This window comes from Gouania willdenowi, chromosome 10, assembly GCF_900634775.1.
Source record: "Gouania willdenowi chromosome 10, fGouWil2.1, whole genome shotgun sequence".
NCBI classification, from domain to species: domain Eukaryota; kingdom Metazoa; phylum Chordata; class Actinopteri; order Blenniiformes; family Gobiesocidae; genus Gouania; species Gouania willdenowi.
The window spans coordinates 6119381-6362197 of record NC_041053.1 but is presented as its reverse complement, the minus strand read 5'-3'; the positions used below and the strand labels follow the sequence as shown (position 1 = coordinate 6362197).

Below are 242817 nucleotides of genomic sequence, written 5' to 3'. Positions count from 1 at the left end.
CAATGTATTTTTCTCTTATTTTGTGTGTTTTTGTTGTCATTTTTGTGTCTCTTTTAAATTATTATCAGTGTGTGTTTTTGGTGTCGTTAGTGTATATTGTTGTTTGTTCCTTTGATTATTCAGTATATTTTTCTTTTATTTTGTGTTTTTGTTGTTTTGTGAGTAGCTGGTAATACATAATATGATTATCATTTTTAACTAAAAATAAACATAATACCCCATATTTTAATGCTTTATTTGTTAATTTTCCTCTCTCAAGAACCCCCATTTCAGAAACACTGATCAATTCCATCAGATAAACAATCATTCCACACAGACAGAAGAAGATTGAGAGTTAGCTGTTGCTAAACCTGCTAGAAAAGATGAAGGCAAGTGTAAAACAAACTGTAAGATCATTTTAAAAAAATTATTATCGTTTACTTTCAGTTAAATCACAAACTTCCCAATCTGATTAAACTTCAAATCAACCCTGGACTGTCCCGTACACTAAAATAGTTTTAATCATTTGTTGATGATGACAAGAACCAGGTCAGGAGAATCTAATCTAATCAACACGGACGTGTATTTAATCCAAGCAACACAAAGAAAAGACATCCATGGATACTTATTTTATCATAAACAAGAGCAAAAGTGACATAAAACCATGTTGGGGTCTTAGGCATTGTGGTGTACGACTGTTTGTTCCTTGGGTTGAGTGAATGTGAAGCCATTTTAAAACAATTTACCGCCTCCACAGTCCTCACAGGGTTTTCTTTCTTTTGCTTTATGAAGCATACAAAAGAAAATACAAATGTCGGTGAACTTGTACAAGGTCAAGGAAATACAAGAGATTCCAATTACACATGAAAATAAAATTAGAAGTAAAAATATAGTAGCAAATCTGGAAAATCAATTAAGGAAATAAGGGGTCTGAATCAGTTCTGAAAGATTCAATAGAGTTGGTGAATATTAGGTAGAGTTCACATTAATTCATGGTTACGTCAGAATGACGACATTGTGAGCATGTTATTTCTCCGACTTTGAGACAACGCGTCACTATGCTTTTGTGAGTCGGGAGCAGCTTTAGATGCGTTCGTAGTGAAAAGTAGACAGAATCCTGTTAAAAAAGACCAGAATACTTGTCTGACTTGAAGCCCATGGTGATACTTTTGGCAGTATAATGTACAGTGCTGTGAAAAAGTATTTGCCCCTTTCCCCGATTCCTGATTATTTTGCATATTGATCATATAAGTCAATATAAAATGGATTTTCTAAATGATGATTGAATTTATTAAGGGGAAAGCAAAATCCAAACCCATGTGAAAAAGCAATTGCCCCCCATTGGTAAATTATATCTTCGGAAATACGAGTTCAGTTTCATTGGCCACAACCAAGCTTAATTACCAGTAAGAAATCACTTAAATAGAACCAGTCAGACAAAGTGAAGGACGCTACAAGATCTTAAAAAAAACAGGATCCGAACAAGTTTAAGAACAAATGAGAAACAATCAGTGTGGAAAAGATTACAAAGCCATTTCCAAAGCTTTGGGATTACAGCGAACCGCGTTTACAACCATTATCCACACATGGAGGAAACTGGGAACAGTGGTGAACCTTCCAAGGAGTGATTGACCAACCAAAATGATTCCAATAGTGCAATGACTACTTATCCAGGAGGTGACAAATGATCCCAAAAAAACATCCACTGCAGGGCTCACTGGCCTCAGTTTAGATCAATGTTATGACACAACCATAAGAAAGACACTGGGCTAAAATGGAATCCATGGGAGAGTTCCAAGGTGTAAACCACTGCTGACAGAAAAAAACACAAAGGCTCGTATCACATTGGCCAAGAAACATCTTGATGAACCCCAAGACTTTTGGAGAATTAGACAAGAATTTAACTTTTTGGAAGTTGTGCAGCTCGTCACTTCTGGCATAAAAACAATAGCATTTGAGAGAGAAAAAAAAGCATCATACCAACAATAAAGAATGGTACTGGATGACTTGCTGTGATTGATAAAACAATGAATTGTGCCATCTATTACAAAATCCTGAAGGTGAACGTCCGACCATCAGTTTGTACCTTAAAGTTCAAGCGCTCTTGGGTTGTGCAGCAGGACGACGAACCATACTATACCAGAAAATCCACCTCTGAATGGCTCAAATAAAACCAAATTAAGATTTATATTTTCTATCTGGTATTGATGATGTCATGTAGCCGTAAAGAGGCAGTTCATGTTTAAAAACTCAAATATGGCTGAGTTGAAACCATTCTGCAAAGAAGAGTGGGTCAAAATGACTTCACAGCGATGCAAGAGATTTGTTATCACTGATTGATTTATGGCTGCAAAGGAGGACACCATCAGCTATTGGGTTCAGGGGGAAATTACTTTTTCACATCAAGTCAAATGGGTTTGGATTTCCCCCCTTAAGTTCATAAAAAGGAAAAAGTTAAAGGGATTAAAATCCATCGAGACGAGAGGTTCAGACTATTTGATCCAGAAACACCTGTGGTTAGCAACTAATTTAAAACATATCAACTTATTTGACCATGACTCTTAAAAGAATCACGGATCTTTCAAATTCAAACGATGTCCAACCCAACCCTGCTCCCGACTCTTACTGCTGCTCCGACTCCTGATCACAGAAACACGTATGGTTACGTGTTGGCATTTGAGAGCCAAAACTCCGGTTTTAGAAAGGAGCTCATTCGTTACCCCATGTTTAGGGTCACCGATAGAGTGGTACAGCTATCGGCACAAAAACAGCAGATCCTGTTTATCTTCTGGCCAGGCGTGCCGTGTTGCTCAGATGGTTAGCACTGGGATGTTGAAAAAAATCGATTTCGCGATATTGTAAAATTACGTTGCGCGATTCTCAGATCGATTCTAAATGCATCCATATCAATAGTATACCGGTATTGGCTGACACTATGCAACTGGGTATCGGCGTTGGCATCGGGACCAAAAAAGGGCAAAGGAACAACACTATTTAGAAACAGCATTTTATATTGACTTAGGTTGTCTTTGTGATGTATTAACTTTGGTTTAAAGATTCAGGACATTTAAGTGTAATAAATATGCTAAATAATCAGGAAAAAGGAAAGGGACGAATACTTTTCCACGGTTACAGAAATTGAATGTCAGAAAATGAGGTCATATTTCTGATTACTAATAAGGATAATAGCATGTTTACAAAGTTGAATATACATATAATCAGGAAACACCTGTTGATAGAGAGTGAGGTAGATTTAGGAGGTGTCGGGTGGTGCTGGTTGTAGGGCAGAAGCCTCGATGTCTGCCTTGCTGCGTCTGGCGGGCAGTGTGTGGTCGTGAGATTTGCGTACGTGTCTGTACAAGTCGCCTGATTGCGTGTACGTCCTGTGGCAGTAGCGGCACACGTAAGGACGTGCACGTGTGTGCACGATAGCGTGTCGCCTCAAAGTGTACGAACACACAAAAGTCTTCCCACACACTCCACACGTGGGGACGTCCTTGATGAAGTTTCCCATGGAGTCATGGATGCTCTGGATGAAGGGAGCGGTGTCAGAGGTGGAGGGAGAATGAAGGGCATCTTGGGAAGAAGAAGGCGGAGCTCCAGGGGAGGATGAGGAAGGAGGGGAGAGAGGGAAGGTGTAGTCATTGGTTAGAGAGACGATGTGTAAAAGGCCCAGTGGATTAGAGGAGAGTACATGTGGACTGGTTGCTTCCTCCTGGGTGTCTGCAAAGTCCTCATCCACCTCCATCACAGGCAGCTTCTCATCATCCAGCTCTTCATCAGAAATCACAATGGCCTCTGCTTTGACCTCCTCACCCAGAACTTCTCCAAAGCTTGTTTCTCCACAAATATTTGGAGCTTGTGCGTCTCCTTCAGGTTCTTTAAACACCTGTTTTTGGGAACTGGGCTCAAAGCTTGCGCTGTGGCCTCGGAGTGAAACTGCACTTTTAATTCGGATTCGAGGAGGTCCAGCCTGTGGTGCAGAGCAAATGTTTGAACCTGATGTTTGGTTCAAATGCAACATCTGTTGTTCTCTGCCTGATGTGCTTCTTTTCTTGCTCTGGTATGGAATGGACGAGAGGCTGAAACCAGTTCCAGTTCCCACCTGAGGCAATGGGACCAAAGATGAAGACGATGAGAGTTGATGGTTAAAACTCTGAAGGCTAAAAGAGAGACAGGAGGGTAGACAAAGTTATTTAGCAACAACCAATTCAAGGAATACTCATCTGTGCATACAGTACATAGATAATCTGAATCTATCTATAATGCACTACCACTCAGCTCACACTTCATCAACCTCTTAAGAAACAATTTAACGTTTTATCTTTACATTCAGGTTAAGTCTTCCCTAAAAGTCCATTTTTGTTGTTTTATTAGTTTCCAATAATCAAAAGACCCACACAATTATATATATATAAAAAACCTATTCCTTGAAATGCAACCAACAGGGAGGTCTTTTTTGACTGGATGTGACATAGAACAGGTTGTGATGCCTTCAAGGCAATTGTTTATTTTCTGTTGAAATAATTCTCTTTTTGGTCCCGTCAGTTATTTTAGTTAAAATGAGCAAAGTAATTTCAACTGAGGTTTAATTTGTCAGGATGGAAAGTTTTATTTTTAAAGAGCTATTAGTTGATGTCATTTCCTGTTTGGCAACTTCCTGTCTCTTCCTGGCTCTCCTGAAAAGCATGGCAGACATGTTCCACATGCTCTGAACTTGATCTGATGCCATCCGCTATTAAGCATCATAGAGGCAATGCCGTAAGTTTAAAAAAGTTAATATTATGAATGTTAAAGAATCGTAAAAGTGATATTGAGGTAAAATTTGTTCAATTTAGGAGTAGTTTGTTTACTCTTGCTAACGCGTGCTAAAACTGTACAAAACCTATATACTGCTTATTTAGGGAAATATATTACTGTGAATGTTTATTAATAACTATGTACAAATGTTTGAGTACAAACTGTATGTACTTTGTAATATTTGTGTTACAGTTTTCACCAAAAGTTAATGAAGAAATAGTGAACCTCACAACGACTTGGTCTTCATTCAACCTGGTTTAGCTTGGTGTTTAGTCAGCGTTTCAACACACTGCACGAGAACACTAAAGTGAAAAGGCACAATTTGATGTTTAAAAGTGGTCAAGATGGCAGCAAGTCACAGATCATCTGCACGCAGCGTTGGAAGCATCAAAAGCTCTGCATCATCAGCAAGTGTGGCACGGGCCAGAGCCAAAGCTGAAGCTGCAAAGGTAAGAGCATCATATGCTAGAGAGGAAGCAAAACTTAAAATGGAAAAGGCTGCCAGAGAGGCAGAAAGAAAGACCAGAGAAGCACAGAATCAGCTGGAAGCAGTTAGGATTGACACAGAATTAGAAGTGCTAACGCGAAAACGCGAAGCAGATGCAGCTATTGTGGAAGCTCAGGTTCTACAAGAGGCTGCAGCAATGCACTCTGTAGTTGATGAAGAAAAAGAAGAATCGGAGAATATCAGGATTCAGCGAACCAAGGAATATGTTCAGTTTCAGATGGATCTCCAGAACCCAACTACCGCTGCACCCTTAAAGGTTCCACCAGCTGATCAATTCATGCATGCAGAGTCACAAGAAAGCTTTGTAACATGGAATCCTCCTGAGAACCCCTCAGTGCGTCAACCTTCGGCTGAGAGGCTAAACCCAGGAAAAGACGATAAGACTCACTCACAAGCACCAAACACAACCAAGCCAATTAAAGCAGAATCAAACTTTGAAGCCAAAAGATTAAATCACACCATGAGTGTTCATACTCCATCATATGTTCCCCTGCGTACTACTCCAGCCACCATGTTGCCACAAGCCGAGCCCTTAGCACAATACTTAGCACGCCGAGACCTTGTCACATCAAGCCTTTACCAGTTTGACGACAAGCCGGAAAATTTCCGTGCATGGCAGTCATCATTCACTAATGCAGCCGCAGATATCAACCTTACACCAGCCCAGGAACTAGACCTCATGATTAGATGGCTTGGAAAGGAATCTGGTGAACAGGTGAGACGAGTCCGCTCAGTTTACATAAACAACACCAATCTAGCCCTGCAAAAGGCATGGGAGAGATTACGGAACTGTTATGCCGCCCCTGAAATAATAGAAAGGTCATTGTTTCAAAGACTGGATAGCTTTCCCAAAATCTCAGCCAAAGAGTGTACTAAATTACGTGAACTTGGAGATCTTCTTATGGAGATTCAAGGTGCCAAAGAGGATGGATACCTGACTGGCCTATCGTATCTGGATACCTCTCGTGGAATTGCACCAATCGTGGACAAACTTCCATACGGACTTCAGGAAAAGTGGGTGTCTTCAGGTTCGTGGTTCAAAGAAGAGAACCATGGGTGTTTCCCTCCCTTCGAATATTTCTGCGACTTTATCTGTCGTGAGGCAAAGAAGCGTAATGACCCTAGCTTCATGTTCCATAGCAATACGACAATGACCACAAAACCTGACAAATCCTTTGGAAAGAATTTCAATGCCAACAAACCTATAACCGTCCACAAAACTGACGTTTCTACGACTAGTATGGATCCCAACAAGAACTGCCCTTTGCATAACAAACCACACCCTCTTAAAAAGTGCAGAACATTTAGAAGCAAACCCCTCAGCGACAGAAAGGCATTTCTCAAGGAAAAAGGAATTTGTTTTAAATGCTGCTGCTCAACTTCTCACCTAGCCAAAGACTGCAAGATCTCTGTGAAGTGCTCTGAATGTGGAAGCACCTACCACGATGCAGTCATGCATTCTGGCCCCCCACCTTTAGCTTTCCAGGCTCCCCCACTGCTGCCAGAGAATGGCGGGGAGGGAGAACAGTCCAATGGGTCTGATGTTAGTGCAAGTTGTACAGAGGTTTGTGGTCCTGGTCAGTGGGGTCGTTCATGCTCTAAGATCTGCCTCGCAAAGGTTTTCCACAAAGATTACAAGAACAAGGCCATCAAAGCCTATGTAATTCTTGATGATCAGAGCAACCGCTCTCTGGCTCGACCAGAATTCTTCGAACAGTTTCATGTGGACAGTGAGCTTTTCCCTTACAATCTCACAACCTGTTCTGGAACAGTAAAATCATATGGCAAGCAAGCAGAAGGATTCTGGCTTGAGTCACTAGATGGAAAAACAGTAATTTCTCTTCCACCTCTCCTTGAGTGTGAAGCCATCCCAAACAATCGGGCTGAGATTCCAACACCAGACGCAGTTCTTCACCAACCCCATCTCCTTCACATTTCTCAGTTTATTCCTGATCTTGACCCAGAGGCAGAAATACTCCTGCTACTCGGGAGAGATGTACTAAGGGTACATAAAGTCAGAGAGCAGGTAAACGGGCCTCACAATGCTCCCTTTGCCCAGCGCTTGGATTTGGGTTGGACAGTAATAGGTGAGGTCTGCTTGGGCAAAGCACATAAGCCTGAAGTCAATGCATTTAAGACCAACATATGGGGCAGTGGCCGCCATTCGATCTTCGAACCCTGCTCCAGCTCGATATGTGTCAAAGAAACCGAACAAGCCATCAGCGGGCCTAACAAATCACCAGAGAAAATGCTTGGACAGACAGTCTTCGATCAAACAGAGCATGACAACCAACTCGCTCTGTCAAGGGAAGACATTCTCTTTCTAAAGATCATGGATATAAGTGTCTACAGGGATGACTCCAATAGTTGGGTCGCACCACTCCCATTCAGAGAACCACGCCAGCATCTCCCGAACAACAAAGAGCAGGCAGTTAAGCGGTTCATTTCTCTTCAGCGAACTTTGAAAAGGAGACTTGAGATGCAAGAACAGTATTCGGCATTCATGGAGAAAATCTTCACCAGTGGTCATGCCGAGGTGGCGCCCCCATTAAAAGAAGATGAGGAATGCTGGTACTTGCCATCATTTGGTGTATACCATCCACAAAAGCCAAACCAAATCAGGGTGGTGTTTGATTCCAGCGCCAAACACTGTGGTGTCTTCTTAAATGATGTACTCCTCACAGGACCTGATCTCAACAACTCTCTCCTTGGTGTCATTCTGCGTTTCCGAAAAGAAAGAGTTGCTATCCTCGCAGACATCCAACAAATGTTTCATTGTTTTTTGGTCCATGAGTACCACAGAAACTTCCTCCGCTTTTTGTGGTACAAGGACAATGATCTCAGTAAGCCTGTCATAGAGTACCGGATGAAAGTCCACGTCTTTGGCAATACACCATCCCCTGCCGTGGCCATCTATGGGCTGCGCAGAGCCATCCGAGAAAATGTTCAGGAGCATGGCGACGACACAGTCAAGTTCGTCGAAAGTCACTTTTACATGGACGATGGCTTAATATCTTTACCATCTGAAGAAGAGGCCATCGACCTGCTCCGACGAACACAGACTTCACTCGCAGAATCGAACCTTCGGTTGCACAAGTTTGTGTCAAACTCCAAGGCAGTCACTGAAGCCTTCTCACCTGAAGATTGTGCTCCAGTTACCAAAGATTTAGATTTAGGTGGAGAGACAGTACCCACACAAAGGAGTTTGGGCCTACTCTGGGAGATCAAAACGGACACATTCACCTTTTCTGTAACGAACAAAAGCAAACCATTCACTCGACGTGGAGTTCTTTCTACTGTCAACAGTATTTTCGACCCCCTCGGCTTGCTGGCACCTGTCACGATCCAGGGAAGAGCCCTTCTCAGGGAACTGACCTCGGATCTTTCTGACTGGGATATGCCACTCCCAGGTGACAAGCTGAGGAGTTGGGAGGAATGGAGAGACTCTCTTCAAGATTTAAGTGAGCTTCATATTCCACGGACGTACACAACTTCATTATCCAAAGCAGTGCGCTCAGAATTGTGGATCTTCTCAGATGCCTCAAACAAGGCAATCGGCGCTGTGGCTTATATAAAGACCATTCAGGAGGATGGGAAATCTGAAGTGGGATTTGTAATGGGCAAAGCTAAGCTAGCACCTCAGTCGGAACCAACTATCCCTAGGCTTGAACTCTGCGCAGCAGTTCTTGCAGTGGAGATGGCAGATCTCATCCAGAAGGAACTTGATCTCAAGTTTGATGCTGTCCAGTTCTTTACAGACAGTAAAGTTGTACTTGGGTACATTTGTAATGAGACAAAGCGTTTCTATACATACGTCCATAATAGAGTCCAGCGCATCCGCCAGTCCTCAACTCCAGAACAGTGGAATTATGTACACACAGAGGAGAACCCAGCTGACCACGCGTCCAGATCCTTGCCTGCATCCCGCCTTTTACAAACATCTTGGTTCACAGGTCCCTCATTTTTGTATCAGACGTCATCAACAACAACAAAAAACACTCAACGGTTTGAGCTCATTGAACCAGAGAAGGACTCAGAGATCCGGCCCCAAGTACAAACTTGTGCTACTTGCACTGAAGAAACCACACTTAGCGCTGATCGTTTCAACCGGTTTTCCACTTTCACCTCCCTTGTCAGAGGGTTTGCCTTCCTCATCCATATGGCACGATCCCACAAACGGTCAAACCAAGAAAGCAAATGTAAAGGTTGGCACAACTGCCTTCTACCTCGCACTGCTGATGAAATGTCTCAAGCAAGAGATGTTGTCTTGAAAGCAGCGCAGAAGGCTGCATTCACAAGGGAGTTATCAGCACTGCAATCCAACAAAACTGTGCCTAAAAGTAGCCCCCTACTGAAACTTTGCCCGACGTTGGAGAATGACTTCATATGCGTTGGAGGGCGCTTGAAACATTCTGAACTAACGTCTGCAGAAAAGAACCCAATAATCCTGCCCAAGAACAGCCACATATCTTTGCTGCTCACAAGATATCACCATGAGCAGGTGAAACATCAGGGCCGTCATCTCACGGAAGGAGCAATTAGGGCAGCAGGCCTGTGGATCTTGGGTGGTAAAACACTGATTAACTCAGTTCTCCACAAATGCATAACTTGTCGCAAGCTGCGAGGGAAACCAGAGCAACAATGTATGGCTAACCTACCATTGGAACGCCTCAAAACTTGTCCTCCGTTCACGTATGTGGGACTCGATGTCTTCGGGCCTTGGTCTGTTACAGCCAGACGCACGAGAGGAGGGCAGGCCGAGAGTAAGCGGTGGGCCATCATGTTCAGTTGTCTCAGTTCAAGAGCTGTTCACGTAGAAGTCATTGAGTCAATGGACTCTTCCAGCTGTGTAAATGCTCTCAGGCGTTTCTTTGCACTCAGAGGCCCTGCAAAGCAACTCCAGTCTGATTGTGGCACCAACTTCATTGGAGCATGCAGAGAGCTTGGCATGGATAAAACAGTGCAGAGGTATTTGAGTGAACAAGGATGCAGCTGGAAATTCAACCCGCCACACGCTTCCCATATGGGAGGCTGTTGGGAGCGTATGATCGGTGTTGCAAGAAGAATTCTTGATTCAATGTTGCTCCAACAGAAAAGCCGTCTAACTCATGAAGTCCTTTGTACACTGATGGCAGAGGTCACCGCCATCATGAATGCACGACCACTTTTACCTGTATCTGCAGATCCACAGCAACCCTTTATCCTTTCACCATCAATGCTCCTCACACAGAAGTCAGGAGTTCCACCTCCTCCGGGAGACTTCAATGACAAGGACCTTTACACAAAACAGTGGAAGCAGGTGCAGGCCCTGGCAAACCAGTTTTGGGGCAGATGGAGCCACGAGTACTTACCCACTCTACAAAACAGACAAAAGTGGACTACACCACAAAGGAATCTTCAAGTTGGAGACCTAGTCCTGCTCCGTGACAAGCAGATTGTTCGCAACTGCTGGCCAATGGCTAGGATTACTGCCACCTTTCCTGGAAAGGATGACCTTGTGAGAAAGGTTGAAGTGGAGACCACTGACCAAGGCACTCCGAAAACTTTCCAGAGACCTGTCACAGAAGTTGTTTTACTTCTTCCCAAAGACTGATAAAAGTCAAGTGTTTAGACTTGGTGACTTTCACTATGACCTCACAGAGGTCAGACGGGGAGTGTGATGCCTTCAAGGCAATTGTTTATTTTCTGTTGAAATAATTCTCTTTTTGGTCCCGTCAGTTATTTTAGTTAAAATGAGCAAAGTAATTTCAACTGAGGTTTAATTTGTCAGGATGGAAAGTTTTATTTTTAAAGAGCTATTAGTTGATGTCATTTCCTGTTTGGCAACTTCCTGTCTCTTCCTGGCTCTCCTGAAAAGCATGGCAGACATGTTCCACATGCTCTGAACTTGATCTGATGCCATCCGCTATTAAGCATCATAGAGGCAATGCCGTAAGTTTAAAAAAGTTAATATTATGAATGTTAAAGAATCGTAAAAGTGATATTGAGGTAAAATTTGTTCAATTTAGGAGTAGTTTGTTTACTCTTGCTAACGCGTGCTAAAACTGTACAAAACCTATATACTGCTTATTTAGGGAAATATATTACTGTGAATGTTTATTAATAACTATGTACAAATGTTTGAGTACAAACTGTATGTACTTTGTAATATTTGTGTTACAGTTTTCACCAAAAGTTAATGAAGAAATAGTGAACCTCACAACGACTTGGTCTTCATTCAACCTGGTTTAGCTTGGTGTTTAGTCAGCGTTTCAACACACTGCACGAGAACACTAAACAGGTCATTCTGGGGTTCTGTTTTATTTACCTGTTTTTAATGTTTTTCTCCATATTTTATGGGCTGACATTTGTGCCACTAGAAACTGAATTATTGAATGTACTGAAAAAAATCTCAGTACATTCCAAAAATTGAGCAATCAATCACTGATTCATGGAACTCCTTTATGGCCCGTATATTCAATTTCAAGCTGTTACTTTCAAATTCAAAACCAACCATTCAAATTCAGTTTCTAGTGACAAAAACCTCAACGTTGTTTTGATTTATTACAACAAACAACACGAGTTAAAGTGTGAGCAGTTTTTTTTTACATGCCTGACCCTGTTAGCACAACTTCTGACTAGGCCTGGGCAAAATATCGAGATACACGATATACTGAGTTTTTTTATTTTGGCAATAAAGCAAATAACAATATCGTCTATATCAATATATTTATGTAGAAACTGTACAGAGTATATACTTTAAGTATTTGGTAACATTAGCATGAATAAGGTGTCATTAAGTGCCGTTCACTAAATGATGACACATTTAGAGCTATGTTGGCATGTTTGGGTTAGGTGGAGGGATCTAGTGAGGTTAGGGCTAAGGTTGAGGTTATAGTTAGGGGTTACTGCACGTGTCAAACTCAAGGCCAAGCATTTAATTTGGCCGACAGGAGGAAATAAAAATGACAGAAAACACATGAAGAATCAATGTGTAAATTACCAAATATTATGTTTATAGATATCCCAGTCCCTCCAAATACACAAATTCAATAAAACTTTACAATATATACAGTGCTCACTCACAGCTTTCTTATGTTTATATCACATGATGGCAGTCTTTTTAAAAGCAAGAACTACATTTTTCCAACAATTGTGCCATTTTTCCACAAGATTACACCAAATTACAAAAAAATTAATCACAAAACCAAGTACATTTTCCTGCAGGGACTGATATCTGTCACTTATGGCTTGGTGTCTTGGTTTATGATGGTGTCTTAAAGAAGTGATAAGTAGGGCACATTATTGTTGAAATTGCTTGTTTTCCCGCCTATAAACTGTGGCTCACTTCAGATCAAACTGGTCCGTCTTTGGTCCCTGAACTAAAATGAGTTTCACACCCCTGGGTTAGGGTAAATAAGGCTTAGGGTTAGGGCAGGGGTCTGCAACCTTTACTCTCATAGGAGCCATTTTGCCTCATTTCACTTGGATTAAAGTCCTCCTGGAGCCAAAAACAAAAACCTTCTCAATGAAGTTTAATAAATTCTATACAGTTATTATATAGAATAATGTTTGATTTAATTTGAATCATATTGATCATGTAAAACAGTTTAAAATAAAATAAAATAAATTGACATCAAAAAATAACAATAAAACAGTATCTTTCATCTTCAAATTCTTACACATCTCAGTTTACATGAACACAATGTTTTTTAAAGAAGATTTTTTTTTTTAGTTAATGTATTTGAAAGGCTGCAAAAAGTCACTTGAATTTGATAACACATGATCATGTGATCAACACATGCTAATTACTCATTTTTTGCCACACATAAAACATACATATTTAACCTGCACATTGGTGGTTAAATGAATCTGTTCCCACACAATTAAAATATCTATTTTCTTCCAGAATAGTGTTTTGTTAGTTTAATTATCTTACCAGGGATTTAAAAAGTAAGGTTAGCCACAGGTGCAGGAAAGTTGATGGTCTGTAGATGTTGCAGGAGGTGAAGTAGGAAAGTGCTGAGTCATTGCACAATGTGAAGTTGTTATATCATGATTTTATTTGTCATTAATAGCCTCTGTAAGAAAAAAACAATTCTTTAATGTAATGAAGCTCAAGAGCCGTAGGTTGCAGACCCCTGGGTTAGGGTAAATAAGGGTTAGGGTAACGAACAACACTTAATGACACCTTATTCATGCTAATGACAGTGTAACGTAAGTCTTTATGCATAAAACCTCAAGTAACGTGTTACCAAATGTTCTTTTGGAAACTAATCTTGTACCTGTTTGGCCCAGTGGTGCTGCAGGGGCTGCACAGGGACGATGGCTCCTTCTGCTCTTCAGCTTCTAACCTAGGAGCACCTGTAAAAGACACAGCCTGGTCTCTGATGGTGCCATGTGCTGCTTTAGTTGGTGGGCCATCCATTCCAGGTTGGGTGGTATCAGCTAGTTCAGGGCTCAGGGCTTTAATAAAACCACCTGCGGAGCAACGTGCTGGTCTTTCTTTAGACTGAGTCCTGTCTGTGGCTCTGAGCACTGCTGAGAGCTGAGTCTGTGTTAATGTTTGATTTAATTCTACACTTGGCTGAGCTCCATCCTCCTGTCTCTGCTCTCTGGCTGTCTTTAAAGCAGTGTTCTGCTCACAGCGTGTGCTGTCAGCCTCAGCCAGAGGCCCTCGTTTGTGGATTCTCCTTTTGCACACTCTGACCACGCCGTTCATATGCAGAAAGCTGGCAGCAGCCAGGATGTCCTCCACTGGTGAAGACCCCTCCAGATGCAGCACACCTTCATAGACAAAGTCCAGGAGTAGGCCGAATGCAGCAGAAGTGACGATGTCACCGTCTAGTGTGACACAGCTGCTGGTTGAATTTCCCTCTGCAGAGTCTGAGTAGAACATGTTGAAGAAAGGCGAGCAGGAGGCCAACACCGCCCTGTGAGCCTGGAACCGGGCCGAACCCACCAGGACAGTGCAGTCACAGAGGAAACCACGCTGGCGCTGGGAGCGCAGGGCTGACAGCAGCTGCTGGGAATGGTCAGGAAAGTCCATCGCCTACAGGGCTGAAGCAAACATCAGCTAATCAGATTCATAAAACTCCTCAAAAACTAAATGTGCACCCACAAACTTTGTTTTTGTTTGTTTTTGCTACTCCAGTCAATTCATTACTGTCAGGGCCTGCTTTAGGTCATTCTGTGCCCGAGGCAAGAGTGGACCTTGACCCCCCCCAAAATATAAATATGGGCAGAAGATTAGCAGGTATTGTTACAGATTTTTAATATTAATATTCCATTAAGAGAAAACATGCACAGCGACTGTAAATGGGTGTGTTTCACATTTATCATACCTTTTTAAATTATTATAAAATGAAATAGAAATAAAAAAAATTGGGTGGGGGGGCAAATTGGCACCCCTCCAACAGATGGGTTATTATATTTTCCTGCAAGAAGGCTGCGTTACTAAATAAAACTGTCTCAATACTGTTAGTTGAGCATCTTGCATTTTATAGCGCATTACAACCAGGGTTGGGATCAACTACATTTTTCAGTGATGTATACATTTTGTCTTGTTATTTGTGCAAATAAAATGAAATGAAAAATTTTTTTTTTTATTACATTTTCAATTAATGACCCATGTTAAATTACAATTCAATTACAATCACAGTAACCAGCATTTTTTCCAATTACAATTATTCTTTATCATTAGAAAGTAGGGATGTAACGATTCACTCAACTCCCGATACGATTCCATTCACGATACGATTCGCTCACGATTTATTTACAAAATGGGACTGTTGACAAATGCTGATTTCTTTATTTTTTTTGGGGAAAAAAACTAGAAAACACTGCATTATTATCGTTTTATTTTTCATTGTCAAAAGAATCCCTTGATAAACTATTCAAAACAATACAATTTAACTAAAAATAAATCTTGAATGAAATAAATAAAGGAATAATACAAATGAAGAAGAAGCCTATTAATTTAAATTCTGGTTCTATAGTAAACAATGCAAAACTGCATAATAGTTATTTTTCTTTTTAAAAGTGCAACTTAAAATGTATTTTGTGCCTTAACAATTGAACTTTAAAAAAAACAAAACAGTCATTTCACTGATTTACGTCATATTTGTTTGGACCAGCAGAGGGCGCTGGTAACCCAGTGGTCGGTTGGCATGCAGATATTCTGTGCAGTGAAGAAGAGATGCTATGCTATCAGACAGAGCTAATAGAAAAACGTGACTTTTACAGATATTCAGGTAATATTACAGATATTCTTTCGGTGCTAAAGGGCTAAGGAAGCATTTATTAACATGTTTAAGAGTAGAATGCGGCCAGAAAGAAAGTAGTAGCAGATTCCGGCCGCCGGTACACTGCTGGACAAGAGAAGGGATAAATATGTAGTGCTGTTTAAAAAAAGTACTGCGATTCAATTTTCAAAGTATTGATGTCAATCGTGATACTGATTAATCTATTTTTAACTGCCTTACGATTAATCGTTACATCCCTGTCAAAAAGTCTATTTCAATTACGTTCTCAATTACTAAAGTTAATTTACAATTAATCAATTACTGAGCCTGAAATAAATAACCTAATAAAAGTTAACCTTCCTCTTCTGTTAGCATCTCTTATGATAACAGGTCCTAAATCAGCTTTAAAATACACTAAAAACAACTATCCACCATCTAATTAATTTCTATATCTATTGGTTACCTTGTTTCCTAATCAATGAAAATATAGTTTTTAATATTTCTGATGTGGGCGTCTGAGCCTTTTTTGTGTCAGTATACCCCTCAACTTCTATTTTTTTAATAGTAAAATGTGGGAAAGCTTGAAATGAAACATATTTTAATAATTATTAACGACATATGTGTAGAACTGTACATAGAACTCTAACATGGTTCCCCAGTTTTGCATTCAAATATGATTGACAGTTTAACATTTAGATTTAATATTTAGATTTAGATTCAACATTGTCATATTTTTATGAGAAAAAAAATCACAAATATTACTGTAAATCTGGTCAAAAGTAACATAAAAAGATGAACATACATTTTTAAAACATGGTTTGTTGCTAAATGTGGCAAAAGGTTGCTGTTTATTTGAGCATGCGCAACTTTACAATCGGTGCCCCATAGCAAAGTGCTACTCTACAATTAGTGTGTTGTCCAGGGAAATGAATCTTCTAGCTCAGAGGTGTCACTCATTTTAGTTCAGGGGCTAAATACGGACATTCAATACATTCAACATGAACGTACCCTGGTTTGCACTTCCATAAATAAATTATGTATACATTTTAAAGCAGTGATTCTCAACTGGTGGGATGGAACCCAGAAGTGGGTCGCGGACCTGTACTAGGTGGGTCGCGGACAGCTGGTAAAAACTAAATAAATAGCCTGCTTAATGTCTCTCATGTTGGACTTGTCTTTTATTTTGAAAGAAACTTTTTTTTTTGACAGGCATGCTGTGAAATGAATGTTACACAGGAAAATACATAGATTTATGTTTTTAAAAAGATTATGTGTGTGTTTTCAACAGCTATTTTTGAAAAATCAAATTTGGTTGGGGGGCGCACGGTGGCTTAGTGGTTAGCACGTCCGCCTCACAGCAAGAAGGTCCTGGGTTCAAGCCCTGGGGTGGACACTTGGGTCCTTTCTGTGTAGAGTTTGCATGTTCTCCCCGTGCTGCGTGGGTTTCCTCCGGGTCCTCCGGCTTCCTCCCACAATCCAAAAACATGACCGTAAGGTTGATTGGAGTCTCTAAATTGCCCATAGGTTGAATGAGAGAGTGAATGGTTGTCTGTTGCCCTGTGATGGACTGGCGCCCTGTCCAGGGTGTACCCCCGCCCAGCGCCCCATGAGAGCCGGAGATTGGCACCGGCAGACCCCCGCGACCCTGTTAAACGGGAATAAGCGGGTAAGAAAATGGATGGATGGATGGAAATTTGGTTGGTTGAATTCTCAAAAAAAAAAAAAAAGAAAAAAAAAAGTGGGTCACAATTTAATGACCATGGCAAAATATGGGTCCCAGAGTGAGACCAATCACGAACCCCTGTTTTAAAGTATATCAGTCTCTGCAAGAACTTCACTTGAGTGATTTTGTTAATTTGAGGATATGTATATTTCGAAGTGTCTATAGTTCCTGACCCAGAGCTCAGACAAACCTGACTATAGTTCTGGCACTTCCTGTGTGGATGTGCAGTTCTGTCACCGCATAAGCATAATGTGCCAGTGCCACTATGTTAGGATGGCCGAGTGGTTTAAGGCGCTACATTTAAGGTAAGGATTTTTCCTTCTGCTGATGTGAGGTTCGAATTCCACTTTTGACATATTTTTTTTTCTCATTTTAACATATTTAACATGGCAAATTCCACCTTTAAAAACACATATAAAAAAAGAAAGATTTTAGGGTATTTCCTGGGTTAGGGCTAAAATAAAAACTGACGGAACTATAACTAGAAGGACACGGGTCCGGCAGTGACGGAACTACCGGCATTCGGCTTACTGCGCATGCTGGAGCATACGCACAGGAAGTGCCGGTGTGGCGTACTGGGATTGCGTCATACTAAGATTGTATATGTACACTACCGTAAAATGAATTTTTGCTACTTCCGCTGTGCTGAGATTGTTCATTCAATTTCAAAGTTAATGTTCAAAACTATACTTCACTGACAAATAACTTGCTGAAATATTTAAAATACATTATTACACAATATTAATGTGAATTACAAGTAAGATATTGTTATCTCAGTATAACAATTTGCGCATGGCAATTCCAGCACAGGTACAATCACAGTACATGTTGCTGCGTACTCAGATTGTCTTACAATCTCAGTACGGATACAAACACAGTAAGTGACTCCAGAGGGGTGTTCCAGAAAGGAGGGTTAACAAACTCTGAGTCTATCCATAAACTCTGGGTCAACATACCCCGCGATGGAAAACTCTGGGTATCTGATTCCATTACAGCTGGTATGAAGTGGGTTAATCAACCCTGAGTATGTAAACCTTGGATTACTGACGTGCACGCGTGCGATAAAAAAGCCATCATCAATGGATCGAAGATGAGTCGAGCTGCCATGACAACCACCTGGAAAATAGTGATTTATTCACCCTAATGGGTGAAAAATAAGCTGGTGTTTGATGAATATGAGCCTGTTCTAAAGGTGTGTTCAGTCTTCAGTGACTATAGTGGCTTAAATCACCCGTAATTAGTCACACTTTTTGGTCGCTTCATCACTTTATCGCTTCAGTGATGAGCGGTGAATAATATGAATATGAAAATGTGTCTGAGGAGACGTGACAGCAGCATAGGATGTCTGCATAGAGAGCCCTGTTGTTACACTGGATATAAAGACAGTGACTGCCGTTTGATATCAAATCAATTATATTGATTTTTAATGTAATATTGTCGCCAGAGTCATCTCGACGTCCTAAAAAATGTCATTAAAAAAACACTGAAGCGGGACGCGAACCCGTGACCTATCACTTTCAAGAGCAGCGTCACCAGTCACTGCGCCATCACATCTTCAAAGAGATGTGATCTACAGATTTAACTGTATAACAATATAAAACAACAAAAGCAGATTCATTTAAATTATCATCTCCTCCTTTATATTATCCACAGGTTTGTATTCAGAGAACTTTACGTCAGTAGATGTTTTAATGCAGATCAACCTCTGTGTCTTTCACTTAATGATCTACATCTACAATGTTAGAAAGAAAACTAAGGTTTGCACACAAAAAAACAAAGTAAATCAACACAACATCAGTAATGATGTAAACACGTCTGTGGTGTGTGATGTCACTAATGTGTTTCAGAGAAAAATGTTAAGGTTCATTAAAGTGTTCAGAAATGGTGTTCAGGTGGGCGGAGCCAGGTAGAAACCCAGGGTTTCTTTGATAAAACCTGCCAGCGATCAGGTTTAGTTCACGGACAATGTTGCCATGGTAACATACTCAGAGAAGAACATACCTCGCGTTTAGGAATGAGATACTCAGAGTTTCCCTCATTTGAGCCTGAACATACTCAGAGTTTCAACATAACCTCCTTGATGGAATAAACCCTCAGACCAATAGGAACACCCTAAATATTACTACGTAGAATAATTTGAAGAAAATTTGCCAGATTTTGGAAACATTGAGGGATAAAAAATGATTGCAAACATTGTGGATTTTGATGTTTTTTGTATTTGTAGGGGCTGAGATATGTATAACTGAATTAGTTGGTCACTTACAAAATGTTTCATGTTTTTTTTTCCTTTCTAGGGCGGGCCGAACGTGATTCTCTAAAGGGCCAGATTTGGGCCCCGGGCCTTCAGTTTGACCCGGGGTCTATCTCCTCTATAACCTGAGCCTCGGTCGCCCATTACACACTACCCTTCCTCCTGTGAGTCAACAAAGCACAGTCACGCTCTGATGCCCGTATCCATGGCAACCCGTAGGAACACCGAGGACCCTTCAAAACGATACAAGGACAAATATATTCACAGCTAAGAGTAATAATGACCAACCAATCAAACAGAAGCACTAATGCTAGCGATGTTTCCCCTCCTCACCTCAGCTACTGCCCGGAGCAAAACCAGAGGTGTAGCGACGCACACAGTTTCCGTGGTAACTGATGATCAATCCCATTGTTCTACTGGGTTACAGTTACTACCGACATCAACCATAAGGGCACATTGTGTTGTAGGAAATACATTATTCACCAAATATCATCGGACACATTTTTAGATTTAACCACGCCCCCCGCAGGGAATAGTGTAAAGTAACAAGTGGTGTCACACATTGTTTAGCTGCTGTTATTTATAGTACCGCAAGGACCATTTAAGGCTAAATGACGAAAACTTTTATACTTAACAGAGAGTTTTTCGAGAAAAAAAAAAACGTTATTGTGATTTTTTTCAAGTGTGCAGTTACGATTTTTCAGAAGTTGGGTAACCAATTAAATTGGACACCAGTTGACTCGTAACACCCATGACTATCGCAGCAGCATTTTTAACCGCATCTGCATTGCCTCACAGAAAAGAAACCTCTAAGGGTTCTTACATTGCTTCATGTAGTAAAACGGCTCTCACCTGCTGCTAAACTGTTGTTCTATAATCAATGGAGGCTGGTATTCTTCGAGGAAAACACACACAAACACACACAACGCTTCCTTCTTCTCGATGGTGACCCGTTTGTGAAGCACCGCGGACTGCAGCGCCATCTACCGGTGGAACAGCGGTAGTTCACAGGATACAGGAAGCAGCTGTCAGTCACACATGTTCACCACTAGGAACGTGTAAACACGATATAGAGACGAGCTTTTTGGGGTTTAAAACCATAATGTGGTGCGAAGCAGCAGTACAACGTGTGAAGAACTGAGAGCCCTACTGTTTGATGGACGGTGTCCGAGGAGGAAGAGGAAGAGGAAGAGGAAGAGGACGTCGAGTCGGAGAGGTTAAGATTGGATTGAAATACAATCCTCTTCATATATAGAGCTGGGCGATATGGACCGAAACTCATATCTCGATATTTTTCTCAAAATGGCGATATACGATATAATTCACCTGTTGATATTTTCCAACCTAACAGCGTTTGTAATGTTATTCCATAGATTGTTAGTGTTTTATTAGTGTTTATATTATGAGTGATAAACATATTCAGACTCTAGCAGATGTCCAGGGTTTTCCACTGATGTCACTTTCGGCCGATCCGAGCACTTTTACAAACCGATGGAAGCAGCTCGAGGGCAGACCCCTCACTTCCACACAGGTGACCCCTGGTTGATAAAATCCCCGACTACCTGGGTCTCCCGCGGGTGGAATTCAGACTCTACCCGGTAATAATGCACGTATCCGAGCACTTTTGTAAAACCGATGTGAGAAGCCATAATAAAGCAACCAACCTCCTCTGCTTCCCACTTCTGTATTTTCTCTATAAACCCTTTGATTGTTTGTTAACATTGTGACATATTTTGTTGGGCGGGGCTTAGCCTGGAGGCAAACCACCATAGATATATATAAATACTAGATGACTTACCCGCGCTGTTAGATTATGGGGAGCGACGTAGCAACGTGGCGACCATCTTACCTCAGACACCCTAACTTGCTCAATTTTCAACCAATTTTCAAACGACAAGCGGCAATTTCAACATGTACAAACATCCTATGTCATACCTACTTATAATATGGTTTCATTGAGTTAAGGGCATTTTTGTTTAAGCTACCAACAGCTACCGTAGAGCACGTCAGAATGTCAGAACATCAGTTGTCTGAGGTAAGATCATCTAGTGTTTATATATATCTATGCTTTAGCCAGTCGTGTTTCCTGTTTTTGCCTCCAGCCATGGCCATTAAAGGGGTCTAATCCTCTATTATGGGTCGTTTTTTTAACTTTTATAATTGTTTTAACAACTGTAAAATGTTCATGAATGCTCATATACAAAATGTATTAATATTATTGATGGTAAAGCGAGATTTCTGAGTGTGAAAAGGACAGTATGAGCTCTCACTTTGAAAATGTTAAACTTACGAGGTCCACCATTCACTAACCAGGTCCATGATTATTTTCATTAAGCTATTATTTTACAAATATGAAGGAAGTGCACAAGATGGGCAGTGATACAGCACTTTTTAGCTGATTGATCACTGTTGTAAAGTCAGGAAAAACCCTGCATTTTTATAAGCTCGTATGTAGCATTAGCTTTAGCAGCTAACTCTGCATTTCTACCTTGGAGCTACCACGTTTCCACATTTGTTTTCTTCAAAGAATCAATGGTCAACAGGGAAAAATAATGTAAATCTCTGTCAGACTCGCTGTTCACGCCGTCAGCTATGGTGAGTTTATACCTCTTGACCTTTGACGTAATGCGCGAGAACTGTGTGAAAAGGCTTATACGTTCCACTTTTGGGGCAATACTAAAACCCAGAAACATTTTGTAGACATACTGGAGATAGAGTAGTAGTAGTTACTACTACATATTTACAAGTTTACAAATATCATTTTATTATTGTGCATAGTTCCTGTTTTGTACATCTGAATAAGGTAACCTTTTAAAATAATTTTAATAATAAAAACAATGTTACAAAAAATATTTTCGATATCATTAATAAAAAGTTAGTTTTGTCTTTTTAGTGTAATTACTTGTGACCCACACTATCAGCTGGTTAGGTCATGTGAAGTAGTCTGTAGCTACTATGATTTCAATTAAAAAATAAAAATAAACTGATTTCCAAGTGTTTCCAAGCAGTTTGAACTAATCGCCAGTAAATGAAGGCCAATAAAACAATAACCAGTAATAAATATTTGCTCACTGGTAAAGGTAGTCGCTCAAACAACTGGTACAATGATAAACTTGGTGATGTGACAGCCTGTGCAGCAGTACGGGGCAGAATTTATTATGTCTCTGGATATTTCCAGGTTTTAATTTAATATCACCCACACTTTTGGCTTTTTCTCCTATAAACGGACAGCATGTGTGAGTGAGTTTTAGTGTGGCTTGTTTGGGAAGGTCTGCGTTAGGACGCACTCAGAAATCCCTCTAACTGTACTTTTCTTGTTGTAATTTAATAACACAATGAGCTATAATATATGTATATATATATATATATATATATATATATATATGTATAGGCGATATTGTAATTTTTGATATCGCCAAAATAAAAAACTCCATACATCTTGAATCTCTATATATTGCCCAGACCTACTCATATCCCACTGTTTTGAATGACATGTGGTTTGGTTTCTTAATATGCTGCGTATGTGTAACTAAACCTTAGAGGTGAAGCGTATAAATGTATGTGTGTTTCTTTCCATCCAGGACAGGGACGTCTGCCTCTCTAAAGCCTTGTCCTTTGCTCTCCGTCATGGAGCTGATCAGATGGGGCTTCATTTAAGCACAGGTGAGCTGTTCACTCATATGGAGGACCAAACCTGTAAAAATAAATAAAAATAAATGAATAACTAAATAAACGCAAAAAAAAAAAAAACAATTTTAAAATTAAATACAAATAGATATGTGGGAAAAATACAAAAGTAAAAAAAAAATAGTCAAATTATAAATTGATAAATAAAAAATAAATGAATAAAAATATCATTTATTTATTTTTGCTTTAATTCATTTAGGGGGCATGTTACGAAGCTAGATTACCTCTTATAGCGCTTACTGTGTGCTGTCCGACAAAGCTTGCTAACATCTTACAGAGCTAAATCACCGTGGTAACTTAGGCTGAACGACGAGCCTGGTCGGTAGCAGGTTCTGTTCTGGCTAGGATTTGAGTGAGTGCTAAAGCCCCGCCTCCTTACCAATCAGTTTTCTTTGAAAACAACCTGCCCATTGACCATGGTTACATGATGTTTTTAAATTTGGAATTAGTTATTCTGAATTAAATCATTTGGAATTAAAGCGTTCTGCTTGGTGTTTACATGGTAATAGTAATTCCCAAACTGAGGTTTACATGGAAAACCAGTTTATTAGGCTTTAGTTAATTCTGCTTTAGGTCTGGGGGTTGGGAAGGCTCTGATTGGACGGGGGGCGCGAACACGACGTATCACATCTATCAGGAAAAACACACAACAAACCTTTTATTGTTTGCTGTAACACAGAAGACCACACATGAGATCTGTTTTCATCTTTATTTTTACTGTAGTTTTGAAGCAGTAGCTCAACAATAACACACTTTGGTCCACATAGCGGAAGAGAGATATGAGCTAATCACCAGTAAATAAAGCCCAGTAAAACTTCAGAAAACAATAACCAGGAATAAATAGTTGCTCCCTGGTAAAGATAGTAGCTCTAACAACCGTTACAATGATAAACTGGTGATATTACAGCCTGTGCAGCAGTACGCGGACGCATTAACTCCATCTCCGGGTTTTAGTATCACCCGTCTGGTGAAGCCAGCTCCGTTTGCTGATCTCCATGTGTGATTAATAAGTCCACGTTTATGCCTCCGTTCATCCATTCTTTTCTTTAGATATATGTCTTTTAAGGCTCTTATTATTATTATGTCGGCTCTAATCCGGACGGCAATGTTGGATTATGTTGTCACCAAACGTGTCATCATCGCGAGTCACGCATGCGCAAAACGACCGGAATTAATTTGAGGAAAGATTATTAATGGATAAATTAATCCTTTCATTTACTGATGACATCCTTTAGGAAATATATAGATTTATATCTGATGGACTGATCTATAGTCAGCTGATGAAGCCTGTGTCTTTGTATGCACGGACGGGTGAAGTCATTCATTCATTCATTCATTCATTGATACGCTATAGTGAGGCTGACATACTACAGACAGTGAAACAATGTGCTCTCATCCCAGTGTGTGTGTGATAAATAGGTCTACTTAAATAGAAAAACGTATTAGCAGTGTCAGCAGTTTCCTTCCTGAGTTCTTTAATTTCTGCCTTTTCTGTAACAGTGTTGTTTTTGGTCTGAATTATGGATTTTAATTATTCATAATTTTAAACTTAAGCAACACCTAACCAGGTCGGGACCAAGTTATGAAGTTGATCAGATCTGAGCGAGTGTAAAAGCTCCGCCTCCTGGTGCGCTGCACTAACACTGTTGCTCTTCGCTGTCATCATGGATTTAAATTAATTACATTTGTTTAAGATCATAAGCTGTTCCTTCATTGTAAAGACGGTCACTCTGCCAGGTTCTCTATTGATTGGTCAGACGCTACAAACTCCACCCCTTTTGTGCACGTACCTAGGCTGAAAACTCTTGTCTTAAATTAGTGTGTTGTTATCAACTTTTGTAGGACAGCTTCTCTCTAACAGGAAATGTTTGGTTAGGTGAAGCCCGCTAACGGAGATTAATCCAGGATATACTAATCTAGCTTCAAAGCATTGGCCCTTAGTTTATACATATAAAAAATATTTTTAAAAATTATTATTTTTTGGTTGTTTAACAGACACACTTGGGACAGCCCTCTTATTTACATTTGATAATACATTTAATAATAAAATAATAAAAGTAAAAATAAAAGAAAAACTAAAATGAAAAATATTTTATATTTACAAAATACATGATTAAATGAATAAAGTAAAAAATAAAATTATATTTGTATTTTATTTTTTAGTTCCAATTTTATTTATTAATCTATATTTAATCTAAATAAGTGTATTTTTCCCCACTTCTATTTATTTATTTTTAAGTTTTTGTGTTTATTTGTTTATTCTTTTAATTTTAATTTTGACAGGTTTGGTCCTCCATACAGTAACACTTTGTCCTTCAGAAACACTTAAAATGTGTTGTTTTCACCTACTGTATGAGGCAGTTTGATTCAAGCATATCAGAATCAGAATCAGAAATGTTTTTAATGGCCATGTACAGTTTTAAGGACAGTACAAGGAATTTGTCTTGGTAGTTGGTGCACAAAACAAACAACAACAAAAAATAAATAAATAAATAAATAAATAAATAAATAAATAAATAAATAAATAAATAAAAACAAAAAACAAAGAACAACCCAGCAACAATAATAATAATAATAATAATAATAATAATAATAATAATAATAATAATGATAAATATAAAGGATGAGGGATAAATAAAGGATAGATAGAGAATAAAGGATCAATAGGATAAATATAAATATATATATATATATATATACAGTGCAGCAGATAATGTCATCATGGTGATCGGGTGGGGGGGGGGGCGGGGTTCAGTGGGTGATATATATCCAATATATTGTGATAATACTTGTGTTGCATGTTGGTGATAATTCAGGGGCCACAGCAGGACTTGGTTCACTTATATTTACTGAACTTTCATATCATGGTCAACTTCGTCTGCAGACTTCAAAAACAAGGCGTAGCATCTCTATCATGTATTATGTTAGTCAGCCCTCTGCTGGACACTTGTGTACTGCAGGCTGTATCAATTACAAACAAGAAAACAATCACTGAAATACTGCATCAGCACAAATGATAATCTGCAATACCACATCTTTACTCTGTAAACTCTTTAATAGTTAAATAGAAAATCCCAATGCATGGGAAAGTTTCTAACTAACCCTCGGGGAACCTTTGGAAAAAATGACACTTTTTGAGCTTAGATACCAAAACGGTTCCCTTCATAAAACTGTCGTAAAAATGTTCTATATCATTTTTTTCTTTCTGTTTTTTCACACAAGATTTTTTCAACAACTCCAGACCTAACCATAGCTATAAAGTGTTCATCATATTTCCGTAGTTCTTCTTCATTTTTTGTTTTTATGTCTTTTCTCTCATAAATCCCTCTTTTTTACAATAAAAAAAACACAAAATGTGCATTAAAAAAAAAAGTTGCAAAATGGAATATTTGGTATGAGTTTATTACAGCCTTGACTAGGTCAATAATTGATTTGAGGAACATTGATTTGGAGGCTTCATTATCCCCCACCACAAAGTGGAAGGAGGATCTAGGTTTGATCTCCGTGCGTCCGTCTGTCCTAGTTAAAGGGAACAGCTTTTATCAGACACTGTTTAAGATAGGATAACCAAATTCTGTGTGTGGCTTCAGGGTATCCATACCTTGATGGAGTTCGAAAATGAGAAGCGCGCAATTATCCCACAATTGAAATTGGGCCATCACAGTGGTTGAAAAACTCTGGTCTAGAACAGCTTATATCAGAGTTCTTAGATACCGGCCTATATAAGCTCATTTTTTGCTGATATTGGTATCTGACATCAATATCGGATGGGGACACGCCTTTTTATAATCCATTTAAAAAAGTTTAGCACTTTGAAATGTTTCCAAACTTTCATACTCACACATGAAATCCTCCTAAAAGGACTTCCACCACTCTTTGTTTCACAGTGACTGCATGGACATGCAAAACAGTCACCTGCTCCCTATTATCTCTCAAATGTACTGAGATTAAAGGCTGAATACAAGTTTTTAAAAATGTTTTATACTGATTAGAAAGTTTGTCACAACAGGATTTTTCAACCACTGTGCAGTGGCACACAGGTGTGCCGTGAGAGACTATCAGGTGTGCCCTGGGAAAGCATTTAATTTCACAACAAATTATTGTCTGCAAATATGATATTGTGCTGCTGTTAGCTAGCTTTGCACTTAACATCAGACAGACACACACACACACACTGACCCATTATTATTAACCAATTGGTTACGTACATTTTAAACTTCAACTTAATATCTACAGTATTCTACAATTGAATTGAATAAGTAAAAAAATGAATTGGGGGGAAAAAAAAAAGAAAAAAAAAAAAAATATATATATATATACACACAGTGGTGATCAAAAGTCAAAGCACCCTGGGTCAAAATTGATATAAATGTGAATAATGAACCCAAGGTAAGCTGAAAAGGCTTCTAATTACAGATGAGACATTCCCATAACATGTCAACAAAAAATTGGGTTTTGTTTCCATTGTTTACATTTTCAAAATAACAGAAAAGGAAAAAAGGCCCGTGCTAAAGTCTTGACACCCTATATAGTTAATAGCGCCCCCTTTGGAAAGCTGAGACCTGAATTAACCTGACAGGGTCATGGCTTGTTCTCAGTCATCGTTCGGAAAGACCAGGTGATACGAATTTCAAAGGTTTTCAAATACCCACATTAATCTGACCTTGCCCCAACAATCCAGGACCATGGGTTCCTATAAGCAGTGGTCTACAACCCTGACACTGAAAATAGCTGATGCTCACAAAGCAGGAGAAGGTTATAAGAAGATAGCAAAGCATTTTCAGGGGCCAATTTCCTCTGTTTGGAATGTAATTAAAAAATGGCAGTCAACAGGAACAGTGGAGGTCAGAGCAAGATCTGGAAGACCAAGAAAAATGTCAGACAGAACAGCTCGCTGGGTTGTGAGAAAAGCAAGTCAGAACCCACGTTTGACTGCACGATCCCTCCATGACACTGGCAGACACTGGAGTAGTGGTACACTATTCAACTATTAAGCGATACCTGTACAAATATGGTCTTCATGGAAGAGTCATCAGAAGAGAACCTCTCCTACTTCCTCACCACAAAAATCAGCGTTTGAAGTTTGCAAATGAACATGTGGAGAAGCCTGAGTCATTTTGGAAACGAGTCCTGAGGAGTGATGAGGTTAAAATAGAACTTTTTAGCTGGAATGAGCAAAGGAACGTTTGGAGAAGAAAGGGAACAGTATTTCATGAAAGGAACATCTGTCCAACTGTTAAGCATGGAGGTGGAACCATCCTGCTTTGGGGTTGTATTGCAGCCAGTGGCACAGGGAACATTTCACGGGTTGAAGGAAGAATGGATAAAATGAAATTCCAACTAATTCTGGATGCTATCTTGATGCCATCTGTGAAAAAGCTGAAGTTAAGGAGAGGATGGCTTCTACAAATGGATAATGATCCTCAACACACCTCTAAATCCGCAATGGATTACATCAAGAGGTACAGGCTGAAGGTTTTGCAATGGCCTTCACAGTCTCCTGACCTCAACATAATTGAAAATCTGGTTTGCTACAAGCTGTGATACTTGACAAAGGGGGTGCTATGAGGTATTAACTACCTGTATTTAGGGTGTCAAGACTTTTGCACGGGCCTTTTTTCCTTTTCTGTTATTTTGAAAATGTAAACGATGGCAATGAAACCCAATTTTTTATATGTTATGGGAATGTTTTATCTGTAATTTGAAGCCTTTTGGAGATTTTTTCAGCTTCTCTTGGCTTCATTATTCACATTTATATAATATTTGACCCGGGGTGCCCTGACTTTTGATCACCACTGTATGAATATATATATATATATATATATATATATATGTTGGTAAATCCGGAAATTTTATTCCGATATTTGTTTTCAGGCTAATATCGAACCGATATCGATATCAGATCGGGACATCTCTAGATATTATTTAAATAAATAAATGTGGTTATCACAGATTCATAAACCAATGGACCATCATTTTGCTGACTTTATGGATGGACCCCAAAAATCTCTCCCCTTTATCCCCCTTAAAATGGCCCTGTCTCCTCATGCCTGTGTTCAACCACCTTCAGCTACAGTGGGGGTCCCCGGTCCCTGGGACCTTTATTTTGGGGGTCACGGGCTGAAAAGGTTGAGAACTACAGCTTTATGTCACAGGAGTGGCTTAGGGACCACCATCATCAAACAAACAATATCACAGCAGATTTCACATGATGAAGTTGTTTGTTGATGTCACATTTTTGTGTTTCTTGGTGTCTCACAGTACACAGGTGTGTTTGTGTAACAAGGATTTGTACAATTTGAGTTACTTTCTTTCATTTAGTTTCTATTTCTCTGTATTCTTGCAACAGATATAATTTTATTGTGTTCACAGTTTTGCTGAAACTTCTCTGCTTCTTCTGACAGATGGTTTCCTGTTTGTGGAGGAGCTCCTGGCTCACCCACAGTTTCGCTCATACTCACAGGAGGATGTGGAGCGAGTTACAGCCACAAACAACAAGCAGCGTTTTAAGATCCGCTCTCACCCTGAAGATGGAAGGCTGCAGATTCGAGCCAATCAGGGTCATTCTGTGCAGGTGGGTGGATCATCTTAATCAGGGCTGTCCAACTCATTTTAGTTCAGGGGCCAAATACGGACAAGTTTGATCTGAAGTGGGCCACAGAGGTTGGGAATCAAACAGTTTCAACTTAACTGCTACTTTGCATTTCCATGTATAAATTACATAAAGCATGTATGTAGAATATAAGGCACCAACGTTATCCAAGCAATAGGTGACAGGTCGTGACTATATTATTTTTTTAGGGAAATTTCCGGGCTATAGGCCTCTACTTTTTTCTCACGCTTTGAAGCCTGCGGCTTAAATAGTGACGCGGCTAAATTGTGGATTTTTTCCAGTTTTATGAGCTTCATGCTGCCACAAAATTGAGCTCCGTCACATTAGACCAGGTGGAACAATGAAATTGTTAACATTAAATTGTTCTCGCTCGCACAGAATCATTCTGATCACTCATTTTGTCTTGATGCACACTGCCTCGTCATAGCAACGACACGGAGAAATGTTGTCAGAGAGAGAGAGAGAGAGTACCCGCTGCAGCAGTAGTGTGGATGCAGTAAAAATCAGTCGTTCACGGTAAGAAGAGCGGTCAAAGTGGTGTATCAGTCTGATTCCAGTAAAAAGTCACCATTAAAAGCTGTAAATGAACTGATATGTAGACGTGGGGCAGTGAGGAGGAGACTTCATGTAGTAAAGGAAACTTATCAGTTGAAACACGGACACTTCTGTGAAACCTAAACTGAGTACAGCAGCCCGCCTAACTGCTCGTTTTGATTGGCCGAGTTGTCTGAAGGGCACCCTCATCAGCCAATAGGGTGCGGCCCAAGTTAAGCTGCGGCATTTGTGTGGATTTTTCTTAGAAAATTGCTAAATTATTGTAATGTTGCCAATAAAACAGTGCGCTTTATCGCCCGGAAATTACGATAGGTTTGTTCCAACATTTCAAGAGTAAAAATGATTTCCATTGTGTTCTACAAACATGGGAAAACCAGAAACCCCTGCAAACATTGTTGAGTTTCATTGAATTTGTGACAAATTCAATGAAACTCCACTTGAATAATTGTAAAGTTCTACTTTCAAATAAATTTGTATTATTTGGCATGGATATCAATATAAATTGATTTACCAAATATTTTTGCAAGGCTTCCTCTTTTGGTCACTGGAACATAATTAGAGTAGTGACAGATTGATTTTTAAACATTGTGGGGTTTGCACCCGACTGTCTAATGTCTCCTTAACATGAGATGTTCTCTTCTAATCCAGCCATTTTGAACTTCTTTAGATTTGGTGTTAATCTGAATCTTATTGTGGTCAGGTGTTGGATTTGGAGTTGAGAGCGGTGGTTGCAGGTTCTCCAGACTGTCCCTCCGAGGCTGTCCACGGCTCTTACCTCCGTCACTGGAGCTCCATTCAGCAGCGAGGTCTGAGCCGCATGAAGAGGACTCACATCCACCTGGCCCCTGGCCTCCCAGGAGCAGACGGTGTTATTAGTGGTATTTTATCTGTGAGAGTGGAGGAGAACGACCTCAGCTGCATTTAGAGCAGGGGTGTCAAACTCATTGTTAGGGGAGCAAATACGGAGCAGTTTGATCTCGAGGGCTTTGCACTTCTACGTATAGATAAAATATGTAAGAAACTGATCAATAAGTGACAGATATCAGTCCCAACAGGGTCTTCACTTTGATTTTCCTAGATGTTGTAACCAATTTCTAGTTAATTAAGGGAAATATTATGTCATTATTTGAGAAATGATTTGCACAATAATCCATGTTTTTGCTGTAATTTTTTACTTTCTCCTGCGGGTCGAATTTTTAGCTTTAAAGGGCCGGATTTAGCCCCCGGGCCTTGAGTTTGACACATATGATTTAGAGTGATGGTTTTAACACTGAATCTCTACCATCAGGGATGAGGAGTGACTGTGATTTAGCTGTTTTTATTGATGTCCACAAGGCTCTTGCTGGTAAGATTAGCAACTATTGATTGGTACTTTACATTCACTGTTTTATGTCAAAATCAATAATTGAGTTGTGTCTGAATGGTTTTTGTAGATGGGCTGGAGTTTTTCTGGTCTGAAAACGGCGTGTTGCTGACTGCAGGCGATGCTGACGGAATGCTATCACCTCAGTACTTCAGCCGCGCATTAAGACTGCGTCCTACACGTAAGAACAACCACCTTATCTTTGATGTCATCTGGCTATTGGGGAGCTTAAACTAAGGATCAATATGTACTAATCCATTAAGACAATGTTGTGCTTTGGTTTCTTTCCAGGAAGCATCCTGCCACTGCAGTAGCAGCAGAAGAACCTCCAGCACTCACCTAATGCAGCCACAGTTAGCAATACAGTACTTTTACTGAAGAAATGAAAACAAAATGATGTTAGAATGTTCACCGAATGTATGAAGCAAACAGTTCTCCATTGGAATTGAACCACCTCATGTTTACAAAGGCACTGAAAGAGGTGACTTTTATTAATTTATTAATAGAGATTCTCTGTTATCATATTCTCTTGTTGGTAACAAATGAATGAAGACACCTTTAAGGTATTTGGAGCTTTTGTCCCATTTCTGTTGTTATTCTGGTAAAAAGGTAAAGCTGCTGGGGATGATTAATCACATTTTTATTTAAAAGTTGTGTGTTGTCATCCACTACCAATGGCTTCCATTGACATCATATCACATAAACAAAGCAGAACAGTAATGGGCTGTAGCGAATCAATGTCTTGTCTGCCAAAGAAACGATAAATAAGTAAATACACGTCAACAAACTTGCGAGAGGCAATTTCAACATTTGTGAGTAAATTCTCCTTTTTTCAGAAGAAATACCTTTGATTCATTGATCTGAGCCCTACCTTATGTCCTTATCAGTGTTTTATACATAAGGCTGTCATTATCTATCATTAGCATGAATAAGGTGTCATGAAGGCTGTCATTAAGTGTTGTTTGCTAAATGATGACACCTTTGGAGCTATGTTGGCATTTTTTGGGTTAGGTGGAGGGTTCTACTGGGGTTAGGGTTAAGGATTAGGGTAATGAATGACACTTAATGACAGCCTTTATGACACCTTATTCATGCTAATAGCAGGTGTCATGTCATAAGGACAGCGTAATGTCAGTGTTTATGTATACAACTTCAATTAAAGTATTACCAAATATTGTGTAAAAATGACTTCACTTAAAGGTAGGGTAGGTAATTTTCTCCAGATACACTTTTTAAGTTTTTGGTTGAAATTGTCTTTATGTCCTGACAGAAATTATGATCTTATGTGCTTTGAAAAAGGAACAAAGAAATTCCATCATCTGTAGCAGCTGTAAACCTAAAAACTTTGACCAATGAAAAAAGACGTTTTTTTTTTTTTAACCAATCACGTCTCCCTGCTCGTTCTCGTGCATGAGCCCACACTCAAAGCACGTGACGCGTGACAGAGTTAAAGGTGGAGCCCTCGCAGGATGCTACGTTCAAAATCATGCTGGCTTTCGAAAATCACCTTCCCTGCCTTTAACAGGAGAGAGAAATTATATACTGTAACAATAAAAATAAGGTATTTGATTTTCTTTCATTTATTTATTTTGCATGTGGCACACATTCATCCTGTTGCACCTCAACTAAAAAAAGACGGCTTTCATTTAATATTTTGTGAAAACAACCCATAGGTTGTGTTGACGCCACTGACTGTGTTTACACTGCATCACAGGTCTTACACACCAACAAAGATGAGCACTAGCAAAAACATTCCCATGGACAGGATTTATTGTTGATGATAAACATGCATTTGGCCTGTTGGACTAAATGACTGAAAAACACTACAGTATACTGGTCGACCCAAAGAGAACCTGCAAACTTAGCTTGATGTGGCTCAAAGCTGGGTTTGATGATCCTGAGAATCACAGTAACCATTAAAGCTGAATAAAAAACATATTGATATTTATCAGAGAGCAACATGAAAAAGGCATTTAACTAGGAACTCTGTTGGTCAGTTATGGCAAAACATAATGCAGACTGTGTGGTTGGAGAAACAGTTAGACACACATTAGAGACAAGACCAAAAATCATTGTCTGCGTGTTTCAGATCTATTCCTGTCCCAACGCCTTCTGCAGAGCTGAGGCACATGTTCAGTGTTTTATTACAAACTAACATCTAACACCTATTTTCTCAAAGTGGGGTACTCAAACTCAGAGGTGGTATGTGACCACATTCGAAACTAGAATATAAATAGAGCAGTAGTCAGGAGGCTCCATGCATTTCCACAAAGTACACATTGGCCTCTAGCGGTGACAGGGAAACAATCGCCTCAAAAAAGCGCTAATATGAGGAGAGCTGCATTGTTTTACATTAGCCAAACGTGTCTGACGCCCTTTGATACCACTTTAAGATTTAAACTCTCAAATTCAGCCAAACATTGCAGAGTTGCTGTATGTTCACCCTTCAGCCTTCTCATTAAAGTTGTAGTGAGTTGTATTTCAGTTTCAGGGCGATGAATATGTTGTATTATTGCGATATGTTCAATCAACACATTTATTTTACCAAAATAAGATAGATTTATTTCTCATTGAAAATGCCAGGGGGCATTTCAATGAGAAATGCCCCCTGGCATCACTCCATTCATTGATTAAATGAATGGAGTGATAATTCTAATAAGATGTTTTATTGTGATTACAAATAGGTACAATTCTGAGACATGTTCCACTGTAGGGTGGCATTGTATATTACATTATTATGTTTTTTTAAGTGTGCAGGAGTAGGGAGTACATGTCTTCTGAAAGGGGTGCTGGACTGTGAAACGTTATCTAACACATGAACAAATGAAATGAAGCCCCATGTACATTATGCGGCTGCTGCTCTGTGTGAACACACATTCTAACCTCTGTTGATTATAATTCTTGGCCAGGTGAGTTGAAGCAGCCAACAGTGCAGCCTCGTTCATGTTCACTTACTGATTTTCTATTTCAGTGATTCAGAGACCTGGCTGCAGACTGCTACCCCCAGCAGCAGCCCAGGCTGCAATTATAGGCCATTGTTGTGAATCTCAGAACTGTGTAACCATTATACAAACACAGATTGAGCTGCCAAATAGGGTTATTTCAAAGGTTAGAAGTTAAAAAACCACAGATTTACTACAACCAAAACATCACAACTCCATCTGTGTTGCTCATTAAAGTCCTCTTTTCTCTCTCTTCTGCCTTACTGGTGCACAGAAGCCTTTTTAAGTCCCTTGTTTCCCGCGGGTATATCTGAAGAGCTCTGTGGTAGAAGTGTTTGTGAGTTTTAGTCTCAGAGAGCTTCATGACCACCGGTCAGCTTGTGGAACAGCTCTTCATTCAGCGTGCCACTTTTCTCACGGCTGCGCGTTGACATAAAAATGTAACCGCCGATAAACTCGTGGACGATTTTGCAGTCAGCAGTTACACAGCTGAAGGCGACGTTCACGTTACCTTCAAACTCGATGGCCACCTGGAGATGCAGAAAAACACAAAGAGGTGAGGCATTAGCAGATCTTTTTTTTCATGCTGGAACACTTTGCAGAGCAGTGCTGTGATCAGGTCATTATGTGTTGGAGTGTTTTTTACTGCCACATGTAGACAAATTTGTCTTTTTTCTTTCACGAGAATAAAGAAAAACCCACAGGGGACACTGACAGGAGTTGAATTTTATAAATTCTGACCAATAAAAATCTGAGATGGCTTAATTGCGGAATTACAAGTGCACTCAAAGAGAAAATCTGTGGCTTTCTTTGTTTGGCCAAGTTATTCTCTGAAAATCTAATTCTTATTCTCCAATTTCAAACAACTACCTTTTGAAACTACTTGTATATTTTGTCATTAGTCCACATTTATGGCCACACCAGCCTGTCATTGCCCGATCCCGTTAGGTCTCGGAAGCTAAGCAGGTCTGGGCCTGGTTAGTAGTTGGATGGGAGACCACTGAGAATTCCAGGTGTCACAGTGGGGTGGCAGTCACCCAGTGGTATCTGTCATTGTGCCCTTGGGCAAGGCACTTCACCTACATTGCCTAGTATGAATGTAGTGAGTGAGTGAGTGAGTGTTGGTGGTGGTCGGATGGGCCGATGGCGCACTATGGCAGCCTCGCTTCCGTCAGTCTGCCCCAGGGCAGCTGTGGCTACAATAGTAGTTTACCACCACTAAGTGTGGAGTGAAAGAATAATGCCTTAATTCTGTAAAGCGACTTTGAGTGTCTATGATAAAGCGCTATATAAAACTGATGCATTATTATTATTATCCAGGTCCCTTTGTAAAAGCAGTGTTTTTCTTTCTTTCATGGAAGCGTACGGACAAAATAGTCCAAGTGTTTGTATGTGAAATCTGATTGAAGCCTGATGGAGGGTCAGACCTGCCGAATGTCCCAGTTAACATTCCACTGCTTCATGTTGTTGTAGCGCCAGGTCTTGACAACATCACCCACCCCCAGGTCGATACGGATCAGGCGGTTTGAGGCGATGCCCAGTACCTCGTCTTTCCGGCTACCCTTAAACCTATGACACAAAAACAGTTTAGCTTCTTCTGTGTCAAAAAAAAAGTTATTCTCAATGTTATCCTAAATCCTCAAACTACCATTTCAAACACTGTCAGCAGGAGCTGTATCTGAAACCAAACATCTCAGGCTTACAAAATTGGACCTTTTATTCTACGTAATGTTTGTAAAGGCTGAGTTCTGTTCAGTGAAAGTATAAATTAATATTAGATTAGGATAAAACAGAAAACCACAAAAAGGACAAGAAGAACATGCTAAACTGAAATAAATAAGTCTTTAGCCAAACTCGCACAAAGCCATTAACTTCAACTTAACCTGACAACCACGTATGAGATTCCGAAGTCGGGCAGGGCTTGCCAGGTCTGCAGGAACCGCATCATAGCATCTGTCATTGAGAGCTGAGAAATGTTCTGGTAGGCCTCCAGGATTCGCGGGGTCAGCTGGAGGTGCAGGCACATCAATAAACATAGGAGTTAGATCAATGTTTTGGTGAAGGAGGGATATTATCTGAAGATCTTTGCCATTTCAGTTGTTTTATATACATTGTCTGTAATTGTCCTTCGTGTTCTGTGTACCTGTTTGGGTTTGTACTTCTTGTGGTAGCGTGGTGACACCAGGCTGTGTGTATTCATGCTTTCATCACTGGCAAGTGTGTGACTACTGGATCCAGAGTTGGTCTTTTGCACTGCCAGGAAAGATCGGATGCTCTGGATCTCACTCTGGAAGCTGGAGTCTGCCAGGCTCTTCCCTTTGGAGGCCAACAGACACCCAGCCATCCAATGAGCATACTGCTGCTCCTGCAGGACCAGAGAGACACACACACACATCTGAGGGTTAGATAGAGACAGAAGGAAGTGGTAAAGGACAGTGATGATAGATGCGTTTGGGTGGCCTCACGTTCTCACAGCGCAGGTAGACTTCATTCATGCCTTCGGGTGATGGTATAAGGAGCCGGATTAGAAACTTTTGTGAGGCCACATTAACATCAGGAGCCACCTCGCCACCTACAGAGTGGATATGCAACAATTCAACATTAGTTTCTGCTCAGTCAAACTTCTTGGAGGTTATACTTGTAGGTTCCCTTGTGCTATGGAATGCCAATGGAGGGCAAGCTGCCTGAATTACAGCTGTGTGTGTGTGCACATACACACACACTGATTGATTGATAATGTACTGAACATTACAGGAAGGCCAGTAGAGAGACCGTACCCTTGAGGTTAATCTGTTGAATGGGCTCTCCAACGCTCTCCTCTTTGCTCTTAAAGTAGGAGATGGATGTATCCTGGAACTTGAACCAGTACTGCTTGTATCCTTTCAGGGTCAACTTCTTTGGCCTGAAATGTACAGCTGATTTAGTACGTTTTAAATTGTTGTACAAAAGAGTGAAATATATCCCTGTGTTTTGATGGTGATGGTTTTTTCTCACCTGAATATCTTCAGATAGTCACTCAGCTCTGGTGCCATCATAGTATCCTGGATGAAAGGTAATTATTGTATTGATTCATGTACAGTATCATTATAATAATTAAGCTAATACACATCCATTTCATCCATTATATTTTAGTTGTATTTTTGTTTACTTCTATTGCGAATCATTGTTGATAACCACTTTCGAAAAGTTGGTAACATTTTACTTGAAGTTTTATACATAAAGGCTGATATTACGCTGTCATTATGACATGACACCTGTCATTAGCATGAATAAGGTGTCATGAAGGCGGTCATTAAGTAGTGTTTGTGACCCTAACCCTAACCCCTTACCCCAACCTTAACCCCACCTAACCCTAACCCTACATAACTCCCAAAAAATGCCAACATAGCTCCAACGGTGTCATAATTTAGCAAACAACACTTAATGACATCTTATTCATACTAATGACAACCTAATGTAATGCTGCGTTCACACCAAACGCATTTTGGAATCGTGCCTCACACACGTAATTGGACACTTGTGCTCATTGAACCAGTACGCTTGTCACCAGCGTCGAAGACCCAGTCACCCAGTGACTGTGAAGTGGTGGGGAACATTATTATGTTGAGAAGGTGGTGTTTCAGGTCAGATGTATTTTGGTGTGACTCAGTGTGTTCACTGTGATATTAGAGGGCTGTAGAGAAGTGTGGTGAGTGGAGAATAAAGTTTGGAGTTCCTTGCTGAACACGCCGCCTCTGACTCCCGTTCATTGGCTCTACATTATCAAGAAAGTGGCTTGGCTTTATTTGTGCCTCAGCGCCGTTTCTGGATTCACCAGAGCTGCGCTCTCCCGTGCCCAGTTTGACGACCTGCTGACCCACATGGCGCTCGCATCTCCTACCAGGACACCAACTACAGCCGCTATATGCCAGCAGAAGAGCCTGTCTTAGTGTTTTTTTCTTCTTCTCATTATTCTGAATATGTCACGGTTGGGGAACGCTCCTGATTGGTCAACACGCCACGATATGCCTCAAAAGTTCAACAATCGCAACTCCAGCGTCTCCAGCGGCAGACGCACCTCAAAAGAGTCCGCTGCTCAAAAAGCTTCAAAATGCGCCGCACAGGACGCACTAGAAGCGCGTCTACCATATGTTGTGAATGTAGACCTGCCGCTTTTGACGTTTTCAACGCGTTTGGTGTGAATGCACCATAAGCCTTATGTATACAACTTCACGTTAAGTGTTACCGAAAAGTCCAAGTATTTATGACTGTTAAATGTTGACTCCCAATGAAGCAGAGTGATATGTACAAAGGCAACAATATCTTTGGTCTTCTTTAAATATTAAAGTTTGTCTCTGTATGAGCGGATGAGTGAATTCTGTAGGTTTGTCAGTGACAGATGAATTTGCTTGGTGTGTCTCACCAGCATGTCTGAAGCTGAGGAGCTCCCTCCCTCCATTTTGACTTCTAGAGACTGCAAGGCAGACTCCAGGTTCTCCATTGCTGCGTTGGTGCTCATCCTCTCGGGCTCGGACTGGGATACCTTACCAATATGGTACTGTGGGAATGTGAAAGACGGGAGGGAAGAGGGATAAGTCGTTGACCACCAACATACTAAAAACAGCCCACTTCATGTGTTATCTATACTCGCAATAATTTAAATTTTCCTCTGGAATAATAAAGTATCTATCTATCTATCTATCTATCTATCTATCTATCTATCTATCTATCTATCTATCTATCTATCTATCTATCTATCTATCGATCTATGTATTTGTATTTCAGTAATAATAGCATCATTTCACCCCCTGTCAATCTGAACTATGAGTGTCAGGAGGGAAATATGTATCCTCTACTTTTACGGATGACTGAAGATCCTCTCCAGAAGGAGCAGTACTTCCTACCTGTAGAGCTCCAAACAACATCATCTCTTCCTCAGTGCAATCTATGTCCTCCAGGAGAATGGCCCAGCGTGCCTGCTCATACAGCTGGGTCAAACGCACTGCATCATACTGCACAGAAAGTGACGCAAACATAGAATATCAGTACAAACCTGATACTGTGAGTTTAAGAGCATTACACACACACACACACACATGTGCGCGCACACACCTTGGGTTCAATGTCACAAAAGGAATAATATTTGAAGCGAAGCCAGAGCAAGTCATTTTCTTGAACGCCCTGCTGCCTGAGGCACCGAGAAGAGTCCAACCACCTGAGGAGGAAATATGAATGTGTGTTTGTATACCCCTCATGATGTCTAGCCTAAAAGCAAAACCCATTAAACATATAAAACAAGTATAGTAACAGAGTGAAGCAGGTAGAATACATCACAATTATCCAATAGGTAAAATAGAGTGACATCTATTTAGCTAAATGTAGTGCAATCTGGGGCTGACACTGTGTCGGTCTCTTAAGACGTCGTTGAAAACTTAGTTCAGTGTTGTTGTTACAACAGTAATAGTGATGCTATTTTTTTTACAATAGGTTTACATACAGTATATCCCTATTAATCAGACTATTTTTTTAATCAGTTTTATGTATAAGTAGTACAACTTCCATCATACACAGAGCTTGTTTATGTGTGTAAATATTTCAGATATGAGGTATTAAACACACATCAAGTCAAATCATACAAGCTTCTCTGTTGTTTTTACTCACATTTTACTGTGAGGTCAAGTTTATGCTCCTGTAACACATGCCATAGACTTCTTCATACTTTTCATTTCTGTTGAAGTTATCAGTATTGTCTTAGATGATTTACAAACATTGGTTTAAATTAGGTTTCCGTTGATTTAAAAAAGAAAAGAAAAATCTTCTCTGTTTTTCATTGTCGGTGCGTTTAGGTTCCTGAGTGTTTCTGTCCATCTCTTTGTCTTTGCCATATGGCCACTTTACAGGTATTTGACTAGTGCTGGCATACCTGCCGTTGATGTGAGCTTTGTCCACCACACTTGATGGACGGTACTGCTTGGTAATGATCTCGGGGGCGGGTTGGGTCTGCGTGACCGACAGCATCTTATAGATGGCCTCCATTTCTGCCGAGTCAGCAAAATGAGCCGGTACGTCATTATACAGACTAACGGGCTGAGTTCCTGAAAAAGAGTGGGAAAAGAAAAATGTTAGACTGTTTTTCTTTTACTGAGATGTTGACAAACACTTTGAAACCACTCTAAATCCCCCCCAAAAAAGAATTTTACCATTTTTTTGTTGTTCTCTTCCAATTTATTTTGTAAAGTCAGTCCATTAAGTTAAGTCCAAGCAAAGTGAGTTAATGTCAGAGCAGAGGAGCTGGTGCTCACTCCAGCTACATCAGGCACAAGGTTGGGTAGTTTATTTAATTCTAATTAAATTCACTTTTTGTGTTTTTAGACTCCAAATCCAAATACTTCACCATAGTGAAATCCACTAGTACAACAAAAATTGTCCAACTATCAAATCCTTTCAAATAGTTCAATGTATGCAATGTATGCTGTATACCAAAGGTTAAACTAGAAAACAAAAGATGAAGCATGTGAATGATTACCTTTGGCCGGACGAACCCCAGTCAGGTCGTAGATCTCTCCAACCTTGTCCTTATCTTTCTTCTTCTTCTTCTCTTCCAAGGGTCGAAGAAGTGATAGCTCCTCAGGATGACGGATGTCTGTGGAGATGATGAAGTCACAAAATGACTAAGCAGTATGTATTAAATTGGCTGAGAAAAAAGGTTGTGAATTTTATTAAATCAACAAAAAAGCAGTTATGGCGGCCATGTACCAATGTGTTTTTGACCGCTCCGTTGTTCGTGCAAGTTCAAACTCTTTACCGCATATTATTGCTTGCTTATCCTAAGGTAGCAACAGTCGCTCAAGAAGCCAGTGAGAAGACAAAGCTGACGGAATACGATTTACGAAGTGAGACCCAGAAAGCCAATGCTACAGATAGCACCCCATCTGCAACAACAACGGTGGACATGGGTGACGAGGGATCCCAGCAAAGTGGATGACATACTATCCTTAACCTGGACAACATTTGTCAGGATGTTAAAGACTCCGTCAAGCGGGTAACACAAGCAGAAAAATGCATCTCTTGCAACGAGGAGGAAGTGGAAATCCTGTGGGCTAAAGTTGGTACATTGGAGTCAAAGCAGAAAACCTTGGAGGACAAGGTCATGGACTTGGAGACACGATCAAGACAAAATAATATTCGACTTATTAATTTGGCTGAATCTACAGAAGGAAGAGATCCTTGTAAGTTTTTGGAAAAGTGGCTACCAGAGGTACTGGGCATTGAAAGGGCAAATATCACCGACCCACGCCTTAGTGCTTTTCATAGACACTCAAATCACTTTATATTGCTTTATTCTTTCACTCCACACACAATGATGGTATGCTACTGTTAAATCCACAGCTGCCCTGGGGCAGACAGACAGAAGAGAGGCTACCATTGTGCTTCTGTCCCTTTTCCCTTGGTCTGACCAGAGTGTAGACTGAGTATGCTCTGACTGACCAATAAACCAAACCAAACACTCACTCACACACCACATTCATACTAGATAAGTGTGTTGCAACTGTCCACCACTGTAGCACCTGGAATTCTCAGTCGTCTCCCATCCAACTACTAACCAGGCCTGGCTTAGCTTAGCTTTTGAGATGCAATAACAGGCAGGTATGACCACAATATATACCACTCTATATAACAATGTATTGTCATCACATTATGGAATAAGTAGTGATAGTTTTACTTCGGACCTTAGTTATGCAACTAAAAACAACAACTCTGTGCCACACGGTTGTTTGGTGAAGTGAGATAAAATGCAGGGTGATCATATTCTGACGTTTTCTTGATTCTACCTAGTAACGGCTGTCGCGTTTTCTATTCTTTGGAGGAATGTGTTCAAGAGTCGGACAGCGTGTCATCACTTAGATACTTTTATTTTACACACACACTCCGTCACTCGGCTGCCACAACACGTGACTCTATACACACACTCTATTGGTTGATCCCAACAACAGCTCTAGGTAACGTTCGATATCAACAATTTAATTGTAAAACAATAACATCACAACGGCAACATAATATATAATAAATAAATAAGTTGTTGTGGTCCTTGAGGTTTAAAAATTAATTTCTCTCTATATAACAAAATACTTTTCTAGAATTAGTTTTTTATTGTGTTTGTTATAATGTGTTACAAAGACAAAGTAAACAGGATTTGTGACAGATATTTTCATTTGTATTATATTTATGAATTTTTTTCTTGTTCTTCTTTCTTCTCCTTTTCTTTACACTGCACTTTATTTAAAATAGATTTATATTTGAGGAAGTGAAGGTACATAATACAATTGTTTAAAACTGTGTGTTGTGTTTTCATTTGAAAAAGAATAATGATTTTTTTTTAAAATAAAGAAATATTTTTAATCAGTAATTAATGACCCCATTTAAATTCCAGGCTATGCCATATCGTCATGAACCCAAGGGTGAAAAACACTGCATTATTACAATTACTTCTTCTATTTCAAGCCCCTTTCTGAACCTCCATGGAGGTTTTGTCATCCAGGAGGGTCTTCCTGCTGATATATATATGTATATATATATTTTTTTTTTAAATCTCACGGTATTTGGTCAATACATCTTGGAATTTAGTTTCTCTCTTCTCTCTGTCTGTGTCTGAAGATTTTGTCAAAACAAAGCAGACTCTTTAATGATTCCATCACATGTGAGTAAAATTACCGTAATGACATGATATCGTCTGAAATAACAACTCTTTGGCTTTCAGAAACTGTTTAAATATTAGCAGAGACTTCAATTAATGTGTTCCCCAAGATTAGTTCAGGGTTCTTAGGAAACCCGGACATTTTGATGAGTTTGTAAAATCCGTCTGGACGGTCCGGACAAGACGTGAAAAGAGAACACGTCCAGGTAAAAGAGGACGTATGATCACCCTACATAATGATCGTTTGTCTTGATGGTAATATTAAACTTACTGTATGTGGGACAAAAACATGTACATTTATTTCACAAGTACAAAGATGCAGCCTAAGTTACGACAGGGACATTTCACTGCTGGAAGGCAGACACATTTACTGTACTTTTAATATAAAAGCTATATGAGGTTGTTCTATGTTTTTCACCTGCCTCTGACCGGCTGCATGCTACTGGAATCACTCACACACACACACACACACACCTTTCATGGTTCCTTCTATTTTTATCATCATTTGACATAAATACTACATTTACTTCCTGTGCTACGCAGACGACACTGCACTCTCCTATGTTCAATATTCATTTCAAATCTCCCTTCTGTCTATGTGGGAATTACACAAATATTCATGTTAAATATAAAGCTTGAAATTGCACACATTGTTTGGCCAAAATATGTTCAAAAGGGTTTGGATGATTTTCTTTCATTAGATCCTTACTTTTATTTGTTCATATCAAACTTTGTGGCACACTGGTAGCTTGTGGGTGGGTGAGTGGGTGGGTGGTAGATACATGAGTGCACACTACGCTTAAAGTAAAATTCACTACAGACGGCATCTGTTGAAATATCTCAGTATGGACATTTTCTTTCTGTGCACCTATGGCACTCAAGGATACTTTTATTAAGAGGATTTCAGATAATAACACTTAAAAGCGTGCTAAAAAGTTTGCATTAGAACCATTTAAGTACCACTACCACTTGCTGATATAGACTGTAGGCTACTGTTGCAAAACACCCTTAAACTGCACTCAATACAATAATTTCACCAGTGACTTCAAACATTAAAAGAGCATTTTAGGGATTGGGGCTGCATCAGAATAGTCCCTCCTATCTCCTTTCCTATTCACCTTTCCTTAACCCCGTGGATGATGTCAATGAATTATGGAAAGGTGTTAGGAGACTTCCTAAAGGAGTTAGGGATAGGCCATCACGTTGTTTTGACAATCAGACGCACTTTTACCAGGTGACAAAATAATTTGATGTCTGCTGTGGTGAAAAAACTACAAATTTGCAAAAATGGACCACTAAAAGCACATTTATAACACTTTCCCCTGTGCCTTTAACAACTGATATCTCTATTAAAGCAAGGAATCTCTATCTGTCAGTGTGTGTGTGTGTCTGTGTGTGTATTCCTCAAATATCTCTTCAACATGGATGCTGCTTGGGTCAAGGGTTTGTTTTGTTTGGAGGCCCCTCCCCCACGCCCCACCTCCTGAGTTGACGGACTCAGTGATGATGTCATCAGTCCTACTTCAACAGTGATGATGTCATCAGGTAGAACATTAGAACATTGGAACATTGGTCCTACAGTGACAGTGATGATGTCATCAGTCCTACCTCCACAGTGATGACATCCCACCTTCAAACACAACTTCATTAGCCATCCATGAAAAAGCTATACCCTCCCACTTTTCTATAGCAATACATACTTCCAATGGGCACTGCACTAGTAATCTTAAATATCACATTTGAATGTAAATCAAAGGAAAAGGAAAAGATGCTACACATTGAGAATGGTTGCTCACACTCACCTTCCACTCAGAAATCCAAAAATAAGTATGATTTTATGAAATTGTTACATTTATGCAAGATATAAGCTGACATAATGTTGTAGGCATACAAACGTACAACTGCACAAAGCATTTCTAAGTGAATGACATACATTGAATAAAATATAATGTGGCTAAAAATGTCTCTGATCCATGTTTCTTGAACTACAGTGTGCTCTGTTTTCAGTCATTGTGAGTTTCCGTGAACGCTTGGATGAACGGGTCCCTTTAAATGCTGTCACCGCACGGAATTGTGGGTCAGCATTATCTTGTCTCCTTTGGTAAAGGATGTATCAGTGTTTCCTAGGCTAAAGGAGGTTATGAAGGAAACATTGAGACTCCTTTCCTTAGCTTTCAGAGAAATGGAACTTTCGTTATCGTTCTTAAACACTTCCGGGGTTTAAGGAAAAGTGGATAGGAAAGGAGATAGGAGGGGCTATTTGGATGCACTCATTGTTTCATTCAAAGCTAGAATGTAAGCAGGAAACATGGTTTTGTTTGGCATAAGTCAGTCACTAATCAATAGTATCTCAATGTGGCCAAACATGTTGTGACGCTGTGGTACAATGGTAGCTTGTCTATCTCTAGATGTGTTTAAGACACGTCAGGGCCATTTTGTCTCCTCATAAAAAACCTCTGCTCTAATTTCCAAAGTCCTCTTGTTCTTTAAATCTCTAAAGAAACACTAGGTCTAGACCAGTAACTGTGTTAATGGGCCATGTGCTTTCATTACACCAAGGCTCACTGCTTCTGTGAAATGTATCCAAATAAGTTACCAAATGAGTTCCACACATGACTGTTTCTGTCCATCTTCTTTGCATGTAAGAAGGAAGTTTCTTCTTTGCAACGCAACAAATGCCAGTAAAACAGTTCATGTGAGAGCTCATCTCTTATTCTCTTCCCCTGTTGTAGAATTCTTGCAAGGAGTTGAGACCAGCAGAAGCCAAAGTTAGACTGAAATTGCAAAACAGATGGTACTTATTTTTGGTGTCGGTATTACAGCCAATTCCATCATGGCGTGGTTACAGATAATGAGGCTATACGAGGCCCTCTACAGTATAGGATCAAAAAGGACATATTGACAGAAAATGAAAAATTCATTGGCTGTGGAATGAAAACCCCAAATATATTGATAATAACAAAAATCAAACTTTACTGAGTATTCTGCAGATGGTCATCACAGCCTGGAACACAGGGCTGGAGAAGGAGGCCCACACCTTCAGGGTCATACCGCTGGGCAAACCTAACTTCAGCGGCTTGTGTTGAGGAATAAAGAGCAGGCGGGCGTCTGCGTGGATGCCGTATTTCTCCAGAGTCCAGGCCGTTCTCAGAAGCCACTGCTGCTTCTGCTCCCACCACAGAGCGTAGTCTGACCAGTCTCTCTTCATTTCTGCAGGAAAACGGGAAAATGAAGAAGATAATCACACTTAGACTCACTCACTGAATAATTTAAAGCAGCGGTTCTCAAAAGGTGTTTTTTTTTGGCTCAAGTACCCCCTTTCTCTTTGTGAATCCAATTCCCCCCTTTGTCCGACTACAACATTTTGCTTAGAAAATTATTTGAAAACAACTATAGAGCATAATGATGGTAAGAACGAGCGTTTTAAAGAATTGTTTCTGAATCGTGACCCCATTTTGATATCAAGAACTTCTGGTGACCCCAAAGACATTTTTTTTTTCCTTTTTTTGAGAATTAGTGATTGGTCATATTTGTGCTCAGATTGTTTGTTTGTGCTTTTTTATTTTTTATTTTTTACTGCATTTTAGTTTAACTAGATTTATATTTTACAAAGTGAAATTATAAAAAAATACAGTTGTTTGTTTTCCTCAAATCTATTATAATTTTTCAGATATTTCAGGCAACCCCACATGGGGTCCCTACCCCATGGTTGAACACCCCTGATTTAGTGGCTGCTGAATATATTTATTTCTATGGTTTTTATCATTTTCAGTCATCTCATGCCTGGGGTGGGACCAAGACTGACACTTTATTTGTTCATTTTCACTGTCTCTCTCTCTCAAGTACCCCCTGTTGTGCATTGTGTACCCCTCGGGGTATACGTAACCCCATTTTGGAAAAAATTGTTTAAGGAATGATAAATGACAAGTATTTTCCCTTTCAAGCACATCTTATTATATCAGATTGAGCCATTGAATCCTAAGCTCTTCATCAGCTTAGTATTATAGTCCAGGTTTAACCCTGAGTGTCTATAGGCAAACTTCAAAGTCAGTCTGACTAATGGAAACAGAAACCCACGTGTTTTTTCCACCAGTTTGATGATAACCCCTCCGACGTGGAGGTCAGAGGACACGCTGAGGGTGATGGGTGGGGTGTCGGGCCCCAGGTCCTCTAGTATGATGGACAGGTCCCACGCAGCCATGCTGGGTGGAGAGAAACACCTCTGACAGAGAGGAAACAAGCTAAAAGCACACACAATAAAACACATGTTTAGTTTTAGTTTAAAAGAGGAAGCGAAAAACACAAGCCTACGTCTTACTGTTAACAAAATAGAAAGAAATACACACGTGTGGGCACGTGAGACAACAGCTTTTTCTAAATGTGAAATGACTCAACAAATATGTTTACCTTTAACCAATCATGTATGAGATAAATACATGTTGTTCCTCATTGTCATATGACAATCAGTAATAGCATCCCATTAGATGACAGGACAAGTTTGATGAGAAGTTCCTGTTTCAGCTCTTTGCTATCACCAAGGACTCACACTTCCACTCTCTGACCCGCCTATACCACAAACTTATCTGATAATGCTAAAGTCGGCTCCTGTATTAATATTCATGCTTCAGTTTGTAAAAAATGTAAAAAAATGCCTTGTCATTCTGTTTTCTATGACTTTCAAAACCAATTGTAAATAAACCAAGTAACAAATCATCAGACAATTTACTTTTAGTTCACATATTCACTTGACTTCACGTATCTAAAAAAAAACAATATTTTCTGTAAATACTGCATGTTTTTGTGACACATTTTGTGATGTATTTCAGCCTGATCAAAGACCCCACATCTTTAACTTAAATACAGAAGTTATTCCACATTCATGCATTGTTCCATGTTTATTCGTCACCTAATGCTTTCTCTCATTCAATCATAAAATAACAAAAAAAACATCCAAGAAAAGACAATACCTTCACCAGTTTACTGATGGTTGGAGGAGCCTTGTTCCTGTGTTGGTATTTAGAAACTAGTTTTGGGAGCGTGTGCAGCAGTTAAGGCGTCCTCGTCCCTCGTGGTTAGTCGGTTGAGCTCAGTGGAGACGTGCATTTGCTGCTTGTGTCACTTCTGTCAAAAGACTTGTTCCTTTTTTTTTTCGTCAGTTTCCGTCAGGCGGAAATACAAAAAGGGTTACCCTTTGACAGGCAATCTGTCTGACTGACACACTCACTGACAGAATGTTCAGTATTAAGCCATATGTGTATGTGTAAAAAGCAGCAACAATATGTTTGTACTTTAATAGCTGTTATTTTAAAGGTAATGGAGACAAATGAATATTCCACACAACATTTACCATTAGTGCATTACACTATTAATACTTAGTGGGAAGGGGGGGGGTGGGTCCAAATGCTGCTCTATCCGAGTCATTGTCGTTGTGTCCTTGGGCAAGGCACCTTACCCACATTGCCTAGTATGAATGGGCATGAATTATGCATAAAAATTGGTGGTGGTCAGAGGGTCGAAATGGCAGCCATCTGTTACATTGTAGCTTACCACCACCAGCGTGACTGGTGTGAATGAATAATGGTTTCTGTAACTCACTTTGAGTGAGCCATTATTATTATTTCTTTCCGTCTGTTTTTTACTCTATAAATAAAGATAAGTTATTAATCATTTAAAATGGTTAATAAAAAAGCCAACAGCAGATTAAGTCACTGGTGTCAAACTCGAGGCCCGGGGGCCAAATCCGGCCCTTCAGAGCAAATGATTAGACCCGCAGGAGAAAGTGCAAATGACAGAAAAAACATGAATCATTGTGTAAATGACCAAATTATTCAGTTGTAAATTGTTGTTGAACTCAATTTTTTTCCCCAAAATCTTTTTTTTCTCAAATTATTCCACCAAATTAAATAAAAATTGGCGAAAAAAATAAATAAATCAAAGGAAAATGAAGTACAGTATCTCTCACTTATTGCTTATATAATGTCAAACCCTTCCATACTTTATGTTTAATTTATAACTGGAAGTGCAAACTTGGGCACATTAATAGTTTTCCCACCTAAAACCTGCGGCCCACTTGTGATGGAACTGGTCCGTATTTGGCCCTTGAACTAAAATGAGTTTTACACCCTTGGATTAAGTGGTGGTCAACAACGACCTCACACTCATACCATACCGGTCCAAACATTTTAGCTTCTCCAGAAAAAAGCTGAATTAAAGAAATTTCCATATAAACAGCTTAAACAAAAATAACAATACAATCAAAACCGTTCTTATATTTCCAATCTCGAAATGTTTCAAAACAAGACAAGTGCAACACCAGCCTTTTCATTTACAAAAATACAATATTTGTACATATAATAAACAGCGTACATCCATTTATTCTTACAATTAATACTTATTTTAATTTTTATAGTGTGGGCTTATACACATATACATAATTTGTCACACTTCATTCAAAAGTTACTATTTCTGCAATGACTTTTTTTATTTGAGGAATGAATAATTAGCTAATTATTCCCCATTTTTCATGCTTACTAAATATTGACTGATATGGATTTTTAGGGCCAATATTGATACAATTTTTTTTTTCCATCAGTCTTAGCCGATGACCGATAATGGACTGTTGATGTTCTTGACCCGATATTTACATCATAAAAATTACACAATGATGATAATAAATGGTACAAGTCTCAATTTTTTAAAAAGGAGCATTTATTAAAATTAACAAAGGTGAGGTAGAACGACAAGTAAAAAAATAATGCGGAACGGCGAATGCAGCAGTCCGCATCGGCCGATGCCGATACGTGTAAAAAAACACAAAAATCGACCAATGTATCTGTCTATCACCAGTGCTTACCATAGGCTTTGCTTACTTTTATGTTTCTGATGGCGTACAAAAACAAACATGTATCTGTTTTTGTATTAGGCGAAAACATATAAAATAAATAATTTATATACAGTACAAAAATCTAAATGAAAAATTATGTGACCAAAACTGACCTTATATCATCTTCACATACATACATATATCCCTACATACACAGAACAGAATAGACTAGACCTTTATTGATCTTCCATAGGGAAAATTTACACGTTGCAGCAACACAATAGAATGGCACACAGTAAGAACAAAATAAATACCAACATTAAGACAATAGTGTAAATATACGACTGAAGGACAGACGTAAATAAAAATAATAATGAAAATAAATAAACTTAATAAAAAAAAAACTTAATAAAAATGGTTGGGGGGGATATCAGAGTGGTGGCAGTTATATTTTCTCATAAAGTCAAACCTTATAAAAATTTAAACTTTCAGTATTCTTTTTTTGTTGGCGGTTTCCTGTGAAGTTCTCATATTTCCGATAGTCACGAAGGCGACATGAACTTGAGTTTTTTGGGTCGGACGCTTCCACTTTACTACAGTTTAGGGAGACACAATCAGATAAATATCACAATATAGCTTGTCCCATATTTTACTACACACTGTCTAGTTATAAGTGCTCATTAGTATAGGCGATGGACTGAATATTGTATTTTATAAAAGTGTTTCAGATTATTCGGGTTGTAGAGGAGAGCGACCACCCCTCTTAGATGGTACAGTCCACACGTTGACTTCCCAAACAAACATGGCACATGAGCCCTGAGCAGACTCAGAAAACGAAACCATACTTCTGTGTCTGTTCTCCACAGTGTTAGCGCACAGTTAGCGCCTTTCTGCGTTCACACACACGGACATGGCTTTGCAGCTCTTTGCCAGAGGTTCACGGAGCCTCATTAACCCGCGAACCACAGCAGGTGCTCAGTTCAAAAGCACATTATCTCTGGGAACACCATCAGCAACAGGTGTGCTCCAGGGCCAGGCTGGGAGACTGTGCTCCACAGCCAGTACAGGTGGGCTCTGGAGGGGAACCAGCACCTCCTCCTCCTCCTCCTCACCCAGGAGCAGAGCAGTGTGTCTGGGCAGGATCGCTGTCGGTGCAGCCCTCGGAGTCGGTACTGCGGTTCTTTTCCAGTCCTTTCACTCTGGATCCATGACTGCCATGGCCTTCACACTGGACCTGGACTCAGCCACAGGAGACTGGGAGAAGACCAAAGGTGAGCCAGTTCAGCACAGGACAAACATTCCCAGTAGAGCCTGTTTTTTTTGACACCACAGGTGTTTCACATTTGGTTAATTAAGCTCATTCAGTGTAAAGTTAATCCTGTAAAGCCTGAATCATTACATGATAGACATAAAATTACAATGTTTGGGAACTGGAGCGTTTATTTGTCCTTATGAACTACTAATAAATACATAAATACATGTTAATAATTGTGCCTGTGTGGCATTTTTGCATCAGCAAATTTAGCCCTGAATAGTCTTTGTGGTCAGACTTTATTTGAATTAAAATTGTTGAAATGTATATTGTATATCGCCATTTTGAGAAAAAATATTGAAATATGAGTTTTGGTCCATATTACCCAACCCTATTCATATTTTCATGCAACAATGAGATACACACCAATGGAACTGACACAGTGAAGTCTATGACGTATAACATTTAACTTATTTTCCCTCATTTTGTGGATCACAAACTTTTTATTTTGCATGGTGGTAGGTCTGAAAACTGCGGAAAACAATATAGATATTTTGTACAAACATGGCAGTATATTGTAGAGCTGGGTGATTTTACCTTAAAAAAAAAAAAATCTCTGTTTCTAAAGAAAAAATCGAAATCCATTTAAATTTTTGTTTTTAATGCACTTAAAAATAACTGCAGACATCAGATATATTGTCAAAAGTGTAAATTTATTGCTGTGATTGTCCTCAAGACTTAAAATCCATAGAACAATCCCAAAATAAAAAGTATATGAGTCTCTGGCATTCAACTATTTCAAGCTTTAACCCAGGTTTAAGCAAGTGTAACAGCTACTTCACAGTAGCTTAAATTTTCTGTTTAAGAAATCAGATAACTACATATTTTATAACATATAACATTACAATTAAAAAAATTATTAACTCTTAGTTTCTTAGCATAGTGTGAATAAAAAAGTAAACATTCCTGTGGTGCACATATAGCCTATTCAAGGGTCCCACACATGTAAACAAAGAGGGGGCTGTCTCACATTGTGCTACGGTAACACACAAGGACGGAATGTGAAAAAGTCCAAAAAACTGGTGGAAATTTTTTTTATATATTTTGTTTATTAATTTTTTTGTCTGCACATGCTGTCACAAGTCAACACTACTAGAAGTGCAATATTTTTAAGACAGCAATGCATGTTTTTTTTATAGCAATTAAATAAATGAATAAATTGAATTTAAAATATTTTTTTTTTTAAACTTGAATTTGCAAAATAAAAACTGTTTTTATTTACAAACTTGATAAATCAATTAAGTCGATTTTTTTTTTTTGCCCAGCCCTAGTATATTGTACGAACAATATCGTATATTGTACAAACAATACATTATATTGTACAAACAATGTAGTATGCTGCACAAACGTGATATTATATTGTGCGAACATATACTTATGTTGTACAAACAATATAGTACATTGTACAAACATGATATAATAATGTTGAGATGGTGGAGGTAGTGGATTTAAGCCAGGAGTAAGAGTAAAAGGAGTAAGAAAGTTAACGTACTACACATGCACATGCGATGATGGATGAGTGTCAATTAGGGCTGCTTGATTATAGAAAAAAAATAATAATAATCACAATTATTTTTGTCATAATTGAAATCACGATTATTGAAACAATTATTTCTCAACCAAAAAGTAATTTATTTTGTGTACAAAAAAAACATCATCAAACCCAAAGTGTTCCCATAGAAGAGAATTTGATTTGCCACTTGTTTCCCAAGTGTTTTTGCTGCGTTTCTCCTGCCGTGTTTCAACACCACTAGCAACAACTTTCCTTGTGTTAGCCTGCATGCTAGCTTTAGCTTTGAGAGGGGCGGGGCAGAGGGGAGGAGCTTGCATGTGCGTGGATTAAACAACTCAAAGTTAGTGTTAATAGCGTGTGTGCACCAAGCTTTATTTGTAGATCTCCCTAATAGTGGGTTTGTTTTATTTAGCGAGTAAAATATAAAATACAGTAATATATATATAGTATATATCGTTTTTTTTAAATAATCGTTTTTTTCTTGATTATGTTATTTTTGTAATCGTTGGGTGTAATAATCAATTGAAGTAATTGAATTTTGATTAATTGAGCAGCCCTAGTGTCAAAACATGGATTCTCAGCTATTGCGGTTTCTGTGCAATCTCTGTGTCTGAGGAGTTCCTTTTCCACATGGAGGACGAACATTGTCTTTTTCTAGACGTCAGGGCAGGACGTGTTTTAAGGCAGCGTGGGACTGGGTGGGTGTGTGCGCATTCGTATTATATTTCTCATATTATCATTACTCCATGTTCTGAACAGCTTGATCATTTATGGGTTGCGGGGGTCAGCTAGTGACTATCTCTAGCTGTCATTGGGTACTAGGCTGGGCAGGGGTACACCCTGCAAGCTCCATACTTTTAAGCTTTTTCCTCAGTGTGCTCCTACTATTGACATCATCCACTGAACGAAGCATCATAAGGTTTCTCCATGCCTCAGCCCAAGCATGAAGTAGAATTTGATCAAATCCTGCACAGCCATCGTCTTCCTTATCAAAATCCGTAGGTTGGATCAGTTATTCTCAACCATAGGGTCGCTGCCCATTCTTGGGCCACGGGTGCCAACTACTGGGACCCGTTCTGCACCTGTGGACCTCGAGGGCCGCCGGACCGTGGCAGTGAGGCGTTGTTCAGTTTTGAACACGCTCCAATAAGCAGCAGCAGAAGAAGACAGGTGCAAACCTTTGGCTGAAGTTAAGGAAATCTTTTTAAATGAAAAAGTGAAGATGAAAGTAATGCCACCCCCTATGAAGGTAGATATGTTGTAAAATGTGAGAGCTTGTAGAATGTGATGTGAGCATGTGTATAAAAAATCCACACACGTGAAATAAATTTTGTCACAAATGATAAGAAAAAATGTAGAGACTGATATTTACACATAAAGTTACAGCTGTAAACTTGTAATCCAACATTTATTCACATGTTTTTTAATTACTTGCATAAATGATTGTTTACAACCACAACTCTCTGGTTACAACTTCTCCATTCTACTGCTACAGATGCACAAACTACTTTTCTCGTGTGAATCTGCGCTGCTTGAGTTTTGCAACACATTTTGCGAGACGTCTGTAGCAAAACTGATTCATGCTCGTAGAAATGGCCCCTCCCCTCCTCGCTCCCCCATGTGTGTGATTGACCAATCAGATGCGAGGAATTGGAGACAGAGGGCTGTGTCTTTTTAGCACAGCAGCCAGTGATATGTCCGAAACAGTCATTTTTCTTCACTGTAAAGGCAGGATGCTGAAATTTGCCTCTACAGATTGTTAGAAAAAGGTTGTTAGAGTCATTTATGAACAAAAATAGTCATGGAGAGTGATTCTCCTTGTTTATATTTAGGTTAACACTATGTGGAGATGATAAAGAGCTGACAGCTGATGCATTGGCCAAGCGGTTTATGTATTTTACAAAATCTACAATCTGTATAATGTGACGAAGCAATAAAACAATGAACATGTATGTGAACTGTCTCATAAAAATAATGTAAAACAATGGCACTTTGATGTGATGGGCAGGAAGTGCAACAAAAAAACATCCAGAATGATGGAAATGGGGGATTTTTTTAATTTATTTTTTAAATAATTTCAAATATGGGCGACGGCCTAAAACCAATCGGCAGGGGCCCCAAATTGGACGGCCCTGCTCTAGACACAGGTGTTTTATACCTCAATCACTTTAGACACACCCACACCACCCAGGTGATCCTTGTGAGACTTGGCAATGATTAGATGGACCTCTATTGAACTATGAGACCATTACATTTAAAAGTGAGTGAATAATCATGCAAACATTTTTCTTTAAATATTTTTGTTTGACATTACTTTGTAGAAGCCTGTTTCTGTTTTGACATTAAACTGTTATTTCTAAGACATTTTTGTGTGAAAAAAGCACATTTTCTTTAACCTTGATTTATTCATTAAAGCAATAACAGGCTAAATCATCCAAGGGGGTGAATACTTATGATAGGCACTGTATAAACTAATATCACACTGCATTAACCCAGTAACTCTTCCTATTGATGTTTCAGTATAAAGTAGCTGCAATGGCTGAACTAATTACTGCCCCATGGTGGATTATCCTCCTCCACTGTCTCACCTCACACCCTCTCTGCCTTCCTCAGTCTTCTCTGTCTGCCACAGTGATGCCCCTGGACTCTACCACATCTCGGGCAAGCCCCCCTCCCTTCCTTCACCTCACTCCACATCCCCCCCGAAGGCGTCTGGCCCAGATGGTGTTAGTTACAGGGTCCTGCAGACCTGCACTGCCCAGCTGTCATGTCTGATACCAGTACTCCAGGTCCTGGGGCCGAGCATACGTACAAAAGAAAGCATACACCACTTATAAGTATGTTTGGCACTTAAAGAAATAAAAAACTGGCGAGATAATTTGCGCACCTCCACGGCAGCTCTGACCCTGCCGTATGCACAAAATCATGAGAAACAGGAAACTCCGCCCCCAACAGGAGAAGGATGAAATTAAAGACAGTTCTGTGAAATTAATACATTTGTGTGAAAAAATCAAACATTGCACATTTCACAACACATATCATATATGAAGGATATATTTTCCAAAAACTCACTGCCCCAGTGAGTGAGTGAAGTGCGTGTACCTACAAATATAGTTTTATATTATTAATAATAATAATAATAATAATAATAATATTTGTAATTAAAATCACATGATCATTTGCGCAAAACTGCTGATCAATTGGCTGCAACACCTGTAGCTGTTATCAAAAGAACACACTCACAATGCTTAAAGACGCACAGCGGCTTATCTGGCCCCCCATGAGGATGAGGCTGACACCCCAGCACCACCGACCAGTAAACACCCTGGGACTGATGAAAAATATGGTTTTACTTGAAATTAAATATTGTGAATTACGTAGAGTTCCAAACGTGTTTTACTACGTGTTAATTTTTACAATTTCAAACAAGGAAATACAATTTAATCCCGTGCTTCTGGCACATATAGTGCATCTGTGTCCCCCTCAACCTCCGTTATAACAGAGGGGTTCCCCAATCTTCCTCCAGCTTTTTGTCTGTGAGGCTGCGGTGCGTTCTTTCCTCCACCTGTTGAACAGACGCTCTTCCAATGGAGAGTGATACACATTTTCTAACCATTTCTGTTTCACCTCAGTCACAGTCTGACGCTCTGAGGCAACACAACGCCATCTGCCTTTCTATTATTCGCAAAGCGCACTGACACCAAATTACACTTTCCTGCGTGTGTGCACCTCAACAATTAATACCTCCACCTCGCACTGAGTGAAATTTGTTTTATTTTCCTCCTCGGTCCACCTTGAAATTAATTAGTGAATATTCATTAAGGGCATTCACCACACTTTTATAGGCACCATATGGGCGGAGCAAGATGTTTCCTCAGGTGTGAAAACTTTTCAGTTGATTGTGATTTAGAAAAGGAAACAGGCGTGGGATGAATGCTCGTTTATGAGTTGTAAATTTTATTTGCGTATGCACTTCCTGGTTTTTAGTGTACACCAGCTCAGAGCCGTATAGAGAGAGAGTTGCAACAACGGAAATCCAGAATCTTTCACCGTCACGTGATTCATGTAAGACTGAATTCGTACCCTGGAAGTCACTGGCGGCCTATTCAAATCAATTGACATCACTGGAATTTTTGGTAATTTGGCGTCAATAACTGCATTATTGACAATATTTTCAACATTGTTGGCATATTTTAAACTTGTGTGTGCTTTCAATCTCACTTAGGGTTTCTAACTTCCCTTTCCCTCTGCCATGATTTATTTATTTATTTTTTTTTTTTATTTATTCAGTTTATTTCCGACATGGTTACGTTCACTTTTTTTTTTTTTTTTACATTTTTTTTTTTTTTTTTTTGTACATGCCGAAAAAGGAGACGAGAGAAGCAGTTTGCTTATCTGGGTCCCGTCCCCTGTTTTACCATCGCAAATTTACATGGGTTTACATGTCTCTCTGGTCAAACATTCTTGAGTTGTTCTGAACAGTCCTTTTTTGTGTATTCTCATCTGTAGTCAGTGTTGTCTTGTTTTTATTCCTCCTCCTCTCTATCGTTGTTCGTGTTGGCCTTGTTCCCTGCCAGACGTTGTTAGCATTCCTCCAGTTCAAGAATAGTTCCTCTTTCGAAGGTGTTTGGAAGGTTTTTCCCTTTTCATCCATAATGTCACCACTCGGGAATGTCTCTTTTGGACACACGTCTGCAGCTTGTTTTGTCTCTACATCAAGGTTAATCCAGCTGTTGTTAGTTCTATTGGCAGTGTTGTATTTTCCACTGTTAGATTTAACTTGTATAAACACATTATTATATCTTAGTTCATAAGCAAGGTAGTAATTTCATTGTATTATATCTTAGTTCATAAGCAAGGTAGTAATTTCATTGTATTATATCTTAGTTCATAAGCAAGGTAGTAATTTCATTGTATTATATCTTAGTTCATAAGCAAGGTCATAATTAGCTGAGTTTATACATGATATTTACAGCTAAGGGAAACTCAAAGCTTCAAAAAATAAATCCATAATTTACCTTTTTGCTTAAGCTTGCTGTTTAGAAATCTCAAATATGCAGTATAAATTCATAGCAATATGACAAAAATAGCTTTCTTCATTGTTGTTGTTTAATTTTGTCATTCTAGCTCGTACTCCAAAAATTAATTCCTCATTTTTCACTCATCGCTGTACAATCATATGTCCTAAAGTTATATTTAATTCATTAAATTTACTACAGCAAAAACAAATTAAGTTTAAAAGTATTTTATTTATTTTATTCTATTTACTTATTTCATTGTATTTCAAACTTATTTTGATGGATGAAATGGCATTAATATAACTGAACCTTGAGGTTAACGCTGTGTGTTACTTTATCCAGTAATGTTTGCATATCCTTACCAGTTATCTGCTATTTATCCCTGAATCTAGTAGTTTAGCGCGGGATAATCCACTAACATGCTTTAATGCACACGTTAATGAGTTTATATACGTTGATGATGATAATAATAATAATATCCAATATGATTATTTCTACGTCTTACCGTTCAAAAATGCATCACAAACTCTCTCTGCTGTGGCTTCAATAGACTTCATCAGTGAACTTCTTACTTCCGGGGAACGAATGCGAGTCTGTATGAACCGCCATTGCTGTGAAAAAACTGAAGCATTGGAGTGAACAGAGTCTCTATCTCTCTAAGTCTCTGGGCCAGTGATCTTACCTAGGCACAGTTTTATAAATGAGACCCCTGGAGAGGCTGGTCTTAGCTTATATCAGGCCACAGAATTATGAAATAATTTTTTAATTTAAAAAAAAAAAAGCACACGTAATGCAAAAATAACTCCCAATAGTATTTTTACTGTTTAATATAAATGTAAGATAAGTTACTTAAGATTTGGGTTGCTAAATTTCACTCTTATTTCTTATAATTAAACCTAGTGTTGTGGTAGTCGAGACTCGTCTTGGGCTCGAGACCAAATTATAAAAGTCTCGATCTCGTCTCGGACTCGGGATTTTCTCTCAAGACCGTTCTAGACCAGCACTAATTCCTGCTATTTTTAAACTTTTTTATAATGTGATAATAACACGGAGAAGAACGGGATAAAACAATCTTTTATTCATTCTTTAATCCACCCCGTATAATGACCACAACCTCTCTCTCTCTCTCTCTCTCTCTCTCTCTCTCTCTCTCTCTCTCTCTCTCCTCTCTCTCTCTCTCTCTCTCTCTCTCTTCTCTCTCTCTCTCTCTCTCTCTCTCTCTCTCTCTCTCTCTCTGTGTGCGCGCGCGCGGCTACGGTGTCAGTTTGGACCGTGGAGCACAAGGGAGATATGAACTAATCACTGGTAAAACTCCAGAAAACAATCACCAGTAATAAATATTATCTCCCTGGTAAAGACAGTAGCTCTAACAACTGGTAAAATGATAAACTGACGATATTACAGCCTGTGAATGCAGTACAGGGGACGCACTTACTCCGGCACTCTGGGTCACAATATAATTATTTTTTATAGTTTCTGTTTCCACTGTATCCAGATCAATAATAATCAAAATCAACAATAACTATTGATTGATTTGTCACATGACTGTTCCAGGGTTTGAGTTTGTTTTATTTAGTTTCACATCTACCTGTAGCTCTATGTTTTTTAGACTGATGACAACTTGTTTGTAGTTTTATTTCAGAAAGTTTCACTTTTACAGTTACAGTTGGAAACCTTTGTTAATTGAATATCCTAGTTACATTACAGTAACCATATTAAACTATATCAACTAAGTGAATTAATAAAAATAACCTGTGTAAAGGCTTTTTCAAACTAAAAAAATATCTTGTGAACTCTGTGACCTGTTGACCTGCACAACTCAAAGAATCAGAATCAAGAATCATTATTTCTTGGCAGAAATACTTTTAAACACTTGCTGTACATTCAGCTGACATAAAAATCTTGTTTTGAAATATGTAGAATAATTGTGAATTTATCAGTGGCAGTAGTAGTTTTAATATTTTAGTTAAATTTTTGCAGGCGCCTTTTTTGTCCGTCAAATGTATTTGAAATAAACTAAAATTAAAGAGAAAATGTTATTTAACTGTTGAACCTTGCCTTAGTTTTATTTATTTATATATTTTTTTTAAATTGATGTTTATGATCTTGGTCTTGACTTGGTCTCGGTCCATTCTGATCTCGGGCAAGTCTTGGTCTCGGATAGTGTGGTCTTGAACGCAACACTAATTAAACCAGATCAGATTTGATAATTTCATCATGAATTACTGAGAGCAGTACAAACAGGATATTTTGGTGTAATAATCACAATAGTTACATTACTGTCTAATGGAGCCAGGTTTGTCTGTGAACACGTGAAATATAATAAAAAATATTGAGTTTCACAAGTTGGGACGGATGAATACTTGACGGTAGTTTGATTCTAACATGTATTTCACATGACGTGTGACATGTTAGCTTTAATCCTTCCATACAAGTGTTAAATCTGACCATAAAGTAAATCAGTGGCTCTTTGTGGTTTGATGACAGTAAGCCGTGTACTTTATTTGGTCTCTTCTGTTTATGAAGTCGTTAGCGTTAGCTCTTAGCCCAGTTTTATGTTTGGGGAGATTAACTCAGCATACTTTAGTCAACTTTCCAGTTCATAAGCGTTGCTGCAGGTACATCTCTTGACGTGTTTGTGGGAACTTTGGGTGGTTCTGATGGAGGAACTTGGACTGGTTCACTTTGTTGGGTCGATGTGACCGTCCAGGTTAGTTTTACCCTACTGATGATGTGTTGTTGCAATAGTAACAACACATCATGTTGTATGATTACTATTGCAACAACACATCATCAGTAGGGTAAAACTAACCTGTCTGGTAGCGTTGATGCTATGACGCTCTGCAAAAGGAGGATAATAAGAGGTTGATGATCAAAAAATTGGGGGAAATTATGGCTTATTGAATAAGGTTTTTGCCTGTGGCCCTTGCTAATTTCTGACACTGCTTACCAGCCTCATATGGGGTTGAGGACGCCATCATCTAGCTGCTGCTATGAGCTCAGTCTTACATGGATGGTTCTGGTGGCTTTGTGAGAGGCACTTACTTTGATTTCTCCATCCAGCTGGTCCTGCTGAGTAAGAAGCTACAGGAGGTGGGCTAGACTCTCCTACTACCTGATAAAACACTGATCACCTGACCATCACAGCACAATATGCTTTGCTGGGACCTGTTCTGTCTGGTGTGGTCTTTTGTAATGACTGTGCTGTTCCCCATTCCTGTTCACTTTATACACTTCATACTTTAAATATGACTGATTCAGTCAACGTGCAGATGTTCTCTGATGACTGTGGAAGTGCTTCGGGATAAACTCCTGTTCCTGAAACCGACAAAGACCAAGGAGATGTTGATCGGCTTCAGGAAGAAGACCACAGTGGAGGATTACAAATACCTGTTTGTCTCCATCAACAACAGGTTGGACCGGAAGTCCAACATCAGCGTTCATTTGTGGAGACAAAAAAAGATTATATCACCAATGGGAGCAATCAGAGCACAAGAGGTTTATGGCTACTTAATTTATACGAGTTTGTTAAAAAATGCTTTATACCGTGATATAACACTGTACTGTAAACAGGGACACTGTGCTTGAATAAAATATGTTAGTACAATCAGTTTATTTTAAAGCTGGGGTACTCAAATTAGATTCTTATTAGCATCGTATATTATATAGTGAAAGTAATAATTTCTGAAAAAAATCATACGTCTGCGTGCAGTCTGTGCCATAATTAATTATTTTGGTTAATAAAACCCTGGAAAACAAAACCTTGGCGGTCACGCCCTCCAGCTCCAATCACAGGATTTAGAGAAAGGAGGGGTGAGCAGAGCCCACGAAGGAGCTTCCTCATTGGCTGCCCTCATATATAGTGAAGCGTGTTCATGGTGCAAACTTGTTTTCAGTCTTGGACTAACTTTGGACGCGCAAGTGGCTGTTTTCCTTTTAGACAGGTCATCTGCACGTTCAGCTCTCATGCGTGATTTTGTGCACTTTCAGAGAGGAGGAGACTGGGAGGGATTATCAGAGTGGGGGGCGGGATTTACGGTTCAAATTCAGCCATGCCCCTCTGTCATGGTTCAAGATTCAAGTAATGCAGCTTTAACTGGATTGCAGTGAACATATATATTGTGCAGTAATACTATCATTGTTAAAAGGGGAGAAAAAAAAAACTTTTATTTTTTAGATTATATTTTTTTTATGTGAAACTTATTTGACTCACTCTGAGCAGAACTTTAGAAAGGAGGTATATGGATTTTTCTCATACGTCAGAAAAGATAAGAATATGATAAACTATTTCTTTGTAACCGCTTGCATGAATTATTAAATGTTAAATCTCTTTCATAGCTCAAATCTTCAAATTAAAGTCTGGTACACATTCAGCTTTTTACATCATGATGCATTCACTAATGTGGATTAGTTGGTGTTTATGTTGAATTTATAAAAGAAAGTAGTTCCTCTGCTGTTGCTGGGGACAGTTCAGTGTCCTACTGTATTGTATCTTTCCTGTCTCTTCCTTGTCCTGAACCCCCTGTGCACCCCATGTCAAGCTGCTGGAGGTTATGTTTAATATATATATATATATATATATATATATATATATATATATATATATATATTGTAGGCCTCACATCAATAAATTGAAGATAATTTACTCACAAACAAATGAAAAAGGATGAAATTGCTTGAATGTTTGTTTTGATCTCCACTGTAAACACTCACTTTGTTGTCAGAAAAGTTTTGAGCATTGCATTGTGGGATGTGGAGTACTGTGAACAGATGCACAGATGTTTTTAATTCATTGATATTTTGATTTCTTGTGTTTATCCCTAACACACTACCAAAGGGACTTTAAAGTTTTCACAGAAAGCCCCTAATTTGGCCGAAATTGAATGTGTCTGAGTGAGTTGATATCAATGGGAATACTGGGAACAAACTAGAACAAAAATGGAGTCAAGCAATTGACTGTCCTCATGGTGAGAATCAATTAAAAACACTTACAAACACATCCCACAATGCACTGGGCAAATTTTTTCCAGCAATGTCAACAAACCAAGTGTAGTAGTTTGGATCAAAACGGGCTTTCGAGCGGCAAATTTCAATCTTTTACGCTTGTTTGTGAGTAAATGATCTATTGATCAATGAGGTCTGTCTTTATCTGCTGAAAAATATCATTTCCAGCAGCTTTAAAAATCAGTCATTGAGCAGAGGGATGTTTTCTATCTTAAGCTCTGTCACTGGCCGCTCCATCATTGTTACCACAGCAGTATCGTGTTTCCGCTCACTGTGAACGGTGATTATTCGCATTGATCACCAGCTAGACCAGTGTTTTTCAACCTGGAATTAAAATGGGGTCACCTGAAATGTCTAGTAATTGATTAAGAAAAATTACCGATTCAAATATTTTTATTTTTTTAATTATTTTCTCAATTATTATCTCAAACAAAACTATTTTATACTTTCACGATCTCAAATATAAATCTGGTTTAGATAAAATACAGTATGAAGATATCTGAGCTGGTGGATCTTTTTGCTCCTTGCACTCATTTTGGCTGCTCTGTATCTGTAACGCTGTATAACAAACAGGACAAAATAAATTCTAGAGAAAAAATGTCTCTGTGGTTTCCAGAAATGTGTTATTTAAAAATGTAAAATAAAAGTGGGGAAGCACTGAGTTGGATTTTTTCCACTTCTAACAGGACCTCAAACTCAATCTCTTTGTTCATTTGGGTCGTTTCTCTGTTTCATGCTGGGATTTATTATTGTGAATGATCACATTCATGGAGGTGATTTGCTTTGACCATTATTAGTTAATACGGAGTACGCCCAGTGGGTGTTTAGCTGATTAACGTGCACAGGTCTGCAATCTGTGAAATATTAGTGTGGGACTGCTTGGAGGTGTGTATGCAAAGTTAAAAATCTCTGTTTTTTTCAAGCAGCTGCTTTGTCTGCTAAGCCTTTAGTAAGAATCCTACTGACACATTATACGTGAGACTCAAGAGCTAACATTGCAGCAATAGTAGGACAGACTAAACATCAGTCATTTGGTTATTATGTTATGACTTCACAGTGTTTATACTTTGCTCACATTGAATCACAGCCTCAGTGTATACTATTTACCTTGTAACAACCTCTAAACAGCTAAATTCAAAGCTTAATATCATTAAGTGACACAAGTGTCAGTAGTTTATGGCGTCATTCATTTCCATTTATGTCTTGCAGGTGTTTTATAGCTCAAACGTGCATGTTTTGATCTCCTCCAGTCTGGTGTCTGCTAATTCAGATGTTTTATTTTATGTCTTGCTAATGTCTGGCCTTTCTTTCTCAAACTCTTCTCACAGACCATCTGCTGTCTCTGTCAGTGAAAGACAGGAGACAGAAGTACAGGACGCCCAGCTTTGTGCCTCTTGAGGACGTTGAAGTGTGGACTCCGACTGCCGGTCAGACTCTCACTATTACACATGATAACTAGGCAAGACCTGTATTTGCAAGGCAAATGCGTATTTGGCACTTGAAAAGTGAAAAAATTGGCAAAAATGACAACCTGTATCTGGATTTGTTGACAAGTTAGTTTTTTTTACTAATTAAATTGAAATTAATAATGCAGGAAAAACAGACGACTGATCTTGATCTTAAATATGACCTTGAGCGAACGCCAAGGTCACAACACAACAAAATATGTTCCAGATCAACTTTTCCCACTAGTTGTCAGTTTTCTTCAGGATCATTTTACCATTAAAAAATGTAAATCTAGGGCTATACTGACAGGTAAAATGGCTCAGACGCCCACACCAAAAATATTAATACCAATATGTTCATTGATTAGAAATCCTAATAAGGTAACTAAGAGATAAGAAACAAATTAGATAATATTTTAAGTGGATTTTACAGCTGATTTAAGACGTGGGTCAAACTGACTCGTTATCATAAGAGATGCTAGCAGAAAGCTAACACGAGAGGAATGTTACTTTTTTATCGGGTCACTTATTTTAGGCACAGTAATTGTGATTATTTGTAATTGACTTTAGTAATTGAGAACATAATTGTTATTGACTTTCAGTTGGAAAATCCTCATTGTTGTTTTAGTTGTAATTGGAAAAAAATATGCTTGTCACCATAATCATAATTTAGTTGTAAATCATGGATATTTAAAGTTGTAATTGTAATTGACCCCAACCCTGGAAGGAGTCATATCTAACTGTAGCATGTGTGTCCTCATCAGGTGGATCTAAGCCCAGTTACTACGACAGGAATGAAAAACTGGACCAAAAGATTTGTGTATACAGCGGAGACATCACCAAGCTAGAGATAGATGCTATTGTCAACGCAGGTACGTGTGTATGAATTTACCTGAGTCAGATGTTGTAATTTAAAAAAAAAAACAAAACAGAAAACATCAGAAAAATAAAATCCATTTGAAGCTGGTGGGTTCACTGGCATAAACGTAGCAGAAGTACCGGTAATCATGTTCCCTTCATGCACTGCAGTAGCAGGAAAAAGCTAAGAAGAATTGTGTGTTTGAGCTGCTTCTGATCCAGCAGTGGTGTGTGTGTGTGTGCGCGCGTGTGTGTGTGCGCGATACGAGTTTGGGCTGTGACGGTATCTATTGTGTCTGCCTGGTGTGTGGGAGAAGCAGCCGTAGGGTTTTTTTTACGGTTAGCAACATGCTGTGAAGTTTTCTTTATTCTGGTAATGTACAAAAAAAGAAAATGAAAGACGAACAGCGGTGTAGTTCTAGAGGGACTGATGCTGAGTGGCTTCTCAGTTACTTCAACAGAACTGAAACAGAGTGCAGATATGGGTTACGTCTCAATACTGAAGCTTTTAGGAAGAACTGCTTTGAAATGAACAGTCATAACACTGACTTTCAAAGTCCCACAACACCTTAGAAATAATGTACTGCCTGTGGAAATATTGGTGTAGATTATCATGCAAAAAAGGTCAAAATGACTGATTTTACAATTACTGTGTATATTTAGCCTAAAATGGTTGTAAATATTATGAGCCTAATCATAGTGCTGGGCTATATATTGAGATTTAGACACAGTAGACACAAGATGGCTGCTCAGGCCACCGTTGTATCAGACAGAGGGGTTGAATTAAAGTGATAGGCCACCCAGCACATGAATTCACTTTAGACAATGGTCAAAAGCTGAATAGGGCAAGGCAAGGCAAATTTATTTGTATAGCGCATTTCATACTCAAGGCAACTCAATGTGCTTTACATGATAAAACATTCAATTGTTTAAAATCAATAAGAACATTTAAAATCATCAGTAAAATCAATTAAAATCATTAGTAAAATCAATTAAAATCATCAGTAAAATCAATTAAAATCATCATGACATCAACAACATGACTAAAAATCTCTCTCTCAATCATATGCAGGAGAGAAAAAAAGTGCCTTTAACTTTGATTTAAAATTGTTCACATTGGATGCTGACTTCAGCTCTGCTGGCAGTTTGTTCCACTTCTTTGCAGCATAACAACTAAAAGCAGCATCACCATGTTTACTGTGAGCTCTGGGCTCCACTATCTGACCTGTGTCCATAGATCTGAGAGACCTGCTGGGTTCATACCTGACTAACATGTCACTGATGTATTCTGGACCAAACCCATTCACAGATTTATACACCAGCAGCAGAACTTTTAAGTCTATTCTGAGGCTGACTGGGAGCCAGTGTAAAGACTTTAAAACTGGAGTAATGTCTCTTTGTTCTGGTTAAGACCCAAGCTGCAGCATTCTGAACCAACTGTAGCTGTTTGATGCTCTTTTGGGGGATTCCTGTCAGAAGACCATTACAATAGTCCAGTCTGCTGGATATAAAAGCATGGACCAGTTTCTCCTGATCTTTCTGAGCCATTAAACCTTTGACTCTGGAGATGTTCTTTAGGTGGTAGAAGGCTGTTTTTGTGATTGATTTGATCTGACTGCTGAATGTAAGATCTGAGTCAATCAGAACACCAAGGTTTTTGACTTGGTCTTTAGCTTTTAAAGATCGAGACTCAAGATAATTGCTGACAGCAGTCCTCTTTTCCTTGTTACCAAAGACAATCACCTCCATCTTGTCATGGTTTAGTTGAAGGAAGTTTTCACTCATCCAGCAGTTTACTTTTTCTAAACAGTCACACAACACCTCAATGGGACCATGGTCATCTGGGTTCAGTGATAGATATAGTTGTGTGTCATCTGCATAGCTCTGATAATCAACCTTACAGTTCTGTAAAATTTGTCCTAAAGGAAGCATATAAAGGCTAAACAGAAGAGGTCCAAGAACAGATCCCTGAGGAACCCCACAGGACATTGGTAATCTGTCAGATTCAAAGTTTCCAATGCTTACAAAATATCTTCGCTCCTCCAAGTATGACTTAAACCATTGCATTACTTTTCCATTTAGTCCAACCCATGTTTACAATCTGTGCAACAAAATTGTATGATCTACAGTGTCAAATGCAGCACTTAGATCCAACAGAATGAGAACAGATTCTTTTCCTGAATCAGTGTTCAACCTTATGTCATTGATCACTTTGATAAGAGCAGTTTCAGTGCTGTGATGAGAACGAAAACCTGACTGAAATTTATCAAATATTTTGTTGAATGTTAAGAATTGACTCAGTTGGTTGAAGACCACCTTCTCAATGATCTTGGCCATGAATGGAAGGTTGCTGATTGGTCTATAGTTAGCCAGTATAGAGGCATCCAGTGTTCTCTTTTTTAACAGCGGTTTCACAGCAGCTACTTTCAGGGATTTTGGTACGGTGCCTGATTGGAATGAGCAGTTAATTATCTGACACAAATCAGTGACAATTGACTTTAGAACAGTTTTAAAGAAGTTTGAGGGTATTGTGTCAAGGCAACACGTTGATGGATTCAGCTGCTGAACAGTTTCCTCTATTGTTTTTGGGTTCACTGTAATAAACTCTAACATTGTAGTTGACTCATCCCTCAGTGGTTGAAGCTGTTCAAGCTTTTTGTGATTTTGCTGGTTTGTTCTGATGTTTGACCTTATTGATTGTATTTTTTCATTGAAATATACAGCAAATTCATTGCATTTTCCAGCTGACAGTAATTCAGGGGCTATCTGATCTGGGGGGGTTGTGAGCTTTTCAATTACAGAAAACAACGTGCGAGAGTTGTTGACATTTTTGGCAATAATTTCAGAAAAGTATTGCTGCCTTGCTTTGAACAAGCCATCATTGAATTTTTGCAGACTTATTTTGTACAGTTCTAGATGAATTTGGAGTTTTGTTGATCTCCATTTACACTCAGCTCTTCTACAGTCAGATTTCAAATTCTGCATTATCTCAGTCCTCCTCCAAGGTATTTTCTGTGTGTTTGGTTTTCTCTTAGTTTTGATTGGAGCCACCACATCTATGACATTACAGACTTTTCTATTATACTCATCCAGAAGATCATCAACTGTCTCAGCACTCAATGTTGGTGTCATTGTTATGGCTTCCATAAACTGTGCACTTGTGTTCTCATTTATGTACCTTTTCTTTAAACACACATAACTAGGGGTAACAGATGTTACAGTCTCTAGGTCAAAAAAGACACAGAAATGATCAGATAGAGCTAAGTCTCTTCCATCAACAGCAGAGATATCAACAACTTTAGAAATAACCAGATCCAAAGTGTGACCATGAGTGTGTGTCGGACCAGTCACATGTTGTGTAAGACCAAAAGTATCCATTAAAGCATACAGTTCTTTGGCAGTATTGTCCATGTTATTGTCTACATGAATATTTAAGTCACCTGTTATTATTAAAAAGTTGTATTCAGTGCATACAACTGACAGCAGTTCAGCAAACTCATCCATGAATTCTCCAGAATATTTTGGGGGTCTATAAATGACTAAAAACAGAACTCTTGAATCACCCTTCAGTAAGAATGACATATATTCAAAGGAGATAAAATCCCCAAATATTATTTCTTTGCACTGAAATACTGATTTAAGAATGGCAGCAACTCCACCACCTTTCCTGCAAGTACGACACTTATTTAAATAAATAAAGTCTTGTAATAGTAAAATTTTACTAATTCCTGTAAGATATATCTTTAAAGTCATCTATATTAACTTTCAAACATCAAACACACATAATATCCATCAATATGTGGGCATTGGCATTTTGGAGATTTCATCCAATCAGTGTTTGCATATCACAATATTGTCACGTCAGGCTAATGAGCGACTAACCAGTGGTTTTGAGATTGGGAGAGTTCTAGAAAATGCTAATCGGCTCTTTTCCAGGACACCTTAAGCATAGAAAACCCACATACAACAGCTGAATAAAGATAAATCTGTTGCTAACTCAGTATTTTATGTGGTTATTGTCTTACCACTAAACCTGTCCAGTTTATAGGCCTGTTTGAAAAGCAGGACAATGACTTCACGACTTGCTACAGCGTGCTTTAGTGTTGGTGCCTTGCAGAATGGACATCATGGGTGCAGAGATTGCTCTGTCTGACGGTGCATTTACTAACAATTTTCTCCATCTCTAGGAAAGTGTGTTGTTTCATGTTAAATAGTTTATTAACACAAACATGTTTCACTTTTAATGCAAAGAAAACTATAGATAGATATTGTGGTGGACATGATGACTTAAGATTCTTTTGTAAGTATAACATTCATCATTTTGTTGTATTAGTGCTGTATTTTAACTTTTAGGGAACATGTCTTATGGAATGGAAAATATCTACAATGTCTCACTTTCTGTTTTAGTTTAGTCTCTTCTGTATAATTACTAATCACTAATGATATTTTAGATTCTACTCTCTCCTTTGACCATTAGATGGAGCCAGAGGCCACATTCATTCGTTCTAAATCTGTTCCCAAGGGTGTTTTGGGGTAAACCTATCTGGTGTCTTGGCACAGTGATTTATCAGAGAAGAATGCAGTGAGCCAGTCTGCCTCAATGTGCTTGATGATGAGGTTTCTACAGTAAAATGTGTTTTTTTTGCCAATTCTGGCAGCTGGTGTCAGCAGGTGTGCAGTGGGTAAACAATCTCTGGACTTTTGATAGTTGACTCTTTTTAGAGCGAGTGTCTGATTGTGTGTCAGCGTACACTGGTGGCAGTTTGCATTTTTAATGTCTGCATGTTGTCTAAAGAGGCTGCTTTATGTTACAGTGCCCACTTAACAAGAGCTTTTTCAAGATTTTACAGAGTTGCTGAATGCAAAGTAATTCAGATATAACAGGAGGATACGGCCAATAAAGTGTCATTTAGTAGAGAGAATGAGGCGGTGTTGGGGAAGGAGGCTCTAAGACTCAGCAGCAACAGATGCAACATGATGGAGAGTTGGCTCCTGTGCTGAGAGATAGGAAGAGGAGAGTCTGGAGGAGCAGAGATAAAAGTGTAACATGGACCCTTATTTAGATAGCAGACTGTATTACCATGGCAACAAGCAGGTAGAGGCAACCCTGTCCGGTCATCAGGTTCTGCCTGACTGACTGGCTAGTCAGTTGACCGTCACCAAAGTCTTGTTTTTGACTAAGCAGTTGACCTTTTCACTGGGTGACTAACTGATTGACTAAAGGCTCTATGTGGTGTAGGTCACACTTAAAGAGATGTGATGTGCTTTGTTCAACTGATTTACAAAATTACTAACTTCTCCTGTTGCTGACCAAGCAGCCTGGAATCGGACCAGTGCCTATGGCTTTGACAAGTTGAGTTTCCTCTGGCTGCTCTGAAAGGCCTTAAATCATAATTTAGACTCTAAGGCAGCAAACATTCGATGGAACCCAACTGTGTCCAATTATATGCTGAACTGGCCGCCTGGTAGGTTTTTGAGGTGGGGGTTCCTCAATCCTGGCTGATGGCGAGAAATTGACACTAAATAACAAACACGTACATATTATAAAAACGAAAATAGTTCCTATAGAGAATGTCTTTGCAGAACACATCCATACCTGTGAATTACTCGCTTTAACGCCCCACTTTAATGTCATTACCCCCTGGGCTGTGACCACATCTTACTGCTGAGAATTATTTAAGGCATCAAACCTGATAATGATGTGTTTCTTGCTTAAGGCACAAAAAAATTTATATTTCACACAACTATAGGCAGAAATGCGTTTGTTTCCATCCATCGTAATTATAGGCACACACACATTCATGTCACTTAATGTCACTCCAGTTAACCAACATACATGTTTTTTGGCTGCGTGAGGAAGCAAAAGTACATAAAACCTGCCCATAAACCCTCAGCATACTTACTGTGAGACAATGTTGCTAATCATGAGGTCACCTGAGCAATGAGCATCCTTTTTTTTTTTCATTTTCATCATCAGATTTGCATTCTTTCTTGTTGCTACATTATATACAGTTAAGGCCGAAATTGTTAGCCCCCCTTATGAAATTAGACAAAACTCTTGAAGTGTTTGTAGTGTATTTGTTTCCAGAATAACAAAGACCAAATTTTCACTATTTTTGATTAGGATATTTTATCAATACGAGTTCAAACAAAAAGGTCAAATATGAAACCTCCAAAATACCAAAATATTACCCCCCCGGCCATTAATAGTCAATAGTGACACTTTCTGGGCTGTTTTCTGACAACAACCCCTTAAAGTAGTTCTTAACTAGGTTGGCACAGGTCTCGTCTGGAATATTGGCCCATTCTTCCATTGCAAATTGTTCCAGCTGGTCCAAATTGCGTGGTTTTCTAGCATGGACATTAACTTTGGGCATCCGCCATAGATTGTCAAAAGGATTAAGGTCAGGGCTCTGTGCGGGCCACTCCAGGACCTTGCTTTTGGGAACTGTTCTTTGGGTTGAAGGCGTCTCCCTTTCTTAGCCTAACATAAGCAACATTCAGGTCCCCAAACGGCTCCAGTTTATTCTCATCAGATCAAAGCACAGACTTTGTGGCCGTACCAACCTGTCATTGACCGATCTTGTTAGATCTTGGAAGCTAAGCAGGTCTGTGCCTGGTCAGTCGTTGGAAGGAAGACCACACTGAGAATTCCAGGTGCCACAGTGGGGGACAGTCGCTCTAGTGGTATCTGTCATTGTGTCCTTGGGCAAAGCACTTCAGCCACATTGCCTAGTATGAATGTAGTGTGTGAGTGAGTGAGTGTTGGTGGTGGTCGGAGGGACCGATGGCGCACTATGGCAGCCTTGCTTCCGTCAGTCTGCCCCAAGGCAGCTGTGGCTACAATAGTAGCTTACCACCACTAAGTGTGGAGTAAAAGAATAATCCCTTAATTCTGTAAGGCACTTTGAGTGTCTATGATAAAGTGCTATATAAAATCCAATGCATTATTTTTATTTTTACTTCCAAAACTCGTCTTTGCCTTTCATATGTTGACGGGCAAACCTCAGCCTGGCTTTGATGTGCCGCTCTTTGAGTATTGGGGTTCTTCTGGGACGATGGCCTTGAAGCCCACCACAATGGAAAGACCTGTGTTTCTTGAAACATCAACTCCAGCAGAGGCCAGGCAGGCAACAATCATCTTAGCAGATGTCCTGGGATTCTTGCTGACATCTCTGACTATTTTCCTCTCTAGTGTTCTTGAAATCTTGCACTTATGACCACGCCCAGGTTTGTTTCTCACAGAATTTGTCTCCTTGTACTTGGCAATGTTGCAACCTACAGCAGTTCTAGACACTGTGAAATGCTGTGAAATGGCATATCTTCTTTCTTGGCTCAACATTGATTTCCTTTGTTTTTGGCATGATGAGTAAAAGCAATCCCTCTCAATTATGTGTTCAAGTGCCCTGTTTCTTGGAGTGCTGTTATAATGATTGAATGTTCAGGTGTTCTTAGAAAGTCAATTGACTTGTGATTTGTGTGGTTTAAAAGCTGATGGGTTAATTAGGTGTGTTTTGAAAGCAATAATTTACATGGGGGGCTAATATCTTTGACCACCCCATTTTTCTCTGTATTTAATATGAAGCAAGCCTAAGATTGTATTTTATATTCCAAAATTTACCAAAAGCTACTAAATCACACTGGTGAATCAGGGCTCGAGACTGCGACCACATTGGTCGCATATGCAACTATTTTTTCAGTGTGTGCGAGTGAAAATTTTATCTGGACGCATCAGTGCGAGTGCGTATGGGTGACCTTATTTTGGACAGAGCGGCTGAGCACCTCATCACGTCCCACAGAGTGCACTTGCAGACCCCTGGCCAGGGGAAGAGGGTTAGGAGACCCCACTATAAGAGCTGGACCCTCTGAATTGAATTCCATGGGGTGAAGCAATGCAGATGCTAAGTTGGTTATGCTACTGTTAAGGTAATTCAAGCATAGTATTTCTGCAAAATTAAAAAAAAACTAAATACATGTAACCTGTTATGTTTTGCTGTTATTTAAAAAAGAAATGGTTACATCTTCTTTTAAATTGTATAAAAGAAATGACCTGTTATTTCAGCTACTGCTTGTTGCAGAAAAACTTAATATTGACACTAAAACATTTAGCAAATATATCTCAAGTCATTGTCATTCTTTACTTCATACAAAACTACAGTACGCCAGTTAAGACAACTATTCATTAGCATACATGGCTATGCATAAATAGCTATGCTGTACACTCTCCCCACCTCCTCCTCAACAAAAAAAAAAAGAAAAAAGGGTGTGACCAAATTCTATGCTGGTGCGACCAACTGAGAAAGTTAGTTGCATCAGTGCCACTGCTGGAAAAGTTAGTGTAGAGCCCTGTGAATGTTTAATTATATCAAGTTTATCAATGCTGCAAAAATTGGGAAGAATTTTTGTAAAATGTTCATAATTTCTGGGGGGGCTAATAACTTTGGGCTCAACTGTATTTGTTTTTGTATAAAGAAAAGTTGAGTTTATTTGAAGTTATTTATCCATCATGTGCAAAAATAAGTGTTGAGCATTGCACAGAAAATTAAAGAATTGGTGGGACCTAAACATCAAATAGTGTAATCAGTAAATGAATCAAAAATATTTTTAAAGGTTTTTGAAGGCACCTTGTCTGACAAAGCATGATCAATTACATTGTCCGCTAATTGCAACCCTATGCTATTTGTATTATTGCAGTTCACAGTAATCACATGAAACCACATAGTCCTCTGCTGTGAGGACACTGCATTTCTCACATTTGGTACCATGTGATTGGTATATTTATCTTTGGTTCATGCTTTGTTCACACTTTAAACTGCAACATGGTTTGTGTAGAAATAGTTTCTGCTCCTATAGAAGTCTCCATCAGCTTGTCAGACATAGAAAAGTTAAGATAATGCTTGCACTTAAAACTGAAATGTGCTAAAGTTCATTTTGAACTGAGAGAACCTGCCGACTGTGAACGCACTCGGTTACATGTTGCTCAACCATGTTTCCTTCTTACTTCCTTATTACCTCTCCTCAGTCAGCACTCATTGATCAACCAAGTAGGGGAGTAGCTGTGAGGCTGGCTCGTTTGTGTCTCTCTCAATAAAGATTGAATTTACAGTAACTCTCCACTCCACCTTCTCCTCCTCCTTCAGTTACCCCTTCCACCAACCCCCCTCCTTCAACACTTTTACAGCCTCTGGCTTCTTCCCAGTTCTATAAAACACTACAAACATAAAACCCACAAGCACTCAAGAGCCGTACAGTGAGGTGAGGAGGGTGGGACAGGAGGGGGAAGAGATGGTGGGCAGAAACATCCTCCTCTTTACACCCCTCAATCACTCCGCCCAGAGACGGAGAACAAGATCAAGGGGAGGATATATTGTCTCTGATGGGGTAGCTGATTAAGATGGATTGCACAATGAAATATTGTCGGAGTGATGAGGTGTGCGTGTGTGTGTGTGCGCGTGCAGTGTTTCAGTAACAAACTTTGCAGTTTAATGTACAGCAGAATCCCTAAAATGTTCTATAAAGGTTTTAGGGATAATTTTTTACCTCGCTGGGTCCAGGGTATGGTCATCTACCATTGCAAGGCAATGGAAAGATTCTTCATAAAAGCCTTGGTTGAAATTGTCTTTATTTCCTGACAGAAATTAAGATCTTATGTGCTCTCAAAAAGGAACGAAGAAAATCTGTCATCTGTAGCAGCTGTAAACCTGTAAAAACTGACCAATGAAAAAATGTGGTTTATTTATTATTAACCAATCAACCAACCAAGCTTGTTCTCGACCCCTCGCGTGCACTAGCTTACACTCAAATCGCATCACTGGTGACGTGACCACTATTGGAGCACCGGTGCTCGTGCATGTAAGTGAGGGGCGTGGCTTTAGAATAATGCTAGTTTTCAAAAATTACCTACTCTGTCTTTAATATTAGTGATCAGTTCGATAGATGAGGGCGAGAGCGTTGGAGGGTCTCGCTTCCAGAAAATCTTACAAGTTTGTTCAAAGGCACAAAAGATTTCTTTTTTCTTTCAGTAGAATTGCATTGACTGCAACACTTTGTGAACTGTTGGACGTAATGCTTAATGGATCTTGTGAAAATCATCTGAACTAGTGCCTTCAAAATGACTGGTTTTCATACCCTGTGGGTCAAACTGACAAACTTCAAGAGAAGTCAGGAAACGGGACAAAATGATTCTTGGGGAGCTTTTAAAGCCATGTGGTCTTCACAAAAATAACTTTAGATGCTGAGCTAAGATCTTTTTATTGACATGGAAGCTTCTCTCAGTGAACAGATCATGGGTTTATAATTTCAGTCAGAGTTCTGGTTTGAGCTGAGTAAACACTTTATCCCCTCAGTGAGCATCCGTTTCCTCCTAATACTCCAGTCCCAAATTAAATGAATTAACATTTTATCCATGGGAGTAAATGTGTATGTGGGTCATTCTGTGTCATGGCCCTGGCCCTTAGTGGGTGAACCATTATGGATCATCATCTCAACATCAATTGATCATTAATTAAATTAAACTTTAATTGCTTGTTTAATTAACATTTAGCTGTACTGAAGTCTGAAAAATAGCAGAAAAGCATAACTTGCAATGTAGTCTAAAAATGACCAGTTATTATTTTGGGGTCATAATATGCAGACAAAAAAAATATTGTCAATAATATGCTTTGAATCTTTTCGGAACAGTTTGGGGATGCCTCTTACGGTTCAACTTTATACATAGATGAGCTAGTCTAGGTAGAAGAGAGTCTAACTGTCTGACCTCAACCTGATGGAAACACCTTTGGGAGATTTATGCTATTCTTGGCAGAATGTCCACACTCGTAAAAATTGAGCAAAACCTTTTCAGAGGTAGTTCAAATTGTTATAGCCTCAAAGGGTTAGATTCTACTTTACTTTAAGCCCCTGGGGTTATGAATGGGATGTTAATAAAGTTTGTGTCCCAATGCTTTTCACACTTCTGGGGGTTTAAACCATTGGAACACAAGAAGAAAACATTTCTCTTTATGACTGATTCCAAACGCGTTTTTCATTGTTTTGCCCAGTTTCTGTGCGTCTGCAAACAGACTGCTATTCACTTTGTATTTGGAAAGCTTTGATCTTTGCGGTGGGTCTGTTAATTAGCTCAGTTGGGAAATTTAATGAGCTTTTGCATCGTGCCATTCTGTTGAATGAGGGAGTTATTGGCCAATAACCCGAGGGTTGGTGGTTCGAATCTTACTCCAAGGTATCAACATACTCTGAATAGATAAAAGTTTATCTTTGTGCCTTGAAAACAGCCCACTGTTTGTTTTCTGATCCACTATTATTGTTATTGAATTGGGTAATTGTTGCAAGTTATGTACTTTGAGGGGTTTCATATCCAAGAAAAGTTATCAAAGAAACATTTGGAGAAGATCAACTTAAAGACCTCAAACAAACTTTTATCTGCTGAATACATATGTATTTGGGTATTAAGTTGTGCTGTTTATGAATCATAGTCCCACTCTTCACATTTTAGTCAAATAATTGTAATTTTATGTATTTAGCTGTAAAATGTCAGATATAAACGCCGGCTTTTACAATTAAGTTTTGATATTGGCTGAAACAGATTCTTTAAAGGGGACATATCATTCTAAATCTACTTTTTTAGCACTTAAATGCATTTTGTTGTATATTTAGAGTGCTTAGAAGTACAGAAAAAATCAAAAATAGTCTCTTCAGGTGCTCCGTAGATATCTTTATATTCTGTTTTGCTCATATTTTTCAATCTGTTTCGATTTTTCTATTCTCTATTACGTTTTTTGAACTACTACATCACAGTATTTGCAGCAGAACTGCCAAATTAGTACATCAACTCCAGGCCCAAGGCAAGGCAAGGCAAATTTATTTGTATAGCGCATTTCATACTCAAGGCAACTCAATGTGCTTTACATGATAAAACATTCAATTGTTTAAAATCAATAAGAACATTTAAAATCATCAGTAAAATCATCATGACATCAACAACATGACAAAAAATCTCTCTCTTAATCATATGCAGTAGAGAAAAAAAGTGCCTTTAACTTTGATTTAAAAATGTTCACATTGGTTGCACTTCTTTGCAGCATAACAACTAAAAGCAGCATCACCATGTTTACTGTGAGCTCTGGGCTCCACTATCTGACCTGTGTCCATAGATCTGAGAGACCTGACTAACATGTCACTGATGTATTCTGGACCAAACCCATTCACAGATTTATACACCAGCAGCAGAACTTTAAAGTCTATTCTGAGGCTGACTGGGAGCCAGTGTAAAGACTTTAAAACTGGAGTAATGTGCTCTGACCCAACACTTCGAGCAATCCGCCATTTTTATTTCTCGCTTTTATTTTGTAGTCCAAGCTCAAGGATGCAGAAGTTACGAGAGGATAAGTCAAAATATTGGGTTGTTGGATGTAGTAACCCACACGCTTCATTACACCGTCTCCCAGCATCAGAACCTTTTCGAAGTGCCTGGTTGAGTTTTATTTTTCACGGAAATGTACCCACATCTGTGGGTAAGGTCATTTTTGTGTGCGCGAAGCACTTCAAGGATGACTGCTTCTGCAACCTCCACCAGTATAAAGAAGGATTTGCCAAAGACTTTGTCTGATTGAGGGTTCAATTCCTTCTATCTTTGGAGACGACGAACAGAGCACTTCGGTAAGCTGTAAATAACGCTAAAAAGTGTGATGATAAGACGTCCCTGTCATTGTTTTGTTAGCATTAGCAGTTGCACCGTCTTCAGACTTCATATGTTAGCGCTGTGTGCTCGTTTTAGATCCTTGATGATATGGCCTACGTGATTTAATTTAAGTCTAAAGTTTTCGTTTTTGTCTTTGAAAAGACTGTATTAAAATGCATTTCGTGATGTTAGCTTGGCGCTAGCGTTAGCTCGGTGCTTGTGTTAGCTCACTTGTTAGGGTTCTGCAGGTTCATCATCTTCATTTTCATCTCGCTCCGCCGGGTCAGACTCTGGCTCGAACATGTAAGGCTGGATGGACAAGTCTTCTGTTGTTGACATTTTGTAAGAGGAACTGTTCTTGAACTGGAGGAATGCTAACAACGTCTGGCAGGGAACAAGGCCAACACGAACAACGATAGAGAGGAGGAGGACAACACTGACTACAGATGAGAATACACAAAAAAGGACGGTTCAGAACAACTCAAGAATGTTTGACTAGAGAGACATGTAAACCCATGTAAATTTGCGATGGTAAAACAGGGGACGGGACTCGGATAAGCAAACTGCTTCTCTCGTCTCCTTTTTCGGCATGTACAAAAAGAAAAAAAAAATGTGAAAAAAAAAAAAGTGAATGTAACCATGTCGGAAATAAACTGAATAAATAAATAAATAAATAACCTCAGAATAAAAAGTTTATGCGCCGCTACATAGCCGTATCTCTTCTATCAAACTACAAAAATGGACGAGCAGGGTGGAGTTGAACCGAGTGTCACCTGAAGAGGGGGCGGGGTATGGAGTGTCTCATTTGCATTTAAAGAGACCGCACCAAAACGAGTTGCTCTCAGAAGCACATCAGAAAAGGGGTAGAAAAGGGGTGGAGCTATAATAATGAGGAATTCAGACCCAAGCATTGCAGTTCCGCTTTATATAGACCACAACTGTATGATTTATATGTAAAAAGGAAGGATTTAAAACCATGATATGTCTTCTTTAAGATTCTTCTGCATCATCAACTTTCACTGTTAGCCCCGCCCCTCCTATAAAAGTTGAGAGGAGGAGAGCGTTTCGTCCAATCACAACCCTCAGTGAGCATTGATTGACAGCCAATGAGGAAGTCCACTGTGTTCCGTGTGTGGTGATGTTTTTGACTCTGTGTTTGAGCAGATTCTGGTCTAATCAGAGGGTTCATCATGCTATGAGTGTATTTACAGACGCATCATGCTATGAGTGTATTTACAGACGCATCATGCTATGAGTGTATTTCTGTCTGTCTTGTGTGTGAGCAGACGTGTGTGTCTGTCTTATCACTATGTGAGAGCTGGGCTGTTTGCCCCTGAGTTGTGTCTGTAAGGCTGTGTGTGAGCTTCACGTTATGATTGTGTGTCTGTAGTGGTAGTGACACATTTTAGCCTATGAACTCGCTATGTGTGTGTCTACAGACACATCATTGTGTGTATTACTGTGTCTTTCGGCGCACAGCCGTGTGGGCTGACAGAGTAGGTGTGTCTTATTGCTGCAGCAGTCACGCCCATAATCAATGCATTTTTTTGAATTTCCCTCCAAGTGGCAGGTCATCAGAAAGCAGGGGTTTAGTTACTCTTTAAATGATCTTTTTCTTGCATATAAAACACAAACTTAGCACATCAGAGTTAGTCTGTAAATTAGAAGTGTCAGAGTTGTGCATTACTCTGCAAACTGTAATTGTCTTTTTTCCAGGCCAATGAAGCCCAGTAAATGAGATTCACTGCAGTTCCTTAAAAATGTGAAAAAAGTGAGTTGAACCATTTTTAATGATGGTTAGCTGGTCCTTTGTATTCCAGTCAGTAGTGAAGTAAAATTGAATATTATAATATAAGTCAAAATATTTAATATAGGGTTAATTTTATTGACTAAAAGTTTTGGCCATAGTTGTTATCGACTATTTACAAACTACATATTGTTCAGCCCTTTAACACTTTACTGGTTTGGTCACTGGAGGAGGGAAGAGGTGTTTGTTGTAAGGCCAAGTTTTGACATTCATTTATCTTCACTGTGTCTGGAGTATTAGTTATGGGAATTTGCTGCTTGTGCATACACACAGTTCTACCGATATATGTTAAGGTTTTGTTTTATCTCCTGATATGTTTCTACTGTAATCTGCCAGTCTTGTCTGAATAAATTAAACCTTTACATATATTTAAGAAAAGAAGACAAAATGAACTTGTTGGAATTATTACACAGTTCTACCGAGTTGTAGTGCAATGACCGTGCCCATTAGCATTATTTTATGAAAAAGTAAGTCAATGGTACAGTCCCTAGAAAAGAGAAACATGGTTTTTTCATTTGGAATCTGCTCTCTGTTTCTCCTCAGAGGAGTAGTATATACATTGCAACTAAAATGCTAAACATTCAAACCCCAATAAAATGAGTTCCATAGACATCAAGGATAAGACACGTGTGAATCAAAACAGAATAATTGCATTTATTATTGTCTGTGTGTTTGGAGGCATTTCCAAGCACTCGCACAAATGCAAAATATTTGTCTGCAAAAGCAAACTTGGTGTGACATTTTGCATCTTGTAACATGAGCTGGTCTTAAGAGGAGCTGACATGTGCTCTGGGGTGGATTTATGGTAACTGCAGCAAACACAGATAAAGAACATGCACTGTTGAGGTTGGGAGACCTCTCTGGGATTTCCATCACCTCCTCAGCCTGCTGTTACTACCAGGGAGGCTGGGTGTATCATAGCTGCCTCCCCTGATAAGGGACTCTGTGACAAACAGGCAGCCATCTGAGGACGAAAAACAGCCTGCAGAGAATTAAACCCACAGTCAGGAATAACAGCATGCTTCAACTTGATTATCTTCTAGAAACTGTGACATGATCAACATACTTTAAACAGACTATCAACAGCTTACGCAGTAGAGGCTGGACAAAATAATGTGTTCAAAGCAAGAAAAAGAACCCATTTAATCCTTGGCGTTAGAGTGGAGAATCCCTGTTAAGCATGCAAAGATCCCAATGTATACATTCTACTACTGCAGAAAATGAAGATAATGCAGCTCAGGTGAAATCAAAGAAATAATTTCAGCTATCCTAAAGCAATTCAGAAACAAGAAGACAAGCCTGACATTCTCCTATCCACAGTCAAGCAGCGTGGTGAAAGTAGGGACGTCTGCCAGGAGGATTTTTGGAGCTAAGCACAGCGCTAAGCCGTACAGACGGAGCCAGCTAAGAATCAGTGAAGCTTTGCAGAAGAAGGGTGACGCTGTCACTGTAGGGGAATACTGTTGTGAAGAGCTCTACCTGTACCGCTGGGGGTTTGCTCTTTATCCTCGTGAAATCGCCAAACAAGCTGACTGAGCATATCGCTCTCACCTTTGCTATCCCCCTGCCTGTCCACTCATCTGTTATATCCCAGAATTCCTTGGTCTTTGTCCTTTGTGACCCTGTGGACCTGCAACTGACCTTCCAACAGCTAGAGGCCAGATATTATCAGAGCTGGACTTCACTGAAATAAAATAAAAAGCTCAAAGCTGCTTGAAATTAATATTTCACCCAATAGAAGCATCCAAGCTCTAAAGTCATGCTCATTAATTATTAAGCCTCCCTTTATACAGTACACCCACTCACATATCGAAGAGCTTGGGAATAAAATATTGAATCAGTTGTGGGATTTTTCTCGTACTTGTTTTGTTGAGGCCTCATACAATTCAAATCCTCCTGCTCACAAGAAAGGGTAAAATATTGCAATTCATTTTGAGGCGTGACAGGTGCAACAGGCGGTCCTAAATGTTTAAGAGAGAGAATATGTTTTGTGCTTTTGAAGAAAACATTGGTAGAAATTAATTATTGCAGCTCACAAATAAACATCCTGGATGTAGAACCAAACCGCAAAGGGCATATAAGTCTTTTTACAATTTAAAGGCTTTTTCATAGCTAATGACTTGTAAAATTATTGATTTATGAACACTGCACTCTTCAGAATTGACTGACCACAATCTGAGCTTTAATAAGGCCTTCCACTTCACAAATAAATTACAGTGTTTTGTTTGCTTGCTTCCACTGGCAGGGATAGCTTGTATGGAGGTAATTTTACAAAAGGTCACACAGCTGGCAACTAATCACCGTACAACACTTGAACTCACAAATTGAGCCATTATTCTACAAATGTTTTTAGCAGCAGTCTGCATGTTTTAATCCATGTGGATGGAAGTGATGGTGTTTTGGTTTATAGGGAAAGTGTTTGATTGTGTAAATTAATTTCTGCAAAGTTTTATATTTTGCATTGCTGTAATATTTTAGATCACTATTGAAAATGGTGAAACAACAGGTTTTCTTCTGATTATGATACCAAACCAGTGAATATCCGCATCCCTGCTTGTGTAGACAAACGATCACATTACCCATTCAGTCACTCGTTGCTCGTAGGTGCTGTAGGTTGGACATAACCATCAGTGTTAAGCTGTTTGATGAGCCATGACAAACACATTAGAAAAAGACCTGGAACTTACCAGATTTAATGGGTGAACCTAACTATTCACAAATGTTATAATATAAAACATCTTGGCCACCTCATTAGGTACATTTCTACAAGTGGACATGGAACTACTGTACATGTTAATGAAAACATTGAAGCTTTAGTTTTTTAATGGCTGCTCAGTGACTCTAGGCTTTGCTTGGGGTAGAGAAGATAGATTGACATTGAGCATCAAACTGAGCAAAAGAGACAATCAAACCATTTTTGCCTTGTAGCATCAGCTTGTTTTCTTTTTTAATTCCATCACATTGACAAAATGCCATTGTTTTTTCCAGATATAACAAATCTGGAAATATTTACAATTACAAATGCCTTTTTATTTTAACTGGTAGTTTTGCATAGAAACAACATCTCATCTGGGAACACAGAAAATAGTTTGGATTAGAAGGGACATCCCCTCCAGTAGAGGCTGTCTTTAAGGGTTAGTGTGTTAGGGATGATTGAGGTCAGAAATGAATGACCTAACTTGTTTGATGCTAGTGTAGGAGAGCAGCAGGGACAACTTACAATAATTTGCTCATGTTTTCTCATATTACAGATGAAAGCATTGTAAGAAAATAGATCCCTCCTGTCTTTACCTTCCAGTTCAGTGCTGCTTCTGATGTGTAGTTGTTAGAGGAAAATGCAGTTTTTGGAACTGTTTGGATCCCTTTGCAGCAACTGTATCATTCAAACACCTCAGCATTACTGACCATGTGTATCCCTTTATGACTGCCCTGCCCTGTTTCCACCTTTCAGCAGGATAATGCTTCATATCACAAAGCTCACATCAATCCCAGCTCAGAAGACCTAGAGTTGAGTTACCTAGCTGTATGTTGATCTAATACACGTGTCAAACTCAAGGCCTGGGGGCCAAATAAGGCCCTTTAGAGTATCGAATTGGGCCAGCTCGAGAAAGTAAAAAAGTTAGAAAAAAACATGAATTATTTTGTAAATTACCAACTAATTAAGCTGTAGATATCTCAGCCCCTCCAAATACAAAAAAATCTATTAAAATCAATCAATATTTGCCGAGCTCAGTTTTCCACTTCTTATATCACATGGCGACAGTCATTTTTAATCTAAACTTGTTAAAAGAACTCTCAATTTTCCCAAATCTGCCAAAGATTCCTCAAATTATTCCACAAAATTGTGGCATGTTAAGCAACATGTTGGACGACGTAAAACTTATGATGAACACATATCACATTTACTTGCTTTATAACCATCTCAGCTAAAAACACATAGAAATTAATAAAACATTTCTAAAACAAACATGACAATTTTGCACAAACTCAACGTGACACATTTGGCAAAACGACTTCCATTGCATCAAAAACTTACCTGGTTTGAATGCTGTTGTATTCGTACCAGAACAATCCTTAATCCTCTTCTATTTTCCAACCTCCTCAAATTAAAGAGAATAGTAGCATATGGGAATCATGTTGTCTCAAATGACCCTGTAGACCATGACGTCTACGGGTCGTGGCACACGCACAAATTGCAATTGTAAACCTGTCTCAAGATTAGTTGTGGAGAAGAGTTTGATGCTGTGCTTGGATAATACAGTAATTGCATCATACTGCCAAACATCTCAATGTAGGCCCTGAAGAAACATCAAAGATATGAATGTCAATGACTGAAACTTTACTACTTATGTGATTTCTTGCAAAGTGAAAGGTGGACCTCAAAAAAACTCTTTAAATGAAAAAGTGCCTTCACACATGCCAAGTCAAGTCAAACTTAAAGAATTATTGATAGTGTATTTTGTGTTGAGCTTTAATTACTCCTAGTAGCTCAGCTTACTCTTATTTTCAAAGTTTTGACTTAACCCTCTCAATTATTCAAAAAGTCCTCCAATGAGTACAAAATTACTTTGACCAGACTTCCTATGGTAGAATTATTCTGTTGGTGATTTTAAACTTTTAGGTATACTTCTGTTGTTGAGCTCCACCATTGTGAGTGTTCATGGTGTCTTTGTTGCAGTCTTTTTAAACCAGTGGCTTCGATTTTAACATTCAGCTTTAAAGTTCTGCTCATATCTCTTGCTTTAGTTCAGTTTTGTTAAATGTGTATTTTCAACTTTCATGCTGCACTAATTTCAATTTGCGCTTGTGTCTTCTGATCACAGTTCTGTCCAATCTGTCCTCTTGTATTTGTGTTTGTGTCCTGTGAAAGTCGGCCGCATCAGAAACTCAAAGAATTTGCCACAGTGTGGATTTAGAGCAATTGCTCAAGTTTCTTCATCCAATTCAGGTCTTTTCAAGTTAATTGCGGTATGACTGTCAGAAAGACCACTTTACTAGTCATTTGTGCAGTGACATGAATGCTCTCTGTGTCGAGGAAATTTTGATCCTTCAAGGTTCAGTGCCTCAAGTTTCCACAGAATGCTCCAATGTCCATTTTATGTCTCAATTTGACTGGAAAGCCTGAAGAAAAACTCATCTCTTGTTTGTTCAGCTTCCATCCTCTCACTTTTTTGAGCGCTCTGATGAACCCATACATTGGCACTGTGCAGTGACGCTGCAAGTAGAGACATCAGCATTAGGACAACAAGCCTCTATTTACATCCTTAGATGGATTTAGATCCTGACATTGAGAAGTTAACATCATTTTGAGGAGGTAATCCCTAATGATGTCCAGCTCCATAAATCACCAGAAAAAAGGAATTTAAATCGAGGGAGTTTGCAGAAAAGCTCATTCGTGCTAATTATTTTTCGACCACCCCTCCCCTGTTAAAAGCTTTCCCACCCCTCCAATCAATCGGCACTTTACCAAGCAGGAATGGGTGGAGGAAGTGCGAGCCTCATTAGCCTGATTGGGCCAATGTGGGTGATGGAGAGACGGGGAATGACTTAGTGGTAGAAGAGAAAAGGAGTCAGCTTGATCATCAGCACTTGGCCCATCAGGGCTTCTGTCAACAAGGCAAGTAACAGTGTTCAGGTGTGTGTTGGAATTTGGGTTCTACTGGCTGAATAGGACACCATTTGTGCAGTGTGCTCCTTTTGTCAAGATCATGACTAATTTAAGGATTTTTGATTTAGGATTAATTAGATAAATAAGAGTTCCTTGTAGAATACTCAAGTCTTTTGATTATACAGTGGGTACGGAAAGTATTCAGACCCCTTTAAACTTTTCACTCTTTGTTTCATTGCAGCCATTTGCTGAAATCAATTTTTTGCAAATTTATTAAAAAAGAAAAACTGAAATATCACATGGTCATAAGTATTCAAACCCTTTGCTGTGACACTCATATTTAACTCACATGCTGTCCATTTCTTCTAATCCTCCTTGAGATGGTTTTGTTCCTTCATTGGAGTCCAGCTGTGTTTAATTAAAGGGATTGGACTTGATGAGGAAAGGCACACATCTGTCTATAGAACAAATGAGAATCATGAGGTCGAAAAAACTGCCCAAGGAGCTCAGAGACAGAATTGTAGCAAGGCACAGTTCTGGCCAAGGTTACAAAATAATTTCTGCAGCACTCAAGGTCCCTAAGAGCACAATGTTCTCCATAATCCTTAAATGGAAGAAGTTTGGGATGACCAGAACTCTTCCTAAACTTGGCCATCCAGCCAAACTGAACAATCGTGGGAGAAGAGCCTTGGTGAGAGAGGTAACGAAGAACTCAAAGATCACTGTGGCTGAGCTCCAGAGATGCAGTAGGGAAATGGGAGAAAGTTCCACAACGTCAACTATCACTGCAGCCCTCCACCAGTTAGCGCTTTATGGCAGAGTGGCCCGATGGAAGCCTCTCCTCAGTGCAAGATATATAAAAGCCTGCATAGAGTTTGCCAAAAAACACATGAAGGACTCCCAGACTATGAGAATTAAGATTCTCTGGTCTGATGAGACCAAGATTGAACTTTTTTGCATTAATTCTAAGCGGTATGTGTGGAGAAAACCAGGCACTGTTCATCACATGCCCAATACAATCCCAACAGTGAAACGTGGTGGTGGCGGCAGCATCATGCTATGGGGGTGTTTTTCCGCTGAAGGGACAGGACGACTGGTTGCAATTGAAGGAAAGATAGATGCGGCCAAGTACAGAGATATCCTGGAAGAAAACCTCTTCCAGAGTGCTCAGGACGTCCGACCGACCGACCGACATGGCAATAGCGCACAGCCAAAAACAGCCCTGCTGCATGGCTTTTTTTGACTTTTTTTGAGCCCATAGTGCGATAAATCAAAGCACCAGCTCTTTGATTTAATTAGAAATGTGACCAATTTATCTTCAAACTGCCTCCGTCTGTCCTGCTTGTCTTCCAGCAGTCGGTGGAGGTTTTTAGAGTGTCAGTATTTTAGTTTTTGCAGGACAGACTTCACATGTCTTATCTTACTGCTGTTTGCCAGCAGTAGTGCAAAATATGTTGCCAGTCCCCCTGAGACTTCCAGTGACACCGAAACACAGCAGAACTAGGTTCAGACGATGGCAAAAGGCTGTCATAGATTATAGTCTGTCACTGAATGGATGCACAAACGCCTACATATCCTCACCTCTCCTTTTCTGTCACTTTACTATAAAATGTCTCTTGCTCTTTTCAAACTGGCTTTGTCTTCTTCCACTCAGGCTGTTCCTTTCAAACTGAGTGCTGACAGTCATACAGCGTGTAAAGAGAAAAATAAAATTTGTTCATTCGTTCTAAAAGCACAGGAATCATGACTACTAATGATAATTTATGTGCTCTAGCTTTTTTTATAATGTCACATAGGCATGTATTATGCCACAAACATTTAGAACAAACAAAAGAAAACCAAACAGAGGCATGGTTTGGTCTTAACAGGTGACAAGTCATGCCTGGTGAATTTATATACTGTACATTAAATTGTCCAGAAAAATAATAATGCAAAAACAAATAGGATTAGACATCTCAGCTTCAACATGTTTTAAATGCTGGTTATATGTTGTAAACCGGTTAACCCCCCCTTTGTTTTTTTTTTCTTTTTTTACAGATCGTGGTGTAGATTACAAACTTTCAAATGGTCTAACATACATCTAAATATGAACAAGTTTGAAGAATATATGCTAATTTGAATTTTAACTAGGGATGCACCAAATATTCGGCCACCAAATATATTCGGCCGAATATTGCAAAAAAGGCACCATTCAGCCTTCGGTTTAGTGAGTTAAAAGCAAGACCGAATAGTAGTGTGTGACGCAATGACGCGATCAAACAACTTGCAGTGATTTAGAGTCAGAAAAGTGTGTGCGCGTTGCTGCAGAACCAGAGCAGCTCCACCTTTCCGCACACAAACAGCCAGACTTTCTCCTTACCGCTCTCCGTCACCGCATAAAAGTTGGAAACCGTCCAATTCCACTTCCGAGTTCGCTGTGAGCCACAAATCCGTAAACATACCCAAGAATACACAAGAAAGGACTGTTCAGAACAACTCAAGAATGTTTGACCAGAGAGACATGTAAACCCATGTAAATTTGCGATGGTAAAACAGGGGACGGGACCCAGATAAGCAAACTGCTTCTCTCGTCTCCTTTTTCGGCATGTACAAAAAAATGTAAAAAAAAAAAAAAAAAAAGTGAATGTAACCATGTCGGAAATAAACTGAATAAATAAAAATAAAAATAAAAATCGTTTCCTCCTTACACTACACCGGGTCTCGCTGCATAGGCTAGTGTAGCATTAGCATGGAGTGCTAACAGCTGATGTGTGTAAACAATCAGTCCGTGGCTCCTAGCAGTGACTCCCACCACGAGCGGCAGCAGAAAAAGTACCGCAGTTCGGTGATCAGTAGTGCCGTTTGCATTTACATATATGGCAATAAAGTATAACATATCTTCCATGTTAAACCACAGTGTTGTTTTAGTTAGATAGTTGGAGAGGGTGGAGCTCACATTCGAGGAGGCGTGTTAGGTGACGTCACCTGCCAACGTGGGCAAAATCCAACTGTCTCGTTTGGAGCTGACTTTGTTTTTACTAAATGTGGAATAACAAGGGAGGGAGGAAACAGAACTTTTTCAACTTTGTCCCTCTGAATGAGGCTAAAGGGATTTATATCACTGTAGCAAAACCATTATAAAGTGGGTTTTTTTTTCCATCATACCTCCTCTTTAATGCACTTTAAGTTTTTTTTTTAATGCAAAACTGGGGAACCACATTACAGTTCTATGGCTTACACAATGGTAGTTAGCAAAAAATATGTTTCATATCAAGTTTACCTGTCAGCTCTCAGGTATGAACCTAGCAGGTCTCTCAGATTTATGGATACAGGTCAGATAGTGGAGCCCAGAGTTCACAGTAAACACATGCTGTGTTTAGTTGTTATGCTGCAAAGAAGTGGAACAAACTGCCAGCAGAGCTGAAGTCAGCATCCAATGTGAACATTTTTTAATCAAAGTTTCTGTACTGAGAATGATTGAGAGGCAGATTTTTGGTCATTTTGTTGTTGTTGTAATGTTTGTTGATGATTTTAAATGTTTTTCCTGATGATTTTAATGTTCTTGTGGATTTTTAAGCTGTTTCTGTTGCACTTTTTGATCATGTAAAGCACATTGAGTTGTCTGGTGTATGAAATGTGCTATACAAATAAATTTGCCTTGCCTTAAGGATCAATATAGCATTCCAAAAATATTTAGGTGTATATTGACAGAAAAAAAGGCTCAGACACTCACAGCACAAACTTAAGAAAGTCTAACAAGGTAATCAGTAGATGAGAAATAAATTGGATGATTTCCAGCTGATTTAAGACATGGGTCAAAACTGACCCGTTATCATACGAGATGCTAACAGAAAGCTAACACGAGGAAGGTTACATTTTATGAAATCATTAAAGACTCAGTAATTGTGATTAATTGTAATTAACCTTTAGTAATTCAGAATGTAATTGTTATTGACTTTCAGGGGAAAAATAATCATTTTAATTGTAATGGTTAAACAATGTTCGTCAACCTAATCGTAATTGAGTTGTAAATTAATTGAACACTGATAATGGAAGACATAATTGTCATTTATAAATGTAATTGACCCCAACCCTGAAACACATTAATTTCAGATTGTAGTTTACACATACATTTAATCATTCTCGTATTAGCAAACATTATGACAAACATTACGTGTACAAACAGCTGATGGAGGAATGTATGCATTGTTTCAAAAGATGAATGAAGTGAAATTGAGGCCGTTAGGGTTAAAGCCAGTGTAAATTACACATTAGTCTGTGTTGTGATTAAAGCACTGACTGTTTTAAATGGAGACTGACTTCTGTAAGCGTAACTGTAAGTAATACCCATGATGAATGATACAATTAATATTGACTTACCCTATAAGAAACAGAAAAGCAGAGAGAGAGGATATAGATGTATGTAAAAATCTGTACGTAACCTTTTCCCCTTTGATAACACTTATAACTCAATTGTAAATTTTGTTCTACATATCTATAGTGAAACCCTATTTTTATTTTATTCTATTTTATTGTTTTGCACCAGAAAGATGTTGCTGTTTTTAATATTTATTCTTTTTGTGTGTCCATAGACTTGTTTCCGTGCCAATAAAGCTGTTTTGAATTGAATTTGAATTGAAATTGAAAGAGACACAGAAAGAGAACTGACGACATACTCACAGACTCAATTTATTCTTTGCTGATGAGAAGCTGTCGTAATCTTTTGGGCTAACCTACTCTCATTAAAAGACACGTTGTCATGGCAACATAACAAAATCTTCTGATTGGCTGCTGTGGAGAGGCCATCATCTTCCTATGCATTTGAGAGAGATTTTCTCACAAAATTCTGACCTGCATCTTCTGTGGAAATGCAATATGTCTAGGTAAAAGCAGGCATGTATATTTATTTCATTTATATATATATGACCCTCTCCATCACTTTAAGTGCTTTGAGATGCTATTCACGAGCTTGTTTTTAGGTTGATTCAATTATGAGGAGGGCTATATTATTACCATCTCGTAAATTATTTTTTTTCCTTTTCCTCTTCACTCATTATTTTTCAAACATTATCTTTAATCATTGAATTAATAAATGTATGTATCTACTTCATCCTTCTACCGTTAATAGCCAACTATTAGTTTTCTTTATTTTACTATTTTGTAAATATGTTTTTTCTTTTTCCTTTTATTTTTTTATTATTATTTGTGCAATTATTATCATTAATCATTGAATTAATAAATCTGTTTGTCTAGTTCATCCTTCTACCATTAATAGCCAACTATTAATATTTTTCCTTATTTATTATTATTTTTTAATTATTACATTTTGTAAATATGTTTTTCCTTTTCCCTTTATTTATTTATTATTATTATTATTATGTATGTGGTAAAGGGCAGCCACAACAGCCATTCCTGTAAATGGTCCTTTATATTTGGTTAAATTACCTGTATCGCCTATTGCCTGGTTGCTTCTTAGGATTTTTGTCACAGGTGTTTTTGGCCATCCAATTAGTCATGACCAGATTACCTATTGTCAATATATTAAACAATGTACACACAATCGTTTATTGTATTTGAATTTTTATTCATTTTGTTTTCTATCACCAAATGTTTTATTGGTTTGCAAAATAATTAGTATTTACAACAATGATTCTATCTATTCAATGATACATATTATTTTCTTTGACGTCTACAGTGGAGCACACATACTCCACACGGTTGAGCACAACAATGTCAGGAAGTTTGCTTTGTCCCAAAACGACGAGTATGTGAAGTCCGCAAGTCCGTTCTCCAAGTCTGTTCCCACGAGTCCGTACCCAGGAGTTCACAAGTACGGAGTATGCATACTTAGAACTTTATTAACAGTTAAAAGAACATAGCTGTGTAGTTGCAACATGTTGTTAATGACTTTCTTGGTCAGGCTGTGTTTGCACACTGTATTGAGTTGAACTTTGATTTGGTTTTGCACATAATATTGTTTGCACTTGAAAAAAGAAATATATAGTTTTATTTATTTTATTTTAACTTTTATAAATTTTAGTTTCAATTTGTGTAAGAAGAAGTTTATTAACTAACGACTATTTTAGTTGTCGACTAGTCATTGATTATTGATTGTTTCTAATTTTTTTATTGGGAAGCGGAACAGAATCAGCCTAAACATGAAAACTTGTACAATGCAGCACTTCCTAAATTTTCCAAGTTATAATAGAACCAAAAGGAAGCAAAAAAGACAAACAGAACATCAGATGTAGTATGTAAATACCATAAAGTCCAAGCATAAGTCACATAAAAACAAACAGACCCACCCACCCTCCCAACCCAGGGGTGCGCTGCCCAGTAGCAGCCCACGTCAAGACAATAAACATATTAAGCATTTCATTTTCCTTCGAGGAAGGTCATCAATGGTCTCCAGCTCTCTAGTCATTGATTATTGAAATGATTAATCGACTATTAGGATGATAAATCATACAATTATTTGCTCTACGTTGCTACAATGCTCCAAGTAGTAATTTGAAAAATGGGGCCCCCTGGTGCCTCCGTGACACGTACAGTGTAATGCGCCCCATTTATATATTGGTATGTGCCAATGATTTGGTGCCACCAACAGTTGTAATATTTGACTCGCAAATAAATGAGAAATCGATTTTTTTTTTTTTTTTTTTTTCATTTTGCCCTTGGGCCCCAAATCAAAAATCGGGCTCCAATCATCGATGCGTACACATCCATAGATTATACTTACCAAATTTCAGCCCGATTCATTCTTGAATAACAGAGGAGTAGTGATTTTAACTAGTGTACACAACAACAACAACAAGAAAAAGAACAAAGTGACGTTTTGAGTCCGGTAGCCCAGCCTAAATAAGCTACAATAGCTGCTGACTCAAAGCTGTTCTTCATGGGCTGATATATTATGGAATATATTTGTGCATGTGGGTCACTCTATTAGTGTTATTGTATGCAATTCATTTATTTCTTCATAATGAAATTCTTTTCTAAAAATAAATGAAAAGCAAAAATAACTCCAATAGTGTTTTTACTCTTTAATAAAACCACTGCTGCTGAATCTTGTTTATTTTATATCTAATAATAAGTCACATAAAGTTATGGTTGGTAAATATCACTTTGATAATTAAACCAGATCAGACTCGATGATTTCATCATTAATTACTGAGAGCAGTACTAACAGGATATTTTGGTGTATAATCACAATAGTTACATTACCATACACCGTTCTAGACAATCATCAGCCATATTGTTAAAATGAGATTGTAGTGCAGTTAGGTCTTTGGACTGGCTCTCATATTTTAAATGTGCATGACAAATCATTGGTATGCATATCAGGTCAATAAATGAGATTAAAAAATTAGAATTAAAATCACCTTCAGTTCAGGTAGCATAGAGTTGAGTGTTATTTGATTATCAGAGTCTAATGCAGCCTGTCAATAGGTTCTTTTCTCTCATCGTTCCTGTGAATAAAGTATACAAATGATGCAGTGTCTCTATAGTAACCCACAGACCCTTCTGTCTTAGATAAATACAAGGGACTCGTCGCCTGCTCACATTTCCTCATCACAGATGATGCTTTTGTCACATAATCACTCATTCACAAATGCAGAGTACAAGCAGTTCTTGCAGCCTGAGCTCCTCACAATTTCCATTTAGTAATTGCTATCTATCAGACGTTGAGAAGTAGTTACCAATGTGTATGCTGTCAGCCCTGGTACATTACCACAGCTGAGGAAATGACAGGAGCATTTATGGGAGCTATTTATCCTCTTAACCTATTGTTACTATTGTCTATGGCAGTAAAAGTCACCCTGGTTGGAGATGAGGTGCTGCGCAGTTTTTCTAATAATTTCCGGACGAGACGGTTTCATTAAAAGTTGTGACTTGTGAGTATTATTCATTATTCACTAGTCCAAACCTAAAGTGTTTTTCTCCCTCTTTTAAATGAGAATTTAATGGTGAAACAACCAGAATGCTTACGATGGGTTAAGAGAAATAGTCACTTCAAAAGTACCTGTTTTAGAATTATTGCAATCAAAGGCCTTTTTAGAAACATGATTGACTGCAGATAAAATACAAAATAGATAATGAAGAGTTATTTGAGTTTAAGATTAGCGTAGATGAATCATACAGAAGAATATAAATGCTAATCGTGCTTGACATAATTAGAATATTAAATGTATAAATATATATATTTATAGCATGGAAAACAGTACAGTTCAAAACAGATTTTAGGTTAAGAAGAGATTTATTGAAATAAAATCATTCTCACTTTTCAGCAAATAATTAGTAGAGCTCTAAACCAGGCAGTTACCTTTTAAAGGAACCAATGTTGTCCTGTTGCTGTTTCAGTTATAAATACACAACAGTTTTGCTGATTATTCTACCATTGCTGAGAAAAGGCAGAACAGGGCATTTACAGCTTGTCTTTACAACAACATTGTTTGTGTTTGACAATAACAGCTTTTAAGATTTGATTGAAATTGCCTTGAGTTGGAGTTTTGTCTGTTGAAATGTTTTTAGTTGAAGTTAAAGCCATTTTCTATTTTTTTTGCTTTTTTTTTTTTTTTAAAAAAAAAGCGTCTGATCGAACAGGTTTCCAATGAGCACAAAGCTTGAGGTCAGCAGCTACACAATCAGTACAAGCAATGGGAAAGATTAAAGTCACGCTGTGGTTTCGGGTTCAGAAATCAAACCCTTTCACGTTGTAAAGCTGACATCAGGGCGTTTCTCTTTTATGTGCTGGAGCTCAACATTCTGAAGGCTTTGAATTTTCTTGATGGAAAAAGCTTTATATGAACTCTTTGCCTTGGTTTTGGTGTGCATGCACACGGTTTATTCCTTTGGTGTGAGTCACTACCTGAGCTTTCATCTTTGTCCGTCTTTTTCTGCTGCACTGCGGACAGCTTAGAGGGAAGTCTGCAGCGTGTTTTTATGCCTTTAGTGAACATGGAGCGTATTTGATGGAGCGTTTGTATCCATTTAGATTACGCTGACTGTGAATGCATTTCGTCAAATGCAAGCACGATTGAATTAATTGACTTTTTTTTTTTTTTTTTTCAAGAAATAGGCTTTTAATACATGTTAACACTAGAAAAAGCTTTCCCTGGCACTGCAGCTTCAAATAATTTCTAATGGAACTATAATGAAGAACATAATAATTAGAATATGCCTATTGATCCCCAGAGGGGAAATTCACTTTTGTATCAACACAAGAAAAGAGCAGACGGTAGAAACAAAAAAAATATTAATATAAGATAATAGTGCAAAATGTAGAACTGGAGGTCAGACATAGATTAGAAAAAACCCCAAAAACGAACAAAACAAAAACCATAATGTGCAAATCTAAGTGAATTGTGACAATCTAAGGAATTGGGTGGTGTGGTGGTGGTGGTGGGCTGTTATTATGTTAAACATTGGAGTTAAAAACCCAAGTATGGATTTTAAAATGCAACAAACCATTTTACTCCACATCAGTGGTTTAAACTCATTTGTTAAAGGATTGGATGCTTCTGATTCAGAAATAAAAACCGTGTATAACTTGTGATGAAGCGTTTATATTTATACAGCAACAGTAAAGTGCTTGTTTCTTTAAACGTGTTCAGTCTTTGAAGCAAAGCAACCATTTAGCCTACATGGTTGTTTTTACATCGGGGTCTGTGAGTCATAGCTGGGGTTTCAGCAGAATTGCTTTAATTAAGTGTCTGACAAAGGCTGTACCTGATCCTTACCTCATTAGCAAGTTCCAGCATCATCACATGGACTGGATCTGCCATCATCATGGCATCATGTAGTACCGTATGTTTTGTTTTGTTTCTACTTGCATCAACATTCTAGACAATTCATTTAAATCAGTGATTCCCAAACAGGGGTACAGGAGCACATTACAGGGGGTACTTGGAAAGATTTACCGATTAATTTAAAAATAATCGGAAAATGTTCCCAGTTCCTCTTTAGGCTATTTTATTGGACAAATTCACCACAACCTAACAGTAAAATTACTCAATAAAATACTATATTTTCCTGTAATTTATTGAGACAATTATTTTATGCCATATAGGCCAGTTTTATCACACTTCTGACAATAGGAGACAATAGTTAGCTCCATTTTGCATAAGAGACTGTATTTACTGACTATTGAAAAGTTAGATTGATGGTTTGTTTTTAAATAAATCCACTTTAAATTCCACTCATTGTTCTGTATTTGTAGATTAAGCTTTAGGGAACCAATGTTGGAGACACAGTTAAAGGTTTAGGAGAGCCCACTGTTCCACAAATGAAAAAGAATATGAAATTATTTCACAAAAATGGGAATGGGGTACACAGGACAAAAAAATTGGGAACCACTGATTTAAATCATTTATAGATTGAAGATTAAGATTAAGCCCAGAAAAACAAATAGGAATGCTACAATTTCAGATACTTTGCGTTAATAAAACATTTTACGTACATTTGTAAAAAAACATTCCTTTGTGTTACTCATTTTGCTCTTGATGCTCTTTCTGGTGATCACACAGTTCAGGATGGGTACTTACAGTCCCCATCTCACCATTTTGACATATTACATTTTTAACACCATCTTATTCTGTGAAAAAAAAAAATATCAGGCTGATAACCGGTAGTGAAAGTGCCAAACGTTTGGTTTGTCTGTAAACATCGGAATTTTCACTTCCTCTCATCATCTGGTTTTGGGATTACTGAAATCTCATCCCCACACGTTACCAGAGGCTCTTCTAGCAACAAAAGTTTGATTTCTGTAGAAATATATTTTGAAAATGTTTCAATAAGGCTGTGCAATTAATCATATTTTGATTCTAATTTCGATTATTTCACTCAACGAAAACAAAAATACCATAATCGAGAAAAAGAAATTATATTTAAGAAGTATATATATATATATATATATATATATATATATATATATATGTAGTTTCTTTTCAATCACACATACTGTATGTTTTAGTGCTAACTAAAACAAACCTCCACGATTTAGGATGTTTACAAAGTATAAAGCTTGGCACACACAAGAAGAAAACAATTATTAATATTCACTTTGAGTTGTTTAATGCTTGTGCATTCAAGATCCTCCGCCCCTCTCAAAGCTAAAGCTAGCCTGCAGGCTAACACCAGGAATATTGTTGCTAGCGGTATTGAAACATATTTATATTGTACTAAAATAATTAACTTTTTGGTTGACAAATAATTGTTTGAATAATTGTGATTATAATTTTTTCTGTAATTGAGCAGCCCTACCTTTCATGCTTGGATGCTCGTAAATATATGGTTAGGTTTCTGATAGACGTTCCACTTCAAGGATTCAACCAGCCATATCGATAAGGCATGAGACGTGGATGTAGTCCATGGTCAAAATGGCAAATTTCAGCTTTTTGTGCTCAGGCACAAAATACTAAAGAGTTTATTTGTATTTTTATTAAAAGCCCAGCATTATGCTGTTCTTCACACATCTTCATTTGTTCTTAGAACCCCAACAAGATAGTATTAGAGGTTTATTTTCCCAAACTCACCTGTTTTCTGAACTTTTAGCCCTCTGGGAAGTCACTTTCATGATGCTTCTAAAAACAGGATTTTTTGGGGCCTTCATGCATATGTGGGCGTGTCTGTAGACGCTGACTTCATGCCTTGCTTGGCTTGCACTGATATTATACTGGTGAGTGGGATATTGGTAAATGGTAAATGGACTTGATTTATATAGCGCTTTATCACCACACTGAAGCAGTCCCAGCGCTTTACATATCAGCTCATTCACCCAATCACTGTCACACCAATGGGACAGGACTGCCATGCAAGGCGCTAGTCGACCACTGGGAGCAACTTAGGGTTCAGTGTCTTGCCCAAGAACACTTCGACACATAGTCAGGTACTGGGTTCGAAGCTCACCTGGTCCATCACTGTGTGATGTTGATCAGTCCCTTATATAAACCCTGCTGCTCCCCAGGGAGGGTTAAATGCAGAGCACAAATTGTGTATGTAGCTTTACATATATGACAATAAAGTACAATGTATGTTCTATAATAAACCACAATGTTTGTTTTACCTGTGAGGTAGTTAGAGAGGGAGGAGCTCATATTCTTATATAGGGTAGGAGGAGCCAGGATTGTCAGGAGGAGGAGTTTTTACCTTATGATGTCATAAAGGGGCAAAAATCCAACTCGCCTGTTTGGAGCTGACTTTTTTCAAAATGTGGAATAACAAGGGAGGGAGGAAAAATAACTTTTAGGGATGTTTATTACAGTAGCAAAACCATTATAAAGGGTTTTTTTTCATAATACCACCCCTTTAAAGCTATTAAAGTCTCCAGCTTTAGCTACCAGAGTTTACTTTGATGAGTGAACGTGGACTTAGGCCACTGGAACCATAATTTTGTCAGCCCACTGCATTCATCACAACATACTATGTCTATAATAATGATGGCTCTGTGTAAATGAGGAAACTCTATTTGCAGAAGTTCTGTCCCAGTTCACTGCTTCACAGTATCAAAGCATCTTTGAGAGTAGTTTTGTAATGGTAATAATGAAGATGCTCTGACTCTGTAGCGCTGCAGTGATGGTGAAGGAGGTGCAACAGCCATATATAGTCATTCTCTGAAAAGCAACACTAAATACAGAATCTAATGTTAAGATGGACATAATATTGTAAGATATTTCATAGACTCATTATTTAGGGTGTGTTCCTGCATTTAGCATCAACATGAAACATGGTGACATAGGAATGTGAATGTGCTGCTATTGTGAATTGTTTCCTTATTTTTATGTACCGTAGTTTAAATAAAAATAACTTGTCTAGGCTTATTTCTTTGAACGTGATTTTAAGGAGCTATTCATATTGAAATAAATATGACATTTATGTTGAGTTTGGCACTAGAATTCTGAGGGGCCCTTTTACAAATATTCTTCTCTTTAAAGGAGTCTGATAAGTTTAACAATGCCTGATTTAGACAAATTGAAGCATCAGAGTATTTAATGAAAGCCTTTATTTTGGTCCCATTTGTTGCAGAGTGGGAATGCATTTTCTCGTCAACAGATATGTACTCCACTCTGAGTGTTGGTTCTTTTGTTCGGTGAAATGTAAGGTAGCGTAATTATTCTGAAGGGTCTAATGCAAGATAATGGACTGCCACTGTGAAATGCCTCCATAAACACTAATGAGTGCTAAAGGCATTATTGCTGAGAGCAGGTTCATCACAGTTATTCTCAGCTCTGACACACACAGCCATGTGTGTGTGAGCACACACATGTACAGGGGAGGTGCAGCCATTGAGGAAGGGCTTTGTATTTTATTCAGAGGTTAGTGTTTCAATATTAATCCTCTGGTTAAATTGTGTTTTTTTTTTTTTAAACCCTCATTCAGGGGTGCAATTAACAAAGTAAAGTACTACAAAATACATTCACAATTTGACATTATTTGCAGATGTGATTGCTGTCTTCTTTGCTTTTCTGTGCTATGCTAAACCACGTTTGTCTTTGTGTTTTTCCGACTCTTTCATAAGCTGGGTTTCCATTAACCTTGGAAATGTGCAAAATTTAAAAAACGCAATAAAAACTGGTGATGGAAACACCTGAATTAAAAAAAAAAAAACCCAAAACACTTGAATATTGCTAAAAAGTTTTGACGCTTTCATGAGGAGGTAAGGTATTTCAGAAATTTTAATAATGAAATGTTTCTCAAAAACGCTATGGAAACACTTTTTCCGCAAATACACATCACAGAACGTGACGTACCTGGTCACATGACCATTGCTCTCTGAGAAAACATGACGCGGTACGTGTGGACAGAAGAGGAGATCAGGACATTTCTTAGCATCATACTTCAAAAAATTAATACTGCCATAATAGATGTGAAACAACAAAGAAATACAGCGTGTTATAAGGAGGTTCTGAGCATCCAACTTCCTGCAGCAAAGTCTCACGGGATGACATTTCACGGGAGTTACGAGACTCTTGCCCAAAACAACGTTCAATGGAAACACGTTCAAAGTGCAATTATACTTTGTCGACATTTAGAAATAAAGCTTTTATTTTGAGATAATTTGTAACGGAAACCCAGATGGACATTTATACACTTCCCTGTTCATTCTATTGATCCATGTATACACACACACACATTAGCCCATACTTAGCATGAGAGACTCATCTTCACCCAAATGCACCAGTGCAAACACTATTGTACACATGCACACACACGAGGCAAATAAGGCACAAACTGGGGTGGGTCAGCGGATCCCTCCAAATGAAATCAAAGCTGATTGTGTGTTTATCCAGTGTGTGTCATTTAATGAGGTGCAAGCTGTCCAGCATTACAGCAATCTGAGTGTCTCTTGCAAGAGAAAAGTTTATTATTTTACGCTTCTCTACTCAGTCTACCTGTTTTTCATAGAAAAAAATAAAGTGCATTAAATATGCCTTGTGAAGAATATGAAACCCGATCCCTGATTTTCCTTTTTGATGTATTTATCTGTAGCTCTAAGAGTCTAGCAATAACTGTCCTTGTAGATTTCAAGAGTATGTGACTGTAATGAAATAAAGACTGAAATACAAATAATTAGTATTTATTAAAATAGAATTGCTCAGAATAATTCATGAAGCATAAGTAAAGCTAATGAGGCCATTAAATTCCTCCAGGTGTGATCTTGTGGCATATTTGGTAATCAATAAGTCAGTGTTCTTCTATTAGTTACTAGCATGTGTCAGTGGTCAAAATGGCTCTGACTTTCAATTTTCAGCAGGAAGTAAAAGTTCAGACAATAAGGTGTTAATTAATTTATTAGTTGTACTTTAATTGTAAAAAGTAATAGCTTTTTAAATATGTTTTAATGCTTTCCTCTTTTTTGTTGTTCTTTGTTTTGTTCTGTTCTGTTTTGTTTTTAGTTTCATGATTTATTTATAATAAGCCGTGGCTATGGGTACGTTAAACGTATCCGTAGACTGCCACTCTATGGATACGCAGCGCCCCTCATTGGCCAGTTTAGGTCACGTGATAAGTGCACCACGTGACTTAAAGTTCCGTGTAGCTCATATTTATTTTTAGCTACCCCGCTAACCCTTTTATTTTAGCCCTAACCCTAACTGTAACTCTATCTCTAACCCTAAAATTTTTATTTTTGTCGAATATGTATTTTTAAAGGTGGAATTTGCCATGTTAAATTTGTTAAAATGAAAAAAAATAAATAAAATTGTCAAATGAGGGATTCAAACCCACGTCCGCGAAACCCACGTTGGTGGTGAGTGCAGGGGTAGGTTCTCTCCATTTTAAAGAATCTCATTTTGTGAATAAGTGGAATGAAACAGTATTTAGTGCAGTGATTTCAAGACTTTCTGGCCCTTTTCGCACGGGATTAGTTTTACTTAGGGACCCCATGTAATAAATAAATGACCCCTCAACGTCTGCTTTTTATGTGGCACATTCGCACGGGATAACCGAAGCCTGAGATTTTGCTGAAATGTACGGACATCTGAAAACGTGAAACGGTGGGTGAGTTGATGTTAAAACAACTTTGCAGGCTTTTGACAACAGCTCGGTGCTGTGTTACTGCTAGCACTAGCCAGCTGTATTAAATAAAAGGCTACAAACAGGAAAAAAAAAAAAAAAGATTCTTACTGCACAGTGCAAAGCACAACGTATCATTTGCTTCTGATATCGCTCCTTCTCTTTTTGTTGCCGTACGTTACGGGCCGATGAGGTTTTGCTGGCCTGGGACCCAAAAGGTTTTCTAAACAAGCAGCCTCTATTCTTTGCCAGAAGTAAATAAACATGCGTCCCAGTTTATGAGCATATATGCACTATGCGACCGTGGCTCAGGTGGTAGTGGGTCGTCTTCTGATCGAGAGGTTGGGGGTTCGATCCCAGTACCTGACTGTGTCGAAGTGTCCTTGGGCAAGACACTGAACCCTAAGTTGCTCCCAGTGGTCGACTAGCGCCTTGCATGGCAGTCCTGTCCCACTGGTGTGTGAATGTGAGAGTGACTGGGTGAATGAGCTGATATGTAAAGCGCTTTGAGACTGCTTCAGTGTGGTGATAAAGCGCTATATAAATCAAGTTAATTTACCATTTATGCACGCATATATGCTCATAATCGATCTCAGTACGAAGTAAACAGACCGTCATCACGCATCAGATCCCGCCCATTTTTGTCCAAATCACAGAAAAGCCTATCCGCATTAGATTAGTATTATCACAGGACCTTGGAGTTCAGAAAAATTAAGTAGGTAATTTGTGGGGGAATTTTTACTGACATGGCCGATTCACACGGGATTAACATCACAGACACATTCTCCGCAATTATTACAAATCGCATGTGGTTCCTAGATAAAACTAATCCTGTGCTAATGGGGCTTTAGTTGAACTACTTTCACAAAGTAAAAGTATAGAACTACAGTTGTTTAATATTGTGTAATGTTTAAATAAAAAAGGATAATTGTAAAAAATAAATAAATCTATTTAAAATGTTCAGAAATTTCAGGAGACCTCAAGGTTGAAAAACGTTATTTTAGTGGCTCCTGAATATATTTATTCCTAGAGTTTTTATCCTTTCCAGATATCTCACACCTCGGGTGGGATCAAGACTCACTTTATTTGTTAATTTTCCTTTCAATCTCTCCCAAGTACACCCTGTAGTGCCGTACCCCCATTTGAGAAACACTGTAATATATATATATATATATATATATAAATAAATGCAGCTTACTTTCAATGACAGTTGTCTGTTAATATTATTATTTTGTTAATTATTGCAATAAAGTATTAAAAAAGTAATAGCTTTAAAGCATAAGTGTAGTACCAGTTTGAGCCATGATCTTAGACTAAATTAACCATCAGAAATGTGACATGATATACATTCAAACACAAACAAAGTTTGAAAGAAACAGGACTGGTTTTCCATTTAAAATCTTTATTTCTCCGCGTGTAAAAAAAGATGACACACTCAATGATGGAGAAGCATTTTGCGCCCATTTTTGTTTGTACAGAAGAGTGTTTTTCATATCACATCAGAGGGTGACGATTAAAGGAAGAGATTTCTACATTAAATGAAAGGAATCTTCAAAGCTCTTAAAGAGGACAAAGAAAAACTAATGCAGACAAAACAACAGAAAACTCACGCTGGAGCTTACTTTCAGCGTCACTGATGAACACGGGTCAGAAAAGAAGGATAAGGATGGGTTTCAACACTTACAGGCTCTATCTAAAATCACCTCTACATCCTCACTACTCTCTGCTCTTCCTCCTCTAATCTCTGGCTGTTTGTTAGATTTTTTTTCCCCTTTGAAGTTCCTCCTCCCTTGAAGTGTGTTGCCGTGGTAATTATGAGGCTGTCGGACAGCTGGTGCCGCTTCCTTTGTGTTGAAATGCACAGTGTAGCGGTCTGCCTGCGATCCCTGTCAACAGAGCTGAGCCTAAGCTGCACTGAGGACCTGAACGTCTGACCTGAACATCCGTATAGTACTTTTCAGCTGCTTTTTGGCATTTTGATCTGACCCTGCACGGCTACACAAATGTACACAAATTTACTGTGGCTCATTGATGAACAGTTGAGATGTTTAAACTAATTTGTACCCATTCTGATTATATCATTTGAGGGGGAAAAAAGTGAAAGGCAACTATGTGAAAATGCAGTACAATTAGTCTGCTTACAGGTTGAACTATTTCAACGAATACAATAAAATGAAAAAAAAAAAACCTCACTTATGATATGCAGTCACATTTAAGATTCTAGATTTTATAATGGTTTTTTATAAAATAATTCCTCAACACACAATGAAAACTGTTGAATTGAACTTCTCTTTGAAGAATAGATTTAAAATGGTGAACTATATACATTAATAAATTAAATTGTCTCAAAATGACAGCGAAAATGTATTATCTGACTCACTTTTCTAAATCAAGGTCTAACAGGCCTCTAGAAGATAATGAGTTGCTATTACGAGATGTTTGATTAAGATTCTTGAACTTCATTTGCAAAGATAATTTTAAAGATGAGACCAGACTGTTAAAAAAAACAGGCACATGCCGTGCTGCGTCTGAGATGAAGAATTTTAATCAACGTTCTCTCTCCAACTCGTCTGTCTGGTGAAATCATTTCATTTCTGGTCTGATTGTCTCATCATGGTATTATGTTAAAGAAACTACATGTTCTGGACTTATGTATACATTTTTTTGTAAGCATATAACACAGTGTGGGATCAAAAAGAGTAGGTTTTGATCTGCAATGATCACAGGCACCAGAAAATACCAGTTTTTGAAGGAAGCATGCGTTTTGTTAAGGTAGTGCAGCACAGATCACTATTTTTTTCAAACGATGATGTTACATTATTCAAGTTGGTGTCCTTATTCTTTGCCTCGCAGCGTTCTTCTGTTCCCATCCTCATTTCTTTTTGTCTGCTCTCTTACCTCCTGTCCCTGCGTTTGTCACACACCCGTTTTCCTACTTAGCTCTCCTTTTCTGTCCTCCCGATCCGCCTCAAGCCACCCCACCTCTCTGCATTCATCCATCCATTCGTCTATCCGCACACTTTCCTCTCACCCTCTCATTAGTCCATGCTGCGGATTGTGTCTGCCATCTCTGTCAGAACTGTTATAATTTTTGTCAGTTCCCTTGGCAAGAACAAAGTCGTCCACTGCTTACAGCTCAACAAAGGAAATAATAGACATCAGCTCCCTAAAAACAAAGAAAATGAAAAAAAATCAAAAAAAAAATCAAAAGAAGCAGGAAAAAAAATTGTAAAGGAAGAGTTAAACTGAAGAAAGGAAAAGTTGGGGTGGGTGGGATGCGGGGGTGACTCCGAACACATCTTTTCATGTCAGCCATGATACATTGTCATTTGTGGGTAAAACCGTTTTTCTTACTGTGAGAATTTCTCTCCTTTAATCAGCACAGAGTTTACAGTTTGTAGGAAGCTATCTCTGTACACATCAAGTGCCCTTTTTTCATGTTATAAATATATCTCCAACTAAATCAACTAAGCCTAGTATATCAACCTCAAATAAGTTACTGTGTAATATTGTGAGTTGAGCAGCATGTTCAAAAGACACTGACAAACCCATAAGAGAAAAGTAACCATTTATAACTAATGCTGCGAAACGTACCTACTGTATAATGTATCATACAGTAGTAGAGTATAGTAAGATTGTTACTTCTGTCACTCAGGAGCAATGTAAACTCAACATGGCTTAAATCAGCCTTCTCTACTAAGCAAACCAATCAAAATTGAACCAGCAGAGGCACAGAGGGTACTTTGGAAACCAAGAATAAAACGACCACAAGCCAACAGGGCTGTTGTGGCTCAGGGAATGTGTCGCAGCATCATCACGTGTAAGCATAATCTATGTCAGGAATACCACCCTCTCTGTAGCCTCGGTTAGTGCCATAAGTGACATGATGATGGCGACTGGCTTGGCTAAGAATGGTGCCATTCAAACTTCCAGCCGTGTGGCTACTGCGGTAAGTCCCATTAGCTTGGGAGGAAGAGGAGGACGAAGGGAAAATGGTGTGGATGTAGGTGACATCCTCCAGCTTTGGCTGCAGAGACTGGTGGGCCATCGCTGTCATCTGAAATCCAGGAGGAGGTGCCCTAATCTCCAAAATGGAATTGTCTTTCTTGGTTCCTGACTCTACATAATCATCGTACTGTTTTCCATTCCGACCTCTGTACGAGCTAGAGTCCCCCGACATGTAACCTGTTCTCTGTCCATACCAGCAGAAAATGCCAAAGATTAGCAGCAGGCTTACTAAGGCGGTGGCACCTCCTATGATTCCAGCCAAAGGCAGAACCGATAACTCTGATTCCTGTCCTTCTTTCTCTGAGCCTTCACCTCCTGAGCTGACAAGAGCTTCACCAGTCTCTATCTGAGCACAGACTGGGGCTGAATCTTTACTGTCCATGTTGCTAGCACGGGATGTACTCCTGCCGGTCTCCCCGAAAGTGGGGTTCTGTCGTAGTGGCAGCAGACAGATTTGGTAATGGGAACGTGGGGTGAGTTGGGTGAGAAGATACTGCCTTCGGTCTCCAGGAACCAAAGTCTCTGTTATTGAACCAAGAGCTGCACTACTGCCCAACCTTAGCCATGACAGACGGAAGGAAGGTGCAGGGTGTGGGCACAGCCAGCTCACCTGTACACTGTCAGAGGAAAGAGGCCTTACAGTCAACTCGAGGGCATCGGCCTCTCCAGATACATGTCCCCTTTCACCAGGAGGCAGAGGCAAAACAAGGCCTGGCCACTTGGCTCGTAGTGTGAAGAGGGAACCTTGCGTTGGGACCAACAGAGAGGTAGTGGTAGAGCTGCCATGGGGTACTGAAGCTACAGCTTGCCCACCTCCAATGTTTTCTTCATGCCTCACATCTTTTTCCTTTACTGTGTGCATTCCACCACTAGCACTGGGACCAGGTGGGGGGCCTTCACATTGCTCCATCAGATAGGTCAAATCTTTTAGGATTTGACCCCTTAGAGCTTCTGGCCCTTGACAGGTCAAACCTTTAACTGTCACTGCTGCCCCATGTCTATGTAGCCAGGCATGGAGCCACCGAAGTTTGCAGTTGCAGTACCATGGGTTTCCTCGGAGGAGTAGCTGCTCAAGGCTTTCTGTGTCTTTGAGAAGCCCTTCAGGGAGACTGGTCAAATTGTTTCCGGACAGGTCGAGCTTCTGTAGCCGCCGCATTCCATCCAGAGTTGTCCTTGGTATCCGCGTCATTCCATTATCTTGCAGATGGAGTCGCACGAGGTGAGCCGAGGGCAAGTTGACCGGTGGAGATAGCAGAGCATTCCTAACTAGTGACAGCTCTGTCAGGTTGGAGAGCCGAGAAAAGGTGTCATCTGCAATTCGCGCATTTGCCAGCAAGTTTCCATCCAGGACCAGACGTCTTAAGGATGAAAGTCCACGAAAGGCATGTGTTGGAATGGTGTTGATTCTGTTGTCATCTAATCGTAACTCTTCCAAGGATGATGGCAGACCTGCAGGGATGCTTGATAAGTGGTTTCGAGACAGAAACAGCAGTCGAAGCCGTGGAGTCCCAAAAAAAGCTCGCTCCTGGATGCTAACAGTTGAGATGGAGTTATCATCCAGGTGCAAACGTTCCAGTAATGGTAACTTTGCCAAAGATGATCTGGGCAACGTTCGTATATTATTATCCTGCAAATGGAGCTCTCGTAAAGAAGGTGGTAGGTGTATAGGAAATTCATCCAATTGGTTAGCATAGAGGTAAATCACTCGTATGGAAGTGCTGCTTTCTAGTGAAGGGGGCAGCCCGGCATTAGTCAGTCGGTTGCTCTGTAAGTAGAGGATAGATGCTGCTAATGGTAGCGGAGGTATAATGCTGAGGCCACGATCATTGCAGTAGACAAAGCCTTCATCACAGCGACACACTGCTGGGCAAACAATGCTCTCATCTCCTTCACCCATCTCCATTGCAATTGCCGCTGCCGTCAATTCTAACATCTCAGCCAATAGGGTGAGGCACAGGAATAGCAAGAACAGCCATTCGCGGAGCTCTGCAAGACTCTCGGCAGCCATGTTGATGCACAGCTCCTGATTGAAAGAAAGAACAAATATTATTGGATTAAAACAAGAACAAAGAAAAAAACAACACTTGTGCCATTGTATAAAAGCAAACAAATCTAAAGTTAATCAATATGATTTTGGCGCTAAAGCAAACCTTACCACAGCCAATAATTCACATCTTAAATCAATATACATTAATTTTATATGATCCGCTTATTAGTTAAGGTAAAGTGATTTTAATCTTTAAGTAAAAAAGCAGTTCCTAAGAAGCCTTATCGAGGCCACCCAGAGAAGTAGATATTCAAAGTAAGAGATTGTCCTTTAAATTGCTCAGACTGGAGAGAAAGAACTGGAGGAATCGGAGAAAGCAAAGCAATGACAAAGATTGAGGAAATTGACCTAAGAGTAAATGACACTGAAGGAAGTTTTCTTGGGAGAATAATGACATGAATTGAGTGACAGAAATCTAAAATGGAAGGGATATGTAGGAGAAGCAAATCTGATTAATGGCCAACAATACAGTCGATGCTCTGATGACAATATTAATAATAATAACAGTAAACTTGTGCCTGAACTATATTTTACAAGAACTAGCCTTACAAACAAGACAAAACTAAACACTGTGAAAAAATACATGGTTTTTAACTCTTTGTTCAAATTCTCAATTCATTTGTTTGAGTTCAGGACCAAAATAATCCCAAGCAGATGCTTACACAAATAAAAACACCAGTCAACCACATAGAGAGCAGTCTCAGTACACGCTGACATGTATAATGCATGTTCTCTTTCTTGTTGTTATTGTTTGTGAATCATTCATCAAACATTCAGGACATGGTACTAAATCCCCAGAAATGTTTTCGCGAGATGTATTACAGAATTTTTTTTTTCTCAAACATAAATTCATTTTTTGGCAATGTTTTTACAACAAAATTAGCAACACACAATGACAATGGAGTTAAAAATAATCTCTTTACATTCAACTTCACAGAGATCTAATTAAAGAATATGAAGACCATAGAGTGGTTAAAGTTGTAAAATTACATACTGAGTACTGTGGCGTACTCTAGTTTGAATCTCGGCTTTTAGGTAGCCTGGGGCTGTAAAACGCACCCTGATGTGAAACACCTGACATGATTTGACAACACATTTGATAAACAAATCCTCAGAAGGCATGTGTGTTTTCCTTCCACTTCTTTGCACGCATGTGTGTGTATGAGGGTGTGTGAACTTGGTGCAACATGCAAACTTGCCCCTTGGCTGCAGTCAAAATCCATGCAAAGCAAAATAAGAGATGGCAACAATAGATGAGATGGTAAGAGGATGGAAGAGATGTAGGCAAGGTGACATATAAAGAGTTGAACAGTCAGTTACAGAAGAAAAAAGGGAAATGAAATTATGGCAGTGAAGACAGAAGTTGGTGTCAGCCAAGTGTAATGCTTGACGGGAAATGGCTGGCAATTGTTGTTTTATCCTGTAAGGCAGGTGTATAAATAGCCACATTAGTTTACAGCAACATGTTTTTGTCTGTATTATGAGACTGTTATGTTGATGAGAGCCAGATCTTCCCTCATTTTGATTCAGGCACAGACTGTAAAAAACAGTTACGGATATGTCAGTGACGATGCGTATTCAACCTGGATATTCCCGTCTTGACTTTTTAGCCCAAATGTGATCATTTACTTATATTTTCAGCAATGTATTTAAAACATACTGAAGCATACACACAAGAGGGAGTGTCAAGGTGTAGGAGCTGAGAGCATACTGTAATACTTTATGAATATCAAGCATTGCATAGCATATGTTCCAGTGCCTAGCCGTCCCTCTCTGCATTTCAAAAATGTGTTTTTGGCTCGAGTTGGAATGTTGTTCTTCTTTTACATGCCAGGTTTTCATACCGACACATTCCTAATGATGCTCATATTCTCTGTCTACCTCACCAACTGTCACCATCTTATTTGGCCCTCTCCTCTACCTTATATATCTCTTCTGCAATTTATATCTCCCATCCACCCACCAGCCCTTTATAATCTTTCATTATATCCACATTCAGGTTTGTTTACAAAAGTGTCTGCACATCTACCCTCCTCTCTTCCCCTTCTCGACTTCTTTATCATCCTCTTTCATCATCTCCTCTACAGTCATCTGTTGATTCCTACACACCAAGATCGGATCAATGATCTCCGGTTTAGTTTGCCTGCTTCAACCTCCTCCTCCTCCCCTCTCTAGAGAAAAACTTTCCCTCATTCACTTTAAATGCAGCACCCCTCCTGCCCGCATTCCGCTTTAGCTTCATCACTCTCACCCTCATTTCTCTTTGCGGCTTCGTCACCCGCTTCCCTTCTTAACATTTTAATTATGTTTGCAAATGAAGGGTTTTGCTGCTGCATGCAGACCAAATGTGTTTTTTTTAGTTCAATCTTGTAGCTAGGAGCAAGATGAAAGAGTGGTTTTCACTTTTGTGTTTGCTGGTGCATGCCTGTGTGTGTGTGTGTGTGTGTAAGGGGTCTAATCAACCCACGGCTTGCTTACCTGCAGGTTCTCTGGTCTGCAGCTTTTTCTTTGTGGAAGGGGATATTACTGTGCTCTATGTATGATAAGGGATGATGCAGTAGATCTCTTGTAGCTCTGTTTCACAGTCTTTTTCTGAGTTGCTCAGAAGCGTAGCCTCTTTCCTTTCGGCTGTTGAATCTTCCTTAGCTCTGGTGAATGATGACAGAGATGATGATGGCATGTACTCCAGGGCGCCACAAGTAGCTGCACCAGCATGACTTAAAGCCACATTTGTGTTGTGTGTATCTTTATGCAATAGAGTGTTCTCAGGCTAAACAACCTCGCACTCTTTTCTGATTCTCTGTTTCTCTTTGTGGGTTAGAGGGTTGTACACCTGCCAAGCCAACTCATCTTCAGCACGTTTCCACAGGCCTAACTCTGAAATCTCCTCCTTACACCCAAACACTTCAGTTGGACAGTCAGAAGGTGTTTGAGGCTCAAGGGTTCTTCTTGGAAGTTACCGTACAAGCAGTCCTGGATACTTCATGCAAAAGACTGCACAGCACCTTACTTCTCTGAAGAGTAAGAAAGTAAATGAAATAAGCTCAGAAAAAACAACTGTGAAGTGAATTTGATTTACTTTCTACAAGATATATTAAAGCATCATTCCGAGCAGTGACAGTGTGTGAGAACTGTTTAGACAAGTAGGCTTGGGTCAAGCAGAACTGAAAGTCAGAGCCTTTCTCTTGTTTGTTTTGTTTTGGTGTCCTTCACTATTGAAGTTTAATTGCTTTTACTTGTTTGACTGCCTTGTCATCTGCTTCAGTCGATGTGTTGGTCACGAGGATCCTTCGTTTTTACTTCAGCAGAAAACAGAGACGGGTATCATCAAGCACCAAGAAGAGATCCCTGAAAAGAGGGAAGAACATGAATCAGACTTTGTATAAATTTCAGTATTAAGATGAAAAAATATCAGTGATTAGTGTATGGAATATTTTTAACATCAGAATACAGAGAGCAAAAAGAGAAGAAAAAACCCAGTTTGATTTATATTCAATTGATGTTAAATACCATCTTATCTATTTTAGGGATAAAGTGATGTGAAGCTGATCCTATTTTTCTGGGCTCACAGTTTACCAGTCCATGATGGGGTTTTCCCCACTAGTTCTGCATTCATTTATTAATCTTCTATATGTGTTTTGTCCTGTCCAATGTCACATGGGTCTGGTATGGCCTATCTTAGCTAGTATTGGTTTATAGTTGGACATAATGCTAGTCTCACAAAGAGCCAGTATATTAAGACATCAAACACATTCACACCACAGTCCATTTACACTCTGAAAAAACTGACCTACATGTTTTTGGCTGTAGGAGGAAGCAGAGGAGGGTGGAGTAAATGATGTAAATTGTGTATATATGCTTGTATAAATGATGATGTGGTTTCATATTCAGGAATGTATTTTGCCTGTTGGGGACAAAATGTCACAGCAACGACATAATGGATGTCTACAACTGATGTACATGAAAATGGGCATAGGCCCCCACATCTCATGGGATTAAATAAAGTGTGCTTTTGGGGTTATTCTTTTATTTCTTTGAACTAACTTTGTTCAACTGGTGCCAAGATATAACTTTAAGTTTAATGCCAGCACAATCTGCATTGCTAAAAGGAAGGGTTTAAATAATGATCCCCATCAGAGTAGTTATACCTTTTAAAATTAAGTACCTGGTAAAAGTACTTCTTGAAGGTCAACGCTGCACATGCACAGCAGCAGTGAGGTCCCAATGGACACGCACCTATTTAAGTTCCTCCTTCCTTTCCTCAGTGCAAAGTAAGAATCTTTCATTAACAATTGCATGCTAAGTGCCTGCATTGTACGTGTGGAATTTAATTCCCCAGTGAACAATGACATTATAAAAATAAGGTTTTCATCATGCTTACTGAGCGGACGGAGAGAGATTCATCAAGGCCATTAACTGCACTGCTGCTCATACTAGCCGTTTCACTTTATACTAGAGTAAGTAGACTATACACAGCCAACTGGGAAATTATCATGCCGTTTGCTAAAACACAAATAGAGACTCGTTTTCATTTTCCAAGGACAGAAAAATTCAATAGACTGCTGTCTATGCTTTTGTGCATTCATGAAGGCTTTTCAGAGGCCTAAACCGTACTCCACAACCCTGCACATTAATTTTAGTTTTGTGTTCTGGGCTATGACTAGCTCCACAGATAGATCAGAGCTTGTTTAAGTGGGTGTGCAGTTAAAGCTGGAGTATGTAAGTTTTTTTTTTTTTGTTTTTGCGTCATTTGGTCAAAAATGTATGATCACCTTTGAGCAAATTGTAATTCAAAGTGTTCTGATTGAAAATGGGACCTCTGCACTTTTGCTTGGCTCTATATACGAGCTTTATGTTCATTCAATCAGAGATCTTTTTACAAACAGAAGTCGATGCGCATTCACGTTCTCTGTAGTAAAGTACAATGGAGGACCTACCAACAGGACAAGTCTCTATTGCAATGTGTAACCGGCACAACGGTTGCACAGCAAATCAAACACCACTGAGTATGCAGCTATTAAAGCTAGAAAACAAGCTAATGCTAAAGCTTAGCTAGTGCAGAAAAGAGCTATATTATTATTATTATTATTATTATTATTATTATTCTACAATATTCACTCATCATGACAGTAAAATAGATCATCCTAAGTCAATCTACTGCAGTAATTCCTCTCTCAACCAGTAGAAAATGTTGTGAACACCTGATTATGCATGAAAAAAAAAAAAAAACAAAACATCATATACCGTTAAATCATTACAATTTTAAAATATACAGTGATATACATTTTTGGCCATTCCGCCCAGCTCTAATGCATTTCTGTCAGAGTCTCAGCCTAAAACACCAGAAAACTCTCTAATAACACAAGATAAAGTCCTTGCATTTATCACTAGTCTCTATTGAAAAAAAAATTGCTAAGAGCTCCACAGTTGTGCGCGTTCACAAGGATACTGGTAAGGGATGATAGGTTTCGAAAAAAGGGAGAGGAGGGTTTAGCGTGGTTGTTTCTATACAAGTCTCACCATTATACATACTGCAGCTTTAAGTATTTTAGGTAGGCAGTCAACATGGAATAAAGTTTGAGTTTTGGGGTGAAATAATGGCTCCAGGGTAACATCTAGATTTGAGGCGAGGTTTTATTTGCAGAATGCACTGAAACAATAGTGTAAACAGTCAGAAGACTGCTGACTTTGTAATTGCACTTAATTAGAAATAGGAATACAGTCTGTACAACATCTGCAAACAGGAATTTAAAGAATTGCTTTATTTAAATTTATTAATAATGTTTCACTCTCCGAGATGATTAATTAATCTTTTGAAACTGTTTAGACTGAGAAGCTTTTCTAATATTAAACTGAAATTAAAAGTTTGAAATAGATGTCATCAGTCATGTGATTCTAAAAGAAGTAACCCCTGCAAATTGAGACTTTCATTTTAAAATAAGTCCAGTAATTGGCTGCTGTGTTTAGGACAACTACACAACTCTTCTCTTTGCCTGCATCGTACAGAAAGTGACTGCTGAACTTCAGCAGTGCTTCAACAGCTCGCCGCCATCGCCCATTAGACATCAATATGTGAAGCTCTATCTGTGTAATGTCAAGACTGTCCTTAAAACTACTTGTGATGGATGTTCAGAGGCAAGTCTAGCCAAGGGGGAGTGTAACGAGGAGGAGATGATGGAAAATGGCGAGCATTAGGAACGAGAGCTAGGAGCCAAAATCAAGACAGGAGCCATTTAGAGAGGAGTGTTCAAATAGTATAAAAAAGGTTAGAATGTAGAGTGAGAAGTCCTATCATATCTGTGTTTGGGAAGACTTATTTTAATAATCCACATTTCTATACTCCTAGAATTTTTGATTATCCCTCACAAAATCAATGAAACAAGTTTCTAAAGGTGAATGGATGTTGAATATTGAAATACAGCCAGCTGCATTCACCACAATCAAGTATTCTTAGAAATTCACTGACAAGGATTTCTTGCAAACTATAAGCATTGATTATTAAATAGCGCTGGTGCATTAAGTCCATATAAGCTGTCAGGAAAAAAACAAACAAGAAACTCAACCTTAAAAGAAATACCCTATTGCTAACAACATTATTATTATTATTATTATGATCTTTCACCACATTCATAAACTTTATCTGTAGAGGCAGATGACCTGCTGTGGCAGCCCCTCAAAGGACAAACCAAAAGAAGAATACATTTGTCAAGTTATGTCTTGATAAATTAAGAAAAAACTAGTTCAGTTTATTTTAATGAGTAGATTAAAAAAAAAAAAATCATTAAAATATTAAAGCTGAAGAAAACTAAAGAACAGTCATATAATCTCCCTTTTACGCTCACAAACATTTAATTCACATTATAAAGGGAGATAGAGATGTCGTTTTGACGTAGAAGAAAAAAACAAAACAAACAAAAACACTTTCTAAGATTCTCCAAACTGACCATTTGCGTAAAGGTCTGGTGGTTGCATACTTTGAAGGACTGGGTCCCTGCTCAGGGAGATGTCCACCTTATGCCCTGAGTAAGCTTTAAACTGATGTAATGTACTTCTACCTTAATATGAGACCGTGTAAAAGATGATGCAACTGAAAGCTGCGTTTGCCACAGCTTGGCCACTTTATTATCAGGATGAAATTCTTTCATCTGTTATGTCAAGTGGGTTTCCTCACCTAAATGTAAACCTGGTAGAGTGTTTGCAAAGATCAACAATCTCATCATTACCGCGGATGTAGGCACCAAATAAATAACACCAGGAAGGGACATACATCGGGATAAACTCATCCTTTTTCAAACTTCTATCTGCTGACACAGATTGTACTGACTTGTGTATTATTCTGCATAATGTTGACCAAAATCAAACTTGTCACTCCACTAAGCAGAGGAAAATAATAATGATATGCTGTTTATTTTTGAACAAATGTAATAATATAAGAAACAATATTACAATAAACAAAAGATTTGATGCAGATGACTTCCCTCGAGAAAAAAAAGAAAATCAAAAATATAATTATGGTACATATATTCCTGCATACACAATCTGTACTTTTTGTGTTCAAACGGGAGTAGGTGGAAGTATAAACGTATCAGTCCCACCCCTTTTCCTACATTATGGTAACAAGTAATACATTTTCATTTTCCTGTTTTCCAATCATTGCTGCTATTAATAAACCAATCTTTACATGATTTTCATTAAAAACACACAAAAACATATTACACTCTTTCAAAATTGTCACATAACATAAAGATATTTTCTTTACGTTTTCTTTTAAATTGCTTTAAAATGCCAGTGTTTATTTTACAGCCACACTGCAGCATGTGTCTGAGTGTAGCAGTGACACACTGGAATCATCACTAGGCTTTACACCGATCAGATCGGCTATATCGGATCGGCTGATATTTTACATTTTATGCGATTAATGTGATCGGCTGTAACGTCTTAATTCACTGATCTGATCAATGACGTCATTGTCGTGATGAAACTTTCTGTAGATGCTCAGTTTGAACTGTTTATTGTCTTATTTACACTGTTAGCTTCTGCTGTTAGCGTTTGTGTGTGTGAGCAGTAGGGCTGAACGATTTTGGAAAATATTCTAATTGAATTTTTTTCGTCAATATTCCTATTGCGATTTAATATGCCATTATTTTCTCAAGGGCCTCTTGTCATGTATTTTTCAATGAACACAAGCAATAAATCAATCTGTTTCATAATATACAATTTCAGATTTATTTAAACTTTAACTAATTATAAAACATACATTTTAAAGCACAGATTACAACAATAAAGCAAACAAATCTGTGGCTTTACCTCTTCAACATATCTAACTTCACGTTTCATGAAACATGTAAACATGTGGACTGCACTTCTTAAACTCTCTGAACTTAACAGGACAAGACGGGAAGGAAGCAAGGACAAGGAAAAAAGCCTTTGTGATTACAAAATTGATAGTATCGCAAATGCAATAATCGTTCAGCCCTAGTGTGCGTGCGTGTTTTGTTTATTCAGCCCAAGCATGTTAAAAGTGAGAGTCCTAAAGTGGAGCAATGCCTCCCGTTTACTTTCGCTTTCATAGCGGAGACTTCTGTCCATTTCAGTTGGTGGACACAGAAGCACGTGTGTGTATATGTGCCCCACCTTCAGTCTGCACCTGTGAATATGGACTATAAGCAACAGCAGGTTTTGCGATGCCACAGTGAGGAAGTATGTCTTTGCTCCTAATGCTAATGGAGACTTCATTTAGTCTCTTGTCGTTGAAGCTATCCTCAGCTTTGGGGTTAACTCCCTTTTTCTCAGCAGTCACTGAGTATAACGCGGGACTAATTCAACAGCTGCAACGTTTATTTTGCCAATCATTCAAAACGGCATACAGCTTATAATCGATCTGCTCTGGCCACATACGCACCCTCACTCATTCATTCGCAGTAAAAAAAGACGCACACACGTACACACACACACACAGTCACAAGGTTGCGTTTAGGTCCCGGAATATGGGACCGTTTGATTTTCCGTGAATCTGTATCTGGTGGTACCACAGGAAAGGCAGCAAAGGGGCAGATACCATAAGAGTAATCCTCTCTCCTGCTCTTTTTCATTCAAAATGTGTTGATTTGGATGTTTTGTTGCTTAGACTGTTTATTTATTTATTTTTTTAACTTTTGAATGAAAAAAACAAAGCAACCTGAATTCATTTGATCTGGTTAGTCATTGGCCCAAAAATCCTGCTCATGTAAAGCCTAATCACCACGACAAACCTGTCCCTGTGGTATGTATTAACACAATTAGTGGTGAAAGAAAAAAGGATCAACTAAGAATCAAACTATTGCTTTTCCCAATGGCTGTCATTTAAAGTCGTTGTAACTTGCAGCGCATAGACTTGGTGAAGTTTTCTTTCCTGAAAACAGGCTCCCTGGACCCTTGTGCTAACTGGGAACCACAGCATCACCCGAGGATCTTATAACAAAGATGTATACACTTTATGCCTCTAAGCTACTACTGATCACAACAACATGCTACTTTTTAAATGTAATATCCCTTATTGCAGCAAAACTGCAGATGTAAAAATGTGCACTTGAGCAAAGTGGAGCTCTTTAGTGATTCACGGTTTTACAGATGGTGGGAACATGTGCACAGTATTGTAGCTGGAGCGCTCCCATATGTGGACTGTTTGTGGTCACCTTGTTCTCCATACATGAAAGGTTGACATATAGATTGGTTCTGCAGCTGTTTGCTTGAATGTGATCTTGTACAAGTAAAGTCATGATTTGGTGGTTTTGTGGGGGATGTCCGCATTTGTCTAGATTTTTGCTTTTAAAGCAGAAATATGGTGAGCAGCAAATACGTCAATGTCATGTTATGCTGATCTGACATACAATCAAGAGCTGGTGCTGTTTGAAGTATATTATTGCTATGTATAGCAGAGACTGTGAGTTGGAATCTTTGTGTGTAGTTTGTGTTTTCACTGTGCTTGCATGTGTTACCCACAATGACTTTGGTTTGTTCATCAATTGTGCAAAACCATAAATGGGATGTTGATTAGCCTAAATTTCCCATATAAGTGATAAGGATTGTTATAAATGTGATTGTTACTTATAAGGTATATGTTTCTTATAAAGTATAAAATACCCTTTAAGGTATTTAGTTAACTGTCAGGTAGTGAGAACACCATCGTTATTTACATTTAAATTGTACCTGTGATTACAAAGTTGGTTGGATCATGTTAAAACACATTATAAAAACAAGGGTATTATTTTCTAACCTTTAATTGATGTTACAAATGCCATGTTGAACCATAGCGGAAGTGAAGCTTTTATTTTGAGAGCTCCCCCTGCTGACTGGCTGCAGTGTAGGTCATAAACCCCGCCTCCTCAATGATAATGGATGGGATTTGTGGCAAAGTGTAAAGTTAAAATCCAATCCAAACCTAAACTTTACTGTGATCATTAGTTATTATCACCCTATATTGTGTTCAAGTGCTCATTTTTTGTTTCAGTTCATTTTAAATAAGTTATTTGAGTTTAAAAAACGGGAATTTATGTAATATATGACGACAATTAACAGCCGATGATTGGGCAGTACACAGTAATGGGCAGGGCGTGATACTAGGGCTCCTCCCACCGGACCCTACTGCGTAGACTCTGGCTCCAAATGACGTCAAAGTTGCAAGATGGAAGCGCACAGCTACAGTGCACGACCACTGTGTTGAACCAGAGCTGATCTGGGAAAGGAAAAAAAAAAGGGTTTGATGTGTTGATGTGTTCTGCTCCTTGTTCATGGAACGCTCTGCAGAAGGACTTCAGTCTTACAGAGCTGGTTTTAAAGGTGCAATAGGTAACTCATAAAAGTCACTTTTGGTCAGATTTGCTAAACTGTTACTATGAAAAGACAGCATTACATGAAACTAAAATGGATTGATCCTGTGGTCATAAGAAGCGTGGAGTACAAGAAAATGGCGCTCATGTGAGTGTTTAAAACAGCTGACTCAGCGGATAGTTGAGAGTTTACTTCCCTGCAAAGCAGCGCGAGCGGTTACAATCAGTTCCATTTTTAGTAACTGTTATACCGCTTCGTATTGCTTTTTATGACATGATCTGAAGTGTTTGTAACCCAATGTGACGCAGCGGTCGGACAAAACAATGCAATATTGTCCTAAATTGACTATTTCTGTGATCAGAGGAGGAGAAGGAAGACTGTTAATGATTTACTGCTGCTGCTGCTGTGAGAAACACACCACTCATGCATATGCATGAAGGCCCAAAAAACAGCCTGTTTTTAGGAGCGCTGTGAAACTGACTTTTCAGAGGCCTAAAACTCTGGAAAAAAGGCGTTTGGGAAAAAAAAAACCTCAATTACTATGTTGTTGGAGTTTTTAGAACAAATGGAGATGGTGAAAAATGTATAATCCTGGACCTTTAAGATGAAAGCTCTTCTTCAGTTGACTACCTCTACAGAAGCAGTCAGTAATTAGTGCACACTTTAAAGACTCTTAGTAGGGCGAGTGAACATTTGACAATATCATAACTTGATTAGTGTCCACTCTTGCCTCATAAGGCTGATCAGAGGTATTCTGATAATGGAAAGCAAAGGAAAGTGACAGCTGGGATATTTGGCAGCGTGATTGCATGGAACAAGGACAGAGCAAGTGAAGCAGTAGGAGTTATGGATTAATAGTTGTGAGGCTGGGGACCAAAGTCAGAGTACTTTGTAATCATGTGGCTGCCTAACCCTGGTGTTAGCGAGGTTGATGAGCACGTGTCCCTGCTGACACATACACACGCTCTCAACATCCACTCTGCTGAATATTAATATGGAGGAAAGAATCCCTGGGAGCTCCATCGCCAGACAGCTTATTGTTCTCTACTGGCCTTTGCCTCACCCTGTGTGTATGTGTGTGTTAACTATTAATGCGTAATTCTGCGTCTACGATGTGTGCTTATGCATATTATGCCCATGTATTCATTGCATGCATGCGTGCCACTGGCTGCAGAGCAGCAGTAAAAGTGGCAGTGAGGGAGATGAGGGGTGTGTTCGTGGCCCACTATGGCCCATAAACACAACTGGCCTGAGAACACTTGAAGCAGCCGTTTGGGCCCAGCATTGGCAATTATTTCACCTACTGGTACCATTTGTAAAATGAACACTCTAATTAAACAGTCAAGAGTTGATTGCACGTGGATATGTTTGAACATGTGCACACAAGTCAATTTAGAGTTGTGGAAAATATACGGCAGCGCAAACGCTCGTCTTTCATTTAAAGAGTAATGTGCAGTTTATGACGTCTGACTCGTTGATGCACATTTGAGAGAAGGCACGCCTCCGCTCGTCTTATTGTGCATCTGTATGGATTTATGTGCACCCATGTGTTTGTGTGTGTGTGTGACTGTTTAACTACCCACACACGTAAAACACTCCCCTCCCTCCATCACTGCCTCCTCGTTTCTCATTTACTGAGCCAGCGCCGGAGAGGGTCGGAGTGTGGGGAAAAGAAAAACAAGTGATGTGGGAGTGAGAGGGAGGAAGGCAGAAAGAATTGAAGAAATGGAGGCAGAGAGACACCGTGGTGGAGAGGGTGTGGGGCGCTTCATACAGAAGGAAAAATGAAGTAAGACTGGAGTGAAAAAGAGAGAGATAAAGGGAAGATAGGGAGCGGGTATAGGAGGCAGCAGATTTATGAAGCTATTGGAATGTAATTTGGAGGCAGAAATTACTGTCAGCTCAAGCAAGGTTTAAAGTCAGTGAAGCCTGAATGCTAGGTGTGTGTGTGGTTGGTGTGTGCGTGCGTGCACATGGCCAGTATCACAAACAAATGTAGAGCAAATGTGATACATAACAATAACCAAAAGAGTGCTGCAGCTTTTTGTCATACACACTATACTGTGTCTGTGTGTGCATGTCTATTGTACGGTCAGGCACATTTTTGTTCCTATTCCTGTGTGCGTAGTGACGTGACTACATGGCATTACATTAAAGCCTGCATTCATATTTAACAGCCATATTTCATCAATGCTGGAACACACACACACACACACACACACACACACACATACACACACACTGAATTTTTGTCAGGCTCTAAAGGCCGTGACTCCGCCAGAATCAGTGAAGGGTAACGGCATGGACTGAGTGAAGGCTGGAGGGAGTGGAGTGGTGAAGGAAAGAGACGAGAGAGGCAGCGTGTCAAGGATAGATTGGAAAGAAAGGTAGAGGTAAAAAAAAAAGACAGAGCAAGCAACAGAGAAGGAGAGAGAGTGAGGGAACTAAAAAGAAGAGTAAAGGATGTGATCTGCCTTCTAACACAGCAGCACACAGCTTCCATTTAGTGTGATGGGGAGGGGTGGAGAGGGAGAGAGATGAGAGAAGTGACAAAGCTCAGATAATCATCAAAGATCAGAGGACTCATGTGTTCCTTTATTCAGATTAAACACTTGTAACATACAAACAAATGGGAGTGACTTTATTATTCCCACTGTTTTTACCATCTTCACTATTGGTTACTATAAGAAGTCACAGAGACTGATTCGGTCAAGTTCACTGTGTTTTATTTGATTTCCCACCAGTTCTGTTGTTGTTTTTATTAACACAAGTAGTGCAAAAAGACCCAATGAATAAATTATTCTCCAACATATCCATTGAAAGGCTTTTTACATTCATAGAAACACTAAATATTAACTGAGACCATCACAGCAGCAGGGTGGGCTCACTAACTAGATTAAATGGGTACATGTGCTTTTCACCCCCATGGAGTCATAGCTCTTTCATCATGATTCATCGTGATTCAAATTACTCATTAAGTGTGTGGAATACGATTTAATAATAAGGACAGTATCAATACTCTTGTGCCAGTGTTTTAGTGATTGCTTTATAGGTTTATATTCTAACCAAAGCTATTGGTAAAATTAAGTATTTATGCCTCCAGAATTGCAAAAACGTTACATTACTTCCTTTGTAGGAACCAGAGATGGCCTAACTTCCATTGGCATTTTCTTTTTCTTTCTTTTTTTAATTTTTTATTTTATTTCAATCAATTATTTATTGACAAATAAAAACTTAAATCTGCTTGAAGTTTGTGCTTCTACTTTTTGAAATGCGCTTTTTTCTGATGAGTCAATTATCTCAATTACAATTGAATTATAATTACAACAGCAACGGATTTTTAAAATTACAATTATAATTATGTCATAATTGTAATTAATTAGCAATTATGTGATTACAATTATAATTGACTCCAACTCTGGTTAAAACCTTCAACCATAATAGAACATAGGGGTAGAATATTGTATATTCATATTATTTATGAAGAATTATGTGCATGTACATATTAGAGCTGCCCGATTTTGATAAAAACCTAATTGCAATTTTTCTGACTATTTTTTAAAAATATGTAAATGCATATGTGTTTTATTTTTTTCCAAATTCCGTGTTTTCCACATTCATTTTTTAAGAATTCCATTTTTTTTTTTCTTTAGAAATATTAATCTTTTTCTGAAAATATCAGTTTTTAACTCCTGTGAGGAAACAAAATAAATACAAAACCCATAATTAAACAAAATGTATGTCAAAAATCAAGTAAGATACAATTTAAAAGCAGATATAAGTTGTACTATGAGGAAACAAAATAAATACTAATAAAAAAGAAAACTATAATTAAACAAAAATGCATGTCAAAAATACAAATTTAAATTAAAATAATGAGTGAGATACAATTAAAAGGTAAATATAAGTTGTACTGATATGGATTTTTCTGACTGCTCCTTTTTAATTATTCATGTCATATAAAGATGTATGAGAGCAGCATTAATGTCCCTCAGGGATCAATGGTTTACTGAATCTGATCAGGTTTATTGATTAAGTTTTGATCAACTTAATTTAAATTAACCTGATGACATCATTCCAGAGTGTAGTGATTACACAAAAAGCAGATGGACGCAAGGGGATGCATCAGTTATTAGGGGCCAGAATATTTTACAGTATCAGAAGTTATCATTATTGATGTTTCAGACTCTACCGTCCCTGGCATTGATGGTCAATAGTCCACAACAACAGAACAACTTTATCCACAGATCTTCTGTAGCTCTGATAAGATGTTGTTCAAACGCTCTGAGCAGGTGAAACTGATTAAAGCTGCTACTGTTTTCACGGAGCGCAACAGCGCTACACGAGAAACGGACGGAGTTTTACACACACGTTAAAGTTAAGCGGGCACTGGTCGGCTCTGATTTAGGAGTCAGATGATTTGCGTTGTTTTTTGTTTGGCAGTTTAGACGGTGTTTTAGGTGGTTTAGGCAGTGTTTGAAGCGGCCATGATGGGTGGGGGTAGGGCAGTGCATCTAATGAGCAGTCCCTAGAAACATTTCCCCATTAAAAAAAATTCCTTTTCTTCTTCCCGGTGATGGCGTTTAATCCTGATTCTGTCCATTTCTGCGTTCAACAGTAGATTCTGTTTTCATTCTTTAACGTGGATTTTATAGGACCCTAGTGTAGTTGTTGTTAGCGCACTCAACTGAGGCTCGTGTGTCCTGTAACCATCTCTGATTGGCCAGCAGCCCAGGAAGGCGGTTCTCAGCAATTCTGATTGGTGAACATACAGTATATATCACTCAAATGATGGAGACAGAAGAAAAAACCTCAGCATCTGAGGTTAGTTCATAGCAGCAGTGAAAACTTCATTATCCATGCGAATATATACACACACACACACACACTACGGTGTACATTTTTAGGACTTCCTCAGGTCTCAGAGTGAGGTATCAGGTGTCTGGAAAACCTCTGTCATTTATCAGACCAAACACACTTGTGACTCAGCAAAACCTCTGTCAAATGAAACGACCTCAGGCTTCAAAATAAAAGTCGTCAGTCTTAATGGCCTCAGGACGTACAACACGACAAGACGTTGTATTTTCACATAACGTCATCAATATATGCTGCTGTTGTTTTCTATTTATTTTTGAACAGTTTTGCCCCATTTTAAACATTTAACTATGTATGTATTCATCAAAAAATAAGTTCTTATATCTTAACTTTTAAACAATCAAAGGAAAGAATTACTTTTCAACTCACTTCATGTGTACTTTCGGTTTCCTTCAAAATAAAAGGCCATGTCATGTTTTACGGACTAAGACTGTTAAGTCTGATGACTTTTATTTTGAAGCCTGAGGCGGTGTCCTTTGACGATGTATCAGAGGTTTTGCTGAGTCATGAGTCCGTTTGGTCTGACAAATGACAGAGGTTTTCCTGTTACCTCACTCTGAGACCTGAGGATGTCCTAAAATGTACACCAAGCACGTGTGAATAGATGTTCTTTGATGAACCTATTTTCTAAAATAATCGTTGATTCAAACCAAGAGCCTGCCTTTCAATGTAAGAGCGTGTTGTGGTATTGTGCAGCTGTGCAGTGTTCTTCCATTTAGCCAAGCCATGGCTTTGGTTGAGAGTGACAGTCACAAACACAGAAATGTCACTTTAAACAATTACATTTGTTCTTGCTGTCACTTCACTCCAGACTCTATATATTCAGAATAATTTTGTCTTTTTGATCTTGTCATTGTTTGCTGTTACTTGTCTCCTGTCTCATCATTGAATCTATATTTGTTGTGTGAGTTAAAAGAAAGATGCTTTCATTTCCTGTCTCACTTCTTTCATACTCTGTGATTCTGTGCATCCATACATTTTGTTCATACAACTTACAACTGTGGTAGTGCTGGGCGATATGGATCAAAAAAGTCATATCTCAATATTTTTTCTCAAAATGGTGATATACGATATGAATCTCAATATTTTTAATTCAAATAAAGTCTGACCAGAAAGGCAGTTCTGGGTTAAATTTGCTGATGCGAAAATGTCACATAGGCACATTTATTAACAAACTTTTGACTTTTTCTCCTGTAAGGGACAGCACGTGTGTTTTTCATGCTGTTCTGAGAAGTAGCAAAATGCAGTGACACCTAAAATGAGTATTTTTATACAAAATTAGCTATGAAATAAAAATATATCAATAGAGGCAATATTCTAATTTTCTATATCCCTAAAATAGAAAACTCAATATACTTCTAAATCTCGATCTTTTGGGTGATGAAATTTTCTTTCTTCCTTAATGGAAGTGTATTTTTCTTCACTCCTCTAGCTGGTGATAATCAAGTCAACACTATTGTATAAGAACTGTAAAAACACCACCTCCTACATGCTATGTGACAGTTCTCACTATGGTGCTGTTCCTGCATCTGCCTCTATTCCACGCTCTGTCTTTCATCCTCTCACCCCAAACAGTGTTGAGGTCAATTATCTCTGAATTAGTTTCAACTCTTGGCTGACAGACACTGTCAGGATGCTCTGTGGCATTAAGCAGCGTCTGCAGATCATTTTCAAGTTTTCCCAAATACTTTTCCTCTTGCAGACACTGACTGTAAGTAATGTTTCAGAATGATATTTATCACTCTTTAATACACTTTGATGTGGATCATATAGGCTTAGTTTTAGATAGAAATGTAAGTGTCACATTGATTTATCTCCTGTATGTTTTCTGTTAGTTAGAAAGTGAACAGAGCAGTGGTCAGTCACGCTGACATACAGTGATTATTGCAGTACTTTATGTCGCACGATTGTGAAACGGAGCAGTTGACTTTCCCAACTCTGCAAAATAAGGTATATATTTTACGTTAATAGAAAAGAGAAGGTTCAGTGTTTATGCCTGCTTCAGTAACTGAAATGGTCAAATGAAAACATAAAATGGAAGCATCTACTTTTACCTATTCACATTTTTTTCTGTTTTTAAACAAACATGAATATTTCAAATGTGGGCATTTTTTGTGTATTAGGGGTGTTTTTAATATCTTAAACCTGATAGAATACTATACACCACTGCAGAGAAACCAGAACAGAATCATACTTGAGCGTTGTTCAAACATTGTTTAAGGACGATCGGATTCAAATCCATTGCACAACCCTGTAGGTGTGGAGGCTGTGCCATTTTTCCCCCTTGTCTGCACAAGCTGTCAAAGGTCAACACTACAAGAAGTGCAATCATTATGAGACAGAAATGCATGTTTTGTTATTGCAATGAAATAAATGAAGTTATTTTATTGCTTAATTGTGACCATCACCAGCCCTCCCTAAGGAAGGGAAAGAAACATTTTATTATAGGGAGGATATAAAAAGGGAGAGCAGTGTTACACCTAGGTGGAGGGGGAGGAGAGGGGAGCAGGAGGGAGAGACTCAAGGTAGGAAATAGAAAGGGTGGGGAAGAATAGATTATTTTAAAGTGAGAGTGAGATGTGAAGTTGTAATAGAATATATTGTGCTTATTATGTTGTGTAATCAAGCCAGTATAGTGACAAGTGTGAAGCTTAGCTATAATGGTGGTGGCTGTGGACAGGGGGAATGAGTGAGTGGTAGTACCTAAAGCAGGCATTTGGGATTAACGTGTTTAAAGTTAAGCCCAGTACAAGTTTTATCCCACATCCCAAGGCGTGCCAGTGCATCGTAGACCAGTATATGTGCAAAAACCGCTACCGCAAATCCAGGAACTGCCCCAAGCCCGCAGACACTAAGTATTGTTAACATAGTCTTACATTTAAAGCCGACCCTTTGGGTTCAACCACAATGCTGATGTTGCATTCTATGAATATGACTAAGATCTGGACCAGTGGTTCCTAAACTTTTCACAGTCCCGTACCCCTTCAGATATTTAACCTGAAACCATGTACCCCCTACTCTTGCACACTTCATATACAATGTAGCACTACAGGGAAATTTGTCTCTGGTTTTTGCCAGTCCTGTTGAGGATTAATATATAATAAAAAATAATAATAATCTGTAAGGGCACAATAAACCATCTTATTGAGAATTATCACTCAATTTATTTAGCTAGACTACTGGCATTTTCAGTGAGAAAAAACCTTTTATTTTTCATCATCCTGAAACTGACATAAAACTCAGTACATTTTTAATGAGAATGGTGAGGTTGAGAGGATGAACAGAACTGTTTGGCTGAATTTCAGAGAGTCTGAGGCTTTCTCCACACGTAGTTGGGTATTTTTATAAAAACGAATATCCACCCTCCTCTGTTTAAGAAAAATTTTTTTACATCCACACAAAACTGCATAAATGTGCTACCCACAAGTGAATGCTCGTCAGTCTCTGTTGTTGGCAGCTTTATGTAGCCAACACCTTTATAGCTTTGCACACCTGCCTAACAATGTCTGAGATAGAGGTGTCCCAATCTGATATTGATATCGGTCCGAATATCGGATTTTATCGGACTGCATCTAAAATATATATTATATTTATTGAATTGTAGAATACTGTAGATATTATGTTAAAGGTTAAAATGTACATAACCAATTGGTTAATAATAAATGGGTTAGTTGTTCTCATACCTACTTTCACATAATCAAGCCTTCTCTAACATTCCACACTACAAAATAAGTCATAAAATTATGTATGATTCGTGCTGATATCGTATCGCAATTGCAATATCGGTATCGTATCGGAAGTGAAAAAATGTTGTTTGAGACGATCTGTCTGGACAAACCAAACGCCGTTGCTGTTTTGCGTAATCTACCCTCATCAGCCAAGGCAACTGTTTTTCACCACACTGACCAGTGATCGCATTATTGAGGATGAAGTAACTCTGTCAATGACAGGAGGGAGGACCGATTAACGATATGGAATTTTTAGGGCCGATGCCGATACTTAGCCGATACGACTTTTACTCCCTCAATTTACATCATAAAAATTACACAATGATGACAACAAATGCTACAAGTCTCAACATTTATTGAAATTGACAAAGGTGAGGTAGAACGACAACAAGTAAAACATGTTTAACAAATATTAAAAACAGGTGATGTAGAACAAGAACAAGTAAAAAATATTTCTGCTCTCTGTAAATAATGTGGATCGGCGAAAGCAAAAATCAGCCGATAATATCGGCTGGCCGATGTATCGGTCTATCACTAGTTTTTACGTCACTCATCCGGGATGACGACTTCGTTCTCAAAGTTGTCCCACCAGCTGGAAGTGCATCCAGGAGAAGTAGTAGTTGTACTCCTACCAACAGGCAGCCAAAAAGTAGCAACGATTCAACAGCACAGTATCCATGTTGCTCACTGGCTGACATAAACAGGAGCGCTAACATGATGTTTATTCATTAAATGTCGCAGACAGTGACGTTTGGAAACTTCCATCTCTGGTTATGTACAGTATTTCCACACTCAAACGCAAAACCAGAGTTTTCCAAATCTTCACTTTGGTCGTAGTTTTCCTAAAGCCTCATTTTTAATAACCTTATCCTACGTTTTCATGTGGATGAACCGTAGAAAAATCTATTAGTTTTAGCAGATACCCGGCTACGTGAGTCTTAAACCCTTCTCCATGCAAAGTCTTGTTCTGTACTTTGTTTTCGTTTTTGTCAAAGCTGAAAAGCCACTTTCACACAAGTACACAAGGCATCAAAGTCTTCTTGACGGCACATTTGGCTAGCGCAAAGCAACATAGCTCTCGTCATATTTTGCGTTTTTTTGACGAGATTGTTTCTCTTCCACCACTAGAGGGCAGTCTCACAGAGGCCAGTGTGTAATTTGTGGCAATGCATGGAGGCTCCTGACTGCTGGTCCATTTATGTTGTAGTTTCCAATTATTCATTCATGTACCCACTATGACAACCCGTACCCCACTTTGGGAACCTAGGATCTAGACATACTGGTTTGAACATTTCAGCCTGTTATTGAGGTTTTGTTGAAGATACTTTGCTTTTTAAACTGTTTTCTATTCTCACCGTCTGTGCAAAAAGAGTTGATGTGTTTTCATATTTCATCTTCCTGTGTTTCCCGTCAACATTCAAAAGCTGTTTGAGAAGTCTTTAATGTTTGTTAGACACTGGGTGGCAGACAACACAAATGGAAAGTGTCATTAGATAAATCCAAAAACCTCATGTCAGAGCAACAGGAGAGATAGAAAGGATTGGAAATGGAGTTAAAGGAGAGGATAAAGAAGAGTGATGGAACAAATATGGCATGGTTGGTGACGGACATTGAGACAAAGTGAGCTATTGAGTATTTGCCCCAGAGGAAGCTAGAGTTTCTAAAGTGGAAGTGAAGAGTGTTGGAAGGAATAAACAAGACGCTGAGCAAGAGAGGGCTGTGGTGGGGTAATGGGAAGGTCACCGGCAGAGTTGGGGTCAATTATAATTGTAATTGCGTAATTGAGTTCTGATAATTTATCTTGTAATTGTAATTGGCATCGAAATAAAAAAAAAAAAAAAAAAAATTAATTTACAATTTCATTAAAACACAAAACTGGAGAACCAGTTACAGTTCTATGTCTCACACACACATATATATAGTTAACAATTATTCAATAATGATTCATATCAAGTTTTTCCAATACATTTCAGTTCTCTCTCAGTATGTTTTAGAATTTTTTTTTTTTATTTAATTGAAACTGAGGGGGGCACTGAAAAGTTCATAAAGAAAGTTGGATAAAAAGAAAAAAATTACTTAAGAAAAATAAGGCTCAGACGCACACGCCACAGATATTAATACCAATATTTTCATTGATTAGGAAGCCTAACAAGTTAGCCAGTACATGATAAACAACTATTATGAACGAAAATATTTTACAGCTGATTTAAGACATGATTTTTAAACTAATCGGAGAGAGAGATGCTAACAGAAAGCTAACACAAGAAGATTAAGTTTTATGGGGTTATTTATTAAAGGCTCAATCATTGGGATTAATTGAATTTGAACTTTAATAATTGAGAAGGTAATTGTAATTTACTTTTAGAGAAAAAATGACAATTGTATTTTTAATTGTGAATGGGGAAAAATGCTGATGACTGTAATCATCATTTAGTTGTAATTGAACATGGATAATTGAATACGTAATTGTAATTGAAAAATGTAATTGACCCCAACCTTGGTCTCCAGTTCGAATCAACCTGGGCCGTCACTGTGGGATGTTGATATTATTTTATTATTATTTAATTATATTTTGATGTTTGTAGATGGTTTGTTTCTCTTGTTAAGTCTGGATTAACTGTTTAGTTTGAACTGTGTTCCTGTTGTAATATATACTGTGTGGACGTTTTAGTCCTGGCTTAGTGCTTTGTTTTATCAGTAATTATTGTTATTTGTCATAGTTGTTCTCTTTGTTTTTAATACATTTTACATTCTAAGTTACATTTTAAAATCAGTGACACCAGATGAAAACTGGGCTCATTTACAGCATGTCTGTTCATTAATGTGCATTGTCTCTTTTAAATAATCAATACATTCAAATTCAAGTCCCTTAACCCTAACTGCTCGTGTTGTACGTCACGTATGATAAAAGCGTGTGTTAAATGAACCTGTGGGTTTGTAGAGGGAGGAGGGAATGTTAGGGTGAAGGGCTGCACAGTGGGGAGCAAACAACAGCAGCAGCAGCAGCATAGACCAGGCTGTGTTGAGGTGTTTTGCATAAACACGGAACGAATAATAAAAACACTTGCGGCTTCATTTTAAACACAGCAGCTAATAATTGAAGCAGGCAGCTCACACTGTGGACTACAGAGACAGCACACAGATTTGAATGTGTTAGTGGTAAATATAAATAAGCTGTATTATCTCTCTGGGGGCTCTGTGATGGGGGTAGGCTGGGGGTGCTTTAGCCGGAGTCTAGCTGCTTCACCCACTCGCGTCTGTTCAGGTTCACCAAGCGCACAAGTTTAATGTAGAGTATGATTCTCAGACATAAGTCACTGCTATCCAAAGATATTCAGTCATGTGATTAAAATGTGATCACATTGTGGGGAAAGCTCAAAACCTGGGCTTTAAAATGATTCAGTCTTTCTTCCAGCTTGGTGCTATTGGCAGGTCTTAAAGGCTTTCTAGAACAGAAATTAGACCATGGGGCACAGAAAAGCCACACGCTAGACATTTCTGATGTGGGTTGGCAGCTCCTTAAGGCAGGGTGAGGCAGGTTTCATCATAGGTTTTACAGACTGACACCTCTGAAGCTGTGAAGCTAAATCCTCCCACACCAAGCTGGATAGATTCCTGCACTCAGCCATCTGCACGGAGGCAATAATATTTATAAAAACATATTCTGATGCTGCTGTGAGATCAGGAACCTCCATCACATCAGCAGTGAATGGTGTGACCCCAACAGTGTCATGATGAAACATAAACAGGCGTCAGCATTGGCCTGTTTTATTGGCCTAACACTGTTCTCTGCACACACTGGGTGATATATCACATTTATCTGCTTAAAAAAACACCATGCACCAATCTGCCTGCAATATTATGTGCCAGCAGATGCTATGATATACCTCATCTCAGAGGAAAACACATCTCTGCACACCACACAGCCCAGTTTGCATACACACACATCATCCCCTGACGGTAGATAAATAATCACATTAAATATGATGATTAGTTTTTCCATCTCCTCTCTCTTTCTTATGGGTTGGGCACAAAAAGTAAAGCACACAAGTCATTTATGGTTTATGCACACACGCAAACAGAACCAGACATACATCGTGCATGCGTGCGTGCGTGTGTGTGTGTGTGTGTTATTTGAAAAATGTGCTCTGGAATGCTGATGATAACTTGTAAAATTATGGGAGGATTTTTCACTTGGTAACAAATAAATGGTACTTTTTAAGTCATATATCGTTAGTAAGTACAACAATTTTACTTTGCATGTAATGGTATGAAATATATATATATATATATATATATATATATATATATATATATATATATATATATATATATATATTAGAGGTGTATATCGTATATCGATTTTTTTTCTTTTTTTAAAATTAAAAAACATTAATTAATATTGTGTTTTTTACATTATCTAAAGAGCTTTTTTAGCTTTTTGTGATGAATAGGTGTGTATAAGCTTTCGCTTCAACCTAAACTGACTTTGTTCTGTTTTTATTGTTTTTCTGAAGACTGCTGAAATAAAATTCAAATTTAATACTAAAATTTAATAAAAAAAAAAAAAAATATATATATATATATTAATAACACCACTTGAATATACAAAATATAAGGATGGATTTTCTGCTGCAGGCAGAAACTCAGGTATTAAAGCTGGTTATCAAACACCTGGAGGTTTATTGTTCAAATGATTTCCAGCGTTGTCGTAGCGTTGCTGTGTTCTTTGGCGAGACACTTTACCTTCTTTTCATTTTTAATGTGTGACTTAGCATGGGCTGGATCTATATTTATTTAGTTATTATCAGTCCACCCGTCTGTCTGAAATTCATGGTTAGGATCAGTACTTAAGTGTCACGATTTCATATTTTTTTATGCAAAAAGGAAAGAAATTTCAATTTCTTATTCACTTGAAGTTTATTGAAATGACCAACATTTGTTTCTACTTAAAAGTACAGTTTTTGAATAAAATGTATCTGGTGCAGCCGTATCGGCCTCATTTCCTGCTGTGCATACTTAAAAGTTTGAACCGTATAAAACAAAAACAGCATCTTGTAAAAATGAAAATATCATAAGTGCATCTGATAATCATCTATCTTTTGTGGTGCATTCTTAGCAGCAGAGTGTATATTAAAAAAGAAACTGCTCCCTGAATATATTATGAAATATAATCATTCATTTGGAAACATTCTAACCAGATAGTTTCAACCAAATAAAGAACAGGTACAGTTGGGGTCCCTGAGGGTGTATTTTTTAACAATCCCTGACATAAAATCAATTTTAGAACCACTGTTATATGGTGTATAATTATTTATAGGAAAACTAAAAATAAATGTATCTGGTGCAGCTTTACCTGACATTTTCTGCTGTGCATACAGTACTTATCACCATATCAGACATAGGAAACAAAAACAGCACCAAGTAAAAATAATACCTGTGTGTCTCATGGAGAAATCACCTACCTTCTATAGTGCATTATTAGCAGCAGAGTGTATTATAATTCATTATCATAGCTTCATACAAAATAAAAGCTGTATCATGCCCATCTTCAGGGGTTTATTCTTAGCAACATAACAGAAAAAGGACCTTATTGTCATGTTTGGTGCATTTTTATTGATGTAGTTTAGCATTGTGTGCAAAAATAATACAGAAAATAGGTCCAAATGCCAGATGTAAAGGATGGTGGAGGATCTTCCATTTCAGGCATATTTAAGGCTTTAGTCATGTTGCTTGTAATTGACATGGCAAATATGTAATTACTGTCATTTACAATTTAATTAAACGCAAACCATTTAAAAGATGTAAATCAAGGGGTATACTGACAAAAAAGGCTGCCCACAAAACAATGAGTTTGAACTAATTGGATGTTTAGTGTGTCTGGCCTCCTGGTGGAGCAGGAGCTGCTTTAATCCAGCTGATGACCTCTCTTATCCTTCACCCACCAGCAGTTTAGCCATTCCTCTAATTTACCGTCACTCTCCATTTCATTATTATCTATGCTCAGGTGGGGCAATCAATGGGAACTAAACTTATTGAAAAGACAGACAAAAAACCACTTTGGAGTGAAATGAGCTATTGCTGAGCAGACCGAGCTAAAGGTGACATCACTCTATCATTTGTTTACCCCTTTTCTTCATTATGAGAAGACAATGAGTACACTCCTAACGAGCTAAAGGATAATTATCAAAGCTTAGTCATGCTCAAAGTCAAGCACAGCTCTTGCATACATGTATTTTTCATAGATCCATCCAATCAGTATTCAATACATCAGGACAGTCCCACACTCCTGCCAGTCAACCTCACAATCAGGCTCCTTTCTCCCTGATAGGGTTTGTGGGTGTAAGCACAGTTAATTGGCTTTTTTACATGCCTGCTTCCTGCTATGATGTTCTTAGCTGGTCTGGCTCTATTTGCACACTACCCTTTGTAGCCATAACAGTTGGTGGATATTTGGTGCCAGGGGTTAATTCTTTATGGCCTTTCAATATTTGTGGAAGATGTTGTTATAAATAACAGTTGTGGTGTTATATTTATTCTTACTGGTATGAGACCATGAATTACTGTGTGTTTGGGAAATATTTCTTCCATAATGTATTTGAGCGGCGTCAGTGCAGGGTTTGACACTAGTGCTGGACGATACAGACCAATATCTTCATATTTTCTCAAAATGGCGATATACGATATGAATCATGATATTTTAATTCAAATTAGGTCTTACCAGAGAGACAATTCTGTGTTAAATGCAAAATGCTACATATTTAGTAACACTATTTAGGCACTAAATTTATGTTCTTTTTATGTTTTTTTCTCCTCTAAGGGAGAGCAAGTGTGAGTGAGCTCTGTAGTGTTGTTTAGGAGATGGTCTGGGTTAGAACGCTGCTTTTCATATTGTTCTGAGAAGTAAAGAAAGCAGCGACTTCTAAAACAAATATTTTGATACAAAATAGGCTATATACTGTGTGTGTGTATATATATATATCAATATGGGCAATCTTATAATTTTCTATATTGCTAAAATAGAGAACTTGATATATCTTGATCTCGATATATTGCCCAACCCTATTTGACACCACATTTGAAGTCTTTTATCAAAAATTCCAGGTATAAGGTTCCTGCTGATTGGCCTGTGTTTGATGTGTTATTGTTTATTTAACATCATGTCCCACTCCAAAATTAGCAGCTTATTGATGACATTAGTTGAATTGATTTTTCTCTGGTTGCTTTTGTTTTTAATGTTAATTATACTAGTCCTGCCTTTATTTATATTTAATTAATATGTATCAAGTATTTAGTATAGGTGTAGCATTTGGAAGACAAAATGTTGATCCAGTTTTTTGATCCAGTTTCTACAACTGTATTAAACTGAAAGCTCTATCAAAACACCATATGAAATAGTAGTGGTTTAGTCTGGTAATGTTCGCGTAGAGCAGCCAGAAGTAGAACAAATATGGTGGACCAGCAGACACAGTACTGCTACTGTACACAGCAAAAAGTCCCACATACAACTTCAGACACATGAAAACACACATTCTTGTGCTGTCTGATGTAATAAATGATATTAAAGAAAATGTGGGGAAAAGCACAATGAAAACATAAATTAAAAAGAAAAGCAGAAAAATAAGGGACCTAATGTAAACCAGGGCTCTCTACATGCAATTCATTACATTCACATGCCACACATGGTTTTATGTTGAGAAGTGATACAACTTGCAGCACATTAGTAACATATACTGTATATAAAATAGATGAGTAATCTATGAATAATAATAATGCATTGGATTTTATATAGTTCTTTTCATAGAAACTCAAAGTACTTTACATTGATGTACATTATTCTTTCACTCCAAACACAGTGGTGGTAAACTACTATTGTAGCCACAGGAGCGAGGATAGTGAACCATCGGGCCCTCTGACCACCAGCAACACTAACACACACCCTATATTCATACTAGGCAATGTGGCTGAAGTGACAGATGCAATGACAGATACAACCAGCAGCTGGTGGTCTCAGTGGTAACCAGGCCTATGCCTAGCTATGGCTATGACAGGCAGGTATGGCCACAGTGAATGAATGACGTAAAGGCAGACTGCTCTGCTTGAATCAGCCAATCAGATGCAGTGCAGTGGAACACACTCAACGGGAGCTTGGTACGGCCCAGTCAATACTACACAATCAGCCAATCAGAAAATAGCATTGCTGTATTCAGGTAATCTGACCACGGCAACTTTACCGTGAATGACAATACGTGTAGCCGTGTACGCACGTGAGTGCTTCATTCATGAGTTCAGTAAGCAGTGTCGCCCCACCCTCAAAGCAGAACACACATCATCTTTTGTGGGGGCCACATTTTGAGCATATGCGCAATGGTTGCGTTGCGCTCATACGTGCTACACGGAAGCGTACGTAGAATCAGTTCTCGCTTTAATTTAGCATTGGGGTCAACGGTTTCCGTTACGTTTTCCCAAATTCATTTCAAAAAATACAATTCTTAATATACAGTAATATACATAATATACAAATAGTTTAAGTGCTATAAAACACTGACTATACAAAATATACTGTATATGAATTCATTTGTTGTTCTTTTAAAAATACAATTATTTTTGCACCCAGCAGTTCATGGATGGCACTGCAGCAAAAATGAAGTAGAACGGGGCCACCGACCTGATTTTATCATCAATTTACAACATTAATATAAAAATTCTGATTTTTAATGTCATGGTCAGCCTCACAGAGCTAAAAAAGTAAAAATAAATCTGGGCGAAGCTGCTTTCTTCTTGTAAATAGGACGTTTTTACAACAGTTTTATTGTGTTTTAGACTAAATGCTGGGATTCATTGGATTTTTGAATGTCTTTTTGAGAACACTTTTGATCAAATAAATGGATTCAGTAAGACATGGCATCACTTTAAAGGTGGGAATGCTGGCTTGTTTATGTCGCCATTTTTTTCCAAAGTTTGCTGTGATGGTTGTGTCTTAGAATGGTTTATATGGTTAAAAAACAAGAGAAAGATTCTAAGCTTTCAAACGGTGTATGATACTTGTGATGTGCTGCTGCATTTGAGAAGCATTTAATAGTGATCGACCGATATGGATTATTTAGGGCCAATGCCGATACCAATTTTTTTTTTTTCAGCCTTAGCCGATGACTGATACGGACTGCTGATTTTCTTAAGCCAGTATTTGGAGCTGATACTACTTTTGTTCCCTTAATTTACATCATAAAATTTACACAATGATGATAACAAATGGTACAAGTCCCATTTTTTAAAAAAGGAACATTTATTGAAAATAACAAAGGTGATGTAGAACGACAAGTAAAAAATATTTAACCCCCCCCCACCCCGCCTGGAAACTAAGACTCCACCTATGATGAAAAGCAGCATAATATGGGACCTTTAATAAAAATAAAGCTTAAACTCTGTTCCACACATTTCATCTGAAACGTGGCATTAAAGCAGTGCACTACATCAGCAAAGTATACATCAGGAAACCGGTTTGTGCAAATCCAAAAAATCTAAAAATGAATGACGTGCACCACATGTTGTTGAAGCACTAATATCTGTAATATCTGCTGTAGGCGTCACACTCACTGCAGCAAGTCAACAGAGCAGTGGTGGTGCATTACTCACTTTAGTTCTGTATTTTGGGCTAATATTGTGTTCATCATCTGATGTGATTTTATTAGTGAAGTAAACAGAAATTTCTCTTTTGAGTCTTGTTATTCATGAAAACATTAAAAAAGACGTATTTCTATGTTTTATCAAAGAATGATAAACACAGCAAATTTCCAATTGTGTTTGAATTGATCATAGTGTGAAGATAAATCGCCTTTCATTCCCAAATAATAAGCAGCCGTGACAGTAGCGTCCTAATATATTCATTAATTCTTTCATACCTGCCCCTCTCCATTAGCGCTGTGAGCGTTTGATCCAAGGAGGATCAAACACAAATCCCTCCTCCTCAACTCAACTCCTCGTTCTGGTGATTTCCTCTTTGGTCCTCACCTTCTTTTCACTGGTGCTTGTGCTGTTTTATTTCGGCAGACATTTTCTTTCTCCTGCTTTTATTCATGCTGCTGAAACCCACAGTGTGTGTCAGACATTTCAGCTATCAGCGAGACGCTCGGATCATTTGCAATTATGTCTCATTAACCGGCTGTAAAATGGCTTAATGAGAACAGTTGCTTTGTGGTCGTCCTGAGTGTGAGCTGCTGCTTCATGTCAGGTAAAATAATAGTTAGTAGATTTAGGCCATATAAAAACAGCCTTTTGTTGAATAACCAAGCTATATTTTAATAAATATATAGTTAATTATGTTTGTACAACAAACCAAATAACATACAAAAGAAAAAAAAAACCCTATTTTGAGGGAGCTCATTTAATCTAAAAGCACGTGTGTCAAACTCCAGGCCTGGGGGCCTTTAGAGTAGTGTTTCTCAAATACGGGTACGTGTACCCCTTGTGGGACACAATGGCACTACAAGGGGTACCTCAGAGAGAGAAGGAAAATTAACAAAAAGCTTTAAAAATAAGGGGTTTATAATGTTATTTGTTGAGTTAAAAATGATAATCATAATATGATGATGGAAATTGATTGATTAGAACATGAACTGACAATACAAGGGTCAGTCAGAAGATGACCGGAAACAAAAGCAGTAAATACTGTTTCATTCTACTTATTTGCAAAAAAATATGATTTAAAATGTGTTTTAATATTGACTCCTTACATCATTGTGCTCTATAGTTGTTTTTTTTCATACAACTGAGCAAAATGTTGTAGTCGGACAAAGGGGGTACTTGGATTCAGAAATAAGAGAATGGGGGTACTTGAGACAAAAACGTTTGAGAAGCATCTAATTTGGCCTGCAGGAGAAAGTAAAAATGACAGAAAAAACATGTATCATTGTGTAAATTACAAAATAATTCTGATGTAGATATCTCAGCCCCTCCAAATTTACAGTTTTTCCATGCTTACATCACATGATGGCAGTCTTTTTTTTTTTTTTTTTTTATCTCAAATTCATGAAAAAAAAAAAAAAAAACCTACATTTTCTACTAAATTAAATAACAGTTGTTAATAATATCAACTGAATGTAAATCAATTTAAATTTAAGGTCACTTAATATTGAAATTACTCTTTTTTTTCTGCCTAAAATATGTGATCCACTTGAGATCAAACTGGTCTGTATTTGGCCCCTGAACTAAAATGAGTTTCACACCCCTGCTCTAACGCCATGTCTCAGACACTGGATGCCCTTCACCCCATCTTACACGAGAATACATAAATAACACATAGTGAATATGTTTTTGTACACAAGCGTTACAGTTAGCAATGAGACATGTTGGAGTAGCCAAACGCAGGGAGGATGTGCCAATGTGTTTGTCGTTCTGGTTCCTAATCAAAGGTGCTGGAGTGTGTGTGCATGTGGAAGGTTTAAAACAATGTACAGGAACAGCATGAGTCCTTTATTGTTGCTGTGCTATAAATACAAACACTCCCCTCTAATCTCTAGTCTCCACCCCTAAACCACACCTAGGCAAATGGCGGCTCCAGGGCCAAATGTGGACCTCTGTCTAAATTTGTGTGGCCCCCAAAACTAAATTATAATTCATGAAGTTGGAAGTTATATGAACCCAATATGACACACACAACTCTAACAACACAGAAAACGACTGCAAAAAGCATAAAATGTCAACAAAAAGTACACAAAATGATAAAGACACACTAAACAACAAACAAAGTGTTCTTTCCTGTATTAATGCTCAGATTGTCATTATTCTAAATGTTAACATAAATGTTGATAATGAGGCCCTCGGATCAATCAGATTTTTTAGATATTATAGAAGTTGCTAATCTCTGACCTGCATTGCGCGCGCGCGCGCACACACACACACACACACACACACACACACACACAACAGACAAGTTTTTGCTACATTTGACCTTTTTGAGGCCATCTGAACTAACTGCATTGCCTCAAATACTCCCAGCACTGTCACCTGATCTGCATTTTGAGTCAGAAATACACAGATTAATGAATGGTGTAATTACATGCACCAGTCATCATTATTTTGCTGCTATAGCTGCCAGAGCGTGACAGGCCAGCTGTTTGGACAGTGCGACCACATCTCTAGAGTTCAAAGCTTGACTTTAAACCTCATTAATTCCACCTTGGCAGTAAACATTTGTTACTAATGAGCGACTAAGAGTTGGAGAAAAACACCTCCATCAGCTCAGTGTGGGTGTTTGATCAAAGGTGATTGATAGCGTCTGCACCGCCCACAAGCTGTCAGATTTTGATCCACATGTTGCTAAATTGATTGAAACATTGACAAATGTGGCCAAACCACTTCCTAACCACAAAGTATCATACTGTTCAACGCTCAGCCATGTCCTCTCATCACTCTGTATGGTGCTTGTAAGGTTTTTTTTTTAGTTTGGTTGATGAGATAATGTATGATCATGTGACATCCATTCAGATCCAATCAGAAATAAAGTGATGGCATTCATTAGAACAAAACCTGACCACTTCAGAAGAGGGAAATTAGAGCTTTTTGGAAAGCAGATGTTGAAAATTTTACTTAATCCCTTAATTTCATTATGGAAAACTATTGAGGAAGAAACATGTCTAAACTGATCAAAGAAAAAATGCATGGATAAAAAACTAGAACTGCAGCTCTGTCTTCTTTTAAACGTATTTGTGCTTTTCCTGCCATGCATGTTTACTTTGTATAGTGAGATCTGCTCCAGACAGTCTTCATCAGCCTCCTGCATAAAATGTCAAATTAGCCAGTAATAGCCAACAACACAAAAGTCTTGACAGAAGGGAAGGAATATTAATGTTGCCAAGTTATTGGTATAAAAAAAATGAGGCAAAGCGTATTTGGCAAGCCGGATCACAAATGTCTACTTGGATCCACCTCAATGTAAAATAGGCAGCCATCAATTCAGGAGGCACGTGATAGTCATTGTGAAGGCACAAAACCAGCACTGGGCTTTGTGCTGCCGTTCACTGCACGTTGAAAAAGAAAGAATGTGTCAAAGGCTAAGCCTAGTAGCTAATGCAGCTGATGGATAACAACTGGCAAACTATCAGGCTTTCCAGATGCACCATCCTCAATAGCATTTCTGTTCTGCAATTATGCTAAAATGAAAAGACGGTAGTGGATGGAAAGTGGTTGAATGAATAGTTCAGAATGAATACATGAAGAGCTTCTCTTTAACTCCAACCAGCCACGAACTGACTCTGAGCGTGTGACAATCACATGTTAAACATTATTATAGGTGTAAATAAATAAGTACTTTTCTAGAGTACTAAATCTGAATGACTGAATCAATTTTACTTTAAGAGTAGCTAAACCCCTGCTTTCTCCTAACCTGAAATGTCTCGATTATGGGCGGGGCTCCTGGAGCAGTTAAGACACGCCCAGTCTATATTATAAAATCTCTAATAAACAATCTATGTTAACTAACTACTCATTAGGGGTGGGGGAAAATTGATTCACATAAGAATCGCGATTCTAATCAATCACAATTCTGAATCAATTCATAAACTTCAAAAATCGATTTTTTTTTCAAGAAAAACTCTGATTCTGTAGATCTGCTTAGAGTCTTTACTCAGGAAACACTGTAAACTAAATGTACAAATACATATTAGTGTTCTCATGAATATAAAATGCTACTATACAAAAAGTCTGCTAGCTTCATGCTAACGTCTATAGGAAAACCCATGTATATGCTCATGCTAACATTTACCGCGATCTGCGGTGATTTATATAACACACCATTTATGCCTAACAAACACAGTCTTAGGAGTGTTATCAAACAGAACACTTAAACATACTCACAGGCATGTGTTTTTTCAAGCCCAAAATACAAGAAGTTAGTAGAGACCAGTAGGTCATGGGCTTTCAACATAGCAACTTCCGACTACTACGGCAACAGTGTTAGGCCAAAACACACAAACTCACTCAGACCTTTACAGTCTATGACACGATCCCAACAGGAAACAGCAGAGACCTCAGCTTACAGTGTATCACATAGACAGCATAAGGAGTGTGTATGTGGGTTTTTATTTGTTTAGCATGAATAAACGTTACCTTTTGTCTTAAGTTTGTGTTTGTGTGATTACATCATTGGAATCAGTTTATTTAAAATGATCTTATACAAACTGTATTGTTTTGATGCCATAATTTGCTTTAACACACTAGGCATTGTATCAATTTTGAATTGAGAATCATTTGAATCGAGAATCGGTTAAAACTAAGAATTGGAATCAAATCGTGACACCCAAAGATTCACATCCCTACTACCCATTACTCATTATACCTCCATTCACTCTTTTCTCAATCCAACCTACTCACCACACATTGTAGAGTCCACAGATGCTAGATTTGATAAAAGGGGCGGGGCTAACAGTGCTTGTTTGTGACGCAAAATGGTCCCAAAAGGTCACATGATCTTGTTTTCAGCCAATAGCAAAATTAAATTGTAATAGCGGGTTTCAACCCATAGAGGGCAGAAACTCTGACATTTTACAAGAAAATATGCCAAATTGAAATACTTTGACTAAAATGTAGAGAGTTGGACCAGAATCAATCATCAGCACTACTTCATACCTAAATACATTTGTATTCAGCAAAAACAAGTGGTTTTGGGGTTTAGTTACTCTTGAAGTATGTTTTAAAAGAAGTCATTTGTTACATTTCTACACCCAACCATTATTATTTTTTTTTAAACTGGTACCTTTAACCACTGTATCATACTGATGTCAGGTCAGTAGTTTATGAAGCACATTGAACATAATCCATATGTCCATGTTGTGGTTTCTACCTATTATGTTGTTACCCACATGACAGATCTGGCATGGCACAGTTTTAGAGTTCATAAATGTAGCTGTACTTGGAGCCTGACAATTTAGATTTATTTTGAATTCAATTTCTTGGTGTTATTTTTTTAAACGACGTATTGTACATTTTGACAAATCTTTCATTTTATACAGATGCCTTTGTGGAAAATAAATTAAGTTCCAATTGTGCAAGATTTGGTCTCTTCCCTGCACACAAACAGATAGCCAGGTACTAAGAGTGGGACAATATACAGTGGAACAAGACATTGCGATACTAAAATGTCACAAGACATATTGTTGATGGTACAAGGGGTATATAAGTGCAATATTGCAAGGTGGGGGGAGGGGTTAAGCATAGCTTTCCTGCTACATCTGTCCCTGACATCTGAGATATTGTTCAAAGGTATTCATTTCTGCCAAAAAATGTAGACATGCTAAAAATGTCCATATCCAATGGTGAAAGTAATGGATTGCAACTGCTCACGTTACGGTTATTGAGCTGCTTTTATGGGTACTTGTACTTTTTTGAGTACATTTCTAAATCAGTCATTTTATTTGTACTTAAGCACATTTTAAAATAAGTAAAGTAATATGTTACATTTCTACACCCAACCATTACTGAGTAAATTATTGTGTTTTTGTTTTAAAATGATTCACATTGTGAAACTACAAAAAAATGAAATGACCAAACAACCATCAAATGCATCACATCACCGCTGACCAATCAGATTAAACATAATGCACAGCTCCAAAACAGCATTGAATGGAGGTTATTTTCATAAATATCTATACTTAGAGCCGGAGAATTGTTTTATTTTGAATTGAGTTCATCGGTGTTATTTTATTTGAAAAAATAATTGTACATTTTGAAAAAATAAATAATATGTAAAGATTTGGTCTCTTCCTTTTGAAGTTTATACACGAGATGTTTACTGTATGCAAGGGAACCGTGGCAAGATTTATTACCTAACAATAAACGTGGAGGGTGAAAGTAACTTGTAACTTTTACTTTGAGTACTATTTAATTGAGCCACTTTTTACTTGTACTTGTACTTGAGTACAAATACAATAAAGTAACAGAGCTATAATTCCTCTTTAAAGGAGAATAAAAGTTCATTCCTCTTTAACCTGACCTTGTAAACACTTAATTCCTAATGCTAATTTAATTCTGAAATAAACTTAAATCTGAAGTAAACTTAAATCTGATTTAAACTTAAATCTGAATTAAACTTAAATCTAAATTAAACTTAAATCTGAATTAAACTTAAATCTGAATTAAACTTAAATCTGAATTAGGTAGCTGGTTTATTGAATGCATAATGTTAGGTCAAATTTTACCACTCGTTTTTTTCTGTACAGTATATGGATTTGTGCACTGGGTTTACACATCCTCAGGTGATCGAGCGTCATCTTGTAATCAATGCTTACAGCCCAGGGGAGGAGAGGGGAGGGGCGGGTTAGGGGGTGGTAGTCAACGTGGCGTTTAAGTGACAATTTCAGATTGACACTCAGTAATCAGCCTTTATGCATTCACCTGTTTACATTCAAATGAGCTTTTTCCTGAAGCATGGGAACATATGCAGTAATCCTCCATAAATTATACACTGTGCAGCATTTCAGAGTCTCTGCAAAACTGTGCAGGTCATGGTTATGAAATCTTTGTTTCTGGTTGTGGGTTGAACTCTAAATCTGGCTATATGTGCCATATTTCACACACTCTTTTATTGGGAAGGGTGCCTGGAAATGGAAACATGCACATATGTCTCCATATATAACAAGACCGTCTGAGCCCAACTTTTTCCTCTTTAGGTCTTTTTCTATTTGTGAGAATAAATGTGGTTTTTGTGGTAAAGTATAACCATTTGCTGAGCACTAAGCTGCTATTTTTCTTCTAAGGTCTCCATTTTTTTGATGCAGGTCCTGTGCACCTGATCTGAAGCCAACAATTTGTCATTTCAAGTGAAACATTAAGGCAGAAAAAGCCTCAGAGAACGCGTTACTGTGGTCTGTACATTATAATATTATTCATCCTCGTTTATATCACCATCTACAGCACATGTGTCAAACTAATGGCCCAGGGGCCAAATCCAGGCCTTTGGAGCATCCAATTTTGGCCCCCATGAAAAAGTAAAAGCAACAGAGAAAACATGAGTCATTGTGTAAATGAAACTCAACAATATTTGCAGCGGCTCACAGTTTTCTCAGTGCTTACATTGCATGATTGCAGTAATTTTTAATGTTAAACAGTTGAAAAAACTCAACATTCTTTACAAAATCCTTAACATTTCCTCAAATTATTACATAATATTTGATTTAATTTAACAGAAATTGGTCCAAAATCTAGGAAACTCAAACTAGAGATCCTGTGTTGGGACTGATATCTATCACTTATTGCTCGGATGTTGTCGGTTTCTTACTTTTTTTGTATTTTATTTATACGTAGAAGTGAAAATAATGGCACATTATTGTTGAAATGACTGGTTTCCCCACGTGAAACCTGTGGCCCTCTGACAGTTGCTCAGGCTCCGCTATAATACCATCCTGGTTTGGTTCTGCTTAATTATTTACATTTGGCAGTGAAATTTTCATGGTGATAAAAATGACTGCAGGCGTAAAAACAAAGCAGAAGACGGTGTTTAATAATGATCTGCATGGTATCCATGTTTAATATGGACTGTAGCTGCAGACAGAGCTCATGCACGTAACGAGGGGCCGTTTTAATGAAACAATCCTTTTGTTTCAGTCAAAGTGACAATCCAAGAAGGTAGATCTGCTAGATAAAGACTGTAAAATAGTCCGAACAACAGCTGGCTTATTACATAGATACATGAAGCCATGCTTTGCCACAGGGAGCTGACCCAGTCCCTTCAACATGAACATGCAATCACACACTGTTAACTGAACAAACGGCCACCAGGGGACACAGCCTTCACTCTAGATGGAAGCTGAGGGGGTGGCTGTATTCTCAAAGGTCATCCAGCAGGAAGTTTACGTCCAAACTACAAGTGCATATTTACCGCTTAGCATAGACAAGTGAATCATTCATATCGGCAAGAAAAGAAGCAAGATGCATATTTCTATGGATAGTAGCTGAGTTATTGTATATATTTCTAAATGTCAACTAAGTATAAATGTGCTTTAAACGTGTTTCCATTTAAGGTTGTTTTGAAGCCTCGAAACTCCCGGGAAATCTCATCTTGCGAGTCTTTGCTGCAGGAAGACGGACACGCATAACCTCCTTATAAAACGTCATATTCCTTTGTTGTTTCACATCTAATGTGGCAGTAATAGTTTTACAGTATAATGTCCCCTCTTCTGTCTCAGAGAGAAATGGTCATGTGACCAGGTACGTCACGTTCTGCGACATGTATCTGCGGTGAAACTGTTTCCATAGCGCTTTTGTGATAGATTTCAATATCGAAACATCTGAAATTTCTCCTCGTGAAAGCGTAAAAACTTTTTAGCGAAATTTGAGTGTTTTTTAGGAATTCAGGTGTTTCCATTACCAGTTTTTATTGCGCTATTTAGATTTTGCGCATTTCCAAGGGTCATGGAAACCCAGCTATTGTAATTTTCCCCTAGGATAAATAAAGTACTTCTGAATCTGATTGACACAGAAGACCAATAATATGGTTAAAACAAAGACTAGTGTATTCAGATTTGTTGTATGGGGTTAATTCAACTTTCAATTCAATTCAATTCAACTTCATTTATAGAGCGCAAAATAAAACAGTCATCTCAAAGCGCTGAACAAAACATAAAGTCCATAATAAGAAAGAAAAAACCCAACAAGATCCACATGAACACGCATTTAGCGACAGTGGGAAGAAAAAACCGGTTGGTGGCAGCCATCCGCTTGGACTGGTTGGGGTTAATGAATCTGTCACTGAGGTGTTTGGGGAAATGTTTTAGTGCCTTTTATTCTACACACAGAATCATAAATAACTGTTAAATCACACTCTGGTGTTTTGCTGGTAAATATCATGTATGTTGGTCGAGTTAGCAACAGTGGAGGAACAAACAAAAGGTGTAAACAAACTATTTGACTGTCATCTTTTACTGGTTATAACTTGAATTCTGTGTAAATAAATAGATCTGACAAATATTTGCAAATATTCCCAAAGAATGACAAGTAGGGTTTATGGAACTGAGCTTGTTCATAACTAGTCTGTATTTGTCTATGGAGATAGACAAACACTGACCAGATGTTCCCTCAGTAAACAATTGTGCTAGTTCGAAATGAAAGCTTCCAACCTGTTACACACCTGGTTTGATGACACAACCCATTTTGACAGTTTATGGTTGTTGTTGTTGCTTTAAGAAAGAATGCCACTGAGAGACATTTTACTGTGTTCCACCAGAGTTTATCTTCACTGCCATTCTAGTACACTGGAAAGCCTCATTACCATAGCCTGCATGGGGAGCACATTATTTCTGTGAACAAATATAATCCCCTAAAGAATATACAGCAGCTTATTTGTTGTCTAAAAAGAATGGTATTGGAATAATGTCAAAATGAGCATTTGCTTTCTTTGACTAATAGTGGAATCAGTCAGCTGATTGCACAGCTGAGACATCAATACTAATACTGAAATAAATGTTTCTTAAAGACGGGATTAATCTGTCAGGAGTAATTCTTCAGAGTCCACAGGGCCCCAGAAGGCTTTAACAGCGAACACATGCTGTGCTGAACACATCAGCATTATCTTTACACGTGTGCTGTTAACAACTGAACAAAGATGGAGATTTGAACAGGTTCACTTGGAGCCTTAAGCAGAACCCATTAAAAGAAATAAATTAAAAGCGAGTTAAACTGTATAGATTGTGTTTAGCTATTTCACACTTTGTTAATCATCTATTGCACATGTGTCAAACTCAAGGCCCAGGGGCCAAATCCGGCCTTTCAGAGCATTCGGTTTGGCTCTCAATGAAAACATGAATCATTGTGTAAATTACCAAATAATTTAACTTTAAATTGTTGTTGAAAGAACTCTACATTTTTTTCAAAATTCTACAATTTTTAGGCCGGGCTCCGGACTCAAAACGCCACTCACTTTCTTCTTCTTCTTCTTGTTGTTCTTGTTGTGTACACTAGTTAAACTCTTCTATTAATCGTCAACAGATCCAGCTGAAATTTGGTACCTATAAACTATGGATACACGCATCGACGCTTGGAGCACGATTTTTGATTTGTGGCCCCAGAAGAAAAACAAAAAATGATTTCTCATTTATTTGCGAGTCAAATATCACAACGGTTGGTGGTACGGAATCATTGGCACAGACCAATGTATAATGGGTTACAAAATCTCCCCAAATTAAATAAGAATTGTTCAAAAAATAATTAAATCAAAGGACATTTAATTATCTGTCACTTATTGCTTAGATATTGTTGATGCCTTCCATATCTAATGTCTAATGTATAACTGGAAGTGCAAACTTGGGCTCATTAATGTTGAAATTGTTGGTTTTGCTGATTAAATCCTGGGGCCCCATTTGTGATTGAACTGGTCCAAATTTGGCCCTTAAACTACAATGAGTTTAACACCCCTGATCTGTTGCATTGGTGTCACATACGACCCAGTTTGACCTCAAGTGAGCCGGACCAGAAAAATCTATGTTTTTGTCAAAGAAAAAAAACACAAATTCAAACAAAATCCTGAATGTTAAGCAAATGGTGAAAATTCCTTCACTTTGCAACAAATTTTCTTGAAATTTGCAACTTAATTTGCCAGAACTTCGTTGTATTATTTGTGAGAATTTTGCAGGTGTTTAAAAATATTTTAAATATTAATGTAAATAATTTTGTACTGCAACCCCCATCATATTTGATTAGAACGTATGATAATTTACAGCCCTGTTTTTGCTGTGTATTTTACTTTGAACAAAATCATCCTGTGGGCCAGACTTGGTCCACGGGCCTTGAGTTTGACATGTGATCTATTGCAGCGATTCTCAACTGGTGGGTCAGGACCCAAAAGTGGGTCGTGGAGCTGTACTGGGTGGGCTGTGGACAACTGGTCAAAAATAAATAAATTATAAATTAAAAAAAAATAAATAAATAAATAAATACTTAAAATCTCTCATGTTGGGCTTGTCTTTTATTTTGAAAGGTTTTTTTTTTTTTGACAGGCATGCTGTAACATGGATGTTGTACAGGAAATATATGTATATTTATGTTTAAAAAACGATTGTGTACAGTATGTGTGTTTTCAACAGCTATTTTTGTTTGGTTGAATTCTAAAAAAAACAGTGGATCGCGATTTAATGACCATGGCAAAATGTGGGTCCCAGGGTGAGACCAGTTGAGAACCCCTGATCTAGTGGGTGGTTTGTTGTGCCTAAAATGCATTTTATTGTGTTTTACTTTGGGTAGTTATATAAGCAGCGTTTCTGTTGGAGGGGGGGATAAAAGGAGATCAAAAGGGTGTCTGCTGCCTTTCTCCTTGTCTTTATTCTGCACATTCTGCCAATGCAGCTCTAGCTCCAACTGCATGACTTGTCCTGATTCCCCGTCTCTGCCTCTTGAGGACATTACACTTTAATCTCTTGTTCTGTGACGCTCCCTCTTTTGGTCTCTTTGCCTTTGCATCCTCTCCTCTCCATCCGTCCATCAACACTTTTCTTCTTTAATCCCATGTCCAGCACTGCTTTGGCCTCGAGAATATCACTGTAATCTGTCTCAGTGTGGCCCAGCAGGACTGCTAATCCTGCACTTGTGTGTGTGTGTGTGTGTGTGTGTGTGTGTGTGTTTACATCCAGGGAAAGATGTACTTTTCCTGAATCACTGAGCAGTGTGACACAACGTTTTAGCCAATGTGTTTGTGTGCTGCATAGGGCTGGAGAATATTGCCAATATTAATGTATTTTTATTTTGTATTAGAACACTTGTTTTAGGAGTCGCTGCTTTCGCTACGTATCAGAACAGCATGAAAAGCTCAGTTAATGCATTACTGAGTGTGTTCTAACCCAGACCTTCCCCTAAACAAGCCACACTATAGAACTCACTCACACGTGCTGTCCCGTACATGAGAAAAAAGGCAAAATGAGCAAATAATGTGCAGATGTTTGTTAATAAATGTCCCAGTCCCGTTGTGTATTTTTTTTCCTCCTTTTGTGTTTTTTTTTTTTGTAATTTTGGATTTGTTTTTTTTTGGTATGCATGTTCTATGATTTTTGTTGTCCAATTGTGCATTTTTTTCTTTTTGTGTCCTTTTTTGTCTTTCTGTTCTTTTGTGTATTTCTTAATTTATTTTAATTTCATTTTTTTTTTGGGTGGGGGGGGGGGGGGGGGGATTTTTGTTTCTCCTTTATGTATTTTTTTGTGTGTATTTCTCTGTAAATTTGTGTTTTTGTAGTAGTGTTATGTATTTGTTTTGCATTTATTTTGCTTATTTACTTTTGGGGCTGCTAGTTGACCAAATGTATTTATTTTTATTACCAATCTTAAAGCACTCTGTTATTTTAGCCTGTGTGGCATTTTTGCATCAGCAAATTTAACCCTGAACTGACTTTCTGTTGATACTTTTGAGATAAAATATCGAAATATGAATTTTGGTCCTTATTGCTCAGCTCTGCTGCACGTCCTGAGAGAAAACACACACACACGCGCACACACACACACACACACACACACACACACACACACACACACACACACACACACACACACACACACACACACACACACAGAATGTAAACCATAATATGGGGATCATACATAATCTGTCTGATGTATTGATGATGTTTAGATCAGATCTTTTCTCAAACAGGAACACATTAAACCTCTATATGAAACGGGACACAACCCCGTGCACAGACAGCCCTGATTCAATCATTCCATCCTCTCATCGCACGCACACGCACACGCACACAAGCCGTCGTACCTTTGTTGTTACGCAGGGTTTCCGCCTTGCTTTTTTCGGGGCATCGTCGCTATTGTGTTGATCCCAAGTCAACGCGGGTGTGGAGGTCCGATAAGTCCAGGATGCTGCTCCGCTGTCTCTGCGCTCTTCTCCACTTTGGGATCATGTGTTTGGAGCTCGTGTGTGTGAACGGGAGAGAGAGTGAGCGCATACATGTAGAGAGAAACCAGCAGACAGACTGAGCTCGTATCAGGTGTCGTCTCAGCCCTTTAGTCTCTTCCTCTCCTCTTAGTCTCTGCGCTCTGTTGACGCGTAAAAGTACATTCAACTCCGGGAAACGTCTTTCCCAAACCAAACCGCCCCTCACTTCTGTTCAGATGTTTCCTCAGAGAATCTATTTCCACCTCCGGTTGTCTCCCATCTTCCTCTTTTCTAAACCGTTTGTGTTTAATTGCGGACTGATGGGTGCGCGTCCTCTCCTCTCCATCTTCCTCATCCTCTTTCCTCTGCGCGCAACGTCTCTCCTCCCTGCGCGCGTGCGTGCACAAACGCGCGCCTTCCAGCTTTGATACAGAGAGTTCAGCAGGTCGCACGGTCCAGCATTACGACATATCCCCGCGCATTGAGTGACACACACACACACACACACACACACACACACACACACACACACACACACACACACACACACACACACACACACACACACACACACACACACACACACACACACACACACACACACAGAGGTCATAGATAAGGGGTGTCAAACTCATTTTAGTTCAGGGGCCAAATAGGGAGCAGTTTGATATCAAGAGAGCCACTGATTTTTTTTTTGCGAGAAAACGAGCAATATCAACAATATGATGCCCTAGTATGCACATCTAAGTATACATGAAATAAAATACAAATAATGTAAGAAACCCACAAGGGTCTTCAGTTTAAATGCCCTTGATTTTGGAACAAATTTCCATTTAATTAAAAAAAGATGTTTTGTAATAATTATTTCTAAGAATTTAGAGTTTTTTTTTTTTTTTTTTTTTTTACAGTTTAACATTAAAAAAAAATCTCTGCCATCGTGTGATATAAGCACCGGGAAAACTGTGAGCATCTGCAAATATTGTTGAGTCTCATTCACACAATGATTCATGTTTTCTCCTGCAGGCTGAATTGGAAGCTCCAAATGGCTGGGATTGGCCCCCGGGCCATGAGTTGCTGTACAACTACTATTTATGTCATTGAACAACCTGAAGGCAAGATAACAAAAACGATGGATGTAAAGAGGAGTAGGACTCCCAAAGTGTGACACAAAATTTTAATGAAGTCGAATAATTTTAATATAATTGGTTAAAATAAATTCATCACACAGAATAAATGAAACTTCTAAACTGTTAGAACTTTGTCGTAATGAATAAAGCAAGATGTAAAATGTATGAAATGAAACAAGACTTTAAAGCTGATATCTGGAGTTTCTGAGAGGACGTCTCGATGTCCCGCCCTCAACAGCTGCACTTCCTCCATTGCCTCTGCCAATCTACCAGAAGCCACACCTTTACTTTTCTGCACGCGCATCGCAGAACATAACAAGGTCGCATTGATATAGGCCTATGGGTCAGGTATGAGCCATAATCGCATTTACCTGTTTGCTGTTGTGACGCCCTTGTTAACATGCACAGTTCCTCATTCACTTTGATTGACAGTCTCAAAAACAGGAAGTCAAAGCCTATTGGCTGGGCGATCACGGCGCTCGTTTCTATTTGTATAGGGGTCTATAGTACGAAGGAGGGACTTATATACATGAATGTATATGAATGACCACTGGCAGTAGACCATAATAAAAGACTATGTATTATTTGAGACACACCTTTGGATGTTGTAGAGCTTTCATGGCTGACACGTCTCTGCAACATTACGCAGAAATCTGGAGTGGCAAACCAGCGTGGTGGCCTCCATTTTTAAGTAGGGGGACCAAAGGATGTGTTCCAACTATAGGGGGAATCACACTCCTCAGGCTTCCTGGTAAGGTCTACTCCAAGGTGCTGGAGAGGAGAGTCTGGTTGATAGTGGAGCCTCAGGTTGAGGAGGAGTATGTCATTTGTTGTGTTATTGGTCCAATTGAATAACAACCTCCAGCTTTTGCAGGGACAGTTTGCAGCCTTGTGGTAAGTGGCTGGAATTGAGGATCTTTACCTTGAAGTCATGGTTCTCAGTCACAAAAGGGTAGATGGCCAAGTTCAGGTCAAGGGTGAGGTCTTTCCCCAGAGGGAGGATTTCAGCATCTTGGTCACAAAAGAGCTAAGCCAGAAGAGGAAGATCTCTGACAGTCTACGTTCCAACTCTCACCTAAGGTTGTGACTTTTGGTCAATGACTGAAAGAACAAACTCACAAGTGCTATCGGCTGAAATTATATTTTTTCTGCATTGTGGTCGGGCTCAGCATTAGAGCTCAGCCCCTACCAGTAGAGAGGCCTTTGAGTGCCTTGGTATTGCCCTGGAGGAGCTGGTGGAAGTGGTTTGGGAGAGGACTGTCTGGGCTTCTCTGCTGAGGATATTGTCCTCGCAACACCAACTCAGATAAGCCGCAGACAAAGAAGTAATGAACAAACACCTTTGCACTGCTTTCAGTATCAGAAAATGGTAGGGATGTAACGATTAATCGTAAGGCAGTTAAAAATTGATTCATAGGTATCACGGTTCACATCGATGCTCTGAAAATTGAATTGCAGTACCTTTTTTAAACATTTATCCCTTCTCTTGTCCAGAAGTGTAAGCAGCGGCCGTAATCTGCTACTACTCGCCACTTTCTACTCTTAAACATCTTCATAAATGATTCCTTACCCCTTTAGCACCAAAAGAATATCTGTAATGTTACGTGAATATCTGTAAAAGTCACATTTTTCTATTAGCTCTGTCTGCTAGCATAGCATCTCTTCTTCACTGCAAGGATATCTGCATGCCAACTGACCACTGGGTTACCAGCGCCCTCTGCTGGTCCAAACAAATATGACGTAAATGCAGTGCAGACTGTTTTTTTTAAGTCCAATTGTTAAGGCACAAAATACATTTTCAATTGCACTTTTAAAAAGAAAAGGAACTTTTATGTAGTTTAGCATTGTTTACTATAGAACCAGAATTTAAATTAGTAGGCTTCTTCTTTATTTGTATTATTCCTTTATTTATTTCATTCAAGATTTATTTTTAGTTAAATTGCATTGTTTTGAATAGTTTATCAAGGGATTCTTTTGACAATTAAATATAAAAGGAAAATAGTACATTATTTTCTTGTTTTTTCCCCCCAAAATATAAAGGAATATTTGTCTACATTCCCTTTTTGTAAAATAAATCGTGAGAGAATCGTATCGTGAACCCAGTATCGTGAATGGAATCGTATCAGGAGTTGAGTGAATGGTTACATCCCTATGAAACGGTTATTTAAAACATAGATCCAAAGTCTGTAAATAGGGCTGATTCCTGCTATCGTCAAGTCTTTGCTATGACTTTGTCTTATTGACGGTTACAATTGGAAGCCTGATGGTCCGTTCCTAGAACACTAGCTGTGTTTCCATTACAGATTTTCACAAAATAAAAGCGATATTTCTAAATGTTGACAAAGTATAATTGTGCTTTGAACGTGTTACCATTGCATGTTGTTTTGGGCAGGAGCCTCGTAACTCCTGTGAAATCTCATCCCGTGAGACTTTGCTGCAGGAAGACGGACGCTTAGAACCTCCTTATAACACTTTGTATTCCTTTGTTTCACGCCTAATGTGGCAGTAATCATGTTTAAGTATAATGCTAAAAAATGTCCTGGTCTCCTCTTTTGTTTACACATACAGCACCATGATTTCTCAGAGGGAAGTGGTCATGTGACCAGGTACCTCACGTTCTGTGTTTTTTTGGCGCTTTGGCGACACATTTCAATATCGAAACGTCTGAAATACCTCCTCATGAAAGCGACAAAACCTTTTAGCGATATTTGAGTGTTTCCATCACCAGTTTTTATTATGCTATTTAGATTTTGCTCATGTCCAAGGGTAATGGAAATACATCTTCTAACCCTCTGCATCACAAGTTTGCCTGACCCAGAACTGCACAGTGGGGTTGGCAGTTTAGCATCATCTGAGTGACCCTTGCTTAGGTTTGTATTCTACCGTCTCCGGTGCCTCATGTGTGGTCATCATATTAGTGATTTATTCAGCGAAGCATCAGAACCTGACGACATAAACAAACAAAATCAACTTGCAGTGGTTCTATTGTCTTTATTTTGTATTGAATCACCTTTGTGTAACAACATAGTAGTTTATTGACATCTGTGACATGCAAATTCAGATGATATGAGAAATATAGAGAGGTTGTGGTTTATGCACCTAAACGTGCTTCAGCAGCTGGCTCACTATATGGCAGGCTACAGGGTAACTGTGAATGCACCATCATACAAGCCTGTGCCCAGGGCCCTGTTGTCTCACAATATGACCACATACACAGGCATCAATGTGTCTCTATTGACTCAGAAACAAGCAGAAAACAAGCCTCCTTTAGGCCTAATGACTGTGAGTCAACGCTGGCTAAATTGATATTGATGTGTTTTAATTCAGACTTAGTGACCAATGATTTTTATTTGCCTTAAAGGCCACCTCACAACATTAATTTATATTCATTACCTTTGAGCCATTCTCTCACAAAAGTCACCACGGCTCGACCTCCTCTGAGGCTGCTCACGCAGCACAAAAAAATGTAGCTTTCGTTGACAGAACTTGATCAGGCCAGATCTGAGTACACACACACACACACACACACACACACACACTGATTTGGAGCTCCTCTGTAAACAGAGCATCTGTAGTGGACCCATGTGGGCCCCCGGGGGCTCCGAGGTACGGGTGCAGCTGCACCACCAGCACCCTCTGGCGCTCTTCCAGAGATTGCTTGGCAGCATTTTGTCTTGTCTACAATTTCAAATTGAGGCATTACTGCAAGTGCATTAGATTCATAAAAATACCAAATTGTCTCTATTATTATAGAAATATTTACAGCAAGATTTTTGCTTCATGGTTGATGAACAGAAACTCATAACGCTTTGTAACATTTCTGCACAGTTGGAGGCAGAGAGCTTTAACAGTTGCACACATAAATACTACACTGACACTTGTTGGATAGCATCTCCAAAATTATTTCTTTGTGAGTTTAAGGAGAACATAATTCTAACTGCTAATTATTCTCATTTTAAAGCAAATGTCTACTCATAATAGACTGTGGTCGTTTAAAACTATTTTTTCCAGAATTTAGCATGGGAGGATAACGACTTGCATTCCATCACTGATCAGTTTCAAATCAACCTGTCTGCCCTAAATTCTTTGTTATTTTTGGTGCTATTGCACCTCATTTTATACAGTGACTAGTGCTGGTTCTAGTAACCATGCCCTACAGGTGTTGTTGGATGCTATGGCTTGTGAATACCTGCACAGATATGTTTTTGTTACAGTATGGAAGGCTATGGTTATTGATCATCCTTGTTTTTCCATTGAGTTAGACTGGTTTGTGTAACCCATTTTATTGGAAAAAGGAACTTTTGGATAATAATATTCGAGCACAGAAAGTGAAATGGTATAATTTTCCTAAAGTTTGACACTATTTTCTCTTGAGTCGCTTGGACATTTTGTTGAGTTAAAGGATTTGGTGTGAAAGAGTTTAACTTCTATTCCCCCTAAAAACAGCTACTGAAATGCACCAGGGGCTATTAGTCTTTCTATAATTTATGATGACGTTATTCCTCACAGCAGAACGAGCAATTATTGTATTAAGTGAAGTAGGCTAATGTAGTGGCTGTGCAGCCCCTTTAGAAAACGTACCAAACAACCGCAAGTACAGAACCCTGAAATCAACCCAAAACGGGGAAAGGCAGACGTGTCTCATTGTAACTGTGGGCTTATTGAAATAATTAAATAACAATGATGAGAAAGCTCATGATTTCATTCTCTACTCATATCCCACTTTGTAGCTCTCAGCATTAATAATAATTGTGTCAGGGATGAGTGGAGCAGACACAGCTGGGTAAAAAGTAAACACTGTACGGTTCCATCATGGACTCACTCGACAGAATTGACCTGCATCATTTAATGTCAGACGAAAGAATGAAGAGTTACTGAAAGCTAGTGAGAGGTGGTTGTTTTTCTAAATCTGAGTTTTTGTGTTGATATATTGTTGCTGCAGCCAAAGGTTACACAGTTTGACCAAAAGAGGCTTTCAAAATATTTTAAGAAGAAACGTGTGAATAAAGTCAGCAATCATTTTATAATTACAGTGTAGGCTATTCTTACTCAGTGTGTTTCTGAGCTGGTAATTGTAGGTTTGTTGGTGTGTTTTTGTTCACATGGATATCATTAGATGCCAGAGATGTGAAAAATGTCATTACTCCTCTCTTATATGTAATTAATTTCAATGTGACACATTTTAATGTCGGTAATATTGGGTGGTAGTATTCAGAGGGGTTGGTTTTGTGGTATAATTGGTCTCCATCATACTGGGATTGTAAACTCTTGTGTATTTTGTGTGAAGAGCTAACCTGTGTGAGGTTTGCATATAACGCAAATGCGAGGCTATGTTCAGACTGCAGGCAAATGCAACCCAAATCTGACTTTTACCTCATATGCGACCTGAATTCGATCTGTTACAGTCTGAACAGCACAAATCCAATATTTTTAAATCTGGCCCAGGCCTCTTTCATATGTGGTCCTAAATCCCATATGTATGTGATATTTTCTATTGTCACTGCTGTCTGAAGGGCCAGGGTGCGTTCTATCCGACCTTTACTTTATCAAAATGCGATAACATCTTAATTGTGCATCCCAGGAGGAGCATGATATTATACATATTAGTGGGGAAAAAGTTAAACTCGCACATCCAAACCAAGGTGGACAGGTGCTTAGCCGAAAAAAAGACTAGAGAACCGAAAAACGTCTGCAGGGCTTTGAAAATATGCATTTTTGCATTATTGTGACATTTTGAGCTACAGTGCTCTTCATCAGACTTATTATCAGTTCCACATGCAAGCTGAGACAAGATGCCTCCATCTTTACTTCCATAAACACAGAGCGTGCCTGCGTGCGTACGTAGTACCTACGGACCTCTTTCGCACTTGTGGGTCACTTTAGGGTCAGATTCCTTTCATACTCCAAACTGAAAGAAGATGGATTTAAGGGCAGATTCACTAAGATCTGCAATAAAGGGTGGTAAACCAGTAGTATTTCTAAATCCTTTGGTGACGCAGTTTTTTCACCTGCTGCTGCAAGGAATCCACTAAGATTGCAGCAATCATTAGCACACCTGCAGAAGTGGGGCAGACCACCCTATTTAAATGAGCTTTTTGCTCATTCAGTGTGGAGACGTGAGTGCACGGAAGCACATAATGACATTTGAGGAAGTGAAATTGGAGGCAGATGGACTTCTCTGAAAAAAATTTGTTTTTTTTACATTTTTTTTAAGAAACAACTTTAAATCATAATGATAGTCCCCCCCCGAACGTGGCTGCTCCGTCACGTTCAGTAACTTTGCTGTGATCAGTATTTGAAAAATAGGCAGATTTGGACAGAAACCGTCCCATTGATCTGCCATTGCGCCGAGTTAATGCAGCAACACAGTCTGTCAATCAGTCTGCACCATTTGAAGATTTTCTACTGACCATCATCCAGCAGGTCTGAGCAGCGCCGTGTCACGCACACTCTCATATGTGAACATTGCGCCATCACTGCTAAATTACGCATCTGGCCTGACATCAACACAACACGAGAGTGTGAAGGTCAAAACATGGAGTGAAAGACACAGAAGCTCACTGGAGCTGTTCGTACGAAGCAGCATCCATGGAGGTCTGCGCACAGCATCCTCTGGCCCTGCACCGCAGCGCACACACGTACCGGACTCCACACGGGCTTCAGGCATTCAGCTGTTCTCTCCCTCACACACACTTTACTCACACTTTACTTTTATTGACTACTGTTTTCTTTTCTTATACTAGAAAGGTTCACTGGATCCTTTTTTCCATCACCGCTGCATGTTTTGTGTAAACATTTACTGCAGCGGATCTCTGCCTGTGTGTGTCTGCACCTGCTTGTCAGCCTTACTATTTTCCTGTGCTAAAACAATCACCGCAAACAGTTCCAGATTTGATGAATTGCATTGTGTCCATTGCATTATTTATTTGCATGTCCTTCTCCCATATTATTGCATCGCTTGTGAGCTCTGCTTCCTGATTCCCTGGGTTTTGTATGGCTTATTATTGCGCAGAGTCAAGTTTTATTACCCCTAAACCCTCAGTGAATCCGCCCCTTAATGTGTGATATGAAAGCGTACACAAAATAAATCGGATTTTCCTAAAAAAAAATCCAAATTGTGCATTAAGACCTGAAGTAATCTTAGAATATCCAACAAAAGGCTTTGCTTTGGTGTATATAGAATAAGATGGAGAAGTGCAGAAAGAGTTTCAGTTTGAAGAATGTTGGACTGAATTTATTTTGTGGACCAAAAGCAGGCGGAGGAAAGAGATACCGGCTTCTCTGGGAGAAGGGCATCATCAACAGGCAGTATTTCAGGTGTACAAGGACAGGTATCTATTATTCCAGTCTCAAAACAGACAGCCAGTTATGTGAAAGTTTTTATGAATGAATGTACTGCTACGCTCTAAAGAGACAATAGAAGCAGTAGATTGCAATCAACTGAAGGAAAACAATGAAGCTATTGTGGTTATTTAAAATGATCTGTGGCTTACAAACATGGGCAGAACAGTCAAAGGGCCACATCAACCCACAATGCTTTGCCTGTCTTTAAAATGGCGGCCCCCTGCATAATGAACTGTCCATAAGACTCATTTTAGGATGATGAAAAGATGCAAGGCTTTTTTCTTTTTTTAAATGGAGATTAAATCATAAGTACACGTGGAACATTTGTAAACAGAGTGGAGGATACTTTTAACATCATCTAGGAAACAACTCTCAGGTTTAGAAATGTTGAGCTGATTATGGTATAAAATGTTTTAGTAAACTTAAAATAAAATATTGATTTAGAAAACAAATTTGAAAAACCCTTTTGCCAAATGTCATATGTCAATATTTGCTTTTTAATAATGCATTTGATATCTAGTGAGCATGTCCAGGGTTTGAGTGAATTACAACTCCGTCTTCAATTATCCGTGTTCAATTACAATTAAATTACAATTATTTTTTTCCCCTCAGAAAGTCAATTACAATTGTGTTCTCATTTACTAAAGTTCAATTGCAATTGATCACAATTACTGAGCCTGAAATAAAAGTTTACCTTGCTCTTGGGTTAGCTTTTTGTTAGCATCATAACAAGTCCTAAATCAGCTGTAAAATACGCTAAAAACAAATATCTATTATCTAGTTGATTTCCTATCTATTGGTTACCTTGTTAGGCTTCCTAATCAATAAAAATATTGGAATCAATATGGTAATATGGTAAAATGGTAAAAATTGGGAAAAAAGACATATAATCATATTTTAACAATTATTAACTACATATGTGTAGAACATAGAACTGTAACATGGTTCCCCAGTTTTGCGTTTAATTATAATTGACAATTTTTATAATTGTCACAGCAATTACAAAGTAAATTATCTGAAGTCAATTATATTATTACAACAGCAACAGATTTTTAAAGTAACAGTTACAATTACAATTGTGCCATCACTGTAGTTATTATCCATCCATACAATTACAATTGTAATTGACTTCCATCCTGAGCATGTCACAATGAACCAAAATCCTCTGTCTTTAAGATTCAGCTGTAAAAACAGTCGTCAGCTGTTGTTTGTCATCACCATTGGGGACACAATTAAAAATGAAGTTGTCTATGTTTGAGTAGATCACTGCTCAGTTCTACAGCGCTGCTTCCTGATCAACGTCCTTTTCCCTGAGCCACGTGAGAAATGTTTCATCTTGTCACTCATTTTCCCAGCTTGGTTTTAGAACTTAGTATAGCTGCCATTAGCGTTGTGTTACATTGTTGATTGGGGTTGTGAACGCACAGCGAGGGCGTGTGGGTCATTAGCAACAGTGGGATCTCTTCATACCATGTACTTCAACACCAGGTTTGTTCATAGGAACGCACACAGCAGGGCGTGTGCCACTCACAGCTAGGTGTAAATAGGAAAAGGAGAAGCCTGGAAACACATTTTCAGAAAGTCAGGAAAGTGTGGAGATGCATTTACCCAGTGGCCGATAAGGAGCTGAGAAAATGTCGCTTCTCATCAGCTACGTGTAAAACCTCGTTATTGTTTTAAAACAGTGGTTCTCAAACCTTTTTGGCTCAAGTACCCCCTTTCTCTTATTTCTGAATTCAAGTCCCCCCTTTGTTCATCTACAACATTTTGCTTAGAAAACTATTTAAAAACAACTATAGAGCATAAAGACTTTCTAAAGAATCTCATGTTGTAGTGGTTCCCGACCTTTTTTGGATTGTGACCCCTCTTTGATATCAAGAATTAAAGGCAAACCTAGAGACATTGTTTTTCTAGAATTAGTTTTTGATCATGTTTGAGCTCAGATATAAATAGATAGATTCACAAAGTGAAAGTATGGAATTACAATTGTTTAAGACTCTGTGTTGTTTTAATTGAAAAAAAAAAAAAAGAACAATTAAAACATTTCAAATTCTATCTTTTTCAGAGGTTTTAGGCGACCCCATTTCAACCCCAGTCGACCCCACATAGGGTCCCGATCCCAAGGTTGAAAAACACTGATTTAGTGGCTCTTGAATAGATTAATTTCGATAGTTTTTGTCATTTCCGATCACATTACACCTGGGGTTTGACCAAGACTGACACTTTATTTGTTCATTTTCCTCTCCTCTCTTAAGTACCCCTTGTTATGCCATTGCGTACCCCTAGGGGTACACGTACCCTCATTTGAGAAAGGCTGTTTTAAAAGACTCATGCATACAGTTTTCATCAAGGAGGAAGCTTTTTTATTTGTTCTAATCCACCTTTTAGACTAATTCCTCTTTTTAATTTTAATTAATGTCTCCTTCAGCTTTTGTGCAGAACACATTATGATGATAATCCCACGCAGAGACGTACGTATATATATATATATATATGTGTATATACTGTATATATATATATATATATATATATATGTGTATATACTGTATATATATATATATATATATATATATGTGTATAGACAGATTGATTGGCATTCTCAGATGGACCAAATAGGAAATGAAATGACTGAGAAAGGTGTGATGGTGGTTAGAGGGAGGAAGAGAGTGTGAAGGTAGGAATACACAAACAGGTTGCACTGGGGCCTGGGGACTAGCAGGAGGGGGGGTGAGCAGAAAAATAAGATGGAGGGCCGCTCAACGTGGAGACAGACAAGGGGTGGAGCCCGTAGCTCCATGCAAAGTAGAACGGAGCCCGCTTTTATCGTCATCATCATCATTACTGGAGAAAAAGTGCCAGACATTTGCACACATGGGTGATTAAACAGCATTGGTTTACAAATCAAAGCTTATATCCTCACTTTCTCTCTCAATGCCAACTTTCTCTCTTATCCAGCCAGGTATTAAGCGTTTAACTCCTCTCCTCTCCTGATGCATCACTCTCTCCATTCTCTCTCTCTCTCTCTCTCTCGCTCTCTTCCTGTTCTCCGCTCGGTACAATGACTTACCTCCCAGAAAGAAGAACAAGTACACTCCATCTTGGTGTTTTATGTTTCCAGTAATTTTAGTCCTGCATCTCCCTTCACCTCCCTCAAAGTCTTTTCCACTTCATCTCTGTCTCTCTCACTCTCTCACTCCCTCACCCTCTCTCTCTCTCTCTCTCTCTCTCTCTCTCTGTCCCCTGACACCTCGCACACTCCACCGCCTCCTCCTCTTTTTACACTCCCCCTCCCCACCATCATACCCCTCCACCCCACACCTCCTTTCGCTCTCTCTATGTAGTCGTGTAACTTATCACCCTGATCCCTTCCCCGCGCGTTAATTGGTGTGCATCAGCAGCAGATGCTACGACTCTTTATTTGGCAGCTTAGTATTAGCTTTTCCAATTAGTCTTCTAATACCATAAAGAAACAGAAACTGTCAACCTCTGTGTCTGTGGATTGCGCACCGTAGGAGGTACTGCGTGTGCGATTGTGCACGTGCACACGCACACACACTTACAGGTTGTTGGTACATGTGGGTTTTAGCAGATGGTGAAACCCTTTCCCTTGAGTATTAGTGTAGCTCTCCCTCCTCTCTCGCTCTAATTAACTAGGTTTCAGTAACGAACCTTTGGGCCTTGCCGTCACCATGGTTACCCAAACACTGGAACTTGACTGCATGTGACTTCTGACGAGTATGGTGCACGTCTTCTGCGTTTGCCGTTGTCCATATCTCTGAGAGTGCGCGACTGTGCGTGAACATTTTGGATGCTTTGCTGCCGATGTTTTTTTCACTGAGCTCAGAGCAATTAGCTCAGTGTTCACTGATCAAAAGTCCACGTTACCTTTAATACCAAGATCTACTGCTTTCACACTCCATTGAATTTCCATTTCCTTTTTGGGTCCATTTAAAACTGTAATATAAATCTGTACATTTCATGGTTGTTAGTGTTACTTTAGCAAATTCTCCTAAATCCAGAGGTGAAAGTAAAGGATTACAAGAACTTATGCTACTGTAAATGAGCTGCTTTCATGGGTACTTGTACTTTTATGTATAGTATATATAGTATATTTCTAAATCAGTAATTGTACTTGTACTTAAGTATGTTTTAAAATAAGTAATTTTTTACATTTCTACACCCTACCATTCCTGAGTAAATTGATGTTTTTTTTGTTTCAAGATGATCAACTGACATTGTGAAACTACAAAAAAATGAAATGACCAGACAACAATTAAATGTTTCATATCGTAGCCGACAATCAGATTAAACGTAATGCGCAACGCTAAAACAGCATTAAATGGAGGTTATTTTCTCAGAGTTCATAAATGTAGCGAGACATAGACTTTTATTATTTTGAATTGAAGTTATTGGTGTTTTTTTATTTAAAAAATATTTGTACTTTTTGCCAAACCTTTGGTTTTATGCAGATGCCTTTGTGGAAGTTCTCAATTGTACAAAATGTGGTCTCTTCATTTATACGTTTATAAATGAGATGTTTACTGTATGCAAGGCAACCGTGGCAAGATTTATTACCGGAAATAAACATGGTGGGTGAAAGTACCAATAACGTCCAATAACCGAAGGATTAGGGGTTCAAATCCTGCTCGATCCAAGTCATTGTCCTTGGGCAAGGCACTTTACCCACATTGCCTCGTATGATTAGGTCTGAATCGTGCATGAATGTTGGTGGTGGTCAGAGGGGCCGTAGGCGCAAAATGGTAGCCACGCTTCTGTCAGTATGCTCCAGGGCAACTGTGGCTACATTGTAGCTTACCACCACCGGTATGACTGATGTGAGTGGCTGGTGTGAATGAATAATTGGTTTACGTAACACGCTTTAAGTCTCCGCTATATAAATTCAATCCATTGTTATTACTATGAGTAATATTTAATTGAGCTACTTTTTACTTGTACTTGAGTTCAATTTCAGTAACAGCACTTCTACTGGAGTAGGATATAAGTGCTCTTTCAGCTATATTCATGATTGTAAACTCAGTCCAGGTGTCAGTAGGGTGAGAATAACGCCATACTTGAGTTGTATGTGTGTTTTTATAAGACAGTGAAATAGAGATGTTGGAGGCCTTTTTCAAGGTTCACTATGCTTCAGAAGAACTAGGTCACACATGGTGGTGTTTGTCTGAAGTCAACTGTGTCTCTACCAGTCAGCCTTCTCCAAGCCACGGCCCACTGTCTCCCACCTCCCCCTCCTCTCCTCTGTTTACTGTCTATCATACTGTAACAAGTGGCATTAATAGGCTTCACCCGAGCTTTTCTGTCCCTGTTTTAATGTTGTTTCTTCTCAGTGGTGCACATGGGCAGTGAAAGGGCATCAGTGTGGAAGGAACAAGACAAAATAACCACACCCTGATATACTGTCTACTTCTGTGAACCCACTGTGTGAACTAGGCAATTTTGATGTTTTATGAGCATCATGAAGACTTTATTAGCTTTATTTGCAAATGTGCCTGCAGAAACACGGACTTCATCACATCTTCCAGAGACACTTACAGGCAGTCCAATGCGAGTGTCTCTGCAGAACATTCAGCAATCTAGAACATCACTTTCAGCTTTCACAGTGTACGGCAGCCATGGCCATATAGATGCTCATTTTTAGGATTTTCACTTTTACCAAGAGTGGTCTTTGTTTTATTATGATGAAGTTTTTTTCCATGGTGGACAAGGTGAGAAATAAGAAAAATAAGAAATCTGAAAACTCCAACTGTGTCAGTTTTCCTTCCCACTTCAGCCTGACGTGACCTGAATTGCTGCTTTAGAGGTTTTTTTCATTTTCGCTCCATTAGGTTGGCAGCAGCATTCAGTCAATAAGTAATGTAACTCCATACTCCAATCACAATTGTTTCATTGATCAGAGCTTTGCAGCTAAAACGCTTTCATATTGACAGTGACTTTCATGTCTGACCCAGATTTACTTGGTGAAAGCCATTATTGTTCAGAGGTTGGTTATGCTGTCTCACAGCTACAAGGTGATCAGTTCACACCAGAGGGTTTGCAGTCGTGTGAGTTTTTGTACAAATGTGTCGCTGCTGTTCTTGAACAGATCTACCTTTTACCAGGTCATTTATGTACTTACATTTTAATATCATTCTTGTTGTAAAATGAAGTTTAAAATGAAAATAGTTATTAAAACAGGGTTTGATAAATAAATCTATATGTGTGAGCTCTTCTTAATCTGGACTGTTGAGCACTCTCTCTAAAGACAGATCCTGGTGGGGGCGTAACAAAGTGAGAACCTTTAAACCCTGACTCATTGTCAAGTTGTAGCAGAACCAGCAGAGCCCAACAAAGTCATTCAACCTAAGCATAAGAGCTAAGTTACGTCTTCAATTATCTATGTTCAATTACAACTCAATTATGATTATGGTGAGTGGCATTTTTTTCAGTTACAGTTATTATTTTTTGCCTGAAATTCAATTACATTATGTTTTCAATTACTAATGTTCAAATTTGATTCATCACAATTACTGAGAAATAAATAACCCCATAAAACATTTGTATGCCTTATGATAAGTTACTGTATGATAGCTTTATTAAAAAATAAATAAATAAATAAAAATTCTTTCATTTTTTTTGTTTGTTTTCCCCACTTTTATGCTGCTCATATTTTTTTTTTTTTTTTGCTTTTGATAGCCTTATCTCAGGAAAAAATTCCAACATTTTTCCATTTTTAATTTTTTTTTTTATCTCAAAAAAGAAACTTCCAAAATGTTTATATTTTCATGCCTTTCTGTACTATAGCCTTATTTTTTTCATTTTCTTGCCTTGACACTGACAGTTTTTATAAAATTTCCATGACAACGACAAATACAAAGTCAATTGTCTGAGCTTAATTATGAATAAAAAGTATAATACAACAGCAACAGATTTTTTCCAAATACAATTACAATTAAAATTACATCATAATTGTAATGAATTATCTATTATGTGATTACAGTTATAATTGACCCCAACCCTGGCTCAGAGTAAACTTAAAAAGAAGCTCCAGTTCCCACAATCATACGTCGTGAAGGAAAAAGTTCATCCTTGTGAAGCTCATTCCATCACAATGAGCCTGGACGGTGCTGACAGCAGTGGGACGTACATCATGCAGAGGAATAAGGCAGTGCTATGATTTGGGAGGTGGTAGAAAACGTCTGCTGTTGGATATGGAGCAGGAGGGACTGATAGTGACTGGTCACTACTGCTGAACCCAGCACCCAGTGAGTGCCGCTAACCTCCAGGCTAAAGGCTACAGTCATTATTTAGTGCAAAGGCATCACAAGATGTACGTAAACAAAAACACTAGTTTGTGTTAATGTACGATGATGTGATTGTGGTTTGACTAGTTGTGAGTATCTACATTTACATAATCTGTTTAAATATATTTGTCTTTGTTAATCTGATTAAGTTGCACCACACCATGGGTAATATCCATAGCAACATGGAATTATATTTTTCAGAAAACACGCTTGAATTGATCTATCTTTAAATGACTTTATAGTTTTATTGTGAATCTTATTTGTACAGTCATGAATTTGTGGCAGAAGTAATGTATTTTTCACACAGACTAATAATGCAGTTGCCTAGAAACCAATTTTGATGTTGCACCTCCTAAAGTGGTTATAATCACCATTTTTACATTCATACTATAGACAATAACAATGTGAGAGAGCAATCTCATTGGGATGAGAACTGAGATCTGTTTTTTATTCAGCTCTTTGTTTAGGAGTGGATGCTGCACTTCTATAATAGATTTCACTTTACATCCAACAGTGATTGGACCAAACCAGGAGTAAAATGGGGACTCTTTAACAGGGGCTTTTCAGTCCTTGTGGCATGTGCTATGTAGCTATTTGGCCATCACCCTACAGCACGTGTGTCAAACTCAAGGCCAGGGGACAAAATCCAGCCCTTTCGAGGAAGCAAAAATGACAGAGAAAACGTAAATTATTGTCTAACATAACAAATAATGCAGTTGCAGATAAATGAAATTCCCCAATAAATGAAACTCCACAATATATTTAGGGGCTTGCATTTATATCACTAGAATGCAGTCATTTTTAATTGCAAATTGTGGAAAGAACTTATTTCTACACAAATTTTGCAATTTCTCACAAACAATTCCACAAAATTCCTCTCAATTTAACAAAAAAATTGTAACAAAATAAAGATGTTTTGAAGTGATATTGAAAACTAGGACACAATGATGCTCTAAGCTATATTCTGTGGCCCACTTGAGATCAAACTGGTCCGTATTTGGCTTCTGAACTAAAATGAGTTTGGCATCCCTGCCCTACAGCTTTATATTTTGTTCACAAACACTTGTTTCACTGCAGTGTGTCTGAATGCAGCGAGCAGCTGTGCTGTCCTATCTTTGTACTTTACCTGCTCAAATAGCAGAAAGACAGTTAGCAACTCACTGCTGGGCATATGGAGCATTTAGCAGCTAAAGAGCCAGAAATCCCTCCCTGGAGGTACTGAAATAGAGTCAATATTTGGCCTGGATTCACAGTGAAGGACAGACACAACACATATAATGAATACTCTTTGGCTGTAGAGCAGCTGGATAGTATAATGAACAGTCTGCTAACATGCTCAACATACTGTGTGTCTCAATCAATAAGATTACAGTTTCATTTAGCAGATGCTTTTATCCAAAGAGACATACAACAGGAACAGTTAGGGTTAGGGGACTTGCTTGACATTCTACAGTAATAGATGGGCTTGGGTTCGAACCGGTGACCCTCCGATTACAAGCCTGCTTCCTTAAAGCTGCAGTTTGTAGAATCCTCCCTCCGCTCCGTTTTGAAACCGAAACTGAACCTCCCATACCAGTGTTTTTTGTGAACACTCTTTGCAACTTTTTTCTCAATACAGACTCGTGACAAATGTATAAAATTTACCTTGTGTTATTGGAGATTTTTCTGGTGTTTTAGAGACATGAATGTACGTATCACTCTGTAGTTACTGTCCTGGACAGCAGCTGCTGCCATCAGCTCCTCCCTGCCAGAGAACTCACACAGAGGGCACTACACTGATCCCAGCTGCCTGAGCCGCTCTGAGTGGACTAACAACCATCACTGAGCATCCAGACTGTAAAATGATTTCACCTAAAATAAGCGTCTCTTAGGTTTACATGCTATTTAATCCCGTCTGTTATCACTCTCCCTCTGACACCAGTGTGTGGGGCTGACCCTCCGTAGTCACGGTGATCCATGATGACACTCAGTCAGCGTTTTTCCTTTTGATTTGCTGTGTAACTGTTGTGTTTAACATCACGATGGAGACTTCTGCTTGGACGTCCGTCATTACACTTTTACTATCGATGGTGCCTGAACACGTCTGACTTCAGTCGAGCAGGCCAATAGTAACGCCAAAAACCACTCATGGAGCACACTTGTTGGTAGAAAGATCTCTGATTGGCTGACATCCAGCGTCACGCTCCTGGATTTCTACACTTCATTTACAGGTCCAGGAGAAGGTGAATAGATTCCCTGTCCACTCAGAACACTTAGGATTACAATACGCTCAAAGCTGATTATGGATTTTTGACCAAATGATGCCAAAAAATACTTACAAACTGCAGCTTTAACCATTACTCCACTACCACCCAAACCTTAGATATTTGTAGATCGTATCTACAGAGAAGATAATGAACAGTATTGACACATTAAGCATTCACTGAGATTTTAGGAGTTACATTTACAGACATTGCCCAGGACTGGACTGGAAGCAGAATCCATTGAGGACGGTGATGAGGTCCAGATCACTCTGAACTAACGCTGCCTGCCTTTTTGCAGCAGGAAATGCTGAATGGAGTGGACTCCGGTGTACTTTTTATTCATCTCTCCAAAGCAAACCTTTTACTACTCAGGAACTCCAACAGTAAAAACATCCTTGAGTGTATAGTCAGCCCAGACAATAACAAGACCCATAATAGTATGACCATGCTCTACAGACTGCACCGGATGAGTGATAAACTCAATGGGAACAGTTTGTTTGTTTGAAGTTTTACATCAAAGTGACACATTTTCAGGTCAACATGAACTACTTCTTCTTTTTCTATTTTTTTAAAACAAACAAACCCTAGTCTAATGCAGCAGGTCTGAAACGTATCCTACCATGACCCTTAGTTTAGGATTAATATTACAAAGATCACAGAACATCACATTTTTAACACCTTTAAACTCTGATCAGTTAAACAGTAATTAAACTTGGCTAAAAACAAATGTATTTGGGTAGGAAGGAGTGTTGTTGATTGATTCCAATAAGCATATTTTTTTTGTAGAATGACCTGTTAATGGTTCAAAGCGTGAGATTATTTATGATAATAATCCATTGGATGATAAACGGACAGCGCTCAGTTTCACTTTATTACAGCACACACGTTTTTTTTTCTATTTAAGTAGACCTATTTATCACACAGCACATTGTTTCACTGTCTGTAGTATGTTCCTGCTGATGCAGTCAGCCTCACTATAGCGTATGAATGAATGAATGAATTAGTGACTTCAGCCGTCCACTCATACAAAGACACATCAGCTGACTATAGATCAGTCCATCAGATATAAATCTATATATTTCCTAAAGGATGTCATCATCAGTAAATGAAAGGATTGCATCCATGTCTAAATATTCTCAGCTGTCAGATCAGATCCACACAGTGACGTGTTCGCACGTCATCTTTTATTGGACAGCTCGCTTTCTAAAACAACTGATTGGTCAGGAGGCGGGACTTTAGCACTCGCTCAGATCCTAGCCATAGCCAAACCTACTCCTGACCAGGCTAGTCGTTCAGCATAAGTTACCATGGTGAGTTAGCACAGTAAGACGTTAGCAAGCTTCGTAGTCCAGCCCACACTGATTTAACCCTGGAAGTTAGCGTGATTAGAGGTAATCTAGCTTCGGAGCATAGATCCTTTGTGTTGCGTTGTGGGGTTCTTCATTCTGTGTTGTGTTGTGAGCTTTCATGGCCACCGTACTTTTTACTTTGAAAAATTATAGTGAGGCAGTAGTTAAAATATACAACACAATGCAGTAGGTATGCATTGCCAGTGCTGTGTTACCTTTAATGAGACTGTAAACAACGTGAAAAAAAAGATTGCATGTTTTTTTTATCTGCTTTATAGAGACCAGTGTTGGTCCAGTTGTTCGAGCCTGTGCACATCTGGCACCGTGTTTACTGAGTGACCAAAGTGAAAGCCATCCCCTGGACCTTCTCATCTTCCTTCTTAACTGTCTCTCGTTCAGTGATTATGTGATTATCGGATAATCCCATTATTTTCAAAGCATTCAAAATCTGGGCAGAGAAATAAAACCATTAAAAACATATATTTGATGTATTTCTGTTCAGGTCTGAGTTTAAAAGTAAAAGTACAAAAACAAACCCTGCAAACTGCACATCTTTGTGCATATGCACTGCAGGTGAGGTTAGAAAATCTACAGCCTTCACAGTGGTCTACTACCCTTCCAGTGAATTGTAATCTCAGAAATGCTACTAAACACCAATCCAAGTGTTTTGCTCATGTCTTCTCACTGAGTTGTTTATCATTTAGACTGTCGCCTCAGCGTGAGTTTCTTCATTAGCGTTTCAGGCAGTGGAGTTAGCAGTTCCTGTTGTGCTGTACTTATCAGGCCTCAGTGATGGCACTCTGAGCCTACTGGCTGCTTTTCCATCCTTCTATTCAGGGACAGGGTTTCATCTGCTATAGCAGGTGAATGTCACTCACAATGCACGCACACAAATGGAGAACCTGTCTTACTGGAAATGCCGAGAGGAAAAACAAATTATGGTGTAAAGGAGAAATGTGGGGAAGTTTGGGGTGTCTGTATAAAAGATTTCAAGTTGTGTTTTTCTGTGCAAAATTTTCCGGGCCTGGTGCTGAACTTAGTCTTGTCTTCAGAAACTTTAGTTTCTAAGGAGCCCACCAACACTCAACAACATAAATATAGGTGTTTAACCATAGATCCAGTGGTGAGGTGATGTAATAATAATGTGTTAAGCCCATAATAAGCACTGTTTCCTGCTGTAGAGGATGATGGTGATGCTCCTGAGTATTCTGTCTGTCCATCATGCTAATAATACTCAAATTACAATCCACGCTAATATTGATCAACTATTTGAACTGCTGCCCTCAGTTAAATGTTTTCAGGGAATGAAAGGCAGAATCACCAGACTGATCAACAGCTGTCAGACTCAGAACGCTGAACCAGATATTACACACTTCTGCACCTTTATTTAGTTTTTGTGTTTATTTGTCTTTAGTTTCCACGGTTGCTTAATTGTTGTGCACTTTACAATCACAGGCTGCTGCAATGGACACTTAACAATTTGGTAAACGCTGCCATTTCTGTAAAACAATGTCTTTGGGATGGATATGTGTGTGTACTGTATGCGGGTTGTGAATGTGCTTAGCTTAATTTTTTCAAATTGGATCATGGATCATCTTGTCTGCACTACTGTTGTACAGTATGTACAACTAAAGGCTTGATATGATACGAGTGTTAAAACATATAAAACTAGAATAGGATGTAGGTGCTGAACCGTGTCATTGATCACTGCATTATCCTAATATTAACATTAACCTAATATTAGCTAGTATTACGATTAGCCTAGCATTAGCTAGTATTAGCATTAACATTAGCATAATCAAGCATTAAACCAGCATTAGCATAGCATTAGCTAGTATTAGCACTAAATAGCATAAACACTAACTAGCATTAGCATTAACATTAACATTAACATTAGCCTAGCATTAGCACTAGCTAACATTAACATTAGCCTAGCATTAGCATTTGCTAGCATCAACCTAGCAATACCATTATCTACCATTAGCGTAACATTAGTATTTGCTTAGCATTATACTTAGCATTATACTTAGCCTAGGATTAGCCTAGCATTAGCACTAGCTAACATTAACATTAGCCTAACATTAGCATTTGCTCGCATTAGCATTTACTAGCGTTAACCTAGCATTAACCTAGCAATATCATTATCTACCATTAGCCTAACATTAGTATTTGCCTAGCATTATACTTAGCCTAGCATTAGCCATCAAACAGCTGAATGTTTTAAAAGTTTAATGTTTATTCATTGATGAATGGCTGAACAGCTGAAGTTCAAAGTTTAAGCCGTTAAATCTAAAAATGGTGAAATTTCCAATCAAAATGAATTGGAACATTTTTAAACAAAAGTATTAAACTTACTTATAACAGAAGTAAAAGCACCCCTGTGCTGAATTTTTGACCATTTTTGTTATCTTAATTGTGAAAGTCAGTTAATTGTTGACGGAATTGAAACGTACCAACATTCTGTGACGCATCTGTGCTGCATCCTCACTAATAACAACATGAGACGTATTGGAACAATGCAGCATGGAATTCTAACACACCTGTCAAGAGACAACCTGTGTTTATCTAATAGAACCTAATCCTTATCAGCGTTCTGGGAAGAGTTTGTGATATCTAACTTTTTCTCCAGTCCACTGTGTGTGGAAAGAATATTACAGGGATATTCTAACATCTGCTTACAGAGCGGCCGGAGATAATCATGAAAGAAGGGTTATTTTTCTCTTTGGGTTTGTTTTTAGCAAAAAAATCCCAAAAGAGCAAGTATAATGATGTGTTCTTGAAATCATTGAAGACTTGAAGAGTCCCTAATGTTTGCTGAAATAAAAAAAAACTCTGGCTTCTCTTTAGCAGTGACTGATCCATGGCTGAATTAATCAGTTCTCATTAGATTTAACAATCCTAAAACGTGCAAATTATGAAGCTGAAAACCCAGGGGAGCAACTAATCCTCCACATGAAAAGACAAATCCAGTTTTCATTAGATTTTCTGAGTTTCAGGAAAAAAATGGGAACGTTGAAATATTTAAAGTATTTATCCCATGTTTTATTAATTAGTTTCATCGATAGTGGGTTCGTAGTTGAAGTTCCACAATAGATTTCTGTACTTTGGCTATACTGGAGCAAATATATATGTGAAGATGTAAGAGAATAGAATAAGTTCTTTGATGTGAAAGGGTCTTTGTCGGGGCCTGAAAGCTACCACTGAAGTGCAACCAGCATATAAGGAAAGACATTTGTGATCATCCATTTTCTCAAGCAGCTTATGAAGTGGATTCAATCCTCTTACTGGCTGATATTTGTCTTTGTAGTTGTTTTTTCAGCTTTCTCATTCATTTAAATTGTCATCTATCTTTTTACCCACTTAATCCTTTAAAGGATACATAGTGGTGGTCTTGCCGTGCACAAAGGTTCCAGGTATCCTGTTCAGGAACCAAACAAGGCACCCTTAATCAAAAAAAGCAATTTAAAAAAAGAGATATTAAATTAAAGGAACATGTTCTGTGGCTGGAAGTGGAAAGCCTATTGAAGAAGTAACATCTAGGGAGCCCACTGCATGCGGGGGTGGTCATCACCTCCTTCTGATCTGCAGAAAGAGAGAGCAGGCCCCGCCCCCGAAGAGTAGAATCTATGTTTCATGTGTAATGTAAATATTTCAAAGACTCTGCACTCATCTTTCTGTCCCTATCTTTCATGAGCCTTTTCCATTTAACTCAGGGAGCAGGGCGTGGTCTGCCCTGCACAAAACGCCAGCTTGTCACAGTCACAAAAACATTGACTTCAACACTCGATGTCAAAACTGCAAAAGAGTAATGTGCTGTAATGCTCCTTGTAATGCTGGGTTCCCAAAGTGGGATACGGGTACCCCCAGGGGTACGCAAATTATCATAAGGGTACAGTATATGAATACAAATTTAAAACAGCGCAACAACATCGGAAAGTAGAATATAGATTGACACACATTCAGGAGCCTCCATGCATTCCCAAAGATGATACATGTAGAGCCTCCTCATGCAGCCTCAGATAAATAATCTCATCAAAAAAGAGCAAATATAAAATTCAACCAAACATATTGCAGAGTTCTGTGCGTGCTCTCATCCTTAGTTGTAGTAACGAATGTTTGGCAGACTGGTTTATCAATGAAAATGTTAGTAGGCTAATTATTTTTTAATAAAGATAATTCTGAATGTTTTCTTCAATGCTTAAATATTCTTCTTCTTCTTTTTGAATATACTGTATACCATTCCTCAGCAGGATAGGTAAATTTGTTACATTACATTATTATGTTTTCTGAGTATGCAGGAGGAGGGGGACATGGCCGCTCTACACTAGTCCTTTCAGATTTTAGCTGACAGACCACATCATGACATCTACCATTATTGTTTGCTAAACAACTCCTCCATCAGTGGATGAAATGAATGGATGGATGACAACAATGCAGTTTATTGATGCATCACAATTTGAAATTTAAATTGTACTGATGCACACTGAATGATTTGATCTACTTGCATCACGCACGTTTGTATCTAGATACTACGGAAACACTTCAGTTGTGGCCATTTTGCATTCGTGTTGTGACCTGTTTGCATTTGTGTTCATTTCTTTAAATGCATTCACCTGACACTCCCAGCCACCGTAAGATACCGATTTGTATCGATTCATCTCCACACCCTTAGTATTTATGATTTGCTTGACCTTCCACATATAAGTTATATACAGTGATAAAGTATGTGAGTATATCAATCCCTGCAGGATCTTCACTTAAATCTTCCTGATTTTTAGAATTTGGGGAAATTTTGTGGAATAATTTGAGGAGAAATTGAGAGATCTTTCAACAATAAATTACTACCATCATGTGATATGAGAAGTGAAAAACTAAGCTCTGGAAATAATTTTGATTTTAATGTAATATTTGTATTTGGAGGGGCTAACAAAATATTACATGTTTTTTCTTTTCTTTTTTAAATTCTCGAGCAGGCTGGACTTAATGCTCTAAAGCAGGGGTGCCGCAGGCCAAACCTAAACATTCATGTTCCATTGCATGACATTACATATACCAATAACATAACTGTGCAAAATAAACACTTGACATGTTTCTTTATTGTTTCATGGCATAAAATTATGAAACATCTAAATGTCATTTAGTGCAATACAAAGTCAACTATAACATACCCCGCTTATACAATCAAAACAAGACAATTTTTTTTCTGCCACGAAAAATCCTTAAAAAAACTATTATAAGACAATTTTATATAGCGCTTTTCAAAGAAAACTCAAAGGTGCTTTACAGGAAGCTTTAGATTTTTTACTTATAAATCACTGTATTATATTACTTATTTTTTTGTATATATATAAACAATTTCAACAGTGGGCAGCGAGCCAAAACAAATTGTTGGCTCGTGGACCCCAAATCTGACGGCCATGCTATAAAGGGCTGGATTTGGCCCCCGGGCCTTAGGTTTGACACACGTGCACTACACTATTTCTTTCAGTTTTTGGGGAGTGACAAGCTGATGGACCACATTATGACATCTACTATTTTTGTTTGCTAAACAACTCCTCCATCAGTCTCATCTGATTTAAAAAATGTGCCTCATTATTTTTTTTTCAGCATCTTTTATACAGTAAATTGTTGATTCTCAACTGCTCTGGCATCAGGAACCACCATCACACCTTGATTACAAGCTACAACCCAAAGCTAGAGGACATTTTGAATGTGAGATAATAGCAATTACAATAGAACAACTTTAGAATTAGGATTATTGTCAAACTGATTTATTCTCGTTATCAATGTAACATCAACGTCTGTTGCAGGTATTTTATTTCAAATATACAGCAGGAATGTTGTCTTTTACTCTACTTTTTCTGCCTTTTAGAAAAAAAATCAAATGCAATTTTATTGTCATTGCACGAGTACAATGAAATTGCACATGCACTTCAAAAATTCAACCAAAAACAGACACAATCATCACCAAAACAACATAAAGTACTGTAATAATCTGTTGGAAAATAATGTTCACCAGAATAAAAGTGTATAAAAGGTTCATTAGTGAATTTAAATGCTCAAAAAAATGCAAACTCTCCATCTGACTACTATACTGATAAAATATGTTGAATGAGATTACCTACTGAACTGACACCATCTGTTATTCAAGGTGTAAATTATTGATACTGTACTGCATACATAAATATCCTTCAAAATAAAAGCACAGTATTTTTTTTTAACAAAAGAAAATCCTACAATGCATATATTGTTTTACTTTATTTTGTTTTCTCTTTTTGTTTTTCAGCAAACAACAGTCTGCTGGGAGGAGGGGGCGGTGAGTCACATTCTTTCAGCTTCTTTGAAGTTTTTGTGCTTGCCAAGATACGTGCAAGCCTCAGCTGTTATTAATGGACGCGCTTTATTGTCCAAAAAAAGTCCTCTGTGGACACCAGTTGATGAAGAAATCCCTCTCATTGAAGAGTTGAAGTTGAACTGAACAGCCAAGCTGCTCCAGTGTGTAGCTTGTGTGTGCGGTGTCGGTGTCTGTGTTTCTTTAGCTGCTAGCGCTTTGATGGGGCAGGTGTTCAAGGTGCTTTTGCATGCAGCACTGTGTGTGTCTGCCTGGCAGTGTTTGGCTGCTCGCAGGTGCAAAGTCAATAGTTTATAATTTATGAATGTGGAGTACTGTGGATATAAACAGTCATTTTTCAGTGTATTGTTGACTCAGTGCCTTTGCTTCATGCGCAGGTTGTTGGACGTCAGTGGTTAATCGATACCTGTAATAAATCCAAATGATTAATGCAGTCACCGCACTTAGTGAAACATGCAGAAATGCTCACTTTTGCCTGCGTGTACCTGTTGATGCAAATGCGTGTGCTAATCCATTTGCCTGTGGTCGCTTTCCTTTTCTTTATTTAGACAAACAGCTTTTGCATTTCACGCAGCCGTGTACTTAGGGCTGCTCAATTATAGAAAACATAATACTCGCTATTATTTTAGTCGTAATTTAAATCACGATTATTTGTCAGCCAAAAAGTTATTTATTTTTTGTACTAAACAATGTAAATGGTAAATGGAGTTGATTTATATAGCGCTTTATCCCCACACTGAGGTCGTCTCAAAGCGCTTTACAATATCAGCTCATTCACCCATTCACACACCAAAGGGACTGAGCTAGCAGGCAAGGCTCTGGTCAACCACTGGGAGCAATTTAGGCTTCAGTGCCCAAGGACACTTTGACACATAGACTGGGATTGAACCCCCAACCTCTTGCTTAGAAGACAACCCCCTCTACCACCTGACCATGTAAAATATAGTCTTCAAACGAAACACTTCTTGTACGTGATGTATCTTTGCTCTAGGTCTTCATCATCAAACCCATAGGAGAGAATTTGACTTTCCTTGGTTGCTGCGTTTCTCCTGCAAAGACCGTTAGCAACAACTTTCCTGGTGTTGGCCTACAGACTAGCATTAGCTTTAGCTTTGAAAGGGTGGAGGATTCTTTATAGATAGCCTAAATTGTGGAAATTTGTATTATTTAGCAAATAAAACATGTGTAATATGATTTTTTTTTTCTTTTTTTTTTTTTTTTCTCTCGATTATCTTATTATGTAATTGTTGAGGGTAATAATCATAATTGTAATCAAATTTTGATAATTGCACAGTTTTACTTGTAGGGCATGTAAATGAATATTTTGATCATTATTGTATCACAATTATAATCGTAATTGTTTATCATGTTAGGGTGAAATTGTGTTTTTATTACACTATTTTTTAACAAACTATGTATACAGCTTACAGTGCAAAGCTTTAAAATGGAATCATCGGTATACAAAACTAAACAAAAAAACAAGAATTTAAAATGTACCAAAGGCTAACTGAATAAATACACTATCATAGATATATACAGTATATATATATATATATATATATATATATATATATATATATATATATATAGCCCGTATTACAAATGTCAATTTTGCAGAGGATCAGGTTAATTTAATTGTGATCACGATTAAAATGTCATTATTTGCACAGCCTTACCTGTACTTGTTTTATGTATGATGCACGTTTTATTTATTTCTTTATTTTTAAAATCATTCTATAGCAGCATACAGAACCTCCCACCTGTGTATATTTGCATTAATTTGCTAGTTTACGTGTGTGCATCTGCTGGTTTGTGATGTCAGCTGAAGTCCTGATAAAGACCTGTTTAGCCTTAAGCGTTAAAATGGACGATATGCTCCTTTATTCAGTATAAAACACATTGAACACACAGCCAAGAGCCTTGAGATCTACCATAATGTTTGCCTTAGGTCTCCAAAGGCTTTGCAGAGACAGATGGTTTTTTTAGACAGCCCTCCAACAACATTGGATTGTGTGTGACCTTTCTAAGCCATGTTCATGATGCTTGTGCAGGTTTATTATCTTTCTGTACAGGTGAAGGAATTTCAGTGGAAACTTTTTAAAAACTATCTATAGGAAGGATATGTTCTATCAATCTGAATCCCTTTCCCTCAGTTTCTGTGTCATTTCATCCCAGTTTCTCTCATACTCAGTTGGTTACTCCTTCCTGTATTTACCTCCCTCTCTGTGTTTTTCCTCCCAGTCCATCCCTGGAGGTTTGCTGAGGCAGATAGAGCCTAGAGAAAGTGTTAATTAGGGAGAGGTAAGGCTAGAGACAAGAGGAGGAAAGAAACAAAAAAGAAGATGGGCAGGAACATGCTTAGAGCGAGAAGACTAGAGAGTCGAAAGCAAAGCAGGTCCAATTGCACTTGGGAGGAAATCTCCCAGGATAAAAAAGGATGCAAAAGGAAGAGCAGCAGTAAAATAAAATCACAAAGACTAAAAGTCTGAAGCTTTCACTGGATTTACTCACTGAATAACCAAGTGTGGATCTGTTATAAATCCAGGAAAAGGTTTTCTCTCTATTTTTGACCACTTAGGTTACCTGGATAAATGTCATTCAGTTTGATCAAACACACACCTGTCAACGTTGTCTTTGCACTTTACACTGGAGTAGTGATGAGCTCAGGCAACATGGGAACAACAAAGTCATGGACATGACACAAACCTCTTTTATATCCACTCTTAGTGCTGGACGATATGGACCAAAACTCATATACCAGTATTATTTGTCAAAATTTTGATGTTTTTAATGCAATTAAAATCAGACCAGAAAAACAATTTCAGGGTTAAATTTCTGATGCAAAATTCCAAACAGGCTCATTTATTAACAAATAACTGCACAATATGTGTTGCTTTTAGCTTTTCTCCTATAAAGGACAGCACGTGTGAGTGAGTTCTGTAGTGTGGCTTGTTTAGGGGAAGGTCTGGGTTAGAACGCACTCAGTGATCCATCTAACAGGGTTTTTTCATGCTGTTCTGAGAAATAGTGAAAGTAGAGACTCGTAAAACAAGTGTTTTTCAACAAAATAAGCTTTAAAAAATTTGTATGTATCGATATAGTATTGTAATTTTCTGTATCGTCAAAATAGAAAATGCAATATATCTTGAAACTTGACTATCGCCAAGCCCTATCCACTGTTTGTGCAATTAATGGAAATTTGATTACAATTTTGATTATTACACTATGCATACAATATAAAACTAACTTCCACTATTGCAGATATCTACAAAGACTAAAGCTTGTCACACACCGATTATTAATACTAACTTTGAGTTGTTTAAAGGTGCAGTCCGTAACTTTCAGATCCCTCCCTCTCCCTCCCTCCCCACTGCTCTCTTGCTCTGCCTCCAAAGTCCTTCCCTCAGAGGAGCTAACAAGCTAACGTTAGCCCGACAGCAGCATCACAGTAATATAACATGTACTGTTAAAAGCACACCAATCTAGCAGCAACAACACATGCACTTCAGGGTTCTAGTGTAATAAGTATAAATCAAACATAATGTAAATCAAGCAGCAGTAATTACCTTTCAAGCAGAAAAGTCACCAATTATGTCTTCTACTCCTCCAGACCATACACTGTAAAAAATTTTAAAAAACGGCGCTCCAGGCACTACCTTGCTATGAGCATTGCTGTGTTTTAACCACGGCAGAAAGGGGCGGGGGCTGTGAGCAACAGCTGGTAGACAGTACATCAAACTACACCTTTAATTGGGCGACCGTGGCTCAGGTGGTAGAGGATCGTCTTCTGATCGAGAGGTTGGGGGTTCGATGCCAGTACCTGACTATGTGTCGAAGTGTCCTTGGGCAAGACACTGAACCCTAAGTTGCTCCCAGTGGTCGACTAGCGCCTTGCATGGCAGTCCTGTCCCACTGGTGTGTGAATGTGAGAGTGATTGGCTGAATGAGCTGATATGTAAAGCGCTTTGAGACTGTTTCAGTGTGGTGATAAAGCGCTATATAAAATCAACTCCATTTATCGTTTAATGCACGCACATCCAAGCTCCTCCGCCCCGCTCCTCTCAAAGCTAATGCTAGCCTGCAGGCCAACATGAGGAAAGTTGTTGCTAGTGGTTTTGAAACATGACAGGAGAAACGCAGCCAAACCAAGTCATATTCTCTTCTATGGGAACACTTTGGGTTTGATGATGAAGACCTAGAACAAAGACACATCACGCGCAAGAAGTTTTGTTTTGTGCAAAAGTGAACATACTTGATTTTAATGTTTGAATGATTTTATTTATGTTTAAAGAATAGAATTTTACATGGTTTTGTAACAAAAAAAAAACTTTTGACAAATAATCGTTTGAATAATCATGATTTCAGTTATGACTAAAATAATAGTGATGATTGTTGTTTGAACAGGGTGAAACAAGCGGTATGACGAAAGAAAAGGACTAAACTCTAAAACAAATGATCTGAACACAAAACAAGGGACGTCAGAGATACCACAACCATTTTAGCCAATTTAAAAGATCTAAGGCAACAAACAGAATGACTTACTGGTACTTAACTAATGAGTGTACCAGGATACAGGATGAAAGAAATTATCCAAGCAAAACTGGAACATAATACAAAAAAGTCTATGGTAATTGTCCACGATGGAGCACACAAATGAGGAAGAGTGTGGAAGTGAGACGAGATAACTAGAAGCAAGAAAATAAAAACACAATATTATTCATAGCAAACTTGAAACAAGCCAAAACACAACCATCATTTTTATGTATAATTTGCACTGGAGCATGTGCCGACATGTAGAGTTGTGCTATTGACTGAAGTCTGTCCGACTCACTTGTCGGTTCCTTTGTTAAGCTACACACTGTTACATTCATTTACTTGCACTAATTTTATATTTGTCAAAAAAAGTATCAATCAATACTTTAATGAACGTTGTGCTTTAAGACATTTCACTCCTCATTCTGAAAGTCTCTGAGATCATATTTCTCAAACCTTTTTCTTATTTCTGATTCTAAGTACCCCCCTTTTGTCTGACTACTACATTTAGCTTAGAAAACTATTTAAAAACAACTATAGATCATAATGATGGAATGAACAAGTGACAACACACAAGTTAAATAATGTACTGTATATAAGTGGAATTAAACAGTGTTTAGTGCAGTGGTTCTCAACCTTTTTTGGATTGTGACCCCATTTTGACCCCTGGCAACCCCAAAGACTTTCTTTTTTCTTCTAGAATTAGTTTTAAATAATGTTTATAGTTGATCATTTCAGTTGAACTACATTTATATTTCAAAAAGTGAAAGTATAGAAACACAGTTGGTTAAGAATGTGTGTTGTTTTAATAAAAAAATTGAAAAAAAGAATTGAAAAATTTCAGTTTTTCAGAATTTTCAGGCGACCCCGTTTAAACTCCAGGCGTCTTCACGTAGAGTCCCAAACACAAGGTTGAAAAACACTGATTTTATGCCTCCTGAATACATTTATTTATATAATTTTTGGTCATCTAACTCATGGAGTGGAACCAAGACTGAATTTATTTGTTAATTTTCCACTCAGTCTCTCTTTCAAGTACCTTCTTTACTGCCATTGCATAACCCTACGGGTACACGTACCCCCATTTGAGAACCCCTGTCTTAGATGATAGGTAACATGATGACTGAAAACCCTCACAGACACAAAATAACCCGTTGAAATGAATAGAAATTGTCAATTTTGCCAATTCCTATTCCCAGGTCCACCTCGGAAATCAAATGAGGCAGAAATGGTTCCTACTCAGTTTTAATTTATTCAGTTTTTATGTGTTTTTTGTGTTGTGTATTTATTTTTCTTGGATTTGAGAATATACAGTAAAAGTTAATACGACATTTATTTTTTTGCATAACTGTGACTAACACCAGCCCTCCCATAGGAATGGTAAGCTGGACATTAGCCATGTTTACATGGGAGCTTTAATTCCTCTTTAAAGCGGAATAAAAGTTAGTTCCTCTTTAACCTGACCTTGTAAACACATAATTCCTAATGCTAATTTAATTTGGAATTTAAGTTATTTCCGAATTAGGTGCCTGGTTTATTCCGTTGTTAATTCTGAATTAGATAATTCCTCTTTCTTGTAAACACTTAATTTGGTTTAAGTTAATTTGGATCATTTTGTGTTTGCTCTACTTGTGATGATGACGCACTGGTGACGACATAATCCAAGATGGCGGCGGCCTGGACTCCAGCCTAGACTATTTAATAAGAGCCCTAAAAGACATGGATATAATGAAAAGAGTGGGTGGACGGAGGCATAATCATGCAAACTTTCACACGGACAAACGGACCTCGGTAAACGGAAGAGGCTTCACCGGACGGCTGGCACTAGGACCCAGTGGTCCCTGTACTGCATGTACAGGCTGTAATATCACCAGTTTATCATTTTACCAGTTGTTAGAGCTACTGTCTTTACCAAGGAGATAATATTTATTACTGGTGATTGTTTTCTGCAGTTTTCCTGGGCTTTTTACTGGTGATTAGTTCCTATCTCCTTCCACTCCGTGGTCCAAACTGACACCGTGTGTTATTGTCGAGCTGATGCTTCAAAACTACAATCAAAATAAAGATGAAAACAGTTCTCATGTGTGGTGTTCTGTGTTATAGCCGTCAATAAAAGGTTTGTTGTGTGTTTCTGCTGATAGACGTGATACGTCGTTCTCCCTCTGTCCAATCAGAGCCTTCCCAACCCCCAGACCTAAAGTAGAATTATCTAAAGCCTAATAAACTGGTTTTCCATGTAAACCTCAGTTTGGGAATTACTATTACCATGTAAACACCAAGCAGAACACTTTAATTCAGAATGATTTAATTTCAAATGACTAATTCCGAATTAAAAAAAAAAAAAAACATCATGTAACTGTGGCCACTATTAGGGGTATGATGTAAAAGGAGAGGACAGTTTTACACCTGAGTGAGGGTAAAGACGTGCTATCTGCTCAGCTATTGGAGTGACACGTCTGTAGTGTGCGTCAATGGAGCTATTTTGGGAATATTGCCACTTTCCAATTGATCAAATAAATTGTAAACGTGTATTAATTAAGGTACATGAGCAGGGCGTGGTGGTCTAGTGCAATGCAGTGATTCTCAGACTTGTTTGGCTCAAGTACCAACGTTCTCTTATTTCTGAGTAAGAACAAGTACTTCCTTTTTACCCTGATGAAGGACCTCTTACTGAAAGCTTGTAAATGATTATTTTTTTTGACTTGCATTGATCCAAGTGTGGAGATCTCTTTTTCACACTAATATTCTAGCTCTGGCACCTTGGCAGATTTGGTCACGAGTGCGGTGAGTATTTCATTTGAGCATAATAATAGCATTCACGAGTGATAACACACAAAAAAGTGGAATGAAACGGTATATAGTGCCTCCTGAATAGATTTATTTCTACAGTTTTTATCATTTTTGAAATGGTAAATAAAGGAATAATTGTTGTATCTAATAATAATAATTGTATTTCCAGTTCCTGTTCATAATTATCATTTTTAACCAAAAATACACATTTTAAAATCTGCATATTTTTAATGCTTTTATTTGTTAATTTTCTACTTTCTCTCACGTACCCCCTGTAGTGCCATCGCATACCCCCATTTTAGAAACACCGGTCTAGTGGCTTGTAATTGGAAGGTCACCGGTTTGAATCCCCCCTCATCACTGCCTTACCATAACTGCTCCCTGGACACTAAACTAGACCACTGATGCTCAGGGATGGGTTCAATGCACAGAACTACAGTAATTTCATGTAGCTCTACATATGTGACAATATAAAGGTGATCTAATCTATCACCTCTATCACTCTTATCTAATCAGGACAGTACAATGTCAAAGACAGGTCTGAGAGTCTTCTCCCAGCCTTGAAGGCTTCTTTACCTCTTTGTGACCTGTGTCATTTCTTTAAACAGTAGACAATATACAAGACAGGAAGTTTGTGACCTGATGTGCCTACATTTTAAAGTGCTTGGTTACGACTGCATTCGGCTGGAAAAAGACATTGTTTTAGGAAAGACTGTTTTACTTTCTTTAACACCTGAAGGAATCTCAGAGAGTCATTAGAAAGCATGTTGATGGTAGCATCATGAAGCTGAGCTGTTAATGGGCACTTTAAGCAACCACAACGTTTACGACTTCGAGGACAGCCGGAAATGAATAAGCTAGCTCTGTATCCGTTAAATCCTCCGTTATCGTTAAAGAGAAACTAACCTAAAACATTGGATTTCAATTTGTAAAATGTTTGAGTGACTGCCCTCTATGGGTTGAAACCAGGCTATTACGATGGATTTTTGCTTTTGGTTGAGAACAAGATCATGTGACATTTTGAGACCATCTTGCATCACAAACAAGCACTGTTTGCCCCCCCTTTTATAAAAACTAGCGCCTGTGGGCTCATATTTTTTTTTTTTTTAATTTCCCTCCTAGTGGCAGGTCAGGAGAAAGCAGAGGTTTAGTTCCTCTTTTAGCAAATAGCTGCAGCTTCATCACATGACAGGAGCAGGTATATAAACACAGTGATGGAAGTCGTCTCCATCATGTCAAAATGTCATTGAAAAGGGATAGAGAGCAGCTGCTATTATGCCTTCGATTAGTGGTTCACAAACTGGGGTCCGAGGACCCCCAGAGTTGCCCGAGTTATAGCTTGCGGAGCATTTTCTCTGTTTACCAACAACTTTACTGTGAAACACTTTGTCCTACCCTCAAGAAAAGTGCACAACAAAGATATACCAATATAACCTGATACTAATACACAGTCTGGGCTTTGTGTAGTTGAGTTTTACTCAGTGTTCCTATACAGGAAATGTCCTCAACACAACTTATTGTGCCAAGTCATACAGTATGTGTGTACATCATTTTTTAGGTTCCGCCTTCAGGTTGATTATCTAGTACACTGATGTCCAGAAGTCCAAAAATACATCAGATAAGAAAAGTGCTACAAAATAAACAGAAGAAAAGCCACAATTACACTAATATAATGCACCAAAAGCCACCATATAGCATAATTTTTGCAAAATTTTAAGGGGGGGCATGCCCCCCGACCCCCCGAGTTGTCACACGCCATCGCTGCGCATCGCCTGTGTTGCCGTAGTGATTTATCACCACGAGTTTTAGCCTGCTACTATTTTTTTTTTCGGGACTTCACTGTAGTGTCATTTGTGTATTAATTGTAAACTCAAATAGTCAATGAAGTCAATAAAAATAATATTTATCGACAGATTTTTCTAAATAAGACTTTTTTACTAAACTACTAACAGATTTCAGCATTAAACAGGTGAGCAGAATTGTGCGTTTTACCTTTGATACACCATCATTCATCGCTTGAACAAAGAAATGTAAAATATAATTGACAAGCTAAAAATGAACTCAATTATTGAGGCACCTTGAACACCTCATGTTCACACCTGTCACTGCTTATCATGTCTTCAATGGGTTCATTTTTTGCATGTTGATAGGTGTGTTTTTGTGTAGGACACATTGCGTGAGTGCGTGTGCGTGTTTGCGTGTGTCATTGAGACTTACATGTTTGTCTGGTATTTAATTAGCAACATTTTTCTTGTGCTGTAATGATCGGAGTTTGGATTTGTGACCTTCACAATAAGTGATGCAGGGTCTCCTGCGGCTAAATAGTGAGGCTTGGTTTGAATTTTTATTTTTCCTACCTCTAATAATCAAGCAACAAGAAATGATAAATGTTGAACAGATAAAATATCCACTTGAGTTATACTATTGTTTAGATCTGTGGTTCTTATCCTTCTTAATGGTACAAAACCCTGCAAACTGCATCAGTGCATTCACCGAACCCTTCGTAATCAGAAAAATGAAACATGATCTCTTCATAAGATGGATAGATATTTTATTCAGACACCCACATTGTACCCACATTATTTTTTGCTTGGTTTAAAATGCTTTTAAATTTTCTAAATTATGATTTAAGATTTAAATTTAACATCATTAATAACTAGTTTATCATGGAAATGTATTTTCTGTAACACATTTTCACTGTGTGAACCTCAGAGACCGACTTAACGAATGCCTGGAGTTTGATCGAACTCAGGTTCAGAATCACTGGTTTAGATGTATTTTTTATTTCTTCGTATTTTACATTTATGTATACAGTTTATTGCACAATTTTCACTCCAGAGGAGGGCCATTGACCAGCCACTTGTTATGTAAGGTGGGTACCTTTGCGGGATAAACCAGAATACATTATAGATCATTCTGTAAGCACGGTGACAGCAAGACCCCCAAGGTTTCACCACTCTCTGCTCAAATAACTTACCTGCCAGGAGAAACACCTTCATCATAACAATTTACTGCTTAAACGGGGACAGCATTAGCCACAGTGCCAGTTATTACTGACATATTATTTCAGCCTGGAAGGTAAGAGTCCACAGAATGTGAAGCTGCCTGGAGGAAATGTCCTGCTTATGATTAGTGTGTTTTAGACCCTGTAAACAAAGAATAAATGTGGCTCCAATTAAATGATTTAGATTTGGTATAGGACAGATGTACTGTAAATACAGAATAAAATATGATAGTTTAAAGCTGCAGTATGTAAACTTTTTTGGCTTCATTTGGTCAAAAATCCATAAACACCTTTGAGCATATTGTAATCTAAAGTGTTCTGAAAGGTCTCTTGGCTCTAAAGATTAGCTTTAGAAATCAAGGAGTGTGACGTGCCACTATTGGCTACCCGACTAAACTCAATGCGCGTTCACGTCCTTAATTTATATATATTAAATAATTGTTTTTTTTTTATTGTTAATCGAATTTTAAATAATTGTGCAGCGTTATCGCAGGGTCTGCCCCACGTGCTGGTTCCACAGGGAGAGTGAGAACAGATGCAATAAATCACATTTAAACCTAAGAGAAGCTTATTCAAGGTGGAGAGAACAGAGGCAATTCATTTGCAGTCTGGATGCGTGAATGGTGGTTGTCAATCTGCTCGGAGCGGCAGCTGAGATCACTGGAGCCTCCTCTGTGAGCTTGTGGAGCAGGATGAACTCTATCAGCAGCACGTGATACATTCATTCATGTTAGTCTCTCTAAAACATCAGAGACAAAGTCCCTACATTTGTCACTAGTCTTTATTGAAAACAGTTGCTAATGCTGCGTTCACACCGAATGCGCCTTCTGCGGCACCGGACTCGTCTGCCGCATGAAGAGTTCCGCAGGTTTCGCAGGATAAAAAAGTCCCCATTCACTTCACATGCGTGTTTGAAGTGAAGCCCGTCCACCAGCGACACATCCAACTGGGTGAGTTTCACTGTCTGCTGAAGAGAGGAGCTGTGCTCCTTTTTCTCCACTCATGAACATAAACCACCACTGAAAAAAGCTAGTGTGATTAGCAGCTAATGCTATCCTAGCTCAGTGTCGACTTGTAAAGATGAAAACTACAGAGAGAACTTTTACCTGCTCCTACCACCTCCTCACTGATTCTCCTCCACGCCTTATCCTTCCTAGTCCGGTCTCGGTTATGAAGGCCGTGTCATACATCTCCAGGTGGTCACACAGCTTCTACTCTATGGTTGAATGGGTGAACAGACCAGTGTCCGTGCTGACGTCATCGTCAACAATGATCAGCCAGGTGTTTGCAAGGGTGTGGACATGCAACTATACGCCGATGATGCAGTGATCTATACAAGTGCCAAAACATCTTGAGGAAGCAGCTCAGACTCTAACATTAACCCTAACTCACATTCAGAATGATCTCATCACTTCCTGTCTCCAGTTAAATACACAGAAAACTGTCTATGTTTTTTTCTAAAAAGGCCTCCAATATTACCTGCTCCAATGTGTATTTTGGAGATGAGGAACTGCAATTAGTGAAGGAATGTAAATATTTAGGAGTGTTGTTAGACTCTACACTCTCCTTCAAGAGTCATGTCAAAATGATAACAAGAATAATTAAATACAATTTGTCTAACTTTAGCCAGATAAGAAGGTCAATGACTAATCAAGCTGCTATGATGTTTTTGCACTGTATGATCCTTTCTCATGTAAGCTACTGTATAACCAGCCGGTCTCTGACAGGTGTAACAATTCTAAAACCAATCGAGAGGCTTTATAAAAAAGCTTTGAACATTCTTGACAAAAAACCATTTACATACCACCATTGCTGTATTCTTTCAAAGTATAATCTACTGAGCTTTGAAAACTTCATAAAATTCAAAAATGTAAGTTTTATTTATAAGAGCTTACATGGGTTGGCTCTTAATAATTACATTAAATACAGAAAGACTGCCTCGAGGACCACTAGGGCCATAAGCAGGGGTGACTGTCATGTGCCTGTGAGAAAAACTACCTTTGGTCAAAACGTCCTGTCCTACAAAGGCAGCGTTCAGTGGAACAGTTTACCAACCACAGTGAGGGAAGCCCCCAGTTTTAACACTTTTAAAAGTCATTTAAAGGAGTGGCTCAGGTCAACACAGACTTGTGACCACAAGTGATTTGAACTGATGTTTTTATGATGCATCTTAGGCCTACGTGCAATGCACTGTTGCACTTTAAATAAAAAATCTTAGCGAAAGAAGCACCTTCGGGCTATGTGCACTACACTATAGCACTTTAAATATATATATACTTTTATTATTTTTTTTTTTTTTAATTATTTTATTGAAAGGCATTTCAGGGCTATTTGCAATGCACAGTGACACTTTAAATGAATTATTATGATAATGTAAATGTATTATTATTATGTGGAAGTGAACTGCTTTTCTTCCCCCTGTCCATTTCTTGAGTGTAGTTGTTCTGGTCCCAGTGTTCCATTTACATGAAAAGTTACTGTATTCTATGATCCCTATGTTCTTTGTCCTGTATGTAATCCTTTTATATATTGTTTTGTGTCTCGCCATGTCTCATTGTTAAGTGTAACATTTTATTACATCAGCCTGTCTAGGGACAGCAGATGGAAATTAGGCTTTGGCTACAATCTGGCATATTTACATTTTTTTAATGTTCATTAATATGTACTGTCCCTACTTAAATAAAGAAATAAATAAACAAAGACTCTGATTGGCTTTCGTCATGCGAAACAGTCGCAGGAGTTCAATATTTTTGACTCTTGCGAATGTGCAGATATGCGTAAAATCGGGAGCGCGCTTGCACGGCCAATGCTCTTGAAGCACGGATCGGACCGCTCCGCCACACAGGAAAGATTTTGCATCTGGGACGCATCTATCTATTGACTATGTATGTAAGTATGGTCGCACGAACATTTTGTGACGCGTCTGATGTGAACGCAGCATGAGATCTCCGCTCCACAGTTGTGCGCGTTCATGTCGATACTAGTCAAAGACCTCCGGTTTTGAAACAGGGAGGGGAGGGGGGAGGGGGGTTCTACATTCTGCAGCTTTAACCTGAAGGAGGAAGATGGAGTTTGATTCTCTGCACTATAGTGCGCAATACACACACACGCGCACATAGGTTTTTACCTTCACAAATGTAGGTGAAATACTTAATACGCAATATAGAGCTTTGTCACTTAGAGCTGCTTCTTAATTAGTACATTATAATGTTGTTAGTTATTCATATTATTATTATTATTATTATTAATATTACTAATAAATATGATCAATATTACCATTTATTACACACAAAAGTACCAAAAATCGGTACAGTTGACGACCGATACTGATTCACAGGTACCGAGTATGGTTTCAAATGTGAAAGGTACCCATCCCTATAGTCTGTAGCCTTCCTCCGTCATCGAGGTGAGGAGAAAAATACAAGCAGGTGATCTCTGCTCAGCTTTCAGAACAAATGAATACAACGCCATGTAACGTGGAGCAAAGCAGAAAGTACAAGAATGGTTTTGGTTAAGACGATAAACAAAGTGTGTGGGTGGGGGTTGGATAGTTGGTCCTGAGGCGTGTGTGTGTTAAAAATTACAGTTTACAGGTGCATATAGGCTACTTGCTTGTTTTGCGTTCATCCACGACCAGACCCATCTTAAATGTTGCCTTGGCAACAAGCTGACTGAAGTAAATGAGTGTCCCTGCTCTGGTGAGGGATTGTGGGAAAGCAATATGCCAGCGTTCCACCCCATTAGTTTGACAGACAGTCTGTTTGGCCTATAAGAGGTCAGTCAGCAAGGGCAGCTGTATTAGTATGCAATAGGAGAGACAAGGGGATTGGTTTTACTCTGTCAGTGTGAGAGTCAGACTGAGAGCATACGTTTAGAGAGTGTGTGTGTGTGTGTGTGTGTGTGTGTGTGTGTGTGTGTGTGTGTGTGTGTGTGTGTGTGTGTGTGTGTGTGTGTGTGTGTGTGTGTGTGTGTGTGTGTGTGTGTGTGTGTGTGTGTGTGTGTGTGTGTGTGTGTGTGTGTGTGTTTTTAAGGGTCAGTATTTGCAGGCTCTTCCTCCATCCAATGTTGCAGGCTGTTTTGTTCCAAGTGTGTGTTTGTGCTTGTGTGTGTTTGTGAGCCGTGCTGGGTGTTGCAGGCTCTTTGCCAGGTAAGCATATTGCCAATTATCACTTGGTGCTTCCTCTCTGTCCTCCCCTCCCTCCCCCCACAGTGGGTCAATACAGAGCATTTAAAGGAGACGTGATAGCACCCAAACCGCTGCTCGTTCACTGGTCCAAAGGAAACAAAAACCATCCACTGTGAATTTTAAAGCATTCTCTTCTCTGAATGCTTTGCTTTAACACTCCTCTTTGTTTTAGACTTAGTCGCTCTCGTCTTCTACACGCCCCCCCCCTTACACTCCATCCTCATCCAAACTCATTTTTCTTTGTCTAACTGTGCTCTTAAATCTCCCATCTTCTCTTTCTCCATCTGTGTGTGTCATTCTGTCCAGCCATTGTTTTTTTCCTCTCGCCGTTTATCTGCTATCCTAAAAGATGACGTTGTCATATTATGAATGATATCATACATAAAGCATGATGACGAAGGCTAAATTATGAATGTTGTTTCATTTATTTTTTTAAATTAACTTGACACCTCTACAGGTTTTTATCTCAGGGTCTAATAATATAAATCAAATCATGACTAATTCATTAGGATCTCTTGATGTCTTAATGGTGTTATATCAGGCCAGTAATGGGTGACAGTGGAGTATCTCAGGTGCTGTGTTTGCCAGTGACAAGGTCACTGAAGTATGAACAACAAGTATCCTTTGACACCCTACAGATGGTAATGTGCTGAGTGCTCTCTATATCTCACTAAATGAGGGACACATTAGTTCTGGAGCAAAGCTCTCTTTATGGAGCCAGTGTGAGCTTGATTTTTATTTACACTATAGGTGGGTGGTTTGGAGTACAGATAATGCAAGCACACACTTGGTCCGGGATCATTAGCATTGCTCTACACAGGGCACAGACTCTGGTGAGCGTTAATCTTTTAAGTGGTTACAGAGCGTTTGCACTTGTTTTTCAGCCCATAAAATGTTTCCTAATGTAACTAAAAGTAACCATGTGCCTATACAATCTCTACATAAACCCATATTCTTCATATTGGTCACACATTGTAAATTATTGTGACTTTCATATAGTCTTATCAGCTATAAAATATTTATTTATTGTGCTGTCATGTAGGGGTGTCCCGATCCGATATTGATAATGAATATCGGTTTAATATGAGCAAAATAATCGGAAAAAACCCCAAAGAAATAAACAATGATTAATCCATTTTGAACTTTTAAAATATGGTTTTTGTTTTATTTGATACATTGATGTCATTGTTCAGACTTATAAGTTATTGTTTTTTTTATTTATTCAATTGTAGAATATTATTCGGTAACATTTTACTTGAAGTTTTATACAGAAGGCTGACATTATACTGTTATTATCTGTCATTAGCATGAATAAAGTGTCATGAAGGCTGTCATTAAGTGACGTTTGCTAAACTATGACACCTTTGGAGCTATGTTGGCATTTTTTGGGTTAGGTGGAGGGAACTAGTGGAGTTAGGTAATTAGGTAACGAACAACACTTAATGACAGCCTTTGTTAATAATAAATGGGTCAGTTTTTCTCACACCTACTGTTGTTGACTCTTCTCTGTTTGAGTAATAGCACCTGATCAAGCCTTTTCTAACATTCCACACTACAACATACAGTAAGTAAGAAAAGTATGTATGTTTTATGCTGGTATCGCATCGGAATGACATCGAGACACCCCTACTGTTCAATCATTTATACCAGTTTTTCAGAAATTGGAGGCCAGTGAGACCTGGGGGTCCTTTAAGTGATTTTTAACAAAGTTGTGGTGAATCATAAATTGCAAACCTATAAAATATGTCAGTTGCATTGCATTTTGCTCAGGGTGCTATTGTTGTGCAGTGAGCACAATGGATCAACATAATATACCTGCCACATTGTCCTGCAAAATGAAAAGAAATAATAGAATACCAAAGACATCTAGGCATATTGATAAAAGCATGACATGAAATTAAAAGCACTCTCAGGGGAAATGGACAAAAACAGCTTTTCATCGTGGCACCTATTAGTGTGTAGGTCATATCTCGGAGCAAGTGAATATTTTGTTCTCAAAGTTTATGTCAGAGTAAAAATGTAAAGATATATGTGAGATTTTAATGGCTAAATTGAGACAGTTTTATTAATCAGAGCATCTTTGCAAGTGCAGCTCTTGTTGAGGGTTTCCAGTGTGTAGTCATTAACATAAGATGTCAGTAGAAGGAAAATTAATTGCGGCTCATTGGTGTGTGACTGTGTGTAGAACACTAAGCTGGTCCAATCTAACAGAGGAGCTTTAAGTGTCAGAATACAAATTGCAAGTGTGAACATTATAACTAAACTATGAAAAATAAGAGTTGTACTATGTTACTTTAAAGTTTTGCCTATGTGTGCGTCTCAGTCAAAAATAATCCTTTGATAATTTTCAAACCAGAAAGGCTCCACCTCGTAGATTTCAAAACCGACGTACAGCTGCTTAAGTCATGTTGTCACAAACCAAGGCTTGCCTGGTTTAGATTAGTCGCTCCTTTCTCCTATCCTATCCACTTTTCCTTAAACCTGTGGATGATGTCACAGGGTTCACACGGTTCGGGGGGCAGACACCATCTCTACCTTTAAGGTTAGACTCAAAACATTCCTCTTTGGTAAAGCTTTTGGTTAGGAACCAGCTCATAGCTCATAATTAAGATGCAATAGGCATAGACTGCCGGTGGGGGGGGTCTGGCATGCTCGGTTGGAGAGAGGTTGGAGAGGGCGTTAAGAGAGAGGTCATTTAGGTTAGAGAGGGACCGGAGAGGGTCCCATTCCTCTCTCAAACACTCCCTCTATGTCTGCTTCTTCCCTTGTGTGTTTGCTCCTGTACTCCTTCTGGCTTTTGTCTTGCAGGTCCGTGGGATCCTCAGTGTGGAGTTACAGAGTCTCAACAACTCTGTCTCCACCCTTTCCTCTGCACACACCCAACACAGCATAACGTGGATGGCTGTTCATCATAGGAATGGGATCCACACAAGGTTCCTGCTGCTTAACAGAAGGTTTTCCTTGCCGCCACGATGAATTCATGTTGGGTGTGGGATACATATGTATGTGTATATACGTATATATGCATATGTGTGTATCCATAAAATGAAGAGTCCGTCCTTAAGACTGCTCTACTGTAAAGTGTCTTGAGATACCATTGGTTATGATTTGGCGCTATACAAATAAAGATTGATTGATTGACAGGGTTAAGGAAAGATAGACTTCCTAAAGCAGTTAAAAAAAGATCATCACAGACTCACTTCCATTAGGTGACGTAGCCGACGGGGACGAAGGTTAGTGACTACTGCCATGGTGAAAAAAACTACAAATTTAATAAAATGCACAATTAAAAGCACATTTAAAACACTTTCCCCTGTGCTTTTAACCGCTGATATAATCTCAAATATCACAAGGTCTGAAAGTAAATCAAAGGAAAAGAGGTTACCAGGTTACGAGGAACAAGAGTGAAACTAATAGAACGTCACATTGAGAATGGTTGCTCACACTCACCTTCCACTCAGAATCAACAATAGTCCCTAATAATTATGATTTCATGAAATTATTACATTTATGTAAGATATAGGCCTACATAACGTTGTAGACATACAAATTTACAACTGCACAAAATATTCCTCGGTGAATGAAATATGTAAAATAAAACGAGGCTAAAATGTCTCAAGCTGCGTTTCTACTACTCTTGGAAATGCACAAAATCTAAATAGCTCAATAAAAACTGGTGATGGAAACGCCTGAATTTCGAAAAAAAAACAAAACATTAAAATATTGCTAAAAAGTTTTGACACTTTCATGAGGAGGAATTTCAGACGTTTTGATATTGAAATGTATCACAAAAGCGCCATGGAAGCAAATACACGTCACAGGACGTCACAAACCTGGTCACATGACCACTTCTCTCCGAGTAAACATGACGCGGTACTTGTAAACAGAAGAGGAGATAGGGACGTTTCTTGGCATCATACTTGATGTTCCTTCAATGGAAACACGTTCAAAGTGCAATTATACTTTGTCGACATTTAGAAATATTGCTTTTAGTTTGTGAAAATCTGTAATGGAAACCCAGCTCGTGTTCCTTTTTTTTAACAGAGTTTTCTGTTTTATGTCAGTTATAATCTGATAATATGACTGCATATAATAAGAGATGTGTTTCAGTTTATTTAAACTTGTTCAAGGCATATTATTGGATTGGTAACTTACATGATCTGCGTCCCTTTTCAGTCTTTGTGAGTTTCCGTGAACGCTCGGATGAGCGGGTCCCTTTAAATGTTGTCACTGTCTTCTTTGGTAAAGGATGCATCAGTGTTTCCTATGCTAAAGGAGGTAGAAAAAAAAGAAAGCATTAAGCGTCTTTTCCTTAGCTTTTAGAGAATTGGAACGCTCCTTATCATGGTCACCACTTAAACATTTACGGGGGTTAAGGAAATATGGATAGGAAAGGAGATAGGAGGGACTATTCTATTCGGCAATTTGCCATAATATTTCTGCTGATGAGTATCTGTCTATCCTAACAGTACAAGAACAAATAACAAGTAAAAGCATTTCAATTGAAATGTTGGCAGCAGTTATGCAATGATAGTAAAACCTGTTACATCTTCTGTACAAACATAAGAAAGAAGCTAAATAAAGTCGATTGTCCTTTTGTATCATGTAGCGTCTTCTATATTGAACTAAAGCCATTTCTAGCACAGCTTGAGGAGTGTGTGTGTTACAAAGGAGAAAGAAATCAAGAAGCAATTTCAGACAGAGGCACAAGCCATTTTAGGAGCTCTTGAGTCCTTTTATGTCCATGTTATCACTGACGTTCATGCACAATATTATCCAACTATCGTGCAGACCTCTGGCTTAATACCAGAACTGTCAGGAAAGCTTTGTGTGGGTTTGTTGGTGAATGACATAGTTAGCTCACAGTCTGGTTGCCCTGGGCACAATACCTGCTCTCGCATTTTTTCCATTCAGTCTAAAAACCAATATTACATTTCTTCTACCAACAAACAGAATATTTCAGAGAAAAATCTTCCTGAATTTTAACTTTTTTGACATTTTTGCACAAACTTTTTACACGAGTGAATATATTTTTATTTGAACAAAAAGTAGTTTTTAATGCATTCCTTAATGACAAGAGCCTCAGCTAAATAATTACATGTACTATAGTTTGTTCACAGACAAGATATTGAATATATGGGTTTTTGTCAAAGCTAAAGTACTAAATGTACAAATTAGACATTAAGACACATTAAGAAACATTTGACATGAAATAACAAAAACCGCAATGTATGACGTGTGATGTGATATATTTCTACACATCTTGCATGACTTTTATTGCATGTCTGCAATGACTGTTTCTGTTATTTTTAGCCAGCGAGGCTTTTCCACTTTCCAGGAAATTTGTAGATGCTTTTCTTTTGTGACAATACCAGCATTATGTCTACTAAGAAAGGCAAATGTGCTGTTTTCTTCAAAGACAGAGATGCAACTCCACATCAACCATAACACTTTGTGGTTAGCTTATGCTGTGTTCTACCTATTGGCCAGAATATAGAGGTTGAGGTTTATACACACGTGGACAAAATGGAAGGGTACCAACATTTTTGTCCACGTGTAAAATGGTAAATGGACTTGATTTTATATAGCGCTTTATAACCACACTGAAACAGTCTCAAAGCGCTTTACATATCAGCTCATTCACCCATTCACTCTCACATTCACACACCAGTGGGACAGGACTGCCATGCAAGGCGCTAGTCGACCACTGGGAGCAACCTAGGGTTCAGTGTCTTGCCCAAGGACACTTCGACACATAGTCAGGTACTGGGATCGAACCCCCCAACCTCTCGATCAGAAGACAACCCACTACCACCTGAGCCACGGTCGCCCTGTGTGTGTGTATATGAAGTCACAACAGACTTCATTTCAATTCAATGTAACTTTATTTATATAGCGCAAATTACAATAGTCATCTTGAAGTGCCATCAAAATATTCAATTCTTAAGAGAAAAGAAAAAACCTAACATTTATTGCTGATTTACTTAGTTTACATGTGCAAAAATATGAGCAAATATTACTGTGTAAGCTAATAGACCTGTACGTTTTCTACTAACCCCTTGTAATCAGGATCTATTCTACAGCAGTGCTGTTTTTGGCTGTGTGCTTATCTCCCCAGTACTTAAGACAGTCACTACGCGCCTTTATCCCAGTTACACACTGTGGGTGGAGCATAAGTCCTTTTCCTCTTATGTTCTTCTAACCCTGGAATAAGTGCAGTGCCCCGATAAGGTGAAACATTATATTGCACTAGAAATATGGACTTAGTTACATTTGAAGCCACACGGACTTGTGTGTTGCGCAGCAGCAGCTGTGATCACTCAACTGCTGCTGCGATTAATTAAAACTCTGACAGACGCAAACTTCTGTCCACGTTGGTCACAGTGATTCAACTATTTTCATGCTATGTCCAACGTAAAGTCACAGTTTGATCCACTACAGAGTGAAACAAACTGTCATATGCAGATGAGGATGGAACACAAACTGTTCTCGCACATATTTTAATGAGGCCCAGCTCAGGTTGCTTTAAACAATTTATATTTAAAAATGTGTACTATAGAAGCCAATAGTTCTGTTTCACTGCAAACATCCCTCTGTAGTAAAGCAGGATGCTCTGCGGCCGGGTTGTCATCACACTACAATAATTTGATCAATGATCTGGTCAAATCAACCTGTTACATTGTTTATCAATGAAGGTGTTCCAAAATAAAAGTGAACTTTTAACATTTTCACAGATTTCAATGACAATTACAAGCGTTGGGAAAACTCCATGTTCCGTGATTTCTAGACAGCACAAAAGAATGACATCACCGTCTCCTTTCCTTCAGCCCGCCTTCATTCACACATACACATACTTAAGTTCAGATGGGAGAATAGAGCCCAAACTGGTTAGGATGCCACTGGACTCTTCCCTGGTGACGTGTTCAGGGACGGAAATCTGTGCAGTGACGTGCCGTGACCACTAGGGTTGGGTAGGCACGTTGCAAATCGAGACCACCAATGACAATTTCATATGTTTCTGCTGTCAAGTGTTAATTCAATTCAAATCAATTTTATTTTTATAAAGCAATTTCCAACAAAGTCATCTCAATGCGCTTATCAAAATATAAAATTCATAATAAGAAAGAAAAAACCCAATAAGATCCACATGAACAAGTGTTTAGCCATCTAACAAAATCACCATCATAAACACCATTAAAGAAACATAAACAATTATTTAATATAGCCTCCATACTCTCCCAACAAGATATATCTCATGACACGGTAGAACATCTGTTGTTTGTGTTGGAAACACAGAAACATTGAGAAAATGACAACAACAACTTAGAACAGCCTCAGTGAGGAGCATCCACAAAGTCAATCCTTCCTTTTGTACCATTCACTGTGAAAAGTATGAAACATGTTCTGACCTTACCTTTGCTGAAGCTCTGGTATCTCAGGTGTTGGTCTCCATCTTTTAAAAGCTGTTGTTTTTCCTAAAAAAAAGTTTCTCTATCATCTCTGGCACTGTCATCCTGACTGTAGTGTTATCCCGCCCACTAGCTAGAGAACGTAGCAGCAGTGGTCACGTGGCATCAATTCACTATTAGCAATTAGCATTTAGCATAGCGCGGTTACGTGCAAAGGCAGCTCTCTACGCTGCCTTTGTACGTAAATGGTTGTCATCTTGGGGACCTGACTGCGCATGCGCAAACACGTAAAATCACGCAATGGGAACGGAGGCAGAAGAGCAACGTGCCTTTGGGAGGGGGCGTGGCCTCCCTCTGCCTTACAGCGGAGTTAGAGTTGTGCAGCTGTTCCAGGAAATAGCACTGTAGTAATTTGGGCTATGAAACGCACAAAATATCATAATTAAAACAAATAATCAAAATATTAATTCACCCTTGGGTAGGAACTGCCTACCCTGATGGTACGTCACTGGATCTGTGGGTGATCTACTAACCTATTGGAATCAGGATTGCATTCGTCAAACAAGCAAAATAACAGGATCAATTTATGTAGCGTGTTCGCGTTTAATGAATATATAATCTGGGCAGATCAGCCATGGCACACTAAATAATGGGTGAGATGGTAAAAGAATGCAGCGGAGAGGAGAGATCATTTCTGCTCCAGTCAACATTTCTGAATGAATGAATTGAAAAAATAATCAAAACGTTTTTTTTAAATGACCATTTTCCCATATTACTGGTTTTAAATGTTTTTTCTTCCCCCAATCTGATATTTCTTTTTGTTTTTCCTACATGACTTTCTCACAGACAGCAGCAATTATCGTCTTTCACCACCTTACATTGGGATTTGTTCAGGTTGCCCTCTTGAAATAACCAGGCTTCACATTCTTCTTGGCATCTTCCCAGTTCTTAGTTGGAGCCGATACTTTACAAAACATTTTGTGATGAACACAGCAGCTGCATTTCAGCCCTTTCACTCCTCCCAATACATCCCTCACTCATGCCCAACAGAATGAACTTAGTGTTGACATCATTACCAAACTGTCTGAATCTACATGATTTAACATTTTTACTAACTGTTAATACAATGCAATATATTAGTGCCTGCACCAAATTTACGGTGAATAATTACCCTTAAAGCCTCATCATAAACCTGTCCTGTTCCACGTATTAATTAAGTACATTCTACAGGCTGATGCCCTTCCTGTTTTTAAATCTCACCTTAAGACACGCATGTATGTTCTCTTTGACGTTTAACCAGTGTTGAAGGTGACTTTTACTGTTCTAATTGTACTCTGTGATGCCACTGTACTGTTGTATTTATAATTGTATTTTTATTGCCCTGTTGTACAGCACTTTGGTCAACTGAGTGGTTTTTAGTCCCATATGTTTTAGTTAGCTTAGCATGTAGCAGGGCTGGGCAAAAAAAATAAATAAATCGACACAGGCATGTTTTAATTTACTAAGGGAAGAGTTTTTTTTTTTTTTTTTTATTGTAATGTTATATGTTCTAGAATATGTAGTTATCTGATTTCTCTAATCAGAAAATTTAAGCTACTGTGAAGTAGCTGTTACACTTTTGCTTAAACCTGGGTTTGTTGAATGACAGAGACTCATTTACCTTTTATTTTGGGATTGTTCTATGCATTTTAACTCTTAAGGACAATCACAGCATGTCTGCAGTCATTTTTAAGTGCATTGAAAAAAAATCCATGATAAAGTCGAATGATAAAAACTATAGAAATGCATCTATTCAAGGGGGTAACTCAATCAGTGTTTTTCAACCTTGGGGTCGGAGTTCTTTTTAATTGAAAAACACAATCTTAAACTGTATTTCTATGCTTTCACTTTGTTAAATAAAAATCTAGTAGAGAGAGATATTAACAAATAGTCTCAGTCTTGGTCCCACGCCAGGCGTGACATGACCAGAAAAGATAAAAACTATATAATAAATCTATCCAGGAGCCACTATATCAGTGTTTTTCACCTGGCGTTTAAATGGGATCGCATGGAGTTTAAATGGGGTCACCTGAAATTTCAGAAAAATTAAGATAATTTTTAAAATTTTTGGAATTATGTTTTTTTTAATATTAAATCAACACACACTATGTATTTTTATAATTTCATTTTGTGTAATATAAATCTAGTTGAACTAAAATGGAATAAAAATGAATATCTGAGATCAAACATAATCAAAGACTAATAGAAATTAAATGTGTTTGGGGTCAGCAGAAATGTTTTATTCTGTTAAGATTGGGAACAACTGCCTTAAATACTGTTTTTTTTTCACTTAGTTACAAAATAAGATTCTTTAAAATGTGTTCATTCCATCATTATGCTCTATAGTTGTTTTTAAATAGTTTTCTAAGCAAAATGTTGTAGTCGGACAAAGGGGGGACTTGGATTCAGAAATAAGAGAAATTGGTATTTGAGCCTAAAAAGTCTGAGAACCCCTGATTTAAGGAATATTGTTTGTCATAAGAAGTGAAACCTAAATCTTTCTCAATTGAGAAACCATTTTCAAAATGAATGTATTCTCTGTTGGTGTCATGGCAAAAACCTGTAATTCTTTAATTTAATAATGGATTCAGGTGCTTTAGCTTTTCCAGCGTTAACGTGTGTTTGAAATAGTTCTATAGCGTTAATAGATAATATTGCTGCTCCAACACACCTGCATTGGTGTCTGCTCTGAAAAAGCACTGCTGCTGCTACACTTCAAACACATCTTTCATTTGCTCACCACCACTCCCCCTGTTTCATATTTCTAGCTGCATTGAAGTGACAGAACAGTGTTTGAATCTACTAGAGCGCAGTGCTCCTGCTGGGCCATTACACCGGCTCCCACAGAGTCACAAGCTACCAGTGACGGGGTTTTAAAAAAAAAAAAAAAAAAAGCGTACATGGTGTATCTTCTGTGAATGCCATGAGAGGAAAAGCTTGTCTGCATAACAGAGGTGGAAATGACAAGGATGCTGCAGAGGTAGTAGAGCGCTCTGAACAACTCTTAACTGACTCAGGCAGCTTACAGTGAGTGGGTTAAACATGAGCACAGCTTTGGGTTCAACAGGGATGAAGAGTGCTTTATTTAAATTTTATTATGAACAATATCAATCTTTATTCACTACTTACCATCCTCTCCACAGTAAATAAGAAAAAAAAACACACAATACAGATAAGCATAAATAAATCAATGACAAGTCTATGATCTTTATCTGTCCCCTGTGTACAGACAGGAGGTTGTGTAGTGTAGACCGGTCCTATCGTCAGAGACAGAAAACATTTTCATAAATCAATAGATAAGATGCTTATTAATGGCAATGCAGATTAGCTCTTGTAGAACACAATTCTTTGAGTTTATTAAGCAGTCGTCATCCACAGTCGGTCTAAAAACTAGTGCTGTCAATTAAAAATGCTGTGTAATTAATCTAATTAATTTCTTTTTTAATCTCACCTAAACATTGCTGAAAAACACCCTCAACTTTTCATTTAAATTACATTATTGTGGCTGATCAAAAGATTGATATATAACAGTGTCTTTATAAAGTAATGTATTGTTTTTAACAGACTTGAACAGATGCAGGCGTAAACATTTACATGTGAGACTGTAAAGGGCTGCGGATACCTTTAGTTTAGATCATCATATTGATGTGTACTTTGGTCAATCTACAAATAATAGAAAATACAAATGAAATAAGACATCACGTCCAAATGTAATGCTATAAAGTTTATAAACAGTAAGAACCCTTTTCTGAGCAATGCATTTATTGCTTTTTCTGTCCTTCAGATCAACTCCAGACTCTGTTCATTTGTCAATCATGGACTTGTTCATTGTGGCTCTGAACCCTGTCATCTTGTCCAGTGTGGATTGAAAACATGGCATGCTCGCAGCATGTTGCACATAGCACTGTCCGAGTGTCCATGCTAGCTGCTACATGTTTAGCATTGAGGTGCTAGCTGCTACATGTTTAGTATTGAGTTAGTAGCACAGGCTGCCAAAGCTCCAATGATCAAGAAACTCTTTCTTGCACAATTTGCATACAACTGTGCTTTTGTTTTCCATCCAGTGTTTTTATAAAGCAAAATTAATGCCAATGAAGCTGAGAAGTTCTGCAGTCGCCCTTCTTTTATTTTTTTATTTATTTATTTATTCAGTTTATTTCCGACATGGTTGCATTCACTTTTTATTTTTACTTTTTTTTTTTTTGTACATGCCAAAAAAGAAGACGAGAGAAGCAATTTGCTTATCTGGGTCCCGTCCCCTGTTTTACCATCGCAAATTTACATGGGTTTACATGTCTCTCTGGTCAAACATTCTTGAGTTGTTCTGAACAGTCCTTTTTTGTGTATTCGCATCTGTAGTCAGTGTTGTTTTTTTTTTTTTTTTTGTTTTTTTTTTTTGTTTTTTTATTCCTCCTCCTCACTATCGTTGTTTGTGTTGGCCTTGTTCCCTGCCAGACGTTGTTAGCATTCCTCCAGTGCAAGAATAGTTCCTCTTTCGAAGGTGTTTGGAAGGTTTTTTCCCTTTTCATCCATAATGTCACCACTCGGTAATGTCTCTTTTGGACACACAAGTTTGCAGCTTGTTTTGTCTCTACATCAAGGTTAATCCAGCTGTTGTTAGTTCTATTGGCAGTGTTGTATTTTCCACTGTTAGATTTAACTTGTATAAACACATTATTATAGCTTAGTTCATAAGCAAGGTAGTAATTTCATTGTACAGGAAAACGTGTTTCTAACTGCACATATGACAATAAACACTTTGAATTTAAATTTAATGTAATCCTTAATCACCCCACCACCTAGCAATTGAAATGAATAAATGACAGACCTTTTTTACTCTTGGTTTCCACATTTAATTCAGTCTCCGTAAAATAATCACAGTCTGAGTTTTGTTTCCAGTGTTTATATAGATCTGGGTCCATATCCATGATTACCATCAGTAATGTTGTTGTTTAGGTGGATCCTTCGTATTTTCCCAAGTCTTCCATCGTTTTGATGAGGATTGGTTTTCCGTTCTCTTCTCCCAGTGGTGTGATGTAAATCCTGCAGTTCCTTGTCCATGTCTTTAGAATCTTTCCTCCTTTTTTTATTTGGCGTGCCTTCCATGCGATGCTTGCATTTTTTTTTGTCAGGCTTTCATTAATAAAAACCTTCGTTTCCTTCAGCTTTCTTCCTTGCTTCAGTAGTTCTCCTTTGAATTTCATATACGTGAAGGTTATTTTTACAGCTCTGTTATCATTTTTCTTTGGCAGGAGATGGCAGGAGTTGATGTTGTCAGGGTTCAGGACAATGTCCTTCGACTCCAGGTAGTCAATGACCTGTTGTTCAATCGATTTTGTTTCTTCGTCACGCGTAACTCCTGGGTTTTATCTTTAGGCCTGTGATGATGACATCTTTCTCTCTTTCCTTTTGTTCCCGCTGTTCAACCCTGGCGTTCAACAATTTTATCTCCTCAGCATTTCTTTCATTCTTTTCTTTCCGTACCTTTGCTTTGCTTTGTTGGTTTTCCAGTGAGTTTTCCAGCGTCTTTTCCAACGACTTTATCTCGGCAGATAGGTTTCGTAGACCCTCGCGTATCATCTCCATGACCTCTTCCAAACCCGAATTGGGTTCTGAAGGGCCTCCCTGCGGTTTTTTCACCATTTTCCTTCAGCCTTGGGCCCAATTTTTCAGGCTGTTCAGCTGTAGCCAGCTGTAGCCAAGGTCGTGTTATCGGAGCAAATGAAAACACGTCTGCTCTCTCCAAAGACCAGAGATTTCCTATTATAGTCTGTTCATCAGTATTATGAGTATATCAGGAAATCTTGAAATGAAAAAAGTTCCACGCTGTTTGGAGTGCAAAAAAAAAAAAAAAAAGCGATTAACAGCATTATTTTTTCCTGTAATTAATAAATCGCAATTAATGCGTTAAAGTGACAGCCCTACTAAAAACCACACAGGTGGGCACTGTAATGTGATGTATCGTATTTTCTGGGTTATTGAACGCACCGCTGTATTGGCAGCATTTTAAAAATTCTCGGAAAGGCCGCTCCATGACATAGGCCGCACCCTATTGGCTAATGAGAGTGACCTTCAAACGACTCAGCCAATCATAACGGGCAGGTAGGCGGGCTGTTGTACTCCTGTTAACGGAGGTTTCTGTGTATTCTGATCAACAAACGCGTTTCCATCTCCACATAAAGTTTACTCCTCACTGCCCTGCGTCTGCACATCAGTCCATTTACAGCTTTTAATCCAGACTGATACACCGCTACATTTGCTCCTGTGCACCATCGCCTCTGGAGGGATCGCCTTCAGACTCTCATTCAGAGACACAATCGGTTCTGAACAAACGTAACGTAGTGATTTGGGAACTTTGTGCTGTTTGTTTCTTTCTATCATTAACCGGCTGACTTTATTCAAAGTGTTTCATCTCTCTCTCTCTCTCTCTGTCCGTGTGTGTGTGTGTGTGTGTGTGTGTGTGTGTGTGTGTAAGTAAGTAAACTTTATTTATATGGTGCTTTTCACAGACAGAGGTCACAAAGTGCTTTACAGTGAACACAATGAAATTCAAAACAATAAAATACACAATCATAAAAGCAGCTCTATTGGCTCTGGAAAGCCTGTGTTTAAAGGTTCGAGGGACCATTAGCAGGTTTTGGTGTGTGTGTGTGCGTGTGTGTGTGTGTGTGCGTGCGTGTGTGTGTGTGTGTGTGTGTGTGTGTGACGTCAGCTGTGAGGCTGTGTGTCCTGTGTGCGATTGCTCCTGATAAACCTAATGGAGTGATTTGACAACTTTATGCCGTTTATTATTAGCTACTAATAAAAACAGGCTGAGATGTTTTATATTTTAAACATTATTATACTGTTTATTCACTCCTCCCACCGTGAATGCATACCAGTATCACTTACCGCTCTACAAACATCCATTTATTACTGGGATTTTATTTTATTTAAAGAATCAGCAATCTTATTTTAAATATAAATATATAAATAAAATAAAATATTCAACAGATGTATGACTTCTGCTGTCACTCGCTCCCGTGCAATTTCCCTCCACAATCATATTCCCTCCTATTGACCATGACGTGTGTATGTTATTAAACCTGTGAGAGTTTTCACTTTCCCCACAAGCTGGTTTCTGAACGTTTAGTTCACCGTGATGTTCAGTGGTTGTTACAGTTAATTCATTCTGCTGTAGGGGTGACTGTCAGTAATATTCTGCATCCTGACACCCGCTGAAAAATCCACAGATAGAGCGCACCGCTGCATTAGCCACACCCTCAACTTTAATGGAAAAAAATGTTGTTGTATTTGCCGCAAAATACGGTAATATATATAGTTTAATAGATAACATACTGAATTTGTTTTGCAAAGATCTTATAGTACTGTAGAAGTCAATGTTGATGGATGGCTAGATTACATCAGCAAAGATGCTAACTGTTTGAGAGGAGCCATGGACAGAAAGCGTCAGAAAATATGAGCTGCCTTTTTGCATGTTTCCATATCTTTCATTATTAATATATTCTTTGCTCTTATTAAAGCTGCTATCCGGAGTTCTTGAGAGAACGTCTTTATGTCCCGCCCTCAACAGCTGTACTTCTTTAAACTACACATTTATTGTTAGAGTGCCATAACTTTTGATTAAAACATGTTTATTATCTGTCCGTTAGAAATGTCGCCAAATCCTGGTCTGTTATGCTGCTCAGTGAAGCCTGTTTGCTGTTGTGACGTACACGCGCTTTCACTTTGATTGACAGTGGCTCGTTCCAGGAGGTCGAAGCCTATTGGCTGGGTGAAGTCAGTGGTTTCTTGCATTTGTATAGGGGTCTATGGACGAAGGCGGGACTTATATACATTAATGTATATGAACGACCATCGGCAGTAGACCATATTGAAACACTAGTTAGGTATTTTTTGCATTTAAAAAAAATGATACATAAACATAGATTTCTCAGAAACTCCAGATAGCTTTAAGTACAATTGTTCAGAAGCTGTTGCAGCCTTGCACCATGTAGGCAGATCATCTGCATATATAAATATGATATCTAATGGTTGGATGTTTTTGTACAGTAATTGAAATCAAACAGCTCATTGGCTGTCTGTAATATCTGTATCAATTTTAAGAAATTTGGTGCAAGTTAAATGTGACTTAATTGATCATTTGTTTAAATTTTGTACAATTCTAAGTTTGACAGAAACAGAACGGTTCAAGCATTTTCTAAGGGTCGCACTTGTTATGTAGTGGGTTTCATTTAACAGAACTCTAGGTAGGCATGATGTTGAAAAGTTTGTACCATAGATAAGTATGTTTATTGTAACAATATGTGACTCTACATACATCTTATTTTATTTGTTAAGGACCCTTAAAGGTTGAGGCTTAACATCCCACAGTGAGGGCACAGGTTGGATTCGAACCGGTGACCATCCGGTTACAGGCATGCTTCCATATCTGTTACACCACCACTGCCCCATCAGATGTGCGTACAAGCGTGTGGGGGCGTGGTTCTGGTCAGAGCCCTGATAAGATTATACAGTTTAGAGGAGGTTAGTCATGAAAGCTCTCCAACATTTCGGACTGCATCTTTAAGTTAACTCAACATACTTGTCTTTGACTGTGGGAAACAAAACAGAATAAATAAAGTTTGCCCTGTGTGAGCAGGAAATATATTGTCACTGTCAATTCCACATGTGTCAAACTCAAGGCCCGGGGGCCAAATCTGGCCCTTTAGAGCAGTGGTTCTCAAACTTTTTTGACTCAAGTACCCCCTTTGTCTTACTTTTGAATCCAAGTCCCTCCTTTGTCCGACGACAACACTTTGCTCAGAATTTTGTGAAAAAACAACTATAGAGCAAAATGACGTAATGAATGAGTGAAAACACATTTTAAAGAATCTCATTTTATAAATAAGTGGAAAGAAACAGTATTTAGTGCTTCCTGAATAAATGTATTTCTATCGTTTTAGTCATTTACGGTCATCTCCCTCCTGGTGTGGGAGCAAGACTGATCTTTATATTTTCAGTTCATCTTTATAATCAAAGTCATTTATATTATGATTTTGTGTATTTTGTTATTTGTCTGTTCTTTTTGTTATTCAGTAGATTTACTGTAAATTATTATCTCAGTGTGTCTGTTTTTGGTGTCATTTGGTTTTTTCTTATTTCATTTCTTTGATATTTTTGTGTATTTTGTCATGATCTTGTGTATTTTTCTCTCATTTAGTGTGTTTTTGTTGTTTTTTTTGTGTTGCTGGTAATAGTAAGTAATTTTTTGGTGTCATTTTGTGTATATTGTTGTTGTTTTTTTCTTTTCTTTTTATTATTTAGTATATTTTCTCTTTTGTGTGTTTTTGTTGTCATTTTGTTAGTTGCTGGTAATATTTAGTATGATTATCATTTTTAACTAAAAATAAACATAAAACCCCATATTTTAATGCTTTCATTTGTTAATTTCCTCTCTCTCTCTCTCTCTCTCTCTCTCTCTCTCTCTCTCTCTCTCTCTCTCTCTGTACCCCCTGTAAAGCCATTGTGTAGGCCTAGGGGTACACGTACCCCATTTGAGAAAACACTGCTTTCGACGTCCAATTCGACCCGCAGGAGAAAATAAAGTTAAAAAAAAATTGACAGGGAAAAAAAGAATGATTGTGTAAATGAAACTACAAAATCTCACAGTTTTCCCGGTGCTTATATCACATGATTGCAGTATTTTTTTTTAATTAAACTGTTGAAAAAACTCAATATTCTTACAAACTCCTTCAATTTTTTAAAAACAAAAATTTAGGTCATTTAAAATGAAGATTGTGTTTGGACTGATATTGCTTGGATATTTTCAGTTTCTTGCATATTTTGTATTGCATGTGTACGTAGAAGTGTAAAATAGGGCTCAATAAGTAAGAAATTACTCGTTTTCCCACATAAAATATGCGGCCCACTTACGATTAAACTGCTTTGTATTTGACCCCTGAACTAAAATGAGTTTAACACCTAGACTGTAGAAACTGAAACACATTTATTTCAATGAATTAATGATATTAAGTAAATACAGTGATAATCAGTCAGTTATTACGTCTTCAGATTGTGTTTAAATGTTGTGCTCCCTCTTCACTTGTTTTACTGCCCTGTGCTGTTGAATGGGAGGCAGAACAAGTGAGTGTTAATTGTTGTTTCATTGGCTGACATTGAATCAGGTTTTCAGCAGCAGCTCTTTTCAGTAAAAGAAAGCATCCACTTCAGCACCAACCAGACTCCAGGCTATCCCTCTGGTCCCACCCCTGATGTGAGCCCACACATGAACCACACTGCAGAAACAATGCTGTAATCTGCTTTTCTTTGGGATATAATACAAAGTCTGTATATGAGCCTCTTGGCACAACCATGTGGACGAGTCTTCTTTGTCTCTGCATTAAAGTGACGACTGCAGCAAAGAAGTCACTTGTGCTTCAGATGAGATTGTGCATTCATAGAATATGAACAGTTGGAAGGTCTCAGGCTAATTTATTGACCTGAATAACTAAATCATTTGACTATGCAAGGAGAAATACAAAGCCAATACCCTCAGGTTCAGACACAGTCCAGGCTTTGGGCCCTGAGGTCTGCTCTCAGTAGCTCTGCTTAGTAATCCATCTATGTAATAGCGTCAGTGGCGTAATGGCCTTACTCATGTTAATAAACTTCAATTAACCGTCTATCAAACAGTTTTTCTCTGCTTTGACACTTGTTACTGAGGTATTGTGTTCATCTGTCTGTGCAACCATGCATGCACTATTTGAATGCACGCTTCATTGTGAGTGATCTTCAGCTGTGTTTTGCCAGCACGCAGTACAGTACAGCTGTATGTGTGTGTGACACTGGGAACAGAACAAAGCAATAGTCAGGTCAAAAAGCATTCGACTAGCTCCAGGCAAGGCAGTCGACTAATAAAAACGGGTCAGGATTTGCACACAAACACACACTTCCATAAATATCTCTTCTGTTTTCTCTGTTGGTTCAGTTTCTCATGCTGGGTTCCCTCCCTACCTTCATAAAACTTGCACATAATAGTTTATCATTTTTATACCTTATTATTGCGGGTACTGGTCTCCATCCTCTGCCAAACAATATATACATGAATGTGTTATAGATTATATTAAAACAGGGTTTACTGCATTGTGTTACAGTTGCACTTCTCTGACAGTGAGCTTCAGTTTAACATGGCACACAACAGCACAGCCCAGCATGCAATATGTCAATTTTAGCACAGTAGCTTACAGACAAGGCCTGACCCCCACATGGAAACACTCTGCTTGGTGAGACACTGCTGGAACAGCTGGTCTATCTACAGTTAGAAGACAGGGATAAACTACAGCTCTGATGACAGGCCTCATGGTGTGCTGATAAACACCTGTTTTTTGTTTTGTTTTTGAGATATTATAAATACTTTGACATCTGGAAACATCAGGGATTTAATAGTCCTTTAAAACTTTCAAGTCCCATAATCTTTGGTGACTTTTAGTTTACTAATAGTTGCTTTCAATAGATGAATAACTGAGTGTGTCTGATGATAATGATTTAGTAAAGCTACAGTATGTGTGTTCAGAAATAAAGCTGCAGTATATAAATTTTTTTGGCGCATTTGGTAAAAAATCCATAATCATCTTTAAGCATATTGTAATCCAAAGTGTTCTGAGTGGACAGTGAATCTTTTGTCCTTATCCTGGTTCAGTAAAGGAGTTTTGGAAATGGACATCAGCCAATCAGAGGTCTTTCTACCAACAGGGCGATCCCATGAGCTGTTTTGGGTAGTGATAAATCGATACATCGCCCGGCTGATATTATCGGCCAATTTTTGCGTTTTTTACATGTATTGGCATCGGCTGATGCGAGCTGTTGCGTTTGCCGATCCACATAATTTACAGAGAGCACAAATATTTTTATTCTTCTTATTCTACATCATCTGTTTTTGATATTCGTTCAATATTTTTTCCTTGGCGTCGTTACCTCACCTTTGTCAATTTCAATAAATTTTCCTTTTTTAAAAATTGAGACTCCTCCCATTTCTTATCATCATTGTGTAATTTTTATGATGTAAACTGAAGAAGCAAAAGTAGATTGGCTCCAAATATCGACTCAAGAAAATCCGTAGTCCGTATCGGTCATCTGCTAAGGCTGATCCAGTTTTGGGCATTACTATTGGCTGCTAGAGCTGCTTGTCAAGTCTATATGTGTTCACGATCTGAGAATAGTACTAAATTAAGTGCAATAGCAGATGTTCCATCAGAAGTCTCCATTGCAGCTTTTGGCACGGCGGTTACACGGCAAAGCAAAAGGAAAAAGGAAGACTGAGGTGGAGAAGCAACAGAATGAAGGCACAAACGTGTTCCTCTGACTCGGTATGTGCAGCGGACTGCTCGTGATCCGCTTTCAGTCCGTGCGCAGTCTGCCCCACATAGCGAGTCAGAGAGAGATAACAAACAGGATAAATAGCTTGTAAACTTAAGAGAAACAATATCTATTGTGGAGAGAACAGACACAATTAATCTGCAGTGTGGATGTGCAGCGTCTGCTTTGATCAGCTGGGCTTACTGCAGATGCTTGTGTTTGAAGAGTGGCTGTAACTGTGAGTCTCTTACTGTCCTCACAGCAGCGAGTGATACATGCTTTCATTTCTCTAAAACGTCAGAAAACTTCCCAATAACACAATTAGTCCCTACATTTGTCACGAGTCTCTATTAAGAAATAAGTTGCTAAGAGCTCCACAGTGGACCGGTAAGTTTCGTTCAGGAAAGGAGGGGTGTGTGTGGAGTGCCTCACAATTCTACAAACTGCAGCTTTAATAGATTTGAATTTTGGTCTGATGCGGTAACAGTTTTTGCGCTCTAGCCAAGCCTCAAGTCATTGTTAACTTTTTAATTATGTAGCATTCATTATTTTTCTTCCACCCTCACCTGGAAAAACTACATTTCAACATGTTGGTTTAGATTGTTTTTGTATTTTAAGCGAGAACGCTTAAGGGAAAACGGAACCAATGTAAAGTAACATTTTTCTGTTTTTGTCTGTCCAAACTTAAATTGAAAAGTGGGCTCAAGGAATGGTGCTTCTGTGGGTAAAACATGGTCAAATGAAATAAAATAAAAAGGTCAAAGTCTGGGATTTGAGAGACGCTGATGAGAGTTTACAGAATACGTGTTTTGTCAAATGAACTGAAGAAGGGTTAATGTGTCAAACTCTCTCAAAGGGGAGGAATTAAAGGTTGATGCACTAATATGCTGTAACAAACAATAGAAAAACATTACAGATCAAGGTTGAGACTTTAACCCTTTTTGAACTTCTGAAGTCGAGGCTGCTATTTTTCTCTTACACACTTTCCCCAAAGTTGGTCTTCCCCACCCTGGTGCTGACTACTGCAGACATTAGATGATGGGTAAAATCTGAGTTTACCTGTTCTCCTTAAGCCTGCATATCTTTTCTCACGGTCCCAAAATAAAAAAGTCATGTGATTTAAAGGCATTAAATTGACTTTAAGAGTGAATATGTCAGTGGTTGTCTAAAGCAGTTTTTCTCAAATGGGGGTATGTGTACCCCTAGATGTACGTGATGGCACTAGGGGGTACTTGAGAGTGAGTGAGAGGAAAATTAACAGATGAAAGCATTAAAAATATAAGGTTTTATACTATCTGTTTTTAGTTAAAAATAATAATCATACTACAGTAAATATTGCCAACAACTCACAAAATGACAACAAAAACACAAAATATTATAAAAATATGCTTAATAGTAAAAAGAACACAAAATACACAAAATGACGCCAAAAACACACTAAGGGGCGGATTCACTAAGATCTGAAATAAAGGGTGGTTGTGTCCCTAAATCCTTTAATGACGCAGTTTCCTCACCTGCTGCGTGGAATTCACTAAGATTGCAGCAATGATTAGCGCGCGTGCAGAAGTGGTGCAGACCGCTCTATTTAAATGAGCGTTTTGCTCGTTTAATGTGGAGACGTCAGGGGGCACAAGCACACTGACATTTGAGGAAGTTAAATTGGAGGCAGATGGACTTCTCTGTCTGCTGCACAAACATTTAATAATGTCGAAAACTAAATAAACAAATCAAAATGTTTTTTTTTTTTTTTAAACCACAACTTTAAAACTAATGGTATTTTTTCCCACCTATTTTAATGTAGCTGCTCTGTCAGGTCCTGTAACTTCACCCTGATCAGTCCATGAAAAACAGGCATATTTGGACAGAAACTGTCCTATTGATTTATCATTGATCTGAGTTAATGCAGCAAGTCTATCAATCAGTCTGCACCATTTGAATATGATCTACTGACCATCATCCAACAGGTCTGAGCTCCAGTAGCGCTGTCACACCACACTCTCATACAGTATATGAACATTGTGCCATCATTCCGTAAATTACGCATCTGATCAGCTGATTCTGGCTTGATGTTCCTTCCATCAACGCGACACCAGAGTTTGATGGTGAAAACATCACTGGAGTGGTGCGTCTATAGCGCTCACAGCATGCTCTCCCCCCGCCGTGGGTGTGCAGCTTTTTCTCTCCCTCAAACACACTTTACTTTGCATTTTCTTATTCAGTGGCTGTTAAATATTGACTGTTTTTGTTAAATTATTTTCGTATACTAGAAAGGTTAACAGGAGCATTTTTTGGCGTCTCCGCTGTGTTTTGTGTCAACATTTACTGCAGCGGATCTCTGCGTGTGTGTTTGCACCTGCTTGTCAGTCATACTATTTTCCTGTGCTAACACAATCACCACAAACAGTCCCAGAATTTATGAATTGCATTGCGCCCACTGCATGAATTTATTTGCATTTTCTTCTCCCATTATTTGCACCCGTTATGAGATCCGCCTACTTTACATATTCATCAGAGGGAAACGTGCTAAATGGACTGAGACGCGCTGAAGACACGCAGTCCTGATTCCCTGATTCCCTATTAGCGCGTGGAGTGACGTTTACACACATTTTAATACCCCCAAACCTTTAGTGAATCCGCCCCTAAGAGAGAAAAATACTGACCATTACCTACAACACACAAAACCACAACAAAGACACACTAAATGAGAGAAAAATACACAAGATTACCACAAAATACACAAAAAATAACAGAGAAACATACAAAAGACACAAGTAACAACCAAATGATACAAAAAAAACACACACACTGAGATAAAATGATTGAAATAATAGCAATAACGTTCTAAAATGACAACAAAAACGCCCATAATAAGAGAAAAATTTACTGAATCAAAAGAACAGACAAAATGACACCGAAAACACACAAAATGATGATAGAAATGATCAATACATGGTCAGTCTTTGTCCCACATCAGGAGGCAGATGACCGTAAATGATAAAAACTATAGAAATAAAACTATTCAGGAGCCACTAAATACTGTTTCATTCCACTTATTTACCAAATGAGATTCTTTGAAATGTGTTGTTATTAATTATTATTATTAATTCCATCATTATGCTCTATAGTTGTTTTTTTCACAGAATTCTGAGCAAAATGTTCTAGTCAGACAAAGGGGCACATTCTCATTCCAAAATAAAATAATGGGGGTACTTTAGCCAAAAAAGTTTGACAACCACTGGTCTAAAGTACGCTTCATTCTTGATTTTTTTAAAATGCATAATGGAGTATGTGATTCATGATTTGTAAACTAAACCTAATGAAAAATGGTGTTATTTTGCCGCAGAGAGTTTTCTTCCCCATCCTGCACACTGGCCTTTCATTCTCCTTTTATTCTCTCGACTATTGTCAGTCTTTACTAATGCAGTGAAATGATGGCTTGAATTACGTGAGCCAAATGAAACCTAGTCCTGGAAATACAATGTCTGTCATTCAAACATGATATTGTCATTCCTGAGCCCATTCATTTCTCATCCTCTCTCCTCTGCTCTCACAAAACTAGATATGCGTTTGCATGCTGCTTGCAACAAATTACTTTCTAATTATAATATTTGGTACAATTTATAGCAGACGGGGCCGTGTTTTTAGCATGTAACTCCTTTGTAACTGCCATCAATATTTCTCATCATATACTCTCTCAAGGCTTAGTGGCAGGACATGTGCTCAATGTATGCTTTTCTTTGAAAAGTCAGATTAAATAATAATATATATCAGATTCAATCAACACTTTAGGGAACACCTATTAACCATTAATTAGTTGCTTTTTAGCATTAGTAACATTATTTAGTCATCATTCAGTACTTATTAATGCCTTATTATACAGTTAATGCTAGTCTCACAGTTTCAGGAATAGGGTTAGGTTTAAGATTAGGGTTAACGTTAACCCTAATTCTAATACTAGCATGTTGAGATCGTAATTCATGTACAATAACTTACTACTAATAAGTAATTATTCTCAGGTTATTGAGGGAAAACTCTTAGTTAATGGCTAACTGGTTGTATAATAAGGCCATGCAGAATAAGGCATTAATAAGTACATAATAATGACTCATTCAGAGTCAATATGTTACTAATCTGCATGCTAATAATTAACTAATAAATGGTTAATAGGTGTTCCCTAAACTAAAGTGTTACTATTAAAGTTTATTAGGCTATTTAGTTTATGTTCGATTGTTGCAGTAATTGAAGTTCATTTTAAATATATACATTTTTAATAATCCCAAATTTTCTAATTGCTGCTTCTTGAATTTTTAGACCTGAAAATGCGTCTAATGAAGTGATCTCGATCGTAGGGAAGAGATTAATACTAGTACTAATAATGCCATTGACACGGCTGTAAAAATGCTTTTCCTGCTTCAATGCCTGCTTTGTCCTCAACACAGCCGTGCTCTTTGGATCTGGTGAGGTATCAAGAATTGTTGCACTTTTCTGAATCTCATGTCGATGTATGAATATTTAATAATCAAGACTAATTGACCAAAATGTCAAAGTCAGCTGAGTTTTTAATGGCACATTAAATCAAGTAATTAACCAAGGCAGCAGCCATAAAAATCCATTAAATAGACTGACGTGCAGAGAGACAGATGCTTTGACTTATTATAACAGTGAAAATGGATTTAGGGCAAAAAGTTAGCAATCTGCCACTGATGGGAAATACAGCTGTTCACCGCTGCAGCCTTAATGAACCACGTCCGTTTAGCCATAAGCTTTAACTGCTAACATTTGGTCTCCTGTTGGAAGACCTGTTCACCAGGAATAGCCTTAAAGGGGCAGTATTTTGAAAATGTATTTATAATGGTTTTTCTGAAGTGATAAACATTCCTTTATAATATTAATAATGATAGGGCTGGGCAAAAAATCGATTTCATGGATTAAACAAATTTGTAGATAAAAACAATTTTTATTTATAATTTAGTTTTTAAATTATTATTTATTTTATTTATTTAGTTGTTAAATTATTATTATATATATATTTTTTTTCCACCACGGTTTTTTCGGACTTTTTCACGTTCCGATGTGAGCCAGCCCCCTCTTTGTTTACATGTGTTTACCCTTTGAGTAGCTATATGTGCACCACAGGCATGTTCAATATTTTTATTCACACTATGCTGAGATGCTAAGTTAAGATAACAGTTTTTAATAGTAATGTTATATGTTAAAGAATATGTAGTTTTCTGATTTCTTAAACAGAAAATTTAAGCTACTGTGAAGTAGCTGTTACACTTTTGCTTAAACCTGGGTTAACTACACACTACATTCATACTAGGCAATGTGGGTGAAGTGTCTTGCCCAAGGACACAATGACAAATACCACTGGAGCGACTGTCCCCCACTGTGGCACCTGGAATTCTCAGTGATCTCCCATCTAACTCCAGGCCCAGACCTGCTTAGCTTCAGAGATCTAACGAGATCGGGCAATGACAGGCTGGTGTGACCACACAGTGCCCACAATTTATAAAAAGTCAGCCCCAAATGGGCATGTTGGAATTTTCCCCCAATAATACGTCATAAGGTGGAAACTCCTCATCCTGACAATCCTGGCTCCTCCTACCCTATGAGAATGTGAGTTCCTCCCTTTCAAACTACCTCACAGGTAAAACATACACTGTCATGTAATATAGAATACAGTATATGTTATACTTTATTGTCATTTATGTAGAGCTACACACACACACAATGTGTTCTCTGCATTTACCCCTCCCTGAGGAGCAGGGGGCAGCCATGGTGTAGCACCCAGGGAGCAGTTAGAGTTATTATAAGGGACTGATCAACATCCCACAGTGATGGACCATGGAGATTAGAACCAGTGAGCCTACGATTACAACCCCATTCCCTTTACCACCAGTCCCTTTATCCACAGATAATATATTTACAGTTGTGTGCGAAAGTCAGGGCACCCCTTTAAAAACAGCATATTTTATATATTTAAAAAGTTATATTCATATTTACTGTCTCTCTGGTATATGAGAAAAAAAGACAATATTGTCAGGAAACATTAATGCATAGTTACATTTTATTTTATAAATTGAACAAAATTACAAAAATGAAAAACATAATTTTGGCATGTGCAAAAGTCGGGGCACCCTACAGCATCAGTACCTTCAGTACTTAGTAACACCCCCTCTGGCAGATATCACAGCTTGTAAACGCTTCTTATAGCCAACAACAAGTCTCTGGATTCTATTATTTGGGATTTTTCCCCATTCTTCCTTGCAAAAGGCTTCCAGTTCTGCAATATTCCTAGGATGTCTTGCATGCACAGCTCTTTTAAGATCTACCCACAGATTTTCGATAATGTTTAAGTCGGGAGACTGTGAAGGCCATTCCAAAACCTTCAGCTTGCAGTTTCCACAGTGCGAGGCATAATTAAGAGATGGCAGGTGAGGGGAACTGTGGAGGTCAAGAAGAGATCTGGAAGACCAAGGAAACTCTCGGAGAGAACAGCTCGTAGTCTGGTCAGAAAGGTAAACCAAAACCCACATTTGACTTCAAAAGACCTCCAGGAAGATTTAGCAGACTCAGGAGTGATGGTGCACCCTTCCACTGTGCGCCGATACTTGCACAAACAAGACCTTCATGGAAGAGTCTGTAGAAAAAAACCTTATCTACGACCTCATCATAAAATACAACATCAAAAATATGCAACAGAACATCTACAGAAGCCTGATGACTTTTGGAAACAAGTGCTGTGGACGGATGAAGTTAAAATAGAACTCTTTGGCCACAATAAGCAAAGGTATGTTTGGAGAAAAAAAGGAGCAGCATTTCATGAAAAGAACACCTTGCCAACTGTTAAATATGGGGGTGGATCCATCATGCTTTGGGGTTGTGTTGCAGCCAGTGGGACAGGAAACATTGCTCGGATGGAGGGAAGAATGGATTCAATTAAATACCAGCAAATTCTGGAGGCAAATATCACAGCATCTGTAAAAAAGCTAAAGCTGAAAAGAGGATGGCTTCTACAACAGGATAATGATCCTAAACATACCTCCAAATCCACCATGGACTACTTCAAGAAACGCAAGCTGAAGGTTTTGGAATGGCCTTCACAGTCTCCCGACTTAAACATTATCGAAAATCTGTGGGTAGATCTTAAAAGAGCTGTGCATGCAAGACGTCCTAGGAATATTGCAGAACTGGAAGCCTTTTGCAAGGAAGAATGGGGAAAAATCCCAAATAATAGAATCCAGAGACTTGTTGTTGGCTATAAGAAGCGTTTACAAGCTGTGATATCTGCCAGAGGGGGTGTTACTAAGTACTGAAGGTACTGATGCTGTAGGGTGCCCCGACTTTTGCACATGCCAAAATTATGTTTTTCATTTTTGTAATTTTGTTCAATTTATAAAATAAAATGTAACTATGCATTAATGTTTCCTGACAATATTGTCTTTTTTTTCCCATATACCAGAGAGACAGTAAATATGAATATAACTTTTTAAATATATAAAATATGCTGTTTTTAAAGGGGTGCCCTGACTTTCGCACACAACTGTACGTTCAGTATATAGATAACCCAGTATATAGATAATACGTGTTTGTGACCCACTGCGACGCAGCAGTTGGACAAAACAAATGATTATCACCTTAAATGGATTATTCCTGTGGTTAGAATAGGTGAGGAGGACAAGAAAGTGACTTAGCAGTTTAACACTCTGGTGAGAGTTTGAAACAGCTGACTCAGCTGATAGTTTACGCTGCTGCTGCCGCACACACACGTACACACACACCCTGATGCAACATTTGTCAGACTCACAATCACAATAGCCTCTTAAACAACCATGTGTTTTACTGTAACGTACAGTTAACTTTGGGAAAATAGACCTTAAATACTATGTTGTTGGGGTTCTTAGAAGAAAAAACGAGATGGGTGAAAAATAGCATAATATGAGATCTTGAACTAACAAACAATGTAAATCTCCTGTGATGTGTTTTCCAGTGGACGGGGCGATCCATCGCGCTGCGGGCCCTCTGCTGAAAAAGGAGTGTTCTTCACTACATGGCTGTGAGACAGGACAGGCCAAGATCACCTGTGGCTACGGCCTCCCAGCAAAGTGTGAGTATTAAGTGTGTGTGAACGTAAAGCTGCCAGGGAGATCGCTTAGTGGGACTGTTTAGTATGGTCGCTCAACTTTGGCAGTAAAACAGAGGGATACTTAGGGCTAAAGATAAATAAAGAGAGATCTATATAATTCAAAAGCGAAGAACATAAGATGTTGTTAAATGTTAGAGGTTCAAGGTCTCCTCCTTCCTCCCAAAAGTCATGCACACTAACAAGATTTACCTCAAAGGACTCTTTGTGGATGAGCTCCTTTTTTCAGCTCGACTCAGACACCAACAGGAAATCATCTGCTCTCGTAATATTGTCACTAACTGCTTTTCATTTATGGCCAAGCAAATGGCAGTCAATTATTAAGTGGCACTCCACGGCAGCGTGTTTAATGTGATGAAAAAGAAAAGTCAACATGACAGAAAAACAGTTTTATGGGTGTTTCAGTTTAAAAAGTAAATCTGCATCTTTGCTGGTGTCGAAGAGCGTCTGAATGTGTTCAGTGTCAGTAAAACCAGGCCAGCAGTTACTGTACTAACCTTTAATGAAAGAAGAAGAACATCTACTGAGGACAAATAGATTCTAATCATTTATTTTTGTCCATCTTCATACCAACAACATGATCTAGTTGAAACAAAGGTGGGCAACATTACCACTTAAATATGTGTTGCTGTTTTTTTTTCAAAATGTTGTATCACTACAGACCATTACATGTATATAAAACACTTGTTTTTTTATTTATTTATTTTTTATTCTATTTATTTGGTTTAGCTTCAAATTCAAAAGTGGAATGTCCAACCAATTTAAAATGTGACAAATATGTCATTGAATAGCATTGTTTTAAGGCTTTTAAAAAACTAGTGTTTTCATGTTAGCTCAGGTATAATGCTATCCCTTGTCTTAGCAAACATTGCAAACTGACTTTAAAATCCTGCAAAATGAACTGTTGATAAGACTATCATTAAATACTTACTTCTCCTCTTTGAGCTCAGTCACGTTTAACATCCAGCTTTATTGGTTTTTCTTAGCCTCTAACTTAGGAAGGAACTTAGGACATAGGAATGTCACTGTATCATGATACAGCGCTATTACAAGTGCCTCGCTATCGTCTTGGTTATGTCACGGTATAAAATAATGAGCCGTTGTGCTTTTCGGGATAGCTTCATGAAGTTTGCACTTTTTGATTTCTTTGGCTGTTTTTTTTTATTATTATTTTATTTTTTTGTTGCTAGGTTATTTGTATGCCTTTGTTTCCCTTCAGACTGTTTCTGACTTAATTTGAATTTTTGACCTTTAGCTAAAGAATCTATATCTGTTAGTAGGCAGTATTCAGTTTCTAATGTCATTATTATATGTAGTATGACAATACATACTGTTAAAATGGTAAATAAGACAATTTCTCAAAGGTCTTCATTTTTGTTATTGTTAGCATTACTGTACACTGTGTGCCTTCCGTAAAACCGTGAATTTTCCTGCAATATCGCAATAATTATTGTACCGTGAGGTTATTAACGCGATTCTACCGAACTGTGATATTTAGATATCGTTACATCTGGCAAAGCCCTCCCAGAAACTGTGCAGATCATGTAAACATTAACAGTAAAATTCCTTTACCTTTACTCTAGATGCATGTATTTACAAATCTACACACAAAATCAATTGCCCAACATTCAACCACTATGTTAATATCGAGTGGCTCCTAAAATGTCCAGTGGGGCACCCTGGCTAGCCCTTGTGTGCTAATCAATAGTGGCTAAAATGATTGGCTTAAACAGTCAAGACTTAATTAATTAAAAAAATAATTACCTATCTCTTGCATTTGGTTTGCGAAAAAGGGAACTCCACTAGTCTTTTTCACAGACATCAAAGCGTGTTCACAGCTCTGGGGAGACACTGTGAAGATGCTTATATCAATCCCCCAGCAGCTCCAAATGGATACACAGAAACTGTCGGAGGACTTACATCAAGTGCTGACATCACTCTGCTCCACGTCCCTTGAGTGCAGGACGCCCAGGGATGTGTAGCAAGTAAGAAACGCAAACTAAAAGGTGCAACATTAATGCAGTATCAGAGATAATGGCCACCCAGGTTTGTTTTTCTGTTCTAGTGCATCAGAGAGATAGAGAGATTAAAGCAGCAGTATACAATATCAACTGTAGTTCCACTGAGAGTTTAGGTTCATAGTGGCAGAAACAAGAATGAAGAAAGAAAAGAAAAAGAAGGAGAGAGGCACTGATGAAGGCGAGCTCAAGGCAGAATGGGGAGCAGCAGGAAAAAAATATGGATAAGTAGGAAAAGTAAATGAAACGAGGGGGAGAGCAGAGATATGAAGGAATTAGGAGAGAATGATTTCTCCTTCAATCAATCTTTCCACTTCGAGGATGTTGCATGTGCTCTCCTTGTGTACTCAGTCATGTGTTTGTTGAATGTACTCTATCAGTGTCTGCAGTAACAAGTGCAGTTAATCAAGACAATGAAAGCTGTCATGTCACAGGCTCACCCTGCTGTGACAGTGTATGCTCATTCATGCTTGTGTGTGCTATTGTTTCTGCATCCCACTTGTGTATGCACAGGTTTAACCCTGCACGTGATGTAGAAAATGGCTCTCTCCTCCCAAACTAAATACCATAAGAATAATTCAGTCTGCGTTCGCGCCGGTACTTAAACACTCACAACGGGGCTTGATTACCTCCCAGCAGGTGGGAGAGCAACGAAAGACCGCAAAATGAGGGAAGAGCAAAGGAAGGATAAACAAAGCAGATTCAAGACGATGTGCAAGTCTGAAAAGAGCAAGAAATGATAATAAAGCCCGACAGGAAGGTGGCTGTGAGGGTGAGAGACGAGGTCCAATCTCCAAGTCGAGACTTTGATCTAGATTTGTATGGGCTTGCCACCAGATGTGGGATTTCAAGAGTATCTGACTCAAGACTTGCCAAATGTCCAGAAGACCTGCTGTCAGCCCTCCATGCAGAGTGGCCATCAATGATCCTGCAGCCACTTAGCCAGCAGCATCCCCAGTACCGTAACCTAGCAACACCCAGTGCACACCACTACTGCTGTTTAGCAGAAGTCAGATGCAATTTGGGGATGCTGACAAATGACAGCTGGGGAATTTTCAAGCAGGCTAAAATAAGATATGTACCAAATTGTGAAGACAGTTAAAGTGGCAGCTTTCACGTTCACTTTTATGAGCCTCTTTAATTAAAAGGGCTTGATTAGGAGATTAACCATCTGAGGATTTCTGTTTCCAATAAATGACAAAAAATGCTCTTGCATAGACACGTATTGGTGTGTGTTTTGTTGGTTGCCAGGTGAGGTGATGCGTTGTCCAGACTACCCCATGGCCCACAGCTCACCTGTGTACCAATAAACACAGAACACAGATGTCACCCAGCTAATCTACTCCCCTGCTAAACAATGTGAGCTACAACACCAGGGACAGAGGTTTTTCTCAACATCAAAACATGCATGTTAAAGATGTTACTGACACTGTCCCTTCAGAACTGTCATTTTGTATTTTGATATATTACTACTTACTTTTAATTAATTAATTATATAATTAATTAATTAATTAAGCTCAAAGCCAAAGAGGTTAAGATTTAGGAGAAGGTTCTCAGTCATCCAGGTCATGTTGATTGTTAAAGCTTAGTTGAGGCAACTGGACTTGGTTGAAGACATTTTGGCTTTTTCAGTTTTGAAACTAACTATTTTAGCAGTTATACTGTGGTGTTGATTAGCCTTGATTATCCTATTGTGTAGTTCATTAGCATAATAAAGGTCTCTTGATATCGGTTCACTCTGGTGGATTGGTGCTAAATCTTCGGGGAGTGAACAGATGATAGGATTAGAGATGGTGGATCGGTTGTGTCTGAAGCTCGAGCGCACTGTCGACCACTCTAGTAGACAGTCACGCTGGGTGAGGGGGCCCTGACCCCGCCGTAAAGCGGAGAGAGCGCAGCAAAGTAACCTAGTCCACGACCCGAGAAGCAGTGAGTTGGGAAGGGGGCGGCTCTGCAAAGCTCGCTTTTACATAACGTCATGTCTGCTCCTCTGGCAGCCTCTGCAGTATGTCAGTCATTATTTACTAAAGTACACACACAAACACACTGTAGATACAGAGACAAGGCAAAGTAGTGATAACAGTTAACACACCTTTTTTCTGTGATTGACTACGTTTGGCGGTGCCTCACGTGCTGCAGCCATGAAAGGAAATAATCTGGCACTTTCTGCCCCGCTCGGTTCTCTCTTTGACTCAGTCCACTGGAGAAACACCTCTCGTATTGCTACGCAAAAAGTTAAAACATGGTGATGTTGAAAAGGCAGCCCTTACGTTCCACGTTGCCTCAACACCGAGTCAGGATTTTTGGGAGGCGTACGTCAGATTACGGCGTGGGTGTCACAGAACCATATATCAGGCTTAAGATGTGGGCTGAACTAGTTTAGGATAACACTGCTGTCTATAGTTCTGTATGTCAAATGTTGTGCAGGACTTTATAAAAGTTGTTTGGATGGGTTTGCAGTTTGTTTATAATTTACCTTAGGAACCCAAGCTCTTCTATATCTGCTTTGAACCGTCGACCCTCCTACACGCACCAGGCTCACTATCCCTGAGGGAGAGCCACCATCGTTCAGAGTGTGAGCAGGTCATGTAAGGAGGACATTTTAGCATATCAAGTCAGCAGGACCAGTTAAGTTTCCTGGGAGAGTTCTGAAGGGCTGTGTGCACAAGCTCACTGAGGTGTAGACAGGCATCTTTACACCTCTCTCTCTTTCCCAGTCATCCCAGTTTGCCTTAAGGCATCCACCATTGTGCCAGTGTTTGCAGCAAAGAGGAGCATGAATGACTTTTGACTGGTGGCCATCTGGTGGCCAACATGACTCGGATAGTCATGAAACACCTGGTCATGACCCACAGGTCTGTAGACAATGCCTTTTCAACTGTTGAGACATCTGCTTTTCCTGGACTTTAGCTCTGCCTTCAACCACCGATATTATTCAAGCTGGGACTATTAGCTTCCCTCTGCAGCTGGGTACAGGACTTCCTGTCTCACAAACCTTAGAGTATGTTCCGATTAAGAGATCAGTGAATACAAAAGAACCACCTCCTGACCAATCAGTTCTCCTGGAAAATGGTCTTTAATGATCCTCCCACTGATAGTAGGAGGTGTGCTTAGGAGACAACGAGGGGTTAGGGATGGATGCAATCCTTTCTATTTATTCAAGAAACTCCTATACAAAAGGTATATATTTTTTCACCCGATGGACTGCACTACATTTGTCAGCTGACAGAGTCATACGTTGCAAATCTTACGCATCATTGCATTGAGGTTTAGGTTTAACAATCAAGGAAGCAAACCGTCCCACCTAGCACACTATTCACCCTCCTTCCCTCAGGAAAAGGACTCCATAACATCAGACTATGGATCAGTACTTACATCTTCTTAGAAGCTGTAAGTACTGATGAACCATGTGCCTAAGTTGTGATGCTGCCACATATCTTCATCTTCCTGCGTCTTCATTTCTACTTTGTATATATTCTATTTTTTGTTGTATTTTGTAAAATATTTGTTCATATTTTCTTTTTTTTTAATAATTATAATACTGCTTGATATAGTGTTCTGTCTCAGTGGACTGATGTTCTGGAACCTTTGACCCTACTGTGAATTACCTGTAAGTAGGTAGATAGTAGTAAATTAATAAAGTAAAAATGGCATTACAAAATGTATATATTTGCAGAGTTTTTGTTGCATTGACAATGGCTACAGTGGTGAAGTGGGTTGTCTTCTAATTAAGAGATTAGTGGTTAATTCTTTGACTTGCCTGTATGGTGAAGTGTCCTTGGGCAAACCGTTTAAGGTGAAGTTGCTCCCACTGGAGGAATTTTTCAATTCACAGTAACTCTGTTGCCCTTGGTGAATTAATGTCTTTAAATGGCTGAATGTCACCAATAATGTAAAGTACTTTAGACCGTGATTTAGCTATTTTTATTAATTTGAGATGAAATAATGTTTTAAAAAAGGTAAATGAACTAAATGTGTAACACGCTTTAATTCCTACCAAAGTAGTCCCGATGCGCCTTACAATATTAGCTACGTTCACACTCATTCACACACCACTGGTGAGAGAGCTGCCATGCAAAGTGCTAAATCTACCGTTGGGAGCATTTTAGGGTTCAGTAATTTGCCAAAGAGAACCTCCACTCTTGAAAAGGTATCATTTTAGAATTGAACCCCCAATCTTTGGATCAGGAGATGACCCTTCTTCTACCGCCTGAGCTATTGATGTAAAGTCATTCCAGGAAATGATCTTTTACATTAGGACAACTCTTTGCTAAATGCTCTTGTCCTAATAACAGACTTAAAAAGCTAAACTTAGCCAGTAGTTTGTGTGACAGCCTGTGTCACTGCTGTGTTATTACCAATAAGGGACGTCTTTCATTAGGACTTGTTTGAGAGCTGCAAGCGCTGAGATAATCTTTATTGGCCACTTGAGGGCAAGAAATGGTAATGAGCAGTAAACAGTTAGCACTGAAATCACCATTATATCAGTCACTTATTTATGCGTCCAGCATATATAGGCCAGAATTAGCATTTCTGCTAAGCGTAAACTACCTGAATATGAGTTACAACCAAACGCAGCATATAAGCTTCTGATGGAAACATGTGTTTCAATTAAGGATTTAAAACAAGCCAGTGAAAATGATGTTAGACATTAGTATGAAATACTGAGATAAAATGAGGGACAAGCATTACAGATCGAATCACGGCAACAGTATCTGCTTTACAGTAAGTGATATAATTCATTATTCATGAAGAAACATTAGTCATAGCTAATGTAACATTTGCTAAAGTAAAAATGAAAAATGGGAATTGGTTTGCGGCCACAACACACTCCATTTCTCTGACATCGTTGGTTATTATTCCTCATCTTTTTCTTTCCTTTAAGCTCCAAAATCCCCAGTTTTTAATCAAATTCTGTTCTTTCCACGATTGCTGATTGAATTGCTCTTTGTTGTCTTTTGTGCCAAAACTAATATTCTATTTGCATTATGAAGAAGAAAAATGGCAAAGTTGGAAGAATAGTGTGAGTCACACAGTTTGAAGTAAAAAAGGAGAGTAAAAACAAAAGCGAATATAAAATGATTAAAAAGAAAGAACAAAAGAAAGAGATATTTCTCAATCAGATGTAAGGGCTGCTACAGGCCCCTCCCTGCCTCCCGTCTACTCGTTCCTGTTCCCTCGGTGGCCAATTACTCCTAATTAAAATCCTCACTGCAGCTCTTCAGGCCTTCCACACTTCCTTCGCTCTAAGACCTGAGTCTCTTTGCTTCGGCTGTCGCTTGATCCATTTCTCTTTCTTTGATTAAATGCTGTCTCTGCTTGTAGTGATCAACCACCGAAACACTGTTTCCTCCTGCTCTTCTTATCTTCTTCCTCACCTTTAGATTTCTCACCCCTTTATCTTTTCCCATCTCACACACCTACATTTGGTTCCTATTTACTTTCCCTATGTTGCACTTTTACCGCCATTCCTTTTTTTCTCCTCATCGCACCTTTTCTGTTCAAACTGCTTCTATCATCATCAGGATAAGAATTGATTTGTAGTGCCAGACTTGGGATGGATGTGGGCTAAAGACGGTAGCACCTAGAATGTGATACGATGCTAGTTGGGGAGAATATATCCCCCTCTACTTTCACTTTTTGACAAGCTTGTCGACATATTTGTCTCTTCCCGTTTCGGTGTCAGCAGTGTGATCCATAAAGGTGTTAAAAAGCTTCCTCAAAACTTCTGGTGCTGATGAGGGGAGCAAGGTGAGGGTGCTAAAGACTGCAGAAGCAGCAGCCCTGGTGTTAAAACATTCATTAAATTAGAGTTTGACTTTTTTTTTCAAATAGAAAAGCTTTGCTTGGGTTAAAAAGAGAGTTGGAGAGAAAGACAATAAAGACTGTCTACTCCGCTATACTTTGATCAAGAAACTTTCCTACATTTTGTTCTTACTTTTGTCTACATCAACTCCCCTGCTGTCAACAATATTACAACTAAACGGCCTTTGGCAAAATTCATGCTGTGCCAAAACTTGGGCCTGGCTTAAGGCGGGTTTACACTGTGTGATTTTTGCACATTTTGAGCCGATTTTTCACTCGTCTGTCTATTTTTTGGATTGGGCTGTGTCTCGGCTAAATCATGTGTCGTACATGGTGTAGTATACATGGTGTAGTATACATGGTGTATACATGGTGTAGTGTACATGGTGTAGTATACATGGTGTATACATGGTGTAGTGTACATGGTGTAGTATACATGGTGTAGTATACACGGTGTAGTGTACACGGTGTAGTGTACACGGTGTAGTGTACACGGTGTAGTATACATGGTGTAGTATACATGGTGTAGTGTACTTGGTGTAGTGTACATGGTGTAGTGTACATGGTGTAGTGTACATGGTGTAGTATACACGGTGTAGTATACACGGTGTAGTGTACATGGTGTAGTATACACGGTGTAGTGTACACGGTGTAGTGTACTTGGTGTAGTGTACATGGTGTAGTGTACACGGTGTAGTGTACACGGTGTAGTGTACATGGTGTAGTATACATTCTTCTTCTTCTTCTTCTTCTTCTTCTTCTTCTTCTTCTCCTTCTTCTTCTTCTTCTTCTTCTTCTTCTCCTTCTTCTTCTTCTTCTCCTCCTCCTCCTCCTTCTCCTTCTCCTTCTCCTTCTCCTTCTCCTCCTAGAAAGAAGAGCTGTGAACATTCAGACTCTGCAATTGAGACGCGCAATTTGAGCTGAAGCTGAGTATGATTGGAAAACAATGCACAGTGTCTGCCTGCCTTAAATTCAAACTGAGACCAAGTAGAAAAAGGAGCAGCGAGCATTTTGGCTACCTCCTGCTTTGATTGCAGATCAGAAAAAAATACATAATGACAATTGGAGAGATTAGGAAGGGGTTGAAGAGTGAACGGCTGTGGGATGAAGAGCAGCAGCAGGGATTTGTGGCCTCCCAGGTAAAGAAGCGTGAGAGGCCACCAAAGTCAGGGAATGGAGGGCCGATAACAATGAAAAAGAAAAGGCTTGGGGTGGGTGTCACCGGATGGTATCCAGTCAAGCTTTCCAAAAGTCTATTTCAATGTAACGCCCACCTTTAGGAGCAGACACACTTGCCTGCACACGCTTGGTTGTGTTACTGAATGTGTGACTGCATTTGCAAGGCAGATGCCAACTTTAGCTCACTTTGCTCGTATTGTTCACAGCTTCCTTTTCCTGTCTACCTGTGAGCGCCTCTTTCTTTCATTATTCAGCCTGTTGAGTGCCTCTCACACAGTGAAATGGCTTCAATACACCAAGCAAGAAGTGCCTTGCATGCTTAATATGAGAATTGTCCATTTGTATTATAATTAGGTCGAAGCAATTTGTGTTTTTCACATTGATGATAGACACTTCTTTGCGTCGTGCTTTAATCGATCAGATAAGCACTGCAGCGTTCTCAGGGAGAAAAGCACGATAACGCCACAGAGGAGAGGCTTTCAGCATGACATCCACTCACATAAAAAGAAAAAGACTGCAGTGATAGTTTCAGATGCCACATTAATTAAATATTGTGTCTCAGTGCTAAGCTTCTGTTTTAGTGCACATCCCATTAAATTCATGGACAACTTCCTAAACCATTGAGTCTATCAGGCCACTCATTATGCAGATAATAAAGTTTTACAATAAAGCATAATTTTATTGATTTGATATTGGGCAGTGGTGTAGTGGTTAGTACTTCTGCCTCACAGCAGATCCACTCCCACAGAGGAAATAAAAGCTTTGTGTGATGGGTTTGGTTGTCACTGTCCTACATGGGTTTTCCAAGGTTAATTTAAATCTCCTCTCAGATGGAAAGTGTGGTGTTGAGAGTAGTTTTCTCTTATAAACTGTTAATACTCTTATTGTCTAATATCAGTTATTTTTGAAGAATAAGAAATAAAAACCAGAATAAAAACTTAGATCAATACAGGGTCTTCTATACCAGCCAAACCAAAGTCCATTTGAATTCTTTCACATTAGATTTAAAATGCAAACACTGAAATGCAAGGACAGGACGGACATTTAGATTAATTCAAGGGTTTGAACAAAACCATTTTTTTCTTTGCAGTCTCCTCATTTCAGGGGCTCACAAGTAAGTGGACACAGTAGTGGTTATTAACTCAACCAATGCAGAATATTCCACTAGGAAAAAAAAAAGAAAGTCTCCTGTGTTGCTCTAACAGTGTGTTTTGGGCCATTGTTCCTCTCTCTGTTCTATGAAGCACCATCCAATCCTCAATGCTGCATTTTACTGAATCTGAGCTGAAACTAAAACCCTCTACACTTCACGATTCTTTTTCTGCACTCCATTATGTTTCACACAACATAATAAATGGATTTTTGTAAGATGTGGAAACATTCTTGTTTTTTTGAGGATCTTCTCGTAGGCGTTCTTGCAGTGCCTTGGCTTTGGTCCACCATGTTCTAATACGTTCATTCATTAATGAGTGTGTTTTGGATTAATTTGACCTGTAACTTGTAATAAACCAAGCAGAAACAGAGCTCTCCATGTCCACAATGACTGCCTGAGTGGAACAACATTAGAGGTGATGAGTAGCAAGCACCACCAGAATGCTGGCTTAAGGTGCATTTACACCGAACGCGACTGTAGCGCTGCAGTTGATTCCATTGCCCCGATGTGTCGCTTGCACATATCTGCTTTTTGGTCACTCCATCATTTCAAGTTGTCACTTGAAGTCGCTTAAAAAGTTCAGATTTTTCAACTTTAAGCGACGCTTTAGGGGAGATGACTTGAGGTTGCGTCATTTACATTAATTTTAATGTAATTGAGTCGCTTCAGTTGCTTCAGTCACTTCAGTCGCATTTGGTGTGAACGCACCTTTAGGATCTCAGGAGTTATGATTAACATAGTCCTGTCTGTTTGATCTGCACCAAGGATTACCCACCACATCACATTCAGGTGTGTTGAAGGAAGGAAACATCTCAACCAAACAAGAATATTTTTCTATAAGTTTGTAGTTTGAAACTGATCCCAATAAGGATTATTGCACATTACAATGAATATACCACATTGTACAATTGACACTGAGACATATTTTGGATTTTATTCATATGTTTTCTTTGAAAAATTGTTTGCTGTGGTAAATTCAAATATCTTCCTAATGCAACAAATGCTGCTATGTTCAGATTTTTAACTGCCCACAATGCAACCATTCAGTCTCATTGTGTTTTAATTGATTCAAAGAATAGATTTGTTATTTTTATTGGCATTAGAATTTAATTTGTATCGTGAAAGCCACTTGCAATTCAAGCTGTTACTGCTACATAAACCCTGTTGGATCATCCATCAATAATTCAGCAAACAATAAGCAAGACTTTAAAAAAGCCTCTTCATGATGCTGGCACCTGTCGTGCTGTTTAAAGCTATGCCTATAAATGAAGAGAAAGGTAATGTTTAGCATTAATAAAAGGTAATGTGAACGCGAAGCCAGAACAAAGACGCGTCTCTCAGATCAGTGTTTCTCAAATGAGGGTATGTGGGTCCTGTATTTCTATACTTTCACTTTGTTAAATATATATCTAGTTCAATTAAAATTAGTAGTAGAAAAAAATACAATGATCAAAAACTAATTCTTGAAAAAAATGTCCTTAGGGTCGCCAGAAATTCTTGATATCAAAATAGGGGCACGATCCAAAAAAGGGTTGGGAACCACTGCACTAAATATTGTTTAATTCAACTTATTTACAAAATGAGATTCTTTAAAATGCATGTTATCACTGATTCATTCCATCATTATGCTTACAGTTGTTTTAAAATAGTTTTTTAAGCAAAATGATGCAGACAAATCGGATTCAGAAATAAGAGAAAGGAAAAGAAAAAAAAAAACTTGAGCTAAAAGCATTTAAGAACCACTGTCTTAGATCATATAGTGCTGTAAGCGCTAGTTTTCATCACGTACTTTCATATGATGAAACCAAAATTATTGGCCCCCGGTCCCCCTTCAATCCCTGTCCATGTCCATCTCCTCCTTCTCCATAAGCGTGTGTGTGTGTGCATGTAAGATAAGCAGGTATAGCAAATGGAAAAATGAAAGTCAGAGTTAACAATGTGAAACACTCAAAGGAATTGGTTTAAAACATTAAAACCTGATCGACAGCTTAAAACTTTGTTACCTCAAACATTTCCTTTCATGCAATGACGCATTTTACTTTCCCTGTTATTAAAAGGTTTGAACATGAGGTCAAATATCTAGTAAGGATCTTGACCTAAAGAAGCCCACTGAGGTGACGACGCTTAGGTCATCCTTGTTGCTATCGTTCGTCTGCAGGTGGTTGTGAATCATCACACTTTAGAAACCAATGTGTCCCACATTTACCTTGAGATTATGTTCCAATTCTATAACTTTTGAACCTTGGGCTGGAAGATAAAATGTGGTCATTACATCCTTATTTTTGCTCTCGTACATTTACTGCAATGAGTCCTGCTTGATGAAGGTAGATCGACAATCAGCATAACTGTGCAGGTCTTTCAGGTTTTCTCCTCAATACTCAACAAGCATTGCCTTGAGCTGAAAAACCTAAAAACGTGTATGGATAATGTCACAGAGAAGAAGATGATTAGACATTATCCAAATAGAAAACAGTGGATGAAAAATGAGGTTTAACAGCTGCTGAAGGATCAGGACAGCTTTCAGGTCTGGAGATATGGATCTGTACAGCTCAGCCAGATCCAACCTGAAGACGGGTATCAAGCGGACGAAGGCAGCTTATGCCAGAAAGATCGAGGAACACTTCACGGAGGGGAACCCCCGGCGTGTTTGGCAGGGCGTTCGTGACTTGTCAATATGAACAGCTCCAGTGCTCCCACCACCAGCACCAGCACAGACCTGGCAGAGGAACTGAATCAGTCCTTTGCTAGGTTTGACGTCAGAGAGGAGGAGGATGCTCCGATGCTGCTGCCCTCTGTCGCCCTGGCCCTCTCTGTGAGCACGGAGGCGGTCAGGAGGGTCCTCCGGGGTGTGAATCTGTTGAAGGCTGTGCGTCCTGATGGTGTCCAGGGTAGGGTACTGAGGGGATGTGCAGACCAGCTAGCTGGGGTTTTTAACGAACATTTTTAATTTTTTGCTGGCTGCCTACACAGTCCCCAGCTGCCTGAAATCTGCAACCATTGTACCCATCCCCAAGAAGCGGTCGGTCAGCAGCCTGAATGACTACAGTCCTGTGGCTGTCACCTCTATTGTGATGAAATGCTTTGAGAGACTGGTTCTGAAGCACATAAAATCTTTACTTAAAGACCTTTACAGTCTCAATCAGCACCAATTGGCGCACAGAGCCAACAGGTCCACAGGTGCTGCCATCAACACAGCCCTCCACACGGTGTGTGAACACCTTGACACGCTGGCAGTTATGCGATGATGTTGTTTGTGGACTTCAGTTCTGCTTTTAACACGCTTGTTCCGAGCAGACTGTTGTCCAAACTGCGCAGTCTGGGTATTGGCGAGCACACCTGCAGATAGATTCGAGACTTCCTCACCGACCTTCTGCAGTCAGTCAGGCTGGGGGATCACCAGTCCTCAACCCTGACTGTGAGCACTGGGGATCCCCAGGGCTGTGTGCTCAGTCCAATGCTGTACGCCTTGTACACCCATGACTGTGCACCAATTCACAGCAGCAACGTCCTCGTAAAATTTGCAGATGACCCTACTGTGGTTGGCCTGATTCCCAACAATGATGAGACAGCCTACAGGGAGGAGGTCCTGAACCTCACTGCCTGGTGCTCCCTCAATAACCTGGCACTCAACTCTTCAAAAACTAAGGAGTTGGCGCTGGACTTTAGGAGAAAGAGGGAGAATCTTCCCTTCTGTAAAAAAGAACATATTAACCAAAAGTACAGCTGCACTTGTTATGTATTAAATGGTAAAGCTTTAGTTTAGCCTTTGTTTACATTTCTATAAATGGACCTTCAGAGACGCCGTCCCCGTTGTTATATGTGACGTCATCAGCCGTTTGTGTGTGTGAACGTATGAAAGAACAAACTAAAGACAACGATCAGTACCAGTCCATCTCTAGTGTCTGATTACTTGTTATGAGGACATAAACTGGCAACAAGGTGTGTGTTCTTGCTGTTTGTTGTTTTTGTAAGAAAAGTCCGTGCAAAGAAGCAACTTTAGCGCAAGTGTACAGAACCTGGAAGTGACTAGCGTAGCAACAGAGACGCTACAAACACAGCACGGATGACAGTGTTGCTGCGGGCGGCTGAGGTGGATTCTCCGCGGTGGACAGCAAACAACTATATGGTGGGAGGAGCTTCACTTGGTGCTAGCAATAACACAATATACAGGACCTGGAGGAGTTTATCGTTACGTATTTGCAACGTAAGAGGAACCAATAAGCGGAATTGAAATACAAGCAAACAAACAGTTCCAAGGAATTGAATTACTGAGAACCGGTTCTCAGAAAGAACCTGTTTTTGATTCTCATCCATACTGAGGAGGGTCAACATATCCCAGGACCTGCTGCTGTCCTTCTACAGCTGTTCTGTAGAAAGCATTTTATTATTTGTATTTCATATTTTCACTAGCTTATTGTGATTTTATTTTATTATATACTTTTTTTTATACATTTACTCTTGCACCACCAGAGTTGTAATTTAATTTTGTTGTACATTGTGTATGATGACACTAAAAGCCTCCTATTCTATTCTATACTATTCCTTTCCTTCTGTTCTTTTTGTGCCCTCTGTAAGGGAAACAATTTCCCCTATTAAGGAGCTGAATACCTGAACTGTCACACAAGGTCTTGTCCTTGAGACAGCTACAAGTTATTACATTCAGAATCTTACATTTCTCTGAGGGCACAGATCTTTTTAGGGTTTTGCAAGCATTTTCGAAGTCAAGCAGTCTGCAGGGGCTATGATGACCGCCTGCTTCTCCTGAGCAGCAGGGGTTTTATTTTTGAATTTATTTTCTAATCAGAATCAAAATGGACTTAACCCAGCAGCTGAAAGTTCAATGTCAAAGCTTCCAAAGCTTTTACTTAAAGCAGCAAAGCCAAGGAGGCCCTTCCTGCTGTCAGCACAAGTGAGCGCACCTCGGCCTCTTTTTTCCAACGGTCTGGGCTCTTTTCCATCTGCCCAGGTTGCCTGAAAGCTCTCAAAGGCACCAATGGTGTCTGAAAAATGCCCCGCAGGCATACATTTAAGAAAACACAGGTAAACAAATCGAGTAGGTATCTCCCAAACAGTATGTCTAGACATGGAACAGCTCTATGTGTAATCCAAGGGATGCAGTGAAACAAAATCTGTGGAAAAAGGTCGTAGGTAAAAATGGCTGACAGCTGGTAATCAGTTTCTTTCATTCATTTCCCTTCTAGAGCAGAGATGGGCAACTTCTATCACAGCAGGGGCCACAGAAATGTGTTTGTCTGATCGAAGGGCCACATCATCAATATTCATGTCAGCATTTAGAATAATGACCAATCTGAGCGTTAACACTGGAAAGAACAGACTTTTTTGAGTAATTTTGTGTGTTTTTCTGTCAATCTGGTCTTGCTCGTTATGAGACATTTTGTGCATTTCTGTTGTCCTTTAGTGTATTTTTCCTGTAAAATGTATGTTTTTTGGACTCATATTGTGTATTTATTAGGGATGTAACGATTCACTCTACTCCCGATACGATTCAATTCACGATACTGGGTTCACAACACGATTCTCTCATGATTTATTTTACAAAATGGAACTGTACATAAATGATGACTGAAAAATATTCCTTTTTTGGGGGAAAAAAAACTATACTGTTTTCCTTTTATTTTTCATTGTCAAAAGAATCCCTTGATAAACTTTTCAAAACAATGCAATTTAACTAAAAATAAATCCTGAATGAAATAAATAAAGGAATAATACAAATGAAGAATAAGCCTATTAATTTAAATTATGGTTCTATAGTAAACAATGCAAAACGGCATAATAGTTATTTTTAAAAGTGCAACTGAAAATGTATTTTGTGCCTTAACAATTGGACTTGAAAGAAAAAAAAAAGCAGAGGGCGCTGGTTACCCAGTGGTCGGTTGGCATGCAGATATCTTGCAGTGAATGAGATGCTATGCTAGCAGACAGAGCTAATAGAAAACGTGACTTTTACAGATATTCACGTAATATTACAGATATTTTTTGGTGCTAAAGGGGTAATGAATCATTTATGAACATGTTTAAAAGTAGAAGGCGGCCAGAAAGAAAGTATTGGCAGATTCCGGCCTCCGCCAACACTTCTTGATAGAAAGTAAAAAAAGTACTGCGATTCAATTTTCACAGTATCGATGTGAATCGTGATACTTATGAATCGATTTTTAACTTACGATTAATCGTTACATTCCTAGTATTTATGTTGTAATTTTACTTTTTTTGGGAGTACTTTTTGCTTGTTTGTTAGTACTGTAGGTATGCAGCGTAATTAGTGTTTTTCTTGTCTTTTTGTGTACTTTTGTAAATTTTTTATATTTTTTGAGTCATGTTCTGTTTTTTTTTCTTGTCGTTTGGTGTTATTTGGAGTAATGTGTGTTACTGTTGTCGTTTTTGTTCATTTTTGGAGTAGTTTTGTGTGTTTTTGGAGTATTTTCTGTGTTTTTCTTGACGTTGCTGTGTTTTTCTTGTCTTTGAATGTATTTATCTGCAATGTTCTAATTCTTCTTATTTTTTAATGTTTTTTGGCGTTTCCTTGCTTTTCTTTTGTCTATTTTCTGTCATTAATTTGGGGCCGCATAAAAGTAGATCGAGGGCCCCAGGGCCGCCAGTTGCCCTTGTCTGCTCTGGACATAAATAATAATTTGCCTTTGCACACATTTGTTAGTGGCTAACTAGCAGTTTAATTTGAATTGAATTAGGATTAAAGTATTGGATCCCACTAAAATACTTACGTCTCACTCAAGTGTTGTGTGAAACTTCTTGCTTTTTTTAAATTTTTTAAGTAAAACAAGACCAGGCTCTCCTCAACATTGATTTGACGAGCTCCCAAAAGCCCAGCACACAATCCTGCTGAGACTGTGTTCAGACAGGAAGAAGAGCTGCCTATCGCTCTTCCTGTCAACCTCCAAAACATTCAATAAAGTCCGACAAAGCTAACGCATTGATTCAACCAACAAGTTTCAACATTAACAACCTCAAAGCTGCTGGGAGTTTAGTTTTTATGCACTTTTTGATTTTGGGAAAACTTTGACCCTAAGCTGCTTTATACAGAAGCTTAGCTTATTGCATTCACAGAAGAAATAAAGTTGAGTTTTTTTTCGAATTGATGGGATAAAAATAAGTAAATAAATAAAAAAAATAAAAAAGCTCTGTTTTTATAGTAAATGTTTTTTGGCTTTTCTGAGTTGATGAGATAAAATAAGAAAATAAAAAAATGTTACCCTGTTTTTCTGTTTTTATAGGAAATATTTTTCAGTTTTTCTGACTTGTTGAGATAATTTCACAAGGGAAAAAAAACAAAAAAGTATTCCTATAAAAACTTATCTCATCAACTCAGAAAAAACTTAAAATATTTTCTTTAAAAACAGAGAAACAGGACCAAATTTATTTTATTAACCTATTTTTTATCTCATCAATTCAGGAAAAAAAGGTTTTTTCTCCTGTGAATGCAATAAGTTTCTGTAGCTTTATTAATAAAGCCAGAGAGAAAGAAAGAAGCTCCATTAATTTCTGAGGAAAGAGAAGAAGGATTTGACCAGAAAAACCTTATCTGTAGACGAAACCATAGACAATGAGATTCATGTGCTATTGATTTCAAACAGTTTACCTCAAAACTGACCACAGAACATTCACTAATAAGGGCAGAGGCCATATGTGTAGGTGCTGACCTCCATTCCATAGAACAGTCCTACTAATAATGTGATGTCACTCTTCTACAACTTTAAAAGCTAAAACTGTCATCTTTTGTTTGTTGTATATTTTTGTTTCTGGATACAATTTCAGCTACATCTCTCGCTCTCTCTCATAGATCTACATTCAGTAGTCTCTTTTTATCAGACAAAACTATGTTGTGTCAACCCTAAACATATAAAAAGGAACATTTTACTTAATATGCAGAGAAGCTATTCAAAATATAGTCTTTTCTTAACAATGTTGTCTTTCTGGTATCACTTCCCCTTATATTTATCAGGAAATTTATCCAATCATGGTTTTTCTATCATGTGTTCTGATTAAAAGTCATCTGTGTTGAGTGCTTTGACATCAGCAGCGCTAACATTTGTAGTTTACAATAATTGTGTTTTTTAATACGTAGTATGGCCTTCTGGAGAACCTATTCAATTTCAATTATAATTACAATGTGATTTTCAATATAAGGACAACATTAATAATGAATTATTCACAGCTATTTATATACATTTATTTTTGTACTTTTCTCAACTTGACATGGCTTTCTTACCAATTCTGGGTTAAATTTGCTGATACAAAACACCACACAGACTCATTTATTAACAAACAGCTGCACAATATGTGCCACTTTTGGCTTTTTCTCCTCTAAGAGACAGCACGTGTGAGTGAGTTCTGTAGTGTGGCTTGTTTAGGGGAAGATCTGGGTTAGGACACAATTAGCAATTTATTTAACTGTGCTTTTCATGCTGTTTTGAGATGAGATATCCTTATATAGGCGATATTGTCACCAGCGTTGAAGAAGCTCTGGACGTGCGTCCAAACAAGTTGGGAAGGGAGCGCGTCGAGGGGAGGGGCTTCTCTGTTGCCGGTGGTGTTCATACAATGGATGATATTGTGGTGATCAGTTACATTCATAATTCACCCAGTGACTGAAGTGGTGAAAAACATTATTGTGTTGAGAAGGCGGTGTTTCAGGGCAGATGTATTTTGGTGTGACTCAGTGTGTTCACTGTGATGTTAGAGGGCTGTAGAGAAGTGTGGTGAATGGAGAATAAAGTTTGGAGTTCCTTGCTGAACACGCCGCCTCTGACTCCCGTTCATTGGCTCTACATTATCAAGAAAGTGGCTTGGCTTTATTTGCGCCTCGGCGCCGTTTCAGGATTCACTAGAGCTGCGCTCGGATGAGAGTCGCTTTCAGCGCTACTTCAGACTCTCCCGTGCCCTTTTTGATGACCTGCTGACCCACATGGGTGCTCGCATCTCCTACCAGGACACCAACTACAGGCGCTCTATTCCAGCAGAAGAGCCTGTCCATCTGTCTCCGCCTCCGGTTTGTGTTTTTTTCTTTCTATTATTCTGATTACATCACAGTTGGGCAACGCTCCTAATTGGTCGATGTGCCCCAAAAGTTCAACAACCTCAACTGCTGGACGCACGCCAAAAGCTCTCGAAACGCACGGTGCCCGCCTTGCAAAAAGCTTCAAAACGCGCCACGCGGGACGTGCAGAAGGACCTCTGACGCTCCTTAGAAGCGCATCCATATGTTGTCTATGTACACCTGATGCTGTTGACGCTTTGGACGTGTTTGGTGTGAACCAAGTGTTATGGCCTCCACAGCTGTGGTGACTGTTACCAAGTGGAGGAGGATTCATGGAGGCCTCCACAGCACAGTCACACATAAAAACAAGTCTGAATAAAGAGTTAAGGTGAAATTAGCGTTCAAAGCTTTTTGGCTGTTTAGTGATATTTAAACACCAAACTCTTCTGATTGGCTCAGCCAAATCCCATGTATTTTTTTGTTTTACTGTTTTTCATATGCCCAGTGTGGCTTCCCATTTTAAGTTTTCCAGAAGTACAGTTGAACACCTAAAATAACTGAAGTATTGACGGTTTCTTACATTCCTGTTCCTATGTGTCTGAAACATGTGTTTCTTTCTTGTTTAGTGCATGCTGCTGTGCTTCATGTACATATTCACCCTCACCCCCACTACCCATTTACTCAGTGATGCAGGGAGCTTTGAAAGGATTTTTCAACAGATTGTCACGTTTTTCTTTTCATGACACTGTCTACGATTGCTCCTGTCGTATAATGTCTGTCAACATAATCTAAGAGGAGAATTTCAGTTCCTTCAATTTGTAGCAAACCTAAAAAGCGACACGCATCCACATAGAGCCGTTTTCTATCTTCAGCATATTGCACATTTCACTTCTTCACTGTCAGTCACACACTTTTTTGGAGACACATTTAATTTGTTCCTTTAACCCTTATTCTCAGGCACGCACTCCATAACCAACCATTCGACACACTTCCTGCTTCATGTATAAATCCCTCACACATCCTACCATGCTTCAATAGCTTTCCATCTCCTCCCAGCGCTCCCTTCATCCCTCCTCCTCCTCCTCTCGCTCTGTCTGTGTTCCAGGGTAATGTGAGGCAGCAGGCTTAGCACCAGGGGAAAGAGGTGTGTGTGTGTGTGTGTGTGTGTGTGTTGATGTATGGTGGAACTAAAGCAACCCTGCCGATCGATAATGTAAACAAAAGCGAGGAGAGGCGGTAAATAAGGCCGACTCCTGACAGAACTGTCTACCTCAGGTGACGGAGAGAGAGCAAAAGAGGGAAATGAAGAGAAGGAGGGAGAAGAGGTGAGGAGAATACCAAACCGAGGGATGGACGGGAGTGCAGAGAGAATAACAGAGGGATGAGAAGGAGCAGGGAGGAAAAAGTGGAACAAATGGGGCTGAAAAGAGGAGAGGGAGAGAGAACGTTGAGGAGAGAATGAGGAATGAGAGCGATGGGAAATGACGGAGGTGAAGCTGGCAGAGGTAGTTTAATACAGGTGGATGGAGGAGAGGAACGTTAGGATCAGGTGTAATTGTTGAACGATGAAAAGAGAGGATGACAGCTGAAAGATGCTGGGCAGAGTTGGGCTCAGTTACATTTTTCAGTTACAATTACACTTTCAATTACCCATATTCAATTACAATTACAGTGACCAGCATTTTTTCCAGTTACAATTAAATTACACTCATTTCATATTCTCAAAGTCAATTTCAATTATATTTTCAATTACCAAAGTTCAGTTACAATTAATCACAATTGCTGAGCCTGAAATAAATAACCTAATAAAAAATAAACCTTTCTCTTGTGTTAGCTTTCTGTTAGCATCTCTTATGATAACAGGTCCTAAATCAGCTGTAAAATACACTAGTAACTAATATATATCATCTCATTTATTTCCATTGATTAGGAAGCCTAACAAGGTAAACAATAGATAGGAAATAAATGAGATGTTTTAATATTTTTGATGTGGGTGTCTAAGCCCTTTTTTGTGTCCGTATATCCCTCGATTTCAAAATGGTAAAATGGTAAAAATATATTTTAATAACTTTCATATGTGTTGAACTGTACATAGAACTGTAACATGGTTCCACAGTTTTGTGTCACTATTTAAACTCAATTACAATGTAATTAGGAAATAATTGTCAATTACACTATTACAATTGTAATTAACCTCTACTCTGATGTTGAGAATAAAAAGGGAAAGAGTGAAGGAGGCAGATATGCTAGGAAGAGAGGAAACAGATGGAGAGGATGAAGGGAAGATGAGTGGTTTCATGATGAGGACAAATCACCTTGGCAACTATAGATTACAACTTAATATTTACTGTGACAGTGTGCGTGTGTGCGTGCGTGCGTGCGTGCGTGTGTAAAACGTTGTTGTGCAGGTTGAGTTCAATAATGGTTCACTTGATGGTCATTCATCTGCATGCCATCTGCTAAATGCCACAGTGTCCTGAAACTCACGTGTACACACACACACACACACACACACACACATGGCATGACTGCACATTTTCTTTGAGAGCGAGCACTGCAGGCAACCTGACTGTTGAATTAACACATACGTGAAAACACACACACACACACACACGCTGCTGCTCACAGTCAAACACACATACATTTTTCATGCATGGACCTGTGTGTTGGTCAGCTTTTCAGCTGCTTTTAATCCATGTGTCATGGTTCTCTGCTGCTATTTAAAGTCGCTCATTGCTACTTTTAAAGGCTGAATTCACTACCACATACCACATGTACGCCAGCAGTGGTGTTTGGTTTTTTTTTTTTTTTACCAACAAATCCTTATTTATCCAAAAGAAATGTACATATCAGATGTATTTTCTATTTCTGAGCTCTCATCCCTTTTAGGGATGCAAGGAAACAAAAAAGCTTATTCCATCTGCTGAGAGAGTAAAGTGGGGTACACCCTAGGCTAGTCATTAGCACATCACTCCATAGCTGAAAAGCCCTAAATTTGTCATGTTTGTTCTTGGGTGTTTTTCAGCCTCATGCAGCTGGTACCACGATGTAATGCAGTAGTTAGAGTACACATTTCATTCAATAATTGAATCCCTTTTTCTCATTTGATCAGCTTTTCCATGAACTTCAAATTTCCAAAGCTTGTATTGACTTACTGTAACTCTCCAAGTGAAAACAAAAAAAATGACCTTTTGCACAACTTGTGCAATGTACACTAATACAGAAAGTACAACTCTCCCAACAACTTTAACATAATCTATCCTCCTGTATGCATGTAGCGTAGGGCTGGGCGATATACACTATGTTAAGGTTTGCGATGTATCAAGATATTTATTGAACATGATATAGAAAAGGACAATGTTGTCGATGATATGTTTTTATTCAAAGCATTTTTTTGTGTTTAAATAATAGTTTTAGGAGTCACTGCTTTTGCTACTTCTTCCCTGCCTGCATATTACACAAACTCTACTCTGGAGCACCTCATGGAGCATAAATACCCCACCCTCATTACTATGTGGCTCCTCCTTTTAAAGGGGCCATGGAGTCTTTTCACAAAAGCATGAACAACCACAACTGCTCAGTTATTTAGAGATGGAATGCTGTGAGTATGCCTTAAGAACTACCCTGAAACAAGCATTTTTCTGCTAAGATTTTCTTGAGAAAACACACCAAGATTTATATCGCTATTTTAAGGGCAGGATTTAGAAATCAGACTCCATAGTGACACCATGGTGGTTAGTGTAACTGCAGTCATCAGCCCAGGCAACGCGGGGGCTGATGGATACCCGACCGAACCTTGACGGGACCCGGACGAGTCGGGTTCGGACAGATATTTAGAACTGGTGTTCGGGTTGGGTCACATTGTGTCGTTTGCACGCAGGGTTCTTCCTTTCTTGCTGCAGCAGCCACAACTGATCCATGTTGGATGTAGAATGGAGCAGAGGACAATTATAAAGGAATGCACCGTTGAAACATTCCTTTTTCCTCACAATAACAGGGTTTATCCTTATCTTTGATACATGGATTATGTAAATAGAGCCGATGGATTTGTTTGTGTTTCACTTTGGCTTTATAGCCGTGCTCTGATCTGATGTTGACATCAATAGTTCTTTGTTAATAAAATTTGTGCTTACCACTAAAACAAACGTATATATGTACATTTCACTGTTGGGTCGGACTTGGATGAGAAAATGGGGTCTGATCCACACTCTAACTGTGACACGGTTATTTATTTACTCTCCTTTGATGTGACCTGTGCACATGCCTCTGCGTACATCTGTGGAACCAAGCAGTAGTTTAGTCCACTGTGCTTGTCTCCAAGCTGGCTTTTTCTCATGCTTTTTTAGTTCCAGGCTATTGAGACGGCTCTCCAAGCCGTCGTGAACGTACACCAGCGTCATTTGACTCCACGTCCGCAGAACTGGGTGGGAAAATCAGACTCCGGAAAGCAGTACAAAATGTATCACACAAGGCAATAAGTAGAAATATGTGTGAACTCATTGTGTTTGGTTTAGAGCACCTTATCACCCATTAGAATTAAAAAAACTTAAAATGAATGTTTATTTTTTCTCAAATCCTGCCCTATGCTCTTTTAAAAAATAATATTGATATCCAGCCCTAATTTATATTATAGTTATGTTTTTAGAAAAATCGGTCTGCCCAGCAGTTTAATGTTAAAGCCACATGTTGCCCTCAATTCAAGTTTACCAACTTTTGAACTTATACAAGTTCTTGAAAAATACAACCCTTCCACACACTTCCAAATGTATTTTTTAAGCAAACTAACTTTTTGTTACCTCATCATGTTAAAGACATTTAAACTAAAGTCTTTTAATTAATATTGTTACATGTAACAGCAGGAAATGGCCTCTCAGCAGAAACACCTCTTCTTTCCACCAGGACATGTGTGCGCGTGTGCATGCGTCTACTACACGGGATAACAACAACTCCAGAACACGGTCAACCTAACATGTCTTCAGTTTGGTAGTTTTATACCATGTGACACTGCTGCACTTTTTTTTTGTAGAATGTTTGACTTTAGGAGCTTTTATCCTGTAATCTGTTGCAGGTTCATTTTTAGATTGATTTTTTTGTCTTTCAATATCCACAAAGCTGTGTTTTGCACTCCAAGGAAACTTAAAACTCAACACTTTATTGGTGGTTTAAGATGTTTAGTTATTTAATCCTGTAGATTATTATTATATCATCTACCTTAAACCTTTTGATTTTCTTTATTTGTAAAAGCAAAATACTGCTGTGCACTTTATTTTTGGCAAAGAGCTGAAAACAGGTCTGTAGTGTAACCTGATGCTCAAGTTTAGTTTGTTTTTAAAATGTGAAAAATGAAAGACTAAAGGAACTGATATAATTTAGTATTTTGGACAGCAATCAGAATCAGCTTTATTTGACATTGCACACGTTATAGAGCAACAGAATTACATTTGTTTCATCCCGTCCAAGAAACATGAAAAGACAATCATGTACAGGATAACATGGGGGGACAGGAGCAGGACAAGTGTGGGTCGCTACGAGGGCAGCACCCTGTATTCAGATGAAAAGTTGGGGGTTTAGGGGGGAGAAAAGGAAAGAATTGTCAGCTGCTGGGGGGCACGTGCGTGCAGCCTCTTGTGGGCGTTTCACTTCCCTCTCCTGTAGCTTGCAGAGAGGGAAGGTGGGCGGAGGGCCAACAAAGGCATTGAATTATAATCCCTCCCCTTCATTCTGATACAGTCAGATGACATGTGATGACCTTGAGTAGATTTGGTTCAGAAAACAAAGTTCCTGGTGGCAGTGGGGGGGGGGGGGGGGGGGAGCGTCTTTCTGCAGAAACATCTAGATGAGACAGGCTTGGACGGCTAAATGTTCTAAACTTTTCATTTATATTTGGGATAAATACCTCATGTGCAGTTTAAACAAATAGTTTGTATTGTTTCAAGGGTATTGTTCAACGTTTTACAAAAAAAATCTAACATTCAAGATGTATCCTTTCAGTTATAGAAAAGAAATTGGGATTGGCAGGTCAGACTTTTTAAAAATTGGTGATCAGTGATCGACCAGGAAATTGGTGCACCCCTAGCAACCTTTTTTTTAATGATATGGTAAGTTAAAATGATATATTTTTATACTATTTTGATATAAAATTGCACTCTTTCTGATCAGATTGGACCATTTTACTGGCTGGTTTGTGCCTGCGAGTCACTGATATGCCATTCTTCGATTTAGGAAGTTGATTTCATCACTTGACCAGTAGATTAGAAAAGGCTTTTTGTTTGTTGGTTTGAAGAGCAGTGAAGC

The 242817-nt window shown here is 38.6% G+C and overlaps 5 protein-coding genes and 1 pseudogene across 9 annotated transcripts; 3 read left to right on the top strand and 3 right to left on the bottom strand.

Moving 5' to 3' along the window:
• Window positions 1–220: 220 nt before the first annotated feature.
• Window positions 221–20468, bottom strand: zbtb3 (zinc finger and BTB domain containing 3). 3 transcript variants are annotated; one of them, XM_028458732.1, is made up of 3 exons: window positions 20337–20468; window positions 13552–14318; window positions 221–4142 (listed from the first exon to the last, which is right to left on the bottom strand). In XM_028458732.1, the coding sequence occupies exons 2-3, from the start codon at window positions 14313–14315 to the stop codon at window positions 3233–3235; spliced, it is 1674 nt and encodes a 557-aa protein (XP_028314533.1). In that variant the 5' UTR covers window positions 14316–14318; window positions 20337–20468; the 3' UTR covers window positions 221–3232. The 3 variants fall into 3 exon arrangements, with proteins under 3 accessions (XP_028314533.1, XP_028314532.1, XP_028314534.1); XM_028458731.1 differs by having other exon boundaries at window positions 13552–14326; window positions 20337–20451; XM_028458733.1 differs by having other exon boundaries at window positions 20308–20348.
• A 10-nt stretch (window positions 20469–20478) lies between these two features.
• On the top strand, window positions 20479–32712 carry trpt1 (tRNA phosphotransferase 1). 2 transcript variants are annotated; one of them, XM_028458737.1, is made up of 7 exons: window positions 20479–20700; window positions 23066–23147; window positions 29576–29745; window positions 31040–31145; window positions 31628–31684; window positions 31773–31883; window positions 31994–32712. In XM_028458737.1, the coding sequence occupies exons 1-7, from the start codon at window positions 20641–20643 to the stop codon at window positions 32014–32016; spliced, it is 609 nt and encodes a 202-aa protein (XP_028314538.1). In that variant the 5' UTR covers window positions 20479–20640; the 3' UTR covers window positions 32017–32712. The 2 variants fall into 2 exon arrangements, with proteins under 2 accessions (XP_028314538.1, XP_028314536.1); XM_028458735.1 differs by having other exon boundaries at window positions 31040–31217.
• Window positions 32713–34345: 1633 nt separating this feature from the next.
• Window positions 34346–48426, bottom strand: fermt3b (FERM domain containing kindlin 3b). The gene is made up of 15 exons (XM_028458729.1): window positions 48286–48426; window positions 47396–47559; window positions 46295–46528; window positions 41150–41266; window positions 40547–40718; window positions 39736–39838; window positions 39528–39635; window positions 39047–39181; window positions 37639–37685; window positions 37422–37546; window positions 37110–37216; window positions 36788–37009; window positions 36528–36652; window positions 36072–36213; window positions 34346–35174 (listed from the first exon to the last, which is right to left on the bottom strand). The coding sequence occupies exons 2-15, from the start codon at window positions 47517–47519 to the stop codon at window positions 34995–34997; spliced, it is 1941 nt and encodes a 646-aa protein (XP_028314530.1). The 5' UTR covers window positions 47520–47559; window positions 48286–48426; the 3' UTR covers window positions 34346–34994.
• On the top strand, window positions 35552–35669 carry LOC114471699 (uncharacterized; annotated as a pseudogene).
• A 2497-nt stretch (window positions 48427–50923) lies between the features above and the next one.
• macrod1 (mono-ADP ribosylhydrolase 1) lies at window positions 50924–225111 on the top strand. Its single transcript, XM_028460395.1, has 6 exons — window positions 50924–51412; window positions 64317–64415; window positions 65198–65305; window positions 174847–174876; window positions 217203–217323; window positions 225063–225111. The coding sequence occupies exons 1-6, from the start codon at window positions 51052–51054 to the stop codon at window positions 225109–225111; spliced, it is 768 nt and encodes a 255-aa protein (XP_028316196.1). The 5' UTR covers window positions 50924–51051.
• On the bottom strand, window positions 102286–160833 carry flrt1b (fibronectin leucine rich transmembrane protein 1b). Of its 2 annotated transcripts, none has more exons than XM_028458728.1 (3): window positions 160738–160833; window positions 109408–110277; window positions 102286–106905 (listed from the first exon to the last, which is right to left on the bottom strand). In XM_028458728.1, exon 3 carries the CDS (start codon window positions 106888–106890, stop codon window positions 104689–104691), a length of 2202 nt encoding a protein of 733 aa, XP_028314529.1. In that variant the 5' UTR covers window positions 106891–106905; window positions 109408–110277; window positions 160738–160833; the 3' UTR covers window positions 102286–104688. The 2 variants fall into 2 exon arrangements, with proteins under 2 accessions (XP_028314529.1, XP_028314528.1); XM_028458727.1 differs by lacking the exon at window positions 160738–160833 and adding an exon at window positions 149080–149592.
• Window positions 225112–242817: the final 17706 nt, after the last annotated feature.

Coding starts and splice junctions, on each gene's coding strand:
- zbtb3 (XM_028458732.1), bottom strand. CDS start 14,315: ATGGACTTTCCTGACCATTCCCAGCAGCTGCTGTCAGCCCTGCGCTCC. Junction 4,143..13,551: donor AGCACCACTGGGCCAAACAG/GTACAAGATTAG, acceptor TCTCTCTTTTAG/CCTTCAGAGTTTTAACCATC.
- macrod1 (XM_028460395.1), top strand. CDS start 51,052: ATGGCTTTGCAGCTCTTTGCCAGAGGTTCACGGAGCCTCATTAACCCG. Junction 51,413..64,316: donor AGACTGGGAGAAGACCAAAG/GTGAGCCAGTTC, acceptor CTCTTCTCACAG/ACCATCTGCTGTCTCTGTCA. Junction 217,324..225,062: donor GGCCTCCCAGCAAAGTGTGA/GTATTAAGTGTG, acceptor CGGTGTCAGCAG/TGTGATCCATAAAGGTGTTA.
- trpt1 (XM_028458735.1), top strand. CDS start 20,641: ATGGACGGTGTCCGAGGAGGAAGAGGAAGAGGAAGAGGAAGAGGACGT. Junction 20,701..23,065: donor GAGGACGTCGAGTCGGAGAG/GTTAAGATTGGA, acceptor CTTTCCATCCAG/GACAGGGACGTCTGCCTCTC. Junction 31,685..31,772: donor TGTCCACAAGGCTCTTGCTG/GTAAGATTAGCA, acceptor TGGTTTTTGTAG/ATGGGCTGGAGTTTTTCTGG.
- fermt3b (XM_028458729.1), bottom strand. CDS start 47,519: ATGGCTGCGTGGGACCTGTCCATCATACTAGAGGACCTGGGGCCCGAC. Junction 37,010..37,109: donor TCTACCTGCGCTGTGAGAAC/GTGAGGCCACCC, acceptor CTGGTCCTGCAG/GAGCAGCAGTATGCTCATTG. Junction 36,653..36,787: donor AGAAGTACAAACCCAAACAG/GTACACAGAACA, acceptor CTGCACCTCCAG/CTGACCCCGCGAATCCTGGA.
- flrt1b (XM_028458728.1), bottom strand. CDS start 106,890: ATGGCTGCCGAGAGTCTTGCAGAGCTCCGCGAATGGCTGTTCTTGCTA.